We start from the raw sequence: 257641 nt of genomic DNA on the forward strand, positions 1-257641 counted from the left end.
TTCGAGAAATTCTATTAAAATTGTATTAAAAGTAATTGAAATTTTGCGATGAATTTTATTGTTATAAAAATTCTTCTATAAATCCATAATTTTTAATAACTAATTAAATATATATATATTAACAAATTTAACTAAGTTTAGAAGATTTTGAATTATTAAAATTTTTCAAAAATTTAAGTTCTTTAAAATTTCTAATTAAATTCATTCAAATTATATTCCAATTTATATTTTATTTTTATAAAAAAAAATTTGAATTAAAAATTTTTATACGTTCTATTATTATTTTTAAAATTGTTAATTTTATTTTAAAAAGTGAGTGAGAACTCAGTCGAGCGCGAATTGTTGCTGGTAAAGAAATAAAATAAATAAAACAATGAAAAAATAAATAATGAAAAAACAAATAAATAATAATACAAAAATAGAAAAAAACAATTTAATAAATAATATAAAAAAGCGTTTTTTTTTTTATTAAACGGAAAAAATATCCTTTTTGTACCCAAAGAAAAATAAAAATAATTTCCTCAACTTCAAGTTGGATCAAAAACGAAACAATGATTTAATAAGGAAAATTATTTACAACAGTTTAATAAGGAAAATTAATTACAACAATTTAATAAGGAAAATAAGTTACAATTCAAAATGAAAAATTAAAGTACAACTGTTTAAAAAGAAGAAAAAATAAGTAATTAAATTTCAATTAATTAAAACTCGTTTTTTTATCAAATCTTTTTTGTGCCAGAAGAAAAATAACTTGCCATTAAATAAAAAATAAAAGAATTATTTTTTTTTAAAGAAAATTAACTACAACATTTTAAATAGAAAAAAAATTAAGTAAAACATTTCAAACCGCGAGGAAAATGAAAAAAAAAATCAAAATTAAAATTAAAGAAATATTTCTCTCAGCTCCCGTGTTTTTTCAAATAGAAAATATTGCGAATAAATAATAAATAAAATATTGGTAATAATTCAACTGTAAATAGCAATAAAGAAAAATGTTATAAAAAGTACAAAAAAATTCTGTGACTAAAATAAAGTGTGTGATGAATATTTTTTCTTTGTTATATATTATTGTCTATAAGTAATAACAATCAAAAATTGTATAATGAGTAAAAAGAATTTTGAGAACAGAAAAAAATGTGTGATGAATTTTTTAAAATATTTTGTTAGCTATGAATAACAAAAAATTGTACAAAGGGTAGAAAATTGTGTAACTAAAAAAATTGTATAAATAATAAAAAAAATAGTGTTACTAGAAAAAAAATTTTATAAAAGACAAAAAAAATTGTGTAACTAAAAAAAATTGTATAAAGGATAAAAAAAATTGTGCAACTAAAAAAAATTGATATGACAGATTATTTTCTACTGTTATATTATTGTTGGCTATAAATAGCAAAAAGACAAAATTGTATAAGGAGCAGAGAAAAATTGTGCAACTAGAAAAAAATGGTGTGTTGCATTTTTTTCAAATCTTTTATATTGTTGGCTTAATAGCAAAACAAAAATTGTATAAAAAACAAAAAGAAAATTGTGAAACTAGAAAAAAAATGGTGTGATAAATTTTTTTGTCATATTCTTGACTATAAATAGCAAAAACAAAAAATTGTATAACATAGAAAAAATTGTGTAATTAGAAAAAAAAATTGTGTGATGAATTTTTTTTTCTTTAATAACGTTATATATTGTTGGCAAGGATATAAAAACCGTAATACAGGATGCGAAATAATTGAGTTTATCATCAGACATGGGATAATATTCTCGACTCTGTCATAATTTTGTTTTGTGAATAAAAGTGAAAGTGTTCGTGAGATTCTGATAGAATCGGCCACCGTGTTGAGGATTGGCGTAACTTTTTATAGTGACGAGTCGAAACATCGCATCTTCCTCTTTTTTGTACATATAAAATAGATATTAATAAAAAAGAATTGCATCCAAAGAAAAAAAATTTTTTATTATATTTTATTCAAAATTATTAAAAATATATAGAAAAAGTAAAAAATATTAAATTAATAGAGTTGGAAATTTTTTACGGAAAAATTTAATTTATTCCTGAAATCGTAAAAAATAATGATTTTAGTATTTTATTTTTTTTTTTAAGAAGTCGATTAAACTTTTACTTCTTTTCCTTATTTATATCATCGATTTTATTATTTCTTTTAATAATAAGAATATAATAAGAATAATAAGAATAATAAGAATAATAAGAATAATAAAAATACTAATAATGGTAAATTGGTAATAAGAATCAAGAATAATAAGAATTATTTATTTATTTATTTATTTATTTACAAAACTAAACATGACAAGCACTTTAGCAATAATTGCGAACTATGGCAATTTAAATAAATACTAATTATAATAAAATAATAACAGTAATAAAATGTTTATTTCTTTGAGGAAAAAAATGCAACTTTAGTAAGAATTTTAATGAGAAAATATAATTTTCAATTCAACAAACATGGGAATTTTTATTTTAACTATTTAAAAAATCTGTAAATATTTATAAAAAGAAAAATAAACCTACTTTTTAAAATTTAAAGTAAAATAACTCTTTCAGTAGTATTGATAATAAATTTTAATATAATTATTAATGTAATAATTAATATTATATTGAATATTATTATAATAATAAATTTATTGAATTTCCTAAATTTAAAAAATTTAACAAACATGATAAGTTTAATAATAATAGTAGGCAAATTTAACGATTTTAAAAATTAAAAATAAATAAAATAATAGATAATAAATAAAGCGGTAAATAATAAACAAAATATTAAATATTTTATAAAATAGTAAACAAGTGAACAAAATATTTTTTAACGTAAATATTTTCAAAAATTAAAAATTAGTAAAATTAATACATTAAATTTAAAAAACATAAATATTAAACATTTTGGAAATTTTTTAAGTAATTTATAATAGATAACAAACAATATTATTATAACAAAATTTAAATTCAAAACTTTAGGAATATTAATAAATATAAGAAACAAAATAGTAAATAGTAAATAAAATAGTAAGTAAACGAATAAGTAAATTAGTAAATATAGAAAATAGTGAATTAAAAAATAAAATACTAGAGTGTAAATGAAAAAAACTTTATAAATATTGTGTTAAACTGAATAATTCATAAAACAGAAAATCCAAAAATAAAGTAGAAAAGAATAAAGAAATTGAAAGTAAAAAAATATTATAGAATAAATAAAATAACAGTAACAAACAAAGTAATAAGTACAAAATAGTAAATAAGAAAAAATATAGTAAATTCGAAAATTAAACAGTAAAAATAAAGAAAATAAGAAGTAACAAACAATAAATATTAAATTAAATAGTATTAATTAAATAGCACCCACGTTGAAAAATTCCATGGAATTTCCGTGGAAATACTGCAAGTTTTATATATATTTATAAAAATGTTAAAATAATATTAAAATAAAAAACTTACAGAATTTCCTTGATTTTCCCCTCATTTCCGGACAAAATTTTCAATTTTTTCCTTACCCTAAAGAATATTCTCATTTACTATAAAAATCATTAAATACTTAAAAAAAACTGTTCTATTACATTTAATAACGAATTTTTTAATTGTAAAATTATTTCAAAACACCAATAAATTCTTTTTTAAATAAATATTTAATCATTATTATTATTCCATAGGAATTAAGATTCTTCAAAAATTTCAAATTCAAACCTTTATAAAATTCAACAAATTATAAGAATATTAATATTCAATATTCAAATTTACATAAAATTTTTCAAAAAACAAATCAAACTATTTACAAAAATTTTAATAAAATCCATCCCAAGAATTCAATTATTTTTACAAGTAAAAGCATTTTTCACATGAATTCAATTATTTTCATAAATAATAAAATTTTTCATATGATTTCAATTATTTTTAATACAATTTTAAATAAATTCCTCAAAAAATGTAATTTTCAAAATTTTTTTGCAAGAATTCAATTATATTTCACAAATAATGAAATTCTTCGCTGAAATTAAAATATTTTCAGAATTTACCATTTTTAATAAAATTTCTTAAATGAATTCAATTATTTAAAAAAAATGTAATAAAATGCGTTTCAAGAATTCAATTATTTTCATAAATAATACAATTCTTTACAGGATTTCAATTATTTAAAAAAAATTTAATAAAAATTCTTTGCAAAAATTGAACTATTTTCATAAATAATAAAATTCTTCACAGGATTTCAATTATTTATAAAAAATGTAATAAAAATTATTTACAAGAATTCAATTATTTTTAATATAATTTTAAATAAATTCTTCGAAAAATGTAATTATTTTTAAAAATATTCCAAATTCAATTATTTTTAAAAATTCATGCTATAATGCTTTTAATATTCAATTAATATGTAAAATTTTAACTAAAATTCATTTTTAAAAAAATTTTTGTATTAGAAAATTCTACGAGAATTCAATTATTTAAATACAAAAATAAATAATTTATTGAATAAATGAATGTTTTTCTAAATTTAATCCTCATATCCATAATTTTTTCAACAAATTTTTAAATAATTCAATTTTTTTGACGAATTTTAATAAAATTTTCAAGAATAATTATATTTTTCGAGGAGTTTGATTAAAATTGTATTAAAAATCATTGAAATTCTATTATGAATTTTATTATTTATGAAAATAATTGAATCTTGGTAAAAAAAAGTTTATCATTTTTGAAAATAATGTAATGTTTGCTTCAAATTTTATTAATACTGTTTTTAAATAATTGAAATGTTTTGAAAAATTTTATTCTAAAATAGTACATATTGAAAATGATTGAATTGAGGAAAATTTTTGAAAATAATTGAAATTTTGCCAAGAATTTTATTAAAATTTTTGAAAATAATTAAATTTTGGAGATGAATTATTTTATTTTAAAATTATTTATTTTTAAAAATTTGTAAATAATTGAATTCCTGTAAAATTTTTATTATTTATGAAAATAATTAAATATTTGAATTTAGAAAAAGTTTTGAAAATAATTGAATTTTGGAGAAGAATTTTATTACTTTTGAAAATAATTGAAATTTTTACGAGACTTTTTAAGAAAATTTGTTAACAGAATTGAATTTCTACGAAGAATTTTATTACTTTTGAACATAATTTTCAAAAATGTACGTTCTTTAAAATTTGTAATAAAAAATTTATTAAAATTGAAATTTTGTAAAATTTAATATTAAAACCTCTTGAAGTTCATCTGTTTATGAAAATTGTAATCGCAACTGTTTTAAAATTTAATTAATTTTCAAGCATTTAATGAGTTATTGAAAAAGAAAATTTTGTCAAAAATAGAAAAAATTGAAGATTTGGTATTAGAATTCGTGTCAATTTTATAGATTTTATGAGACAAACGAAAAAGACGCAAAAATTCAGAATTTTCTGATGAATTCTAAAAATTTAATTTTTTCCAGCACTTTTAATAAAAATCCCTGCCTTTTCCCTGATTTTCCTGATACCTATGACAAAACTGGAAATGTTAAAATATTTTTAAAATAAAAAACTTGCAGAATTTCCATGGAATTTCCAGGGGGTAATTCCATGAGATTTTTCAACGTTGGTAGGTAATAAAAAATAATAAAGAATAAATAAGACAGTCAACAGGAAAAAAACAAATTCAAAGCATTTGTGGACCGTGTTTTTCTCCTTTTTTTTGAAAAAACAAAACATTTTCTTGCATAACATTAAAAGGGGAGAATTTTCTTAAACTCTTGAATTAATGTTAAATATATACGTGCGCTGCACGTGTCTTTTGAATGCCGGAAGTAAAACCGCGTGCTTCGTCTTCACTTACATCAGCGTGAAATCTGCCGGACCTTTAGTAAAATACTTGGACGAAAAAGTCGCCACTGGATTATCAGTGAAAGTAACCCTGATGTTTGCATCAATGTGTGTATACATACATGTAATTGAGATACTTTATTTGGTGTATATGCGTGGTTCCTTTAACTTCCCGCAACCAATTTATTATTATCCCGGGCGCAGAGAAAGCATTTTTACCACTCTAATTTTTTTTCACTGCCTTTTTTTCAATATGTGCCTTTTAACTCATACATCCAATGCACTTAATTTCATTTTTAAACGAGCACCTTTCCAAACCGTTGGCTTTTATGTGCGGGATTGTAATTTTATATTTCGAATATATAATAATATTCTATTCAGTGTTTTATTATTAACGATTAATTATTTGCTTTTTTTCGATTTTTATAATTCATTTTTATAATTAACAATAAATTGATATAGTTTTCGTATTCGGGATTCTTTATAAACATTCCTGGTTATTTTTATGCAATTCAATTTCTTTTGCTTTTTTTTAAACTTTTTACATTTAAATGTAATTATATTTTTCTAACTTATTTTTTTTTATTAGGCTCTTATAAGTCGAGAAATTATACTTAATATCAGTTTTAAAAAATTGATTAATTATTAACATAATTTCAAAAGTAGAAAAAGACTATTTATTGAAAGACAAGTACATTTACAAGTAGAAACAGATGTCATTAGTCAGACAATGAGAAAATATGATAAAAAAATTTTGTAAAGTAGTTTAATTTCTTATTTGAAATCCAAAAAGTATATAGAAATTATCTGATAAGTAGAAAAAGGAAATTAGGTACGACAATAGTTAATTTCTAAGTAAAAACAGTTTTTATTAGTCAGACAATCCGAAAAACGATTAAAAAAAAATTAATAAAGTAATTTATTTTTTATTTAAAATTCCAAAATTTTAAGGAAATTATTTGATAAGTAGAGAAAGGAAATCAAATAGGACAATAGTTAATTTCTAAGTAGAAATAGTTTTTTTAGTCAGACAATGAGAAAACACTATGAAAAAATTAGTACAGTAGTTTATTTTCTTATTTAAAATTCAAAAATTATATAGAAATCTTTTGATAAGTAAAAAACGGAAATCAAGTAGGAGCATCCATTTGGATAGGACAAGAGTTTATTTTTAAGTAGAAACAGTTGTTATCAGTCAGACAATGAAAAAAAGGTAAATATTATGTTAAATACCTAATTTTCTTATTCAAAACTCAAAAAAATAATACAAATCAACAGATAAATAGAAAAAGACAAAGTAGTTCATCAATAGAGCATTTTTAAGTAGAAACAGTTGTTATCAGCCAGACAGAAAAGAAATATGTTGATTACTTCATAAACTTATGTAAAAATCAAAAAATTATACATGTTATTTTATTAGTAAAAAAAACAATCTATTGGAAAAATAGTTTATTTTTAAGTAGAAAAAGTTTCAATTAATCGGACAATGAATAAAAGACAAAAAATTATATGAAATACAAAGCAATTTATTTTTTTCCCCTCTAAAGTAAGCAATTTTATTTTGAATCACTTTCAGATTTTTAAAAAGTGCTTTAATTACAACTAGATTGAAATTCAAAGTGAAACTAGTCGCGCTTGGTCAGACAGATAAACTTTCAACTAAATTTTGAAAAAAAAAACAAAAAAATTCGTCTTTTTGTTATGAAAATTATATATGAAAACATTAATTTTATTTATAGCAAGGAAGAAATCAACAAGTGTGACACAATTATGAATGTAAGTAGAAAAAGTGGTTCCAGTCAGACAAATAAGTAATGTGAATTCTTCAAATAAATGAAACACTAATTTTTCGTTTGGTGGTGTCTCAACAAAAAAATGTTATGTTAAACGCCCGTCGTTCGTTGATGAAGCACCGAAATTCATTTCCAAAAGTAGAAACAGTTTTTAGTAGTCAGACAACGAGGGAAATTTTTTTAATGAAACAATTCATTGACGTATTTAAAATAAAAATAAAAATTATGATTCAGTTAATCAGAAAAGGAGAAAAAGATGTTCTTATTGCACAAAATTCAAAAATTAAGTATAGAAAAACCTGTCATAGTCAGACAATGAAAGATATTCATTTTGTAAAAAAATAGAAATTTTGTTACTTCAAAACTATTTTGTTAGACTTGTACTTATAATTTAATTCCTATAAGTAGAAAAAGTGCTTCAAATGAAAACAAATAAAATAAAAAGTAAAATTTTCCAAAAAAAACTTTTTTCGGTTAATTTATCGCACTATTTCTTAGTTGCAAAAAAATATTAAAAATTGTAATGTTTAATTATTTTGAACTACTTTATGTATAAAAATTTCGTTTGCAATCATCTTGTTAGTAACTAGAAAATAATGAAAATTGTACAAAATTCGAGTTTTAAGTAGAAAAACTTGTTACAGTGAGACAATGAAAGTTATTTAATTTGTAAACAAATAAAAATTTTTTTACTATAAAACTATTTTATTAGAGTTGTATTTCATTTCATTTCATTTCATTTCTATACGTAGGGAAAATGCTTAAAGTGAAAACTAATGAAAAAAAAAAATAAAATTTGCAAAAAAAACTTTTTTCGGTTAATTTATCGCACTATTTCTTAGTTGCAAAAAAATATTAAAAATTGTAATGTTTAATTATTTTGAACCACTTTAAGTAAAAAAAATTTCGTTTGCAATCATCTTGTCAGTAACTGAAAAATAAAGAAAATGGTACAAAATTCGAGTTTGTAGTAGAAAAAGTTGTCATAGTCAAACAATGAAAGTTTCTTAATTTCTAAAAAAATAAAAATTTTTTTACTAGAAAGCTTTATTATTAGTTGTATATTTAATTTCACTTAATTTAATTTTTATAAGTAGGAAAAATGCTTCAAGTGAAAACGTATGAATTAAAAAGTAGAATTTGCAAAAAAATCTTTTTCGGTTAATTTATTGAACAATTTCTTAGTTACAAAGAAAATTATTTAAAATTTTAATTTTTTTAAATTATAAGTAGAAAATAGTAGAAATTAAGTAGAATTAAGTAGAAAATTTTCCTTTTAATCAGCTTGTAAATACTAGAAAACAAATTTCACGAAATTAGATTTTTAAGTAGAAAAACATTTTTTAGTCAGACAAGGAACTATAAGCAAAAATTTAAAAATCATCTATAATATTATAATGTAAAATATTATATTATATTTTTTAAATATAATATATTACTGTTCTTTATTATTTTAGATTTTTCTTATTTTTGTTTAAAATTTTTATGTAAAAAATGCTAAAAAAATTTCTCTCCAAAGTAGAAAAATGCGAGTATTTTGAACAAAATTCAAAATCTCAAGTAGAAAAAGAAATTCCAGTAATAGACGACAAATCTATTTTTTTTAAATTCTAATATACTTTTTGATATAATTTTGTCCTTTTTCATATTTCAAAAACTTCAACTTTTTTTCGCATATTCAATAATTTTGGGTTATAAATTATTCGCCATTCATTATTCATTCACAGAGTATATTATATTTTGAGTATTCATTTCAAGTTTCTATTTTATTTATTTCGAGTAAAATTATTGAAAGAAACTTTTTTTTACCCATTTTCGTGCGTCTATAAAATGTCACATAAATGTCAAATTATGGAGACAAAAACAAGAGGAGAATAGAGAAATAGATAAAAAAAAACATAAAATTAAATAATTTTGTCACGCTTGATTATGTAATATATGGTGAGTATATACATATAAGGAATATAAATATATGTATATATTCATAAAATGTGACTGAAAAAGTGCCTTCAACGCCAAGAGATGCACAATGTTGCTACTGTATGTACACAAGTTTTTGCGTAATTTTTGGCATCCATCCACTCCTCTTTGATCAATATCTGTATGAAAAGTGGCAACACATTTACGCAAATAAAATTCGTATTTACTATTCAGCACATTCTATTATCGAGCGCACTTTTCATATGCTATTCGACTTTTCAAATTGTTGTCCATTCAATATATTTCGAAATAATATATATAATTTTATACTTTAAAATCGACCTACTTCTTTTCTTCACATTTTTTCGGTTTTATTTTTATTTTACTTTTTTTCAAGGTTTTTTCATTTCAGTTTTTTTATGACACGTATTTGATCATTTTTTTTTGTATTTGCTCAACTGGGTTTTTTTAAGTATCAAAAATAATAATTATCGATTATTATTTTTATTATCGATATATATTTTGTTTTATATTTGATCAACTGTGTTTCTCTTATTATGTTAAAATAATAATTTCATGAATTGATAAAGATTTTTTTCTGTTAACTGAAAAAGCGGAAATAAGTAAAATATGAATTTAAATTAAAAAATTTACCAGTTAGAAAAAGTGGTGAATTATTGAAATATTTTTGTAGATTAATTTTAAGTAGAAAATTAGGAAAAAAATATGTATTTTTAAATTTAATTCAATTTAAAAACAGAAAATTAACCTGTTAGAAAATAGGGTAAATTTTTCAAATATTTTTGTAGATTATTTTTAGGTAGAAAATTAAGAACAGGGTTAACAAAAACTGAACTTTCTTTTTCCTTGACTTTTCCCTGATTTCCAGAAAAAATTTTAACTTTTTCCCTCACCCTAAAGAATTGTAAAATTTTTCGAAAACATCAATAACTTCATATTTAAATAAATATTTAAAGTATTTAATATTTAACTATTAAAATTTAATATTTAAATATTTAATCATTATTATTTTTACATAGGAATTAAGATTTGCAAAAACTTTAAATTTAAACCTTTTTGAAATTAATCAACATTAAAAATATTGTTATAAAAACATGAAGAAACTATTTTCTAGAATTTATAACTACAATTCTTCTTTAAATCAACTATTTTTAATAATTCTTGAAAAAGTTCTTTAGGAATTTTCAAATTCATTTGTTTAAAATTCCATTTTACCATAAATTTCGATTATTTGGAAATTCTTCATTTAATTTTAAATAGATATATTAGAAAATGAAAAGTTCTAATAATTAAAAAAAATTCGAATAAAATTTTCGAGAAAATTAGTTTAACCGAATTTTTAATTTAAAAGTATGAAAAATTCAGATTTTCAAAGATTTTAATTTAAAACCTTTTTAAAATTCAATTATTTCTAAAAATTTACGCTATAATGCTTTTAATATTCAATTATTATCTCAAATTTTAACCAAAATTCATTTTAAAATAAATTTTTATTAGAAAATTCTACAAGAATTCAATTATTTAAATACAAAAATAAATAATTTACTGAATAGTTGAATGTTTCTTAAAATTGAATTTTTATGAAGAATTTTATCAACAACTTTTGAAAATAATTAATTTCTTTTAAGGAATTTAGTAAAAATTTTACAGAAATTTATTAAGTTAAATAATTTTATCATAATTTTTGATAATAATTAAAAACTTTTGAAGAATTTTATTAAAATTTTTAAAAATAATTGAACTCATGAAAAGAATTAATTTAAATAATAATTTATGAAAATAATTGCATTGATGCGAAGAATTTTATTCAATTTTGTTTAAATAATTGAAATTTTTCCTAGAATTTTATTGCAATTTTTGAAAATAATTGACTAAGATAATTGAATTCTTTTGCAGAATTACTTAAAAAATTTTGAAAATAATTGATTTTCTGCGACGAATTAAAAGTTATTTATGAAAATAATTGAATTATTATAATTGCAACGCATTTTATTATTATTGAATTATTAAATGTTTCTTAAAATTGAATTCTTTCGTTGAATTTTAAAAGAAATTTTTATGATAATTGCATTTTTTGAGAAATTTATTTAAAATTATATTAAAAATATTTGAAATTCTACAATGAAAATAATTCAATTTGAAAAAGAAATTTTATTTATGAAATTAACTGAATGTTTTCGTAGAATTGTATAAAAAAATAATTGTTTTCAATAATTAAATTTCGTGACAAATTTTATGAAAATAGTAAATATTTGAAAATTATTGAATTGCGAAAAATTTTTGAAAATAATTGAATTTTGCAATGAATTTTATTAAAATCCCTAAAAGTAATTGAATTTCAGTGAAGAATTTTTTTATTTAAGAAGATAATTGAGTTAAAACTTTGGAAGTAATTAAATAATATTAAAAATTTCGTTCTTGTCAAAAATAAAAAAAAAATATTAAAGGTTTTGTATTAGAATTTGTGATACGTTCATAGTTCACGAGGCAATCTCGCTGACTTGTGGAAACCCTGAAGAAACAAATATATTTTGTTAAATTTAAATTCAATTTAAAAAATAAATAATAAAAATTATAAAAAAGCAGTAAACTGTTAAAATATATTTGTATAAAAATTATAAAAAAAAAATCTCCGATGTATAGAATTAATTATACCTCATGTAACATTTGTCCAAAGAAAAAGAAATTTGAATAAATATTCTTTAAATACAGATAGACAAATTTGTAGTCATTGATTTGAAAAAGAAAAAAATAGTAATTTTATATATGCGTGATTCAAGACAATTAGTATGAGTTTGTTTTATTTATACACATATATATATTTAGAGTTTATAAATGCAGAAGAAGTTCTCCAGGTAAGTGTAAATGTTCCTTTCACTAGCGGAAGTGAACAGTTGAGAGAGCAACGCAGGTCATCATTCGTCCGTACATTTAATACTATTAAGCAAAATACTGATGGTAGAAAGAATAACGATTAATAGCACACTCGTTTTATCTCACAATGCTACTGAAAAAAGTTTATTCTCGCAATATTTCCAAATAAAAATATCAAAAACTGACAAATTTTTTTATTAATATTATAAACATTACCGATAGAATAAAAATATTCGAATTGATTTTTTTTAACAAAGAAATTTGAAAATAATTATTGATAATCAATAAAAATAAAATAATATAGAGATTACTAATTTTTAGGAGAAAACTACTAACTATTAATAAAAGAATACTAATTTAATAGTTGAAAATACAAATTTAGTAGTAGAATATTACTAATTAGTAGAAAACTATTATTAACTTTTAGTTTTAAAAAACTACTACTTAATAGTAGACAATTACTAATAAGTAGAAATCTACTAATTTAGAAGTAAAAAAATACTAACTTTTTGTAAAAAACCTACTAGTTAAAATTTAAGAATTACTAATAAGTAGAAATCTACTAATTCAGTATTAAATATTACTAGTTAATAGTAGAAAATTACTAATAAGTAGAAATCTTCTAATTAACAAGTAAATACTACTAGTTAATAGTAGGAAATTACGAATTAGTAGAAAACCAATCAATTTAAAAAAAAATCTAGTTGATAATGAAAAATTACTAATAAGTAGAAATCTATTAATTTAGTAGTAAAAAATACTAACTTTCAGTAAAAAAAACTACTAGTTAATATTAGAAAATTACTAATAAGTAGAAATCTTCTAATTAACAAGTAAATACTACTAGTTAATAGTAGGAAATTACTAATAAGTAAAAAAGTATTAAGTATTAGTTACAAAATTACTAGTTATTAGTAAAGAAAATACTAATTAAGTAGCAGAAAATTACTAATTAGTAGAAAACAATTCTTGTTAATAGTGGAAAACTATTAGTAAGTAGAAATCTACTAATTTAGTAGTAAAAAATACTAACTTTCAGTAAAAAAAAACTACTAGTTAATATTAAAAAATTATTAATAAGTAGATATCTTCTAATTTAGTAGTAAATACTACTAGTTAATAGTAGAAAATTACTAATAATTGGAAAACCATCAATTTTTAGTTATTAGTAAAAAATACTAATTTAGTAGTAGAAAATGACTAATTTGTAGTAAACTATTATTAACATTTAGTAAAAAAAACTACTAGTTGATAGTAGAAAATTACTAATAAATATAAATCTACTAATTTAAAAGTAAAGTAACAAACTTTTAGTAAAAAACAACTACTAGTTAATTGTAGAAAATTACTAATAAGTAGAAATCTAGTATTATAAGTAGAAATCTAGTAGTATTAGTAAATACTACTAGTTAATAGTAGAAAATTACTAATATGTAAAAAACTATTTAGTTCTCGTTAAAAAATGACTAGTTTTTAGTAAAAAAAAAAAAAAAAAATTAATTTAGTAGTAAAAAATTACTAATTATGAGAATTAGTGGAAAACTACTGATTTCACGTTAAATTTTCTATACTATTAATTTTATACTATTAAATTAGTACTTTTCTACTAAAAATTTAAAAAATCTTTACAATTTACATGGTAAACGAAACCATGCACTCTAATAAGTAGAAGAATACTAATTCTTTTTTAGAGAGTAGATAATAATTTATTAAAATAGTTAAATAAAAATTTTAGTTGTTAGAGAAAAATGAAAATAGTTGCAACAAAATTTAAACAATTGAATAACCAACAAAACAGTTACAAAATAAATTTAAATAATAGACTAACGAATAAAATAGTTACAACTACCTTTAAATACCTAATTTTATAATAATTAACATAGAAAAAGAAATTTAAATAGGTAATTGCGATAATAATTAAAATATAAAAAGATTTGAATAATTCGATAATAACCAAAAGTAGTTAAATAATAACAAAAAAAATTTGAAACAATTGGCAAAAAATTAAAATAGGAAAAAAATTTAAACAAATGCAAAAAAACAATTAAAATACGTACAAAAAGTTTGAAGTATAATTAAATAATATTTAAAATAGTTTCAAAAAAATTGAAATAATTGGATAACAACTAAAATTAGTTACAAAAATTTTTAAATAATTGGATAATAATAAAAATATTTCAAAAATTGTTTAATAACTGGATAAAAATTAATATATAATTATATGGATGTTGAAATATTTATACAAAACTATAAATGCTCATATTTATCATAGAAATATAATTATTAATTGTTTACAAAAGGAATTAGCGTTTTTAGGAAATATGTTTTATAGAAAAGCGAAACTTAATTACATTTATAAGGAATTGATAGAGATTCTTACAAGTAGCTGCTGATAAGAATATTTATATCGTAAACAGGTAAATTTCGTGCGAAACATTTAAGAAGAACAATTAATCAAAATTATTTTTTTCTACTTTGTACATAAACGAGAATATTTTCCTAAAAACGCTTATGCAACACTAATAGATAAGAATTAATAATCAGTAAACAGGCATTTCAGGTAATCGAAAAGCAGAAAAAATAAAACAATCTAAAAACTACTGAATTATTAATATTGATAAAAATTAAATTCACTTATTTTTCCCCCTTAATTATTGTCAATATTACATCACTTATTTTTATTCCTACAAAATTAAAAATCGGTGAACGAAATTCCAAACAATTTTTGAATAAATTCTGTCAGAGTATTTTATTTTAAGAAAATTCTAAATTTTGTCAGTTACTTTCCTTTATTTTTCTTGAAAAAAAATTAGTCAATTTCTTAAATTTTAAGTAAAATTAAAATTTTTAAATTAAATCTTAAATTTTAATTTTAAAGTAAAAAAAAATATATCGAGCATTTTATACACGAAAAAATATTACCTGAAACACTATATTAGCGAAATTTTTTAATTGCTTCAGTTAAACCTTTCGCTGTTCTAAAGAAAATTATCGTTGTTTTACGTGAAGCTTTTTTTCGTATACGGTATTATTTTCCAAATGCATTTAAATAAATAAATAGAAAATAAAAATACAATGTAAATGTCCGTCTGACCATTAGAGGAATTTTCTACTGCAAGAATTCCGCAAGTGTTGTACATACAAAAAGTGAAAGTATCCGAACTGATAAAACTAGGAAAATCTTTTAGCTCATCCTAAATGATGAAAAGATGTAAAAATATGACACACATTTCTTTTATTCTTTTTTTTTGCCAATATAAAAAAATATAAAATTAAAATTTGTTTATTAAATTCTTATTCAAATTTTTATTTTTATCAATACTTTTTGAATAAGAAATAAGTGCCTTATTAAAAAATTGTATTCATTTGAAAAATAATTGTCTAGAAATCTTATGGAATAGACATTATGTCATAAAATCAAAATATTGTAGAATTATCAGGAAAAGATATAAAACATTTATTAATATTTATTGCTATTTCACTGAGACAGCCGAGAAGTTAAAAGCAGCCATTTGAGTAAATATTTTACATCTAAGGCAGATAATTTTTTTTCTACGACTCTTTTAAGTTTTAATACTTGACAAGATGAAAAAGAATACTTTTAAACAAATTTCTTCAATTTTTTCAATCGAAATTTTTTTCTTCTTTTGTTTGTTTCCTTTTTGAATTAAGTATAAATTGCACTTTTCTTGCTTTTTTCATAGAGTCATAAAAAGAAAATTCCAAACCGAAAACAAAATTTATTATTATTCATGAATATTAATTTATTTAATTTTTCAATATTAAATATTAATATTTCTTTAATTATTCAATTTAATATTATTAATAAATGAATATTAAATTTTTATTTAATTAATTTAATACAAATTTTCAAATTTTAATTCTTTGATTCCTTCCATTTATAAAGTATTGCGAATTTTGACCGCCATATTGGATCCGCCATTTTAGATTTTGTAAAATTGACGTTGGATTCATAATCAGCGACCGAGTAGTTATTGAGCTCATATAAAAATTATTAAATCATTTATAATTATTTTACAAATCCTAACATAAAGTTTTACTTTTTTGTTATAATAACAAAATTGTTATAAATTTTCTCCATTAGGAATCTTTTTAAACAATAAAATAAATTTTTGGCTTATTGCCGTTTAGAAATTAAAAATACTTTAATTTTTGTCTAAGTTATGAATTTATTTGAATGATAAATTAAGAAAAAAAATTTAATTTATTAATATTTTATTTATTTAACTATAATAATCGTCGTATTCTGTCCAGTTCTGCTTCTCAATTCTGCTTCTTAAAAAAATTTGAATTATAACATTTTTTTTACTCAAAACTTGTACTTTGTTAAAGAAATTTTTAATTTATTTTGGAAAAAATATTAACAAAATTTCTATTTGTTAAAAACGATTGTAAAATTATTGGAAAACATCAACAACTTCTTTTCTAAATAAATATTTAATCATTATTATTTTTCTACAGGAATCCAAGATTTTCAAAAATTTTAAATTCACACCTTTTTGAAATTTAACAATTTATAAGAATATTTATTAGAAAAAATGAAGAAATTGATTACTCCGAGTCGAAGGCTCAGAGTGATCGGTTTCTTCATTTTTTTCTAATAAATTCAATTTTACGAAATTTCAATTATTCAAAAATTCTTTAATTGAATACGTATTTAAAAATAAACACTTCAAATAATTTCAGAAAAAAATTCAATTAAACTTTTTCAAAATTTAATTATTACTAAAATTCATACTATAATGCCTTTTAATATTCAAATATTATTTAAATATTTGAATAATTTGAATAATAAATATTCAATCTAAAATTTCAACTGAAATTCATTTTTAAATAATTTTTTATTATAGAAAATTCTACGAGAATTCAATTATTTAATAGCAAAAATAAATAATTTATTGAATAATTCAATGTTTCTTAAAATTAAATTCTCATAAAGATTTTTATTAAGAAAAAATACATTTTTACTAATTTTTCGAGGAATTTGATTAAAATTGTATTAAAAATGATTGAAATTCTGCGATGATTTTTATTTATGAAAATAATTCAATCTCTATAAAAAAAATTTGATTATTTATTGAAAATAATTAAATTATTGCGAAGAAATTTATACAAAATTTGTAAATAATAGAATTCGTATATGAAATTGTGGACAATTTTTGAAAATAATTGAAATTTTGACAAACATTTTATTAAAATTTTTTAAAAAATTGAATTCTTGGGAAGAATTTTATTAAAAATTTAAAAATAATTGAATTTTTGAGAAAAATTTTATTACTTTTGAAAATAATTGAATTTCTGATATAATTTATAACTTTTCATCAAAATTCAATTATTTTAGTGTTTTTAACTGAAATTCATATTTAAAGAAAAATGTTTTGAGTATTGCAAAAATATTTTTCACAAAATAGAAAAAGAAATAGCTTCAAACAATTTGAAGCACAAAAAAAAAAAAAAAAGGAGACATTACAGAGGGTGAGAGAGGAGAGATTTGAGAGGAAGAGAAAAGGACAAAGAATTAGGAAATGAATGAGAGAAAAAAAAAAGTGTGAGAGAGGAAGAGAGCTGAGAAACAGGTAGGAGAAACTCGAGCGTAGTGCACGTGACCTCTTGAAAGGTCGCTCTTCCACGACTTTAAAGAAGAAAGCGGTCCGATATAAACACCAACGTGACTGTAGAAACGATGTGGTTCATCGTCACACTGTATCATTATAAACATTCTAACGACCTTAACATAATGGCAAGTCATTTATCACTCGGTTTTCAATCATATATACATGTATATCTATACAAGAGGCGTGCGGAAATTATCTCCTATATTTGTCTGACATACACTGTCATAATAAACCAACTAATATTCTCTTTTGAATGAAAAAAAAACCACAAAAAAAATTATAATTGAAAATCAATTTCCAATAATAACTTCATTTTGGTCCATGAAAAAATATTTACTGTCTTGTATTTTTTTCTTCTTCTATTCCTTTTTCTTTTTATTTTTCTTAACTAATTTCTATCCATTTCATAAGTATTTAATTTAATTTATTTCTTTTATTTTATTTACTTAATTTATTCCTTGATTTATTCCTTGATTTATTTTATTTATTTCGTTATTACTTTGTTTTATTTATTTTTTTTACTAAATTTTATATAATAAATAAATAATAAATTTATTTTTACGAAATATACAACATCCCAAAATTATAATCGTATGATGAAAATAGATGAAAAAGGATAAGAGATTATTAAAGTAGGTTAAACGGGGTTGCCACAAAATTTAATTTTGCTTTTCCCTGATTTTCAGACAAAATTTTGACTTTTTCCCTGACTATAAAAAATATTCTGAATCACTCTAAAAATTATTAGATATTGAAATGAATGTTCTATTACATTTATTCACAAATTTCTTTAAAAGTAAAATTATTCAAAAACATCAATAACTTCATTTTTAAATGAATATTTAAAAAGTATTATTATATTTGCATGGGAATTAAGATTTTAAAAATTTCAAATTCAAACCTTATGAAATTCAATAAGTTATAAGAATATTATTATAAAACATAAAGATGATCGAGTGATAAAATCATTATTTACTGTAACTTCTTTGAAATTATTTTTATTATTTCAATTCAATTAATATTTTTTACAATATTTTAAAATAAAATTCTTCTTTAAATCAATTATTTTATATTTTTAATAACTTTTGATAAAGTTCGTTGGAGAATTTTTAAATTCATTTTTTTACAATTTAATTTTATGAAATATCGATTATTCGAAAATTTTTCAATTAAATATAATTATATACATTAGAAAATAAAAACTAGAAATAACTTAAAAAAATTTCGATTAAGCTTTTTGAAAAAATTAATTCCATAAAATTTCTAATTTAAAGTGTGGAAAATTCAAATTTTCAAAGATTTTAATTTGAAACCTTTACAAAATTCAATTATTTCTAAAAATTGCAATTATTAGGAAATTCTCCAAAATCAATTATTATCAAAAAATTTAACTGAAATTCATTAATAAATCAATTTTTATTAGAAAACTCCACGAGAAGTCAATTATTTAAATATAGAAAAATAAATAATTTATTGGAAAATTGAGTAATTTTTTGAAATTGAAATTTCATAAAAGAATATTTTATCAATAAATTTTTAAATAATTGAATTCTTTCGACGAATTTTGTGCGATGAATTTTATTATTTATGAAAATAATTGAATTATTGCGAAGAATTTTATAAAAAAGTTTAAAACAATTGATTTTTTTTAAAACGTATGCGAATTCTATTTTTAATAATTGAATTACGGTGAAATTTTTATTATTTTAGAAAATAATTGAATATTCGTGTAGAATTTTGTCAAAATTGTTTTTAAAAAATTGAATTCTTTTATGAAATTTTATAAAAATAGTAGATATACAAATTATTCAATTAAGAATAATAATTGAAATTTTGACATTAATTTTATTAAAATTTTTGAAAATAATTGAATTCTTGTGAAATTTTTATTTTTTTGGAAAATAATCGTGTAGAATTTTATAAAAATTTTTGTTTAATAATTGAATTCTTTTGGGAAATTTTATTAAACTGGTAGAATATTGAAAATCATTTGATGAAATATTGAAATCTTTGATGAAATTTTATAAAAATAATATATATACAAATTATTCAATTAAGAAAAATAATTGAAATTTTGCCATAAATTTTATTAAAATTTTTGAAAATAATTGAATTTTATTACTTTTGAAAATAATTGAATTCTTCTGATGAATATTGTTATTTATGAAAATAATTGACTTCCTTCAAATGATTTTATTATTTATGAAAATAATTAAATCCCTAAAAGGATTTTTAAAATTTATAAAAATAATTAAATTACAGAAAGGAATTTAAAATTTTTTGAAAATAATTAAATTCCAGAAAGGAATTTTAAAATTTATGAAAATAATAATTCAATTACTGCGAAGAATTTAATGCTAAATTTTAAGTAATTTAATTTCTTTGAAAACATTTTTGTAAATTATATTTTAAAATTTAAATTTAAATAATTAAATTCAAATTAAATTTTTATTTTTTTTGAAAATAATTAAATGTTCATGTAGAATTTTATCAAAATTTTTGTTTAATAATTGAATTCTTTTGGGAAACTTTATTAAAATACCTAGTAGAATATTGAAAATCATTGAACTACGAAAAATTTTGGAAAATATTTAAAATTTTGCCATGAATTTCATTAAGTATTTTGAAAATAATTGAATTTTATTATTTTCGAAAATAATTCAATTATTGTGATGAATACTATTATTTATGAAAACTATTAAATTTTGCAATGAATTTTATTAAATACTAAACATTGAAATGTTGACGACATATTTTTTTTAGATTTTTTACAAATAATTGAATTCTTGTGATGAATATTGTTATTTATGAAAATATATCTATAATTGAATTTCAGTGAAGAATTTTGCTATTTATAAAGATAATTGAAATATTGACAAGAATTTTTTTTCTAATTTTTGAAAATAATTGAATGTCTGGAAATAATTTTAATTTTTATTAAGACAGTTAAATTCTGTCAAAGAATTGCGTTAAAATTTTTAAAATTGAAATTTAAAAAAAAAAATTTTTAATTTTTAAAATTTAAACAGAATTAAAATTAAAATTTTCCAAAAAAATATTGTATTAAATAATTTTGCAAGTAATCACTTCATGGCATTTCTCCAGGGGAATTAATTAATTAATTAATTAATTAATTAATTAATTAATTAATTAATTTATTTATTTAAAATAAATTATTGTCAGAAATAAAAAAAAATTGAAGTTTTTTTTTAGAATTCGTTGTCCTAATTTCATACTTTTTAAGGCAAACAAAAAAAAAACAAAAAATTCAGAATTTTCTTAAAAATTCTAAACATTTAATTTTTTTCAGTAGTTTTAATAAAAATCCCTGACTTTTCCCTGAATTTCCTGACCTATAGATTCAATAAATTAGTCTTCGAAAGAGGACTAATTTTTTTCCAATTCAAAAAAAAAAAAGAAAGAAAAATAAACGAACGTACTCTAGGATTTAATGAAAAAAGGAAGAAAAAATGGGACAAGAAATGTCAAGAGAGGTAAAATCAGATGTGGATTTAATGAAAGAAGAGTCGTAATCGTGGGACGACGAGTCGTTTACTCAAGTGTAGCACTTGTTGCTAACAAGGTTGTAAGTAGTTGCTACGATTACGCAAATTGCTTATGGGAAACGGAGCATGGCTGCATTTAACTGGACTTTATTACGCAAGAGAGGATACTTCTCCCTGCTCCTGCAAAATGTAAACCACATGTGTCTAATACACACGCAAACACACAAACACATTAGATGTGAATAAACATAAACTGCAATCGTAAATTCATTGAGCGTGAGTCAGGTATGTATTCATATACTATATACATACACATTTGTATAAAATAAATTCACTTTTCTCCATAAGAGATAGGTGAATACATATATATATATGTATATACTATAATGTACGCGCAATGAACCTTTTTTGATCCTTGACCCCTTACAACAAAATATGCCTCATTTCTCTTATTATATCTATGATCCACGATAATGTCCCTGCAAACGTGTTGTTTCTTCAGAAAATCCCCAATCATCCTTTATTACTCTAAAGGAGAGAAGAAACGATAATCTTCATTATGTAATTTTCATATATGCCATTTACGTTTCAAAAAAGAAAAATTCTTTTTTTTTATTTTCAACAAAGGTTTTTGCTATAAGAAGCAAGTGCTTACTAACGGTGCTTTTTTTTAAAAAAGTGTTTTTTTTTTTAAACCAAAATTACAGGGTTGACACAAAAATTTATTTTTGTTTTTCCCTAACTTCTCCCCGATTTTCAAAAAAAAATTTTAATTTTTCCCTGACCCTGCAGAATATTCTGATTCACTTTAAAAATTACAAGCAACAATTCGCGCGCGACTGACTTCTTCCTTGTCTTTTGAAATAAAATTAGCAATTTTAAAAATAATAGAACGTAAAAATGTTGTATTCAAAGTTTTTTTTTATAAAAATAAAATATTAATTGAAATGTATACTTTTATTAATATTATTATAATTATAGTAATAATATATTCTGACATAGGGAATTCAGGGAAAAGTCAAGAATTTTTATTAAAAGTACTGAAAAAAATTAAAGTTTTAGAATTCATAAGAAAATTCTGAATTTTTGTGTCTTTTTTGTTTAACTCATAAACTAAAATTACCACGAATTCTAATACAAAACCTTCAATTTTTTCAATTTCTGATAAAAATTTCTTTTTAAATAACTTAACTCTTGAACTATCATAAAATAATTACAATATTTAATTAATAATTTTACTTAAATATTTCAAAATAAATTCAATTTAAAAAGAGTTGCGTTTACAATTTTCATACATATAAATGAACTTCAAAAGGTTTCAAATTGAAATTTTATAAAATTTCAATCTTGAATGAATTTAATTATTAATTATTAATTTTCTAAAATTAGTTAAATTTGTCAATATATATTTAATTAATTATTAAAAATAATGGATTTACAGAAGAGTTTTAGTTAAAAACACTAAAAAATTGAATCTTGAAGAAGTTAAAAATAATTTCAGAAATTCAATTATTTTCAAAAGTAATAAAATTCTTATTACAAAATTCAATTATGTTTAAAATTTACAAAAAAAAACTCGACGAAATCCTAATTATTATTTTTATAAATAAAAAAATTGTTCTTCAAAATTCAATTAATTTCAAAACTATTAATAAAATTCTAGTCAAAATTTCAATTATTTTCAATATCTACTATTTTAATAAAATTACCCAAAAGAATTCAATTATTGAAAAACAATTTTAATAAAATTGTACGCAAACATTTAATTATTTTCATAAATAATACAAATTTCATAGAAATTCAAATATTTACAAATTTTTTATATTTTTTTTTATATTTTTTTTAAAATATTTTTTTATTTTATTTATTTTTTTTATTATTTCTTCTAAATAATTCAATTACTTCCAGAAATAATAAAACTCATCGCAGAATTTCAATTATTTTTAATACAATTTTAATCGAATTCCTTGAAAAATGTAACTATTCTTAAAAATTTTATTAAAATACGTCGATAGAATTCAATTATTTAAAAATTTGTTCATAAAATTCTTTAGCAGAATTGAATTTTAAGAAACATTCAATTATTCAACAAATTTTTTTTTTGTATTTAAATAGTTGAATTCTAGTAGAATTTTGTAATAAAAATTGATTTGAAAATGAATTTTAGTTTAAATTTTAGATAATAAAAGAATTTGAAAATAATTTTGAAGAAGTTACAGTAACAATATTCTTATAATATAAAATAATGATTTTATCACTCGTTCATCTTTAATTATTATTATAAAACATAAATAAATATAACAATATTTTTAAAGTTGATTAATTTCAAAAAGGTTTGAATTTGAAATTTTTTAAAATCTTAATTCCTATGGAAAAATAATAATTAAATATTTTAAATATTTAAAAAAAATGATTGTTTTTGAATAATTTTACAATTAACGATATTTGTAAACAAATTTTACAGAACATTTTTTTCCAATAAAATTTTTTTCTTTATTTTCTAAAAATTCAAAAATTTCCATTTCATTTTCAATTACCTAAATTTTCTAATTGACAAATAAAATTTATTAGCATTTTTTTCCTTTATTGTTAAAAAACTTTGAATTTTATGAAAACAATTGAAATTAAGAAATAGAATTGATGCAAATTATTTTCTTATGAAAATTGAGACGAATTTTCAATCTTTAATAAAATTTTTAAGATTTCGTGGAATTCGGTTAAAATTGTATTAAAAATAATTGGAATTTTGGGATGGCTTTTATTATTTATGAAAATAATTGAATTTCTAAAAAGAATTTTATTATTCATGAAAATAATTAAATGTTTGCGTACAATTTTATTAAAATTGTTTTTAAATAATTGAATTCTTTGAGAAAATTTTATTAAAGGAGTAGATATTGAAAATCATTGAATTGAAGATAATTTTTAAAAATAATTGAAATTTTGCCTAGAATTTTATTAAAATTTCTGAAAATAATTGAATTTCGGAGAAGAATTTTATTATTTTTTATAAAGATAATTGATATTTTGACGAGAATTTTTTTAAATTTCTAAACAGAATTGAATTTTTTTTTCTGTATACAATTTTAATAATTTTGAAAATAATTAAATTTCTGCAATCATTCGTAACTTCTCCAAAATTCAATATTTTTAGTATTTTTAACTAAATAATAATGAAATAAAATCCCTAAAATTAAAACGAGTCTTACATTCCATTTAATTTTTAACCACCTTTATAAGATCAACAAGAAAATGTTTTATCTCCAACAAGATGCGATTTAATCAAGATTAAAATTATATTTAGATTTGGTTAATTTTTTATAATATCAGATAAGGAAAAATTGTCTTAAACAACTGTTTTTAATAATACGCAATAAAATTCATTTCTAAGAAAGAAAACTAATTAAATTATTTTGTTTTTAAAGAACCTACATATACTATAATTTAAATGACAATAAAAATTTTGTACTTTTTTAATAATTTTCAATTATAAAACTTGAACAAAAGAAGAATAGAACCTCTGAATTAAGTTTTAAAACTAAATGAAAATTCAGTTGAAAATTTAGTATAAAATTCAGTAAAATTTAAGTTAGTATCACTATCAAAACTTCTAATAATTTTGTAATAATTTCCAAATCAACTTTTTGTAAAAAAAAATAATATTTTAAAACTAACTGAATTAAAAATTAAATTCAAATTTTACTAATACTTAGACGATTTTACGAATCATAGCCTACAAATTTAAATAATAAGTATACAACTTTTTACTAATTTAAATTTTAGAGAGTATACACAAAATAAAGTAACAAATAAATTTTTGGAATTATTAAAAAATTCTCTTATTTGCATAATTCCGCAAGAAACTGTTTCTTCTTCTTTTTTTTTTTTTTGACAAGCCATAATTTGCCTCTAGATTACAACTTTAATTTCTGAGTTCCCGTCTTTCAAAAACGACGATTGGCAACTTTTTCTCTTTCTCAAAAATAAAAAAAAATTCGTACAATAATAATTCCCGCCCCTTTGAAATCTTTAACTGACCTCAATTTTCGCATGAGAGAATGATTGTCATCATATTCTCTTTAACAATGAAATTTCACGGAAAGAAATTTCAATTCGTTATGCAATTTTATTATCCTGTTTAAAAGAAAAAAAAGGAAATTTTTTTCCATTTGATTGGATATAAAAATAACATTATTATCTTGTGTGTGTATATATTATAAAACTTAAATATTTTTCATTGAATAAATGTGGAAATTTTTTTTCCGTATGAAAGAAAAAATTATTTATATACTGCAGGATATATAAATAAGGACAGAAACATTTCAATGAAGAGATATTTTTTCTCGTAAGAATTTAGAAATTCCTTTGTTAAAAATAATTTATATATTATTATTATTTTTATTGTTACTATTTTTAGAATAATTATTATTACAATTTTTATTATTATTATTATTATTATTATTATTATTATTATTACAATTATTATTATTATTATTATTATTATTTTTACTATTTATATTATTATAATTTTTATAAATATTATTTTTCGACCATTCTTGGACGAGATTGGAAAAAAAGGAATAATAATAATAATTTTTATAATTATTTTTATTTTTACCATTATTATAGTTTTTATAATAATTATTGTAATATTTATTATTATACAATGCGGTATTTTAATTTTTTTTCTTCTTTTTTCCTTTTAATAGTAAAATCTCATCGTCGAGTGGAATTTTAGAATGAAAGTTAACTGTATACCTACAAGTCTATTAAAAAGTTATTCATTAAAAGACTTTCAAGAAATTGGAAGTAATTTTCTGTGATGCGACTGAATAAAATGAAATTATAAATAAAGACATTTTTTCGGAGACAAAAAAAATTTATAAAAATTTTTCTAATAACTTTCATAAATAATTAGACATAATAAATAAATAAATAAATAAATAATATAATATAATATAATTATAATATTATGCTAATACACTAATTAACTAATAGTTATTAATTATCATTATTTGAATAATAGTAATTTTAACTATTTTTTAATTAATAATAATGAATTGTCCCGTCAATTAATAAATAAATATATTTCTTAAATAATAACTTTAACTTTTATTTAAATATTAATAATAATTTTTACTGTTATTTAAAACCTAATTTACAAATAATATTTTTTTCTCTTGAAATCATTGTTTAAATAATATAATAATAATTCTAATTATTATTTAAACAAAAATAATTTTATCTAATTATAAATAAGTTAGATTATATAATAATCCTTATAATATGTGATTTGATAATGACTGCTGTAAATTTTCAAATGAAAGTTAAACAGAATTGAAAAGACTATTTGCTAAAGTTTTTCGAGAAACTGGAAGTAATTTTATGGTGCAACAAAAATTAGGTGAGAATGCGGACGACTCACACCGAGAACAGTATATTATTGCTCTCTTAGACAATTGCTTAATGATCCCGCAATCTTATCTCCTATAATTGACACTAAAACGAGAACGAATTGAAAAAAACTTACAAACATATCTTCCGAAACAATAAATTTACTACTGTCTACTCATTATTAAATTAACTAAACAATGCCAGTCAGTTACTATTTTTGCATTTTTAGTTTTCTTTTTATTTCGAAATAATTTTTAAATGATTTCAATAATTTTCTTGTATTTATTTAAATTTATTATTTATTCATTTTTATATTTATTTATTCATTTTAACTTATGAACGAGCTTTCAAAGAAAACTGAAAAACAAATTTTTTTTATTTTTATAGCTATTTATATATTTTGTTTGCATATTTGTAATTTTTATTTTTTTATATTTATATATTTAATATTTTACTTTTTTCATTTTTTTATAATTATTATTTTATAATTATTTTTTTAATATTTTCATTTTATATTTTCTATATAATAATTTAATAATCATTTTTTATATTTTTTTTATTTTTACACTTTTTATATTCACATTTTTTTAATATACTTTTTATATTTATCATTTACATTTTTTTAATTGAATTTTTTTATATATAAATCAACTGATTTATTTGTGAATTATTATTTTCCAAATTATTTCTTTTCATCACTAATTAGGACCAATCATTAAATTACTAATTGATAAAGAAAAAAGTTGAATAGATAAATCTACAAAAAAAAGAACAGAAATTACAACTTATAAACGATTTTAAAATTGATGAATTGCCTATAATTAAAGACCGCAATACATTATATACACTGCCGTTGATTATCAATCGTATATTAATTACGCAAAGTTAAAAAACCATTTATCACTATATATACAAAATATTTAACACTTTCATTTATACATAGTCGTACTTCATTTTTTATGTTTGCATTATAAATCTTCAAGTTAAACTTTATTATATTTTCTGCAGTCAAAAAAAAGCCATTATGTCTAAATTATGTTACAATTTTTCTGACATAAATATTGTCGTCATATAAGAACACACATATATGTATATAGAGTTAAAACTGAATTTTAAATTTGCGCCACTTATACTTTTAATGCTGAAAGAGAAATCTATAGTTTTTTTTTTTTTTTTGCAAATAAAAAAAACTTTTTTGCACACTTTTAAATTTCTTCTACATAGTTCAGCAATGAAGATGTTGATGACCTGTGCATAATGACCAACAACTAGTTAGAAAGTAATCCTTCCTAATTAGGAATACATAAAAAATACGGGTGTACATAAAAAAAAGGACGAAAATTAAATAGTCGTGTGTATTCATTTTTGGGTTTCGTAAAAATATTTTTTTGCATAATTTTGTGATATTTTGGTTTCAAATTTTGCTATGACGATTTTGAACTTCGTCTATTATATTAAAGGCTATATTTATTTTTTTACTATTGTTTATACTATTCTATGCTACTTTATATTATCTTATACTGTCCTATGCTATTGTATACTATTTTACAGTATTGTATACATTCCTATGCTATTCTATATTATTGTATACTATTCTGTACTATTTTATACTATTTTATACTATTTTATACTATTTTATACTACTTTACACTATTTTATACTATTTTATACTATTCTGTACTATTTTATATTATTCTATAATATTTTTCACTATTTTATAGTATTCTATTCTATTCTATATTAATTTATACTATTACTATTACTATTAATTTATACAATTCTATAATATTGTTTACTATTTTATAGTATTCTATCCTATTCTATATTAATTTATACTATTCTGTACTATTTTATATTATTTTATAATATTTTTCATTATTTTATAGTATTCTATACTATTTATATACTATTCTATAATATTCTATATTATTTTATACTATTCCGTACTATTTTATACCATTCTATAATATTTTTTTTACTATTTTATATTATTCTATTCAATTCTGTATTAATTTATACTATTTAGTACTATTTTATACCATTCTATAATATTTTTTATTATTTTATAGTATTCTATTCTATTCTTTATTAATTGATACTATTCCGTACTATTTTATACCATTCTATAATATTTTTGTTTACTATTTTATATTATTCTATTCAATTCTGTATTAATTTATACTATTTTGTACTATTTTATACTATTGTATAATATTTTTTACTATTTTATAGTATTCTATACTATTCTGTGATATTATATACTGTCTTCTGTTATTCTTTGCTATCCTATAATATTTTATACTATTTTATATCATTCTATACTTTTCTACATTACTCAAAAAAATTTAGAACCTTTTTTACTATTTTATACTATTCTAAACTATTTTGTAAATTTTTGTGCTAATATTTACATTTAAAAATTAAAAATAGCAAAAAGTAAAATAGCAAATTAAAATAGTAAAAGGATTATTAAAAATATTTCAAAGGAATATCAATTCCTTTGAAATATTTATAATAATCCTTTTACTATTCTATATTTTTTTCTAAAATTTTATATACTATTATCGACGATTTTATATTATCCTATACTATTTTCTAGTATTGAATACTAATTTAAATTATTTAATACATTTTTCTACTATTAAAAACTATTTTATACTACTGAATACAAATTACAATTTTTATTATTTTGTAATTTGTACCATTTCAATTTATTGTTACCGAGATAGTAACTATTAAGTAGTATAGAATAATATTTTTATTATTATCCTACAAATTCATTCTATTTTTACGGAGATAGTAACTATTGAATAATATGAATATACAATAATTAAAATTAGAAATTCTTTTATTTCCTAATTACTTAAAAAAATCCGTTATTTACCAAAAACAAAATTTATCGTCACTAAAGAACAATTAAACGCATAAACCTCCAAGAATTAGGATATTGAAAATATAATTAAAGTAAATAAAAAAAAAATGCAGAGGAACGTAAATTTCTTTTAAAGTAAAAAATTATGAACAAACTGTACAATTTGCATACAACTCGCGAAAAAAATGTGTCATCTCTTGTCATAAAACTTGAGTTGGGTTCCATGTGAAATCGGTTCCTCTGCCAATTTAATAAAAAACTGTAAATTATTTTTTTTCCGCATCTTTGAAACTTTGGAGAAATTGTATTTTTTTCTGCTTTTTATATGAGTCAATGTTTAATAAAAATAATTTTCAATACATATAAATTTCAGAAAAATTAAAATTATTGTTACTATTAGGTAATATTAACTTTACCGTTAATATTTTCTTGTATTGTTATTTTTATTATTGTTTTACGAATGATATATTAATCTAAATAACTAAATAATTAATTAATTAATTATTTAGTTATTTAGATTAATATTAATATAATAATATAATATTGTTATTATTATTATTATAACCTATTATTATTGTTTTTTTTTTGTTTTGCTTTGCATTAAAACTTTTTTTTAATTATTTATATTATACACTGAACAAAAATTATATCATTTAAATAATTGATTACTTGTTCTTTAAATTTGAATTAGTAAAAATGTTCAATAGTTTCAATTAGTGACTGACTTTTTGCATTTTAATTAGTAAAACTTTACTAATAAATAGGAATTTATTAGTAAAATTTCAGTAATTTATTAGTAAAATATATAAAAAAAATAAATAAATAGTAATTTCTAATAATTTATTAGTAAAATTTACTACGTCAAAAACAAAAATTCAGTCACTAATTCAAATTAGTAATTATTATTTTTTCTATTAAATGTTTTTAATTGCCTAAATTAAATTAAATTTATTTATTTGTCCCGTGTTATTGCTAAACTAGTACAACTACATCAAAAACATGATTTAAGTCTTCCATAAAATTATTTTTATAGTAATTTATTCAGAGGAAATCAATGGTCAGAAAATAAAATCGGTTAAAAAATATTCTGACCTTTTGTAGATTTTTATTTTTTTTTTAAATTGATAGATTTTAAAATCCATCTATACTTTTGTAGAAAATATGTTTTTGTATCTACAAAAAAAGTTGTTGAGTGAAAAAATTGAGGTTTACAATTTTTTAAGCATTTTTTTGAAAAAAAACATTGTTTTTACTTTTTAGGTTGAAAATACTAAAAAATACCATTGTTATTCAATTTTTTATATGGAAATTCACTTGTTTATTTTTCTAACTAATTTCAAATCATAATTTAATAATAATTTATATTTATTTATATTTTATATTTTTTTTTATTTAAAAAATATATTATGATTTGAAATTAGTTAGAAAAATAAACAAGTGAATTTCCATGTAAAATATAGTATTTTTTAGCATTTTTAACCTAAAAATAATTTTTTTTTTAAATGCTTCAATAATTGTAAAAATCAATTTTTTTTATTCAGCAATTTTTTTGCAGATATAAAAACACATTTTCTACAAAATTGCAGATGGATTTTAAAATCTATCAATTTTTAAGAAAAATCAATGTCACAATCAAAATCTGTCCCCAAAAAGGGGTCAAAATATTTTCTGATTGATTTTATTATCTGACCATTAATTTCTTCTCAAAAAATTACTAGGGGAACATAGTCTAGGTCGGCCACCTTTTTGACTTTTGTTTATAACTTTTTTTTAAAAATGAATTTGGACAATTGAAGTATATGGTTGGAAAGTCCTGTTTAATAGGAACATTTTTTCTGTACAAAGTAAATTGACAGGTTTAAAAATGAAAAAGTTATAAAGATTTAAAAAAAAAAAAATTTGTAGTCCAGGTTGGCCATTACAGTCAAGGTCGGCCATGTTTAAAATTCAAAGGGCATTAATCGTTAAAAAATAAAATAACATGTTTGGAGTTACGGAAAATTGATTCTTTATTGTTTACAGTTTGTAACTTAATGAAATAACAAAATAATAACAATAAACAATATAAAAAAATAAATATAAATAAAAAAAAGTTTTGCACTAAAATATTAATAAAATTAAATAAAAATATTAATAAGATGATCAATTATATTATGAGTTATACAGAATTGCAGTTTTTGCAAATGAAGTAGCTCGTCCTCAACTTTGCGCATTTTAAACACATAGTGGCCGACCTTGACAGTAAGTAACATTACCGAATTGTTGTAACCATAAAGAAATACGTTTCGGGATTCGATTTTTTACTTTGTTTTCCTTTCAACCATGAGTCCCACAAATTTTCTGCATACTTGCCTTGACGATTCAATTTGTTTTTTATCTTTTATTAATGGTTTTTCACATTATGCACAAAACTTTTTTTGAGCTTTTTTTGTACCGACGTCACAGAAAACACAATTTTCGATTTTCCGAAAATGTAATTGAACAAAAAGTTAGGTTTCACTAAGACAAGCTTCGACAAAAATGCGCGTAGGTGGCGCTAGTGAACTTGACAAAAAAACGCGAGTGGCCTACCTAGACAGTAGGCCAACCTTGACTACATTCCCCTACTTATATAAAAATAATTTTCTGGAAGATTTAAATCATTCTCCTGATATAGTTAAAAATGTATAGGTATAGTCAAAGCCTCTTCTTAAATTATTATTATTATGACTATTACTATTACTATATTGTTGTTCTAATTACTGCTATTTTAATTACTACAATTTTATAAAGATAATAAATAAACAAATTAAAAAGAAATCAATAAAAAAAATAAATTAAATAAAAATTGTTATTTAATTCCAAAGCGTAAGTTTATGCTTTATATAGAAGCATCCTTGCGATGATGCACTGGACATAAAATCCGGAAGAGTTTCTCTCCAGTTTTCACATACCGCAGTAGTGATAATTATCGCCATATGAAAGATGTTATACCAGCTGTAATACCGCATATATATATATATATATATATATATATATATATATATATAGTTATATGTTTAGGATGTACACATTTTATATTATATATATATATGTAATTTCAAAGGGGTGAAGGAGGAGGTGACAAAATTTGTACATACATAGTGTAGATATAATATATAAAATTATACATAATATCAGCATTGCATGACTTTGTACAATGTTATCTAATGTTTAATCGGTGTGCAAAGTAATTTAACTTAAGAAAAATAAGAGAAAAAAACAGCGAAATATTGCTTTTCATATACATATACATATGAATATATATAACAATTATTGTTGTCACAATAAAGGATACAATAAATTGTACAATTATAACAATCTAAAAAAGAAAAGAAAGTGTTTTTTTCTGCGATATAATTAGATTACCCTGCGCATTCTCTTTTTCCATTCTACTTCTTTTGTAGATTTTTATTTTATTTTTTCTAAATTATTATTTAATATTTTTATTTGAATTCAGAGATGTGATTTTTTTTCTTCGCATTATTTTAATGTTCCAGTTACATAAATATATTACACTATCATTAGAAATATATATGTGTATAATTTTTTGTTTTTTTTAAATGAGCCCGAGAAAAATTACGAGCAGGTTGTATAATAGTTTTAATATATTATTGTTTCAAGCTTTTTTATTATAATTTTGTAAATAAATTATTGCAATTAAGTCAAACTATTACCATCATTACTTTTTCTTTACTTTTACTATTATTTTATTATTATTTATTATTTCTATTCTTATTTTTTATTATGATTGTCATAGTTTATTACTATTATTACTATTAGTTATTATTACTGGTGTTGGAATTATTTATTATTATTTATATTATTATTACTACTGCTATTACTATTATTTATTTATTATTGTTGTTCCTTCTAAGGATATCAAATTGAGACAAAAAAAAACGAATCAAAAGTGTTGCGAAGCAACATTTTGATTCGATTTTTTGTCTCAATTTGATATCCTTAGAAAAATTGTGTTATCAGTAAAAAAAAAATATTTTCCTATAAAAAATCAGTGAAAAAAATTATTTTTACTGAAATTTATTTTCAATTCAATTAAACATAATGGTTTTCACGTTAAATATGTATTTGCCAATAGTTACATATTTTTTATTAGGCAAAAAAATTATTATATGTAAACAAAATTTGGTTTCAATTATATATAATTTTTATTTCAAACTCTTATTCTTTCTCATGGAAAAAAAACATTTTTCAAACCAAAAAAAAAAAAAAAGAAACAAAATGATTCACCAATTTCACGAACAATTATTCTCAAAGAGAGTCTGAGAAAAGGATGGGCCCTTATGGAGAACTTTTTTCTTTTATTTCAATGGTCATTGACGCAGGTGAATCGTCTGGAAATCTAGGTTACCACGAGAAATTATTGCAACACCATAAATCGTTCCTTTGGAAACCTCAAAAAAAAAGGGAAAAAAAAACAAAGTTGCATGGCAAAAAAATTTTAAGCACCATTTTTTTCTACTTTACTACAAAAGCCTATAAAGAAAATAATTATATTTTTACATATACTAAATATTCACCACATATTTCCAATCACACATTGCATCATTATAATGTGTTTGCTTTAATTATATGTTACAATTATTTTTTTCTCTTTTTTTTGCTAATAGCATGTTGTTAGATTATTGTATTCCTTTTTTTTAAAATTATTTTTCTCCTTTTGCCGTATTTTTCTATATATAGAGAGAGTATTTTCTATATACAAATTTTTACGAGTTGCTTATTAGCATAATATTAGAATTTTTTTTTTTTTTACAAATTCTCTGTATATGTGTGAGCATTTTAGAAAAGATGTGATTTACTAGGTCATAATTATCTGAACAATGTGAAACATATTATAAATATATGGACCGAATTAATGTACAGAAGATCGTAAAACAACATCATAATTCAATTTAAATGCATATTGTTGCGAAATATTATAAAATATATATTATAACTTTGATGCAAAAAAATAGAAAATATATTCTTTGCAACAAGAATATACAGAAATGTAAATAATAAGTAAAAAAAAGAAGAATGAAAATAATAATATTATAAGAAAAAGTAAAAGAGAAAGAAAAAAAAATAAGAAGAAGAAGAAATGAAAATAATAATTTAAAAAAAATTAAAGCACAATAAAAGAGTCAATAAAATAAGATATATATATAAAAAAAATTTTATTATGATAAACTGTTTATTTGACAATAATTATATTTTTCTCAATTATTGAATCTTATCATTTAATAAGCGGATCAAATTTTAATTTTTCTTTCTTTTTTTTCTTCGATTTATTTTTTCCCCTACTTGATATAAATTTTTAAATAAAAAAAAGAATTTAGGGAGAATTTGAATAAAAAAGCAAATTAACTGCATAAAGCAAAAATTTACATAATAAAATATTGCACACACGTTTCTTAATTTTTCTCAATTTCTTTCGAGTCATAAAATTAACACTTACTCGCTACGTGTGAAAATGAATAAATAGTGTCTATGCGCCCATCGACAATGTATATCCATCTAAATGGCAGGGTCAACAAATTTTTATAGACATATTTACACACATCAAAATGTTCTAATAGTCGTAAAATTATATTACACAAAAGCCAGTAAATATTATATTAAACATTGAATATGTCTTCTTTTGAAGCTATTATTATTAATACGGATGGACATACATCAAGAATAGTTGGGAAATTGAAAAAATTACCTGAAGCTACAAATTACGAATATGATTTTAGAATTCTTTGACTCAATGATATGGATAATAAATGATTAATCCATACTATAAAACAACCATTCATTGAACTATTTTATAATAATAATAATAATAATAATAATAATAATAATAATTAATTACCATTAAATGCAATTACTATCAATCAGAAATATTTTCTATTAATGGTACCATCAATAATGTAAAAAACCATAAACTAAAAGTACCATTATTGCTCTACTATTAATTCAAAGTACCTTTATTTGGTACCAATAATAAATTAATAATGCCAAAAAGACGTAAAATAAATTTACAATTAATTAAAAATAAAATGAATTAAATGTACTTTTAAAAGATGCCTACAATATTATAATTTTAAAAACAAGAAAATTTCATTTTCAAATGAAATAAATAAAAATAGCTTTCATAAACTTTTATTTATTTACAATTTCCCAAAAAGTACCAACACTAATTAAATCTATTACGAATTAAAATTAGAGAAAAAAAGTTTCACTAAAGATTGACATCTCAATAAGTATAGCAACATACAATATACGGATTACGGAAATCGAGAATAAAAATTTATAATTGATTGACTTTATAATTGATAACATCAATAATATAGCGAAAGGCAAAAGTGCTGATAAGTGTCATTCTCCTTTTTTTTATCACTTTGTAAAAACGAAATTCAATCAAAAATTTAAATGAGTGAATAAAAAGTTTCAATAATAAATACAAAAAAAAACTCCTAATTTATAAAGTATACTTTCACAAAAAAATTGAACACAAGTCAACGAGAATTTTTAAACTATTTCAAAATTCAAAAAATCTTATCTATCCTATAAATTTTAATGTAATTTACTCCTTCATATTTAAAATAAAAAAAGCGTATATATCAATTATCAATATAGATAAAAAAGTAAATAAAAATAAAATGAAAAGTAAATATAGAATTTAAAAAGGAAAAAAAAGATAAATTGCTTTTCTCAGGTGTGTAAATTTCTCACAATATATTATAATTAAAATGACTTAATTTGATACTGCACAATAATCCATTAGTGAATGTCTTCTGCTAAAGCGACTGATTTTAGTGAAAAGATAAACGAGAATTTATTTATACCGTCTTCGATGAAATGCATATGATAAGTGTATTAAAAAAAAAAAGAATTGGATAAAAATCCTCGTGTAGAGGAATTTTTGCAGAAAATAAATAGAGGAAGAATATAGGTGGAATGTTGAAGATAAATTAAAAAAGAAATGCTCATTCACACTTTGATGACTTTATCATGGCGGTCGTGATCATGAGATGTGACATTATTTTATTCATCACAACCTACACAAATAGGCATATAATTATAATAATGTCCATCATACTGCATACAATGAGATAAGAGTTAAAGACCAGAAGAAGAAAAAGAAGAAGAGAAAGAAGAAGCAGACCATTGAAAGGGGCCGAATGTCCAAGCGAAAGTTAGGCCTCAGGCTCAATATCCTGATCCTCTCCCACTTCCTTTAATCATTAAACATTATTTTTTCTTCAAGATGCAACGGAATTTGTTATATATATAGAAAAAATCGAAAAATTCTCATATTTATAAAAATTATATTTTAATTCTATAGTACTTTTATATTAGGTGCCTAATAAAATTCTTGTGATGAATTTAATTATTTTGAATATACTTAATTTTAATAAAAATATTTAAAGAAATTCAATTATTTTCGAAACTTGAATTTCTCGAAAAAATTTAATTAATTTTCAAATATTTCTATAAAATTCTTCATAACAATTTAATTATTTCTTAAAATTTTAATAAATTCTTTTAAATATTTCAATTATTTTTATAATAGGGTTGCGACAAAATTTAAATTTTGTTTTTTCCCGACTTTTCCCTGATTTCCAGACAAAATTTTTTCACTTTTTCCCTGACCCTGAAGAACATCAATAACTTCTTTTTTAAATAAATATTTCATCATTATTATTTTTCTATAGGAATTAAGATTTTCAAATTCAATAACTTATGAGAATATTATTATAAAACATGACGAAATCGAGCACTCCAAGTCTTCGACTCGGAGTCATCGATTTCCTCCTGTTTTATAATAAATTTAAGATGCCAGAGTGATATAATCATTATTTCTTATCATAAGAATATATTGTAACTATAAATTCAAGATTTCAAAGATTTTAATTTTAACCCCTTTCAAAATTCATTTATTTCTAAAAATTCACGCTATATGATTTTAATATTCAATTATAATTTAAATTTTTAAGTGAAATTCATTTTTTAATGAATTTTTATTAGAAAATTTCCCGAGATTTCAATTATTTAAATGCAAAAATAAATATTTTATTCAATAATTGCATGTTTTTTAAAATTGAATTTTTATGAAGAATTTTATCAAAATTTTTAATAACAATTGAATTCTTTCGACAAATTTAAAAAAAGATTGTAAAAATAAATGCAATTTTCTATCATTTTATTTAAATAGAAAAAATATAATATAATATAAAAAATTAATTGAAATTCTGCGATAAGTTTTGTTATTTATGAAAATAATTGAATTCCTGTGAAGAATTTTATTTTTGAAAATAATTGAATTCCTGTGAAGAATTTTATTTTTGAAAATAATTGAATTCCGCGGAGAAAAATATTATTATTTATGAAAATAATTAATTTCTTGTGAAGAATTTTATTCAAATGTTTTTAAATAGTTGAATTCTTCAGAATTTTTAAAAAAAATTTGAAAATAATTTTAATTAAATTTCATTAAAAAAATTGAAAATAATTGAAATCTGACAAAGAATATAAAAAAAAAATTTTTTAAATAATTGAATTCCGGTGAAAATGTTTATATTTGAAAAGAATTTTATTAAAATTTCTTAAATAATTAAATTGCTTCGAAGAATTTTTATTTTTTACGAAAATAATTGAATCGTTTCGAAAATTTTTACAAAGATTTTTGCCAATTATTGTATTCCTAGGAAGAATGTTGTATTTTACGAAAATAATTGTATTCTATGACCAATTGGTCATAGAATATTTATTGTAATTTTTCAAATTTATAAAGCATTTTATCAAAATTTTTTTAAATAATTGAATTGTCAAGAAAAATTTTATTATTTATGAAAATAATTGATTTCCAGCAAAGAATTTTATTCAAATTTTTTTAAATAATTGAATTCCCTTAAAAAAAATTGTATTATATGTGAAAATAATTCAATTATTTTCAGAAGAATTGTATTGAAAATAATTGAATTGTATAGGAAAATTTTATTAAAATTTTATTAACTAAATCTTGTAAAGAATTTTGTCAAAATTTTATAAAATAATAGAACTTTTAAAATAATTTTATTTAAATTTTTCGAAATAATTGAATTTCTTAGAACTATTTTTTTCAATTCTCTGTATTGAAAAATTAAAAATAATTGAATTGGTGCGAAGAAATTTATATAAAATTGATAAGTAATTAGTTAAAATAATGACTAAGACAGTAAAAAGTCAATGACTATATTTTAAATTTTACTATTTTAAATTTACTTATTTTTCGAAGGGAGACCGAAAAAACTAAAAATTAGTCATTTTTAAATTTTAACTAATTCAGACTTAGAGAGTAGGAATATTTATTTATTTATTTAGAATAATAACGGGACGGGCCCATTAAAATGAAGAATATTTTTTATAAATTCATTTTTGTATATTTATAAGAAGTAGTAACTTATGGAATACATGCATAATATTATAAAATTTTTGATATACAACATAGTAGATATTTAACATTTTCCCGACGTTTATAATATTTATCAGAAGTATAATATATTGTTTCACACCTTGTCAAATGATTAGCATAAAATTCAAATTCATATTTGTTGAAAAAATAGGAAATGTGCATCGTAAAGAATTTTATATATATATACATATATATATACGTAAAATATTCATCTATATATATAAGATCGGGAAAGCTAAATAAATTCCAACTATCGAATTAAATGATAAAAAAAAAGTTGATGCGTGACTATGAATAGGTGTTGCACCGTCTCATTTACTGCATGTGTGCCGGCGGGCCTGAAAGTGTTCTCCAGACTTTATCTCTTGATATTCATCTTTCTTTAGCATTTTTCATTAACTATATAATACGTAAATTTATATATTATTCCAATCTTTCTCATTTAATATAGAAAAAAAAAATTCTCGCGATGTTTAATTTATTATTGAAAACATATCAAATAACGTTTTTATGTGGTATTTATACTAGCTACCGATATATGTAGATAATGAATTTTTTTTATCGAAAACAGTTTTTTTCCTCATCAATATTTGAGAGAAAAAAAGTTTATTTTATCATGACACTTGATTCTCTTGTCATATACAATATTATTGATGGATTGATTATTTTAGTTTAAATGGAAAAATTTTAATTCCCGTTATTGATATATATATGTCCATAATTCTAGGTTTGTTGGATTTTTTTCTTCTTTTATACATGAAAGTGTAATTAATTGACTGAGCGAAATTTTTAATTAGAGGTATTAAAGATTGAAGGTAATTATTAGTATTATAATTGAGAGTAGTTTGCATTGATGATGATAATAGTGATTATAAGGAGGAGGGTAAAATAAAATTGTGATCCTACTAACTATAATTAAAAGTAGTAGAAAAAGAAATTATTAATTAAAGCTACTACGAATTTTAGTGCACTTTAAATAATTTTCGATTAATGGTGCCATCAATAATTTTAAAAAACTAAATAAAAGCACCATTATTGCTATTGTGATTTGAAAGTACCTTTATTTAATGGTACCTCTAGGAATTAAAAAAGAAACTGTTAAATAAATTTGCCATAAATTTTAGATATCATTAAAAGTATAATTACTACTAATTGAAAATACTATCAGCTGCTGGTACCAACTACCAATAATTTTTGTAGAAACTATAAAATAAAATACACATTAATTGAAACTATTTCGTATCTTATGCGCTTCCACTTTATGGTATCAGAAAGAACCATACAATAAAACTACCATAGATTGAAGATACCGTCAGTGGAAGATATTAATCATTGCAAGTACTTTTAGTTATTAGTACCAACCAGCAATAATTGAAAATATTTATTTATGGTATTGAAGAAATCATGTAATGAAATACTGTCAACTGCTGGTTTGTACAGCACAGTATACTTTTAAAATTTGGCACTTGCAATTGTTGGAAGAAACTGTTAAATAAAAGAAACATTAATTGAAGTTTTTACGAATCTAGAACAATTTGTAAAATTTGTAGAATGCCTTTTGTTAAAGAGGATATTACCTCTATAGACTATAAACAATCTTGAATGTTTTTCCCGGTTTTTCCTTTTCAATAAACAATAAAAAAAATCATCCATTTATGACACTCAATTACTGTTATTATTGATGGATGGTTATAAAAGTAATTTGACATGAGAAATTTCTTTTTATTGTAAAAAAAAGTTAGTTTTTATCGACGCATTATTTATTCTTTAAGATTCAGTATTGAAACTTTCGTTAATTATTTATTGAAATTAGTTTTATTTATAATTTATTACACAAAAATGATAATAATATGAAACTAAATAAATTTTAAACTGAAAAAATATTTTCTCTTAGGTACTTTCAATTTAGTAAAATTTATTCTGAAAATAGTACAAGTTGACAAAAATTTCAAACAATTATGGGTTTTTCTTTACAATCAGTAAAAGTTATATTTTATATTTGTTACATTGTATAGAAAAATTTCTAATTTAAAAAACTTTGAGAAAACAATAAAAAAAGATTTTAAAATATTAAAAAAAACTTAAATTTTTCCAAAGTTTACAAAAAATAAAATTTTTTCATCAACATAAGTAAAAAAATTTCAAACTTACAAAATAATAATTTTTTTTCTTTTTCTTTATTTTTATTATTATAAATTTAAAAAAGGGGGGGAAATATATATTTTTTTATTTTATTTATTTCATTTCAATTTTATTAATCTAAAGGGATTCAAAAAGGAAATTGAATAAAAAAAGAGGACTAATTGTGATCTTTGAGTTATCTTCGCTTTTTTATTTCAGTTAATATTTATTTTATTATTTATTTATTTAGTTTATTCAGTTATTTAATTTTTTTATTTGTTTTATTCATTTAATTTATTTAATTTATTTATTTTACTTATTTTGTACTCTTATTCGTTTATTATTTAATTTAAATCAATTAATTACTTTTTTTACCATTATTTATGCATTTATTTGTGATTTTATCTATAATTTTATTTATTATCCTATTTATTATCATATTTATTATTTTATTAATTATTTTATTAATTAATAAACATTACAAGCGATGTTAAATATTTAACAAAAATGACTTCCTGTACTGTCTTCATTTAAATATTTTTCTTATTGAATGAAATGAATTTGAGTGAAGTATGTATATGTATGCATTAGATGAAAATTATTAATACTAAAAAGTAGACAGTAAAATTCAAATTTAAATAGGTCGACTGAACTATAAATTTTAAAAACGATCATCTTTACGAGGATCATCATTGCTGAAGATTTACGCATATGATTTTTTTTATTCATAATTCATAACTATATGTATTTTTTTCTTTCTAATTTTTAATTTTTATTGCTTTTCAAAATTATATAATTATATAGATGCATATAAATGTGCCAGTGTTCGTCACCTTAAGTCAAAATCCAACTTGAAAATAGATAACTAACGAAATTTGAATATACACCATGAAAAAAATTTATTTCAAATAAATAATTGTAAAATAAATGTTTATTTGTCCTATAAAATAGAATTTTAATTTATAACAAAAAAATTTTTAATAAAAGTATTTCTATTAAAAAAATTTAAATGGTATTTCTATTTGCTCCAAATATTGAAATTATTAATTCAAATACCTAGAATTTATTTGATTTAAATAAAAATTATCTGATTCAAGTATTTTATTGGCGGAAAAAAACTTTATTTGTAAAAAAAAATTTTTTTAAAGAAAAAGGTAAAAATTAAATTTTCCGTGTTTGCGATAACAGAAAAGTAGTCCATTATTTAAATAAAATAAATTCTTTTTTCAGTGTATAGCAATATTGACTAAAGTAAAACGAATTTTTTTATAGATTAATATATAGAATATATTGTAGGTAATTTCATTATAATTTTTATTTTTCTTGTTTTTTTCTAATTATAAATAATATCTTCAACTTACCAAAAATTTCCTCCACTAATTAACACAAGGCAACAAATAAATTTTGTTTTTTCATGTAAATTGTGTCTAACTGATGACTACTAAAGCACTGACGAACATTGTTCCATTTACCTCAAATACATTTTTTTCTCATTTATATTTCAAATGCAAATAATTTCCTTTTTTGTATTACAGAAAATTGCAAACATAAAAAATGGAAATAATAGAGAAAAATATCTAATTTATTGTATTTCAAAAAAAAAATATATTTTTCAATAGTAATAAAAATTTGCAATTTTCTCTTCCAACAAAAAAAAATATTTTAACTATATAACTGAAACTGAAAAAAAAATATTAAAAAAAATATTTTGAAAAAAAAGTTAGAAAAATGTTGGAAAAAAATCAGAAAAAAATTGAAAATATTTATTTTATAACTAAAAAAAGAGAAGAATGAAGAAATGTTAATAAAATGCGTCTTCCTACTTGATGTAAAACCAGTGAGTGTAAACGGCATTTTATGTCAGCTCAAGTGTAGTATAAATTTGTGATGAAACTTGATTTAAGTTGACGATTTGATGACTCTGATTATTATTTAACACTGACAATCATCGGCCCCTTGAAAAATCTTCATCATCATGAATTATAATTAAGACATGAAAAAGAATGCTAATTTTTCTCTATATATTGGAAAATTGATAAAGATCTTCTCTATTCGCGCGTGATCGTGAAAATTTCAAAATCATTATTTTTTTCTCAAACAATAGAAATTGTTTCTTGAAAGAAAAAAAACTAATAGAAAAATACGATTACAAGTTAATCTATCCTTTTTTTCTATTCAAGTCTTTAGCTCAACTAATTAGATCGTCGCGCAAGTCACCGATAAAAGTTGACTTGAAAAAAATTTAATTTTGAGTAAAAATTGAATTTTCCGAAACAAAAGAGGAAAGCAAAAAATTCTTTATTAAAAAATAATAAAACTTTATTAAGAAATGAAAAAGAAAATATTTTAAAAAATAAGGAAACAAAGAAACCGAATTTTAAAATTGATTAAAAAATAAATTAATAATTAAATAACTGGAATACAAAATAAACAATAAAATGAACAATTCGAGGAATAATTAAACTTTTTTCTGGTTTTTAATTATTTTTATTTCGCCAACTTCTTTTTATTCTATTATTGATTTTTATTTATTTATTTATTTATTTATGATGGTTTCTTTCTAAATAACTAATTAAAAAAACATTATGATGCACTAAATTAAAAATTTTTAATCTAAACCTAGAAAAATTGTCTTGTTTTATGTTTTATTATTTAATTAACTAACAAACAAAAAATGAAAATATTCTACATTCAAGCGAAATATTTTTGTTTTCAGAGGATTTTTCCTAAAAATATGAAATTACTTTTTTCTGAGTAAGAAACAACAAAAATAATTAGAAAACAATGAAAAAAAATAGTAAAATAATTTTCTAAATAATAAAAATAAGGAAATAAATTGTGAAAGAAAAATAATTAAAAAAAGAAAAATAATCCGAAACGTGAATAATAAATAATTTTCTAAATAATAAAAAAATGAAGTGAAAAAAATATTTAAATAGAAAACAGTAAAATAAAAATAATTAAAGACTAACAATAATTACTAAAACAAAAATATCTCAAATAATTCATAGTCAAATAACAAAATAATAAATAATTTTTAAATAAAGTAAATGGTTAATGAAATAAATTAATAAGAAGAAAAAAATAATTAAGAAAACGAAAATAACTACAGCATTTGATAAAGAAAATAATAAATAATTCGAAATCTCGATTATTCTGAAATTCTTCAATTAAATAATATTATAAAAAAAAATTCAAATAATTAAAAAAAAATTCAATTAAACTTTTTGAAAAAATTAATTCTACATATAATTATTTATTCAGAATTTCAAAGTTTTAATTTGAAACCTTTTTAAAATTCAATTATTTTTAAAAATTTACGCTATAATGCTTTTAACATTCAATTAGATATTATCTCAAATTTTAACTGAAATTCATTTCTAAATTAATATTTATTAAAAAAATCTACGACAATTCTATTATTCAAATACAAAAATAAATAATTTATTGAAGAATTAAATGTTTCTCAAAATTGAATTCTCATAAAGAATTTTATTAACAAAATTTTAAATAATTGAATTACCTTGACAAGTTTTGTATAAATTTTTTTAAACAATTTCACTTTTCGAGAAATTTGATTAAAATTGTATTAAAAATAATTGAACTTAGCCAAAGAATTTTATAAGAGTTTTTGAAAATAATTCAAAGCCTATGAAATTTTAATTATTTATAAAAATAATTAAATGTTTGCGTAGAATTCTATTAAATTTTTTTTTAAATAATTGAATACTTTTAGCAAATTTTATTGAAGTAGCAGTTATTAAAAATCATTGAATTAAGGAAAGTTTTTCAAAAAAAATTGAAATTTTGCCAAGAATTTTATTAAAATTTTTGAAAATAATTGAATTGTGAAAAAGAATTTTATTATTTATAAAGATAATTGACATTCTGACGAGAATTTTTTTAAATTTTTGAACATAATTGAATTTCTGTAAAGAATTATACGAATTTTATTAAAATTTCTTTTTAAATAATTGAATTCTCTTGTGAAATTTTATTCAAATAAAAGATGTTGAAAATAATTGAATTTTGACAAATTTTTGAAATTAATTAAATTTCTACAAAATTAATTAAATTTCTACAAAGAAATTAAAAAAAAAATTTTTTCAAAATTATTTTGAAAAAAAAATTGAATTGTTACAAAAAATTTCATTAAAATTTTGGAAAATAATTAAATTCTTTGAAGAAATTCACTTAAAAACGTAGTAAAAATAATACCTAAATTCTAATAAATAAATTGTAGCAAAGGTTTTTGAAATACTTGATATTCTTTGATGAATTTTAATACAAATTTTAAGAATAATTACATTTTTCGAGGAATTAAATTAAAATTATATTAAAAGTAATTGAAAGTCTGCGATGAGTTTTATTTATTTATAAAAATAATTGAATTCCAAAAAAGAATTTTATTATTTATGAAAATAATTGAATAATAATTTCTGAAAATAATTTGTAAATAATTGAATTCTTGTGAAACGCAAACATTAAATATTTGCGTAGAATTTTATTAAAATTTCGTTTAAATAATTAAATTCTTTTGTCAAATTTTATTATTTATTTTATTATTTATTTTATTATTTATTTTATTTTTTTTATTTATTTTATTTAATTGAGGAAATTTTTGAAAAATAATTGAAATTATTGAATTAATTTGAATATTTTTGATAAAAATAAATTTGCGATATAAAAATAAAAAAAACAGAAATAATTCAAATATAGAATAAAGAAGAAAATAGAAAATTTTTTAAGCAATAAATTAAAAAATAAAACATGCATAGTAATGAATAAATAATATTTATATACCAAAATAAATAAATAATAAACAAATAAATTTACAGAAACACAACAGAATAGAAAAAAATTAGTTAAAAAAATAATAAATTAAAAACGTAATTGTTGATTTTGCGCGCGATATAAAAAAAAAGTGAATTAAAGACAAAAGGAGAATCTCTAAATAAAATGTATATTAGAATTAATTTGAAACGTTCACTTTGCAAACAGTAAAGGTATCAGGAAGAAAAGTGCAATCACTCTGTGTATATACATATATATAGGCTCTATAAGAAACGCTTCCGCACATTTAGTCGACGTAATCTTGAAGCGTTTTCGCACGCGGATGATCTACGATATTTATATATATGTATATAGTGGACTGTCCAGCAATGAAGCATTTTACTGTGAAATAAAATATATATATATTGGATCTCGAAGAAACGAGAGGGAAAACGCTTTCTTCAATAAGGTGGAATCCAATTACCCGTTCATGAACTTTTGATCCACTTTATCCGTTGAAGAAGTCAATTGATCTTCACTTTGCCATTCCTCCCAACCTCCCAAATGGACCATCAATAAATGTAAGGAAATTTTTCGAAGACATCTTCAAATTAAGTGCAATTTTATATCCTGAGCCATAATTTTTTTTTTTAAATATCTCATTGAAAGTAATAAAGTATGAATATATAACTTACGATATTTGAATATGAATTGAAAAAAAATTAAAGAATTTAAATTATTTTAATCTAATTAAAATACTGAATTATTTTATAATTAAAATTGCAATTTATTTAATTAATTTAGCTTGATTGGAATATTTAATTATATTAACTAAATTATAATATATTTAATTAGTTTAATTCAATTACAAATTTAAATAATTTAATTCAATTATACAAGGTTACCACAAAACTTTAATTTTTGTTTTTCCCTGACTTTACCCTGATTTCTAGACAAAATTTTCACTTTATCCCTGACCCTGAAGAATATTCTGATTTTAAATAAATTTTTAAACACGAAGAAATCCGAGTCTTCGACTCGGAGTGTTTTATAATAAATTTAAGATGACAGAGTGATAAAATCATTATTTCATATCATAAGAATATTGAAACTATAAAACCAAAAATTTCAAAAATTTTAATTTGAACCCCTTTTAAAATTCAATTATTTCTAAAAAATTCACGCTATAATGCTTTTAATATTCAATTATAATTTATAATTTTAAATTTTAACTGAATTTCATTTTTAAATCAATTTTTATATGAAAATTCTACGAGAATTCGATTATTTAAATACAAAAATTAATAAATTATTGAATGATTGAATGTTTCTTTAAATTGAAATTTTGCCAAGATTTTCATATCAAGAATTTTTAAAATAATTAAATTCTTTCGGCGAATTTAAAAAAAAAAAATTTTAAGAATAAGTGCAATTTTCTATTTTTTTATTTAAAATTATATAAAAAAATATTTGCAATTCTACAATAAGTTTTGTTATTTATGAAAATAATTGAATTATTGCAACGAATTTTATTAAAAAATTTTTTAAAGAATTGAATTTCGGAGACAAATATTATTATTATTTATGAAAATAAGTACTTTTTTGTGAAGAATTTTATTCAATTTTTTTATTTACTTATTCAAATTTATTCAAATTCTGCGATAAATTTTGTTATTTATGAAAATAATTGAATTGTTGCAACGAATTTTATTAAAAAATTTTTGAAATAATTGAATTTCTCAGAATTGAAAATAATTGAAATCTGACAAAGAATTTTATTAAATTTGTTATTAAATAATTGAATTTCTGTGAAAATGTTTATTTTTGCAAAGAATATTGAATTCTTGGGAAGAATTTTATTAAAATTTCTTATAAATAATTGAATTGTTTCGAAGATTTTTACAAAAAATTGTTGACAATAATTGTATTCCTAGGAAGAAGATTATATTTTACTAAAATAATTGTATTCTATGACCAATTTTATTATAATTTTTCAAATTATTATAAAATATTTTATCAAAATTCTTTAAAATAATTGAATTCTTGTGAAAAATTTTATTATTTATGAAAATAAATGAAATTTGACGAAGAATTTTATTCAAATTTGTTTGTATAATTGAATTCCCATAAAAAAATGTATTATTTGTGAAAATAATTGAATTCTTAAGAAGAATTGTATTAAAAATAATTGAATTGTAAATAGGAAAATTTTATTAAAATGCAAGTTTATTAACTAAATCTTGTAAAGAATTTTGTCAACATTTTTTTTTCAAATAATAGAATTTTTAAAAGAATTTTATTTACATTTTTCGAAATAATTATATTTGTCAGAACTATTTTTTTCAATTCTCTCAATATATTTTAATTCTTTCGAGAAACTTAATTAAAAAATGAAAAATAATTGAATTTTTGAGAAGAAATTTGTAAAAAATTAGTAAGTAATTAAATTCCTGTAAAATTTTTATTATAATTTTCAATTGAATTTTTTTGAAAAATTTAATAAAAATACTAGATAATAAAAATAATTGAAATGAGAAAATTTTTTGAAAATAATTGAATTTCGGATAAGAATTTTATTATTTATATTTATAAAGAGAATTTAAATTTTGACGAGAATTTTTTTTTTATTTTTTAACATAATTAAATTTATTGCGAAATAGTTTATCACTTTTGCAATTAATTAAATTTATGTAATCAGTTGTTCTTAAAAAATTTCTATTTAAATTCATTAAAAATAAATATTTTCTAAAATTTCAAATTAAAACTTTTTAAGTTTATCTGTTTATATGAAGATTGTAAACGCAACACTTTTGAAATTTAATTAATTTTGAAATTATTAAGTAAAATTAATTTTTAAATAATTTCTAAGTAATAATTTTATACTTCTTCAAGAATTAAGTTATTTAAAAAGAAATTATTGTCAGAAATAGAAAAAATCTATCTAAATTTGAATTAGCAAAAATGTTTTCGAATTTAAATAATTAGTAACTGACTATTTGCTTTTGAATTAGTAAATTTTACTAATGAATTAGTCCTTTTTGAGAACGAGTTCCATATTTAATTATCAAATTCATAGAATTTGAAATATCTATTTACACACTAGAAATAAATTATAAACAATAAATAAATGATAAAATATTATTATTATTATTATTTTCATTATTATTATTATCATAAATAAAATATTAATTTTTACCGAATGTTAATTACGAAATACAAAAAATACAAAAGGTAAAAAAACATCCTTTCCTTTTTGTTATTATCGAATATCGATTATTATATTTTTCTTTCTCTCTTTTCTTTATTATTTTCTTTTTGTTAATTAACTTTCCTGTCCTGTTTAAAGGAAATAATTTTTAAATTGCAACTTTTTGTAATATTCATTATCTTAAAAGTATAATGTAAATAATTGAAGTTTTTGAGAAGAATATCTTGCTGAATTATATAGTATATCCAATTACGCAAGCGATTCTTCATTAACCAAGTTACACGTCTCTAGACGATGACTTTATTACACAGATATATACAACTAGGTGAATATATATCTTATGCAAGGATTTCATTTACATTTTTTTGCAATTTTCACATTTTGCTTTTAAAATCTTTTTTTTTCAAACCCATTATAATCGAACAGGAAGAGTAATAATTTTTGCCTTCCTTCAAGCCGTATATAATATATATAAAGTTTCATTTACAAATTTAAATAAACAAATTGAAAAAACAGAAAATAATTTAATTGTTTTTTTAAAATTAAATTTAGTGCTTTTTTAGAATTTACTACTGTTAAGCATTTTTATTATTGTTAGCATTTATTATTTTTATTATTTTATTCTTATTATTAGTTTTTTTCGACTTCAATTATTATTTTTAGTATTATTTATGCCTTTTTTATTTTTATTATTTCTGCGTTTGTTATTTCTTTATTATTATTTTCATTATTTAATTTTTACACTCAGAGAAAAGTTTTATATCCTATAATTTATTTTATTTAAATAAAAGTATATTTGTCCCAGAGCCAAGTAGGTTATTTATTTGTTTAGAATAAAAATTTTATTAGCCATAAATAAAACTTTTATTTCAATTTTGAACCAAATAAAATTTATTCGAAACAAATAAGTCTAGTTAGCTGAGTCAAATATACACTGAAAAAAATTATTTGATTCAAAGAACCGATTACTTGACTATTATCAAATAAATATTTACTTCAATCAAATAATTTTTTTCTGAGTTAATTAAATGGTGTTTGCTTCAAATACTGAAAATATTGGTTCAAATAAAATTTATTCGATTTAAATAAAAATTATTTGATTCAAGTAAATATTTATTTAATTTAAACTTTTAAACAAAAAGTAATTGATTCAAATAAATATTTATTTGATTCAACTGGATTTAATAAATAGATCAAAATAAACAAATAAATAAGAAAAATAAACAAAATAAATAATTAAAAAAAATTTTTAAAATACAAATCAGTTATATTTTTGTCAAATAAATTTTTTTTCAGTGCATTAGTAGGAGAAATTGAATCGATTGTATTTAATATTTAGTAGTAAAAATAAAAATTATACAAAGAAATTAAATAATGAAAATTATTTACTTTTTATTTTTTTTTCTAAAAATATCAAAAATTGCATATTGAGACAATTGCTTTGCGTAATTTACAGTATGAAAATTATTTGTATTACGTCAATAAAAGCAGTTTTTTGATATTACTGAGGATACAATTTTACACGGAGGGGTTTCTTAATTTGAATGATTTATCTGCAAGGTAAATTAGTTACCTCACGTATCATGGTAATAGAAGCAAGTGTTGATGATTGCCACGAGTTTGTTCTTTCTCATTTCAAAAAGAATGCGCAAAACACAATATTTATTACAATTTCTTCACTATATTATCTCACCATCGAAAATACTTCTTCAAAATTATCTAATAATACCGCATTTTTTTATAAAATGGTCATTTAATGTGTATTTTACGCACTTCATATTTCTAATCATCAAAATTTAATTTATTTATTTTGTTTATTTATTTTATTTCTAAAACTTTTATTTTTTTGTTTAATTTTTTTTTCGTTGTTTCCTATATTCATTTATTATATTTTTAATAATATATTTATTCATTTCATCATAACTTTATTTATTCGATTCTATGTTATTTTTTTAATTTTATTAATTTTAATTATTTTATTCCTGCTCTTATTTATTTTATTTATTTACCCAATATCACGGCCAGTTCTCTATAGGAATATAATTATAGAATTTCAATACATTACAAAAAATTTAACAAAAAATAATTAAAATTATTATCAAATATTTAATAATAATTATTAAAAACCACGATTATTTTATAGACTTAAAAAAAATTGTTCATAATGGAAATAAAGATTAATAATTGTCGATTTAATAAATAATAATAATAAATAATAATGATGATTATAATATTCATATTTGTTTATTCATTTGTATATAGAATAAATACTAATATTCTTAAAGTTGAAATACAATTTTCTAAAAATTAGAAATGGTAATTTTTTGAATAATTCGAAAATAAAAAGTCTGCGCGTTTTGAAATTAAATTAAAGAGAATTTTTGGCTACAAAAATTTCTATGAAATTTTTATTTATTTTTCTTCTATTAAAATAGATATACGCACGTGAATTATAATATTTTATTCGCACGATAAAAAAAGAGGAACAACTATAATATTATGTATATATATATGTGTATATATATAGAGAGAAAATAATTATTACTTTATTTAGTACTATTATTAGCAAAAGTTATATTCCAAGAATGATGTTTTATTAAACGTAAATATCAGTTTTTGATAAATATATTACTCATGTAATAATATTGATATAGACAGAGCTCCTTTACTTTCTAAACTATTGGACATTCTTTTATAATTTGCCATTTTTTATCCATCGATTAAGTAACTTCCAACTTTCAGGATTCTTTATTTACTGTGGAGGAGAATATTTTTTTTTTCTAAATTTATTTTGACAGTATTTTAGTTAACATTTTATTACCAAAGTCTTTTTTTTCCCAAAGAAGAAGAAGAAGAAATCTTTTTTATTATTAAAATTATAGAAATATGTTTTGCCTAATGGTTTTAGTCATTAGGCCAAAACGAAGAAATTTAAACATCTTTTATATTTATATATAATTCATGATTACCAAAAATATTTAATTATTTAAATTTACATTTTTTTAATTATCATAATATTATTATTATTATTTGTAAATAATAATTGTCAATTAATTTTTATAATAATTTAAATAGCTCACGTTTAAAAAAATTATTACAGGTCAGTAATGTGTAATTTTATCTATATAAATTTTTTTCTAATGGTTATTTTTATGGGAAAAAGTTTATTCTTATCATTGACAATAATTTGAATAATTATTTTATTATTATTTATAATTATATTACTTATTGTGTATGATTTGTTGTTATAATTAAATGAAAAATATAATTTAAATAATAAACTACTCAAAAATATATATAAACTTTTATTTTTATTATTTTTAGTAAACAATAAAATTCTATTTAGAATTTATTTCCAATTTTTTAAAATAAGAAAATTTACTCAAGCAAGTTTATTAAAATATTGCAAATAAAATTGAATTCTTTCGAAGAATTTCATTAATTTTTCTTTAAGAATATCGATTTTGATAATAATTGTAATTAATAATTTTATTATTAAATTTTATTAAAATTATTGATAGAAAATTAAAGTCATCAACAATTTTATTATTTTTCGTAAGTAATCACATTTTTTTAAAGGATGTCTTTGAAGTTTTTTAAATAATTTTAATTCAAAAATTTGAAAAAAAAATTAAATTCTATGAAGGATATCTTTTGAATTTTCAAAATAATATAGTGTCTGTTAATAATCATAAATAAAAATTTTATTATTGAATTTTATTAAAAATTTTTGAAAATTATTGGATACTTCCCAGAATTTTATTACAATTTTTCAAAAATAACTGATTTGTTTTGAGAAATTTTATAAAAATTCTACTGAAAATAGTTGAATTCATTTGAAGAAATTTATTATTTTTAAAAATAATTGAATTGTTATAAAAAATGTTATCAGAACATTTGAGAATAATTGAATTCTTTCGAAGAATTTCATTAATTATTTTGAATAGAATCGATTTTGATAATAATTGTAAAAAACAATTTTATTAGTAAATTTTTATTAAAATTATTGACAGAAAATTAAATTCTTCCCAACAATTGCATTAGTTTTCGTAAATAATTAAATTTTTTCAAGAAATTCTTTGAATTTGTTTAAAATTATGTAGTTTTTTAAATAATTTTAAATAAAAAATTTGATAATAATTGAATTTTACAAATAATTTTTTATAACTATTTAAAATATTAGTGTCTGTTAACAATTACAATTACAAATTTGATTATTAAAATTGATTAAAATTCTTTGGGAATTATTGAATTCTTTCCAGAATTTTACTACAATTTTTGAAAATCACTGAATTTTTTTGAGAAATATTTTTAAAAATTCTACTTAAAATAATTTAATTTATTTGAAGAAATATAAATTTCTTCAAATGATTTTTAAATTATTTTCAGTAGAATTTATTTATTTATAGAATTTATTTATTTAGAATTATTTATTAAAATAATTGAATTATCAAAAATGTTATCAAAACTTTTCAGAATAATTGAATTGTTTAGAAACATTTTATTAAAATTTTTAAAAATAATTAAATCCTTTAAAGAAATTTTTTAAAAATTTTATCGAAAATAATTGAATTCCTTAGAAAAAATTTATTAATTAGTAAAGAATTAAATTATTAAATTTAACTCTTGCGAAAATGTTTACTATTTATTAAAATATTTAAAATAATTCAAATAGTTCCAAGAATGTTATAAAAATTTAAAACAATAATTGAATTGTTTCAAAAAATTGTAATAAAAATTTATGAAAATAAATGAATTCCTGCGAGAAATTTCTATATTTTTGATAATAATTAAATTCTTTCCAAGAATTTTATAAAAAATTTTGGAAATAATTATCGATAATAAAGTAAAATTTTAAAAATTTTGAATTTAAAATATTAAAGTTAAGAAAAATAAAAAAAAAATTTTTATTGAAAATAAAAAATCTTGCAATTTGCATAATAATATAATAAATGGAAGATATCATTTCGCGCCTAAAATTTTTGTAATACATAATTTGTTTTTTTATTAAATTTAAAAATTAAATTGTCAATTCTATTAATAGAAATACACGTAGAATTATTATGTTCCTATGAGTAACAATATTTGTCGAAAATAAAATTTCTAACCCTGGGAGGAATCGAACCTTCACAATTTCAAGTTGCGCAAATTTTAGCGCCTTAACGACTGCAGCTATCATCGACGTCAATTGCTTCAAACAATTACTCAACAATTACAATTAAATCAAAATTTAGAATCTGTTACAATAACAAAATTCACTCTCTAAACCTGAATTATAAATGAAAAACTGTTTAATTTCTCAAAATTCTCTCCTTTCTTACACATTTTTGGCCAGCCACATTTTTTACTACAACTATTATTTCTCCTTATTCATTTCATTTTTTTTCAATTAAAACAAATAATTTCTCCTCAAAAATCGGATATATACTATCTTGCATCCGAGTTTTGTCCTATCCACATCAGGCACACAATATCAGATTGTGAGAGGAGAAAAAAAGTTTTGAATAAGATAGAAGAAAAAGGAAGAAGAAGAGGATGGGAAGGAGGAGGAGGAGGAGGGCATAGAAAGAGAAAGAGAGTATCTTCTCACTGTCGAATTACTCTCACTCGAAAGGCCCCCGTCTCTTCTTCAACCGGATCCCCACGCATCCCCCTTTTGCTTCACAAGGGGGGTATAAAAAACCCTGGTGCACCTTCCTCGGAGTCACAGACAAGAGCGGCATCGTTGAAGCCGACATGACTCCTTTCATCGCGGTAAGCAAAATAAAAAAAAATTTTTGTTTTTTTTTTATTTCCTTCAATCTACGAAACGGAAAATATCTAAAGAGAGAGTGTGCCCGCGCGATTGACTAAAAAAAAATAATAAATAAATACATAAGAAAGGGGAAAATTCAGGAATAATTCCTGATTTGTGAGAGCAGACCAAGAGCGAAGAACTATTTTTAAAAAAAAGTGTATTTTATTACTATTTAGTAGAAAAAGTAAAAACAAAGTGAAACTTAACGAAATTCTCAAAAGTGAAAGATTTCGCGATTCATGTTTGAAAGTGCATAATTAATCTTTAACTAAAGATCAATCGTTGACGCTCGCGACGCGAATTAATTTTAATCAGTGTTTTGCGTGTTTGTCTATTGTTATTAAAGTTTCTATTTTTTTTTCTTTTTTTTTTAGTTTTCAGTAATAAAATAACCAAAAAAATCTTAAAATCTAATAAAAAATAACTAAAAGAATTAAAATTTATATCAAACAAAATTAAAGAAACAATATTTTTTCAAATATTTTTTTTAGTGTCTTCAATTTTTGTATTATATTATTACTATAATATTGTAATACCACAATTATATTATTTTAATACTGTAATTGTTATATTATAATGCCATAATAATAATAATATTTTAATACTATAATTAAACTATTTTAATAGTATAATTGTAATATTATAATACTACAATAAATTATATTATAATAATATAATACTATTTTTTATTTTTGTGTATTTTCATTACTATTATTATTATTATTATTTTTATTACGATTATAATATAATTTTTAAAAAATATTTTATGTGCAAGAATCTCATAAGTAGAATTAAAATTTAATATTTAATATTTAAAAATTGTCGAACATTCCCAAAATTTTGTATTATTCTTGGATGTCAAACTTTTAAATTTGGGATACAAAATGCAATTTGATTTAAAGTTTCTTGGAATAAATGGTCGCTCTCAGTTTTGATTTATTTTTAAAAATAATTATTATTATTATTACTATTTTTAATATTATTATTTCTACTATAATAATATTATTAATAATAGAAATATAATAATAGATAATAAATAAATAAACAATTATAATTACAATTATAATGTATAATAATAATTATTATTATCATCAGTAATATAATTATTTATTTATTTTTATTCTCTTCAGTAAAATGAATTTTTTATTATATTTTATTGTTTTGTTTTTCTCGATTCTCCCTTATTTATTTCAATTCTAATTTTTTCATTTTTTTCCTCTCGTTATTTGTTTTTTGTTCATTTTTTCCCCAATTTTCCGTGAATACATAATTTTTTTGATTTTTCTACTCTCTCTTTATTTTTTTCTACATTTTGCTTTCCTACTTTTGTTTCTTCAATTTTATTCCTTTCTAACTTTCTTCTCCTGTTTTTTAAATTTTTTTCAATTTTTCTTTTCATTTTATTACTTTTATTTCTTCTTTTTTTTATAGGTACGTTTCTATTCTTTTTTTTCTTAAATTTTTCTTGTGCATTAATTTTCTTTTTTTCTTCTTCTTCTTTTTACAAATAAGTCTTCTACATTTTCTTTACTTAATATTTTCCCTTTTCGTATTTTTCTTTCTTCTAACTATTATATTTTCCTTTTCTTATTTTCTTCTACCATATTCCTTTCTTCTTCTTCTCTTTTTTATTTTTTTTTCTTCTTCTTTTCTTTTTTTTCCGTCTATTTTCTGTCCACGTTATCTTTCCTTTTCTAACTAATCTTTTTCTTTCTTCTTTCCTTACATTTTTTCTACCTTTCTCTTTTTTATCTCCTCTTTTTTGATCTTTTCATTTTCTACTTTTCTTTTTGAACTTTATCTTCTATTTAGTTTTTCTACCTTTTTTTAAAACTTTTTCTTTTCTATTTTCCTATTTTGTACGATTCCTTAATTAATTCATTTATTTCATCAATTTACATTTTTCACTTTTCCTTTTGCTTTTTACTTTTTACTTTCGTAGTTTTTCTTCTTCTACTTATTTTTTGTCTACTTTTTTTCTTATTTATAAAACTCTCCTTTTTTTGTATTTCTTTTCTCCTTTCTCCCCTTTAACATTTTTACCTTTCTTTCTTTAACCTTTTTTCTTCTTTTATCTATTCTTTTTCAATATTTTCTTTTCCTTTTTATAACTCTTCTTTCTCTATTTTTTTCCTTTCCTATTCTTCTTGAATCCTCCCCTTTTCTACCTATTCTTTTTCCACATTTTTTGCTTTTCCTATTCTTCTTGAATTTCTTTTTCTACCTATTCCCTTTTCTACCTATTCTTTTCCCATATTTTTTTTTGCTTTTTCTATTCTTCTTGAATCATTCCCCTTTTTACCTATTCTTTTCCCATATTTTTTTTGCTTTTTCTATTCTTCTTGAATCGTTCCCTTTCTACCTATTATTTTCCATATTTTTTGCCTTTCCTATTCTTCTTGAATAATTCCCTTTTCTACCTATTCTTTTTCTACATTTTCTTGAATTTCCTATTCTTCTTGAATCATTTCCCTTTCTAACTATTCTTTTTCCACATTTTTTTTTTTGTTTTCATACCTTTCCCGTTTTTAAACTCAAAGAACCTATTATTTTTCTACCTTTTTCCACAATTTTTCCTTCCTTTACTTTTCTCTACCTATTCCTTTTTTTCCTTTTTTACTTCTCCTTTCCCTATTTTTCCTTCCTTTACCTTTTTCTATTTTTCTTTTTTGTACTTTTATCTATTCCTACTTTTTTTATTTTCTCTCGTATTTTTGAATTTCTACCTATTCACTTTTCACATTTCTACCTATTAATTTTTTTTTCTGTAACTTTCCTTTTTCTACCTACTTTTTCCAACCTTTTCTTTTCCTATTTTTTACTTTTTATACTTTTCCTTCCACTTTCCTTTGCCTATTTTACCTTTTTGTACTCTACTACCTACTTTATTACATTTTCCTATTTTTTCTTCTTGTGCTTTTTTCCTCTATTCCTTCCATTTTTTTCTCCTTCCATTTTTGAATATCTACCTATTTTTTCCACCTTTTTTTTCGTTTCGTAACTTTCCTACTTCCACCTTTTCTTTTTCTACCCATTCTTTTCCTATTTTTCCATTTTCTACTTTTCCCACAACTTTTCCTTTTCTTTTTGTATTGTTTTTTTGTTTCTTTTCCTTTTCTTTCATTTTTTTTCATCTTTCCTTCTTCTACCTAGAAAAATTGGAAGAAGATGAAAATTGGAAAACAATTGGAAGAAGATGAAAATTGGAAAACAATTGGAAGAAGATGAAAATTGGAAAACAATTGGAAGAAGATGAAAATTAGAAAGAAAATTGGAAGAAGATGAAGGGCAAAAAGAATTGGAAAAAATATATTTTTTCCAATTCTTTTTCCCCTTCATCTTCTTCCAATTTTTTTTTCTTTCCCTGTCTCTACCTTTTATTCTTCTACGTTTTCTTTATCCACCCTTTTTTTCTTTTCTTTTTTTACTTTCCCTTTTTTTCTCCTTTTATCTTCCTCCCAATATTCACAATTTCTTCCTTCTCTCTTCTTCTCTCCATTTCTTCCAGTTCAAATTAATTTTAATTTAATTAATAATTAATACGTTAATAAATTATTTTTTCGATTTTTGTAAAACGTACAAAAGGTGAAAGAAAAAACAACAATCTTTCACTTTTTTTTAACAGAATAGACGACGTTTCGGTGGTTATTAATAATTAATTAATAATTAATTAGCTATTTAGCAATAAATTCCGTCTCAATTTTCAAAAAAATATTTCTTCTTCAAATTCCAGTGCATGATGGTCGGTCTGGCAGGGCTCGCCCTGGCTGAGCCACCAGTATCCTCCGGGTACAACTACAACAGACCCATCGGAGGAGGAGGAGGCGGCGGTGGTGGTGGTGGCTTCTCCCACGGAGGTGGAGGTGGCGGCGGAGGTTACTCCCTAGGAGGAGGCGGTGGTGGAGGTGGTGGTTACACTCAAGTATCACCCGGTGGTCAAACCAGCGAAGGTGCCTCCGTCGACGGAGCACTCCTCGAACAAATCCGTCAAATTCTCCTCAGAGAAGAGAGCCAATCCGGAGGTGGTGGATTCGGAGGCGGTGGCTTTGGAGGTGGTGGTGGTGGCGGATACCCAGCACCCAGTAGCAGTTACGGCGCTCCAAGTTCCAGTTACGGAGTCCCAAGCTCAAGCTACGGTGTCCCATCCATCAGCAGTCGTGTCGTTGGAATTGACCTCGAGGGCATCAGACAAGCAATCCAGATCGCTCAATTCAATCAAATCAGTCAAGGCTCCGGCGGCGGTTATCCCAGCGGACCAAGTGGCGGCTATCCCAGTGGTCCAAGTGGCGGTTATCCATCATCCCGCCCAAGTGGTAGCTACGGTGCTCCATTCTAATTCCCATCACAAAATAAGCAGAGCACCTTCAACCAACGCGTCATTCAAAAAACAACTTTCAATCTCCAGAATCCTATATTCCAATCGCATAAGAATCTGGACCTGATTACAACTCTTTGTCCCCGAAAATGTCTCCACACATCTCATTCAATATTGAGGCTATTTTTTATCTTGAGATGAAATTTGAAATTCAAATATACACCGCTACTTTGGGACATTGATTTGTTGAAGTAAAAAAGAAAGAAACAGTCGTAGCTTCAACATGTCAGGACCATAGTACCGCAACATCAGGAGAAATCATTATCATCATCATCATCATGAATTGTAATCGGAGAAATGTTGACGCGATACAACACAAAGATCTATTCCTTTCAATGGAGAAAGGGGGACAAAAAACCATATTATGCAGGGAATTTAAATTCCCCTGCAAAGGATCTCAACGAGATCGACAGATCGATCAGCAATAAATTCAGCATCGTTTTTGAAAAAAAAAACAAAATAAAATAAAATAAAGCGGAGAAGGAGGAGAGGCGTTAAAGAAGAAGTAGAGGCCGTGATTAACGCGAAAGCGTTCCCTTGTAAATACTTTTACACTTACACAAAGAAAACACAAGAAATAATTTTTTTTAAGTAGCTCATTCTGCATTATAGTCCCAAAGAAGAAAATAATTACGATCCGAAAGCAATTTTTTCTTTTCTTTAAAATCTTCCAAGTTTAAATTATTTTATAATTATATACATTATATATTATGTATTACCATACAACTTTATATTATTATATAATAATATATTATTACATTATATATTATTAAATTATTATATTATATATAATATATTATTATATATTATATTACTTATTATTATAATTATAACATTATATATTTCTACATGTTTATATAATTATATATTGTTATAATTACACAATATTGTTGATAATAATTTTAATAATTATATATAATTTGATATTTTTTTGTAAAATAATTTTTGCGTCTTGAATTCAAATTTTTTGAGTACGAGAGTGAGGATCTCTTTTGAATTGAGACTTGAATGCAAAAATGAGCTAGAGACCAAACACATGTATACAACTTACAAGAAAGAAAAAAAAGAAGAAGAAGTTTTAAGAGAACTCAATCTATTTTTTTACTCTATATAATATCTATGATAATTTTTTTTGTCATAACCACGCATTTTTTTACTGTATAAAGGCTTTTTTGTAGAAAAAAAATAAAAAATACGTCGCCACCGTTAAAATGAATGTTTCAAGTTTCTTTGCGCGTTACGTGCATTTCCTTGTTTAGAAAAACAACTTCCTGGATGATTCCCCGCTTAAATCTTCTCACTTTTACTTTTTTCCTTCATTTTTCATTTCTTCCACTCTTTTCTTTATCAAATGCGAATGTAATTTCTCAATTTTCCCCACGAGAGTTAAATTTGCAATAATAATAAAAAGGGTTTTTTATTATTATTATTATTATTATAAATAATAAACAATAAAGATTAAAAATAGTAAAAATAATAATGACAAATAAGAAATGAGTTTAAAAATGTATAAATGAAAAAAAGAAGCAAATGAGAAAATAAATCGAAAATCTAATAGATAATAAATAATAATAAAAATAAGTAAAATAAATAAGAATAAATAATAAATGGAAAAATAATAAACTTTCGTAAGCTTAAAATAACTAATAACAATATTATAGAACAATGAACAAGAAAATAAAAAGAATTAATAATCCAGTTATAATAAAATATAAATAATAAAAATAGCAGTCATAATTAGTAATATTAATAAAATAATACAGAAATTATTTATTCATTTCAACAATAAATAAAAAATAAAATACTTTTTATCTATTATTATAAAATAATAATATAATAGTAATAATAATAATTGTTGTTATTACTATTATTATTATTTGTTTATTTTTGTAAATAAATAAATAATAATTAGGCTTGTCCCTTATATTTGTTAAATAAATAATTATAATAATAATTGGGATTGTCCTGTATTATCAGTTAAATAAAAAAAAAACAAATGATAATAATAAAAATAAGAAGAATAAATAATAATAGAAATAATAGCAACAAGAACGACAATGATAATAATAAGAATAGTAATAATAATCCCAATAATAACAATAAATATTAAAATCGAGTTAAAATATTCAAAACGAGAGAAATCTAAATAATATAAATTGATTATCTATTATAGTTTCTTCGAAAATCTTTTATTCCACTTTTATTGATTTCCTCAATATTCTCGGGGCTTATCATATGAAAATGAATTTTTTTTTTTATTTAAAAAAGGTCATTGCCTTTCTCCTTTCACCAGAGTGTGCTATCCGAACCCTGAGGCAATATAAACTTCTGGTGCAGGAAATGTTGTTAAAAAAAAAAATTTTATTTTCTTATGCGTGTATACTATATGTATACATATATATTTGATCTGAAAAAGAGATGCAACGCGAAATATTTAGTCGCGCGATGGTCAAGAAGATTCGAAAGTCACTTGAACTTTTCAAAAAGACAAAGTGGGAATGATCCAAGAATTATGTCAATGATGTAGAGTTTATAATGGATGAAAAAAAAAAAATTTCGCGCAAAGAAAAGAAAAAGAAAGATCCTGCCGCAGGTTTCAGGTTTCGATTTCTTGGTTGTGTAGAGAATCGTGAGAAAGGCAAATTATTGGGGTCACAGGATCAGGAAGTCTTTTTCAAATGGTTATATAGAAGCAGTCGCAGCATCAGGCGGGAGGAGATGATAATTTATATAATTATAGAGAATTTTTTGAATTATTAATTTTTTTCTCTTTTTGGTATTTTTATTTATTTTTTTTTCTCTTTAACGCATAATGGATTTTATTGCTTTTTTCAATTAAACTCTATTTAGAATTTTAATTATGCATTTGTTGCATTTTAAAATCAAAAGTGCGGTAATTTATATTCATTTTTAATTTTTTACTTTTTTTCTTTATTGCTGTCTTTTATTTTATTATATATTAATTAGAAATTTATTTATAACTTCAGTTATTACTATTCTTCGGTTTTCTAATTTAATTATTCCTTTCATTTTTATTCTTAATTCTTTTTTCGATTTCTCATCTTTCCTAATTTGTTATATATTTTTTATATTATATATAACTTTATGTTTATTTATTTCATTTATTTATTTACATTGCAAGAATGCAATTAATTTAAAAAATTTTCATAAAATTTTTCTCAGAAATTCAATTATTTTTAAAAGTTTCAAAAAATTCTTCGTAATAATTCAATTATTTTAAATAGTGATTTTAATTCAATTTTTTAAAAGAAATTAATTATTTTTAAAATTTTAATAAAATTAATCGAAACAATTCAATTATTTTTTAAATAATTTTAATTAAATTATTCGAAAGACTTTAATTATTTTGAAAAATTTTTAATATCATTTAAAAAAATTCAATTATTATTTCCAAAAAATTTAATAAAATTCTTCACAAGAATTCAATTATTTTTACTAATAATAATACCATTTTCCACAGGAATTGAATTGTTTAAAAAACTTTTTATACAATTCGTATCAAGAATTGAATTATTTTCATAAATAATAAAATTCTTCCCAAAAATGAAATTATTTTCAAAAAATTCTTCGAAATAATTCAATTTTTTAAAAGAAATTAATTATTTTTAAAATTTTAATAAAATTAATCGAAACAATTCAATTATTTTTTAAATAATTTTAATTAAATTATTCGAAACACTTTAATTATTTTGAAAAATTTTTAATATTATTTAAAAAAATTCAATTATTATTTCCAAAAAATTTAATAAAATTCTTCACAAGAATTCAATTATTTTTACTAATAATACCATTTTCCACAGGAATTGTATTGTTTATAAAACTTTTTATACAATTCGTATCAAGAATTGAATTATTTTCATAAATAATAAAATTCTTCTCAAAAATGAAATTATTTTCAAAAAATTCTTCGAAATAATTCAATTATTTTAAATAATCTTAATTTAATTTATTAAAAGAATTTAATTAGATATTTTTAAAGTTATAATAAAATTAATCGAAACAATTATTCAATTATTATTTCCAAAAATTTTAATAAAATTCTTCACAAGAATTCGAATTATTTTTACAAATAATAAAATTTTCTAACAGGAATTTAATTGTTTAAAAAACTTTTTATACAATTCGTATCAATTTATGAATTAAATTCAATTATTTTAAATAAACTTAATTGAATTTCTGAAAAGAATTTAATTATTTTTCAAATCTTAATAAAATTAATCCAAACAATTCAATTATTTTTTAAACAATTTTAATTAAATTATTCGAAATACTTTAATTATTTTAAAAATTTTTTAATATCATTTTAAAAAATTCAATTATTATTTCCAACAATTTTAATAAAATTCTTCACAAGAATTCAATTATTTTTACGAAAAATAAAATTTCTACAGGAATTTAATTGTTTAAAAAAGTTTTTTTTATATAATTCGTATCAAGAATTTAATTATTTTCATAAATAATAAAACTCTGCCCAAAAATTCAATTATTTTCATAAATAATAAAATTCTTCCCAGAAATTCAACTATTTTCAAAAGTTTCAATAAAATTCTTTGAAATAATTCAATTATTTTTTTAAATAATAAAATTCTTAACAGAATTTCAATTATTTAAAAAAAATGTATACAACTCGTAGCAAGAATTCCATTACTTTCATAAATAATAAAATTCTTCACAAAATTTTAATTTAATTCAATATTATTTTTAATACCTATGTATAATTTAATTGAATTCCTAGAAATAATTCAATTATTTCTAAAAAAAATTATAATAAAATTTTTCGAAAAAAAATTAATTATTTTCAGGAATTTTAGCCGTATTTTACGTAACAATTCAATTATTTTAAAAAATTTTAATAAAATTCTTCCGAAGAATTTAATTATTTTCATAATTAGTCAAATTCGTCTGTAAAATTCAATTATTTTTAATATAATCTAATAAAACTCATAAGAATTTAATTATTGTTAAAAATTTAAATATAATTCTTTTTAAAAATTTAATTATTTCTAAGACCTAATAAAATTCTTGACAAGAATTCAATTTTCAAAAATTTTGATAAATCTCTTGTCAAGAGTTCAATTATTGTTCAATTTAATATTCAATTACATTTAATTCTCCGAAGGAATTTAATTAATTTTAAAAATTTTTAATAACATTCTCCCAATCAATTCAACTATTTTTAAAAATAAATTCAATTCTTGTCAAGAATTTTATTAAAATTTTTGAAAATAATTAAATTTTTTCGCCTTTTTTTTGTCACCTATTTTTAGAAAATAATTCACCTTTTCGCACCTATATTTTAAGGGAAAATGATTTCCCTGAAATTAATTTAACAAAAATATTTCTGTAAATTCCTAACTTTCTAATTCGTAGAATGTGATTAAAAAAAGAAGTTTTTAAATTGAAAAACTGTATTTATCATTTTGTATAAAAGTATGGAAATAATTTTTATTCCTTTTCTAATATAAGAAAGTAAAAAAAAAATTAAATAAATAGGGTAATTAAGATTTAATTTGAATCGATAGAATCAAATGAATCATGTTTCATTTCATGAAACTATTAATTGCAATATTACAACAGCTAGAATCAATAAATCTTTGATGACTTATAAATAAGGAGAAGGAAGTGAAAAATCTAGTTACATCACTTTACACGAGCAATAAGCCATTGAATTGAATATAAGAGACTTGTTGACTTTGATGAGATCTGAAAATCGATTGCAGGTCAACGTTTTTTTTTCAATAAAAGGATTTTTCTCCTAATACAATAAATTTACAATATTGTATTTGTTTTTTTCTCTCCACTTTTTTTTTGCTAACTCGAAACAAATACAGGCTGTGAATGAGAGAAAAAGACTATTATATATGAAAGAAGAGAAAAATCTTATTGCTCTCAATAGGATTGGTGGAAAAAAAAAATTTTTTTTTTCGTGTAAGAGTTTAGTTTCTCGCGTTTATAGACATTTTATAGAGCATTAGATTAGACGAATTATGGATTATGTACGTCTTGCAAAATTGAGTTGCGAGTCTCACGCTTAAAACGGCAGACGCGTCGCAACACTTTCCCCTAGTTTATAAATATATATAGGTATGTAGTCATTACGTACTTTACAAAGTACATGCGTAAAACTTCAAATGAGAAGATGTTAGATACCGTGTTTGAGAAAATATTCTGGCTTACTTCCCCATATACTGATGCTATCTTTTTTAACGCCATTTCTATTTCTTTTTTCCTCTTAGAAAATAAATGGCAAATTCCTTAAATTGGAAATTTAATATTCATTTGATTCTCATTTAATTTAAGAAATAATTTTTTGTTTCATAATTTATGTTTTGAATTTTAGAATCAGTGGAATTCTAATTTAATGTTTTGTCGATTACTTAAATAATAACAGAAATTAATTAAACAAAAAAGTTTTCAATATTAAAAATCATTTAATTTGTAGATTTAAATTTAAATTTAAATTTGAATTTGAATTTGAATTTAAATTTGAATTTAATTCTAAAATATGAATTCAAATTTTTACAAATTTAAATTTGGAGAATCAATTTTGTGATACTTTTTTTGCCAGAAAAATTTATAAATTATTTTATTTTCCATAATTTTATTTTAATAAGTAAATATTTCTTTAATTTTAAAAAGCAATATTTTTGCAATAATTATTTAAAAGAAACAATTAGAAGAATTTAATTAAAAACTTTTGGGAATAATTAAATTTATTCACGAAATACAATTAAAATAATATTGAATGTAATTGAATTTTATCAAAATTTTTGAAAATTATTTTTTTAAGAAACAATTCAAGGAAATTTATTAAAATTTTAGAAAATAATTATTTCCAAGAAACAATTAGATGAATTTTATTAAAATTTTTGAAAATAATTGTTTAGAAGAAACAATTAGAAGAATTTTACTAGAAAGTTTTAAGAATTTAAATTTATTCAAGAAATATAATTAAAATAATATTGAAATTAATTTAAATCTTAAGAATTTAATCAAAATTTTTGAATGTAATTGAAATTTTTTAAAGAATTTTATCAATATTTTTGAAAATAATTGAATTCTTTCAAGGAATTAAATTGAAATTGAACTGAAATTAATTCAATTATTATCAAGAATTTTTTCAAACTTTTTGAAACTGATTGAATTCTTTCAAGGAATTTTATTGCAATTTTTTAAAATAATTAAATTTTTTAAAGAAAAATAATTAAAATTATCTTGAAATTAATTCAATTCTTCTAAAGAATTTTAACAAACTTTCGAATATAATTTAATTCTTTTAAAAAATTTTATTACAATTTTTGAAAATAATTGAATTTTATCAAGAAATGTTATTAAAATTTTTGTAAATAATTAAATTCTTTCAAAGAATTGAAAATTGAATTTGGCATGAAACTGAATATAATTATTGTAAAGAATTTTATCAATATTTTTGAAAATAATTGAATTTTTTTAAGGAATTAAATTGAAATTGAACTGAAATTAATTTAAATCTTAAGAATTTATTCAAAATTTTTGTATATAATTGAAATTTTTTAAAGAATTTTATCAATATTTTTGAAAATAATTAATTAAATTTCTTCAAGAAAATCAATAAAAATTATATTTAAATTAATTCAATTCTTCTAAAGAATGTTATCAAAATTTTTGAATATAATTTAATTCTTTTAAAAAATCGTATTACAATTTTTGAAAATAATTGAATTTATTCAAGAAATTTTCTTACATTTTTTGAAAATAATTTCATTCTTTCGAAGAATTAAATTGAATTTGTTGTAAAATTAATTTATTTATTTTAAAGAATTTTATCAATATTTTTGAAAATAATTGAATTATTTCAAGAAATTTTATTACAGTTTTTGAAAATAATTAAATTTCTTTAAAGAATTCAATTAAAATTACATTGTAATTAATTAAATTATTTTAAAGTTTATCAAAATAATCAAAATTTTTTAAATAATTTAATTTTTTCATGGAATGTCATAAAAATTTCAATAATTAATTGAAGAAAGTTTATTCTATCAAGAAAGTTTATTGAAATTGTATGGAAAATAATTTAATTACTCTGAAAAATTTTGAAATGAAAGTAATTCAATTTTTGTTACGAATCTCATTCAAATGTTTGTAAATGATTTAAATTATTTTAAAGAATTTTATTAAAAACTCTTGAAAATAATTGAATTCTTTTTAAACATGTTATCAAATATTTAAAGAATAATTGGATTCTTTCGAGAAATTTTATTGAAATTGTATTGAAAATTATATAACTTCTGAAAACAATTTTTTTTTATTTTTGTAAAATAATTGAAATCTTCCAAAGAATTTTATTACAATATTTATAAAAAGTAATTGAAATCTTTCGAAGAATTTCATTAAAACTGTATTGAAAATATAATTCAAACCCTGCTAAGAATTTTATTATTTTTGAAAATACTTGAATTGCTTCATGAAATTTTATTAAAATTTTGGAAAATAGTAAATTGTAATAAGTATTTTGAATAAATTGTAATTAGTATTTGGAATAAATTGTAATAATTAATTAATTAATACATAAATATTGCCGTTCATCTAAACGTTCGAAACTTGAGGAACATTATTAAAATTATTTTCTAGAGAAAAATATACGAACAATAGAAATTTAGTATTACTCACAAATCAATAAAAAAAAAGAAAAGAAAAGAAAATTTGCACAATAAGAAATTTTGTTACGGCAATATTCACGGCTATAAGAATAATAATAATTGTTGTTAAGATGAACAAAAATAATAATGACCTCTCTTCTTTTGTCTTGGCAAATATTTCTGATTCAATAAAATATTCTGGTCAATAATCATGGTTTATTGCGTTATTTCGTAATAGTTTATAGTATCTGTTAAAGGTAAAAGTACGCGCAATTTAAAGACTTCCAAGTCTTGGTTGTAACCGCAAGAAGCACTTGATTTAAAGTTGCGGGTGATTAAACCACATTATATATTTTCCCTCTCCTCATTATAAAGAAGAAACAATGTTTCTATAATTCAATTCTGTGGTTTATGAAGTGCAGAATATTTATTTTTCATAATCACCTGCGATCCGTCTTTCCTTAAATTAATTCATGGGGGGGGGGAGGAGAATAAATAATTAATTTAAAAAAAAATAAACCAATAATGAAAATTAAAATAGATACGTTAATTGAAAAAAATAGTTAATTAAATTAACAATTAGGTAATTGAAGTAAAAAAATTAGACACTTTAATTGAACCAAAAAAGAAATGCATCAGTTGAAGAGCAAAAAAAATTGTCAAAACTGTTGAGAAAAAAAATGTTTTCTGAAAAAATATTGTTGTTTCAAGTAGAAAAATTCGGTTTATTTTATTTTAAATTACGTAAATTCGTTTACAATAAATATAAAGATTTGATAGCTTACATTAATTTGAAAGAAGTATTATTCATCATCCAAGTATCATTTTCACCACTATAGTTAATATGTTGAGAAATATTAACGGAACTGCAACAAACAGATAATTGATTAGTTAATAACGAAAAAAAAAATTGTAAATTTTACTTAAAAGTATTTAAAACCAAAAAATAATTTTTTCTACTTCGCAGGGTTGCCACGCTTTTGTTCTTTTCAAATTCCCTTACTTTTCCAGATTTTCCAGGTTAAAAAATGAAATTTTTCCATGTTTTTAAAACGAAAATTATTCGAAAACATCAATAACTTCATTTTTAAATAAATATTTAATCATTATTTTTTTATTGAAATTAAGATATTCAAAAATTTGAAATTTAATAACATATAATAATAAAAACTTGCAACAACAACAAATTTTAATAAATTTTTTAAGAATAATTGCATTTTTCGAGAAATTTGATGAAAATTGTATTACAAATAATTGAAATTCTGCCAAGAATTTTATTAAAAATTTTGAATAATTGAATTTCGGAGAAAAATTTTATTATTTATAAAGATAATTGTGACGAGAATTTTTGTAAATTTTTAAACATAATTAGATTTCTGCGAAGAATTTTATTAAAATTATTTTGAAAAAAAATAAATTATTGTTACGCAAAGAATTGCATTAAAATTTTTGAAAATAATTTTATTCTTTAAAGAAAATTAATTAAAAATGTATTGAAAATAATACTTAAATTTTAATAAATAAATTGTAGCAAAGATTATTAAAATAATTTAATTTCTTTGATAAATTGAAATGAAATTTTTATGAATAATAACTTTTTTCGAGGAGTTCCATTAAAATTGTATTAAAAATAATTGAAATTCAGCATTGAGTTTTATTATTTATAAAAATAATTGAATCCTTGTAAAAAATGTTATTATTTATGAAAATAATTGAATAATATTATGAAAATAATTTGTAAATAATTGAATTCCTGGGAAATTTTTATTATTTATGAAAATAATTAAATGTTTGCGTAGAATTTTATTAAAATTTTTTTTTTAACTAATTAAATTCTTTTAGGAATATTTATGAAATTAGTAGATATTAAAAATCATTGAATAGAGGAAAGTTTTTAAAAATAATTAAAATTTTGCCAAAAATTTTATTAAAATTTTTGATAATAATTAAATTTCTGAGAAGAATTTTCCAGGTTTCCGGGTTTTGTAGCAACCCAGCTTCAGTAATCAATTTATTATTTGTATTATTTTATTATAAATAATAAGGACACTTACACCTCGCCACCGTTCTGATAGATCGGACTAAATTTAACATTTGTGATTTTATTGTAGGAGATTCACCAAATCCTTGAATATTTTGTCTAGCTCCCCATCCAACTAAAAAAGATTCAATTAATTAAATTAAATTTCACTAATTAATTAATTTCAATTCATTTCATTAAACAAATTTACTTATTTCTACGATTAAAAATGTCCCTTAAGTTCTAAACGTTCAAATAAACGAAATTCATTTATTTTTTCAATTTCCCAAAGTTTTGAACGTTCAAATTCAACGGAATTTATTTTCTCTTTAAATATTTTTAAAAATTACTATTAAAAAAGAATAATTAAAATTTAAATATTTACAAATTTAAGGATTCATTTTTTTAATATACGAAATTACTTTTTTTATAAAACAAATACAAATTAAAAGAAGCAAAAAAAAAAAAAAAATATCGTGGTTCATTTAAACGTTAAAAACTTTAGAAACCTATTTTTTCTACAAACTAAAATTTTATTGCAAAATATTGCATCAGGTATTAGAAAATAAATTATAAAATTTATATTTTATAATATGATTTTCTAAATAAAAAGAAATAAAATAGAATAATATTTTATAATTTATAGTAATTTGTATTATTAATTATTTATATAATAAATTGTAAAATTATAAAGATTCGAAGTGTCCAATTTTGTTTTTCCTTTCTACATTAGTCAGTAATTTTTCAAAATATTAATACTGTCAAAAAATTTAATTCATTTGAACATCCAAAACTTGTGAATCAACATGCAAAATATTTACAATTACTTGCTGAATTTTAATCAGATTTAACCTTTAAACCGCTCTAAAAATCCTCCAAACTTTTAATAAAGAAATCGCAAGCTTTTCACTCAATCTTTAAAAGGTAAAAAATTTTTTGTTTATAAAATTCCATATTACTAAAAATATTTTTTCCATATTTAAAATAATTTTAAGTTATTATAATTGTTATTTTTTATTATTTAATGAAAATTTAACCGAATGTCAATGCTAGTGTAGTAGAATTAGTTTATTTAATCGAAAATTTTGTCATAAAAAAATGTGTGAACCATGCGTCGACGATGTCGAAATTTCCGAAAGTATAAATATTACCATTTTTTCGTTATACTTCATGAATAATTGACTCAAACGAAAATATAATGTCCACTAGCTAAGAAAACGTTAACATTTTCGATAATCAAACCACTTTGTTTATTATAAATCGGAAAATAAATTCAACTTTAACAACCTAACCTCACTTTTTTTTAACTTTTTCTTAAAACTCACTTTTTATTAGAAACCTTTCCTCGTGTAGTACACAAATAGCATTAAGGCACAAAAGGGAAGCTTCGAATAGAGTCCAGAGAGTAAATGCCATTTTTTCTATTAATAAACAATATTGTTTATATTGTATTGTAGTTTAAAAACACCTCTTGACGTACACAGAAAATATTAACGACAATACCGGCGGGCCAATGACATTAGCCATCTGTACAAAATTTACAGAACTACATTGATATTACCGACAGAAGGTATGTGTCAAGTGTCGCCATCTGGATTAATGTTGTTTACTACGCACTTTAGCATTATCGGATCTCATCTCCATATGCATATAGTAATATAGTGCTAATGATTATATTTTTTACATTTTTTATACGAAAATGTCTGATTTTGGAAAGTTGCAGTTAATGAAATATGGCTGGACCGAAGGTATATTCTGTTTTTCATTTATTTTTCTATATTTAGTTCAAAATCTTGAATAGTCCTTCGAAATAATACGCATATAATTTTCTAACCTCACTTTTTGTATTTTCACTTTCTCTTAGAACAATAATAGTAATTTAATATTCATTAAAGTATAGGAAAGACTCGTTTTTCCAATGTTTACACTTTCAGAAATTTTTAGTTTTTTAATTTGATGTTTTTTTTATTCCTTTTGTACTTTTTTTGTTGACAGGTCCTTAGAATTTAAAGCCCCCGAAAATCCCTTTGTCCTTTTAAACCCATGTACTAAAAATAGATATGCCATGGGAGAAAATAGAATTTAGAAAAGAAGCTACCAAATACAGAAGTTTTAATTTAAAAGAAAAAAATATTTTTCATTTAGAAAAAAATATGTAAACTAATTTTGAAATTCGATAACGAAAGAATTGAAAGTTTTGTCTTTTGTGTCTAATTTTTGACATTTCTAGAAAGTCATTTTGTCTTATCTACTACGTATTGGTTGAGTATTTGGAAATAATATTTAGAAAGTTAAAATATAGTTAAAAGTCCTTTTCATTCTGATTAGTAAATTATTTACTAGGTATTTGATTTTTTTCATGTCAGAAATTTGTAACAAAAACAAACAAAATAAAACAGGGAAATTAAGGAAATTGAAACTTTTTTCGCCTTATTTTCAAAAATTACGACTTTTTCGACTTTTTTTACAAATATTGCAACAAAATACACCATTTTTTAGTATAAAATGCAACTCATATCGATTTTTAAAGTACAAAAAATAACTATAAACAAATCTTTCAAAAATTATTTTAGAATCACTTTTTGATTAAATTTTTATATATATTTGTATTAAAAATCTTTTTGAATAATTGAAATTTTCTAAAATTTAATTGAAAATAATAAATTTTTTTCAAGTATTTTGTTACTGTTTTGGAAAATCAACTTTTGAAGAATTTTAATTGAAAATTTTGAAAATAATTGAATTATCAAAAATGTTAATGAAAAACTTTTAAATGTAAAATTTAAAATTGAAAATTAATGAAAATTAGCTTCTTAGTTTTTAAAATTCAATATTTTCAAAGATATATTTCCGAAAATTCAAATACACACATTTTAGAGAAAAAAATCATGTTAACAATTGTTAATTAAAATTTATCAAAAAATTAATTAGTTTTTTTTAAATTACTCAAAAATTCTTTTAAGAAATTCAATCATTTTCAAAAAATGACACTAAAATATTTTTCAAAACTAATTCTTAGAATTGTTTTATCAAAATTTTTTGATTTAATTATCTTCGAACAAAGTGAATAAAAATTTACTTTTTTAGACTTTTTAAAAAATCTATATAAATAATCGTTGTTGATCGTTGTATTCCGGTAATCTGTTCGCAATTTGAAGTTAGTTGATGATGCTTTTTTATTTCCTAACTTTTTAAACATTTTCAATTTTAAAATTAATGTACCTATTGAAAATCATTGAATTTTTGCAAAGAATCTTATCAAAAAATTTGAAGAGAATTTAATTTAATTTATTTGAAGAATTTTTTTATTTATGAAAATAATTGAATTCTGGCGAAGAATTTTACTATTTATAAAAATAATTGAAATGTTTCGAAGAATTTATTATAATTTTAGGAAATAATTGAATTGTTTTGAAGAATTTTATAGAAATATTTGAATATAATTAAATTCTTTCGAGAAATTCAATTAAAGTTGTTTCAAAAATAATTGAATTTTTGTAAAAAAATTTATTAAAATTAAGTATATTCAAAATAAATTGAATTCATCAGAAGAATTTTATTATTTTTTGAAAATAATTAAATTCCTTCAATTTTTTACGAATATATTTAAAAACTGCATTGAAAGTTATTTTAATTTTCATATAGAATTTTTTAAAAATATTTTGAGAATAATTGAATTATTTTTAGAGAATTTTAAATTCTTGTTGAAATTGAATAAAATGGAAATTTTTGAAAATAATTAAATTCTTTCGTTCAATTTTATTTAAATTTGATTAAAAATAATTTTATTCCTGCAAAGAATTTTAGTATTTATAAGAATAGTTGAATTGTTTCGAAGAATTTATTAAAATTTTAGGAAATAATTAAATTTAATGGAAATATTTAAAAATTATATTCTTCCTAGGAATTCAATTAAAATTGTTTTGAAAATAGTTGATTTCCTGCAAAGAATTTTACTATTTATAAAAATAATTGAATTCTTGCGAAGAATTTTACTATTAAAAATAATTAAAGTGTTTCGAAGGATTTATTAAAGATGAATTCACGTTGGATTGTAATTATAATTTTTAGAAATTATTAAATTTCATAAATTTTACACATTATCCGTAAACTTTCATATTTTTCTGTAAAAAGAATTTTGTCAGGGAAAATAATTGTATAATGTCAATAAATTATCAGAGAAATTTATAAACTGAAAATTGTTGTTTTTTCAGGCAAAGGTTTGGGAAAGGACGAAAATGGAATCGTTAAGGCGATCAAGCCAAAAATGAAGTTCGACTTAAAAGGAGTTGGACTCAAAAATACTGACGAAAATTGGTGGCAATCGGTTTACAACAAAGCTTCGAAAAATGTCACTGTCGACAAGGATCCCTCAGGTGTCTCAGTGAAAATAGTTGATAAAAGTGCGAAAATATTTTCCAAAAACGAAGATTTGGAGGACCTTCAAAAAAAGTACAGAACCGGCGTCAAGGAATTTATAAAAACCTCAACTATAAAAGACGGACACACCGTTCGTGAAGATGCTGTTGAATCAAAACTAAAAATCAATTTCGACAACTTAATGATCAGCGACGAGGAATTATTCAAGGCCTGCGGAGGAAGAACAGCTCACAAAGGTGCCAGACACGGTTTAAAATTAAATGGTAAACTTGCCCGCATTGCAAAACAAGAAGAGGAACAATTATCCCACACTTCCGATCTAGCCGAAACTAACAACAATAGCACTAAAAAAAAGAAGACCCGAACAAAGAAGAAAGCAGTCGAAAAAGAAGAATTTCTCAAAGACGAAACAATTGAGAAAACCGAGGAATCAACCAAGAAGAAGGAGAAGAAGGAAAAGAAGAGAAAACGAAAAGAAATGGATGCTGAAGGCGACGAAGCTGCCGATGATGATAAAAAGGAAATCGCTCATTTAATGAACAATTACAAAAGTCATAAGTGCCAATTAACCAAACATCAGAGGAAAGCGAGTCGAAAGAGAATAACCCAATTGGTTGAGATGCTCGATAAAAATTTCAATATCGACGAAGATGAAGCTAAAAACGAAGATGAAGCAATGAAAAAACTTTCCGAAGGAAGTAGCCAAAGGAAGAAGAGAATAAAACTCGAATCCCAAATCGAAGAAGTCGACGATAGTGATTTAGTTTTACAAACTTCTTTTCCATTATTTCGCGAAGGTGAAGATTATCTCTCAGTATTCAAAGATCTCACATTTAAACGCTACGAGGAACAGGATCCAACGAAATTCTATCCTGACACGCACAAGAGAATTAATAGAAAAGCAAAAAAGATGGATAAATTAAGTGATGAACTTGACTCCATGTGTTCACTTGACGAGACGACAAGCAGGAAAAAAGAAAAGAAAAAGTGTAAAAAAGCCTCTTTTATCGATTTCGACGATTGTTACTCGAAAATCGACGCAAAAAAATTGAATAGTAAAATTGAGAAAAAGAAGAGAAAACGAATGATTAAAGCCAGTGAACAATTGAAAAAATCCGTAGATAAACGTGTTTCTAAATTAAAGCCGATCTGCGATAAAAAATATGTGTATGCAATGAGTTTATCATAAATTTTCCATTTTTTTTTTAATTAAAAATTTATTAATTTCTAATTTATAAATAGTTTCTAATCTAGTGAATAATTCCGCATTTTGTATATTCGCGAAATCAATTTATCGATATTAACAATTTCTAGTAATTCGTATTTTGTATATTCGCGAAAACAACCGAGAATCAAGTACTGCAATTTTTAAATGTTTTTTGTTTATTCATTATGCGAAATCGATATTAATTTCTCTAGTGAATAATTCGTATTTTGTATAAATTCGCGAAAACAACCGAAAATCAAGTACTGCAATTTTTAAATGTACAGTAAAAAAAATGTTTACTTATTGTTACATTTGAAGCCATTAATGTATAAGATAAATATGTAAGCGAACAACACAACTATTATTAAATAATTAAGTTAAATTTATTATACATGTTATCGATTATTTTACATTTAATAATGATTCTTACTTTCAATAAACGAAATTAATTTCCAATTTTAAGGAATTTTTTTTCTTTTATCTTAATCCTTTGTTTATCACTGTGTCGACGAAGAAAATAGAAAAATTTAGCAAATTTCTACGAAAATAAATAATTTTCTTCTATCACTACATTTAGAAATTTTTTAGTCTTAAACATCTTTTTTTCTATACTAATATTGAATATTTTTCGATTTTCTATACTTGTTTTACTAAAGATACAATTTTTTTCTGTTAGTAACGTGAACAAAAAAATGTCTTATTTACATATTATGCACTGTGAAACTTAAATATCTCTTAGCAGGTTCATTTTGAGCGAATCTTTCTTCTTTTCCTTAATATGAATGAAATTTATTCATTCATGGAATCAATTTCATTTCGAATTGACGTCCAAATGTAACCGGAACCAGCACCAGTGTATGGAATGGGATATGGACTGTTTTTGAGTCGGAAATAATCGGAAGGTGCGTGCATTACGAATTCCATGTATTCCAATTTTCGGGGTAAATCTTCCTCTGGACCAATGATATAAGTTTCGGGAATGAATCCATCTTCTGGCGGTGGACTGTTAAATAATGATAAATTAGATTTTTTTCAATATTATTCAGTGAATATTATTACTATAACTTCTTCAAAATTATATTTATCATTTCAATTGCATTATTATTTTCTAGAATATTTTACTAAAATTCTTCTTCAAATCAATTGCTTTTAATAATTTTTGAAAAAGTTCTTTGAAAATTTTTAAATCCATTTGTTTATAATTTAATTTTATATACGAAATTTCGATTATTCGGAAATTCTTCGATTAAATACCATACACTAGTAACAAAAAAATTCAATGAAACTTTTTTCTGCGAAGAATTTTATAATTTATTAAAATAATTGAATTCTAGCGACGAATTTTATTAAAATTTTTTTAAATAATTGAATCCTTTCTTGAAAATTTATTAAAATTGTATTGAAAATAATTGAATTCGTACAAATAATATTACTAACAAACTTAAAAGAAAGAAAAATCGAAAAACCTTGATTTTATTACCTAGATGCTGTTGGCAAAAGCCACGTAACCGCTGCACTTTTCTCGCAATATTGATCGGTTAATAATCCACGAATTTGAGCGTAAAAAATCCCCCCATCCTCGTCTTGCATTGAAACAACATCGCCAACTTGAAAATAAGAACCTTTATAAAATACGAATTCACTAGTGACGGTCGTTGACGTCGCAGTTGGAGCTTTCATCGGCTGCAAGCAAATATTTCACTAAATAAAAAAATTGTTTACGTAAAAATTCTAAATCTAATTAGAATATTTTTATTCTCTGACAAAATTCAGAGCTTTCGACAATACTAACATAATTAGAGTTAGTTAAACAACAAATTAACAAAGTTAGAATTACTTGAACTCAAAACTGGGAAAATTAGAGTTAAATTATCACAAAGCTGATGAAATTAGAGTTAGATTAGCACAAAATTGACATAATTAAAATTAGATTAGCAGAAAACTAACAATAATAATATAATTAATAATTATAACTTGTAAACGAACAAGTTAATTACAAAACTAAAATTTAGTTGGATTAAAAATTATTGAATAAAATTAGCGATAAAATTACCGTTTTCTTAAAAATATGCCGCCTTCCTTTACCCTTTGGTACAACATTTTTCGATGGAGGTGCTGTTGGATTTGTCTTACAATAACGAGTGACCCTCGTACTTTTTCTTGCGGGCTTAGAATTTCCATTTTTCTCCTCATCTTCCTTTGGGACTTCAACAGTTGATTTTCTTTGTTCCTCTAAACAATCATTACAAAAATTCCCCGTCTCCGTTGCATGCCAAAGTATTGTTTCTTTAGTTGCACACTTTGTACACTCTGGTTTCGTTCCCAAAGGCATTGAAAGTTTAATTTGTTTATACTCACAATTTAGAAGATATTTTTCAACAAACAATAAATTTTCTGAATTTTATCAACATTGACTATATAAACAAAGTGTTTAATGTTTCCTTGTTTTTTTTTCTAAACACTATACATTTTTTAAATTTATACACAATTATCGCAAAGTACTTGGTTTTTTTTTTGGAATAAACAACAATTTACACATCAAGCAAAGTGCTTTAATATTTTTTAAAATTGCAAAATTTTTAGGTTATTTCCAGGACTCAGGTAAACAGACGCATGCGCATTAAGTGCCAAGGGGTTTAAAACTTAAGGCGAATTTTTAACAAAACCGCGTTTATTGGCTGATTGTCGCCGCGTAAATTTAAAAAAAAAACTATGGAAATTGATTCGAAATATAAAACAATTTATTATTTTTCAATTTTTTTAAAAAAACAAATCTGACTGTTATTTAGAAATTGAAAATATGTATATAGTGAATCGAAATAAAAGATTTTCTTTTTCTGAATTATTCGAAATCAAATTTGATGAAAATTGAAAAATTAAAATAAATTGTGAATCAATAATAAAAAAAATTTTTTTTTAATTATTCGAAAACAAATTTGAGGGGAATTTAGAAATTAGAATAAATAGAAAAAAATTTTATTTTTTTGAATTATTCGAAAACAAATTTGAAGAGAATTTGGAAAGTAAAATAAATAATGAATCAAAATAAATAATTTCTTTTTTTGAATTATTCAAAAACAAATTTAGAAATTAAAATAAATAATGAATCAAAATAAAGAATTTCTTTTTTTGAATTATTCGAAAACAAATTTGAAGAGAATTTAGAAATTAAAATAAATAATGAACCAAAATTAAAAACTAATTAAGTTTATAATTTTTCTTTTTCTAACAATTCTTAGAATATTTTTAAGCATAATAATAATAAAAAGACAAAAAGTTATTAATAAAAAAGAACTGTTTATTCTTCAAGTAACAAGTCATCCATTACACACTATTATAGTAACTGAAACTCGTGACTTTATTCAATAATTGCAGATGAATAGAAACACATCAAAAATCACAAATTCGTATGTTTCTCTAGCTAAAAAAAATTATGTAAAAGTATAACGCCCTAAACATTTTATTTCTGCAACTATTACAAATTCTATTTTATCACTTCAGTTGCTAGCTTAAAAAGATTAACATATTCTAAAATTCGACTTTCAATTATCGCTTTTTTCTTAAGCTTAATATTTTTATTCCTTTTTCTTTCATATTTTTGCATGAAAATTTCATATATTCACGAGAGAAACAATTCAACAAATTCGAATATCGAAAACATGAGAATTTACAAAGAAAAAGAAACAATCAATTGAAAGCGAAAAAAAGAAAATATAATACAATTTTGAAATTTTTTTTGCAAATTAGAATATTTTTAATCTTCTCAGGTGTAATTTACATTTAAAAAAAAACTATCCTATCGAGAATCAAAAACGATTCTAAAAATTTACTGATCTTTGGAAAATTCTTTTCAATCTTTTTTTTTTCTTTCTTTGCGAAATTTATAAAACACAATTTTCCTCAAAAGATCATCATTCAAAAGTACATAAAGGTAAATTTAAAAAAAAAGGAATAATATACGCAATTTTGAAAATACTTGAAATATAGTAAAATTTTACAGTGAGTTAAAAAAAAGGTGTAGTGAAAATTACAAAAAATTTAAATAAAAGAAAAGAAGAATAAAAGGAGAAATTTTCAAGTATTTTCAAAAGCCTATATTATAAATATAAATGATTATAAATCTTGCAAATTTACAAAGCGCAATGAAATTTACAAGTTTAAAGGTTCATTTTTGTTAATCAGTTTTTAAACTGACATTATTAAGAATGTTTTCAATATATATATAATTATATTATTCAATTAGGCCCGAGACTCACGTTACTGATTTTAGTGAAAAAGACAATTTTGGCCTCGAATTATTTTTTCCAAGAATCTTTTTCTGTTCTTCTTTCACTCGTTTTTCATGTTCTTTTCTCATTTTTTGCCTTTCTTCTTCCATTAATCGTTGCTCCTCGACCATTGCAAGTCTTTCCTCGGCCTGTGAAATATTCGATATTTAGTTAATGATTTTATTATTAAATTATTATTGAAAATTAGGTATTGTTACTGATTTTCAAAAAATTAAATCATAAGTTAATGATTGTCGATAAATAATAATTTCATTATTCATTCTCTTTATAGTTTTCTTTTATTTATTTATTTTTATATTTAGCTTTAATTTTTTATTTTGATTATTCAATTTACTATTTATTTAAAAAAGCGAAAACAAATTGTGTCAATTAAATTTAAAATTATTTTTTAAAAATTCAACGAAACAATTGAATTTCTTTCAAAAATTATTATCAATTATTATCAAATTTTGATAAAATTCTTGGCAATAATTTACTTATTTTTATAGATAATAAAATTTTTCTGAGGAATTCAATTATTTTTAATGCAATTCAATTATTTTCAAGTTTTGATAAAATTGCTTGAATGAATTCAATTATTTTATTCAATTTAAAAATTGTAATAAATTTCTTTAAAATATAAGATTTATTTCAATAAAATTTAACGAAATTTTCAATTGTTTGAATATTTTTCAATTAAAAAATTGTAATTTAAAATTGTGAGAAAAGTTCAATTATTTCCTAAAAATTTTAGTAGAATTCAATATAATCTAATTTTTAATTGCAATTATTAACAAACACGATTATTCTAGAAACTTGAAAAAATTTTTTAGTAAATTCTATTAATTATGAAATTTTTAATTAAAACTGTTTTTAAAAAACTCCATTATTTACAAAAACTTCAAAGAAATTCTAATTATCTTCATAAATAATAATATTCTTCACGGGAATTCAATTATTTTTAAATCAATTTTAAGGAAATTTGTCAAATTTTATTTTTTTAGGTCATTTTAGGTTTTTACAGTTAAAATTTAATGATTTTCAAATAATATTTTTCAATTTTTAAATATATTCTTTTCTTTATTACAATTTTTAAAAATAGTATTATTTTTAAAAATTGTAAGAAGTTTCTTTAAAATATAAGATTCATTTCAATTAAATTTGACGAAATTTTCAATTGTTTACATATATTTTAATTAAATTATTTTCGGGAATTCAATTATTTTGAAGAAATTGTAATTAAAATTTTTCAGAATTTTTTAAATTAAATTATTCATTGCTTTAGTAATTTTGTTAAGTTATTTTTACTTTTCGTGATTTATTTTTCCTCAAGAATTAAAATTGTCAAAAATTACAATTTCAAATCTTTTGAAAATGATTTATTTATTAAAATTGTAACTGTAATTCTTCCGAAATTAAATTATTTTGTACAATTTTTAACTGGCAATCTTCTCCTCTAAATTAATTTTAAACTACTTTTTAATAATTTTAAAAAAGTTTTTTTAAAAATTAATTTTGAAAAAAAGGAAAGTTTATTTTTTAAAATACGTCTAAAATTAAATTGCTTTTAATTAATTTTAACGATAATTCCATAATTTGAAAATTGTTTAATTAAATTTATATAATTTAAAAATTGAACGAATTTTTAAAAATTTTATGAAAATTTTTTTAAAAAAAAATAAGTTCTTCATAATTTTTAATTTAAATTATTTAAAATTAAAATTTTTCTAAATTTCAATTTGAGAGCTTTTTAAATTTAAAGTAGTATTTTATATCAAGAAACTAATATTTTGTTGCAATGTGTAGAAAAAAGTAAAAAAGTATCGCCTATATAGTTTTTAAATTCTTTATTAAAAAAATATTGCCGTTTTTAATTTAACTAATTTTTAAATGGAAATTAAATTAATGTTTACTTTAATTTTTTTATTTTAACTTAAAATCTTTTTTAGTATTTAGTACCTTTGATAATTGAAAGAATTGTTTCTCTCTTGGTTTATTTATATAAATGTATTGTTACACTTCGTTTTAGAATTTGTTTAAACTTTTTTTATTTTGTAATAAAAATATTTCAACATTTATTTTTTTAAAAAATTAATTCTTCATTGCGAACGATCTTCATTAATATGATTAATATGTTAAACGAAAATTGAAAATATTATTAAGTCAAGAAAGAAGAAACTAAAAAGAAGTAATTTTTTACTAGTTGTTACTTAAAAGTCAATTATTACAAAATAATTTATTTAGAGAAGAAATTCAGTTAAAAATTCCAGAAAATAATTGCATTTTGGTAGAATTGCAGTTGTAATTTCTAGAAGTAATTACTAAAAAGACAATTGCTCAAAAATAATATGAATTCGGAGCCAAAATAAAATAAATCATCGTATTTTTTTCGTTTCTCAAAATCTTACCTCATTTTTTTCTTTTCAATTAAAAAATTAGAATCTAAAATTAAATAAAACTCACCAATTTCTTTTGTGCTTCCTCAATTTTTCTGTTGTTTTCCTCCATGATCCTCTCGAGTTCCTCGCGCTTTTTCCGCTCTTCTTCCTACAATGACAACAAATTCGGTTTAAAATCGAAGTGATGTTGACGGTTTAACTCTTCTTGTTACACCGTTCATATGTCCAAAAATTACAGTTGTTTTCTGTGTACAGCTTAGCTTTTACACATCCTAAGAAACCTTTTGTTTTTTTTTTGTTTTTGTTTGTTTGTTTTTTTTTTTAATTGGGAAGGAGGAGACAGGGGTCTTCCGATTATAATTTTTTTGTTTTTGTTTGTAACAAACAATCTTGACTGCAAAGTTGTCTTGACGTTAAAATCGCGCCTATAAACATTATCCTTCGAGAGCCACATCGATTTGCTTTCAGCTTCAATCCAATAATCGTGACTAAATTACTCCAAAGCATGAAAAGAAAAGAGAAATATGCTCAATATTTTTGTTGTTGTTGTTGTTGTTTAATATTGTTAAATATCATGCAAAATGTGAGAAAAATATTTTTTATAAATATAAATGTAAAATTCTGAAAAATTTTTTTTTCCAAAATTCAAACCAAGTAACAATTTATAGTTATTTTTATTTTCTATACAAGCAGAATGAAAAATAATTCTATTTATTTATAGAAATAATTGGAAATTATTATTTATAAATTGTTATTTATTTTGAAATTTCTAGAATTTGATGAGAAAGAAAAACTTTTCAGAAAATGTTTTCTTTTATAATATTTTGAAATGGAAGAAAAATAATTTGAACCTGGAGGACGGAAAACCCTTATCTAAAAAATTATTTCATTAGCTGACTGATTATCACGTGGTGCCTAGCAATAAAAAATATTGTTGGTACCAAGGAACAAGTTCGAGCAAAGAACAATAATTTAATAATTTTTTTTTTATAATGAATTATGAATATATAAATTGGATAATACCTGAATGAAGACTCACGCCAGCACGTAGGAGATGACTTCTTCATAGACAATCACTCAGCAGTGAATTAAAAACCGGCTTCTTCTCTTGGTAGTCAGATAGAGGAAGGTGACCTAAGTTTTGCTAGGTCGTGCTTTGTTGCTAAAGGTTTCTAATTTTCGACCCTTCTCTTTTTTTCTACCGTTCAGATTTTAATTTTCCGAATTTTAACTAACACTTACTTTTCAAATACAATTTTTCATTTTATTTTTATAAACAAAAAAATTAAAAACTGAATTTCGGGGAGGAAACAAAATTTTTTGAAGTAAAAAGAAAAAGAAAAAGAAAATAGGATACAAAATTTTAATGAATTAGAAAACCTAGTCCTATTTTTTCTTTTTTTTGCAATAGAATAAATATCTTTATTTGAATAACGAATTAACGGGGAATAAACTAAATTACAGTAACGGGAATTAAAAAATCGATTATCGAAAACTTAATGTCCATAAAAAGGGAGATATTGACGTTATGTATCACTGATGTTCTCTCTTGATGTGCGGTAATATTGCCAGGAAAAAAAATTCTCCGAAGCTTACCGAGGATTTTTTTTTTCTAATGTCAATCAGAATTTTTCACCGCTTCTTGCCTTTTTTTATATGTATAAATATAAATAGATATGTTTATATGTATATAAATATATGTACATGTACAGGTACACAGCTCTGAATTCACAAATATCTGTGTCATGCGCATATAATGGAGGAAAACCTTCACAATACCATTTTTCTTTTTTAGAGAAAGAGAGAGAAAAAAAAATCACTTCCCAACAACGCGACCTCAGTGGATGTTGGAAAGTAGAAGCACTTAGGTTTATTTCGTTCACTTTTATGTCATTTCTTTTTTTCAACCACGGTGCTTCTCACCCAAACGCTGTTACTGTCTTTTTATTAGCGAAATTCAAAAATCATTTTTCTAAAGAAATAAATTTTTGCTTATAAATATGAAAATCGACATCTCTTGCAAAAATGAGTTTACAATTATAAAAATATTCTTGACTTTTAGATTTTAGACTGAATTTAGAAGAAAAGATGTGTTGATTTAGAATTGTAAATTTAGAAGAGAGAAAAAAGAAATTAATGAATATGATTGATGATGGAAATTGAATGTGAGTGAGAAAAATGAAATTAACAGCGCTTGGGCTAACACAGGCCAATGTTTCTTTGGATTGGTCTTACCTCTCGTCGCTTTTCCTCTTCGCGTAGTTTTGCTTGTCGCCATTCCATTTCCTCCATCATTTGTCGTTCCATGGCTCGTTTAGCCTCTTCAACTCTTTTTTGTACCTCGGCCTCAATTTCCTCTTTTCGTTTCTCGAGCTCTTCCTCAACTCTTTTTTGTACAAGTTCCTCGATTCGTTTTGCAGCTTCCTCCTCAACCATTTTTTGCTCCACCTCACGCTGCCGCCTAGAGGCACACACGTATCGAGTGTTTCGTTCTATTTCTAATTCATCTAATCTAATTTACAAAATTTAAGAAAGTAATAATATTTTTAAAATCTAATTTTTGAAATTAAACTGAATATTAGAAACTGGGAATTCTTTTTCAGGGTTGCCACAAAAATTCGATATTATTTTTCCTTTATTTACAGGCAGAATTTAAATTTTTATAATTTTTACAAGCAATAAATTTAATTTCAATATTTTCAAAAATTTCAATAAAATTCTTTAAAAAAATTCAATTTTTTTTAACGTAATTTTAGGATATTTCAATTATTTCAATTGCTTATTCATGAAAATTAAATAATCTTTGAACAAATAGAATTGAAATATTATTAACAATTTGTAACGAATTTCCCTCGATTATTTACAAAAATTTAAGTAAAATTGTTTAAAAAATTCAATTATTTTCTATAGTATCTTAGGAAACTTCAATTATTTAAAAAATGTTCAATTATCTTTAAAGAAAAAGAACTAAAATATTTTTAAAAACTAATTTTTCCAAATTTACTCGATTATTTTCAATAATTTTATTAAAATTCTTTAACATATTTTTTTTAATATTCTAGAATCTATAAATAATTAAATTAATATTTTCCAGAAACATAATTGTTTCCTAATTTTAAATAAGACTATTTAAAACATAAATAATTAATTATAATTATTATTAATTTTAAATTATTAAATTAAATATTAAATTTTCAAACACTTTTGTTTAAATCCTTCTGAAATTCAATTATTTCTGAAAACTGCAATTGTTTTTAACTAAAATCTTTTCTAAGGTAATTATTAGAATTAATAATTAATAACTTTAAAATATTTTTTCTCAGAATTTAATTATTTAAAGTAAATTTAATTATTTACAGTAATAATAAAAAATTTAGGTACTGTTTTAAAATTCATTTTTATTGTGAAAAATAATTCAAAGAGTATTCGAGATTTGAATTTTTCGAAAATATTTTTGAACGCAAGAAATCAATCTTTTTTTTAGTAATTCTAGAAATTTAACATTTTTCCAGTATTTTTGCTAAAATTGACTGACATTTTCCTTATGTCCCTGACCTGTGGCAACCCTGTTTTTCAACTCTTAAAAACAATTGTCGAACACTTAATTATGAATAAGAATTTAAAATTCTTACCCAACTGCACTCGATACGAGGATTTTGTTCGTTAACTCTTTCTTTTTCCTAAAAATGACAAAAACATCTGTTTAAATAATGCATTACCTAACATTTTCTAGAATTTCATAATTTCCCAAACGTAACTTTACAGGTAAAATATTTCAGAAATTAAATTCCCAGTATTTGTAATTTTGAATTAATTTTCTACAATTTGCCAAAAGAAGAAAAAAATTCAAATACTTTTTTCTCTGAATCGTAAAGAAATTAAAAAAAAAAATTACTACATTTTACATTAAATCCAATAGTAAAACGATCAAGACGAAGAAAAAATAAAATTCATTCACCTTTGTCTCTCCATTTCCGCCAATCTTTCAACTTCGTCCATTTTGCGATCCCTTTCTCTGTCTCGATAAGAACGCTTTTTATGGCTGACAATGTGAATATCATCGGAAATATCTGATGCTGAACTGGAAGATGGAGAATGTGATCTTTTCCTGAAAAACAGTATTTTTTAAAATTAAAAAACCATTAAAACACTTTTAATCTACTAAATCTTTACCTGAACCTTTCAGTTAAATTCCCTTGGTATATTTCTAAAAAGATTATTCCGAAAAATATTATTTCGAAATAAAAAACAATAATCAAAAATTGACAAAAATATTCCATCAAAAACCAAATTGAAAAGTAATAATAATTACTATAAACTATTTACCTTCGTATTCCAAATAAAATTTTATCCACAAAATTATTACATTTATTGCTAAATGTAAATCTACAAAACAGGCAAAACAGTTTATTTACATAAAGTATAATAATTTAATATATTCAATACAGCTGATAAATGCAAAAATACAAACGTAAAGAGATAAAAACAAGGAGTGCTCATTGATTAAATGGGAAAAAAACAAGAAGGCGAAAAAGGATATTAGGAAAGAAAATTAATTGAAACAATTACTCAAGATAATTTATATAATAATTACCTTGATTTTGAACTCCGTTCTTTGGGCTTTTCTGAATATTTACTGGTTGAACGTTTTTCACGAGATTTCGATCTTTTTCGCGAGTGCTTACTCTTGTGACGCCGCCTACTCGGCGATTTACTCCGCGATCTTGATCTACCCATTTTTACAATTCTAACCGTTTTTCCTGATGACTCAATGACTAAATGCAAATTCAATTTTATTAATTGATTCCTTTTGGTGAATATAAATTTAAAGCACGTGAATTAATTTCCTACAAGAAAATATTTGACGTAAATTCACGAATTCCTATATGCAAGGAATACGACGTAGGCACCACACAGAGCGATGTGTTTTGTAAATAAATTATCTAACCGAATAAACTTTAGAATTTACTTAATTACTAATTTATATTAATAAGTTTCTATTAACGACCTTCTGGAAACGAAATTTATTAGATTTTTTTGATCAAATGGTATTTTCTTCGTACACTATAGCATTTTATGAACAATTCACTTGACTAATGTTGACTTTTCTTTCTTTTTGAGCACTTTTTGAGGTTATTAATTTGACTAGAGTTGTTTATGGCCGATTTACATGAGTTTCCATCATGTAAATTTACGTAATTTGCGTATGGAAAATTGAAAATACAAAAAATAAAATGAAGAACTATTTTTTTATAATATAATTAATTGTTGAAATTGTAAATTTAATTTGGTTTTTACTAATGTTGTTCTAAATTATACAAATTATACTTGAATACCATCTTGAAAGCAAGAAAAATAAAGTGAAAGAAAACAAGAAAGATGATTGGTTGCCGCCATCTTTAAAAGTTTCAAAAGTTCTGTTAAGAATTTTTGAGCGGTGCGGTTGTTTATAGGGTTTATAGTTGTTTTTGTATAAACAGTTTTGACGTAATAAAATTGGCCTATAAAGGTTACAATTACTGTTTAATATCCAGTGAAATACTATACACGTAAGGAAATTTGTTAATATCTGATATCTGTCAAAAATATTTGTTTTCAAGTGTCAACAAGTTTTGACAGTTATAACCTCAAATCTACTTGAAAGTGTAACAATGAATTATTCGAAATATTTTCAATAAAATCAATTCTTTTAAGTTGTTTAACATAATTTCAGATTTAAGAAGTGTTACGTGATTTAGATAAGTTGAATTTTAGAAATAAAGATAATTAAAATGAATGAGATTACGAAAAATGTTCCTGAAAAATATCAAGGAGACGTTACAAGAACTCTTGATGCAATGGCAGAACATGTCGAAAATCGAGGAAGAAAGTGAGTATTTTGAAGTATTTGATAAAAGTTATTTCCATAATTGAATAATACATAAACAGAAATGTTAATTAATTACTATAGTCACTATTATTTATTATTAAATATTAATAGTTGCACATCAAATTTTTTAGTTTTCGTTGGTCCATGGAAGATTTTCAAGTAGGAGCGCCTCTAGGTCGAGGTAAATTCGGTCGAGTATTCTTAGCTAGAGAAAAATCAACGCACTACATGGTTGCTTTGAAAACACTTTACAAAATTGAGCTGGTGAAAGGAAAGGTCGAGAAACAAGCCTTGCGCGAAATCGAAATTCAATCTCATTTAAGGTATTTTTATTTTTATCAGTTTTTATAAATAAAAAATTAATTTTTACCAAAAATGATAAACATCAACGAAGTTTGCAACGTTTATAATCGAGAATTTAGGAGAAAAACTATTTTTCTAATCAAATTTATACAAACTTCTAATTAAAAGATATTTTATGTACATACTTTCTTGATGAATCTTTATGAATAATTTAAAAGAATAAATTTATAAAAAAATCTTTGTTTTCCGCTTGATAAATACTTTCTTTTTCTTTCAATCGTTGATTATAGAGAATGTAAACTTCATTGACGTAATTATAAAAAAGAAAAAAATTTATTGCTTCGTAATTTATATTGTTTGTTATTCTATTTCAGTCATCCGAATATTTTACAACTTTTAACTTACTTTCATGACGAGAAGAAAATTTATTTAGTACTTGAGTTTGCAGCGGGAGGTGAATTGTATAAAGAACTAAAACGTCAACCAGGCGAAAGATTTAATCAACATTTGTAAGTTTAATCTTTTTGTTTTTATTATCTGATTTAAACTATAATTAAGTTTCTTTTATATACAAAATTTTTGTATTATATTTTCATATTTTATTATTTGACAAGCAATTATGTTGCGCGCACTTGTGCGAAAAACTTGATATTCAATTTATTTATTATTATTATGCAAATTACAAAATTTTTTATTTTCAAATATCAGCTTCAATTTTTAAATAATTTCAGATTCAAGATTTTAAAAAATCACTTATCAACTATACATAACTAATTATTCCTATTTATTGTTTTCAAACATTTTAATAAAATTCTTTACAAGAATTCAATTATTCTTATAAATAGTAAATTTTTTTGCAGAAATTCAAGTATTTTCAATACAATTTTTATAAAATTTCACGAAAGGATTCAAATATTATTTAAAATATGTACATATTAATAAAATTTTTCGAAAGAATTCAATTTTTTTTTAAATTGTAATAAAATTCGTCGCATGAATAATAAAATATTAAATTTAATCAAGAAATTTTCAAAACTTTTAATAAAATTCGTCGCTAGAGTTCAATTATTTTAATAAATTATAAAATTCTTCACAGGAATTCAATATTTTTTAAAATTTTTATAAAATTCCTTGAAAGAATTAAATAATTTTTAAAAATTTTGATAAAAATCTATAGAAAAATTCAATTATTTTCAATACAATTTTAACTGAATATCTCGAAAAATTTCTAATATTTTTCGAAAGAATAAAAAAAATTTGGAATTATTTAAATTTAAATTACATATTTAAAAAAATTTTAATAAAATTCGTTAAAAGAATTAAATGATTTTCAAAAATGTTGATAACATTTTTTAGAAGAATTCAATTAATTTCAGTACAATTTGAATTAAATTTTTGGAAACAATTTAATTCTAATGTTTTTAATAAAATTCTTAAAAACAATTCAATTATTTTTAAAAAATTTAATAGAATTCTTCGTAATAATTAAATTATTTTTAGAAATAATAAAATTCTTTTCAGGAATTCAATTATTTTCAGTACTATTTTAATAAAATTCAATAATCAAATTTTTAAATACAATTATTAACAACAAGGAATATATTCAAAAAATTTAAGAGATTTTTTGAAAGAATTCAATTACTGTCAAAACCAATAATAGTAGGTATCTATTTTTGGAAAAAAATAATTTATTTTCAATATTTTAGCAAGAACACTTCAATTAATTAAATTATTTAAAGAAATTTTTTTTAAATATATAATTCAATAATTGAGTGTTTAATATCAATTATTAACAAACACGATTATTTTTAAAACTTGAAAGAAATTCTTCATAATATTCAATTAAATTTTTCAAAAGAATTTAATTAGGATTCCATAAAAAATAATAATATTCTTCGACGGTATTCAATTATTTTCAAATGTTTTCATAAAATTCTTTGCAAGAATTTAATAATTTTCAATACATTGATTTTAAAATTCAAAACATTTAAAAAGAAAAAAATCTCAAACTGCGAAGAGATTACCGGAATGTAACGATTATTAATATAGATTTTGATTTATTTATTATTTAATTTTAATTACATAATTTATTACTTTATTTATGAGGCTGAAGTCCACAACGATTTTAAAAACAAAAAATAATGAGTGGTTTTTTTGTCAATTGTCTCTTAAATGACAATTAATTTCTTAAAAATTAACGCACATGACAATTAGAGATGAATTTAACTTGAAAAGAAATTCTTTTTTTATTTTTCATTTTTAAAAACGTTGCGGACTTCAGATTCGTTTTTATTTTAGTTTAATTTAATTTAGTTTATTTATTAATTTTGTTTAAAAAATGGCATTGACGTTACTAATTAATTTCAGGTCTGCAAAATACATTTATCAAGTAGCAGATGCTCTTGAATATTGTCACAGAAACAATGTCATTCATAGGGACATAAAACCGGAAAATTTACTCCTCACTTTCAAGGGAGACATTAAATTAGCCGATTTTGGCTGGTCGGTTCACGCACCTTCTTCAAAGTATGTAGATTTTTGTCTTAATAATTATTTTTTTGTTTGTTTCGATTTTCAAAATATAAAAATATAAACAATTTTACTTGTTTTAGACGTCACACTGTCTGTGGTACTTTGGATTATCTTCCACCGGAAATGGTGACATGCCAAAGATATGATGTATTCGTCGATCACTGGTGTTTGGGAATTTTGTGCTACGAATTTCTAGTCGGCAAAACTCCGTTCTTCAGTGAAACACAACAGGAAACTTATGATAAAATACGAGCTGTAAGAATTCCATGGCCATCGCAAATCACACCAGGAGCCAAAGATTTAATTTCAAGGGTAATTTTACACTTTCTTTTTTTTTAATGACTTTCATTCATTTTATTATCGAGAGTAAAAAAAATATAATTATTTTTGCAGCTCATACGAAAGGAGAGTAATAAAAGAATTCCACTCGCTGATGTTAAGAGACACTTTTGGATACTTGAACATAAGGATGTTTAAATTTGTAAATTTTTTTTACATTTAATTTTTATTGCTAGTTTTAGTTTCTTTTGATTTTAAAAATACGACATCAAGTTAATAATAATCAATTTATTTATACAATCTATGAAATAATTTACATTCGAAAATAATTTCCAAAACAGATGTTGAGAAATACATTTAAGAATTACTTTCTATTTTTTTTTGCGTTTTTCTTTAAATAACCTTTAATTCAGTTACCATTTCAGATAGAAAAAGAGTTTATTTACTTTTCAACAAAACTTTATAGTGTCTCGAGAGAAAAAATGTTTTTTTTTAAACATAATTCTTTGTTATTTTATTGAGCAAAATCATGCATAAATTAATAGTTCTCGATCCCATGTACCTGAGTAAATTTGCTCCCACGAGTCGTAAATCGGAGTTTTAGTATTATTATTAGAGACAGTTAATTCAACATTTTTCGAATCTTTAGTTTCTTGATAATCTTGATATGGATATTGAATTTGCCACCAGTCAAAAACGTCAACGTGAACAACACCGACTAATGTTATAATTTGTGTCGGAGTTTGTGGAACGTAATAGGAACCAAAACCAAGTACAAGACGATGATGCTCGAATCCTGGGGATAAATTCATTGATACAGTTTGTAACGTTAAACCAATTACTGGTTGTAACATACTGTACTGCAAGCAAGTAACCTGTGAAAAAATATATTTTTTAAAAATTCAACAAATAATAATAATAATTCAACAATTAGATTAAATTAATAAACAATAAAATAAAAAAGTTTTTCATATCAATTTTTTAAACTTACTCTGAGAACTTTACATCCTTCTTCTGGATTAAACATAACATCGTTATGAGAAAATTCAAAATTTTGATTTTTGTCATTATTCAAACGATCCATGTGTGAAATTTTTTTACTACCTTTTGCATCTTTTAATTTGAAAAAGAAATACCACCGATTTTCGCCTTTCTAAAAACAGATAATTAAACTTTATAATCTACTTACTAATATAAAATACTTTCAGGCTTTACGCAAATAACTCATTATTTAATAATTTTTTTAATAAATAATAAACTAATAATTTCTATATTAAAATATTATTAAACTTCTCTAAAACAACTAAAATTTTCAAAAATTTAAATTTAATATCATTTAAAATTTTATTATTTTTAAAAATTACAACTGTAATTCTTCTAGTAGGTATTCAATTATTTTCTAAAATTTCTATAATGGAAAATTAAATTATTTAAAAAAATTTTAATAAAATTATTCTTCGCCAGAATTCAATACACTTATTAACGCAAAATTATGGAAAATAATATATTTTCTAAATTTTTCTTGCGAAAATATTTCTACAAAACTTATTCTCCGAATAAGTAAATAATATTCTAAATAAAATTAGTTAATTATATCATATAAATTTGTATTAGTAAAAATTTGAACTCATTGGAACAAATGAAATTTTAGAAAATCAATTTTTTAATTATTCGTAGAACGAGACATAACAATATAAATTAAATCCAGTGTTTTTTTTTTGTAAAATAAATGCTATGACTGTATTTTACAGTAATAAAAATTAGATTTTTATGCAATAATTTATAAGTAAATATTCTTATATTTTGGAGCGATAAATTAAATTTACAATTTAAATTAACACTTTTAAATTCAAAACAATTTTGTTTAATTAATTTTTGTTATTTTTAAATCTTCACAGCATTAAATTCCAACTTTGTTAATTTTAAAATTGAAAATCTTATTTAAAAAGAAAAATTATGAAAAAAATTAGGATTATTTTTTAAATTTCAACTATTAATGGGTATAAAGTATTGCAAACACGCAAAAAAAAATGAACAAATGTAACTTTTAGTGTCACAAAACTGAAAAAATATCCAAATAATAGCAAAAATTGTAAAAAAAAAAATGTAAATATAGTACTTTTTAGTACATGACTGTGAAGCCTGTACTTTTTACTCCAAAAATAAGTTTTTGAATTACTTTTTTTTCTTAAATATTTTTAATCGCAAGTAAAATAGACTTAAAATTACAAAATCTAAAATTATGAAAATTCTTTACCTTATGCCACATAAGGGAACAAAAACGTTTTACCAACGAATGCGGATCTTTTTGCTCCATTTGTGAACGATTGTCAGGGCCTTTCAAAAATTTGCAATAACTAAAATGAAGAGCTCTAATAACGTAGAATCGAAGTCCAAATGGTCGTATTATTTGTCCAGGTTTCAAATACTGTGGTAAACCAGTTACAGATTTATGATGTCTAGAAAAATATTTTTTTTATTTAATTTAAAGAATAAACATTTATTATATTATTTATTAAAAGAATAAGCAAATTAAAAAATATACACTTCTTAGAAAATAAATCTTAAAATTTAATTTCTAATTCACGATATTTTATTAAAATAATCAAATAACTTACCGTCTTAATAGATGAAACCAAAATTTAGCAGTGTGTGTAACGTAATAAGATTTTTTACAAATTATTGAAAACTTCCCAACCATTTCAGGCGAAATATGTTCAGAAATAAGAAACCATAGATCTAATGGATAATCAATTCCTTCCACTGAATTCTCATTTTCCTCCTGCTCGAATTTTTCACTTTTTCTTTTAATTTCACTGACACTTGTGTCATTTTTCGGAATTGGTAAATCATCATTTTGCAATAATGAATCTTCTGTTATAATTAATCTCTGTTTCACTGTAATAATAACAAAAAACAACTTTCAATTATATCATCGATGACAATTGAATAATCAAAACAAATTAAAATTTGTCAATATATTGTGACTATATACAACTCCAATAAATTATTGTTAATTTATTTCAATTACTAACCATCAGAAGTTACATTTGCGACGGCTTTTTTTAATCTTGAATGTGATCCACTGGATGAATTGGCAAAATCATTGATGGTGATGTCTAAAGCAAAAACAAAACATTTAATGTAAAAAATTAATAAACAGCAATAATAGTTGAAAACAAACAATCAGCATAATAATAATTACCACCCAAATTCTTTGTTGTCTTTTTAGTTAAATTCTGTTTCTTTTGTCCTTTTGGTCCTTTGTTACGTGATTTTGAGCCTGGCATTTTGTAAACTTTTTCTAACGTTTTTCAAAGTAATAAAATACATTTCAATTTGATGATAAGTACAAAATATAATTGTACTCAAAGGAACATTTTCATTTTATCAAAAGTTTGACAATATTTCTAAAATGTCATAAAAAGGAATAAATCATTTTCAAACTATATACTTATTTCTACAAAATAAACAACTAAAGGGTCCTAATTAAATAAATTACAACTACTTTTTTATTAACAACAAGATGATGTTATTTTCAACAACATTGCAAATTCGGTGATAATCACCGTTTTGACATTTTAAGGTTATGTTTACTTTTAACGTCTCCTTTATGTTGATTGGTCACTTGCAAGAACGGAAATTGACAGCGATTGGTAGAACCCGAACGGCGGTAAATTCAATACTGTTATTTTTACAAATTTTATTATTAAATTCCAAATATTTTTATCTAAATATTGCAAAATGCAAATAAACTCAAGTATTAAAATTTTTTAGTTTACTGATTGTTTGTAAATATTTAAAAAACAAAAAGAATAGAGAATAAATAAAAAAATGTCATTAGTTTTAATTCTTCTGTCAGTAAAAAAGTAAACGCAGAATACTTTTGTATCTTAATTTTTTTTTTTATTCAAAATATTTGTATTACAATTACTCGTCGCGTGCATAATGTATTATTGGAATATAAACCTTGATTCTTAATAAAAAAAAAAAAAATGTTGAAAAATATGAATTAAATTAAAACACATTACAACATTTACTACTATAATTAAAGGTAAAAATATTTCTTCTTTCTTTTCTCTAAACATACATCTCACAATGAAGATCCAACTGAAGTAATGACAAAGAAAAAATAAAATACAATAGCATTGAAATATGTAATTATACTTTCTGAAGCAATACACTCATTTTTACATTAATAATTAAATTATTCGTTCAGAATTTTGAAATTTCTTTCTTTTGGCAAACACTTTCAAAGCATTTCAAAGACAAGTTGTCATTTTTATTGTTACTTTATTAAAAAAAAAAAAAATGGAACTTATAACATTTACAAAGGAAAAAAAATATAAAATACCTTTCTAATCATTTATAATTGTATTCGAAAGAAACAAAAAAAAAATTACCAGTTCCATTTTCGAGATAAAATAAACAAAATTCTTTGAAAAGATAAAAAAAAAAAATGTTTTGGATCTTTGATGACAAAAAGCCATTGAAGCACAATATTTGAAGTGTACTTTTCTGTGATCAAATTACATTATCTTTTTACAAGAAAAAAAATCTTAATTCTTTTAAAACAAAAGATATGTACATTATTGTTGAATGTAATCGAACTAAAAACTTGTTTATCATAATGAACGATATAAAAAAAAAATTACGTAATAGTAATAAATGAAAATAATTTCTTTTAATCATCGATCACTGGATTCTTAATTATCAAAGTACTTTTTTCCTCTCACTCTCTTTTCTCTTTCTTTCTTTTTCTCTCTTTCTCTGTCGACTCAATTCGAATCTTTGAAATGTATAATAATTTATGTCAAAGAATATATATATATATATTTTTTTTTATATAATATAATTAAATTCTTAGGAGTTGAAATGGACAATACTAGAAGTATTATTATACACGCACTGTGTGCCTTGTTTGCCTTTTTTTTTAAAAAAATGAAAACTTTAAATCCTAGACTCTTGTCACTTTTACAAGTACTTGTGTTTTTTATTGAGATAATTCAAAATTTGAGGTATAACCAGTGACAAAAAGTTTACCTAATGTTACTTGCTTTCTGAACCAATAGACGTTGTATCCTTCTCGTCATTGTCATTCTCATTCTCCTTTGTTTCAGCTTCCGCAACAATACTGTCGTCTTCAATCTTTGACACGGCTGTCAATGAAATATTTGAATTTATTAATGAAAATCTGCTTCTGTCGGCAAAAAAAAAGGAAAAAAAATTGGAGTATTGATAATAAAAAATAAATATTTAATACCTGTCGTTTTGTTTGTAGTCGCAGGATCTGCTATGAGGGAAAACATTTTTTCCTCGGACATATCCTTTGTCAATTCTTTAAAATGATCCACTTGATCAGAAAATGATTGCCAAAATGTTTGACCCTCGGGGATCGTGAACATTGCCTAAAATGAAAGTTTTTAAATAGAAAAATTCCAAATTTTGCTTTCAAATAAAACAACGTACCTTAAATTTATTGTATATGTGCTCGGCTTTTTGTCTGATCTGTTCGGCCTTTTGCTTAAAAATTAACTGCAAAGAAACATAAATTTTATCTCTAATATAAAAACAAACTATTGTGATTTTTCATTAAACAATGCTTTTTAAATATTTACCGTTTCATCTTCATTCAGTTTCCAATCTGATAAATTGCCAATATATCTCCTTAGCTGAAATTTATAATTAATATTTTAAAAAAAATTTTATAAACATCAATTTATATAAGCAATAATTATCAATCAAAATGTAAGAAATATTTTTTGTTTGAATTAATTTCAAATTTCTCCTTTTTTATAAAGGAAAAATTTAATTAAGTTGTTGAAAATTTAATTTACCCTTTTAATAGTTTCGACGATTTGCGGATGTTTCTTCAGCATCAGTGGATCAATTGAAAGATTTAACATGACATTCATTGCTTGTAAACATTGTTCGGCATTGGCTTTATCAAGTCCCAAATTTGATTTGATTTGCGCATCTAATTCTAAAAGTTGAGATTCAATGCGCAACCATCTAAAATAGAGAATTGTAATAAATATCCTTTTAATCCCACTCGGGACAATTTTTTACTAAAATTAAAAATTAAATTAAACCATCACAACTACACGCAATCGTGAAAGTAAGTTATAAAAAATTTATTTTTGAAATTTAATGAAAATTTATTGTTTTTTAGAAAATATAATTTTTTCGAAATATACTTCTTCAAAAATACGATTATTTCGAAACAATTTTTAAAAGTAAAAAAATTAAATCCTTTCTAATATAAAATTTCAAAAAATTCTAATTACGATTTTTTAATAACTTCATTTTGTCAGAATTTTTAAATAAAATTTGTCAAATTCATTCATTTGTATTTTATTTAATTAAAATTGGACAGAACTTCCATTCATCCAATTCTTCAAATATTTTCTAAAATTTTAACTGAAATTCTTTTTCAAATCAATTCTTATCAAAACGTTGTACGACAATTAAATTATTTATTATTAATTATTAATTAAACTAGCAAATGATACGGGTATTACATTTATTATTATTATTTTGTAAATCAAAAAACTTTATATTTTCAAGAATAAACATCAATTTTTGAATGATTACAGATTCAAAATTTAAATAATAAAATTCTTTAGAGCAATTCAATTATTTTCATCACAATTTTAATAAATTTTCTCGAAAGAATACAATTATTTTTAAAAATATTAATTGAAATCGATTATTTTCAAGAATTTTAATATAAATTCAATTATTTTCGACAATTTTGATGAAATTCTTTTTAAAAAATCAAAAATTCAGATAAAATTCTTTGAAACAATTCAATTATTTTTATGATTTGTAAAATCATAAGCAAGAATTAAATTATTTTCATAAATAAGAAAATTCTTCGCAGGAATTTTAATAACTTCATTTCTCGAAATATATTTTCAAGAATTTTAATATAAATTCAATTATTTTTGACAATTTTGATGAAGTTCTTTCAAATAAATCATTATTTTTAAAATTTTTAATAAAATTCCTTCAAAAAGTTCAATTATTTTCAAAAATTCAGATAAAATTCTTCGAAGCAATTTAATTATTTTTATGAATTTTTGTAAAATTCTTGTAAAGAATTCAATTATTTTCAATACAATTTAAATAAAATTTCTAGGAAAAAATTCAATTACATTGATTCAATTAATTCAAGATAATTAATAAAATTTCTTTAACTGATTAAATTATTTTTAAAAATTGTAAGAAAATTTTTCTAAACAATTCAAATATTCTCAAAAGTTTGTAATAAAATTATTTGCAATATAAATTTCAATTAAAATTACTTAAAAAAATTACATTATTTTTACGAAATTTAATAAAATTCTTAAAAAGAATTTAATTTTCAAATTTTTTTAATAAATACTTTACAAATAATTGAATTTTTTCAAAATTAAAAAAAAAAAATAAGTGAATTTTTGAGAAGAATTTTATTATAATTGTATTTAAAATAAGTGAACTTCTGTGAAAAATTCAATTATTTTTAAAAATAATTGTATTTTTACGAAGATTTTCATTATTTATAAATTGATTTTTTGCAAAAAATTTTATTACAATTATTGAAAATAATTATTTTAAAGAATTTTAATAAAAATCTTGACGAAAATTAAATTATTTTTAATACAATTTCAATTATATTTTCTCAAAAGAATTCAATTATTGAAAAAAATGTTGATAAAATTCTTGAAATGAATTCAATTATTTTCAAATTTTTTGATAAATACTTTACAAGAATTCAATCATTTTCAGTACATTAATTTTAAAATTGAAAACATTTAAAAAGGAAAAATTATTTTAAAAGTTAGGAAACAAAAAAGCAAATAGCAACTAACTTCAAACAGCGAACAGATTATTAATATATAGATTATATTAATTTTTTTGTAAATTAAATGAATATAAAAGAATAGAAAAAAAGAATTTAGTACTCACTTTAGTTTGGAACTTTGTTGATTATTTTCAACTTTAGCAAGAGGACGTTGCTTTCCATCAAGTTGAACATTAAAATCCAAACGATCTTTAACTTGTTCGGGAAAAATTTCTCCACTCTCCAATTGTGCTTTCAATTTCATTGCTTTTCGTGCGCTCGTCGTCTCCCATTGTTCTTGAGCTTTATCATTTGCAAATGACATTGGTCGATTTAAATCGAGTTTTATTCCAACATTCTCACCAGAAAATGTACGCGCATGAAGTAAACGACCCTTGTCTTGTGCTGATGATGTGATTATTGCATCACTTGGTAACTCACCGGCATTACTTTTTCCTATCACAACAAAAATTAACAATATTAATATTTTTTAATATAAATATTTATAGAGTATTTAAAAAGAAATATAATATATTTAAAAAAAAGTATATAAAGTATTTTAAAAAATATATAAAGTATTTAAAAAAGAATATAAAGTATTTAAAAAAGAATATAATGCATTAAAAAAGTATATAATGTATTTAAAAAACTATGTAAAGTATTTTAAAAAATATATAAATAAAGTATTTAAAATATTTTTCATTTAAAAATACGATTAAAATTCAGGGAAGGAACGCACTTTCCGCTGTAAGTCGCTTTTTGGTGACAGCGGCAGGTGTAGAATTTTGACTGTCTATCGACTCTTCAATTTTTCTTGGCCTTCCACGTCCTGGATGATGTTCTGCAAGAAATTGAAAATTACAGAAATTGTAAAGACAACAATTGGTTTCTCCTCTCACGTAAACAGCTGCGAACTTTTCATCCTTTAGAAATTGTTTTTCTTAAACCAAACTCATACCTACCTATTCAACTCATTTTCGAATGAAAATTGAACTTAGTGCAAGGAAAGTGCAAGCAATAAAGCAAATAAAGTAAATAAATAAAAACAAATCTCTTCTAAATAAAAATTAGAAATTTAAATTCTGCAATTTTTTTAAAATTTCAAAATATAATTTTTAGATTTACAAAAAAAAATATTTTATCCATAATTTTATTCACTGCGACACTTCAGATAATTTGCAATATTATCACAAGCACAAATTCAAAATAATAATTTTGAAAGCATAAATAATTTTTCTTAAAAAAAAAAAATTATTAAAATATAAAAATTTGCCAAAAAAGAAAGGATAAATGAGAAATATAAAAACAGAAGAACTACGAAAAAACCAAAGCAACGAACTTTATTACAAACGTAATAGGTAATACTTTTCTTTTGCAAAATTCACCATACTCTTAGGTCACTTCACATAAATAATGATACAATACTATCAATGAATGTTAAAAAAAACAAAATTAAAAGAATCCCTCTTTCTTTAAAGATCGTATGTGAAATAATGTAACTAACAATAAATGTTCATTCACTTAAATATTTAAAATAGAATATAATATCAAAAGTCTCTTGAAACAATTATTTAAAAACAAAATAAAAAATGATAAAGAGAACAAAAATTCGTGGTAGTGATAAAAGTTTCAAGAAGTATAAAGAGAAATAAAAAAAAAACCAAGTTCTTAAATGAAAATCAAAGAAATACTCCCTTAAAGTTAATAATAAACGAAATTTATAGTGAATTTTCATTTAACTGATTCTTTTTCATGCGAATATAATTGAGACCCTCTATTAATACTAATCTAAATAGATTATCAGTTGTTAAATTTTTAGTCTCGTTTGTCTCTCCGTCTCCGATTATCTTTTCCAATATTTCTTGAATTACAGATGTTGTCGAAGAACCTTCAAAAATTATGAGTAATCAAAAGAAAAGCCATGATTATTTTTCGGTTTACACAATATTTTTTTCCTACGCACTATTAACCAACTATTTAACTAATTTCTAGTAATAAATTAAGAATTTGAAAATATTTGAAAAAATTATTACGTAAATAAAAAATGTTAACGTTACTTTTAATAAAATTATTATTGAAATCTAATCTATAACCTGAATAAATGAAAATCTGAAATTAAAATGATGTAAAACGATAATTAATGTTAAAAAAATTTTTTTTTTAAATAAAAAAAAAGATAAAAATTTCATCAAAAGGATCATCATTCAAAAAAAGAAAAATTTAAACGAAAATTTGTTTTTTTCTTTCATTCCTCAACAACATGCATCTAAAATTAGGAAAAATATACGTGAACCTACCATTTTTCTCAGTTTCGACTCCATCGGAATCGGCGAAACGTTTCGGCTTAATTTTTCGTCCACTTCGGCTGACGACTTCCTTTTCGTGAACTTCCTCCACTGGAACTTCAATGGATGTATCCTGCTTTGGTGTGTTCTCTTTTGGGCGTCCTCGTTTCTTTTTTGCTTCTGGAGCATCCTGCAAACACATTGAAAATTTGTATTAAATAAATAAATAAAAATTGAGTAAATAAAAAGCTATTAAGAAAAAAAGTTAGAATTAAAAACTTTCATAAAATTGAACTTTTCTTTAAAAGAAAATTATCTTAAAACTTAATTTTAATTATTTTAATATATGATAAGATTTAATATAAGATGATAATCTTCTTTGTAAGGAAGACAACTAAAAAATTTGAAATTATTCCAATAAAAAACGAAAAGTTTCGCAAGAAATAAAAAAATGTAAGGAATAATCGCACAAACCAATTAATCTCTAGAAAGGCTTGTCGGCAATTCATAATTTAATATCGGGTTTATTTGTACAACAATTGTAATTTTCAAAATTGCTGTTAGAACCAAGAAAGAAACCCTAAATTTAAATATTTAATTTTCTTTTTCAGGAAATTAGTAAAAAAAAAAAAAATTACTTACTGGTGTATTAATTGTAGCCATTGACTTTCTCTTCAATGGTTTTTTCTTCTCGCCTTCATCAATGACCAAATTTCCAATTTCCATATCACTATCAGTGTTAACAGGATCAGGTTGAGAATTTACCTTTTTTGGTTCTTCAACTGCAACAACAGCTGTAAATTAAAACAATACAATTACAAATTATTTTTTTTTACTTTTTTTATATTTTGAGAAGGAAAATTCAAAGAAAATAAAATACAAATTCAAATTTTCTGTTTAGTGATTCGTCATAATTTAAAAAGAAATAAACTAATGAACAACAAGAAAATTCCACCTTTTTTCTCTTTGGCTTGAGGTGCAACGGAAGGTGTATCATTTTTAAGATCCGCCTCTAACTGTTCCAAACCTTCACGGAAATATTTTCGTTTTGCTGCCTTAGAACTGAATTTTTCTTTATTTTCCGCATATTCGAAAATTTCCTCAAGTTTACAACTGGCGCTGAAAAATAAAATTTCCTTTTAAATAATCGAAAAAACTACCTTTAAATATATAAATATATTTCAAATTTCCAAAATTTAAGTTTCTTTAAAGGAAAATTTTCATTAGTAAATCCAATTAAATGAAACTTACGTCTCTTGAGTTCCATAAAAATAGACATGAAATTTAGGATGTTTATTGTTATCCTCAGAGATTTCTTCAATCTGAAAATAGAGAAAAGAAAAATAATCAAAAATTACATATATAAAACGAATGTAATTAAAAATTTATTAATATTAAATGCTTGATTCATAGAATCGAAAATTTAGACATTTTTTTATCAAAGAAAAAATAGACTATCAATATGGAATCATAAAAATAGTGCAAGTTTTCATTAATTACTTGATTATATTAATATTATTCGTGACTATAAATAGAATATTATTCTAATCATTCGAATAATAAAAGTAATGAGTGTAATCAATCTCACAAGAGTAAAGAATTCATTTCTGTGCGTGATTGATAGTTTTTAACGGCTTTTGCCGGATTAAGCATGGACAGGAAACCGCTCATGCCGCATGAGAAAAATATATTGCGTGCCGCATCATTTTTAATGAAAAAATATAACCCATCTCAAACGTTCCGAATAAATTATTTAACATTCATTAGATGAAAAAATTATAACAAAAAATAACTCTCACGTAATAAAGCGAGAATGAATTCATTATTAATTAGAGGAAAAAAGGAGAATGATTAAAAAAGATTTTTAGCTTACTTTAGCTGGCCATGGCGGGTGACCTCGAACTTTTGCAAACACTTTGTCTCCACGAGCAAACTTCTTCTGCACTCGATTAACCATTATGTTGTTTGCAATTTTGAATGTTTAGATTAAAATAATCTACTTCTCTAAATATTTATTTTAGTTTAAACTATGTACTTTTGTACTAAAACATCACAAAAAGTACCACCTCCATGAAACCGAAAACACTTTCTAGGCTTTTCTCCCCACCCTTTTCAAGAAACATTGGCTTTCATGATGATGTGATTTTCGATTAAATGCTCAACAAATCAGAAGACGGAGATAATGGAACTGGCCAATCAGAATCAGTTACATACCAAGCATAACCTATCTTTTCAAATCACTTTCAACGCGGGAACAAGTGCAAAATGCATTGTACTGTGTACTGGCTTTATTAACAAAACATTCCACACGATTTTTATCATTGTAAATAAATATACACTTTTTTAAAATTTACTAAACAGTGAAATAATTAGAAACGTAAAGAAATAAAGTAATTTAATAGCTATTTGTTAATTACAAACGTTTTTTAACCGTTTACAGCAATTCACAGCAGTTCACAGCGTTCACAGGACAATCACGCGATATTTCGCGGGATATTTCAATTTACTACAAATTCTATTAGTAATTAGTAGTAAATATCAACAATAAAGTAGTAACAAACGATAAAATAGTATCAGTAAAGTAACTTTTATTAACCATTTTTCTATTTTCGATTAATATTGAAAAACTCCTTGAAAAAAAGATTTTAAAAATGCGTTTTGTTTTTGAACCCCAAGAACAAAGAAAAGGAGTGTGAAACAGGCTTAATGCAAGTACAAAACGGAGAAAATTTTCTACTTTTACCTTACAGTTTTATAAAAAACTCTTTTATTTAATATAAAAAATAAACTATAATTACATTAATTGTTAACTTGTGTTTTAAAAAAATATTTCAATTTATTTTTCCAGCTAATCAATTAGATCAATTATAACCAGTGAAAATAAAAGTGAGAACTTATAAACAAAGTATAGAAAAACAAAGTTTGAGGTTAAGTGTTTAGAATTTGTTTTTTAATATTAAAAAATTAAAAAAATACACATAAAGAGAAAGTGTGATAGAACAATATATTTATTACAATCATTTTAATTCAATTGACATAAGTACATCAATCCAAATATGGAATGCAGTGAATTAAAAACAAAAATTAAACCTAAAATAACCGGTAAATGTCAAACAGGTTTGTTTATTTCATTTATTTGATAAATCATTTTTTATTTTATTATTTGCCGATCAGCTTAATCATTCGCTGAATTTCGCAATTAGAACGAATAGAATTGAATTTTCCTTTTTTTAACTTCTTTCTAGAAACTAAACTAAACAAATTGTTTATAATATATGAAAACACGTGTCATTTCTTTTCGCAGATATATATCAATTTCGATAAATTGTCAACATATCAGTGATGTACATTCGATAATGTTTACAATAAAATGAGGTGAAATCAGTTTGTTTATGTAATTATAGCATAAAAGTGATATCACCTAAATATATGAAACCACACGAAGGAAATATTGCATCAAGTCGCGCAATAACAACCGAACAAAGGGATAAAATTACAATTGAAAATGTAAGAGGATTTCGATTACAATTTTTCTTCTTTTTTTTGGTAAAAATATTCAAATTTCCCCTCTCGAGTAAATTAAATTTTGATTTGTTTTGAAATTGAAAAATTTTCTAGAAAATTTTTTTTTCCAGAAGTTATAATCGACAGTCGCGCGAGAACACTCTTCTTGTTACACTACTACCGCGCGAGCGATTGGTATGCGATTTGAAAGCCCACTTGTGACGTAGGCATGACGCAGCTTCAAGAAAGTGATCTACGGTCTGATGTTTATTTTCAAAGTTTCCTCCTTCGAGAGTCAAGTGTTGATATGCAGTCAAACCAGTGTAGTGTGTGAATTGCTTGAAATTTCTGCTTCCGTAAAATCATCGTCTTCACTGCTATAAGACTTTGAATATATTTACTTGGCAAAAAGGAAGACACGTGCAAAAGTTTGTTGTGCTGTGGGGAAAAAAAAGGTGTTTTGTTTGCGCGTGTGATAAAATTCCAAATTCCCCTGACGTGAGGTGGCAAGCGAATCTCCGATTGGCCAAAACAAGTTCACGATTGATCGCTCACGTTGTTGGTTGTTCATGTGACCTCTCTTCTCGTGTATGTAAAACTTGTTATTTTTAGAGAGAGAAAGAGAGAGAGAAATAATTGATTTTTTTCAATTTGGAAATGAAAATTGGAAGAAAATGAAATGTCAACAACAAGAATTTGTCAAAACAATGCCAATTGAAAAAGTGCTAATATATAGTTGAATATATTTCGTGATGTTGTATTTTGCTGACGAAAGTCATGGTCATCAGGCGCGCAGGTCGTGAACAAGCTCGAGGGCTATGTAACTTGATTCTTCGAACATCAGACTGAGACAGAATATAATCAAGACAAGTCAAGACTTGTTTTTAATTTCAGTAAGAGAAGTGAAGTCGACAAGTGTTGTTCTATATGTATTTTTTTTGTGAGTAGTTAATTTTTGCTGAAGAAAATAGTTTGCATAATCAGTTGAAGAAAAAAAAGTGGTTCGTTGTACTCCCACGCGAACTTGTGATATCAGTGCAATGCGTGGATTTCCTGCTTTTTCAATTTTCAAGCGCTTATCAATATTTTTAATAACGTGAGCGCCAGTAAGCACGCGCCATCAAGTGCCATCGGGTCACAGATGGACCCTCCCTACCAACGTCTAGTTGCTTTGTTTATGTTTAGAGTGTGCAGAAGACTCGAACTACTACAGCGCGCACAATTTACTCCAATATTTATCCTCAACACATTTATTAAATCTCTAATATTTAATGTTGTAATTTGAAATTCCTTCTCTTTTAAATTATTCCCTTTATTTTCAATAGTGGAGTAACATTTTCTTTTTCATAAACAATTGACTAAATTTTGTGTAAAATCGATTTCCCCTCCAAAAAGAAATATAATTCGTGTGTGTGTGTGTGTGTGTTTCACTTCTAATGGAAAAAGAAAAAAAAAACAAGTAGTGAGAGTAGTGGGGCGATTCTAGTGTTGGATTATTCGAGGTAAACAAAGAAACTCGGAAGAAACTCAGATGTTCATCCATTAAAAAAAGTGGTTCGTAAAATCCATTCTTTGACAAATATTACTATTCTTCTTTTTATTTTTACTAGTAAATTGGAATTAAATTTTTTTTTCTCCATATTGTCAATATAACGTAATTCTCAATAAAAATCACGTAATTTTATCAGAACACGTGGCAAGTTCCATTGAACAATAGTTGCCCTTTTTTGGTTTATAAGAAAAAAATACATTATTCATACAAAAAGATTTATTACACACTTATTTTTTTCTAAGTTATCTTTTGTTGATGCAAGAATTGGAGTGAGAAAAAAGAATTATAATTTCTTAAAACAATGTTAATTTTTTTTTTATCGTAACCTTGAGATTATGGAGTGAGAATAATTTAGAAAGAATCACGTTATATTAAAATTAAGCAGTAATTATTTAACAGAAGTAATTCAACAAAATTTAATACAATAAAGTAGTTGAATAATTATAGTGAAGGAGAATAAAAATTATGTTTTAACAAATTCTTATTTTTTGAAGGTCCTTTGATAACGAAAATTCGAAGGGGACAACAAACAAAAAATGGGAGACTCTGTGTATCAGGAATTTTTCCTCGAAGTCGGAAGCAATGCAATGGATGAATTTTCAATAAAACCGGAGGGTATTAAACAAGAGCCACCAACTGAGATGGGAACATCGGCTTCAGTACCAATTCCCTGTGGACATCGTGGTATACGCGGTGTTTATGATCAATTTTCACCATCGCCATTGGCAATAAATTCAATTTGGAGTACAAGACCTGATCAAATGGATTCACCGTTTAAACTTGATCCACTGCAATTGGAGACATCATTTAAAATGGATGACGATGATATTTTTCAAGTTGATAAAGCCGATCTCATTCAGGGGCCAACGCTCGCTGAACTTAATGCCAATGATGACACACTTTTGGGCGATTTGAATTTCGATGATCTTCTATTGCCAGAGGAGAAAATACAATTTAAAGTAGGAACTGATAATGTGCCATCAGCGAGTTCATTGTACAGTAGCAGCAGTGGTCCATGTTTTGCACCGAGCAGTTTTCCACAGTCAGCTCAATCATTTCGCAGTTGTCCAACTTTTGTTAATAATTCAGGATTTAATCTTAATGGTGGTATTAGTCTCATGGACAGTTTAGAGGCGGTCAGTCCCTCTGCATTTGCAAGTCCTGGCACTAGTAATGTTGCAGGTGAGATAAACATTAATTTGTTTTTTATATATATACAAAAAATAATTTTCAAAATGAAATAAATTCGTATACAAAAATAAAAATAAATTCATAAAAAAAAGAAATAAATTTGAATACAAAAATAAAAATAAGTTCGTATAGAAAAAAAAATTATTTTGAGTCTTACAATTAGAATAATAATTATGTACTTAGAGACTCGAGATAATTGTGTCACAAAAGAATATTAACTCCAATTCAAATGATTCATTCATTAAATAGTACACTAATTACTTTATTTAGTTTTAATGATAACACTACTATTTTCTAAAAGAGAATTTCAAATTTCATGGGTCACAGACTTTCACTTTTTCACCTTTTTTTAATTTTGTCACGTATTTTCATCTGTTTTACCTTCTTTGGAAATTTTTCAAATATTTCTAATCAATAGTTTAGTTTCTACAAATCTTTTTTTTATTAAAAACTTTCATTAAAATTAGAATTAGAATGTTTCAAAAATAATATTATTTTTAATTAATAATTTAATAAATCATTCACTAAAATAGAAATAAAAATAAATTGAATTTTTTTAAACTTTATAAATTACTAGCAAGTAATACGCGTTATTCCATTTATTTTTTTTTTAAATTAAAAATTGTATATTTTCAAGAATAAACATCAATTTTTGAATGATTACAGATTTAAAATTATAGGAAAAAATTCAATTATATTCAAGATAATTTAATAAAATTTCTCTAATAGGTTCACTTATTTTTAAAAATTGTAAAAAAAATTTTTCTAAACAATTCAATTGTTCTCAAAAGTTTTTAATAAAATTTTTTGTAAATTTCAATTATTCTCAAAATTTTCAATTAAAATTACTTTTAAAAATTACATTATTTTTACGAAATTTAATGACATTCTTAAAATAAATGTAATTATTTACAAAAACTCTAATATAATTGTTTAAAAGAATTAAATTTTCTATGAATAATTTTAATATAATTTAATAAGAAAATCGTTTCTTACAATTAATAATAAACACGATTATTTTAAAAACTTAAAAGAAATTCTTCTTAAAATTCAATTATTTTTAAAATTTTCAGTAAAAATTATTTTAAAAAATTCATTTTTTTCAAGAACTTTTTGCAAAGTATTTTATTACAATTATTAAAAATAATTGAATTCTTTATAAAATTCAATTACTTTCAAAATTTTCAGTAAACATTATTAAAAAAATCTCCAATATTTTCAAGAAAATTGAAATAAAATTTTCAAAACAATTCAATTATTTTAAAGAATTTTAATAAAAATCTTTCCACGAATTTTCAATACAATTTTAATTACATTTTCTTTAAAGAATTCAATTATTGAAAAAATGTTCATACGAAGAAATTTATTATTTATGAAAATAATTGAATTCTTGTGAAGAGTTTTATTAAAATTTTTGAAAATAATTGAATTTTACCGAAAAATTTTATTAAATTTTTTTTAAATAATTAAATTTGTACGTTGCAACTAATTATTTATGTAAATAATTGAATTTTTTTAAAGAATTTTATTAGAGTTTACGAAAATAATGTAGTTTTCTTTTAAAATAATTTTAATTGAAAATTTTGAAAATAATATTGATTTTTATGTATAATTTTTTTTAAGGTTTTAAAATAATCACATTTGTTAATAATTATGATTAGAAATTTGATTAGTAAATTCTATTATATTTTTTGAAAATAGTTAAATTCTTGCGAATATTTTTATTAAAATTTTACGAAGAAAAAAATAAAATTAACCGTAATCGCAATAGAGTCAAATTATTTAATTTGCATATAATTTTATTTTATTTCTTTTTTGACACCTTTTTGTCACCAATTTTCATAAAAAATTTCACCTTTTCACCTATTTAATAGAAAAAAAGGTATTGTGATCCCTGGAGTTTAGACTGTTTCGAAATTCATAAAGTTGAATATCTTTCAATGTAGTTTACAATTTTATTTTTGAATTCAAATTTATAATTTTATTCTGCATTTCCACAATCTATTAAAGTTTTATGAACTTCTTTTTAACTTATGATTGAGGTAAATGTAACGAAATGTAAAATAAAAAAAAAATTTCTAAGAGAACAAATTCATTCTTATAATTCTGAGTGAAAAACGAATGTTTCGATGATCTTTTCATAACTAATTTATTAGCCTTGATAAAACAAAGAAATTCAATGATAAAAATTGAATTTCAAAAAACAAATAACACATTTCATCTGTTTGTTCTTCTTCTCTACCTAATTTAAAATTTTTTAATTTATTTCTATTTTTTATTTATTGGCTATTTGCTATTTTCTTTTTCGAATTCAGATTACTTTTTTTTTAAAAAAAAGGAGAAGGATTTGTTATCATTAAGAATTTATTAATTATCAAGAATATTATTAAGAATACATATAATAATAATAGGAAATAATTCAGAGAAATCTAAAAATTATTTCCAATTATTTTCAGAAATAAACTGAAAATTTTTATAAAAAAAAATTTTATTCGTTATAAATTTATTTTTTACTTTATTTTTAATTTGTCTTGGATAAATTAGGTTTATATTTCATCTTTTAATTTATTTTTATTTATTTACATATTTTCTATCATAATTGAATGAAACTGAATAGTTCTTTTTTATAATTAACATATTTTCTCAAATACTTAAATGGCTTTTATTTATTCAATTTTCAAAGCTGAAAAAAGAATTTCAAAAATAAAACTAAAAAGATATTTTTGATAATCATATTTTCTGAAATAATTCAATAATAATTATTAATAAATAAATTTTCGAATTATGCAGGAAGTTCCACGGCCAGTTCGTCGACGTCTCCCCATCCAATTAGTAGACCGACAGGACAATCGACACTTCATGAATTGTTGATGAAAAAGGGCGAGAATCCTCCAAATAGTCCAATGTACAGTCAAATGGAATCAGTTGGGACATCTAGTAAAAGTAAAGTTTCAAGGCTATCAATGTCGGCACCGACGCAATCAATGGGCTTGGAACAAATCTGGGCGCGAAGGGAGCCCAGGCCACATTTACTCAGTACCGGAAGTACAGCGGGCTTAGGATTGACCGAGGCTGGCTCAACGAGCAGTTTGAGTACAGGCGGTGCTTTGAGTCCCGATCCTCTAGGACATCTCGATCCACTTAGCCACGATGAGGGTTATGAGGACAGCGACGACGATAGCGATCATTATGACGATTACAGTAGTGACAATGGTATTTTTTTTTTAATATTAATGTCCCTTCTTTATTTTTCTACAAATTTTATTTTTCCTTCGTGTTTTAATTTTAGTCTGAATTTTTATTTAGAAAATTTCTCTTATTATGGTCAAATTACTCTTATTTTTCTTTTTATTATCATTCAAATATTAAGTTATTAAGTTATTTTAGAAAATAATTGAATTTTTTCAAAGATATTAAAAAATTTTTAATTATTGAATTCTTTTGTGAAATTGTATTAAAAATAATTGAATTTTTGCAAAGAATTTTTCTATTTATAAATAAAATTGAATTGTTTCGAAGAATTTATAAAAATTTTAGAAAGTAATTGAATTTTTGCAAAGATTTTATAACGATTTAAAAAAATTGAATTCTTTCGTTAAATTTTCTTGAAAATAATTGAATTTTTACAAAGATTGTAATATTTAAAAAAATAATTAAATTGTTTCGAATGATTTATTAAAATTTTAGAAAATCATTGTATTCGTTAGTAAAATTTTTTTAAAAATTATTGCATTTTTGTAAAAAATTTTACTATATTTATAAAATTAACTGAATTCTTACGAAGAATATTATTATTTTTGAAAAGAATTGACTTCTTGTGAAGAATATTATTAAAATAACATTTTTTAAATTAATAATCAAGAATAATTAATTAGTAAATTACTTAATAATTGAGTTTTTTTAAAGTTTGAATCTGAAATTATTCAAAAATTCATATTTGAGGATAAAAAATGTTGTTATTTGCATAATAATAATAAATTGAATACAACCTTCCGCGCGTAACATTTGCTAGTTTCATTCTATAAATTTAAATTTTCCCTTTTTATATTTTCGAGTATTAATTTCTTTCTAAACTTATATTTTCTCTATTTATTTTTTTCTATATTTTAATTCCGCTCTGAATTTTAATTTCCGTTTTTTATTATTCTTCAAATATTAATTTCCCTCTAAATTGTAATTATTTTTTCTAACACACGCACGGAAAGTACACACGGAAAGAAAAGGTCTGGAAGAGATATCCATAAAAATATTGTTGAGCAGAATATTGTTGTGTTATCCAATTCCATGGAAGAGACAACTTTCAGAATGGAAGCACATTCCATATTCAATGGATGAGGGAGCCATATTTTATTGTTGAATCAAATATGGATGCGACATCCATAGGCATGGTTGTGCTTACAATTCATGCTATGAATTTTCACATATGGCTGCCTCATTTATATAAACTTTGGTTGGGAGATCCATAGTTAGTTCAAAATTTCGATACATGTTGCGCGCAATTCATTATCATGGCATCCATTTAGAAATGGTCGTATCAATTTGTCCGTCGCGTCGGTTCCTGTCACGTCTATATAATCACGTTGTGAGTTTATTGTGTATAGTGTTATAATTGTTCATTATTGTCTATTAGTGTTTATGTGAATTCATTTTCATGAAATATGTGTATAGTATATAAGGAATATTATATGCTTAAATATTGTAGTTGCGTGTATAGTGTAGTGGATAGCGTTAGTGTTTAGTATGTGTTAGGTCTAGGGTTCGTGTCTCCCCCATCGGTGGTTAATAATTTATTTCGTAAATATGCGGTTATTCAATAAGTAAGTGGTGTGTATTAATTAACAAAAATGTGTATAAAATATCTCAAGTGACATGGAATTTAATTAATTAAGTGATTCCAATTTTTTGTTTCCCATTTCCATTACTATGGATCACCCAACCATATAGATCTTTTGCTGCTACAACAATATACAGCCAGCCATAGAATATGGATGCAGCAACCTTAACTATGGATATCCCGTATTTTTCAATATAATATGTATATATAAAGTATGTCTTTTCCGACGAGAGGGAGGGAATGTTTCTTTACCTCCCTCTGACGTCATAACGGGGAGAGAAAAGTACTTTACCTCCCTGTCGTCCAAAATCACATGTAATATATTTTAATAACAATGTAAAGATAAAATGTATCTTTATTTACGACTAAATATATGTTTTATTGAAAATTGTTAAATTGAGGCCTTGGATCCAATAACTCGCCCGACGCTCGAAGGCACGCGCTAATACCAGTCGGGTAGCAGTGAGTGGCCCAGAGGCGCTCACTGCTCACTGACTGGCAGTTGCGCGTTCCTCCGAGCGTCGGGCGAGTTATTGGATCCAAGGCCTCAATTGTTAAAATTGTTAAAATGTTTTTTTTTTGTTTAAAATTGTTGTAATTGTTAAATTGTTGTTTTTGTTTGTTTTTTAATTTGTTTAAATTGTTAAATTGTTGTTTATTGTTATTGTTAAAATTGTTAATTTTTAATAATATTAATCATTTTAAAAAATTATACTATTATTACAATAAACTTTCGGTTGAAAAAACTATTGTCGTCAAAATTTTTTATGAAGTGGTTGTACTTTCCGTTTACGTGTGTTAGAAAAAATAGTATGTGCACCACGGGAGGAAAATGATTTCCACTCGTGTGTTTACAGTTCTCGTCTTCGCTCGCAGCATTCGCCTTCGGCTCGTGTGCTCGCTACGCCTCGAACTGCAAAATCCACACTCGTGGAAATCTTTTATTTTCCTCCCTAGATGCACAATATACTATTCCCTTTTTATTTTTTTCTAAATTTTAATTGTACCTTTTTTATTTTCATACAAATATTAGTTTTCCGTTAAATATTAATTTTTCCCTAAATTTTAATCTCCCATTAAAATTTCTCTCTAAATATTAATTTTCCTCGATATTTTAATTTCTCTCTAAATATTAATTTTCCTCTGTATTTTAATTTCTCTCCAAATATTAATTTTCTTTTTGTTAAAATAATTTACTTTCATTTCTATAGAATTTTGTTCAAACGGAAAAAATTTCTTTTTGAACAAAATTCTTACTTTAACTATACTTGTCATTATGCCTATTGTCCTTTTATTATTTTTCTCAAAGGCAAATGGAAATTTTTGTACTCACATTTAGGAGGACATGGAATTTTATTTTATTGCTTCCTCGTGAGGAAGCTTTGTAGTCGTTTAATTTACAAAATTTTTAAAAATCCTTTTAACAAATTTCAGGCTTCGAAGTGAAACACTTTTCCACTTTTTTGACACTTTTTTTGGTCAAGCCTACTTTTTGCTACTTATTTTGTCAAAAAGCTACTTTTTGCTACTTATTTTGGCAAAAAGCTACTAAATGCTTCTTTTTTCCAAAAAATGTAAAAAAAATTTACAGAATTCAAGAATTTTAGTTTTTTTGGTGAATTTCGTAGATTTCAAAAAGCCCGCCAAGTGAATTAAATTTATTATTGGACGCGTGATTATAATATATTATAATAATTACTAATAGTGGATGTTTATTAAATTACAAATTTTTAACGTTTCGAATTTTTCGTATCTAATTTTATTATTCTTTAAGCTTCTTAAAAAAATTAAAAACTAAATTTTTCATTTTTCACTATATAATTTAATAGTAATACCTTTTTTGACTTTATAAAAGTTTCATCAAGTATAGAAAAAATCAATTAAGAATGAAAACTTAATTCTTTTGGTTATATAAATTGTTTGATTAAAAATCCAAAATAATATTTATTTAACGTGATTATTTATTATATAATGTTTACAAACTTTATGTCAAATTTAAAAATATTAATTGTATTTTCAATAATACAGTGTTTTAAGTCGGTTGTTCAATAATAAAAAATCTATCTAGAAAAAAAATTATAATTTTTTTTATTGGAATTAAATTGCTCATAATTTATTATTGTACAAAATTATGGCTATGTGGATTCTAAAATTTTAAAAATTTATATGACTAAAAACAATCCATTTTTTTCATTTTGATATCTGTTATTAGTAAATTACTAAAAAATGTTTACGTTTCATTTTTAAAAATTAGATGGCTGATAAAAAGTTATTGATAGTTTTTTAAAAAATAATAAGGAGAAAGAAGGTGTCAATTTAACTTCTCAAAATTATGAGCCTGTTATTAAAAAACAAATTCTTATGAAAAATCTCATTTCAGTATTATTAACAATTACATTTCATTATGTAAATAAAACTTTCCAATGTAAAATATCGACAAAAAAGCTATTATATTTTCATGTTTTATGTTTATAAATCAAAATTTAAAAAAAATTTTGTGAATTCCTATTTTTAGTATTTTTTTCTTTCAATTTTTTGGACAACAACATATATTCACTTACTTTTCTTACTTAAAAAACTAATTTTACTTCATTTCTAATATGCTACTTTTTGCTACTTTTTTCAATTTAGAGGACACTTTTTTCTTCCAAAATGATTTACAACTTGTTTTATTTTATTTTATTTCATAAGTGTCGATATGTCAATCTATTGTCAAATAATCATAAAGTTCCATTACAAATATTTTATTTTCAAGTGTATATATATATATATATATAGTTTTTAAATAGAAATATAATTTTTTTACATAGATAAGATATTTCAAATACAAAACTAGATATGCTAATTTGGTAAACTGACATTTTCAAAAGTATATATGTACGTATGGAAATTTAATTACATAATTAATTGTCATAAGAGCTGAACAATTTGTACTTCCTCTTGAAAATTAAATTAGAGAAAAATTCCTTTCTCTGATATTTTTCAATGAAAAAAAAGGAATTTAATAATCATAATTAGTAGGAGAAAAGTAGAATTAATAATTTAATTTCATTTTCGTATTGTTTCATCCAATCGGAATTTTAATCTAAATTTTCTTTGTAGTTATTTTTTGTATTTTTAATTTTTTTCACAGTCGATTATTTATTTTTTTAAGTTTAATTTTTCTAATTTAAAGAGAAAGTCTTTAGAATGGTTTTGAAGAAAGATTTAAGTTTAATTTTTCTAATTTAAAGAAAAAATCTTTAGAATAGTTTTGAAGAAAGATTTTCTCGAGGTTTTCCTATTTTTGTTATAAAAAGCACTTGAATGTAATATATATATTTTTATGAGTAAATATTGAAGTCTAAAAAAAGAATAACTTATAAAGCATTCAGTGTACACAAAACATGTTGATCCGCAAACATGATTATTATTATTATTACTAGGTAAATTCTGAAATGGATTAAGTCTCTGACAATTCAGAAAGTCTTTGAAAATCTTTAAATTCTTCTAGTGAACAATTTTGTCAATGAATTTTTGTGTTTTTTTAACTATTATTATATTGAAAATTCTACTATTAAAAATAAAATATTGTTCAATTTTGTTAATTTTTCTTTCTATAGTTAGAATATATTTTAAGAAATTTTCTTTTTCATATCCGTATAAAAATACAAGTGAGAAAATATTCATATCAGACCATTCTTATCTATTATGATTAAGATTATTTTTTTCTCGTTTCTATTCTTATCATTGACATCAGTTTTAAACAAGTTATTATTTTTTTAATAAAAATAAACGAATGTATAAAATATTTAACTTTACATTTTTTCGAAATCATTTGAATTTGAAATTTGTAATTGCAATAAAGTATTTTACTTCACTTTATTTGCAAATTTTATTTACATTTTATTTATTTTATTTTTTATTTAGTTTTATTTATTTTCTTGACTTTTTTTATTTTAATCTAGACTTTGCAAAATGAATTAAATTTTTTAATTTTTCAATTTAGGAACAGGCGGAAGTGACGGTGAAGATCAGGGAAGCGTGGGAAAAGGTGGCGGCGGTACTGAATCGGCAAAAGAAGCGAGACACAAAAAGGAGAGATTCTTTTGGCAATATAATGTACAAGCAAAGGGTCCAAAGGGTCAGCGTTTAGTTGCACGTGCACGTTTAGAGGATCCTCATGTTTTAAATGAGGTGACAGATCCGGTATTTAGTCCACATTGTGCATTGAGAGGAATAAAGCACAGTGGAAAAGCGAGAAAAGGCGATGGCAATGATCTTACGCCAAATCCAAGGAAATTATTCAGCATTGGTCGTGAATTGGATAAATTATCACGCGTTATCAACGACATGACACCTGTTTCCGAACTGCCATTTACAGCACGGCCTAAAACGAGAAAAGAGAAAAATAAATTAGCTTCTCGCGCTTGTCGATTGAAGAAGAAGGCACAACATGAGGCGAATAAAATTAAACTTCATGGCCTTGAACAAGAACACAGTTGAGTCCTTTAATTTTTTATTAATATTTACCCGCGAAACGCGGTGTTCACTTTTTTTATTATTCTGTAAATTACGTAAAATTTTTTTAATTTGAAATATCAAGTTCAAATTTTTGAATAATTTAGAATTTTAAATCTTCATTTATTAACTAATTAACTAATTTTTATTTTTTACTTTCAAAAATTTTTAATAAAATTCTTCGAATTGTTTTGAAGAATTTTTTATCAGAATTGTTGAAAATAATTTAATTTTTATGAAAATTCTTGAGAATAATTGAATTTAAATATAATTATTAAAAATAATTTTATTCTTTGGAGAAATTTTAACAAAATTGTATTGAAAATAATGGAATTGCTCCGAAACATTTTATTATTTATGAAAATAATTGAATTCCTCTGAAGAATTTTATTATTTATGAAAATATTTTAATTCTTGCGAAGAATTTTCTTATTTATGCGAAAATAATTGAATTCTTGAGGAGGACTTTACAATTCATAAAAATAATAGAATTGTTTCGAAGAATTTTAGCTGAATTTTTGAAAATAGTTGAATTTTTTGAAGGAATTTTATTAAAAATTTTGAAAATAATTTATTTTTAAAAAAGAATTGCATCAAAATTGTTGAAATTAATTGAATTTATATTAAAATTCTTGAAAATTTAAAATTTTTTAATTTGCAAAATAATAATAAATGGAATACCGCGTTTCGCGCGTATCATTTCCTAGTTATTTATAAAATTCTTGGAGAAAACTCAATTGTTTTTAAAAATTTAAATAAAATTCTTCGAATGAATTCAATTATTTTCTATTGCTATTCAATTTTAATGAAATTTCTCAAAAGAATTCAATTATTTAAAAATTTTTTAATAATATTCTCCGAAGTAATTGAATTATTTTCAAAATATTCCATTTTAATTGAATTCATCAAAAGAATTTAATTATTTTTAAAAATTTTAGTAAATTACTTCGAAATAATTAAAATATTTTCAAAATTTTCCATTTTAATTAAATTTCTTAAAAGAATTTCATTATTTTTAAAAATTGTAATAAATTACTTCGAAAGAATTAAATTATTTTCAATTCAATTTTAATTAAATTCATGAGAAGAATTTCTTTGTTTTAGAAATTTTCATAAGTTTCTATGCAAAAAACTAAATTACTTTGGATTCAAAATAATAAAAGTTCCAAAAATTGTAACATATCTTTAACAAACCTTATAAATCTATTTTTTTATTTTAGATTGTTAAATTAAATTTACGAATTAAATTTTTATTTTTATTTCGAAACACTTTTGTTGAATTAATTTTTGTTATTATTTAATATTTAAAACATTAAATTGGATTTTCATTAATTTAAAATATAAAATATTTAAAAAAAAGGAAAATACGTCAGAAAAATTAGAAAAAAAGAATTATAATGTTATTTTCCTAACTGAATAAATATTTTTCTATTTAGAAATTCTAAATTAGAAATGAACATTAAATTGAATGAAAAAATGGAAATGAATTGAGTGGAAAATAGAATTATTAAATTTGAAAATTTAAATGTCAATTTATATGATTATAAGTCGAATGCAATAATTCATTTGAGATTTTATTTTAAAAAATATACTATGTTACAGAGCGGCTGATTCATGGCATATCTCAAATAAAACACACATTGGCTGCAAAATTAACGGAGCCAAATCCAGAAGTTCAGGAGGAATTGACACGGCAAATGGATAAGTACTGTAAATTGGCAACAAGTGAGTAAACAATTGAAAACTTTTATTATCAGAAAAATCAAAATTTTCCACTTTGGAAATTATAGGAAAAGTGTAATTAAATTTATATGAAATGAATAAAAAATTCCATTTGTTTCAGAAGTACGAATAGCCAGTCATTCAACAGATTTTGTAAACAAAGTGCTGGATAAAGTTAGATCTGGAGTACCTGATGGAGGCATCGATGAATTTTAGTATATCTTTATCGACATAGTGATGATGAAAAGCTGGCCATGCGATTACACTGCTAGAGCAGTTTTCTATTTTTAAGATGATCCGAGATGTCGCAAATAGATTAGATTTTATTGGTAAGCTTTAACCATTTTCAGTTTTCAATTTTAAAAAGTCTAACTTAAATGAATATATACATATATAATATTTATCAGAAATAAGAAAAAAAAGAAAGGAATTATAAAATAATAATTACGTTACTCATCAAAAAAAAAAAATAAATAAATAAGAAAATAACGTAAGTAAATTATTTTTGTTAAAATAAATTATTTTTCTAATTGTTATAAAGAATGATATAACTTAAAGAATATTTTACTCTTAAATTGACTAATTTCTCAATAGTTCAAAGAGTTGAATGTAATTTTTAGATTGCATTCAAGAAAATTCTGTAAAAAAATCGAAAAAACATTTTAACAAAACAATATTTATATAAATTTAAATACGATTATTATGACTCTTCAATTTTACAAATTAACATTTAAAAAAACGAATTTTCCAATCTACACAAATGTTGAACTTTAATTTGAAATTTAATCAAAAATTTAATGTAAAATCTAATTTAAAATTTAATTTGAATTAAAAACAAAATTTAATGTAGAATCTAATTTAAACGTTAATTTTGAATTAAAAACAAAATTTGAAGACAAAATTCATTTCAGCAGTTGAAAAATAATTTTCAAATTTATTTATTTATATGTTTTTACATAATTATAAAAATTTACAATATTTTTTTGAAATAAGAAAATGTTTTTCTGTAAATTTTGAATATATTTTTATTTATCGGTTTTATAAAGTTATTTTTTTGATCAATATAATTGTGAATCAAAATAAAATTATAGATTTAAATAAAAGTAAAATAGAAAAAGAAAAAAAATATACGTGAATGACGATAGAATTAAGAATAGAAGGAATGATGTAATTTTTAATGTGAAAATAATTTAATGCTATTAGAAATTTTGTTCTTTGTTACTTTCATTTTTGAAGGTGGTTAAGGCTCACTTTGTATTAATTTATTAATTAAATGTAATTCATATTTGTAGTTTATAAAATAATTACCTATATTATATATATATAAATGCGTCCGTGCTTGATAATCGCAAGGTCGTCATTTCGAATTTTTCGTTTTCATCATCTTTTTAATTCTTGGGAGAATTTTTTTCTACTTTCTTTTATTTGTAATAAATGAAGTAGCAAAATTATTTCTGAAAATTTCGTATTTTTCGATTCAATTCTTAGAGATTATTATTATATCATTCTTATTCTTATTATTATTATTTATTATGATTATTATTTTTATATATTATTATTTTTTATAATTATATTTATTTTTGAAGTTCTCTTTCTTTAATCTTTGTTTTAAATGTTCATTCTTTAACTCTGACGTCTTTTTATGTTTCTTTATGTACAATTTATGTTCTTTTTTAATCTTTTTTTAATTGTGTATTCTTTATTAATATTATTATTATTAATAATAGTAATTATTTAGTTAATAATAGAAATTAGCAAATAATAATAAGAATAATAATATTAATAATAAAGTTGAAATTATCGATCACTCTGAGTCAGGTTGAAAAAAAATATAACAAATTTTATATTTTTTTTTTAAAAATATAAAAAAAAATATATAAAATTTGTTATATTTTTTTTCAACCTGACTCAGAGTGATCAATAATTTCAACTTTATTATTATAAATTTGCCGAGTGATAGCTTCAATTATTATTTAATAATAATATTAATAATAGCTAAACAGAAAAAGAATAATACTAAATAATAAAATAGAAAATCAAATAATAAATTAGAAAATAAACTATTAATAAATAATAAAATAAAAATATAATAATTAATATTAATATTAAACTCTCATTTATTAAACAATTTTTTTCATGGAACTATTGAAAGTAAATATTGTAAAAATTAATTCAAAGAATCGAATTAAATGTAATGTTTCATAGAATTTAATTTAGGCACTCAGTGAATTAATTTTTATTAAATTTTTTTTTACAAGAAAACTTCACTTTTTCGAAAAGTCGACTTTGCCTTTCAAGCATGGAGTAGTGGCTGACTTGGTCTACCTCAGATGAAACGCTATACCTGTGTAAAAACAAAACAAAAAAACTTTAAGCGACAAATTTAATATAAATTTATAAAAATTAATATTAAGAAAATTATAATAATAATACGCGTATAAGTATATGAAAATTGTAAGAAATGCATATATACATTATATACGTATATAAAAAGTAAGAATACATAATATATATATATTATATTTTAATGTAAAAAAAAGAAGAAAAAAAAATATTTGGAGAATGTAGCTCTGGTAGCAATTCTCATTTAAAGTTTAACATAATATTGTCGCGTTTGATTTTTAAAATATATTTTATTAATATATTAAGTAAATTTAACTGCGATAACAATTATTTTTCATGCTCACAATATTATAGTGCAGCTCTCGTCAATTGAAATTGCCTATGAAGTATATTTGCATCAAGATAGAATGTAAGATTACATTTTTGAATTCCTTTTTTTTTAGCATATACAAAAAAGAAAAAGATACTGTACATTTTTCACAAAAAAAAAAGAAAAAAAAATATTTATTTATTTTTAAGATCTTCAAAAAACGCCAATTCTATTTTAGAAGGAAAAGAAACTTTTTTTTGTATTTTTTTCGAGAAAAAACCATTTTTTTTTATAAGATTGTAAATATTCTGGATTATTTATTATTATATTGTTTCGTTTAGAGTGTTATGTTAAAATAGTTAATTTTTTCTAGAGAAAAAAAAATCTTTTCTTTTTTTCAAAGACAATTTCAAATTAATGAATCATTACTATATTCTTATTTTATGCTATGATAATAATAATAATTTGTGAACAGTTTCTTTTTTTCTTTTAATACTATAAAAAGACTTTTATTGTCTTATTACTAAAGACTTGTCACGATTGTAAAGTTCCATAAGCAAAGATTTATTTGTCATTATTGTAATTCTTGAGAATTTGAAAAATATTTGTCAATGTTAATAAATATTTAGAAAAGTAGATTTAATTGTTAAGTATGTAAATTTTTGTTTAAGCTTAATTATTTAATTAGCAACAAGTGTTGTCGTCCAAAATTGTACTTTTTTTTAATTTCTATAAAAAAAAACTAATTTTTTAAAAATATTTAAAGATTTAATTAGAAATTAACGATTTTTCGTTTGTTTTTTTGAAATAAATTCCTTTCTATAGAATGATTAGATTTTTGAGAAAAAATTTTAGATCGTGCTGAAAAAGTTTTATATAAATAAATATAGAAGAAAATTTTTTGCTGATGGAACACACACACACTTTCATTATGTTGAAAAATATTGTATTATTAATAACAATTTTTAATATTATTCAATCATTTTTCAATTTTTATGATAGTATAAATATAACGCTTATCAATTTGTAGGATAATATCGCGCTTGAAAGTAAAAACAAAAAAATAAGTTAATTAGTGATTTTTTGGTTTTTTTTATAATTTTTTTTTTTTTTTGTAATAATTATATATTTTCATTGCTAGACGACTAGTTTGTTTGAAAGTTTTATTTTTTTAAAAATGTTATTTTACACACTGAAAGTGAGTATTGATAGAATGAAGGCAGGATGTAAATGCCAAAGCTGTTTTTGTTGGAAGGTGAAAGAAAAATAAATCATTATTTGATAGTTTCCTTTTTTTACAGTATCTCATATTTTATTCACATTGTATTTGTAATATCTGTTCTATAATATACATGTGTATAAATAAATTATACATCATCTCTTCATGGACTATTAATTATAATAAAAATTGGCATTTAAGTCACATAGGCAAAAGCTATTATTTTATACGTCTTTTTTTTTAATAAAGCCGATGTCTATGAAAGCTTTTTTTTTGAACTTGGATTTTGTAAATTCAGAAGTAAAAAAAAAAGAGATAACGGTACTAATTCCATTTTTTTTCAGTCAAAAGAGAAAAGAACGATTGTGACTTTTGTGCAGAATACAAGTGGATTAACACTGTATTAATTAAAATCATTTACAATGTGAAATATATGTTTGTGTTTTATCCTAAATTTCTAGCAAAGTATTTTTTTTTTACTCTTTCTCCACTGGAGTAAATTGAATTTTTTTTTTTGAGAATTATAAAGATAAAAAGCTTTCTCAAAAATTTGAGGCAGTTTATTACCAATAATTTAATTATTTGATAAAGAAAGAATATTTTGGTAAAAGGAAATCCAAAGCTTTTTTTTATAATTTATAGTAATTTCCGGAAAAAAGTGATATAGGCAGTAATTTGTTGTACAATTTGTTTAAAACTTGTTTTGCAGTAATTTGTTTAATTCTCTTATAGAATTTTTGATAAGAAAAAAAAAGAAAAGAAAATGTTATACATTTAACTCCCTAATGTTTAGTTTTTTTATAGTATTTAATGACTAAAAAAATCATATGAGTAGATTAAGTTTGAATCTCACATTTGTATATCGTTACATTTTCCAGATTGTTAAAATAAAATAATTTTTAAACTCTATTTTTCTCCATTTTCATTTAATTTTCCATAACTCATCGAAAATGTATAAAAAAATTGTATTTAATTTAATAATTCATTTTTAATTTTTATACTTCAATTAAATCTAATAATAGTTTAATTAAATCAAATAATAATTAATAAATTAATTAAAACATTAATTTATGGATTTTAATTTTTAATTTATGTATTTTTTATAAAATTACGAATTTTTTAGAATTTAAAATTATTAATTGACTTCTATATTCGAAAAGAAGAGGAAATTTTTTTGAGTTCTTTTTTTAAATGTATTTTTATTTACCGATCATTCATTATTTTTCACAAATTATTAAATAAAAGTTAATAATTTTCTTAAAAATAAACATAAACTTCGTTTTTTTTTTGTAAAAATTGTCAAGAAATAAGAACTTAACAATAAAAAAAGGTGTTTTGAACACTTTAATACTGTAAACGACAGCAATATCGAAAAATTAAATTTGATTTTTAAAATCAAACGAGAATTTTGAATATAATATTCAAATTACAATTTTAAGACATGATCATTTTCTGCGGATTTTTCTATTCTTTTTTTTACAATTTCTTTTAAAGCTTTCTTCACTTTTTTAATTTACGAGAAAACTTAACATGATGAAAATTCGAGACTTAATGATAAATTATTCAATCGACTAGAAAATCTTTGCAAATAAAAACAATTACAAATAATTGTCCAAATTATCGAAGTGATGCCAGAAAAAAGAATTAACTATTTCTTCTGACATTTTGTATATATCACATCTTTTTTTTTCTTTGCATTTTATTGCGACGATATTTAGTATTTTAGCATTATTTCATTAAGAATAAATTATCTATTCTATATTTAAAAAAATGCACATTAAACTTAGAAATAGGCAAATTTGTTTGTTTATATGTACAATGCACGGAAAAATTATTATCACCTATATTATTATTTACAAATTATCAACTCGTTGCGTTATTTAGAGAACACAGCAAGTTGGTGAAAAATGTGTACAAAAATTTTTTAGCTTTTTGTTTTAAAAAAACAAGGTAAGGAACAAAAAGAAAATATGAAATGATTTTAATCTGTTGCGAAACTTTGCCAAAAGTTAAGAGAAGGAAAATTAGTTTATTCTGTACAATTGTTTATTTAAATTAAATTTAGAAAAAAAGTATTTTTTACCTTCAGTAGAAAAAAAGGAAAATATCCTTTTAAATAAAACAAACGAAGTATTTTCAAATAACGTAAAAGTTTAAAACTCATGTCAATAATTATAAGTAATTTTTGGCAAAATTCGTCACAGAAGAACTTGAATTTAAACGTAAAACGACTTTCAAAATTTAAGAGTGAATTTGAATTAAAATTTAATATAGATAAAAAATTAAATTAAATTAAATTTAAATTTAATTAGATTCGTAATGAATTAAAATGTTTCTATTTTGTTCTGTGATTAAAAAATAATTAAAAGTACTTTTTCTTTATTCTCTGGTCGCGAATAGATTGAAATCGCAAATAATTAAAGTTTAGCGAATTTTTTTTTAAATTCCTGATTCTGAAAAACACCTTACGAAATTCGTTTTACGTTTCTTTAAATGCTGTTTAAAAATAATTAAGAAGCTCTCAAGTATATATTAGTGCAAAGAAATTCCTTGTATCCAGGAGCTAAGATCACTGGTTTCTTCGCAATTAATGCTGAGCTGTTGTTGTTTATCATTTTTTTTTCTAGTTTCAAGGCATAATTGGGCAGCAGTTCTTCCCGTGAGATAAGCACCATGAACAGTGCTGTAAAATGACGAATGCGTATGTTCACCGGCAAATGCAATTTTCACTTTTGTCTCATTTGGTTCAATGAGAGGTCGAGCGAGACTCTCAATATCAATTTGACTCGCGCCAATTGCCATTGACGTGTAGGAACCCCTTGTAAATGGCTGTGAATGCCAACTTGTTCTTAAACAACCTTTCGGAACGGGAATATAGGGATCATTTAAAAATCGTCTCAATATCGTTGTACAAACATCCGATACTTCTGTTGTGCTCAATTTCTCCATATATTCAGCGGCTTTACCCGATATCCAACCGAGAAGAAGTGTATCCGATATTTTTGTAAATGAATAAATTTTCCTGTACCACGTTTTACTTAAATCTTGCTTTTCCTCGTCGGTTAATTTTCTATCGTCCCAAAGGAGCATAACTTCCGAAATTCCTGGATTTAAAAATGGTCTTTCGTATTCGAGAAATATTTTATCGACAGTACCAAACATGAGACGATCAATTGCTTGTAGTTTATAAATTGGCAATGGTGGATCGAATATTTCTTGAGCTTTCTCCTTGAGAACACCTAATGGTAATGTGCATATTAATTGTTCGGCTTCGATTTTTTTTCCATTCTCACATTCGACTTGAATTAGGGTATTTTTCTCGTTCTCGCCAGGATCCTTCGTTCGCCATCTGTATAAGAAATTAAATAATTTTATTATTGTGGAATAGAATAAAAAATAATTGCATAAACTAACATAACTACATGCGAGGGGAATTTTAAAGCTCATTCTTACTTACAAAATCTTTCTTTTTAAAAATTTATTATTTTTTAAAAAATATAATTTTTGGAAATATAATTCTTAAAAAATACGATTATATTTCAAAACAATTTTTAAAAGTAATAAAATTAAATTCGTTCAACAGGGTTACCATACAAATTTAATTTTGTTTTTCCCTGATTTCCAGACAAAATTTTTACTTTTTCCCTGACCGTAAAGAATATTCTGATTTACTCTAAAAATGATTAGTTACTCAAAAAGAAAATGTTCTATTGCATTTATTTACGAATTTCTTTAAATGTAAAATTATTCGAAAATATCGATAAATTCAATTTTAAATAAATATTTAATTATTATTTTTCCATAGGAATAAAGATTTTCAAAAATTTCAAATTCAAATCTTTTGACGATTTTTAATAAAATTTTTAAGAATAATTATATTTTCCAGAAATCCGATTAAAATTGTATTAAATATAATTGAAATTCTGCAATGAGTTTTATTATTTACAAAAATAATTGAATTTTTAAAAAGAATTTTAGTATTTATGAAAATAATTGAATTGTAGCGAAGAGATTTATAAAAAATTTGTAAATAATTGAATTCTTGTGAAATTTTTATGATTTATGGAAATAATTAAATGTTTGCGTAGAGTTTTATCCAAATATTTTTTTTATGCAAATAATTGAATTCTTTTGGAAAATTTTATTAGAATAGTAGACATTTAAAATCATTGAATTGAGGAATATTTTTGAAAATTATTGAAATTTTGTGAATTTTGCCAAGAATTTTATTAAAATTTTTGAAAATAATTGTATTTCGGAGGAAATTTATTATTTATAAAGATAATTGAAATTTTTATGAGAATTTTTAATAATTTTTGAACATAATTGAATTTTTGAGAACAATTTTGTTACTTTTAAAAATAATTGAAATTTTGCCTAGAATTTTATTAAAATTGTTGAAAAGAATTGAATTTTGGAGATAAATTTTATTATTTATAAGGATAATTGATATTTTAACGAGAATTTTTCTAAATTTTTGAATGTAATCGAATTTCGGAGAAGAAAAAATTTGTATATTAATTAATTAATTGTATTTATTTGTATATTTGTATATTTCTATTCTCCAAAATTTAATTATTTTTAGTGTTTTTAACTAAAATTCTTTACTATAAATCCATTATTTTCAATAATTAATTAAATATACATTAAAAAATTTAACTAATTTCAGAAGAATTTGAACTATTAAAATTTTTCATAAATCTAAATTTTTTCAAATTTCTAATTAAATTCATTAAAAACTTAAATTTTACAATATTTTAAATTAAAACCTTTTGAAGTTCATCTATTTATGAAAATTGTAAACGCCACTCTTTTAAAATTCATTTAATTTTGAAATATTCAATTATAATTTTCATTGAATAATTTATAGTTGTAATAATTTTATGTCAGTTCTTCAAGAATTAAGTTATTTAAAAAGAAATTCTTGTCAGAAAGAGAAAAAAAATGGAATGTTTTCTTTAGATTTCGTGTTAATACTTAGAATTTCTAAATAACATTTTTCAAATTTAATTCATTTTTATTTAATAAATTATTTTTGATTACTTATTGTTATTTATTTGTTAACCCTGAATTAAAATTTCAAAATACTTTTAAAAATGTAAAACCTTTTGGAATTTAATTATTTCTGAAAATTAAAACTGTAATTCTTTCAATTCTTCAAACATTCCCTAAAATTTTAACTGAAATTCTTTTTCAAATCAATTCTTATCAAAAAGTTGTACGAGAATTCAATTTTTTAAATAGAAATAATGATAATTTTCTATTAAAATAGAAAATAATTGAATATTTCTAAGAATTGCAACTATAACTCTTATGAACTTTTTTTTAGAAATTTCAGAAATAAAATTCATAGACTATTTAAGATTTTAAATAATTTGATATTTTTCCAATACTTCGGATAAAATTTCCCTACTCTAACTTATTTCCCAATCCTGGAAAAAATCCTTTTATTGTCAAAATTCTAAGGAAAAATACCTGATTTTTGTGACGTGATGTCGAGAGAGAATGCGATCTCGTGGAATATGTTTTGCGACAGGCGCCAAAATTGAACTGTAACCACAGGGAAGACTAATGTTACCTCCCTGTAATTCAGCGTAAGATCCCATTTCCAAAAGATCAACTTCCTCCATACTATCACAGCCAGTAATACATGTCTCTCGTTTGAGCAAACAATCAAATAATAATTGTCGAATTCTTCGATTCTCTGGTGGTAATGACGATAAATAGAGCTCGACCTCTAGTGAAACGTGTGCACCAACGCTATTAATTCCCTCCGGTGGACTGTAAGAACTCAAAAAATACTCCTCGCAACGCCTTAAAAAACACACGTAAGCCTCGTAGATTTCCTCTAAAATTGGAAATGGCAATTGTTTACCATCTTCCATTGTGGCAACAACTTTATGCGGTTTCGGTACATTTATTATATCAATCAGTCCATTTGCCATCGCCAATTCAAAAATTGGATTCCCCAGGACTCCGTGGATCCAATTGGCACCCAATTCCACTTTTTCATTTCCTGAAATTAATCCCGAATTCAATTTTTCGAATAATTTAATTTTACACAATTACAAAAATTGTAAATAAATACTTGAAACAAATTAATTATTTTCAATTAAATTTTACAAAATTTCAATTATTCAAAAAGATTTTTATTATACATACATATATTTGAAAAATTTAATTATGTTAAAAAATGATTCAAAAACCGTTTTTGAAAGATTTGTTTATAGTTATTTTTCACATTATAAAAATCGAAATAAGTTGCACTTTTTTTTTACTAAAAATTGTTGTATTTTGTTGCAATGTTTGAAAGAAAAGTCGAAAAAGTCGCAATTTTTGAAAATAAGTCGAAAAAAGTCTTAATTTTCTTAACTTTCCTGACAAAAATTTTTTTACTGACATTTCCCTGACTTTACTGACAAAAATTCTGTTTCCCTGACTTTACTGACTTGTGGACACTCTGAATTTATTGTAATGAAAGATAATCTCAAAAGTAAACTCCCCAAAAAACCAACATCAAATTTTTTACAATCAATTAGCAAACTTTATAATTTCTATCAAAATATCCAAATAAGAAAATAGATAAATAGAGAATTGAGGTTACATTCTCTTACCAACTTGTGTCGAGACAATACGTCCCCCTATACGTTCACGCGCTTCAAGAATTAGAAAATCAGGTTCGGAATTTTTCAACAAATGATTAGCGGCTGACAGTCCAGCCATTCCGGCTCCGATAATTAATATTTTGCATATTTTTCGGTCATCCACTGAATCCTCTGTGGATGCCGCCATGTTTATAATTCACGCTGTCAAATTTTGCATATATTGTTGCAGACGACTTATGGAAATAAACGAAAACAATCGAGTTTTGTCGAAAGTAAAAAACCGAATGTAGCCGAAGGAAATCGAGAGGAACCGAAAGGTAAAAACCGATTTTCCACGAGTATTAACGAAACGACCAAGAAGTCGCATGGCATATGTCATGGCATATGGGATTTTATTGAAATTTATTATTATAAACAATATAAAATTCGACAGCTGTCTGTTTTGATAAAACAAGGAGGTTATGTGACTAAAAAGTGATTAGAATAATAATCATTTGTGACACCCTTATGACGGGACAGACACGTCCATGTCAAACGACAACAACGGATCGCAGAATACGATGATGGACAACACAAGTGATAAAGTCAATTTAATTTCATTGAATAATTCCGAGAAAAAGAATATTCGTTTCCGTGGTTCAAATAAAAATATCAAACCACCTGGGAATCGTGTCGAGAATTTAAACGTTCATGATAACAATCCACAACAAACGAAAAAACACGGCTCTACAAAAAAAAGTGGTTTGTTTTCATAACACCTATTTTTTTATTTATAAAATACGAATTCGTTTAGTTTACTTTTAAGTTTTCTTTTTAATTTTCTCAAAATACTACTTTGCAGCTACTCATTTTGCACCCTACATTTTTTTGTTATTAAATCTCAACAATAGTGTTATTTTCCCGAATTTTATTACTTTCTTTGTGTTCAATATAAACAATCACGAAGAAATTGAATTTGTATAATAAAAAAAAGTGATTAGTTTTCTAAATTTTAACGTGAATTTAACATTTTTTCATCGTGTGGTAATAAAGTGCATATACAAAAATTTTAATGAAGCAAATTATACAGTACAAACAAGAATTAAAACTAGTGATTAAATGACACTTGGAATTTTTTTTTTTCAATTCTATTGAATACAGATCATACAGATGCAAGTGTATAATTTAAATATATGTATTCAACACGTAAGAGCACGTGAATGAGAAGAGATAACATTATTTGAAATTTCTAATTTTCATCGCACTTATTACTTTTGAAAACAAATGCAACACGCATGAGACTTTCAACTTTGGGATTTAAATATCTAATAGACTTTCACCTTGAATCTAAAGTAACTATATGTATATTGAACTGTGTAACTTTCTTCAAATTATTTCTAATAGGAAAATCGTATTTCGCCTCCAATCGTATTTTACATGGCAATGTTTATATTAGAGACAAAAATTTAATTTAACATTTTTAATTTTAATATTCTTGAATTATTTTTTTTTACCAGTACAAAATAATTATACTTTACACTTGATTATTGAATTTTAATAGTTTTTTAGTTAATTAAAATAAATTCTTTCGATGTTTGTTTTTGAGAAAAAGAAAAGTGATTTATTTTTTCTAACTTTTTTCGAAACTTATTGAATTATATAATCTCATAATGCATCTTTTCCATTCATATACGCATAATGAATCAAGAACCTCATAAATAACGTCACAGGTATTTATACTTGTGAATTGTGACGAGATTTAGTCTATATATTCGTTTCCATATTTTTTTATAAACATACATCAACATCTGCCTATTATGACTAACAACTTTTATGACACTATCAGTGAATTGTAGAAAAAAATCTTATATCTATCTTTCAAGGTCTCTCTTTTTTGTGCAAAAAGCCTTCAAGATTATTCTTGTTTTTATAAATAGATTTTTTTGAGAAATTACTTAACAAAATTCGCGAAAGTATTTTAGTAATGCAAATATTTATAATGTATAAATTATAATTATTTAATTATAATTATTAATTGTAATATTAAGTATAATTATTAATTATAATTATTAATTATAATTATTTTTAATGTATAACGAATATTTATTCATAGTAGTAGGGGAACATAGTCTAGGTCGGCCACCTTTTTGACTTTTGTTTATAACTTTTTTTTAAAAATGAATTTGGACAATTGAAGTATATGGTTGGAAAGTCCTGTTTAATAGGAACATTTTTTCTGTACAAAGTAAATTGACAGGTTTAAAAATGAAAAAGTTATAAAGATTTAAAAAAAAAAAAATTTGTAGTCCAGGTTGGCCATTACAGTCAAGGTCGGCCATGTTTAAAATTCAAAGGGCATTAATCGTTAAAAAATAAAATAACATGTTTGGAGTTACGGAAAATTGATTCTTTATTGTTTACAGTTTGTAACTTAATGAAATAACAAAATAATAACAATAAACAATATAAAAAAAAAATATAAATAAAAAAAAGTTTTGCACTAAAATATTAATAAAATTAAATAAAAATATTAATAAGATGATCAATTATATTATGAGTTATACAGAATTGCAGTTTTTGCAAATGAAGTAGCTCGTCCTCAACTTTGCGCATTTTAAACACATAGTGGCCGACCTTGACAGTAAGTAACATTACCGAATTGTTGTAACCATAAAGAAATACGTTTCGGGATTCGATTTTTTACTTTGTTTTCCTTTCAACCATGAGTCCCACAAATTTTCTGCATACTTGCCTTGACGATTCAATTTGTTTTTTATCTTTTATTAATGGTTTTTCACATTATGCACAAAACTTTTTTTGAGCTTTTTTTGTACCGACGTCACAGAAAACACAATTTTCGATTTTCCGAAAATGTAATTGAACAAAAAGTTAGGTTTCACTAAGACAAGCTTCGACAAAAATGCGCGTAGGTGGCGCTAGTGAACTTGACAAAAAAACGCGAGTGGCCTACCTAGACAGTAGGCCAACCTTGACTACATTCCCCTACTATTGTAATTATTTTTTTAATATCGATTCAAGATAATTGAATTTTTATAAACAAATAACTGAAATTTCTTTACATTCTTTAAAAAATAATTAATTTCTTTTAAAGAATTTTATTTAAATTTTTTCGAAAATAATCAAGGGAAGTTAGTTACCGTAATTACAATTTTATTTTTAATAATTTCTTCGCAATATATTCAATTATTTTCATAAAATTCTAAAAAAATTCAATTATTTTCAAAAGTAATAAAATTCTTCGCTGAAATTCAATTATATGTTTAAAAAGAGTCATTCCATTATATTTCGACTAAAGTCGTTGCCGACTAATTTTAAAAAATTGTAATATTTTGCAGGAATGATTTTAAAGATATTAGGATCACCGAACAAAAAGAATTTTTTAAATATTTTTTATATTTATTGTAAAATAAGCATCTAAAGTATATGAAGTCGTAAAAACTGACACTTTTTCATCTAATAGAAAATATTAAAGAAAACACATAATTTACTATAAAAACGTAAAAAAATTATTAGAATTTATTAAGAATGAATTATTTTATTATTATAAATTGATAGAAACAATTATTAATAAGAAATATTAAATAAAAAATAATTTTAAAGTTTACATGGAAAATAACCTATTTTTGCAAATTTCATTCACTAAATATGAGAAAGAGAAATCATTAAATTGGATAAAACCTTATGAAATATAAAGTACCTGTGATTAACTTTTAGTTTTTCTTATCACTTTCTTCCTGTTTTCTTCACAAATATTAAAAAATAAGCAATTAAAACTGGCACTTTGCTTATTTTCACGATTTTAAAATGCAAATAACTTCTGCCCAGAAAAATGAAAAATTACGAAAATTGGGCAATAATTATTTGATCACTAGATACACTTACTGGAAAAAGATTTTCTTTGGTCCCGAAGCTATTTCTCGAATTAATTAACTTTAAACTTTTTACTATTTTTATCAGGTTAATACATGTGTTTTTTAAAGGACGAAGTTAGCTCTTCTTGTTTAATCGTTTTGAACCAACTTCAGTTTTAAAGAAATCACATGTATTAACCTGATAAAAATAGTAAAAAGTTTAAAGTTAATTAATTCGAGAAATAGCTTCGGGACCAAAGAAAATCTTTTTCCAGTAAGTGTATCTAGTGATCAAATAATTATTGCCCAATTTTCGTAATTTTTCATTTTTCTGGGCAGAAGTTATTTGCATTTTAAAATCGTGAAAATAAGCAAAGTGCCAGTTTTAATTGCTTATTTTTTAATATTTGTGAAGAAAACAGGAAGAAAGTGATAAGAAAAACTAAAAGTTAATCACAGGTACTTTATATTTCATAAGGTTTTATCCAATTTAATGATTTCTCTTTCTCATATTTAGTGAATGAAATTTGCAAAAATAGGTTATTTTCCATGTAAACTTTAAAATTATTTTTTATTTAATATTTCTTATTAATAATTGTTTCTATCAATTTATAATAATAAAATAATTCATTCTTAATAAATTCTAATAATTTTTTTACGTTTTTATAGTAAATTATGTGTTTTCTTTAATATTTTCTATTAGATGAAAAAGTGTCAGTTTTTACGACTTCATATACTTTAGATGCTTATTTTACAATAAATATAAAAAATATTTAAAAAATTCTTTTTGTTCGGTGATCCTAATATCTTTAAAATCATTCCTGCAAAATATTACAATTTTTTAAAATTAGTCGGCAACGACTTTAGTCGAAATATAATGGAATGACTCAAAATTTTTTTTAATTCTCCTCAAAATTTCAATTATCTTTATAAATAGTTAAATTGTTCTCCATAATTCAATTATTTTCAAAAATTTTAATAAAATTCTACGCAAACATTTAATTATTTTCATAAATAATAACATTCTTCTTTGCAGAAATTCAATTAGTATCAATACCTTTTAATAAAATTAAATTAATCAAATTTTCAATTATAATTATGAATAGACAAGATTTTTTTTAAAAATTGAAAAGATTCTTTGTTTAATTCAATTATTTTCCAAATTTGTAATTAAAATTATTAAAAAAGAACATTATTTTCAAAAAATTTAAAGAAACTCGTCAAAAAAATTTAATTATTCATGAAAAACTCTTATAAAAATTTTTGAAGCCATTTGTAGTTCGAAATCAAATAAATTTAAATTTGATGAGAAAAAAAACCGGGAAAAATTAAAAAAAAGCCGGGAAATAACCGGAAATTTTGTTGATCGAAAATTGTAGACACCCTGTAGGTAATCATTATTTATTTAGGTATTTACTTAATATCAACGGGTGTAAAAAATCAAAAACGCCCATTTTTATTATTAATTATTCATTTTAATTTTCTTCGCAGGTGTTTCATTGTTGCAATTTTTAAGGACCGAACTTACGCGAGGCTATCATCTTGAGCAAGATGAAGAAAGATTTTCTGCTCAGAGAGAGAAAATTTATTCTTTTATGAAAATACCGAGAGAAGTGGAGAAATTTATGTTTTATGGCTTTTTTCAGGTATGATTCAAATTTATTGTTGCATTTTATCGTTTTTTTCTTTTATATATTTTCTTTGTGCAAAGTTTTCTAGAAAATGTTGTAAATTAAAAAAATTTTTAATTATTAAAAGATTTTTCTATATTTTTCTATATAAAGAAGGAAATGTATACAAATAACTTTCACGACTTTTACAAACTTGCAAAAGTAATTAATTTTCTTTTTTTTCCAGTGTGCTGATTCATTTTTATTTGTTTACACTTTTTTACCTTTACGATTTATGATTGCATTATGGTCTGTTATAACAAGGCCTGTAAAATATTGTCTGGGGTAAGTTAATTTTTTCTTCAGGAAGAAAATAAATAGAGTATGTACTTTGTTAATTAAGTGCATTTAATTATAAGGGGAAGGAAAGAAATAATTTCATAAAATTGAATCATATTGTGTAATAATATTTAAGTAGATCAATACTTTTTAAATGTTTGGAAATATTTCTCAAATTCTTTTAAATATTTGAAATATTTCTTAAATAATTTTAAATTAATTTTTTTGTTCTTGATATTTGAAATATTTGAAATATTTGCAATATTTTTCAAGTGCTTCTTTTTAAGTGATTTTTCTTGCAGGGGTAAAAAATTGGGTAAAAGGGGAGAAAGATTTCTACGATCGGCGGAAGTATGTGATTTATTGAAAGGAGTTGTTGTATTGGGATGTTGGATAGCAACTTGGAAAGTTGATACATCAATGATGTATCACTTAGTGAAAAGTCAATCTGTCATCAAGTTGTATATATTTTACAATATGTTGGAAGTTGGTGACCGACTTTTCAATTCCTTTGGTCAGGATACAATAGACGCTTTGCTTTGGACAGCAACCGAGCCTCGACAACGATCGAACTCGTCGCATTCAAATCATCTCGGCACAATTCCACATTTGTTTTTCGCACTTGCCTATGTCTGTATCCTTTTTGTCAAAGTTTCGAAATTAATTCGTTTTTACTTGTAGAAACATAAGAAGAATCTTCCTCCTTTTTTGTAGAAATTAATTCTTTTTTTACTTAAATATATCTAAATTAATTGAATTTTAAAAGAGTTGCGTTTACAATTTTCATAAATAGATCAACTTCAAAAGGTTTTAATTTGATATTTTAGAAAATTTCCATTTTCAATGAATTTAATTAGAAATTTTAAAAAACTTAGAGTTTTGAAGAAATTTAGTACATAATTCAAATACTTCTAAAATAAGTTGATTTTAGATAAAAACACAAAAAATGATTAAATTTTGGAGAAGGTACGAACAATTGCCGATAATCAATTATTTTCAAAAATAATAAAATTCTTCTCCGAAATTTAATTATTTTCAACAATTTTAATAAAATTCTTCGGAAAATTTCAATTATTTTCAAAAGTAATAAAATTCTTCGCAGAAATTCAATTATGTTTAAAAATTTTTAAAAATTCTCATCAAAATTTCAATTTATCTTTATAATTAATAAAATTCCTCTCCAAAATTCAATTATTTTCAAAAAGTTTAATAAAATTCTACGCAAACATTTAATTATTTTCATAAATAACAAAATTTTTTACAGGGATTCAATTATTTACAAATAAATAATCAAATTCTATTTAGCAATTCAATTATTTTCATAAATAATAAAACTCATCGCAGAATTTTAATTATTTTTAATACAATTTTAATCAAATTCCTCAAAAATATAATTATTCTTAAAAATTTTATTAAAATTCATCAAAAGAATTCAATTATTTAAAAATTTGTTGATAAAATTCTTAATGAGAATTCAATTTTAAGAAACATTCAATTATTTAATAAATTATTCATTTTTTGTATTTAAATAATTGAATTCTCTTAGAATTTTCCACGAAAAATTGATTTAAAAATGAATTTTAGTTAAAATTTTTGATATTTTGAATTTTTAGAAATAAAATTGAATTTTTAAATGTTTCCAAATGAAATGTATGAAAACTTGTATTTTTTGATACTTTTAACTAAAAAATTTTGTGGAATTAATTTTTTTTGAAAGGTTAATTGTTTTTTTTTAATTATTTGAAGTTTTTATTTTCTAATATAAATTTAATTGAAGAATTTCAGAATAATCGAAATTTCGTAAAATTGAATTGAAAAGAAATGGATTTGAAAATTCTCAAAGTACTTTTTCAAAAATTGTTAAAAATAACTGATTTAAAGAAGAATTTTAATTTAAAATTCTGGAAAATATTAATTAAATTGAAATGATGAAAATAATTTTGTAGAATTTACAGTAACAATATTCTTATAATATAAAATAATGATTTTATCACTCGGTGATCTTTAATTATTATAAAGCATGAAGAATCGATCACTCGATATCTTCATGTTTTATAATAATTTTTTACAAGTTGTTTAATTTCAAAAAGGTTTGAATTTGAAATTTTTAAAAATCTTAATTCCTATGGAAAAATAATTTAATTTAAAATGAAGTTACTGATGCTTTTGAATAATTTTACAATTAAAGAAATTCGTAAATAAATGTAATAGAACATTTTTTTTTATTATTTAATTATTTTGAGATTGAATCAGAATATTCTTTAAGATCAGGAAAAAAATTCATAATTTTGTCTGGAAATCAGGGGAAAAAAATTTAATTTTTGTGTCAACCCTGTTATTTGTAACGGTATCTATATAAATTATTTAATAAACTAATATTTAATTGGAAATATTTAATAATCATTAAAACAATTTATCCTTAACGAATAATAATAACAGTCTTACATACAGTATTGGTTTTATTTCAAGCAACAACATTAAATGTTGCAATTAATAGTAGTAATAAAGCTCTTCTTACAATTATGATGTCAAACAATGTGAGTATCATTTAAAGAAGAAAATTACTTCTTTTTCACGTACTTATTGTTTAAAGTTTTTATTATTTACGTATTTTATGTACATATTTATTCTTTACTTATTTATTACTTACATATATTTATTATTATTTACGTATTTTATTTTATTATTTTCATGTTTATTCTGAAATAAATTAATTTGTATTTTTTAATAATCTTGTATAATTTTTGTTCACAGTTTGTCGAATTAAAAGGATCGGTTTTCAAGAAATTCGATAAAAACAATTTATTTCAATTGTCATGTAACGATGTTCGAGAACGTTTTCATTTGTCGGTGTTACTTCTTGCTGTCACTTTGCAAACAATGAAGGAATATGCATGGCGAGTTGATCGTCTCGCTGTTCTTTTACCTGATTGTATAATGCTTCTAGTTGCCGAAGTTGCAGTCGATTGGGTAAAAATTGCACATACATATTTACAAAATTAAATCATTCAATTAATTTTACTAACTTTAACTTCGTTTAATTTTAAGTTTTTTAGAATTTTAATAAATAATAATTTAATTTAATACGAATAATTTAATAAATTAATATTATATTATATTAGATAATTTAATTAATTTTTCTTTGTAATTTTAATTGAATTTTGAATTTCAAAGAGGGCTTAAATCTGAAAACCGTGAAATTACAGATAAGTTTTCTGAGTAGAGAATTCACGATTCAATTTAAAGTTAAATTTTATGCTTTTAATTAATTATTTCATTAAATTTTTTCCCATTAAAGGTGAAGCACGCTTTTATCACACGTTTCAATGATCTACGATCGACAGTCTATACGGATTATCGGGCAAGCTTAGAGCACGATATGTCGAAATCGAGAGAATCATTTTCTGATCCCTCTGATTTAGTTGCACGACGAATAGGATTTATACCATTACCATTGAGCGTTGCAATGGGTCGTGTATTATGCACGACAATAACACCATCGGCAAAACCAATTAATATTGCATTATTTGTACTCTCATATTTTGTGCTCGTTGTATTTCGAGTAATAATAAGTCTCGTTATTTTGGGAAAAGCGACAATTCCCACATCAAATAATGATGAGAATAATTCTTCTGCTGCTGCTAATAATGACAGTGAAATATTTAAGAAGCCAATGTCAAAAAATTCCGAATCTAGTCATTCTGATATAAATAATACAAATTTAACAATGCCTATGTTCTCAAATAGTGCTGTTAGTTTAAATAATGTTTGTTTAAATGATGCTCTCCTAATGGAAAATGAGGAGAATTCTGGAAAATTTGAGAAATTTCAAAATACCATTGAAGACACATTGTCACCGCCGAAGAATGTTGTGAGAGCTGGAAGTGAACCGTTACTCACACAATGACCAGTAATATGCGGGTAATTTCTTAAAAATTTAGCTTTTTTATCTCTTCAAACAAACAAACAAAAACTGTACATAGAATACTTGTAAATATGTTAATATTATTACGAAAAAAATGGGTGATATTTGATAAGCTCGTAAATTTTAGAATGGAACTCAAAATAATTTTATTTCTCGTAGACAATTTTTTTTTATTCTTAAACTTTATACACAATTACTCATTTTTTTTTTAAAGTTTTTCAATTCGATCTTTATTTTTACAGAATGTTACTGAAATTTGATAATTATTTCACTTTTTTGTTGAATGTTTTGAACAATTTATTAATAAGTGTCATTGATAATAATTAACTATAATTTTAATTAAATATTATTATTAGTGACATTAATTTTATTTTTTACATTTTTTCATGCGCGTTTACATCAGTCAATTATAATAATTTCAAGACTATAAATTTTTTTCTTCTATTTCAAAATACGGTAAAATTGAAGTTTTGTTTCGTTTTTTAATTATTGAATTAAATTATAAAATCAATAAAATTATATTTTGTTCTTGAATTTACAAATGTGCATAATAGAAAATAATTTTAGTTGCATCTATTTAGAATTCATAAATTAAAAAATTTCATAAAAGTTGTCAGTTTAAATACACTCGATTCTCGTTATAACGACGATCTCGGGACTTCAAAATCTCGATATTACGACGGAAGGAGGAATCCTACTTCACGTTATATTCAAACACATGAATTTATCTGTGATTAACAGAACAAAACGTCAAATACTTGTAAAAAATTTCGTAAAGTATGTTTATTTATATTAAAAGTTTCTGCATTATGGAATCAGTTTAAAGAAAAAGTAAGAATTTTTAATAATAATCACATCACTAGATTCTTTAGGTTAAATAAAGTTAAGGGTTGATTAACTTAGTCGTTTTTTTTGAGTTAACCAAAATTTTGGTTAAATTAAATTCTTAAATTCGTTCGTGTTTTTTTTTGTCGTTTTATCGAGAGTTTTAATGTTCGTTGTAACGAGAGAACGTTGTAACGAGATTCGTTATAACAAGATTCGAGTGTATTTGAAACTGAGATATAAAATATTTTTTTCTTTTTTCAAATACAAAAATATGTTTATTTACAAAAATTCACTGATAATATTTGTCACTAATTTATGAAAAATTCGTTTTTTCTAAATAATTTATTTTTTACGCTCTGTTAAAAAAGAAACTGAAAAAATTATGGTAAAATTAAAAATAATTTTTTACGGACAAAAATTATTGTGAATTATATAAAAGATGAAAAAAATGTTTAATATTTAATATTTTAAACAGAAAATAATCAGTGAGAAAATTTAATTTCTAAAAATAGTCTCAATACTAACACAATATTTACAGTTAATAGCGACGAGATTTATAATTATACAAATTAATTTTTTTTTATTTTTAATTTATTGGAAAAAAATGCACTTATTTCAAAGTAACTCAGGAGAAAACTCGTTGTCAACTTTAATTCTATTACATAATACTTGAATAATGTTTTTAATGTTTTTTTTTATAAATACTGCATAATTAACTTTTTTTTAAAACTAATTATATGTGTTCTTTTTATAAATATAAAGATAATAGAATTTGCGATAAATAATAATATTTAAACGTGTCATATATTGATAAAAAAAATATCTATAATTATAAGACGATAAATCGATTGTTTAATTCTACACTAAAAATTTTTTTCTATGAAACATTTTTTTTTTTTAAATCACTGTTAAAAGTTTAATTAATGGAAAACGATGAACATAATTTGAAAATTTATAAATGTAAGTACTTTTATGAATCTCTGAATAAAAAAACATTTAAATGCAATATTTATTCACTTTTTTAACATAAAATATGTTTTTTTTAAATAATTTTTTTTAAAACAATTATTATAATCAAAAAAATTTTTTTTAATAAATAAAATATTAATAAGTAAGTAATTTAATAATTTAATAAGTAAGTATTATTAGTGAGTGATTATTTATAATAATTAACACTCTAGAAATGACAATTAGTAACAATTGAATTTATCCGCGTAAATAGCAATTTTTAAAAATTCGTTCTCATTGGCTGTTTATTTTAGCGCAAATTTAAAACAGCCAATGAGAGTAATTGTTGTGGACATTTACAAGTGGCGACATCACTTCAGAGAGCGGACAAACTAGGAACAATAGATGGCGCAGTTAGGCCAGAAAATATTTTTTTAATTGATTTTATTGTTATAAAGAAGTTTTAAACAATTGACTTGAATAATTTAAAAGTAAACTTCAAGAAAAGATGTTAACATATTTACGCAATTTGTATACTGTTGCATTCTAGTATAAAATAATTCCAATTTAAAAGATTGTTTACAAATATTTTTTAAATATCCCAGAAAGCACTTGGTGTATTGGGTCAATTTTAAGATGAATATTTTTAATCTTAGAGAATAATTTCTTTTTTTAATTTCTTTGATTTCTTTTAATTCATTTTATTCATTTAGACTAAATTTTTAGTTTTCAAACATAACCTCAAAATTATTTTTAAAGCGTTTTGCGCAATCTCGCATGAATTCTGCAAGTTCGCTCCTGTCAAAGTGAACCAATATGGCGAAAGAATGTTTTGAGGGTCAAAATCGAATGACAGAAAATCAGTAAATTGTTATAGAAAAAAAACAAGTGGCTTCCAGTTTTGGACGTAAGTTATTTCTCCTTAATTGCATGTTTTTTTCAAGAATTGAATAACAAGTGTAGGACAAAGGGAATGTTATTTATTACGTCTTTAAAGTTATTTCCGTATGTTCTTATAGATCTAATATACTTTCCCTTTTGTTAGTAACACAAGCTTTTATGATGAAATATCCAAATTTTTGCAATTCATCGCAAGGTCAGTGTTTTTTTTGTCAGTAGAAATAATACGAAAGCTAATACCTTTATTATTTTTGACAACTGTGAAAAAAAACAAATGACATTCTATGCGTAGGCATTATTTGTCAACACAATTGTTTTAAACTGTCAAAATATCACGTGACTCATGTTTTCAAAATTTGTTGTGACAGTAGTAAACTCTCTTTAATCATTTTTAATGATAAGCGAAAGAATTAAAAAAAGATAATTTTTCATTGTTCATTGCTTTTTGAAAATGAACTCAATAACTATAAATACAAATAGTTTTAATTACGACATACAAGTGTCGTTCCTAAAATTACTTCCGAGTATGATGAAATCAGATAGTTTTTTTACCTGCAATATTAAATTTACAAAATATGTTTTTCTTTTTATTTGTGTCTTATTTAGATAAAAAATTAATTAACTTTTATATGTGCTTATCATAATCGAAATTTCCTTTGTTCTTTGTGGTATTAAGGAAATTCTCCGTTTATTACAATCTATTTATTACAATTCTATAAAAAAGAAATTAGAGTAATTTTTCTTGAAATTATTTTATTATTAACGGTTTTATTATTTAATCCATGGGTAGGTAATAAAAACTAATTTATTAGAAAATAATAGTGTAGGACAATATTTTATTGTTTGCTTTTACTTTTCCCTAGATAGTTGGCGACGTTACAAAAATTTTGTTTTATATATTGTTTTTATATTATTTATAAACCTCTTTTCTGTGACATGTAATCTTTCATTTCTAAATTTAATCAAAGGAACTATTATTTAATAAACTAATTAAATAATATACGTTGAATGATTTTTATATAATTATTTATAATTTTAATTAATTTATTTTAATTACAGATATTATTTTATTTTAATAATAATAATAATAAAATAAAAATATTATTGGAATAGTTTTTTATTCCAAGAATAACGAAATATAATTATAAAGTTAATAACTTAATTATAATAACAGTTTTCAGATATGGAGTCCTTTTTAGAATTATTCGAACCGGAGGAATCAAAGCCAAGGAGGAAAAAAAATTGGGAGCCTGTGGGTGGAAATGAAAATTCGGACAATGAAAATTCTTCAGAGACCGATCAGGAAGATCGGCTACCACCTGAACCTGAACAAGGAAATATTGAATACAAATTAAAATTGGTGAATCCTTCCAGTCAAAGATTTGAACATCTTGTCACTCAAATGAAATGGCGTCTTCGTGAAGGACATGGAGAAGCTATTTATCAAATAGGTATTATTATTATTATATTATTATTTTTTTTTATTAAAAGTTTAGATATTTAAAATATTATGTTCGATGTTTCAAAATTTCTAAACGTTCAAATGAACGAATTTTTTCTCTATAGAGATATTTTTAAAAAATTACTGATTGCATTAAACATCAAAAAGGTAATTAAAATATTTTGAAACTTTATAAATATTAATATTGTTGTAATATTTAAATTTGAAGAGAAAATCAATAAATTACGTTCATTTGAACGTTTATAACTTTCGGCTTTTATTTAGAATAACTAAAAGTTAATAAACTTTTATATAAACTACATTAAATAAACTAAAAGTTAATAATTTTTAGTTATTCTAAAGAAAAGCCGAAAGGTTTACTTTCTGTTTAAATTAAAATTATATTAAATTTTATTTTTCCTATTTTTTAACTAGAAGTTTATTTAACTTTTAGTTATTACTAAAATAAAATACTGAAATAAAGAATAGATTATCAAAAAAATATTTCAGTAAATCAAAGACCTTCAGTTTAAGTTTAGAGTATTTGATTTGTAATCGAAATGTAAAATGAATAAATAACTAATTTTGATGGTATGTGTGAAGAAAATAAAAATTAAAACAAACCAATTTTTTTCAGGCGTCGAGGATAATGGAATATTGGCCGGTTTATCGCGCGAAGATATGATGTTGTCGTTGAAAACTTTGAGGGACATGGCAAGTAGACTGGGAGCAGAAACTACAGTTCTTCGTGAAAGAGTGGCAAAATGCAAATTACGAACAACTAAATTGGAGGAGAAACGTGTGGCCGAAGTATTAGTCAGAAAAATACGTAAAGGCGACGCTGATGATCAAGATGTTGTCATTGACTTGAGACTGGCAGTATTAGGAGGGCAGGATGCTGGAAAATCTACTCTCTTAGGTAAATCATTTTTTAAAAAAAATTAATTTTTACTAAATCACTTGACGTTTCGCCTGAGGAATTAATTTAAAAAATTAATTCTTTTATACAGAATTTTAACAAAAGTACTGGAAAAATATCAAATTTCTATTTTTCCTATTTTCTATTTCTATTTTTATTATTATTGAGTCCTTGTTTTTATGATATTTCAGGTGTACTTACGCAAGGTGAATTGGACAATGGCCGGGGGAGAGCCAGATTGAATATATTTCGTCACCTCCACGAGATAAAAACAGGTCGCACATCGTCGATTTCGCACGAAATTCTTGGATTCGATAATGACGGTCATGTTTTAAATTATTCTGAAATGAAAACAGCCGAAGAAATTTGTGAGCACGCATCAAAAGTAGTGACATTCATTGACTTGGCCGGACATCGAAAATATTTGAGGACAACACTTTTGGGTCTCACAGGTATTGCTTTCAATTTTTTCCAGAAGAGTAATAAAAAGAAATTGCTTTTTAATTAACCAAGTAGAGTAATAATTGAAATTAAAAAAGAATTAAAATTTTCAATTGCTTGTACGAATTTAGTATTTGTATAAAGATTACGAAAAAGTTCCTCCAAAAATTCTATCAAGTATTAATAATATCTAAGTCCGCCTTTTCAATTTTAATTACTTTTTTCCATTATTGACCGATATTGATTTGTCGAAAAATTAATTTCCCCAGGTTATTCTCCCCATTATGTGATGCTGGTCGTTTCTCTTCCGCTAAATGAAGCTTTTCAAGAGCACTTGACCCTATGCTTGGCACTGCGAATACCGTTCGTCATTGTCGTCACAAAAATAGACATTGGATACAGAAATCCACATGAAATTATTCTACAACTTGAAACTGCATTACAAGCACAGGGCTGCTCAAAGAAATTGGTGCTGCACACAAATAATAATGATGAGCACAATGTTTGTGATATTGATGCAATACCATTATTTCTTGTCAGTTGTGTGACGGGCGAGGGTCTTGGAAATCTCACAAATTTCATTAAAGATCTTCTACCCACAGATCCAACACCTGCTGAAAATGATCCTGAAAATTGCCTTTTCCAAATTGACGAAACTTTCAGGTATTTTTTCTTCTTCTTTATTTTGTTTATAGTTAAATTTAAATTAATTACAATTAAATATACTGAAAGTAATTCAAATTAAATAAATTTAAATTAATTCAAATTAAATAAATTTAAAGTAATTCGAATTATTGTTGAAAAAATGGATAAAATTGAAAGTTTATTTGGAAAACATTTATTTATTTATTGTATACTTATGCGGGTAGTGTTATTAATTTATTCCCGACGTTTATTTTGTTTTGATTGTATTTTTATTTAATTTCCAGAGTAGTGGGACTGAATGAACCAGTTTTGGGAGGTCTGCTTGTGAAGGGACTTATCACACCAGGTACTCGACTATTAGTTGGTCCATTGCCGGATGGGGAATTCAGTCCAGTTAAAGTTGTGACACTTCATCGCAATAAAACACCCTGCTGCGTTGTTCGAGCGTCACAAAGTGCAAGTCTAACCATAGAACCGTTATCAAAACGTGATCCACCTTTACCCCATCTTCGACCTGGAATGGTTTTGGTTTCATCTCGTGAACATCCTCACGCTACTCTCTTCTTTCAAGTGAGCTTTTTTTCTCATTTATAAAGTTTGTTATTTTATATTAATTTTTAAAAATTAATGACCAAACACTTCTTCCAAGTAAGATTTTTTCTAAAGTAAAAACTTTGTTACCTTATATTAATTTCAAAAAATTAACTATCAAGCACTTCTTTCAAATGAGCTTTTTTCTAAATTACATATAAAATTTGTTATTTTATATTTATTTTTAAAAATTAATTATCATACGCTGCTTTTTTAATAAAAAGGAAAAATAAATTATATATATAATAATAAAAAAGAAGTTTTATAACATTTTTGAAAATAATTCAATTCTTTCGAAGAATTGATATAAATTAATTAAAAAATAATTGAATTCTTCTAAAGTATTTCATCAAAATTTTTGAAAATAAATGAATTGTATAGAAGAATTTCATTACCTATGAAATAATTGAATCTCTTGGAAGAATTTAATAATTAAATACCTGCGAAGAATTTTATTATATTTATGGAAATAATTTAATTCTTATGAAGAATTTCATTAAAATTTTTGGAAATATTTGAAATCTTGCGAAGAGATTTTAACCAATTTTTGAAAATAATTGAATTGTTTCGAAGAATTTTATTATTTATGAAAATAATTAAATTCTTGTGAAGAATTTTATTATATATAAAAATAATTGACTTTCTAAAAGACTTCTATTATGAAAATAATTGAATCATTGTGAAGAATTAGATTATTTATAAAAATAATTGTATTCTTGTGAAAAATTTTATTATATTTACGAAAATAATTGAATTTTTGCAAAGAATTTAATTATTTCTGGAAATAATTGAATTGTTTCGAAAAATTGTATTATTTATGAAGTTAATTATTGAATTCATGTGAAGAATTTTATTCAATTTTTTGGAAATAATTGAATTCTTACGAATAATTTTTACCCCATTTTTGAAAATAATTGAATTTTTTCTAATAATTTTAATATTTATAAAAATAATTGACTTTTTGGAAGTCTTCTATTATTTATGAAATAATTTAATTCTTGTCAATAATTTGATTATTTATAAAAATAATTGAATTCCTACAAAATATAATTGAATTCTTGCGAAGAATTTTATTACATTTACGAAAATAATTGAATTCTTCAGAAGAATTTTATTATATTTACAAAAATAATTGAATTCTTTGCAAAGTATTTTATTATTTATAGAAATAATTGAATTGTTTCGAAAAATTGTATTATTTATGAAGTTAATTGAATTCATGTGAAGAATATTATCAATTATGAAAATAATTAAACTCCTATAAAAAATTACGTAAATATTTACGTATATTTTATTTTATTTATTTATTATTATTTATTTATTATTATTTATTTATTATTATTTATTTATTTTCATTTTATTTATGAAATTAGTTGAATTGTATCGAAGAATTTTTTATCTATAAAAATAATTGAATTCCTTGGAAGAATTTAATTATTTATTTCAATAATTGAATACATGAGAAGAATTGTATTATATTTATTAAAATAATTGAATTCTTGCGAAGAAGTTTTACACAATTTTTGAAAATTATTGAATTGTTTCAAAGAATTTTATTATTCACAGAAATAATTGAATTGTTGTGAAGAATTTTATTAAAGTTTTTGGAGTTAATTGAATTGTTTTGAAGAATTTTATTATTTATAAAAATAATTGAATACCTATAAAGAATTTGATCAAAATGGTTGAAAATAGTTAAATTGTTATGAAAAATTTTATTATTTATGGAAATAATTGAATTTATTCGAAGAATTGAATTACAATTGTATTGAAAATATTAAAATTGTTATAAATAATTTCTTCAACAGTTTTTAAAAATAATTGAATTTCTTGGAAGTATTTTATTATTTATGAAAATAATTGAATATTGTTTCGAAGAGTTTAATTAAAATAATTGTATTGTATTAAAAATAATTGTTGAATTCTTATAAAGTAATTTAATTATTTACGAAAATAATTGAAGTAAATATTTGAAAATAAAAAATTCTGTAGTTTATTAATTAATAATTAGATACATATAATAATAATTTTAATAATAATTCATTCAATTTTTAATATGAAACGAAAAAATACAATATTAAACTATTTTTTTTAATTTTTCAATTCTAGGCAACTATTCTGGTGGTTTATCATCCAACGGCAATATTCCCCGGCTTTCAAACGACCGTGCACACGGGAAACGTGCGACAGACTTGCATATTTGAAGGCATCATGGAAAAGAAAGACGAAGGCCTCCAAACTAATGAAACAGCATCTGTACTCCTCAGATTTGTTTGTCATCCAGAATATCTTCATGTGGGAATGAGACTCCTCTTAAGGGAAGGACGAGCAAAAGCAATTGGAAAAATTACCCAAATATTCCCCCTAATTGGATCTCAAAGTGCCACGGAAAAGAATTTTGTCTAAAAATGCTAAAAACACCGCTCTCCCCTCCACCTTAAGATGACACCAGTCCAACTAGAAAGGAATTTCTAGAAAAAAAAATCAGGTTTTTTTTTCATTTTTCATTTCTTTTTGACAAAGATAATATTTACAATTTTTGAATTGTAGTTTTAACAATATTGATACAGTAAAATTATTGTACCATTAATAATTTAGAAAGAAAACGGTACAAAATTACCATAAATGTACAGTTTGAGAATTAACAAAAAAATTATTTTTTCATTTTGGTATTAATTTTTTGAGATTTGCAGAAATTCTTTGTTTTTTGTTCTTTAAACTAGACAAAAGAGTGATAAATATGTGATTAATTATTATTTCGCAAAAAAAATGTTTGACAACCTTTTTGTGTTTAATATCAATTTTCTTTTTCGTTTTTTTAATTAGAGAGAAAGAGAGAAAGAAAAAGAGAGAGAGAGAGTGAGAAAAATCGATATTTATTTTAATTTATACAACGAAAAATTTGTTTCGTTTCAGAAAGAATATGAAAAATATTATTATATTGACAATTTATATATGTGACGTAAAAATCCAGTACTGTGAGTACTTGATAAGTTTTGAAAAAACAAGTCCTGTAAAAGAGTTATAAGCAATATTTTTTTAATTACAAAAGTAATTGAGTTAATGAAGAGTTTGTTTTTTATTTAACACTTTACCGAAATCAAATTCTCTTATTTTTAATAGATTTGAAAGTAGAAGAGTGTTTTGAGGAGGAATAATTTTGAGTACAAAGAAATAGGAACAGATCGGAATATTATGGTTGTAATTTTATTTAATTATAATTATCAATTTCCTTCTGATGAAAGAATTGCCTCGGGATAAACGAGGACTTCTTCTCCCCAGACTTGCATTTCAATCCAGTCTAAAAATGGAAAGACACCGGTGTAAACACCTGGTACAATACTTCCACAAGCTGAACCAAATGAAGTAATACCGATGAGGGATTGAGTATTTTTCTTTCGTACAATGAGTGGCCCTCCACTGTCACCTTGACAAGCGTCCGCTCGTCTTGTCGTATTTGAATCTCTACTGCAAATCATGTTTTGATCAATTCCATTTGGAAGTTTTCTAACTTGTTTGTAGTGTTTATCACATTCGGTTCTATTCACGAAACTGTAATTCATTAATTTGCATTATTTTTTAATTTTAATTCATTAACAGGGTTGTCACAGGTCAGGGAATTCAGGGAAAATTCTGGGATTTTTAGTAAAAGTACTGGAAAAAATTGAATTTTTAAAATTCATAAGAAAAATTCATCCCTATGGAAAAATATTAATGATTAAATATTTATTTAAAATAGAAGTTATTGATGTTTTCGAATAATTTTACAATTAAAGAAATTTGTAAATAAATGTAATAGAAATTTTTTTTGAATTATATCTAATAATTTTTAGAGTTAATCATAGAATATTCTTTAGGGTCAGGGAAAAAGTCAAAACTTTGTCTGGAAATCAGGGGAAAAACAAAATTAAATTTTTGTGACAACCCTGATTAACTAAATTTCATTTAAATTAATTTAATTCTTCCCAAAAACAGGAAATAGAACTTACTCTAGGCCAGGAGTTTTCATCAACTTTGAAGATCTCTCAGTATCAAAACTTGTGGCTCCAAATCCGATTACAATTAATGAACTATTTTGACTATCATCCTTAGTAACTCGTCTCGTTTGAAGACAAATTGGCCGAACCGTTGTCGTCAAACGGACGGGATTTCGTAATTTTATGAGTGCAATGTCATAATAATGAGCATTAAATTTATATTTTGGATGAGGATATGTTTCGTCAATCAAAATTCGTTGGGTACGTTCTGTGGTGACGTCAAGATTGATGGAACCAACTTGCACCTGCAATTTATGGTAATTAATAATTATAATAATTCGTTTATATCATATCAACTGTAATTCACAATATGTATTTTTTCACTTTTTTTATTTATTTATTTCATATTTATCCTATTTATTATAATTTATTTCGTTTTCAATTTTATATAGGTTATGTATTTATTTACTTCTTTTTTATTTATAAAAAATCAAACACGGAAGTTGGCAACAGTTACAGAAAGTATTTACAGTCCTGCCAAATCAAATCGTTAAATATAAAATTTAATCTTAATTTCATTTTCACAGTATTATTTTTTTTCTTTACGAAATAAAATTATTCCATATTTTGCAGAATTTAATAACAATTATTAGAAAGAAAAAGATTTTTTTACTAAAAAGAACTTAAAAAACTGACATTCATTCCAAAATCCCGCGCACAGTTTTCGAATATTGGCAGTACATGCACCTGATATTTCAAATTTGTTGACAACTTCATTCAGTTGATTCAATGGTCGTTTTGTTAAATTGTAACCGAAATTAGTGTCGTTTCTTGAAATTTTAATAATTTATTCGTCTATAAGTGCAAAATTAACGGTAAGTACGAACAATTTTCAATATTTTTCACATCTTTTTTAAAAAAAATATAATTAATATCGAAAAACGGAAGGTAATTTTTCGTAAAAAGTTGTCATCAATTTTTGGGCAGAATCCTAACCTAATAATGTGTGTAACCGTTTTAATAAGTTTGAAAATGTTTTTATCGTTTTAATTGTTTTAATATCTCACCTCTACTGGAACTTGATTATTTATATTTATCATACAATGCGCAGCAGTTAATACATAAAGTGTTGAGATCAAAGAGCCGCCACAATTATAAATAATTGTATTTTTGTTTTCCTTATCGCGATATCCTAATGCTGCCATCGAAGGAAATTCACCTTGATTCGCTTCTTCTCCATTAAAAATGTGAAAACCTAATCCATCATTCACGGGAATTTCATTTTCAAATTGTTGACAAGCTAGGGAAATAAATTTATAATTAAAATTAAATTAAAATTGATTTTTTGGTATTTATTCACGTCGGTGAAGTTCACATCAAAAAATATTTTTCTCACAAAATTTTTTTATTAAAATTACAAGTTTGTAATGTAGGTACACAAATTTTCAAGTGGAAAATTATAAAAATTTGTCTACAAAAATATTTTTACCCAACTAATTTGTTATTGTTGTGAATTTCACCGACGTGTTTATTTATAATTCCAGTGGATTGTTAAATAATTTATTTATTTAATTATAAACGGGTTTGAATAAAAAATAATGAATGGGAAACGAATTTTATTTCAATTATAAAGAATTGTAAAGAAGAAAAATAAATTAAAGAAAAGCAGTAAATAAATATAATAAATGAAAGTAAATATTAAAAGTTTACTTTAAAAGGCGTGAAAAAAATGACTAATTTTTGAGAATTGAGAAAAAGAGATAAATTTAAATTCGCAATAAGTACCTTATCGAAAGCTGAAAAATAGACATTATTTCAGTACATACTATCTTTATTATGAACGTCAATGATATTGAAAAATTTGACGTAATAAAAAAAGCTGTATAACAGGATTCGAAGTAATTTTTTTCTTTGTTTATATATGAATGAGGAAATAAAAAATATTTCTGTTTACTTATTTTTAATCTCGAATGTAAAAATTAATTCGAATTTTCATCGTCATTATTTAAAGAGCAATTAATTAATATTTATATTTAATATTAATTATGATATTTATAATAATAATAATAATAATTGTTTTTTGTTTTAGAATAAAGAAAACATGTCACACTTACCTATGTCAGCAGGTCGAAGACCAATTTTATCATGGAAATTTAAGGGGCAACAAACAATTTCCATAACGCCTATGAAACCACATCGATCGCTTGAATTTATGTCTCTTAATCCTAGGCGAGTTTCCTTTAATTTTTTTGGACATTGTGTTATATTTTTACAAATGCCTTTCTCATCTTTGTCAAGTACACAGGAACTGCCTTCTAGAAAAGTAATTTTTTTTCTCATAAAAAACAGTAAGTAATTTATAATTATTATAATTAAAGTAATTTATTACCAAAAAAATAATTTTTTCTATTTCTGACAAGAATGAATTTTTCAATATTATTTAAATATTTCCAAAGTTTTAAAGCAATTGTATATCTTCATAAAAAAACAAAATTCTTCACAGAAATTCAATTATTTTTACGGAATTTTAATAAAATTCTTTGCAAAATTGAATTATTTTCAAAAGTAATAAAATTCTTGAAAGAAATTCAATTATTTTTAAAATTTGTAACGATTATCTCGTCAATAATTCAATTATCTTTATAAATAGCAACATTTTTCGACAAAAATTAAAATAAAATTCTTTGTAAAATTTTAATTATTTTCAAAAGTTTTTCACAATTCAATGATTTTCAATATTTACTATTTTCATAAAAATAATCAAAAAATTTAATTATTGAAAAGAATATTTTTTATAAAATTCTACAAAAACATTAAATTATTTTCATAAAATAATAAAATTTCATTTAGAAATTCAATTATTTTCATCGCAGAATTTCAAATTTTTTAAATAAAATTTTAAATAAATTCCTCGAAATCTGCAATCATTCTTCAAAATTTTATTAATATTTGACGAAAGAATTAAATTTCAAGAAACATTCAATTATTCAATAAAATAATAAAATTCGTTGCAATAGTTCAATTATTTTAAGCAAAATTTTTTTAAGCAATTCTGCAAAAGAATTCAATTATCTTCATAAAAAAACAAAATTCTTCCCATAAAATCAAATATTTTAAGGAATTTTAATAAAATTCTTTTCCAAAATTCAATTATTTTGATGAATAGCAAAATTCATCACAAAAATTCGATTCTTTTGAAAAGTAATAAAAAAACAAAAATTAAATTATTTTCAAATTTTTTTAAAAATTCTCGTCAAGAATTAAACTATTGTCAAAAATTTTAATAAAATTCTTGTCAAAATTTCTATTATTTAAACAAAACTTAATAAAATTATTCGCATGAATTTTTAATTATTTTCATAAATTATTATTTCAATTCTTCCCATGAATTCAATTATTTTAAAAAATTTTATTAAGTTTCTTGAAAAAGTTTTGAATTATTGTCAAAAATTCTTATAAAGTTCTTTAGTATAATAAATTTCAGTCAAATTGTAATTAAATCTCTTAAAATAAATGAATTAATTTCAAAAGTTGTTAATAAAATTCTTCGTAAAAATTAAATTTTAAGAAATATTCAATTATCGAATAAATTATTTATTTTTGTATTTAAATAATTGAATTCTCGTAGAATTTCCCAACAAAAATTGATTTAAAAATTTTAGAGAATAATAATAAAATAATTAAAATAATTTTAATAATTTATTTTAAAAAGTAATTAAATAATTTATTATAGAAAACAATTCAAATGAATTATTATAAAAATGTTTTAAATTATTGTTTTTAAAAATAATAATTTTACTAATATTGTCAACGAACTTGATGAGGAAACTTTCTGAAATGCAACCCACGCTGATAGTGATTCCCCTCGGTATTATTTCCGAGGAAAATCACAAGCGATTTTTTTTTTTATTATTTTTATTCAAATTAAAAAATTTTTCCAATTTTAGATCGAGTTAGAAAATGTATTTAACATTTAAAATATTCAAACTTTTATTTATTTTTTTTACTTTTTTTTCCTTTTTTTATTATTTATTTCCAATGATTAACAATTTCACTAACAGTAAATAAAGGCCAGTGATTGAACTCATAATTATCAATTAATAACTAAAGTGGGTTATCAAAATTCTGCTATATAAGCGAGATCTGCTCTCGTTTTATTGTCAGATAATTTTATTGTGAAGAATAAGAGAAAAATTTTGGAGGAATTAAAAGGAAAATTGTTAAATAAACATAAAGAAATAAGAGGAAAAAACGGGAGATTCAAAATAAATATTGTATAATATTTAAACTGTGAAATTTTAAATGGTAAAATTAAAATAGCAGTATTAGTATAATTACCATAAACTTCTTCTTGGAATGAAAATTCAGCGATACAAACAATTATCATCAATTGTATGCATTGATAATAGAATAGAAAACGACAACTCATTTCTTTAATTCATATAAAAATTTATGCACTCGTAATCTTCTGAAAATATAAAAATAAATTCTTCTTTTTTACAAGGTTTTCAATTATTTGCTTACACACGTTTCTTCACTTTGTTTATTAATTTGTTTTTATGAGCATTAAAGATATTGACTATAAATATCTAAATATAGGATTTTTTTTTTACATTCTCACTGAAAGATATTTTGTATTTTTTAATTTTATCCTATTTGTGATATTTTTATTTATTTATTTAATAAATTCTTTTTTTCGATTTTCGGAAAATATGGAAAAGAAAAAACACTAGCTTTCACTTTTTTTTTAGAATAGTCGAAAAATGTTTCGATGGTCTGGTTTATTTATTTATTATTTATCAGTCTGTCAGTCCTTTTTTAAATTTTTATTTTCTGTCTTTTTTCTATTTTCCTAAATTAGAATTTTTGTAGTATTTATCAGTTTCGAATATTTTATCACTGAGGCAATTTAAAATTAATTCAAAAATTAGTCAGGAGAATATTAAATTCTATCCTTCGTTCGCAAAATCATCAGTGTAACTAAAACTGAAAAGAATATTCCTTTCATCGCGCGTTTTATCAAGTGCACGTGTGTTCAAAACTCACACATCGTTTAAAACCAGCCATCGTGCAAGTATTTATAATGAAACTATATATTTCATTATATGTATATATATACTAAGTATTAATATACGTAAATTGCATATATAGTTTTTAGTATAACAGGAAACAGTTTTTTTCTTTTTATTTTAAGAAAAAAAGTATTAATTTACGAAAAAAAACTATATTCAGGTTAAAATTAAAATAGAAAACACAAAAGAGCGTGAGAAGATATGCAATTTTTTTTTTACCAAAAAATAAATTATTACTGATTTTTGTGAGAAAAAGATTTTATTAACAATATAAAAATTTATACATTTTAAATCGATGTAGAAAATTGTAAAGAAAAGATATTTAGAAATATTTCTAATTCTCAATTAGAAATATTCGAAAATACTTACAATTTTTTCGTTTATAATTTCCTAATTAATTTTTCATTTTTCGCAGATTTATAATTTATTCTCATCTATGAACTCCGAACCTGAGTCTCTATCCAATCTAAATAGTGATAAATTGAAATGTACACTGTTGGGGCATGACCAGTGCATCCGATACCAAATGCAATGACACCAGCGAGGGAGAAGGTATTTTCCTTTTTTAAAAATAAGGGACCACCACTGTCACCTTGACATACGTCGAATAATCTCTTATCATTCACATCTTTACCACACTTCATACTTTCGTCGAGACCAAACGGAAGATCTGATATTCCTCTAAATAATTGTGAACAACGAGATTTATCAACGAGTCTGCAAAAAGAATTTTATTTTTCACTCTTCATTCTCTAATTCAGGTAAAAATTTTATCTTTTAATTTTACACAATATGGTTCAAATTTAATTTTTAATTGAAAATTTAAAAATATTTTTTGTGCATATAAAATAAAAAATATTTTATTTTGTACAATTCAACAGATTTCGAGTAAATTAAAAAAAATTGGAAATATTTTTCTGTACATATAAAATAGTAAATATTTTATTGTACAATTTAACATTTCAACTTTATTCTTGTAAAGTATTTTTTTTTAAATTTGAAAGTACATAATTGAATTCTTCTCAAGAACTTTATTAACATTTTTTTCAATAATTGAATTCTTTTGAAAAAATATAATTAAAATTGTATTGAAATTAATTTCATTCTTAGCAAGATTTTTATTAAAATTCTTTAAAATAATTGAATTGTTTTTAAAAATTTCTTTCAATATTCTTGAAAATAGTGGAGTTTTTTTAAAATAATTTTTACTGAAAATTTTGAAAGTTATTAAATTTTATTAATAATTCAATTATTTTTAATAATTGTATTAAAATTATTGGCAAAAAGTCAATTTATAAATATAATAAAAATATTCGTAAAAAATTAAATTATTTTTATTATAAATAATAAAATTCTTATCAGAATTTCACTTATTTTCAATACAATTTTAATAATTGAATTCCAGGTAAAATTAAATTTTTTTTTAAAATTCTTCGAAAGAATTCAATAATATAAAAAAAAAGTAAATTATTCATAGGAATTGAATTATTTTAAATACAATTTTAATAAAATTCTTCTAAAAAATTCAGTTATTTTTTAAACTTTTGCAAAAATTCAATTATTTGTAGAAATAATAAATTTTTTCTCAGGAATTCAATTATTTAAAAAAGTTTTAATAAAATTCTATTCATGAATTTAATTATTTTCAGAAATAATTAAATTGAAATTAAATTAAATTGAATTGAATTTTTCAAAAGAATTTTATTATTTACAAAAATAATTGAATTCTTGCCAAGAATTTTACAATTTATAAAAATAATTGAATTTTTATTAAAAATTTTAAAAATAATCGAATTTAAATAATATTTTTAAAAATAATTGTATTCTTTGGAGAAATTTTATTAAAATTGTATTGAAAATAATTAAATTCCTTTGAAGAATTTTATTATTTATGAAAATATTTTAATCTTGCGAAGTATTTTTTTATTTATGAAAATAATTGAATTTTTGCTGAGGATTTTCCAATTCATAAAAATAATTGAATTGTTTTAAAGAATTTTATCTGAATTTTTGAGAATAATTGAATTTTTTGAAGGAATTTTATTAAAAATTTTGAAAATAATGATTTTTTTAAAAGAATTTCATCAAAATTGTTGAAAATAATTGAATTTGTATTAAAATTCTTGAAAATAATCGAATTTAATTAATATTTTTAAAATTAATTGCATTTTTTCGAGAAAATTTATTATAATTGTTTCGAAAATAATAAAATTGCTCTAAATAATTTTATTATTTATGAGAATAATGAAATCTGCGACAAATTTTATTAAAATTTTTGAATAATAAAAAACAAGAATATTTATGTACTTAATGAGTGAATTCTTTAAATTTTAAATCTGTAATTATTCAAAAATTGATGTTTATTCTTCAAAATATAAAATTTTTTAATTTACAAAACTGAAAAAATGAAAATTTAAAAATATTTTTTGTGGAATATAAAATTATTTATTTGAATTCGTACAGATAAAAATGTTTTTTGAAAATTTTGCCAGTTGCTTCCTCATAGAGGAAAAATTGTATTTTTCTTCTAAACGTTGGGAAAAAATTTCGAAAATTATTTTTAAAAGGTACTATTTTTAACTTGTTTATAAATTTTTTTCTTGTAAATTTCATAGTGTTTGGAAAACATTTCAAAAGTCTTTCTGGAATTTTGGTGATTGTGGGGAAAATTAAGTACATAACTGCTTTTCTTCTTGTTAAAGTTACTGAGAAATTACATCGTTCGGAAACTTTATTTGGCGAAATAAAATTCTCCTCAGATTAGATACAGTTATCGGTGGAAAAGATTCTACTAAGCGGGAAATTCTCGAATCAATCGGGAATTTAGTATAAAATTTTTATAAAATTCAATGAACTCAATTTTTTTAAAAAGATAAAATGCAATGAGAAAAATTTCATTTCTTACGTTCTTCAGAGGTTTTTTCAAATTTTTTACTCTTAACTCTCCTGAGCTTCGTTACTTATTTTTCTTTGAATATAATCGGACTTAGAGAATCTTAATTACTTACTTCAAATTAAAGAATCTCAAGATTTTTTCAGGATATTCGAAACCAGCTTTATTTACATTAAATCCGGCTGTAAATAAATTATTCTTTTCTGTAAATTCACTGGCAATTGGTTTGACGTAGAGAAAAATTGGTCGAACAGTTGCTGTTATTTCGGCAGGTTTTCCTAATTTCACTAGACCAATGTCATAATAATGCTCGAATGGATTATAATTTGGATGAGAATAGTATTTCACTATTGGAATTCGTTGTACGCCGTTGGTAGAAATATTTTCGTTCACAAAACCTAGTCTCACCTACAAAAAAAATTCTTGTCAATTTTTATCTCATTAGATTTTTAAATTGTCTATTTTAACGTTGATGAAGTTCACAATATGTTTATAATTAACGATTTGGAAGAAAAAGTATTTTTCTATTCAATTTTTTGTCTCAAAAATTCTTTATACTTCTTGATCATTTCTCTTTTCATTTCTATTTCTATTTTTTGATTTGTTGATCAAGAAAAGAGAAAAAGAACTTATAAGAGACAAAAAATTGTAATAAAAAAAAGTTATTGTCTTCTGATTAAAAAATGGTTTTTTTTTCTCTTAATCGTTAATTATAAATGTTGTGAACTTCAACCACGATCATTTTAACAATTTTAATCGAAATTGATTCTTCTCGAAAAATAATTGCTTCTTCTTTGAATTTTATTCTTTTTTCGATTTTCAAAATTCTTCTTACCTCTATTGGAAGATCGTTGTTTACATTTATCATGCAATGTGCGGCGGTCAGAACAAAAAGTGTGTTAATTAAAGAACCACCGCATTTATAGTCTATTTTATTTGATGTATCATTGTTGATGCGATATCCAAGTGAAGCAATGAAAGGAAATTCACCCTCTCTTGCCACTTCACTGTCCAAATTTTCGATTATTTTTTCTTGGATGATTATTCCACTGTTTTTCGCTAAATAACAAACATTTTTTTTTATTTTAGTAACAAATTAATATAAAACATTTATTTTAATAAATTGATTGAAATTAATTGATCAAAATATTAATTCATTAGAGTATTAGTTGATTTGAAATTAATTAGTTAAAATATTAATTAATTAGAATATTAATTGATTGAAAGTTAATTGAAATTAATATCAGTTGATTGAAATTTAAACGATAAAATTTTAATTGACTGAAAATTAATTGAGAAAAATTTAATTGATTAAAATATTAATTGGTTGAAAATTATACGAGTAAAATATTCGATTGATGATTAATTGAGAAGAGAATTAATTTTTAGAGTAATTAATCCATTGAAATATTAATTGGTTGAAAAAATTGAAGTACTTAAAATACATTTGAAATCCTTAAAATTAATCATCAAGAATAAAATTTGAAGAGTTGTTTAAAAAAACTTTCATTATCTTTTATATCTAATTGACGATGTTGCAAACTATTATCATAATTATCGTATCAAAATCTTTATACAAAAGATTTGTTGAAAATCATTAGAGAATTTTTAAATTGACATATGAAATTGTTAATTAAGTAGATTAAAAATTAGAATTGAAAATTAAAATTGAAAATTAGGTTTCAAAATTCGAATTGAAAATTAAAATTAAAAATTATGATTCAAAATTGGAATTCAAAATAGGAATTTAAAATTGGAATTAAAAATTGGAATTTAAAATTGAAATTAAAGATTGAAATTTAAAATTGTATTTAAAAATTGAAATTCAAAATTATTTTGTTAAAATTAAACGACAGTTAGAAATAAACTTGCGCTTATTTCTGAAAGTACTATATACTTATTATAGGGGAATCCCGATTCACGTTATGAATTTCATTCTCATTGACAGAAAAGTGACCTCTCTGTCTAATAGACGAGGTCTTCATCTGCATAGATCTATTACATATTAGCTTTTTCTAAAATACTTTTCTTTAATACTTGCCTACGTCACTAGGTCGAAGGCCAAATTCAACGTAGGTAGAGACCTGTTGTAATGGGCAACAAACAAGTTCCTTCGAACCATAAAGGCTACAATGATCTTGAAAATTAGAACTTCTCAAACCATTCTCTATTTCATTTAATATTTGCTGGCATTTTAGAAATTCTTTGCATGTTCCATTCTCATTATTTGCATTAAGCAAACATTCACTGCCATCTCGGGAAGAAAAATCATTTTTCTCTCAAAATTATATAATTATTATTAATGTCCCTATATAAAGTTCTGAACGATCCGATAAACGAAATGAATGAAATTTATTTATTTCTCCTTCAAAATAGAACTTATTGCAAAAATATTGCTCCTCGAATTAAAAAACATATATTATTTAAATTATTAATTCTAAATGTTTAATTTTGTCTTTTCTTTTTAATGATTCAGTTTAATTTTTGAACGTATTGACGAAATAGTTTTTATTAATAATATTTTCATAAATTACTAATTTCGATAAAAATTAAAGACTTAAAGTTTAAATTTAGAAACTTTATAAATTAATTTTCTTAAAAGTAAGACGAAAAATAATTGTAATAAAAATTTAATTTCAAGAGGAAATAAATAAATTTCATTCATTTCAACGTTTTGAACTTTTAAAAAATTTTTTACAATAGTCAGTAATTTTCAAAAATGTTAATATTAGCAAAAATAATAATTTGAACGTTCTGAATTCGTGGATAGAATTATTATATATGCTAAAATAATTGAAACTAAAAGTTCAATTTTTTTTTTGCTAAATTCGTAATTTAGTTTTTTTATAATAAATAATTAATATCAAATTAATAATATTTATAATTATTATTATTAGGATATAATAATATATTTACCATAAAGTTGATTTGGAAAAACAAAGTCGGAGGTTAAGGTAAAGCAAGTGTTCAACAAAATTTGAAAAATCTGAAGAAATATGAGATAAAAAATCATTCTGATTTTCTGAAATTATATAAAATCGCATTAAAAAAATATTAAATTTATATTATTACCTTTACTGCAAAAATTAAACTCAAACAAAATTCAAGTTTGAAAAAAATTTCATATATTTGAAAAATAAACATTTCTACTTACGTGAATGGTGTCAAAAATTTATACATAACTTTTTAGCAATTTATGTGCGTGAACTTTTAATCCTCTGATCACAAAATCGAAAGTTTGACTGCCAAACTTGAAGAAATGAATACATAATTCTTTCTCGTAATTTATTATGAAATCCTCGCATAAATTGTCCCTCAAAGGCACCATCATCTAAGTCATTTGGAAATATTCTATTTCGTAGCTTTCCCATTTTTTTTTTTTTTTGCTATATTTGCAAAAAAATAAAATTAAACTAAAATTTCCCTAAAATGGAAATATTAAAAATATGTTTATTTTTCTATTAATGAAAATATAAGGAAAAATTAATTAAGTTTTAAAATTTTTAAACTGGGAGAAATTTATCGTGTAAATAGTCAAATTTAACAACAGTAAAAATATGTAAACAATTTAATTATCATTGTAAGAACTAAAAAAATTTTAGATTAAATTTTACAAGTTTTTCAAATTATACGCAAAATTAAATTTTTTGAAAAATTTTTTCTTCTTTACCATCAGTTTGATTAGAAGTTCTCTGCAATTTAGTTTTCGTTGTGTATACAAAATGTAATTTATGAGAGCACGTGGCTTTTAAAATTTTGTTGTTTTAACATTTTATTATTTAACTTGAATGGTACTAGTTGAGAAATTATGGATTTGTGAATATTGTTTTAATTATGAAAAAACAGTGAAGTGATGAAAAATGCTTAGAAGCTGCCAAGTGATTTTAAGGGACGTAAATAATGTTCCGAAATCAAAGCAGGTTAGTTTTTGAATTTTACAAATTTCTTTGTTTACACAACAACAACAACAATAAGATAGAATTTATACTTGAATGTTATTTTCAAATTTTTTAAATTACAGTTGATAAACGTTTTACTATGTTAATTAGCTACTTGTTCAGTTTTTTTATTTTTGTTATTGCGCAATATTTACGAATACGAGCGCCTTTGTTTTTCAAAGAAGGAAATTCATTAATTTTTCTTTCAAGTGGAAAAAAATTTGAAAATAAAAATTCTGTCTTCTTTTTGTTCATTAATTATCATTATTCGTTTTTGTAAGTAAATTATTATTCCATTTTATTAATGATTTATTATTCGATTTTAGAAATTAATCATATTGTTTTATTAAAAAGGAATGTCTAATGTTGGCTTTTATTTTTTAGCTCCAAAATGATGAAGAGAACTTATTATTCGATTTTAGAAATTAATTATTAGATTTTACAAATATATTATTTCAATTTTATTTATGAATTATTATTCGATTTTAAAAATAAATTATTTTTCGATTTTAGAATTTAATTATATTGTTTTATTAAAAAAAGCAATTTCTAATGTTTGTTTTTGTTTTTTAGCTCCAAAATTATGAAGAGGAATGTTTGGAGTTTTCCGGAGTGAATAGTGAAAAACTGCCGGACAGAGTTTTGGAAGAAAGTTTCAAAGTTCCCGTAGTGATCATTGAAAAATTACCAAAAGGATTTGAAGGGGAAAATTTAAAATCTTCCCGTTTGAACAAAATTTACGAAAATTCTTTTAAATTTCCGATAGTTTGTCTCGAAAAATTGCGAGAAGTACATAAAGTAAATAATGCGATCCAAGTGGAAAATTGGAACGAGAAATTCGAATTTTTAAAAATTCCTACGGTAGAAATTGAAAAACTCTATTGGTGTAAGCAATGTCGAAGAAATTTTAAATCCAATCGAGAATTACAAGATCACATAGACACAGAAGATAGAGAACATTATTTTGACAAAAATGAAGAAGAAGAGGAAGAACAAGAAGAAGAAGAAGAAGATGAAAATGATGAAATTGACGTCTTAGAAAGTTCTTCAAATTTTGACAGCGATGAAGAATTTTTCGAATCTACGCAATTTCAACGAAATGCGTCTCATGATGAAGAGGAAAAAGAAAATGAAAAAACAAACAAAGAAGAAGAAGAAGGAGAAGAAGAAGAAGAAGAAGGAGAAAAAGAGGAAGAAGATGTAGAAATAGATATTGAAGGAAGTTCAGATGAAGATTTTTCCGAATCCTCTCAAATTCAAAACAAAAGATATGATTCAACTGATTCCGTATCTCCCAGTAAAACTGAAGTTCTAAGAGAACAAAACGAAATTCAAACTAGTCAAGAAGAGGAAATTGTCCCCGAATCTTTGCAATATTGGAGAAATATTTGGAATGATCCTTTATTATACGAAAACGGCGATATTGAGGAAATAGAAATCATTCAGAATTCAAGTGAGGAAAGTTTTCCGACGTCGCCGCAAAATCAAATAAGTATTTTGTACAATCATTTACAATCACAGAAGGAAAATGATAAAGTCGAAAATACAAACAATTCCCCCAATTCATCACAAAATTGGAGAAACAATTCTGCAGATCCTTTACAATCGTTAATTGAAAATGAGAGTAATGAAAAAATAGAAATTAGAAAACAGCAACGGGAGAAAAATATTTCCAACTCTCCACGAAGTCGAAAAAATATCATAGATCCTCTAGAATCGTTGATGGAAAAAGAGGATAATGAAGAAAAAAAGAGGAAAAGTCCAGGAGAGATAACTATTTCAAATTCGCCACAAAGTCTACTTAGAGATCCGTTTCCCTCTCTTAGTGAAAATGATAATGATGCTGATGAAGAAGAAAAGGAAGAAACGTTTACAAAGGCGAATTTTTCCAATTCCCCACGAAATCGACGAAATATTTTTAAAGATCCTCTGCAATCTCTGATCGAAAATGAAAATAATGAGGAAACGGAAATTAGAAAACAGCGCGAAGACAAATATTCCAATTCACCACAAAGTCGATGGAATAATTTTAAAGATCCTCTAGAATCTCTTATTGAAAATGAAGAGAACGACGAAATAGAAACTAGAAAACAGGGTGAAAAAGAATTTGCCACTTCACCAGAAAGTCGAAGAATTAAATTTAAAGACCCTTTACAATCCCTGATTGAAAATGAAGTGAATGAAATAAAATTCAAAAAAAGTTCACGAGTTAAAAATATTCTAAACTCGCTACGAAGTCGTTTAAAAAATTCCCCACTCTCTTTTAGTGAAAACGAAGAAGCAGAAAATGAAGAAGACGAAGAAGAAGAAGAAACATTTACGAACACTTCTCAATCACGAAATTGGCGAAATATTTTTAAGGATCCTTTACAAGATCTAATTGAAAACGAAGACAACGAATTAGAGGAAATTAGAAAACTAAATTCCATTCCATACTCGTTGCGAGATCGAAAGAGTCGACCAAAATATTCCCAACTATCTACTAGTGAAAATGAAGAAGAAGAAGAAGGAAAGGAAAAAGGAGAAAGAGAAGAACCAAAAATTAGAAAAAAGTCCCGAAGAAATCCAAATTTAATTTCGCAAGAAAATCGAGGACGTCTCGAAAATTCCCGCAACTCTCTCAGTGATAATGAAGTTACTGACGAAATGAAAAATTCCCTCTACACTTGTGACATGTGTTTAATGGAATTTAACGAAAAACAATCACTAGAAACTCACGTTCTAAAGCATTTAGACGAGAAAATGTACAATTGTGACAAGTGCGGAAAAAAATTTGTCGAACCTTCAATTTTGAAAATTCACATGGCTTTCCATGCGAATGACAACTATTTTCGTGATAGCAATCTTAGAATGAAAATTGATGACACCCGCTATAAGTGTTATATTTGTGATGTAAATGTGAGTACAGAAAAAATTTTAAACTCCCATTTGCTCGGACATTTGGGCGTTAAACCTTTCGAGTGTCACATTTGCCTTCAGAGACTAACAACAAAGTCCTCTCTTCTCTCACATTTGACAATTCATAACAACGAAAAACCCTTCTCTTGTGACATTTGCTCGAAATCATTTCGTAGATTGGACTACGTCAAGTTTCACAAAAGAATACACATGGTAAAAAGACCGTACGAATGTCAATTTTGCGACAGAACTTTCAGTTGTAGTTATGATTTGAAAAATCATATGTTCTACCATACGGGAATAAAACTTTATCAATGCTTCCATTGTAATAAAGGTTTTTCAAGAAAGAAAAATCTCTCCGAACATTTAATTTTTGCTCACCAAAATGAAATGCTGGAAAATTGTAGACAATCGATTGCTAATTATTCAAATTATTCGTTTCAGAAAAGTGGTGTCGATGAGAATTTGGAGGAGACGAATTTCAATTTTTCAACTTCAATGACATTGGATAAAAATATTGATTCGGGAGTTCAAGAAGAATATTCTTCGATGCCGAGGAAAAAATTGAGAATTAGTTGGAATTCCGAATTTAATTTGAAACGAGGATTGAATTTTATTTCGGAAAATGAATCAAATATTCAAAAGAGGCAGCAAAAGAACTTAGGAACGTCAAATTGGAATTTTGAAGGGGATTTACGTGAAACGATGAACAACAATTTTGAAAATGGTGCAAATAAAAGTGTTACTTCAAATATTTTAGAGACGCCGAAGGAGAAAATGGAAACAAAAATGAATTTTGATTTTTTCAAAGTGAATTATTATTCTGAAAGGGAATCGAATGAGAATGTTGATTCGAATATTCAGGAGACGCAAAAGAAGACAATGGAAACATCGATAATAAATGTTAATTCAATTTCCGAAGTCGAGTTTTCCAAAGGGAATTTTTATCCTCGAGTGGAATCAAAAGAAAATGTTGATTCGAACATTCAAGAAGAGCCAAAGGAAACAATGGAAGCAGCAATAATAAATGTTAATTCAATTTCCGAAATGGAGTTTTCCAAAGGGAATTTTTCTTCTGAAATAAAATCAATTGAAAATGATTCGAATATTCAAGAAGGACTTCGAGTACCAAGAAAGGAACAAATGGAAACATCGATTATAAATGTTAATTCAATTTCCGAGCTGGAGTTTTCCAAAGGAAATTTTTATCCTCAAATGGAATCAAATGAAAATATTGATTCGAATATTCAAGAAGAGCCGAAGGAGAAAATGGAAACAACAAAAATAAGTGCAGATTATGAGGACGAAATGGAGTTTTCCGAAGAAAAATTTTCTTCTCAAATGGAACCGAAAGAAAATGTTGATTCGAATATTCAAGAAGAGTCAAAGGAAAAAATGGAAGTGGATTTTTCCAAAGGGAATTTTTCTTCCGAAATAAAATCAATTGAAAATGATTCGAATATTCAAGAAGGACTTCAAGAACCAAGAAAGGAACAAATGGAAACATCGATTATAAATGTTAATTCAATTTCCGAAGTTGATTTTTCCAAAGGGAATTTTTATCCTCAAGTAGAATCAAACGAAAATATTGATTTGAACATCCAAGAAGAGCCAAGTGGAGAAATGGAAGTATTAACAATTAATTCCGCCATCGAAGTGGAATTTCCCAAAGTAAAATTATCTTCTCAACTGGACAGAAACAAAAATATTGCATCGAATATTCAAGAAAATTTTCAAGATCCAAGAAAGCAGGAAATGGAGACATCGATTGTAAATGTGAATTCAATTTCCCAACTGGAGTTTTCCAAAATAAATTTCCATTCCCAAATGGAATCGACTGCAAATACTGATTCGAATATTCAAGAAGCGCTGAAGGAAAAATCGAAAATTAATTCGACACCCGAATTTGATTTAAACCAAGAAACCAATTTTCATTCTGAATCCGATTCGAAGAAAATTCCTGCTTCGATTAATCAGGAAACAGTGAATGAAAAATCGTCAATTATTGTCTCAAATTCCAAATTTGATTTACAAGAAAAATTTCATTTTCTTTCTCAAAAGGAAACAATTGATTCGAATCGGATTTTAAATAATAATTTAAATAATCAAAAGAAATCGAAAGAATTGAAAATTAGAATAATAGAAAAGAAGACGAAAAAAATTTACTTCAAATGCTACTTTTGTGATTTGGTATTTAAAGAACGAATTTTACAGTATAAACACGAGGTGAATTGTCATAAAATTCAAAAAGAAGGGGAAAAATTATTAATAAATAATCAAATAGTAAATAAAGAAAATGGTGATTTAGAATTCGAGGCAAAAGATATTGGAATAGAATTTTCCTAAGGAATTTCTTTTTCTTAAGAAAGTAATTTTTGTGATAACAATGTAATTTGAAAAAAAATCTTTTCGAAAGAAAGAAAATTGGTATTTTTAGTTTTTTTTATACATATTTTTACAATACAGATTTTATAAACATTCTCAACGTTATTGAAAATATATGAAAGAATGTGTATTTTTCGAAATAAAAAAAAAGTTTATAACTTTAAAAAATTACTTGTACTTTTTTATTTATAATTTATAAAATTTGTTTTTTTTAATTGAAATCAATTTATTTCAGTTTTTTCAAAATTTCCACTCTTTCCCGCCAAGCGCAGTTCTCATTTCTCAAAACTTGCGAAATGCGAGTTTCCCTTCTATAAATTTGTATTTCAAAGGCCGAAAATCGTGAGCCAAAATTTTCTGAATTTTAACAGCAAAAAACATAAAATAGTAACAGTTTTTAAAGAAAATTAATTTATTTTTTATAATTCTAAGCTTAATTAACGACTATTTATCAGTATTTACAATAAAACAATTGTATTTGTCAAATTGTATAGAGTATTTACTGTTAAATATGTAAAATGTGACATTTTCTGAAATTTGGTAGAAAACAAAATTTTTTTTAGGAAAAATTTAGTTTACGCTTATAAATAACATTCTGTAGGATTTTAATTGTGTATTTTACTTGTTTTTTTAAAATCTATATTAAAAAAAACGGTTCATTAAATATTTACAATTTACAATGACCGAAACAAATGGATGTGCTAATTCAAATACAAAAAATGGTAATTTCATTTGCGGTGTCGTTGAAGGTGAGTTAAAAAATCCCAGTTCTCTGGGAATAAAAACATCTGGTTAAATTGCAATTTGCATTTTTTTAATGCGCAAATTGTGGAAATTTTCCAGGCAAAAAATTTGTTTTAAAGGCATTCAGAATGTAGGAATTATTTTTAATTATTTGTTTTGTTTATATTTGTTTAATTTGTATTTGATAAAAAAAATAAGAATGATTAAAAGTTAATTCTTATATTTTGTAAATATAATAATTGTGATAATTAATTTCTTTGGTTATTTACTGAAAGTTATCGTTATTGTTTCAGGATTTTATGGTCGTCCATGGACAACAGAACAGAGAAAGGATCTTTTTCGAAAGTGAGTAAAAAATTTCTTTGGTTTTGGAAAAAAGGGTAAAAACAAAATTATGGAGAAAGTAGAGAATAAAAGTTATTTTTTTTCAGATTAAAAAAATGGGGTATGGATTCGTATCTTTATGCTCCGAAAGACGATTACAAGCATCGTGCATTCTGGCGAGATTTGTACACCGTCGAGGAAGCTGAGCATTTAACTGGTTTAATTACTGCCGCACGGGAATCTGGAATAACATTTTATTATGCATTATCACCTGGTTTAGATATAACTTACTCTAGTGCTAAAGAAGTGACGGCGTTGAAGAGAAAATTAGAACAAGTTAGTCAATTTGGATGTACTGCTTTCGCTCTATTATTCGATGATATCGAGCCGGAGATGAGTGAAGCGGATAAGGAAGTGTTCCAGTCATTTGCACACGCTCAAGTATGTAATTTTGTTTTTCTTTTGCAAAAACATTTGAAATTCTTATTAATGCAAGTCTCGAATAGATTTTTTCGACTTTTTCTTACAGTTTTCAAAAAAGACGAATTTTTTTCACGTCTCGAAAGTTTAAATATTTTTGGAAATTACTTTTCTAAAATGAAAAATAATGCGATTTAAATATTTAGTTATAACAATTTTTTTAATATAAAATTATTATTATTATAAATAATAGATGTTTAATATTAAAATGCAAATTAAAAGTAGGAAAAGTATCGTTTATTTGAACGTTCGAAACTTGGAAACTTTTTCTTTTAAATATTACAACAAAATGCCACTTTTTCTGGTATAAAATGCAATTTTTTTAGATTTTTATAGTGTAAATAACAAATCTATAGTCAATTTTTTCAATAATTACATATGTTGAAATATTGAAAGTGACTTTTTTTTAGTTTTAAAGTCCTCCCGAGGGCTGTTAATGTAAAAATGTAAATTTTTATTAAATGCATATTTAAGTCAAAAGTAAATTGTTATTAATGTAAAAATTGTAAATTATTAATATTATTAATATGAATCTTTAAAAAATTACAGGTTTCAGTGACAAATGATATATTTCAACATCTAGGACAGCCGCGTTTTCTTTTGTGTCCAACGCAATATTGTGCGACACGTGCAGTGCCCAATGTATCGACATCTGAATATCTCAATACTCTTGGCAGTAAATTGGCTCAAGAGATAGACATAATGTGGACAGGTCCAAAAGTAATATCACGATTATTGTCCGTTGAATCCATAGAGGAAATAACGGAAGTCTTGAGAAGACCGCCGGTAATTTGGGACAATTTACACGCAAATGATTACGATCAAAAACGAGTATTCCTTGGACCATATTCTGGACGATCGCCTGATCTTATTCCAAAACTTCGAGGCGTTCTCACGAATCCGAATTGTGAATATGGAGCGAATTTTATTGCAATTCATACCTTAGCACAATGGAGTAGATGTAACGTCGACGGGAAGCGAGATTTGAGTCTAAGTAAGTTTAATATTTGATTAATAGTATTCATTAAAATTAAAATTCTGACACGGCCTAAACCACCAGGTCTAAGATAGTATTCCATTTTTTCGACATTTTGACTCACATTTAAAAATTTTATCCAAAGTAATGGGGGAATATTAAATATCTAAAAATGCAACTAAATTTCTGATTTTTGGTGTCATTTGAAAATTCTGAAAACTTTTTATAAAAGTCACGAAGCTTTACATTAGCAAATGTAGAAAATAATTCAATTTTAGTATTTAATTTAATTGAATTCTCAGACAACTTTTTGAAAATTATAAAAAATAATTAATTAATAGAAGAATTTTGGTTAAAAATTGTAAATAATAATTGAATATTGAAATAGTTGTAGTAATTTTTTTTTAAATATTTGAAACTTTTGAATGATTGAAATTTCATAATATAAAATTAAAAACAATTGAATTTTTGATGAGTTTTAAGCAAACATTCAATTTTTAAAATTATAAAATTAAATTTTAGAAAAATATTCTGAAAATTATCAAAAATAATAGATTTTAGTTAAAAATTCTAAAAAAAAGTTGAATTTTAGATTAATTAAATATTTAAATAGGTACTTGAAAATTTTTCCGAAGATCATAAAAAATAATTGATAATTGATTTAAAGGAAAATATTAGTTAAAACTTCTATAGAAAATAATAGAATTTTAGAGATGAAACAACAATTTTTAGAAATACTTCAAGTTCAAAAGGTTTCAAATTAAAATTTTTTTAAAATTTAAATTGCTAGTGTTTAATAATAATATTTAAAAACTTTTTAAAAAATGATTGACTTTTTGAATAAATTTAGTTAAAAATTCTTGAATGTAATTAAATTTTAGAAGAATATTTTTTTAAAAAGTAATTCTTAGAATTTTTTTTCATCGTAGATTTTTTAAAATACAATTTATTATTTTCCATATTTTCTATTACATCTTTTCAAAAATTGAAATATCTACTGAGAAATAAATTATATTTTTAAATATTATTTTAAATATTATTAAATTTATAGAGAAATCAATCATTTTCAAAATTTTTAATTAAAATTCTGAAAAGAGAATGATAAATTAAATTTTTCTAAAAAAAAAAGTAAATTAATATTTTTTAAAATCTACTTTTTTGGAATTATCATTTAGTTTTTGGAGAAATCGTGTATTTTCACATTTATGATTAAAATTCATCAAAATTGATGATTATGATAATAATCGAATTCTTTAATTTAGGATTTTAATTAAAATTATATTTAAAATAATTGAATTTTTACGAAGGATTTTAGAAAATTTTTTAAATATAATTGAATTCTTTCGACAAATTTTATTAAAATTGTAATTATTGAAAATAATTGAACTCTTGGGAAGATTTTAATAATATTTATGAAAATAATTGAATTCTTGAGAAAAAATTTTATTAACATTTTTGGAAATCATTAAATTCTTTAATTTAGGAATTTAATTAAAATTATATTTAAAATAATTAAATTCCTGTGAAGAATTTTATTATTTATGAAAATAATTGAATTCTTGAGAAAAAAATTTATTAACATTTTTGGAAATTATTAAATTCTTTAATTTAGGAATTTAATTAAAATTGTATTTAAAATAATTGAAATCCTGGGAAGAATTTTATTATATATGGAAATAATTGAATTCTTTTGACAAATTTGATTAAAATTGCACCTATTGAAAATAACTGAATTCCCGTGAAGAATTTTTAAAATAATTTTAATAAAATTTTTTTTAAAATAAATCAATTTTTTCCAAGAATTTAATTTAAATTCTATTAAAACTAATTGAATTCCTTTGAGGAAGTTAATTAAACTTGAATATTGAAAATAATTAAATTCTTTCGAATAATTTTATTTAAATTTTTAAAAACAATTATATTTTCTTCAAGAATGTTATTAAAATTGAATATTGAAAATACATAAATGAATTCTTACTGACAATTTTATTAAAATTATTAAAAATAATTGAATTATTTCGTTCAATTTTGATAAAAATGAATTGAAAATAACTGAATTCTTTATAGGAATTCAATTTAAAATGTTGAAAATAATTGAATAAGTAATAATAAGTAATTAATAATTACTTAATAAATAATTGAATATTATTGAATAATTAATAATTGAATAAGTAAGTAATAATTGAATAATAATAATTAATTAAATAATTGAAATAAAGGAATGTATCAAAATTTTTATAATTGAATTCCTTCGAAGAATTTTATTATTGACGAAAATAATAAAATTGAGCATAATCGATCAAATAGTTTTTTTTCTAGCGCAAGAAATGTAATAATTTTGCCAAAAAGCGAAGGCAATGGGGTTCCGTACACGAAGTGTACGGAACACTATTAGCCTCGCTTTTTAATTTCATTCACTACCTTAAAAAAGAAATAAGTGCATTTCTTTAAAAAAGGAAATAATAGTTTCTAATTCGATAAAATTTATGATTTCAGACGACACAGTCTCGGCGGATATAAAATTAGAAACAGAGACAGAGGACGGTGTTGTGGGTGAGGATGTGCCTTCGACATTATCGCCGAATATGTATCATCCGCGGCACGCGCTCAAGAATGCAATAAACGAATGGTTGCCGGAATTCGAAAAAAAACGGGCAGCATGGGGTGTTATTGCAAAACCACAACCTTGCGTTGCGCCAACAATACCAATACCAATTATTCCCTCGGTGAATACGTGCATGAGTTTAACGACGACAACAAATACAACGGTGGCAGCCGCTCCAGTGGTGATCAACAATTCAAATCACCTTCAAGCTTTAGCAGAAGTTTGCACCAGTGTCTCAGTGAATGATACTTTCATTCCGCCAGTTGGTCCTGTCATGAATTCCCTGATATCAGAGACAAAAGTTGTCAGTGAACTTGCCCTACCTCAGTCGGGAATAATTGCTGCAACGTCAACGGCAACAATTCTACCATCCACCGAGCCAATGGATTGTAATACAACGCCTGGCAATTCTCCTGCACATATCGCTAAAACTCCCATTGAGGATGATGTAATGGTGGAAAATTCTTCGGTAAGAGTATTTTTATTATTTAATCAATCTTTAATTTTCGAGTTAATTATTTTGAAAGTTTTGAAACATTATGAAAGGAATACATTCGGACAAGAGGTTTTAAATGAAAATATGCTTCAACGTTTCGAAATCTAATTGATTTCCTCATCAGAGAGTGTATTAAATAATTACATAAACAGCAAGAATTAACAATGTCAGAGTTGCCATAGGTCAGGAGATTTCAGCGAATCTTATCATAAGTACTGCAAAAATATCAAATTTCTATAATTAGATACTACAAAAATTCTAGTTTTTTGTGCCCGAAAGCATTTTTGAAAAACTTTGAAACTTAGAATAGTCCTTGAATTTTTATTCTTTTTAATTAAAAACTTTTGAATCATAATGAATCTAGAAATAATTTTATTCTTCTTTTTTAAAATCATCATTAAATTCTTGGAGAAATAGTGTATTTTCACATTTGCGATTAAAATTCATCAACAACTTTAGAGGAATTGCATTAAAATTAAATTGAAAGTAATTGAACTCCTGGGAAGAATTTTTTTAAAATTTTCAAAAATAATTAAATTCTTTCGAGAGAATTAAAAATAATTAAATTCTGTCGAGAAATTGGTTTTAAAATTCAATTCCAGTGAAGAGATTAATAATAATTAAATATATTTATTTAAATGTTAATTTTATATAAAATTCATGAAAAAGTGAAATTTCTGAGAAATTTGAATTCCATTTTTAAAGATACTTAAATTTAAAGAAAATAACTTTAAAGAATTATCAATTTAATCAAAATTGTGTGAAACTAAATTGAAAATAATTAAATTTATGAAAGAAATTTATTAAAGATTTCTTTTCTTTAGTTTATTTTGAAAAAGATTTAGATTTATAATTTTTTTTAAAGAATTTTAGTTTCGAAAAATATGATTGAAAATTCTAAAAATTAGATTTTTAAAATATTTCAATTCAATTTTTTTTTTTAAAGATTATTGAATTTTTATAAATAAAAAGTTGAAATTAAAAATTGAATATATTTTAAATAACTAAAATTTTCAAGAATTCAAACACTCTTGAAGTGTTAAATTAAATTTTTGTTTCCAAAAATTATATTTTTTAATATTTTTTATAATTGAACTTCTCATAAATTTTTTTAGCACTCAGGAAGAAAATTAAAATTCTATCTGCAAATCAGGGTTATGAGAAATAATTTGCGTGTTTGTTAATTATTATTTATGTCTTTGGACGTTTTCTATTTTAATTGATTTTTGTTATTTATTGTAAATTCGATATTTTTATGTTCAAATTCTTTCTAATTTGTCAACTTCATATTCTTTTGTAACCTTTGTTAATTCTTGTTTATTTTATTATTTAATAGACTCTCTGATGAAGAAATCATTTAGTTTTTGAAAAATAAGCAGCAAGTGTTTTATTAAAAACAAATTTTTAGAAATAATTATATTTTAAAAAAGGTTTCAAATTAAAATATTTTGAAAATTTGTGCTTTGAAAAATTTTAATTAAGAATTTTGAAGAACTTAGTTTTTTAGAAAATATTGTTTCAAACTTTTTTGGAATTAGTTAAATTTTGAATTTTGTTTATTTGAATTGAAAACAATTGAATTTTAGATGAATTTTAAGTGGACTTCATTTTTTTTAATAATAAAATTTTTAAAGAACCTTATACAAATAATTGAAAATAATTGATTTTTAGAAAAGAATTTTAATTTAAAGTTATAGGAAAAATTTAATTTGGGAAGAATTGTAGTTGTAATATTTAGATATAATTAAATTTTAGAAAAATTGAATTTTCAATGAACTTTCTCAAAATAATTGATTAAGCAAAGATTTTTATTTAAAAATTCTAAAAAGTAATTGAATTTTGAAAATAAATAAATAAATTTTTCCAAAGAAGTTTCTCAAAATAATTGTAAGAAATTCATTCAGAAAAGAATTTAAATTAAAAATTGTAGAAAGTAATTGAATATTGTAAGAGTTATTATAGCAGAAATCTATAAATAATTTAATTTCCAAAGGTTTCAAATTTAAATTTAATGAAATTTCAATTCCTTTGGAAAGATAAATTACAATACCTAAGAATTGAACTATTTATTAAAAAAATTGTTTAAAATTTTTGAATAATTTATTTAAAAAATTCAGAAGAAATTAAGTTTTTGAAAAATCTTCATTAAACTTTTTTTAAGATAGTTAGATTTCTGAAAATAATTAAACGAAAAATTTTCAAACAATATTTTAAAGAATTTTATTAAAATTTTCAAAACCTATTTTTGTAAAATTTAATTAAAAATAATTAATTTTTTCAAGTATTTTGTTATAATTTTTTAAAATCAACTTTTGAAGAATTTTAATTAAAAATTTTCAAAATGATTGTATTATAAAAAAATTTTCATGAAAAATCCTTAAACGTAAATTTAAAAATGAAAATTAATGAAAATTAGTCTCAATACAAAAACTCTTTGAAGAAATTCAATTGTTTTGGAAAAATTACATTAAAATATTTTTAAAATAATTGAATCCAGGAAGGATTATAAAATTATATTTTTTTTATATTTATAAAATAATAAATTTCATAAATTTTACTCATTTTCAGTAAACTTTCATATTTTCCTGTAAATAAATTTTATCAGGGAAAATAATTTTAATGTCAGTAAATTGTCAGGGAAATTGATAAACTGAAACTTGTGACCACCCTGAATAATTCTAATATTTAGAAATAATTAGATTTTAGAAGATTTTAAATTGAAATTTTAAAAAATTTGATTTCCTTTGGAAAAATAATTGACAATATGTATTTAAATATTTATTGAAAAAAATTTTTGAACTTTTGAATAACTTAATTTAAAATTTCTGAAAAAATTGGTTTTTGACTAATTTTAATCTAAATAGGTAATAATTGATTGAAAAATATTATTAATTTGACTTTTAAACTTTGAATCCACGAAAGTGACTTTTTTTTTGCTTCTTCAAGTCGAACCAAGGCCTGAATAATATAAAAAAATATTAATTAAAATTTTCAGTGGGTAAATTTTTAAATATGGATTTTGTTTTTAGACCTGTAGTGGAGCTTCGGGAAGCATGCAAGTGGAGGTGGACAGCACATCACCAAGTATTAACGGCAACCAAATGGTCGTTGAAAATGACAACGAAAATCATGAAAATATTGTGAACAATGATAACGGGAGTCCATGCCAAGAGAGTCTTAATATTAAAGAGGCGAATAAATTGACCCATGAAGATTTATCCCTACTTTGTGATCTTTTCTATCTGCCATTCGAACACGGTGGTCAGGGTATTCAATTACTTCAGGAATTCAATTGGTTGAAAAGTAATGCTCAAATTGCAATTAAAAAATCTGAGGACGAAGAGCCAACTTCAAAAGCCGATGTGAGTAATTTATGAGACTTTTGCTTTTCTATCTGGTTCTAAAATTTTTATCATTATAATAAATATAATTATTTATCTAGGTTGATGAGTGGCACTCGCGAACTGCCAAACTGAACGAAATGTGTAATTCAGTGAATAGACTTTTTCAACGATTAACGTATTGCAACAATCGTGAATTATTGTACGATTTATATTCGTACGTGTGGGATATGAGGGGCGTCGTATCGCTACTCAATAGTTACATCAAATGGCTCGGTAAGTGTTTAAAAATTATTTTTCTACTCTAAACATTAAAAGCACGTTGTTGATACTAGAAATATGAAATATTCATGATTGCTTAAGTAAATAATTACTGAATGAAATTTATCTTAAAACTAAAATCAATCTCATTTCGCTAGTTTTTTGTCACTTCACGTTCAATCGAAATTTGAAAGAGAAACTTTAATTATAAAAAAAAAAAATTAGAAAAAAAATGTAATTAATAAAATTGTAAAGAAATTATATGAAATTAAAAATTTTCAATTCAAATCTAAAAACAAAATCAACTGTGAATATTTTTTTTTTTTTTAAATAACAATGTTAAAGAAAGTCATTTCATTATGTACTAGTCTGCTGGTCAATGTCAATTCTTTCATTTGTGTGTATCAGTAAAATAGAAAATTTTATTCATAGAAATTTATTCTTCTTTGCTAATTTCTTTTTTTATTTGTATAATTGCTATTGATTTATTATTCATGATTAATTTGCACGAACATTTTTTTCTTACACTTTTATTGACATTTTTTATTTTACTTCCAAGTCTATTTTTAGAAATTTTCTTACTTGCAGGTAAGTTTAATAATAATTTTTTTTACTTCCCATCACTTGAATTTTAAAAAAAAGAATCGTTTGGCAAGGAAAACTTTTTTTGTCACAAGAATATTTTTGTAGACAAATTTATGGATTAAAAACTAAGAATAAAGTATTAATAGGATTAAGAGGAAAAAAATAAATACTTTTTGATTTTTCATTTTCAAAATTGAAGAGTTGCAAAAGACTCAAATTTTTCTCTAATTTATTATGAAGGCGACTTTAAAAATTGCTTTGCAAAACGAGTGATTCTTTCACGTGCTTGCGCTTCATTACTTTGAAATAATTTACAAATTAATTAAAAATAATGGACCTTCAATAAAGATAACATTGGCATAATGTGTATTATAAAAAATATAATTCTGACCAATAGTGCTCGATTGGTTTTCTAATTTTGCTTTTGTAAATTAATAAGGCGCGTTTACATGTACTTCTGCGCTTTAGAGGTAAATGTAAAACGAGCGGTGTCCATTTGAAAAAAAATTATTGTATCATAAAAATTGAATTGGAAAAAAAATTAATTAATTAACTGAAACAAATTAATTTTTCTCAATGTATACAATTAAATGCAATTCGCAAATTATTTTCGATTCTTGTAAATAACACTAATTTCATTGTTGACAACTTGTTTTACAAAATATTCCCCTTTTTTATTAATAATATTTTTGTAAAATATTTTAATTTCATAAATTAGAATTAATTTGAGCTCATAATTATTTTTCATTTGAATTTTTTTAATTTACATCAAGTAAGTCTACTTTAATAGTTTAATTTACTTCAAGTTCTGATTAATAAGATTAATTTGAATACTATTTATTACTTGAGACTTTTAATTTTGAGAAATTAATTGAAAAAAAAATCAATAGCATTGTTTAATGTATTTGACATCAGCAACTGTATAATATATATAAATTGACTTTCTTTTACAGTTTAATAATAAAAAAAAAGAAACATTTTGCGAGGAACGTATTCGTTTGATAATGTGGCGATTTTATAGCGGATCCAATGAAGCTGCTGGTAGAAAGAAAAATAAGCGGAAGACGAATACTTTCCTCCAGAATCATTAATTCGATGTGGAACAATTATTATTTCTCAACAGCATTCACTAATTATGCTTTTTTATGTTTTTTTGTCTTGTTTATAGCACTTGGCAGATTTCCATCGTCGATGACAACATTCACCCAAGGAAGCTATACATGTACGAGATACTTTGGACTTTTTTTTGAGTAACAAAGCATGGCGCGTAATTATTCAAAGTCTTTGACATTTTCAAAGTTATACAATTATTACAAAAAATGATATTAATTAATCTCCAAATTAATTAAAATCAAATTTTAAATTAAATCAATTGAAAGCAAAAATTAATTAATGAAATTAAATAGATTAAATTAAATCTTTAATTTATAATTTTTATAATTTTGTTGATTATTATATAAATTATAAATTATTAATAATTACATTTATTTTATTCGATAAATAATTAAATTTAACTGTATTTAAAGATTTTGAGAAAGTTAAAAGCTTGGCATTAAATAATATTAAAGATTCTGTTTAGAGCAAGAATCTTTTAGCGCGTAGAGTCTTTAGGTCAAATACATTTCTTTGAGAGTGAAAATAAATATCCAAAATATTTAAATTTGGAGATGAAAAAATAAGTTATTAACTATTTATTTTATATTTAAAAAACTAAACTAATGAAATTAGCCAAATTAGCTAATTAGCCAAAAATAATTCGCTTTTTTAGTGACAATAATCGTGAATTAATTAATTTTCTCAAGGAAATGTTTTTCTCGAAATTAACAGTTGGTAATTTGAGAAAATTTTGGAAAAGAAAAATTATATTCATAATCTCTTGATATTTTCCTGAGAAATATTCATAATTTATAAATAATTTTAATCGACCAAGGTAATTTAAATTTAATCTTTCGATTTCTTCAAGCACTTAAATACGAATAATGAAGGTAACAATCGGTACAAAATTTTCATTCTAAATTTTACAATAATATTTCACTGAATAAAAATACAATCGAAATCGAAAATTTCGATTTTTGTTGAAAAAAGTGATAATAAACATTCTTGATCGATTAATAATATTTAACACTTCTTTCTGCCAACTTGCCCGCACTAATTTGTTTTTTCCTTAATTTCAGACTCATATTTTTTTCAGGAATAATACAAGTTTCATTTCAGGCGCATTTTGGCAATATAAAAACCCTCCACTGTTTTGTTCCAAAAAAAAATTTCCTTTCCTGATTTAATCAAGAGTTTATGATGCGCGACTGAAAATTTAACACTTCTTTTTGAATCGAAAAAAAATTAATTTATTTTGTAATTCTAAAAAAGATCTTCTTTATATTTGACATATAGTGAAATTTTCAAAAATTATTAATGAAAGGTAATGAAAATAATTATGAAGATAAAATAATTATTACGTTATCTTCATTAATAGGAGATTCGGTTTATTTTTAAGTTTACGATCCAATAAAATTGGTGAATAAAACTAAAATTAAAATCGAAATAGTGAAGTTTTCATTGAATTTCAATTAAATTATTGTTTTGTTTTATAAATTAAAGTAAAGGAAAGAAAGAAGTGATAAATTTAAGGTAAAACAGACGGAATTTTGCAATAAGAAAAAAGAATTATCATTAATTTTTGAGGGGAAAAAAGTGCATGTTAAATAAATTGGCTTTAAAGCAACGGATCTTAATCGTTACAAATAGAAAAATTTATTTATTAGCGTAAATAAAATTTTAATTTTCGGGATAGGGTTTTCAAATGGGTGGAAGGAAACTTTCATGAGTGGAGATCAAGAACCTTGGGTATTTCGCGGTGGTCTCACAGCTGATTTACAGGTATAGTTTCAAAAAAAAATTACTCTAATTATGTATTTCGACTTTATTATTATTAGCCGATAAGTAATTAAGTTTATTAGTATATTATTAATTTCTCGTTCAAAGCCGAAAGGTATGAATAACGTATAATAAATAATAGTAAAATAGTTGTAAAATATGTAATAATAATAATGATAAGAAAAATAATAAATAAAATATTAAAAATTAATAATTAATTTTAGAGTAAAAAATTGATTTTGAAATCGTTAATATTATTCACATATTAAAAACAGTGAATATTAATCCGCTCTTCGTTTTATTTTCTAAACAGAGATTAATACCAGTGGACAGTGGAAACGATTTATTTGTCTACAAAGCACCGGAAGTGCCTACAAGTGAAATTTACACAATTCGACCATATTTATCGAGTGACGAAGATGCGGTTTACGCTGTTTGCAATCGAATTACTGGCTGTACAATGTCGTCTGCCGTTGCCGATAGGTAAGATTAAGCTTTTTTTTGTAAAGAAAAATTAATTTTAATGTTCTTTATTTTAATTATCATTTCACACTTTTCTCTTATTTTAATGTAATACAATAATCGATTTTTAAAATTCATTTATCAGACTCGTCGGAGGATTCTTAACATTGAGTCCTGAGCTTTGTATGGTCGTCGAAGATGAAGAAGGTATTGTTGGCTATGCGCTGGCGGCAATAAACATTACAAATTTTAATAAAAAATTGTCACTTTCGTGGATTCCGGAAATGTGTTCAAAATATCCATTAAATGAGAGTGTCAATGAGATGCCGCAAAATATTCAGGTATTTTATTGTTCTTTTTTTTAATAATTTTGCATTTCTTTTTGTGAATTTATGTTATATTTTTTTATTCGCTACAGTCGACTCTTGATAAATTGAATTTCAAGGGACATAGAAAAAATTCAAATTATGTTTTGAGTAACAATATTTTTTTAAGGGACCAGAAAAAAAATTCAAGTTTCTTTTTTGAGAATTTAATTTAATTATCCAGAGTTGACTGTATTTAATTTTTATATTTATTATTTTATTTATTGTTTTGTTTCAATGTTTACTATTTCACGTATTATTTTGATTCTACATTTAATATTTATTTTTTTATTTAATATTTTAATTTATTTTTATTTTATCTTTTTTATTTTCTATATAGTTACTAATTTATTATTTGGTTTTTATATTTATTTTATTGCTTCGTTTCTATTCCTATTTTTTTTATTTACTGTTTGTTTTCAGGGTTGTTTTTATTGACGGTTTTTTCAGATCAGAAAAATCTGGGAAAAGTCAGGGTTTTTTATGAAAAAAAACTGGAAAATTTTTTAATTTCTAGAATTTATAAGCAAAATCTAGATTTTGTTGTCCAGCATCTTAGAGAAATTTAATTCTTCTTGAATTTTTTGTTTGTTTGTCTTATAGACTTTAAATCACCTGGAATTTTAATACAAAACTTCAAAATTTTTCTACTTCTGACAATAATTAAAATTGAATTTACTTTAAATAATTTAATTCTTGAAGAAACTATCAGAAAATTATTTTTAAATTATTTAGTAAATAATTGTACTTAAAAATTTCAAAAATAATTGAATTTTATAAGAGTTGCGTTTACAATGTTAATAAAGAATTGAATTTCAGAAGGTTTTAAATTGAAGTTTCAGAAAATTTGAATTTTGAATAATTGTAATTAAAAATTAAATTTTCAAGAAAATAATTCAATTGAAATTTTGAAAATAATTTTGGAAAAGTTGCAGTAGCATTTCTTTTTAATTATTTCATTTGAAAAGGTTTAAAATTTAAAATTTTTTATAATTTTAATTCTCATGGAAAAATAATAATAACAAGTTGTATATTTTTTTTATAATTTTGGTGCTCATTTCATGAACACTTTACTTCCTCATAGAGATAAAAAAATAATAGAAATATATGAATAACTTTTTATAAATATGGTAAAAGTGATTGAACTTTGGGTCAATCAATTTATTTTTAAATACCCTACAAGATAGTTACAATAATTTAATAGTTAAACAAAAATTTTCAAACAATCAAAAGATGCGTCTAAAAAAACTCTACAAAATTATGGAAAAACATTTATAGGTGTCCTAACATTTTTTTAAAGTTATGGTCGAAAAACGTTTTTTTGCAAAATTAAAAATCAAAAAAAAATTTAGTTAAACTTTATTAATATATCAGAAAGTACTCTCACTTTATGTCCGCAGGTGAGATCTACAATTTAAAAAAAAATTCAACCCAAAAGCTCTTCATGATTTCGAGATATTTATGAAAATGTGATGTTTACACACACACACACACACAGACGGAATGACATTTTTTAAAAATGTCATTTTTGAACTCCTGAGGTCAAATAACATAAAGATATGTCAAAAAATCGAACTCGAAAAATTTCGGTATTACAATACTTTCTCTATGAGGAAGTAAAAATTGAATTTTTATCTAAAATGAAACTATTGATGTTTCGAATAATTTTACAATTTTAAAAATATTCAAAAGTAAATTATTATTTCTTTTCCTGTTTTGTTTCTATACAATGTATTATTTTACTTATACTTTTTATTTCTAAAATAAGTATTTCTTTTACATTTTAATTTATTTCAATTTCTTTTTTTATCTTACATATTTAAATTAAATATAAATTCAGTTTAATTTAAATTAAATCTTTTAATGTTATTAGTTTGTTTTGTTCTGCTATTTATAATGTCAATTAGAGTAGAATTACAAATTGCTGTGTAATTTTTAATTCTGAAGTTTCATCATAAATTTTTTTTAGGAGGCGATTCAGTATTTTCATTCGTTTGTTCCTGAAGTGCCAGAACAGTTGGAGAGACAGCATCCATCCTATATTATTTGTTCAGTATTATCAACAGTTACTGATCAATCAGTTGCAAAAAGACTAATTACTTGCACTCTCGCCGCTTTGAGAGCCAATGGTGAGGTTTCTTGTTAAAAAATATTAATTTTTTAAATATTAATTCAAAAATTCTATTTCTCATTAAATTGGATTTTTACTTTAAATAATTGATTAAATTTTCGCTTAGATGAAATTTAAATTTAAATGCGTTTCTAAAAAAAACTTTTAGAGTAAAATTAATGAATGTAAAAATATAGAAAAAGAATAAATTGAAAGAAGTGAAATTAAATAAAATTAAAATAAATTAAATGCAAAATGAAATTTATTTGAACTTGAAAACAGAAATATAAAATAAATATTGAATTTAAATTTCAGGATCCTTCGGTATTCACACAACAACATCAAGTAGCGATAAGGAAATGCATGAATTCTACGCCAAACTTGGATTTGTGGATTTTTCACCAACGAAGAATGATAATTCGCCAATTGTGATGTGTAGAAGTTTCTAACGAAAGGTAATAACTACATCATTATTTTCCAATAATCTACTTCTATCAAGTTCAGAGAAGTAGAGAATTTTTAGAATTTCAAATTTTTCTTTTTCTCATGACAAAAAAGAAATTGGAGACTGACTAAAAAGAAAACAAAAATTCACTCTTTACTCTTTTTGCGAGTGAAATAAAAATTTTTTCTTTTGTTAGAAAATTTTCCACAATGGTGTATATTATGTTATTAAAGTAATTCGCAAAAAAGAAAATTTTTTGCCTATTAGAGTAGGAAAATTACGTGAAAAAGAAAAGAAAGAAATATTATACACACAACTTTTTCTAAAATCAAAACAAAAAATTCTCAAATTCGCCCTCGCATTACAAAAAAAGAAAGAGCCAAATTATAAATAAGATTTTGATGAATTTGCAATTAACAATTGAAAAATAAATTTGAAAAAACAATGAGCTCTGAGTAGTGCGAGAAAATTGATATAGGAGAGAAAGAAAAAGTACACGTTACAAAAGTACTTTAATAAGCGCTATTAATAAATTTCCACAATATTTGAATTTTTCTAATTTTTTTTTTTAAATATAAAATAATAAAACTCAGCCTTCGAATTTATAAGTGTAGTTAAAAGAAAAAATAATCCGTGATTGTGTGACATGTAATGCCACATTCTTCTTTTTATTAGGATACAAAAATTTAGAGCAATATTATTAATTAAAGAAACAATTTTTAAACTGTAAAAGGCAGAGATTAGAGAACATTTTTTATCGTTTCAATTGATTCTCGATGTACACATATGTTACATATTAATGCTAATTAATGCCTTTTATAAACTACAAGTAATTAATCGATCGCAATTTAAAAATAGACTCTATAGTATTCTATATCATTTAAAGAAAAATCATTTATTATAGAGAAAAAAGAACGCACACTATAGTAAAATTATTATATCAAATGCTTGAAAGATTGAATTTTTTAAGTCTATTTATTAGTCGAAAGTATTGAGACATTTTTTTCATAATAGAATCATTTCTCCAATTAGTAGAGAATATTTGCCTTTGCTTAGATTAAAAATGTTGATTTTATGAAAAAAGTATTTGAAAAAAAATGTTTTTTAAAAATTTAGCATTGCAATTTTATTAAATTATGAAGGAAGTGAATTTTTTAATTGTTTTTTTATTCTTAATATTTAATTATTATTATTATTATATTATTTAAAGATTATTAAAATCAATTTACTGATATTATGCATTTAATTTTTATTGTTTTTAAGTAGTGCAAATAAATTAGGCAAGTTTAAAGAATTCTTTTTTATTTTAGATTTTTACTGTGTTATTTAATTAAATTCATAGATTTTTTTTTGCCTCGAAGAGAAATGGTATATTGTCGTTAATGTTTTATGTGTACAAAAAAAGCATGAAAAAGTTTTCTCTATTATATGTAGGGAAAAAAGAATTAATAAGGAAAAGTAAATTAATTTTTCGTCTAGTTAACAAAATTTTTAAATGAAAGTTTAAAGAAATAATTAGATTATCAGCATCGTAATAAAAAATAAAGTAGCTTTCTTACTACATTGCACAAGTGACATAAAATCTTTGAAATGAAAAATTTCTTCGTTGTAAAAGAGAGAAAGAGAGAAAATAAGAGCAGAATGGTCAGGAGAAGAATGTTTTTTACGTGTAGAATTTTTTCACAAGTATAAAAAAAAATATCTACGTTTATACTTCGTCATAACGTTTCTGTAACGAATGAAAAAGAATTAATTTACAATTGTTATTGTGTCAAATTAGTTAATTTTTAACTTCTTTTTTTTAAAGCCATAAATTAATTTTATTTAAGAGAAGAAAAATTATGTGATTTTGGAGGAAAATATACTTTCACTTTTTTATGTAAATGAAAAATTATTGTGTGTGATGATCGACGATCCATGATTCATGATCCATGATCCATGATCCATTCACATTATTATCATTTTTAGTTTAAAATTATTATTTTATTATATTGAAATCATTCTTTTTTTTGGATAATTTTAAAGGAAACATTCTTTGAATTCACTCATTTATTTTATTATTTTAAAATTATTCTTTTTTCATAGAGAAAAATTCTTTGAATTAATTCATTTTCTTTATTATTTTAAAATCATTTTTTTAATCATTCTTTTTTTTCTTAGAGAAAATTATAAAAGAAAAATTCCATGCGTTTACTCATTTATTTAATTTGTTAATATTTTGTAACTCTTTGCGGTCAATATTTAAATTCAGACGAATTTTAAAGGTTGGAAATTTTTTTAGTTTCTTTAGATTATTATCGAAGGTGGAGCTTTATAGGGTTTTCGATTATGTTCCTCGATGATGTCGTTGTACATTTTAAGATGTTTGATCGAGTTTTGCAATTCTTGAATCTGCAAAATTACAAATTAATTAATATTTTTTAATATACAATTGACTTTTGGGGAATCGAAAATTTCCCTTTGTTTTTATTTCGCATTTTGTAAATTTGTTTTTTTAACTATTTTTTTCTCTCGAATTTTTATTCAGTAAGGTTCCACTCTAAATAATTAAATTATGATTCAATGTTCAGGATTTTATACAAATAATTCGTTCCTTAAAATTATTATTTAACATTTTATTTCTATAAAATCGCTGACTTTGAAAATTCTTTAGAAAACTATTTTATTATTTTAATTATTATTTCGATCGACTTTAAGAATTTTTGCTATTTATTTTTAATATTATTAATTAAAATTTTTACTAGCTTTTATTATTAATATTATTTTTAATTTTACAGCATTTTTATTACTTTTTTATTTATTATTATTATTTGCTATTATTATTATTATTATTTGTTATTATTTATGTACTAATTACTTATTTTTTTCTAGGATAAAATTTATTAAAATACCTTTTGCATTTCAGCTTCCAATAATTTTTTATCTAGTTTTGTATTTGAACTCTCGGATATTTCGGACAATTTGAGTTTGTTTAGTGACTCGAAAATCTGATCGATATTTTTATTTATATCTCTGCAACAAAAATTGGTTTCTCTTTAATTTCTTCTTTTCTAAATTTTCAAATTTATTTCTGTGGTAAATAATTTACTCACGTGATTGGTTCATCGAAAAATCTATTCCTCGTTGTAGACGTTTTCTAAATTGTAAAAAAAATAATAATTAGAATTTTTATTATCGAAGAGTATTTTATTTTCATTACTAAAAAAAAATATTTCTCTTTATTTATTTTAGTAATTATCGTACCTTTTTTTCGATTGGTTTTATTGAAACGGGAATGAGATTCGAATCTACTGCAAAGGGAATGTCATCTGTAAAATTAAAATGACGTTACAAAAAAATTGCTCTCCTTTATCAAAAGTATTTTTTATTTTGGAATTTAAAGTACTTTTGATTTTGCTAGTTTTCTTTTGGTAAATTTACCTTCTCTTCTATTGGCAGCTTTTTTCATACTTTTCTCGTTGCTACTACTATCGTATCTCCATTTTTTCAAAGTGGACTTATTTCTAAAAAAAAATAGAAGAAATAAATTTTGTAGGGAAAATAAATTCTCTAAAGAAATAAATTTTGTGGAAAAAACAAATTAATTTCCTCATATTTATTATTTTGATAAAACTTTGCCAAAACTCACATCAATCTTTGAAGTTCCAAAGCTCTTCTGTCCAGAAGCTCCTTCGCTTTTTCCATTCTTAAAAGGCGAATTTCTAAATAATCATTTGGCTGGTAATTCTCACATCTAAATAAAAATTTTTTAAATTGTTTATATTTATTTTTATTTCTTTATATTATTTTTTTACATTTTCATTGTCGAGAACATTTATTTAACAGTAAATATTTTAACATTTTTCAAAAATTATATTTAAATAGGGTCAGTCCATTGACTTTCGTCTGAGAGTCGTTGCGACCATATTTTAAAAAATTATAATTTTCATATATGTGAAACTCGATGATTTTCTGATTTCATTAATCATAATATTATGTTACAAATTTTATTTCGTTTAATAATATTAATTATCAAAAATAGGTTGTTCACGATGTGATTTCGTAACCTTAAATTTTGCAACTTTTTAAAAGACGTTATTATTCAAAAACTATTAAATATTAGGGGTTGGTACTTACCACAAATATAAATCTTTCCATTCTGCACGTTCTAATGACCAAAATGAACTAAAAATTCTATTATTTGTGGACGAAAATTGATTTTAAAAATTTTTTTATCCAAAAAAATTACACTTTTTGTTTCACTTACAACTTTTTTGTCGGACCTCAAAAAAATTTGGGGTTTTGCAAATATTTCTTTAAGAACATAATTTATCTTCTATTGAAATTTGACGAAGGTGTTTTTCTTCGTTCTCAAAATAATAATTATAAAAAATTTTGTTCAAAAAGGTTAATTATAATGCTTGAAATAAACAACAAGCATTGTTATTTTAGTGTCAATATCAACTTCAAGTCTTAGAATTAACCTTTTTGCATACAAAATTTTTTATAATTATTATTTCGAAAACGAAGAAAAACACCTTCGCCAAATTTCAATAGAAGATAAATTATGTTCTTAAAGAAATATTTGCAAAACCCCAAATTTTTTTGAGGTCCGACAAAAAAGTTGTAAGTGATACAAAAAGTGTAATTTTTTTGGATAAAAAAATTTTTAAAATCAATTTTCGTCCACAAATAATAGAATTTTTAGTTCATCTTGGTCGTTAGAACGTGCAGAATGGAAAGATTTATATTTGTGGTAAGTACCAACCCCTAATATTTAATAGTTTTTGAATAATAACGTCTTTTAAAACGTTGAAAAATTTAAGGTTACGAAATCACATCGTGAACCACCTACTTTTGATAATTAATATTATTAAACGAAATAAAATTTATAACATAATATTATGATTAATGAACTCAGAAAATCATCGAGTTTCACATATATGAAAATTAGATTTTTTAAAAATATGGTCGCAACGACTCTCAGACGAAAGTCAGTGGACTTACCCAATATTTAACTCAAATAAAAAATTTATAAATGTGATTTATAACGCAATTTATATAATTTTTAATTAATATTTTTTTTTCTGAAACTTCAAAATTCAGAAGAGAGAAAAATTTATTTTTTTACATTCAAATAATTTTTCAATAAATTGAACATTAATTTAGAATCTTTTAATTGAAGGGAATTTAATTTTTTATTGTTATTTTTTATAATGTCAAATTTTCGTTTTTCTCTTTTATTTCGATTGAGAAATTTAAATCGATCTTTTTGATAATTTGCAGTAGTTGTGAAATCAAATTTCATTGTATTTAATTGACAGAGTTTTATTGTATTTTCCCTGTGGGTAATGAGATTGGAAACATTATTTCTCACATAATGGGAACGTTGTATTGGTCCTAGTTTTGTAGAATTTTTTTTGGAAATTGAAGAAATTGGGGATTTTTTATTTTTATTTTCGACATTCACATAATTCGTTGAATTTTTTTTATTCAATGTCATTTTTTTAGAAGAATTTGAATTTTTTTGGTGATTATTATTCAAATATAAATTGGCACAATTTTCACATAGAACAATAAGTTCTTCGGTTGTTTCTGAATTCGATAGGAAGGAAATATTATACCTGTTACTTGGTTTATAGTTTAATCTTCGCATTCTCGTTGATTTTTCCTCTTCTTTTGCTTGATATTTTTTCATTGGCATTTTTAATGATTTTTTGCTATTTTTCTTTGATTGATGACTTAATAATGTCCAAGGATTTAGCATAATTTCGTCTGAAATTGTATTTTAATGATTGAGTGCATTAATTAATTGTCGAATACTCAAATTTATTATTGGATTTACTATCAAATTATTAAATTATCAAATTAATTTTCCAGTTATTTAATTTGTTCATTATTTAATTGTCGAATTAATTACAAAATTCATGATCAAATTATTTTTTAAGTTATTTAATTGACAAATTAGTTACTGAATTAATTATCAAATTAATTATTTAATTATAGTAATTTGAAGTTAATTAATAATTCACTTTGTTGATTTTTTATTTTTAATTCTTCTTTTAATTAAAAAATTAGAAAACCTTTTTTAAATTCAATAGTTTCGTTGGGATAAATTTTATTCCACTCTTCACGTAGAAATTTTAAAACTTCATTAGAGCCGAGATTTAAAATCTCTTTAGGTGGATATAAGAGAGGATTATGTGTTGCTTGAAGGTTTTTCAAATTTAATAGTGTGCCTGAAAATATGTAGAAAATGAATTTTACTAAATTTAGAATTTCAGGAATTTCATTTTAATACGAAAATATATTTTTCAAATAAGAAAATAAATTTTTAATTAAGAAAATAATTTTTCAAATATGAAAATAAGTTTTTAATTATAAAAATAAGTTTTTAATAGAAAATAAGTTTTTAATTATGAAAATAAGATTTTAATTATGAAAATAATTTTTTAATATGAAGATAAGTTTTTAATTACGAAAATAATTTTCTAAATATGAAAATAAGTTTTTAATTACAAAAATAATATTTTAAATGAATGAAAATATATATTTTTTTTAAATATGAAAAAGTGTAAATTTTTGTTACCAAGTTCGATTGGTAATCTTTCCAATTTATTTCCCTGAATTAAAATAGTTTCAAGATTCAAATGCCCCTTGATAGACAATGGTAAAAATTTTATTTGATTATTTCGCACATCTAACCATTGAAGAAATTTTAAATTCACAAATAGTTCTTCTGGAATTTCGTCTAATTTATTTCCTTCCAAATAAAGCAACTAAAAAATATTTTAATTTATTTCATTAACATTTTTTTTATTATTCATTTAATTCTTTTAAATTAACTCTCTAAAATAATTAATTAAAATTAAATTTTAAATAATTGATTGAAATTAATAAAATATGTAATTCATTCAAATTAATTATTTTAAATAATTAATAAATTATTAATAAAATTGAATTCACTGAATTCAATTAATTAAAATACTTAATTAAAAATTAATTATAAAAATGAAATTCATAATTAAATAAATTCTGACCTTAAGAATTGGAAATTGAACGAAGATATTTTTTGGCAAAGATAATAATTCAGAGCCACTTAAATTTAAAAATGTTCCATCGCAAGATTCTTGTATCATTGAAATTTTTCTACATAAACTCATTGTTGCATTGCAATTTTGATTTTCGTTTATTTCTTCAGAAGAAATTTTGTCATTTTCTAAATTTTCATCTTCATTGTCTTCTAGTTTTAATTTTTTGAAATTATTTTCCAATGAAATTGTATCGGTGGTAGAACTTTTTTCCTCCCAAAGTTTTTCAACAATATCAACGTATTCCATTGAAAAATCGTCATCGTCAATTATTTCTTCATCGCAAATTGATGATTTTTCATCTAAAGTTGATGATCCTTCTTCACATTGCTCATTAGTGTCTTCCTGTAATTATTAATTTTGTTTTGAATAATTATTTATAAACATTTATTTTAATATTTTTATTTCAATATTTATTTAAATATTTATTCAAAAATTTTTTTAAATATTTTAAATAATTATTATTAAACATTTATTTTTTATAAAAATGTTATTTAAATATTTATTTAAATACCTTTATTTAAATATTTTTATTGAAATACTTTTTTAATATTTTTATTCAATTATTTATTTAAATATTTCTATTCAAATAATGGATTTAAATATTTTTAATTGAATATTTGTATTCAAATATTTATTTAAATATAATTAATTAAATATTTCTATTCGAATTTTTATTAAATATTTTTATTCAAATTTTTATTTAAAAAAATTTTTTTGTTTTTTAAAATACATAATTTTTACCTTGGAATCTTCTATTGTTAGAGGTTCTTCATTTTCGAAGGATTCATCAACAAGGGAAATATTTATTTCGTCGTCCATTATTTTGACACATTCGTGAGTTGACAATGTTTTTCCAATTTCGGTTTTTTTTCCGAATCCATAATAAGTTGATAGTAAATTTTGTGTTAGATTAAACATTTTTTTTTCTTCAAAATAGTCTCCAGTCTCTATTTTATAGAGTCAATTTTAGTGACAATTTTTAATTTTTAGTCTTCTATTGTTTCTTTGATGGCCTTTTATTTTATTCATCGATTAAACACTCCGTTGCTATTCAGGTAAGTTTCAGTAGTTTAAAAATTGAATTATTCGCAAATTATTTATTTTCCAAATATATAAATATTTTTCTGTTCTATTTTTAACTATTTTGTTTACTATTCTACTTTTACTATTTTAATTTCTTAATTATTGTATTTAATATTTTTATTTCAAACAATTTAGTGCTTAATTACTAATAGTAAATTTAAATTTGAATGCTTTTCGCGCTTTACAGTGTAGCCAATAGAAAATATTTCCAGTCTGTGAAGAAAGTATTTGGAACAGTTTGACATTCGGCTATTTAGTATTGGTAGCACTGTCAGAATGAAGTTCCGCCATCAACCGCAAGAGTGTGCCAATTTTTGCACTAGAAAGAGAAAGAATGTTCAATGTTCACTTTAGATTAGTTTTTAGACGCGACAACAACGAAGAGAGCTGCCGAATTTGATTATTTCCCATATAATTATAACAAGTTTTTAATAACTTACGGTAGTGGAAAATTGTGCAATAATTAACCAAAGATATTTAACTATTCTTTATTAATTAAATCAAGAGAAATCAAATTGTGCCACAAATTTTATCAACGACTTGCATCTCTCAGGATTCATTGGATGTGCGTGTATCGATATTTTTTCAAAATAATACCGACGAGAAATTTGGAAAACATCAATAAAAGGGGTAAGTGATTTTGTTTATTTATACATTAAACAATGAAAAACAATAGAATAATATTCACATCAAGTTTTTAATTGATCTCAATGAACTTTGTCAACGGTTTTTATCGAAAACATTAGAATTCTGAGAATCCCGCCGTTTCCTGTTAGATTCCTGGAATTCAACTTCGTTCCGAATGGAAATGAACTAATTTTATTTGTTTCTAGTAAAAAGTAATAAATTTTTAATTTATTGTTTTTTAAAATTATTGATTTTTATTTAGAAAAGGTATATTAATTATTTAATGAAAAAAAATTCAGGAATTAAACTATTTTTGTCTGTTTTTAACCAAATAATTCTCTGTGATTCTGAGAAACAAAAGACAACATTTAAATTCCTGGAATTTGTATAGGCAGCTTTCTTTTCTTTATATTGTAGGTATTCTCTTTTCTCTAATTTTTTACTGAATATTTTCTAAATCGAATTAAAATATTTAAATAATTAGTTGAATAATTATTAACTAATTACATTAAATATAATTGGATGGAAATTTTCCAAATTTTTCTCTTCGATTTGAGAAAACAGAAAAGTATCTCAACAAAATTTTTCTTTTTTTAAAAATAGTTTTTTGCAATAAATTCTTCTAAATTTATGTAAATTTTTTTTGCTTAAAAATTTTTAATTTAATTTTTTTACTTTGAATATTTTTATTATTTTTTTCAAATTCAATTTTTTAGACATACATATTTTAAATTATAACAAATTTTAAAATGCTGAAACTATTGTCAGAAAAATGTAAATTAATTTTAATTGTTAAATAATCTAAAAAAAGAATTATTTTCTTTATTAGCTAATATACAAATTCCGGGAATTCCCCTCAATGATTAAATATTTTTTAGAGAGAAAAAAGTCACAGGTTATTCAAATATTAATTTTTCCTTTTCAACATCTGTTGGTCATTAGTATTAATAGATAATGTAATAGTATTTAAAATAATACTAAAAATAATAATTTAATTAATTATAAAAAATATATTTAATTCTTAATTTTTTCAATTTTTAATCAATGTTTTTATTTTTATTTTTTTCATTAATTTAATTCTATTATTGATTAAAATTATTTTTTTCTCTGATTCAAAATTATTTGACAATATAAAAATTTCTAAAGTGGGATAATTTTTAATTTTTATTTTTAATTTTTATGTTTTATAATTTTTATTACATTTTGAATTAATTTTTGACAATTACCTTTGTTCAAAGTAACTTTTTAAGATTAAAAACGAAAAAAAGAGATTTCATTTTTATTTATATTAAAATTTTTAATTAACGTTTTCATTTATTACATTTATTTATTTATTAATTAAAAAAATTCAGAAACGAGATTTTTTGAAAAAAAGTTAAAATTTACAGATTAATAATTAATATTTAATTATCAAAAATATTTCATTTTTATTTATATATTAAAATTTTTAATTAACGTTTTAATTTTAATTTTATTCTTTTCTTATTAGTTTGTTCTTATTATTGATTAATATTGATATTTTATTAATGTTTCTCTTAATCGAAATTAATATTTAATTAATATTGTCATGAAAATAAATATTTTTTGAAAATACTTTTTGTAATTAAAATATTGATAATAGTTAATTATATTTGACTGAAATTCATTTCTTTTTTTACTCACATGTAAGCGGACTTTCAAAGAAAAAAATAGTATAAAACAATTATTATAAAAAAAATATTTATTTCCTATTCTAATTATTAATGGAAATGGTTTTCGAATAATATTTTAATATTGACCAACTACATTAAGTACAAATCGATTGAAATTTTTTCTTCGATTTGAGGATACACAAAATAATTTCGACAGTATTATTTTATTTTATTTTTTTGTTAATTATTTTTAAGAAATTAAATTAAATTAATTAATTCAAACTAACAATTAACTATTAACGAGTAATTTTGTTTTGGAATTCGAAAATTAAAAAAAAATTAGCGAATTGGATTATTTATGAATTTTGTTTTCCACAGGTTGAAATAAATTTTATTAAAAGAAATTCTAGAAATCTCTACGGATTGCAGAGGATGTGAAATTACAATTTAACTACGAGTACATTTGGAAAATACAGACGACTCGGAATTTGAATTTATCGATGGATTAGAATTTTGACTTCAATTTGACTCAAGGTAATAAAAGAATAATTTTTTTTTTCGAAAAATGTTTAGTTTTTATCGAATTTGATTTAAAATTTATTTATTTCTTCTTCAAATTAAGTTTTTATTACAATAATTTTCCGTTACTATAAAAAAAATAAAATATAAAGTTTCTAAGGGTAAAATTTAAGTTTTTAATATTATTCCACTTAGTAATTTGTGAAAATATTTTTAAAAAATATTTCAATATTTTAAAACTTGTGAATCATAGGTATCAAAGTTTGTAATACCTATAAAAAATTAATGCTCACAGATATTTTTTGAATAATAAAACTCGTTGCAGAATTTCAATTATTTTTAATACAATTTTAACCGAATTCCTCGAAAAATGTAATTATTCTTCAAAATTTAATTAAAATTCGTCTAAAAAAAATTCAATTATTTAAAAATTCGTTGATAAAATTATGTACAAGAATTAAATTTTAAGAAACATTCAATTATTCAATAAATTGTTTATTTTTGTTATTTAAATAATATTGAGTTCTCGTACAATTTTTTAATAAAAATTGGTTTAAAAATGAATTTCAGTTAAAATTTTAGATAATAATTGAATATTAAAAGCATTACAGCATGCATTTTTAGAAATTGAATTTTGGAAATATTTCAAATTGAAATCTTTGAAAATCTGAATTTTTTATAATTTTTACTAACGATTCTGTAGAATTAATTTTTTTAAAAATTTATTTCAAGTTTATATATTTTAAATATTTTATTAAAGGATTTCCGAGTAATCGAAATTTCGCAAGGAATTTTTGCAATAGTTATTAAATATAATTGATAATTTTTAATTATCAATTATGAATTCGAAAAATTTTAATAAAAATTAAAAAAAAATTACACTTTTCAAAGAATTTACTTAAAATTGTATTAAAAATAATTAAAATCCTGTGAAGAATTTGATTCTTTAAGAAAATAATTGAATTCTTGCAACGAATTTTATTAAATTTTTTCTAAATAGGTAATTGAAATCCTGTGAAGAATTTGATTATTTATGAAAATATTTGAATACTTGCATCGAATTTTATTACATTTTTAAATTTTTTAAAATAATTGAATTCTTTTCAGGAATTTTATTAAAATTGTAGATTTTGAAAATATTTTGAATTTCAGCGAATAATTTCATTATTTGTAAAATGTAATTGAATTCTTGTAAAAAATGTTTGAAAATAATTACATTTTTCGAAGAATTTATTTAATATTGTATTAAAAATAGTCGAATTTTTGAGAAGGATTTTATTAAAATTTTTGCAAATAATTTAATTTTTTTTTTAAATTTTATGGAATTTTAAATTATTATAAGTTGTTGAATTTCAAAAAAGTTTGAATTTGAAAAGAATTTATTGATGTTGATTGAATAATTTTACAATTAAAAAAATTCGTAAATAAATGTAATAGAACATTTTTTTTGAGTATCTAATAATTTTTGGAGTGAATCAGAATATTCTTTAGGGTCAGGGAAAAAATCAAATTTTTTCTGGAAGTAAGGGAAAAGTCAGGAAAAAACAAAATTAATTTTTTGTGACAACCCTGTGAAAATTAGTTGAATTTTTTACTAATTTGAATTAGTGGACGACTTTTTAGTAAGGAGTAAAATAGAGTAGTTTTTATTTATTCGAGAGTAAAATAATTTTTTCTATTTTCTACAACGATTAAATAAGTTATTCAAAAAAAAAAAGAAAGGACTAAAAATAGAAAATGGAATAACGTTTATATAGAAGAAGCTATTAAAGTTTGCCTATAGGAAATAATGCTCTCATAGTTATTATGTTTGTCAATGCTCATCGTTGACAATCTGATGTAGTTTTTGAACTTCGCCTAGATAATCTCAAGTGAAACTTGGATACAGTAATGTACATAAATTGCATAGTCATAGGGGCTTAATCAGTAAAGTTGCCAGACTCTTGTGTGTATGTTGTTGCGGAAAATGAGGCCGCGGCCGTGCTCAGCCCGTCAGTTGTGCTTTTGCACGATATTGTCAATAGGTCATTTCCACCTCATCTAAAAAAAAGCCCACACTCAAAACCATTTGACTTTTTTTTTTAGATCGTGGATATTTCTTTTCGCTTTTTCTCTTCTCATCATCGGCATACAATAAACGTGTATATCCTGAGTCAGGAATATACGTTTTCTGGATTTTCTGTATTTAATGAGTAGTTGAGAATCAATCGCGAAGAGCGCGAGATTGGTTTTTGATTGTGATGCGGGTGATGCGGCTCCAAAAGTGTCATATGTGTGTTGTGTATAAAACGCAATGACCCTACTGGGTAGAATGCGCAGTATGTGCGGGTGTGCGTGACAAGTATGAAAGAAGAAGAAGTGGGAGGACAGGCGCGCAGGGCGCACGAGTAGTTCGCGAGAGAGTAAAACGGAACGTTAAATGGCAGGCGGTGGAAGCAGGTGGAAGTGATTCCCTAACAAATGGCTCTTTCCGAGGTGCAAAATTTGGCCGCAATTATCGGAAACAATGCTCTCACAATTGGCAAGGTATTTTCTTTTTCTTCTTGATATAAAAAACTTGATTTGCCACCGGTTTTTTTGCAATTTTCTATTGGGATTTCCAAGAGTATTGCGGTGTTCAATTTTTTTTTCTCTCCTTTTTGACTTCGATTCCACGTAGCTCGCACTTGTTGTATATCTATATATTGTGATCCAATGTTGTCCAGCTTTGCAACTGCGACACACGACCGAGATTTCTAATCAGCTGTCAAATAATTTCTATCAGACATTACTTTCTTTAGATGATAATTGCTTTGACCCTGTTTTTTTTAATGTTTTTTTTCACGTCCTTGCGAAGTTTAAATCTCTCCTCGTCATTCCTCCCACCATTATTTGTGTGAGTGAAATAATTGAAAATAAGTCGAATCGGTTTTTGATTTTTTCTTTTTTTGATTTTAAGATTGAACACGGTGTCAGTATGTACGGAGCACCAGGCAGCAACTGTACGACGAGTACTCGCCGCTCGGACTACAATCCCTGGAGTTGCGATCTATTCGTCGGCAATTCCAGTATTAAAGTAAGTCACTCCTTTTTTCTTTTTATTTATTTTCCTTTTTGGATTCAAAAAAAATTTTAATTTTCAGGGAAATGTTGACGATGAGGAGAGTCAGGACTTTAACAATTCGATGGTGAACGATTTGGTGGCGAAAATTCTTGACGATGATTCAACAGTGGGCGATGACGTCTTCATGGGTCGTTACGTTAATCCATCGTTGCGGTATTATTCAGACGCTCAAATGTCCCATTTTTCACAAGCAACATCACAGCAAATGAATAAAATCCGACCCAGCAATGATCCGAGACAATATCAGTATCAATCCAAGAGGATGACGACCGATATTCCCGGTATTATCGAAAGTGAACGTAATATCGGCAATATTTGCGGTGGACTGAATACCCTAAGTCTGAATGTCTGTACCGGACTTGATAAAGGAAATGTTTTTACCAACGGCTTTGGAAATAATCATTCGGAAATACAGCAACAGCAGCAGCAGCAGCAACAACAGCAACATCATCATTTAATTTCTAGCGAGCAGCCTAACAGAAATTATCCCACTCCGTCCAATGGACTGTTGACAACGACCAATGGAATGGATTATGGTTCAAGATCATCAAATTGGACCGAATGTCCCAAGGATTTATTTGAAAGTTATCAACAGCAGCAAGTGCAGTCCTGTCCAAATACAGATTACAATTTTAACGTCGCTCGCAATTTAACTCTGGATTCACCGAAAAATTGCACAACATTAAATGATATGCAATTACATTGTAACGTGGGACAAAATTTACGTACTGGAAATCTAATGCACAATGTTCATGAGACATATAATTTGACTAATGGCCAATCCTATAGACCAAGTTCAGCAATGACTGATCTAAGCGCAGATTCTGGATTTTTGTCAAATTCACCGTTACAACATTTTTCACCTGCCGATTCAGCACTACAGAGCTGTTTTACAAATAATTTTCCCCGCACTAATTACGAGGATTATAAAGAAATTCACGATGTGAGTAATAATGTTAATAATGAGCAGCAAATATTTTTCAATCATCAAAGCGGTGGCTATAAACAGGAGAGATTACCGGAGCAAAATTACAAACGTTTCTTGAATCGCTATCCAATTGGTGGAACGATTGGTAACGATTATTCAATGATGTCAACAACCACCAATGATTATGAAGCAATTGCCGTGAATCAAGAGCAGCAGAGGATTGATAATAATCTCTTAAAAATGCTAAGTCCAAAGGGAAAATCAAGAGAAAAAGTTGTTTACTCGCCAATTAATTTACCGCGTAATATCACTGCTCGCAATACTCTGGAACAACAGGCGGGAAAATATAATTATCAACCAGCAAATAATTATCAACGATTCATCACCAATAGTAGTAATACATTGAAGACACAAAGTCCAAATCCAATGAACTATCCAAATGGTTTGAAGCGTGCCGGCACACCATCGGGAGCTACGTATAAAATGAAAGGATTTGACATCACTAATGGAATTTCATTTTCAGCTAATCATTTGTCGCAACAATTGCAAGGTGCCAGTGTGGATAGTAATGTATTGAATCGTATTGCGAAACAACGTCAACAACGCGCCGCCAAGGGAATGTCAACGGTTCCATCGGCTGATGTTCTATTCAAGGGTCTAATGCAAGGAGCAACTGGAACGCCAATATTTCCTTCCGTGATGCCAATGCCACTTCCAATACCAGTTCCACCACATCATCCAATGTCTGTTTTGTTTGAGGGTTTAAATATGCGCAATGGAAATGGTTCAGTGAAACGTACGGGACCATCCAAGACATTACATTTAAGATTGGAACAAACTTATGAGCAATTCAAACAATTGGAGAAGGAACGAAAGAAATGTGAGGCTGGACTAGCTGCACATTTTCCTGGGAAGAAAGTGACGAGTGCTAATAATATACCGACACCACGTCTTCAGGGAAGTCCATCGAGAGTTGATCGATTGATTGTTGATCATATGCGAGAGCATGCGCGTGTTATTACACTTATTGCCAAAGTAAGTTCATTTTTTTTAAAATAATTTACTTTCGAGATCAAATTTGAATTCAAAATTATAATTTTTTGCAAAAAGTATAATTATAATTATATAATTATATTATAATTATAATTTTTTGCAATTAAAAGTATAATTTATTGAACAAATAATTCTAAATTGAAATTATAATTAGAAAATAGAAATTATAAAAAAAGAACTTAAACAAATTTTTAAATAATGAATTAAAAACAAATAGGGTAAATGCACTAGTAGTCGGACACTTAAGGATACAATCTTAAATTATGCTTTTTTTCTTGAAATAGCAAATATCTACTGTGTTTATAAGCACATTATTAATTAAAGGAGTTCTTCAGGATTAAAAATCATATAAATTTGTTACAAATAGTTGAGTATTTAATAAAATATAAACATTTTAATAAAAAATTACGAATGCTTTAGTAGTCGGACACTTTTTCCCCTTGTTTCTATAGTCGGACATCTGTCAGATATTTTGAATTTATAAAAAGAAAAAGATAATTTTTTAATTGCTATCTGCTGGAAAATGGAATTAAAGCATATTAGAAGTTATTAATATAATATTTAAACCCTATAAGTTTTAATGTTTATGATTAATTATCAACAAAACTTTGTGCCACTCATCGCGCTACTCGAAAATGGTTGTATCTATAGTCGGACACCATGATTTTTAAAACATTAAATAAAATATTTCTTGTTTAATTATTTTCGAAAATAACACTATTTTAATAAAATATAAACTTCACACATTCGTCTAGTATATTTTTTTAAGTAAATATCACAATGCATTATTATTTATTTGACAAAAAACACGAAAGTGTCCGACTACTAGTACTGTCCGACTATACCCGCACTTACCCTATAATAAAAATAAATATTGAATTTAAAATTATAATTAATTCAATTCCAATTTTAATTAATTCTATTAAAATTGCAATTAATTCAATTGAAATTATAATTGATTCATTAAAAATTATAATAATTTCAATTCAAATTGCAACTAATTACATTAATTTTATAATTAATTCAATTATTATAATTTGAAGTTTAATTTAATTTTAATTGAAATTATAATTTTTACAATCGTTGGGAATCATTGGATCTTGCGATTTATTTTATACAAAAAATTTTTATTTCAATCTTTTTGAAATCTTGATTGTTTTAGAAGCAAAATTCCAAACGATTAAAGTACTTGACAATTTGACGAATAATAATAATAATATTATTGTTCATAGTATTTTTATTTCTTTATTTCTCAAATAATTCATTTTATTTAATTTATTTACATGAATTAAAATACTAAATTAATTAATTAATTAATTAATTTATTTATTTAATTTTAAAAGGCCAGAAAAATAATGCAATAAATATTTCAATTTTAATTCAATTTTTTACAAGTTAGATTAAAAACTAAAGTAAATGAAGGAAAAATATTAGTTTTAATTCGATTTTCTTAAATTTAAAATCAAATTAAAGAATCAAAAATAAATAAATAAATGCAATAAACATTTTAATTCAATTTTTTTAAATTTCAAATCAAGTTAAATGCACTAAAAATTTCAATTTTAATTTATTTTTTTTTAAGTCAAATTAAAAACTAAAGAAGATGAAGGAAAATGTTAGTTTTAATTCGATTTTTTAAAATTTCAAATCAAATTAAAGAACCAAAAAATAAATAAATGAATGCAATAAATATTTTTAATTTCAATTCAATTTTTTCCGAATCATACTAAAAACCAAAGAAAATGCAGTCAAAATTTTAGCTTTAAAATTTTTAGCTTTAATTCAATTTTTTCAATTTCAAATAAAATAAAAAAAAAACAAAAATAAAATAAATGCAATAAAAAATTTTATTATTTTAAATTCAATTTTTTTGCTATTTCAATTCAAATTAAAATCCAAAGAAAGTGCAAGAAAAATGTTAATTTCAATTCGAAAATAAAAAATGATTGTCAACGATTTTGAATAATTAAAAGTGAATAAACTAATAATTGTATAACTACAAATATTGATCTAAATTAATAAAAGAGAATTAAATTATACAAAATTTTGTTATGTCGATTGAGAGAAATAATGAATTTTTCTAAAAATTTCAGTTAAGAAATAAAAAATTATTAAACGTTTTCAAATTAACATTTAAATTTCTATCTTTAAAATTTTTGTAACAGATAATTATTTTTTATATTGAAGTTTATGTGAAAACAATTTCTGTTTTCTTGATTTTCAAATATTCCAGTTTTTGAAAACCATTACACTGGTGCGTCGTCTGCTGAAGGTAATTTATTTACAATATTTGAAAAAGTTATTGTCAATTTAACACAAAATTTCGTTATTGAAATATTGACAAAAAGTTCGTGTATATTATATTAATTAGATTAATAATTGCTTCAATATGTATAATTATTCGTAATGTCAACTTTATACTATTTAAATATTAATTCAAAGGCCATGTGATACATTCTAATGGAATTGTGTTCGAGTTTATAACTTTTCACGGTCTCTTAACTAATGAAAATATTGTTGTATTTAAATCAGAAATATTGAAATTAGAAAAAACTTTTCAAGTAGCAATTATAACAATATTAAATATTCATTGTTTGCAAAAATGCATTTTTTATAAAAAATTATTTCTGTTTTACTTTTTCTATTTATTTTAACACTTTGTTATTTTGCTACTTTATATTTTTTTTTTTTTTTGCTTTTTTGAAGTGAAAATAATTAATAATTAAGAAAAGATCAATAAAAAAATATTTTTTCTTTTTTGGAAAACGCATTTTTTGCCAGTATATGAAAAAAATTTTTTGTAAAATTATCACTAACAGTTGCAATATATTTTTAGAGATATGTATTTTTTGTTGGTAAGTTCATAAAAATTACAAAATGGCTCTGAACAAATGTAGTATAATTTTTTTAGGTTCATTTTTATGTCTCAAATGTATGTCACATGTCCTTCATTGAAATATAAACGTGAAAATATTAAAACGTCAATTATGAATGTTATTAAATGGCAGTTTTTTTAAAAAATATTTTCTATTAAAATTTGTTTCTTTACTTCTTTAATAATTAATATTTAAAAAAATTAGAATTTCTATTTATTTAATATTATTTTATTTATTTATGGACGGGAAAAACAATCAATGCTATAATAATTGTCATGCAGAGGGTTTTTAAAAAATTATCCTGTATTGCGAAAAAAAATAATGACCCTTTTTGACAGATGGAACGCTTGCGAGGAGCCTCAATGCATCAGAGAATTCACAAAGCAATGGAACAGTGGTTGGAGACAATCAAAGTAGTGCAAGAATGTCGAAGACAAGAAATCACCAATGCTGCAAAACGCCAAAAGGACATGCCGTGCATGGCGCTACACGACGACAGAGGTGAGTAAAACATTCCAAAAAAAACAAAAAAAAGAAATTTCTATTTGAAGCGTTAGATTTAGTTTTTTATTTAACAATTTTACGAATTTTATCAATTAAACAATTCTATCAACTATTATTATCTTTTGCAATATCAATTATTTTTTATTTGATATTATTTCAAAAAAACTATCAAATTTTATTATCAATTTAAATTTTGTTTGCAATATGATAGTAAATTTAAAAATCCTGAAATAAAATTTTATCGATACTCTAATAATAAACATATTAAAGATTTTTAATTGTTTTGAATTCTATTTTTGAATGTGAAAAAAGATTTTGTTTTCAATACTTCAATTACCAATAATTTTAATATTAATTTATTAATTTAAAAAATTGTTTTTTCGGCAGAAATTTTACAAGTGCTTATTTATTATTTTCAGAAATTTTGGCCCTGGCACAAAGTATTCGCAATTTAACAAAGGCATCACGCCTCGCTAGAACCGGTATGTATAATGCAATGCAAGCAACACTTCTTTGTGATATGGAGATTGAGAAAAAAATTGTTGACACATCAAAAGACGCGATTGTCACACTAAAGTCATGTGAGCAAACAACATCAATTGATGTCAACACAGAATCAACAGATCGCATTTAGCAAATTCGCGAAATTTTTCTAAATCAAGAACACTATAATTCTTGATTTTCTCGATAAATTTTATTTTTTATTTATCGAGAACAATAATGACGATTTAATTTTCAATTTTTTTTTCCCATTGAAATCACCTCTCGATCAGCAATCAACTTTTTGACACCTATATAAATGCAATTTATCGCTTTTTCAAACTCTTAAAAAAATAAATAAATAACAATTTCTTAATGTGCACAAAAAAAATCGATGAGAGCGTTTGAAAATAGTAAAAAAAGGATTTTTTCGTGATAAGCGATTATATAATTAAATCGCGATCTGCATTTTTTTTTTTTAAATAGAAAATTATTTGATTTTCTATGAAATGTCCGAGACTTCCAGGATGGAACTGAATAACTAGAGACTTTCTTCCACATCTTTAAACGCCTTTTAAAGACCAGCCGAGTGGAAGGGGCATAATAATATTAATAATAATAATTTTTATCAAAGTTAATATACGATAATCACCGAAAATCATCGTCCTCGCTCACTCGATCCCGTCGCATACCCGTTTCTTCAGCAACTCCGACTATTTGCTTAGATAGAGATTACGGGTCGAGAGATCTAGACTAAAAATTTTACGAGTGTGTTAGTTGAGAATGCTAGATAACAATTTTCTTAGAATAGTTCAATGTGGCCTTCCTTAAGTGTGTGACCCAAATGTGTGTCAAGTAGCCCAAAAGAAGATACAATTTCTTGTTTTAAAAAAAAGAATCGAACTTGAACAAAAACAAACTTGTAAAAAAAGACTTGAAAAAATTTTTTAAAGAGAAACTTGAAAAAGAAACAAACTTTCAAACACGAAACGAATTTGAGAAAAATTCAAGTTTACAAAAAAGAACTTGAAACAAATCGACAAGTTTGATTCTTCTCTCCCTGCGCAAATTGGACGTAAAAAAAATTAATATCGATGTTACGAAGCAACTCAAATACTGTCCATTGTACTTTACTATATAAATAGTTGTATTCACACAAAAATATCCGCGCGCAATTTTTCTTTATATAAAGAAAAGAATAAAAGATCGAAAACCTACAAGAAGCTATTTAAGAGAAAAGGCTACAAATACACTCGCATAACAAGTAATAATAATAATAATAGTTTCAGGATAAATAGGAGCGTGAAAGTTTTACTATAATACTATATATCTCGACTATATATATTACCTGCAAAGGTAAATAAAAAAAAACTTTTAAGTCCTAAACTTAATTGCAGTAATACTATTTGTAACTGCTATTACTAATTAACTGAGAAAAAAAACCATGAAAACAGAAAAAAATTAAAAACTAGTTCCGTATGGCTGAATTGTTTAGCATTTTTTCCTAGTCGTCACTAGCACGGCGTGTTTGATATGAAGAGATTTTCGCTTAGAGAAACTTTTGTACCAGGATTTTCCGATCCGAGCCGAGTGTGAACCTTCTTAACTTGTATTATAAAAAAACAAAATAATAGTTCTTTGATACATTTCGTCCGTGAACGTTATTTAAAAAGAAAAAAAAAAGAAACTGAAGATAATAGGTATTGTAATAATGAAAAAACCTGCCGGCTTAAAAGAAAAAAAAAATACGAGTTTTCAATTGGGACCCCGTTTTTGCGATAATCTCTTGTCGCTAATTAGGTTAAATAAAATAATAACATAATCGATAAATAATTGCTTTGTCAACTCGTTTCTAAATTCATTAGGGGAGAAGGAATAAAAAAAAAAAAATGTTTAGACGGCGGACGAACTCGCTTTTTAAGGCTGCACATTGCTCACGCACTACGCGCATACACTTTGTTCTAAAAAGAAATAAAATAATAATATCGGTTGTTCGGTGAGGGAAAATTTCCAAAGTATTTTTTGTTCTGCGATTTTGTTTTCAAAGAGTCTTTAGTGAAATAATAATAATTTCTTTAAATGTAAAAAAAATTATTATTTTGCAAGGAATTTTTATATTGAAGACTTTCTGCTTAAATTTTATATTTGCAGAGCGAAGATATTTTCTCGATAAAATTTATATTTGCAAAGACTTTTTTCAATTAACAATTTTTTACTGGGAAAAATTTTCATCGAAGATTTTTTATCAGCAAACATTTATATTTGCAAGGATGTTTGACTGTAAAAATAATTGCTAAAGTCTTTTAATTGGGAAAATTTTTTTTGTATTCTAAATTATTTTCTAGGTTCAGATACTGTTATTGACAATATTTTTTCATTAGTAATAATTTTTTATTCTCAAATAATTTTCATGGGTAAAGATTTGTTAACGATTTTTTTATTGTCAAATAGTTTTTATTGGTGAAGATAACTTTTTACTGATAAATGCTCTTTATATTTACAAAATTTTTGTTTTTAGTAAACGAAGATTAATTGGCAAAAATTATTAATTAACAAGAATTTCTGAATATCAAAATTTTTTCCTTTCTAACATTTTTTGCATAAAAAATTGGTAAATATTTTTTATTTCAAACATTTTTTACAGTCAACAATTTTTTATTATCAAAGATTTTTTTGGTAAAAAAGACATTTTATTGTCAGAAATTTTTGATTAACAAAAGTTTTTGAATATTAAACATTTTTTCTCTGTCGAAAATTTTTTCCTGGTAAAAAAATTTTGATTTCCAAAAAATCAAAAAAATGTTGACCTTTTCTTTACAGTCAACAATTTTTCATTGGCAAGAAATTTTAATTATCTAAGATTTTTTACTGGTAAAACATTTTTATTGGTAAAGATTCTTTTCGTAACAAAGATATTTTATTGTCAGAAATTTTTTATTAATAAGAATTTTTGAATATATAAAAAATTTCTTCGTGGTTAAAAATTTTTATTTTAGTAACAATTTCTTTAGTGAGAAAGATTTTTTTGATTTTTAGAATTTTCGTTTAATAAGAATTTTTTAATATCAAACATTTCTTCCTGGTAAAAAATTTTAATTTTCTAACAAACATTTTTTGATTTTCCAAATTTTTGATTAATATAAGATTTTTTTAATATAAAAAATTTCTTCCTTGTAAAAAATTTTCATTTTGGTAAATATTTATTTAGTAAACAAAGCTTTCTTGATTTTCAGAATTTGTTGATTAAGAAAGATTTTTAAAAATGAAAACATTTCTCCTGTCAAAAATTTTTCACTGGTTAATATTTTTGATTTTCATAAGTTTTTTTATTATAAAAAATTTTATTACCATCAAGAAACTTTTTATTAACAAGAATTGTTGAATGTCATAGATTTTCTCCGGTCGAAAATTTTTCACTTGGTAAATATTTTTTATCTACAAACATTTTTTTTACTGTCAAAAATTTCTTTTCAAGGAAATCTGAAATTTTTTGCTAGTAAAAAATTGTTATTGATAAAGATTTTTACTGGTAGATTTTTTATTATCGAATGGTTTTTATTATTGATAATAATATATTATTTTTATTATTTGAAATAAATTGTGACTATTTTTTCTCTCTTTTAATTATTTTTTTTCTAATAAGGTCAATTATTTTGCAAAAGTGATAAAAATTTTTTTATTTTCCAAATTTTTTTTATTTTTATCTCAAAAATTGGAATAAAATCAATAAATTTTTATTATAAAATTCTAGAAATTTGGAAATTATTAAAATTTAACGAACACAAAATTAGAAATTAATAAAAAAATATTTCTAACCTTTTTAATTTTAAGTGTTATTCAAAATTCTTTGAATGTTTTATAAACAATATTTGATCGATTTTAAGAAAATATTTTTACTAAATGAAAAATCAAGTGTGTCTACTTATATTCTTATCAAGAGAAATCTTTGCTTTTATACAAGTAGACAGCTTTTTGGTGTTTTTAATTTAATAATTCCTCTATTTTCCAAAATAAAGTTTCTATTTTAATTAATAAATTTTTCTTTTTTAAAAATTCATTTTACCAAAAAAAAAAGGGGAAAAAATATAAAAAGAGAAAATTTAGTTATTCGAGAACTGAATTTTAAATAAAATGGAAATTTTTCTGAACTGCCGATAAAAAAAGGCCTTCCGTCGTTAAAAATGACGGACATGTCGGGACCCCGTGTGATCGTTTCGCGAGACACGATACAATCGTTTCACGTTGCGGCGATAATAAAAAATAAAAAAATAAAAAAAAAGTAGACGGATTTGCTTGAAGCTGTACAGTTGGATATTGCTCACGCACTGTAAGCACACACACATTTATAACGCAACGCGTTCAAATCGCAGGCTGTAATGTACCAAGAACTAGTGTAAGAATCATTTTTCCATTCGTTCATATCTCAAATGCAAAAAAAAAACGAAAATTGAAATTCCGAATAAAAAATGATTCTTATAAAATCGAAGGTGATACTGGAATGCTCCTAATAGAGGAAAATGTCTCTTTCTCATTCTTTCTTTTTCCAATATTCTTTCTAATACAAAAGAAAATCTAGCGGGCATTTCACTTTTCATCTTTGATATATAATATTATTTTTAAGACATTTTTTTAGGCCAGCGTTTTTGCGGTAGTTGTGCGCACATGTGAGTTTTTAACTTTTTTACAATAATTAAATACTTGATAGCGTTGAAAACAAAAAAAAAAAAAAAAAAAGAGGATCGCGATCCAGCCAGAGGAAGAGAAATAATCGTATTTTGAGCAACTTTTAGGTGGCTAGAAAACAAATAATAACACAAACATGTCCAGAATCGAAAGTTTAGTTTTTAGGCAAATTCAAATTTCGCTGGGAAAGGATTTTTAGAAAAATACATAATAATAATTAAAGAATAAAAAAACAAATGACAAACGGGATTTTGTCAAAGTCCTGTGCGGTGAGATAGTTGAAAATTAAAAATAGGGGAATATCGCTGGGTGTAGGTATTTTGTTTTTTTGGGGGAGGGAAAAATTTTTGTTGTTGTCCAGCTAAAGCGTGCAGTGCTTTTTGAGTGCTTTGAAAGAAACTTTCCTTCGGCATTTTGCAGATACTGAATACTGTATATTGTAACTGTGATAACTTTCATGCCAACACTTTTAACTATATTTAAAGTCTATTTAACAAAAAGAGTAAAAAAAAACGAAAAAAAAAATGAAGAATCTACCTTTTAACCATTTTAATCTAAATGTTGAATCTTTTTTTTTCTCGGTACGCGCTCCGCTTATACAGGAAGCTGTTCGTGCTCTATGTTTAGATGTACTTAAAAATCGGGCATGGTCAGGATTTTCGATCTTCGGAGACGTACCTTTTTCAATATATATATAAATAATAATAATAATGATAAATGTCGTTTCATTTAATTATTTTTTTTTCTTTTGTAACACACGCGCACATGGAAAAAAGTACGGTATTTTTTTTCTCTTTTTAATATTACGCACACTCCATATTTCCTCCCTGCACGCGCAAAAAAAAACAACTTTTTAATAACTTATCCTGCGATCATGCCCGCACTCGAGGAAAAACAAATAGTAACATTAATACATCGTAAATTCAAGGCCTATAGATACGTTAAATATTTAGCGAGATGTTATTAAAAGAAAATAATAAGAATAATAAAGTAGGTACGAGTAGTCAAGACAAATGTAGATGTTGAAGATTTGTTAGCTGTCTGTTAGTCAAAACGTGTGTTTGTTTTATGTCGTCGCGATTATAATACATTGGTTCGGTAGAATTTTTCTTTTTTGTTTCTGATTCGAAAATTTTTTTATGGGGTTTTCTCGACTTGGCGAAATTGCAAGAAAAAATACTTTTAAGAAAATTTGATGGTAAAGGAGATTTTTGAATTTTAATTCATTTAATTGATCAATTAACGAAATTTTTATTTATAGTCAAAAAATGATTTCGACTACAATTAGTATGTTAGGAGAATTTTTTTGGCTTTATTTTGAAATTCGATTGGAATTTTCACTTCAAAATTTTTTATTCCAACAAAAAAATGAATGACAATTTCATTTTAGACAAAATTTTTTGACATTTTTTTCATTTCGATTAAAAATTACTCTGAATTTTTTTTTCTTTTTTTTTAAACAATAAAATAAATTAATCCCAATTTTGTTGTCAGAGAAAATTTTTGGCTCTATTTTTATTTCGATTGAAAGTTACTTTGAAAATTTGTTTCTTTAATTAAACAAAAAAAAGTAATTAAAATTTACTTCTCTGCGAAACTTTTTGGATTGAAAATTACATTAAAAATTTTTTTATTTAAACAAAAAAATTAATGGAAATTTCGTTTTTAGAGAAATTCTTTGTCATTTCTTAATTCTATGGAAAATTACTTCATAATTTCTTTTATTTAAACACACAAATTAATCAAAATTTCGTTTAGAGAAATTTTTTGTCATTTCCTTTTTTTTCCATTAAAAATTACTTAAAAAATTTTTTATTTAAATACAATTAATTAAAAAAAACAAAGAAATTAATTAAGGAAAATTTTATTTTCAGAGAGTTTTTGTCATTTTTTCTAATTTTAATTGAAAATTAGTTAAAGAAATTTTTTTTTATTTAGACAAAAATATTAGTCAAAATTTCGATTTCAGAGAGTTTTGCCTCTTTTTTTCTTCTTCCATTCAAAAATTAGAAAGTTAAAGTCAATTTTTTCTATTTACAGATTTAAACGAAAAAATTTAATTAAAATTTAGTTCTTAGAGAAATTTTTTGGCAGTTTTTTTTATTTCAATTGAAAATTACTTAAAAATATTTTTATTTTAACAATAAAATTAATCAAAATTTCATTCTCAGAGAGTTTTTTGGCACTTCTTTTATTTTGATTAAAAATTACTTCAAAAAAATTTTTTTCTTACTAAAGTAAAGAAATTAATATAAATTTCATTTTCACAGAAATTTTTGTCATTTTTTTCGACATTTTTTTTTTTTTTAAAGAGGACAAAAATTAATTTACAACTAAAGTGTTTTATTGAAATTAATTTTGAAAATTGATTTTTGATTGCGTTGTAATTTTTTACGTGGATGAAATTATACAATGAATAATTTTTTTACAATTTACAATTTTTATTGTCACTTCTCAGAGAAAATTATTTTACCTTAATTTTAAATCTTTTTTGGATTTCAATTTTTTTCTCTAAAAAAGCTCGTTTTTGAACATTTTATTCTCTCCTTTTCGATTATATTGGTAAAATTTCACTTTTAGGAAAGTAATTCAGGAAATAAAAATTACTAATCAAAAGTGTAAAGAAAAGTTGAAAATAAAAATAAAAATTGAAAATTGAAAATTGAGAGAATGTCGAGGTCGGTCCGATTTTTCCGATTTAAACTCAGTGTAAAAATCGCATCGACTTTGACATTTCTTTAAAAAAAAATTTCCTCTCCACAAAATTTTTCATTTCGTCAAAAAATTTTCGCATCAGAGGCAAAAACAAAAAAAGAAAAACCGACCAATTTCGCGTAAATTTGTGGATAAACTAGAGGCAAACAAAGTTTAGAAGAGAATATAGTTACCGCGTACCAGATAGACCATGGGGATTATAAAATAATATAATTGAGGTAATCAAGATGGCAAAAAAAGTAAATAAATAAAATAAAAATCATTAGACGTTTAGAGTTTTGTCTAAGTAGGTACGTGTTCGACAATCCTATTTTAATTGCATGTGATATTATACTATATTAACGAGTACATATGCGAATATATGCCCGATGTGAAAGGTATGAGAACGACATCAAGTATAAATATAAGCGATTGATAAATTAATATCGAGGACACAAATTTTTTGATTGTGTGCGAATGTTTCCTGATTAAAAGAAAAAAAACGGCGAGAAAGAAAGAAATATTACGTTGAGCCAACGAGTGCTAAAAAGAAAACACGATTTAAGAAAAAAAAAAGTGTGAAATGAATTTCGAAATGACCAATATTTAAAAAGAAAAAAAAAAGCTTTTCGCGATTCGCCAAGCGAATATCGAATTATTATAGAAAAAAATATATTACTTACCTATTAATAAACGTAAATAGGAAAATACTACCAAAAAAAAGAGAGAAAGAAAAAAAACGTATTATAGTCAAAATTAGTATTTTGACAAGTATTGACACGTATTTAAAAAGTTTCAAAAAAAAAAAAAACCCCAAAAAATCAACTTTTTAGAAAATATCGTGTTTAATACATTTAAAAATTATTACCGAGTATTTATTTCTAATTGTCGGAATAAATGTTTCTTTTTCACAGTTCCGCTAGCATTTTATGCTTCTTTGAACCAATATCGCGATATAATATTAAAAATAAATGGAATGGTATTTATTGTTGCTGTTATGTAAAATGTAATAAAAATTCAAATAACGAAAAAAAATAATAATGTAGGTATGTTTGATGTTTAAAAACAAAAAAAATCTAACGTACTTCGGTGTTCCTTTTTAAACGCTTCGATGTTTGGTGAGAAAAAACCTCTTTTCTATATACAATATTTAACAAAAAGAAAATGCAAAAAAAAAATAAATAATTGTATAAAGTCGGAATATTTCACCGTTAATCTGTAGCGTTTTCGTGACTGACATATTTAAAATACACAAAAAGAAAAAAATACTATACTAAAAAGCCTAGAATTCAAAATGATATATAATAACTATATAAATATTAGATTTCATACCGAAAATAAGAAAAAAAAATAACGATTCTATAACTGTACCTCGTGTCGAAAAATCATCGAAAGATTGCTTATATTCGTACGTTATTATAAATATGATAAAGAAAGAAAAAAAAGAAGAATTTAGTAATTTGCGAAACGTAATTGCGTTTTACGTACCGTGCACACTCGTTTGTGTATGACGCATATGTATGTAGAATGCATATTAAATATACCTAAAAAGTTCGCTCGATTGACCGAAAATCAGTTGCATTTCACGAAATGGAAAATTTTTTTAAGGCCTATTTTGATTTACATTAATATTATTAATTAATGTAATATTAGAAAATTGAATTTTTACAATTGGATTCGATCCGTTTCGTTGAAATCTTTTTGTATATCGATTTTACTTTTTGATTAGAATTATTATTTAATTATTAAAAATTATTTAATAATTAATTAATAAATAATAATAACACGTTAGAAAAACCAAGATAAATCTTCAAATATTGGACTGATTTTTCATTGACTTAATTAATAGACAAAATTTTTATTTATTGAAAGAAAAAGATTTCGATTGGAATTTTTACTTCAAAATTTCCTTATTTAAAGAAAAAAATTAATGAAAATTTCATTTTAGAGAAATTTTTAGTCATTTTTATTTTCATTTTTATAGAAAATTTGTTTTTTTATTTAAACAAAAAAAGTAATTATAAATTTACTTCTTAGAGAAAATTTTTGGCACTATTTTTATTTCGATTGAAAATTTCATAAAAATTTTTTTATTCGAACAAAAGAAAATTAATGAAAATTTCAATTTCAGAGAAATTTTTGGTCATTTCTTTTTATTTTGATTGGAATTTCTCCTTTACAAAATCTTGGAAATTTTAATTAATTATTCAATAATAATTAATAATTGGTAACAAATTAATAATAATGACAAAAATCAAGAAAATTTGCCCAATTTTGAAAATTATTATTAAATAATAATTATTACTTGGCGATAATATAATAATTAATTAATGACTAATTATTACCAATAAAATAGTAATTATTCAATAATTATTAATTAGTAATAAATAAAATAATAATTAATATCAAAAAGTAAAAAAAAAATCTGCAAAATCATGGAAACTAAAAAATTTTCTCATATTTTTCATTTTTTAATCTTTTTGTTTTTGTTTTTCAGAAACTAGTAGAAATTTAATAAAAAACAAATCGAAGAAATAAAAGATAAAATTAAAAAAGAAAAAAACTAAAGAAATAACTGAATATACTTGTCGGTCAATTGGCGGCTTTGCCTTCCAAGGTAGTTGGTAAATACATACATATTATAGATGGCTCAATGTGAAAATTACAAGTCTGGTTAATAAGAGTACTAAATACTAATGTTATATACATTATTATTATTATATAAATATCCGAGAAAAACTTTTACGGGCTAGAGGTGAAAGAATAAACACAGAAACAAATGGGGTTTGAAGAAAATATTAACGTGTGAATGAGAAATGTGGATATTAAATAATAAATATAGAAAATTGAGAGTTGCAAAAGTCGATAGGACACAGATTTATTGAAATCTGTTTAACAAAAAGAAAAAATGAAAAAAAATAATAATTACAATGTAGCTACTTTGTGATGTGCGATACAATGCATAATTAATTGTGTACCAATTCCCCAAAAATGAAAATTTAATGGGTTTCGCAGATAAAGAAAAACACGTAAAAGAAAATACAATTCAATTAAGAAAAGATAGAGAGGAAAAGAAAAACGTTGAAACCGAGTGAGAGTGAATTTTTACGCTTGCATATCACACGCAGTTGGATGGCAGTGTCTCGATTATTCTTAAAAATAAATGAAAAAAAGTAAAGTTGAATATTTTGACGATCGTTGATCCAATCCTGGGGGAGTAATTACAGATTCAGATGATGAATTAAGGGAGATTTAATTCGTTCGTGTTTTTACCAAATTTGTCGACTAAATTTACCTCTCGGTATTTTTTTCACCCCAAATTTTTAATATTTATGAATAATATTAATTCATTTAATTATTTAATTATTTTAAAATTTACTTCTACGATTTTTGCCAATAATTTATTTAATACTAAAATTGGCTCATAAGTTTAATTAATTTAATGATTTAATTATAAAATCCAAAGAAAATGCATTAAAAGTTTCAATTTCAATTATTTAATTATACATTTTATCGATATTTATTTTTTTTTGTAATTTAAAAAATCAATTTACATAATAAATTACTTTAAATAAAGTAATTAAATAAATTAAATTACTTTTTTTATTTATTAAACTTTGTAGTGAATCAATTTATTGAGTAGTAAATTTCAAAGTTTGTAAATTTTTTCCAAATTAAAATCTCTCGAGTCATTAAAAAATTGTATCTTTAAAATCTAAATTAAAAATTAAATATTTTTTCTATTAAAATAAATAAAATAAAAAATAAGTAATTTTTATTTATTTTAATTAAAAATAAATAATAGATATATTCTAAAAAAAATTTTGAATGTTTGGTAAAAATTATCACTGAAATCAATTTTTTCTCCCTTTAGTACCATAAAACAGAAAAAATAAGGAAAAAAAGATCCATTTTTGAATAAAAATTAGAAAAAAATCCGTTTTGAAATAAAAGGAAAATGTTTTTGATTGTGATTGTATATTTGAATTATTAATAATAATAGAATGTAATACTGATTGATAATATAAAAATTAGTCGATAAATTGAGATTAAACTTAATGTAAATTGAGGACCAGAAATTCCGTAAATTTAATTCAATAAAAAAAAGAAGAATAAACAACAATTAACTAACAAATTCTGTTAGTGTCTCGCCTTATATCAAATTTTGCGTTCCTAATTGCTGCTAATGAATACAGGATTTTTACAAAATATATTATTAATTATCACCTAATCATCGATAAAAAGAAAAAACAATAGCGCGTAAGAATTTTTCCTTAAAAAAAAATTTTTTTTCTTTTTTTTTCTTTATTGAAAAAATGAAGTTTTTTAAAATATATAATACTAAAATAGCTTTTTGATGAATGTGAATAATTGTGAATTTATAATAAACGGAGCATGAAAATCGATATAATAAAATATAAATTTTAATAAGACCACTATTAGCGATTAAGGGATAAGATCAGATCAAAAGAAAGAGAGGAAAAAAAAATACGAGACACTGCACAACCGACCAGAGTACCTTATCTATTTATTTATTAATTATTAATATTAATAATAATGATAAAAAAAATAATAAATGTGCATTCGTATATGCACATACGCGTTCTTTACATGATTGTGTAATTTAATCTTCGCTTTTTACCGTTATACTATTATTATAGATAGGCGCAGAAAAATTAGAAGAAAAAAAAAACGAAAATATATATAAAATATCAAATCGAAACGATTTGATATTTTGAGAAATGAATTAATTTTTATTAATTACAATATTAACAAAAAGGGATTATATTATTACACGCGCAGACTGATAATAATCGGAATCGTATTAAAACATGAAAACTATATTTGCTTTTCGATAATTGGGCGTGGAATAGGGCGGGGTAAAAAAAATGAGTTTAGTGGAATAGTTAACTAATAATCGTTATGTTAGCATCGTCGTCGTCGTCGTCGAAAAAAAATTCCGAACAGGCGGAATTTTTTTCTTCTGAATTAAAAATTTTCGAATTCGTAAATAATTTGATAATTTTTAATTTAGGTGATAAATGGAATTATTGTATATATATATTTATATAGATAGATGTACTGAAAAAAAACGTGTTAACACAAAAAAGTGATTTAGTGAAAAGAAAAAAAAATATGCTCTCATCATCAAATTTTATGCAAAACAAAGAGATTTTGCATGTGATCCTATTTTTGTTCGTTTTCTAATGTGACTAGTTTTTATTAACTTCGTTGGTAGTTTAATAGTAAAATGATTAAAAAATATAGTCTTTTCTCTCTCTGTCTTGAAAAAATAAAATCGATTTTCATGTTTTTTTTATTTTTTTTAAAGTAAAAGAGAGGGAAATTATAGAAAAGCTCGTATGTCGTTGTTCGGTTTAAGGAGAAAAGATTTCTAATGTTTTAGAGGACTGTTTGGTGTGTCAACGTCAATTTTTAGGCGCACTTTTTTAATAATGAGAAAAAAAAGCGCAATAATGAAAAATATATAGATAGTAGTAGTTGATAAGTTTTATGATCGTCATTCGTTTTCCCGTAGGATAGTCGAGATGACGATCAGAAATCCTCGATGTTTCGATAGTTTTTGGCCTTCTCGCGGCGCGACGGACCTTGACATCATAGCCAAATTTTGTCCAGTTGTGTTCGATTCGGAAACGTCAAGATCTCTTTTTCGAAAAAAAAATAAATAAATAAAATAAAAATAAAAAAATGAAATTAAAAAAAGTATGAGTGAACATTTCTCAGGGATAAACGTGACAGTGTAACATATTCTGTCATTAATATCCGATTAGAATTACAAGACATTTATTTTTATTTTTTTTTGTTTGCTTTATTTGGTAATTTTTTTGGTGTTTCTCCGAATTTTCGTTGTTTGAAAAAAATGTTTTCTTTGAATAGGTTTTTTTACTGTCAAATATTTTTTCGATTTGTCGTTTCTTCAAAAATTGAGAAGGTTCATTAGTTGGAAAACTTCGAATTAATAATTTTATTTACGAAAGAAATAACTTCGAAATTGTTGGAATCGAAAAAATGTTTAGAGAAGCGCACAAGAAATTTTTTACCAAAAAAAAAAAAATAAATAAAAAACTATTCGTTGAAAAAATGGTTTTATATTCTATGGGAGATAAAAAAAAAGTTAATACGATATTTTTTTTCATTTCATTTAGTCGAATTTTGAATAATCTAATAATGCGAATATATCCGTTGAAAGGAGCGAGCGATGGACGTAAAAAAAAGAAAAAAACGCAGTAACGGAGAAAACTTAATTGCTCGATTTGTGGACCACTAGAACATTGTACAACGATTATCTTACAATAATATTTATCTTAAGGAAATCCAAGTAGAAAAAAAAAGAAAACGATATGCTTTATCGAGAGCAGGAATAGAAAAAAAAATGGGGAGAAATAGAAGAAAAAGAGATCTCGTCGAATCGTGCGACGATCTGACAAATTGTCAAGGTGCCGCAAATTTTTGAATTCATCAATAAAACGAGATTTGTCATTTTATTTGATCATTTTCGATAGAAAAAAAAATTTTTTTTTCTCTTATTTTATTTTTTCTGGTAAAATAAATTTTTATTTTCTTTTCTAAACAATTTTCTCAATTTAACTTCGAAATTAGAATAATTACAATTCTTTTAAAATTAACATTATTATCATTTTCTGCTTTTAAAGAAAATCAAATTTCGGAAATCAATTTTAGTGAAAAGAAATTTCTAGCCAATTACTTTTAGGTAAATAAAAAATATTCGGCTTAGTATTTTGGAAAAATAATGGAAAAAGTATTGCAAAAAATTCACTTGCAAAAATAATTTTGAAACTAGAAAAAATGTACGATTTAATTAATTAAATTAAATCGACGATAATGTCAATTTTGCATAATGAAAATACGAATTTATTAACATAAGATTTCTGAAAATTATTTCTAGTAAAATAGAAAAATATTGAATCTATTTAAAAAAAAATATGGAGTCAATAAATTTTAAATTTTATTTAAAAATATTTTCTATTTAAAAAAATATTTGAGTCAATATTTTGGACAAAAATTGAAAAAAAAATTATTGTACAAGTAATTTTTAAATTTGAAGAATTTGACGTTTTAATTAATCAATCAGTGATGTTAACAATTTTTCTATACATATTGAAAAAATCGAATTTATTAATGTTAGATATCAAAAATTATTTTTAGTTTAAATTGAGTGAATATTTTTTTTAAACAACTATTTGAGTCTCTATTTTGGAAAAATAATGTAAAAAATTTGTTTATAGAAATAATTTCGAAATCAGAATAATTCAACGATATATTTAATTAATTAACACTATTGTCAATTTTTTGTATTGAAAAAATCATAATTATTAACGCTGGTAATCAAAAATAATTTTTAGTAAAAAATATTTAGTTGAATATATTTTGAAAAAAAATAATTTTTTTGTAAAAATTATTTCTAATTATAACAATTTTTTAGTTTAAATTATAACAATTTTAAAAACATCTCAATTATTAATGCTAAAAGTAAAAAATAATTTTTATAAAAAAAGATATTGAGTCAAATATATTTCAATTTAATATAAAATTTAATTTTTACATTATTTATTTAAAATACTAATAGAAAAAATTTTGTTTGGAAAAATAATTTTAAAAAATAGTTTTTTTCAGAAAAAAAAAGAATTTTTTTGTAACGAAAGAGAAATGAATTTTTGTAGGAGAAAATAAAAAAGAATTTTTTGTCAGAAAAGAAAATTTTTTTTTTGCAAGAAAATGAAAACAATAAATGGCGGATCTTGTTGAATTTTTGATGTGTATATCTTGCCTCCGGCATTATTCTGACAAGACTTAGCTAGATTTCTTTCTTGAATAATAGAACTTTCTTATCGAATAACAAAAAAAATAATAATAATACCTAAAAAAAAGAAATAAGTCCGTAGTCTTTAGATTTTTGTGACGTACTAAACAAAAAAAGCGTGTCGAAGCCTAGATTACACTATAGTTATTCTTTAGATAAAATGCTTATTACGATTTTATAGAAGTAAAATTCGCGCAATTTCGACCGGATGCTGCAAAGAAAAAAAAATACAAAATTGCACATCTCAAACATAGTACGCGTAATTGAAAAAACTAGATAAAAAAAAATAGATACTTGACGTTTAGATATTATAGTAGATAAACAAATGTTTTTTTTCGATGAAATTTTTCAATGTTTCTGAATATGGACCTAAAAAGAAAAAAAAGAATGATGATAATAATAATCAATTACAAAAGGCAAACAAATCAACTTTATAAAAAAAAGAAATGAAATCACGATTATCATACTAGAATTTACTTATTTGAATTTTGAATAATTTATCAATTTTTTTGTTAAGTATCAGAAATCATTTTTTTTTTCTAGAAATTTAGTTCGAGAATAATTAATAATTTTCATTACTTCGTGAGAAAAAAAAGGGAGCTTGTGGACTTTATAGGAAATAAAAAATGAGGTATTATTGCTTTATATGACTTCCGAAAAATTTTCTCCGTGACAAAGACTTTTTTTTGGGACCGGGGGGTGTGGAAGTGGAGGTCGAGAGTGCCGTCGTTGTCGTGAAATTAATTTCTTTGCGACATATAGAAATTTTTTTAGCGAAAAAATGACTTTCTTGAGGGTGCTGCTGTAGTCAATATTTTAGGGGATAGTTTTTCGTTTCTTTCTCTTTTTTGCCAGTGGAATCGTTGCTATATTATATAATCCAACGTTTTATCGTCGCTATGAATAAATATATATTATTATTATAAAAAAATAAATATATATATAATTGTTGAGAATTAGTCAAGGATGTTTAGTTACCGTTATAAAAAAAAATGAAATCAATTTTCAATGGCTAGTTTAGTCTCTCGTCATTTCTTCTTTTTCTTCTTTAATTGTATTTATATCGCTTTCATAGATCGCACGAGATTGTGTGAAAAATATTATTTTTGACGCTAAATAGGGAAAAATAATTAGTTTTGAAGAAATTAATATATTTTTTGTTCTGGAAGGAATTAATACATTTTTTTTGTTCTAGAAAAAATAATTACCGTCATCATCGGAAAAGCACAAGGAAAAAAAAATTTATTGTGATTTGTATTTCGAGCTTTTTTTTATAATCTTGATACCAAGTGTGTGTATATATTGTTTTTTGGTGTAGGAGAGAGAACGCCAATAATGAATTTTGAAGAATATGATTTTTTTTTGACGAATTATGTAGATTAGTGTTTGATGATAATTTATTAAGAAACTGATTACTTGACTGCCAGAAAAAAAATACAAAAAAAAAGGGACAATCGATAAGTTTCCTCGTGCTTTAACCGTCGAATTCAAATTTGTATATTTGAAGAATAGAATTTTTTTTTTGAAAATTGTTCATAAGAGAATTTTAATTGAAAAAGAGAGAAATAAAAATATTCGGAGAAGTCGTCGCCTCTTCTCCGTCTTCCTTTTTCTTTTTTGTTTCGTAATATTAATAAAAAAAATAGCTTTATAGTTTTTATTTTTCAAGTACATAGTGCAATATTTTTAACTTCCACTAGTTGTTGACGTAGATTTATCGTTAAATTTCACGTCGTGCTTCTTATTAAGTGAATTTATTCTTCTGATATAATCAGTATTTTTGCCGCTTGTCTTTCCGAGTAGTAGCAAATAATTTCCTTTCGTGAGCATGTTTTATTTAAACTCCAAAAAAAGTTTTCAACTCTTAACGAATAAAGAAAAAAAATTAATTTTTATTTCAAAAAATTAATTTTTTAAAATAGACGAGAGTTTAAAGGAACGTGCTTCTCGATAAGAGAAAAAGTATATATTTAGTAAATTTTTCGGGTCTGACAAATGACACAATGTTTAAATAACAAAGAGGTCTTTTTTTATATATTTTCCGTTAATTGTGTTATATATACGTATCTACTAATTATTATATAAAAAAACAAAAAAAAGAAAATAATATATCACCGTAACGATAATAATATTAATATATAATATGTGTAAATGATATATATCATTAAATGGGCTGTGGTAGAAAAAACCTTTATATACTCCGATGTGTATCGAGTCGAAAATAAATTATTTCCTTAAAGCAAGAAGAAGAAAAATTCCGAATTAAAATTCGGAAATAAAAAAATGAACTTAGGGAAATAATTTATTTTCGGCACGAGACACATTTTTATTATATATATTATATCTTCAGAGCGCGACGACACTCACGTCTCACAATTTTGTCACACAACGACCACCGTGCACATATGGTACCTTATAATTATAAAAAAAGAATAATTAATTACATATTATAATTAGGGTCCGTTATTATATGTAATTGTCAACAAGAAAATAACGCTCTACCTATATTTATAATTGTGCCCACGGGCTCCAAATAACGATATATTGTATTAATTAATTAATATTATTATTATTTTATTTTTATTAAATTGTATACAAAATGCTTATTTTGAAAAAGGCTGTTAAAAAAAGAAAAATTGAAGAAATTCAAACGCCGACTGTAAAATTGAAATCGACGAGTTTGTCGATGTATTTGTTGTTTAATTCACGTCGCACATCCTGCGGTGACTGCTTCGAAGCGAACGCCTATATAATTAACTATATTGATGAAAAAAAACATCTTTTTTCATATTCCAAAGAAAAAAAATTCCGAGTTCAATGAATTAAATTTAAGGAATTAATTGATTAGTTTTAATTTTTAATTTAAAAAGAAAATATATGGAAAATGGATTTTATTTATTTGATTTTGTTATATAAGAATGGAAAATTGAATTTTTCACTTCGAGTTCAATTCGATTTGAAAGAAATATTTAAATTAATTAATTTTAATGAAACAAAATATTTATATGATTTCATTAATATTTTGTGCAGAAAAATTCATTTTCTATACAAAAGGAATCTTTTTATTTACTTAATTTTGTTATAAGAACGAAATTACTGTTAGTTTTCACTTCGAGTTCAATTTAATTAAAAAGGAAAATTTAAGTACATAAATTAATTTTAATTTCTGCTTGAAAAATGAATTTTTTTATTTATTTGATTTTGTTTTAAGGACGGAAATTATTGTAATATTTTCCCTTGTTTTTTTTTTATTTTTTTCTGTTTTTTAATTTTATTTCGTCTATTTTTTGTTTTATTTTTTGAGAAACGTAAAGTCAATTTTTATTTTCGTTTAATAAAATGACTTCTTTTTTGTAAATTTCGTTTCGTTTTCTGAAAAAGTATAGTTAATTGTAAATTTTTCAAAGAAAGTGGAATTAAATTTTGAATTTGAATCAATTTTCAGCAGATTTGATTTTTTAAGGGTAAAATTTTTAATTAAAAAATAAATGAAAAATTGACTCTTATTGGAATGAATTATAAACCTTTTTTTTTTTTCTAAAAGAGTTGAGAAAAAAAATGTTCTTTTATTTTTTTAGTTTTCTTCTGTTTTATTTTTTACTTTTTTATTTTACGTATTGAAACAATTTTTAAATGTTTAAAACATTTTAAAAAATTTAAATAATAGACAATTTTTAAAAGAGTGGATTATTTTTCTTTGGAAACGATTGAATTGTGACGAACTCTCCCCTCTAATAAAAAATCATCTTCTTTATTGAGTGTGCCTTTTTATCAATTATATTCATAAATAAAAAAAAAATATTCACGAGATGTTTGTACGATTTGCTTCTCTTGATAATGTGGTGGAAAAATAGTTAATAATAATTAAATAATTAATCGTTAATCTTTGTAACTATATGCCGTGTCACTGCTATACTATCCGTAATATTGTGTAATAAACGAATTTATTATATAGTGAAACTCTTTAGAATTATTATAAAAAAAATAATAAATAAAAATACGACGCGACAGCGCTTTCGAAGCAGGACGCAGAGGCGTTTTTTTTAATTGTAATATTGCGTAGCTTTACTCTTAGTCCGCTAGTTAGACAAAAAAAAAGGAAAAGCGTTTAGATACTTGCTCAATAAGTAAAAAAAATAAACAAAAAATAACAAAAAAAATTATGGAAAATTCGCTTTTTATAATGTAGAATCAATTGACGATGTGCACTACTATTATGAATCGCGAGGCTAATCACTGCTGAGCTCGGATATTGACTGATATTTTACGAAGAAAGTCTTATTTTCTTTCTTCAATCATTGAAAACCAAAAAAAACCAAAAAAAAAAAAAAAAAAAAAGTGAAAAAAACAAGAATCAAGTGATTTTTCTTATAATTAATTTTTCTTCGTTTGTTTTGATCAATTATTTCAGAAAAATGTTTTTCTATTTTTAAATTATGTATTCGTTTTTGTAAATTAATAATAATTCTTAATTAATTCTTTCAAGAATCTTGCTTGAATTTCGCAGACTTGTTTTTTCTCGTGAGAAAACTAGAAATCATTCAATTTTTTAATTAATATTATATAAATATACAAACTACGAAAGTTTATTGTGATAGAGATTTCAGCTTCTCGAAAAAAAAGAAAACAAATTATAATGAACTTGTGAATTATCAACTGTTTTTTGAAAAATTGTATAAGCAATCAAAAAAAAAAAAGAAAAATTCTTTTTTTTCCAAATATTGTGATTAGCCCAGCCACCCAAAAAAAAAATTTTGATCTAATTGTACATTTGTGATTTTTGTTAACAAAAAAAAAAATATTTTCAATTCTGTGTTTTTTGTGATAAATTTTTTGCACGTTAAGCGTTTAGGCAATTATTGCTTTTCCATTTTTTCCAAATAAGAAAAATATCCTAGTTGCTTGCCAATTGTTCAATGTCAATTTTATCGGAGATGCAAAATAAAAAGAAATAATTACGAGCAATTCAAATTTCGATGAGCGTCAAATTTAAAGGCGCTCAACAAAAAGAGTAGAGTTAAGTAAACAAAAACAAAATGAAACTTTTGAGCTTAACGATATTTGCCTGCAAAAAAAAATCTCCTGATGTTTGTAAATCTTTAAAAAAAAACTATTATTGTTGTTTTTATCATGTGATTATATTTATCGAATCGAGTGTAAATTTCAAAGATTGAAATTATAAACTTCGAAAAATAATTAATTTTGTTTTAAAAACGCTTTTCGTTCCAAGACTTCGAGGTGCTTAATCGTTAATAACCAAATAAGTTTATATTTAGGCATTTGTGGGAAAGAATAAAAAAAAACCAAAACGCGAAGCAAAATGTACTTTGTGAGTACTATTCTTGAATTTTGAAGTGTTTCTATTTCCTATTTATGATCGTTTGTACCGCTGTGAAATAAAAAAAAAATAAATGTGTCGTTTTAGACGACAGATAACAAAAAGAAAAAAAATGAAAAAAAAATTTTAAAAAAATACATGGGTGATGACGATTACATTTTAACAATCCATTTTATGTATATCTTTGAACCTGCTGAAAATAATTGGCAGTTGCGTTTTATTCAAAGTGTCCTTTTCCTGTAAACTTGTTTGTCCCAAAAAAAGATGATAAATAAATGGTATCTTTCATGTTCAGATAAAAAAAACGAGTTTTTTATTCTTCATTCCTGCTTTCTAAATATTAATTGAAGATTAAAGATTCAATGTTAATAAAAAAGATTATGATTTAATTAAATTAATTACAGGCATCACAGATAGACCCTATTTTCCCTTTTTTCAATTTTGTCACCTTTATTCCCTTTTTGGTGATTTGTCTCCCTTTTTCACCTTTTTCTAATCAAAAATAAACAATTTTTTCTTTTTTTTTAAATCCATTTCAAAGTTGTAAATCATAAAATTTGGACACAATGTTAGAATTCAGTGCGTTTTATTTTTGATTTATATTATTGATACCATAACACAATTTATATATATAAAGGCGTTTTTTGTAAAATTTCAATTTTAAATAAACTAATTAAATAATAAAAATTTCACAGGAATTCTATTATGTATTTACAAATTCTTTATAAATTTCTTCGCAATAATTCAATTATTTTCATAAATAATGAAAACTTTACAGGTTTTCAATTATTTTTATAAATAATAAAAAACTTTACAGGTTTTCAATTATTTTCATAAATAATAAAACTCATCGCAAAATTTCAATTATTTTTAACACAAATTTTAATGGATTATTATTTATTTATTTTCAAAAATTTTAATGAAATTCTTTTTAACTATTCAATTTCCTTCAAAATTTTTCAATAATTATTTCAATAAAATTTTACATAAAGAATTCAATTAGGTATTTAAAAAGAAATATATTATTATTAAAAAATTCATCTCAAGAATTCAATTATATTTTCAAAAGTAATAGAATTCTTCGTATAAATTCAATTATTGTCAAAAGTTTAAAAAAATTATCGTCAAAATTTCAATTATCTTCGTGAATAATAAAATTTTTCTCCAAAATTCAATTATTTTCAAAAATTTTAATTAAATTCTTGGCAAAATTTTCTTAATTCAATAAATTTTTTTTACAGAAATTCAATAATTATGGTCAAAAGTTTTAAAAAAATTTTCGACAAAATTTCAATTATCTTAGTGAATAATAAAATTTAAATTATTTTCAAAAACTTTAATAAAATTATCGACAAAATTTCAATTATCTTTGTGAATAATAAAATTTTTCTCCAAAATTCAATATTATTTTCAAAAATTTTACTAAAATTCTTGGCAAAATTTCAATTATTTTCAAAAAAGTTTCTTAATTCAATAACAATTTTTTTACAAAGATTTAATTATTTTTAATACAATTTTAATCTAATTTCTCAAAAAACGAAATTTTTCTTAAAAATTTTATTGAAATTCCGTCAAAAGAATTTTAATTATACATTTTAAAAATTTGTTGATAAAATTCTTTAAATGAGAGTTCAATTTTAAAAAACATTCAATTCCTCAGTAAATTATTTATTCTTGTATTTTTAAATAATTGAATTCTCGTAGAATTTTCTAATAAAAATTTATTTAAATATGAATTTCAGTTAAATTGAAACTAACTTCTCTAAATTTGTAGCAGTAAAAATGTTTTCTAATTTGAATTAGTGACTGACTTTTTGCTTTCGAATTAGCAGATTTCACTAATAAATAGTCATTTCTACTAATTTAATAGTAAAATTTACTAATTCAAAAGCAAAAAGTCAGTCACTAATTCCAATTAGTAAACATTTTTACAAATTAAAATTTAGAGAGAAAGTATGATAGCGTGAAATTTTAGAAATAATTGAATTTTCAAAAGGTTTCAAAATATAATTTTTGAATGCTTGAGTTTTTTATACTTAATTAAAAATTGTGTGTAGTTTAAATTTTTTTGAAAAAGTTTAATTGAATTTTTTTTTATTTATTTGATGTTTTTATTTTCTAATATATATTTGATTGAAGAATTTCCGAATAATCGATGAAATTTCGTAAAATTAAATTGTAAACAAAAGAATTTGAAAATTTTCAAAGAAATTTTTCAAAAATTATTAGAAATAATTAATTTATAAAGAAGAATTTTAGTTAAAACTTCTGGAAAACAATAATTGAATTGAAGTGATAAAAGTAATTTTAAATAAGTTTCAGTAACAATATTCTTATAATATAAAATAATGATTTTATCAGTCGGTCATTTTTAATAATATTTATGAAACATGAAGATATCGATTGCTCCGAGTCGATTCTTCATTCGATTTCTTCGAATCGCATCGATTTCTTCATGTTTTATAACAATTTTTTATTTTTTAAATCTTAATTCCTATGGAAAAATAATAATTTTTTTCTATCTAACCATTTTTAGAGTGGAGCAGAATAATTTTTAGGGCCAGGGAAAAAGTAAAAATTCTGCCCCGAAATCATGGAAAAAGAAAATCAAATTTTCGTGGGAACCCTCAAGTATAAATAAATTATTGAAATTGTTTTTTCTTTGAAAAAATAGACAGAGTTTCAACTTAAACCTTTTTTGTTTATTTTATGATTCTTTTATATATCCTGAACGTTTTCATTTGACGTCAGAATCTTTTTTTCGTATTTACAGTTTTTTTTCAATTGCATTCAGTGTACATACAGCATACCGTGTGATAAAGAATATTAAAATGATGCGTCACGCAAAAATTTTTTTTTTTTCAATGTCTTCTGTTAAAAATATACAAACGAGTAAGTCCTGTTTTAAAAATGATCATTCAACAATAATGTATTTTAAGATTTATTTTTTTTTGTGTTGCTTCTTCCTTTATGCGTTAATCCATTTTTACCTTTATATTAAAAAAACTATACTTAAAAAAATTACACTTTGTAAAAAGATATATCGCTTGATGCTTTTAAAAATAAGAAATTAAATTTTTCATTCTTTGCATATTTTGTTTTTTTGATATATAATGTATACCTTCCAAAAGAAAAAAAATATTTCAAATTAAAAATTAATTGTAAAAAAAGGACATTTTTTTGTAGTTCCCTTTTCCGTAAAATTTATCCGATATTTTCTAAATATGTGAAATAAATTATTCACAAACGCATTTTTTTTCTCTTTTTTTTCTTTATTTAAGAAATAATGCAATTTTTTGTCTCTTGGACATTACCATCTGCTTTTTCAATTTCTGTCAATAATGTGTGAAATATATCAGCAACAGACTGAAAGAAAAGATATTTTTGTAATCATCTTTTTGTTATCTAAAAATTCGAATTTTATTATAAAATAATATTATATTATTTTTTTAAAAATGTCCCTAAAGTTCTGAACGTAATGGACGAAATTATTTTTTTTAATTTTAAATTTTACTATAAAAAATATTGAATCATGTACTTAAAAAAATACATTAGTTTTGAATTTTTATTTTTTTGTGGGTAATTTATGAAAATACAATAAAAAAATATTTCGTTTATACGTTCAGAATGTTTGAAACATTAAAAAAAATTCTAGTTGTATTAATAAGGAAAAAATTCTAAACTTTAATATATTTCTATCACATTAATTAAACGTACCTCATTTTGTTTAGCACTAGTTTCGAGAAATACAGCACGCCACGAATCGGCCAAGCGTTTTCCTTGTTCAGTAGTGACCATTCGATCTACATAAAGATCAGTTTTGTTTCCTACCAATACGATAGGTACACTGCAAAAAGATCAATTATTAAAATTAATTGCTGGACAATTAAAATTACATTTCTCGAATACAAATCAAAATAATAAAAAATAATTGAAAATATAATGAAATTGAAGATTGAGAAAAGAAATACACTCACTGGACTTTGCCTGTAATATCTAGTAATTTATCATAAATGATTTGCACAACTTCGAAACTTTTTGCACTAGTTATACTATATACTAGAACGTAGCCATGAATGTCCATCGAGTACTGAGTGGGAAATATACTGTACTCATCTTGACCGGCTGTATCGACCAGTTTAACTTCATAATCTTGACTATTGACACGTGTGGTCTTTGTAAAAGCTGTAAAAAACATTTATTTATCACAACTCAATATACTCAATGTTCAGGGTAAAATCATTTTTCTTGGCAATTTATAGAAAAAGAAATTAATTTATTATTCATAATTTAAAGCAGATATCATTAAAATTATCACAACAATGAACAATTTTTTGATAAATTTTACTAGTTTTCATGCAAATGCAAAAAGAGAAAAAAAGCAGAAGTAGAAAAAATAAACTTAAAATTAATTAAAAATAAATAAAAATTGATAGCAAATAAATTAATAAAATTTTAAAAATTTGATTGCAATTAATTCAGACCTCGGATCGAATAGAAAGGGTAAAAAAAAGTCGAAAAAATCGTGTTTTACCTTTTTCTTTTATCTCAATATTAACTTCAATTCTACTTTTTTTGTAAAAATTAATTATTTTTAAACTTCTTTTACGTATTTTACATATTCTTCTTCAAAAGCACCATTATTTTTCAAAATTTTAATAAAATTCGTTAAAAAATAAAATTTATTTCAATAAAATTTGACGAAATTTCTAACTGTTTGATAATTTTTTAATTAATTTTGGGAATTCAAATTTCTAAAAATTATAATTGAATTTTCTCAAAAAAAATCTGATTCTCTCAGAATTTCTAAATTAAATCATTTAAAACTTGAATAATTTTGTTAAATGTATATGTTAAAAACATTTATTGTTATCTTTTCCCATTAATTAAATTCTAAACACTTTCAATTTGATACTTTCTGAAATTTAATTATTTCTATAAATTACAACTATAAGTCTTTCAAAATTAATTATTTTTTTTTTAATTTTCAACTAAAATGATTCAAAAGTTTTATAATATTTAAAAATAAATATTAAAATACTACAGAAATTCTACATTAATTGAAATTTTCACAAGTTTTTTGTTTGAAACTTTTTGAAATTTAATTTATTCTAACAATTGCAACTGTAACTTTTCCAAAATTATTTTAAAATATTTCAGTTAAATTATTTCCCTGAAAGTTGAAAACTAAATTTTTTAAATAATTCTGAAATCCTCCTGTTTTTTAATTCAATTTTATGAAATTTCGATTAGTCGAAAACTTTTAATATACATATTTGAAAATTAAAAAAATTTCAAAAAAATTTGAATACAAATTCAAAAAAATAATGTTTTTCAGAATTTTTAATTATATTTTAAAATTTTTATTTTCAAAAATCTCAATTAGTTTGAAACTTTTTGAAATTTAATTTATTCTAACAATTACAACTGTAACTTCTCGAAAATTATTTTAAAATATTTCATTTTAAATTATTTTCTTTAACTTTTAACTAAAATTTTAAAAATAATTCTAAAATCCTCTTGTTTTTTAATTCAATTTTATAAAATTTAAATTATTCGAAAAGTATTAAAAATATATATTTGAAGATTAAAGTAATTTTAACAAAAAAATTGAATACAAATTCATAAAAAAGAATTCTTTCCCAATTTTTAATTATAATTTTCAAAAATCTAAATTTCAAACTTTTTGAAATCTAATAATTTATAAAAATTGTAAATACAACTCTTACGAAATTGAATCATTTTCTAGAATTTTAAGTAAAATTCTTCTATAAATTAATTCATTTTTTAAAATAATGTTGGGAGAGTTCTTTGAGGATTCAATAATTATTCAACCAAATTTATTTATTTCAACAAATGTTGAATTCAAATTTTTCAAATAATAAATTTCTTTAGAATTTTTAATGAAAATTAGTCAAAATTGAAATTATCTAAAATTCCAATTTAAAATATTTTGAATTTCAATTATTTATAAAAAAATTTCTGGTACAATTAATTAAACATTCAATTATTTTTGCGAATTTTCAGAAAGTTTTTAGAGAATTAAATTTATTATTTAAATATAAAAATTAAATTAATTATCGAAATTGAAATTACAACTCTTCATGGATTTTTTTGAGAAATTTAATATTTTTTCACTACATTAGATAAAATTTTATGATTTTCCTTAATTTGTTAGAAAAATGTAACTGTCGAAATTTATAAAAATGTAAAAAAAATAAATTAAAAAGTATGATTTTCTATATTAAACAATTAATTTTTAAATAGTATTAAATTTATATTATTCTTTATATTTCAAATTTAGCTTCAAAAAAATTCTATTTCTTCAAATGTATTTCTTCTTTAGAAAATATTTAAACAGAAAAAAATGTCGTTTATTTGATCTTTCAAAATTTCATTAAAATTCACTTATAAAAAACTTGCAAGAAAAAGCCAATCATCAGGTAAAAATTTGTTTATAATTTTTTTACACTACATGATAAGCAGAATAAAGTAGCATTTTATATACCGCACAAAAAATGTTATTTCCTTTCAAAATATGCAGAAGAAAAGTTGAAAAAGTCACCTTTTATTAAAAGAAATCTAAAAATACTATCCGAGGCCTGTAAATTTTTCAGTTTCATTCAGGAATTTTCTTGTATAAAAAAAATCTTTATCGATTACGTTAGGACTTAGAAAACGTTCTCCTCTGACGTAATCAACAAACAAAAAAAAGTAAGGTATGAAACTGTTTTAACAATAGAGGATTCAGAACGCGATTCCTGTCAGGGTCTACAGGAAATACTAACGGTGGAATTATATATCAGTGAAGTTGCGTGCAAGATACAAGTACTTCTTACTGTTTTCAATAGTGGGATCGTAAGAGTCCACAAACTGTCCCTCGACAAACTGTATACTAAGTGAAGATTTTCCTGAAAAAAATACGTTTTTTGTTATATTCATCTTTTTTAGAAAATGATTAGAAATTTAATTCAGAAAAATTAAATTCTTTATTACAATTTCCTGATTTTTTCTTTCATCTAATTCTTCAAAACTTGTAAAAAAAAGTTTCTTTGATTAGTCAATAGATGAATAAAAATAGTTTGTTTTGTTTAAACTCCAAAAAAATGTTTTAATTTTAAAAAATAAAGAAATAGACTGAAAATCAACATACCTACAGATCTATAACCCATAATGGCTATTTTCCTTTGTTTTGCTGGCATTTTGCAGCAGTTGAGAAACTTAAGGCATACATATAAATACAAGCATGGTGCAGAATATTAACTGCTAAAACCTGCAAACAAATTAAAAAAAAATTAATTACCCCAACATACATGTAATAAAAATATCAGAAAAATAATTAGAATATTTTCATTAAAAGAAAATCGATCTAATAGCTTTCAGTTGCATTATTTCTCTATTTTAATACTTAATAACCATGATTTAATGAATTCTAAATTTTCAAATGTAGGTCAAGAAAAATAACCTTAAAAGAAACTCATGTTCCTCGATATTTTTTTTCTAGAAGAAAAAAATTTATTATAATTCAGCAAAAAATACAATTTTCAATAAACAATATCTAAACCAATATTATATATTTAGTAAATTTCTTTTTCATTCCATAAACTTATTTATTTTCCTATTAAAAAAAACTATTCAAGTCATTTATCAGTATGGAAAGAATTTTTTTAACCTGTGACATTCTTAAAAAATGCATAAATGCTTTGAAACAGGTCAAAGAGTCAATTTTTATTTTCAAAAAATAATAAAATAAAGTTTCCATTCGTATTCTACGTCTTGGAATTAAAGTGCAATGTTTTTCGATAAAATGAACTGTCATAGAAAAAAAAGGTATATCTGCGAGAATTACTTTTTTTTCTCCTCTTTTGTTATTTTGCTGTTAAGATATCCTTGGATATTTTTTTTCCTTAATAAGTAGAGACCAATACAATGATAACGGAAGCACAAGTGAAAAGCGTATATAAATATTGTTCTCACAACGCACCGAAACGTATATACACGGTTCTCTCACTTAACACCAATTGACACTAAAAATTATTGGATATTTCACAGTGTGTTGTATTATTTTAACACCAAAGAAAAATGAGTTTCATGAACGAGAGAGAAAAAAACACAATTAATGCGCATGGGAAAAGTAAAATTTTACCCAGAAAAAAGCGTGCACACGCGATAAGGAGAATTTCTATATATGAACGTAATTAATATTCAAGTTTACATTCATAAAGTTTACATTAGTAAAATTTTAGTAGTAAAAACGTAACGTGTCTATCACGCAAACGCAATTTACAGCTGCCCACTCACTAAAAACACTGTGTACGATGCACTGAACAATACAACCAGCAATTTTCTCTTATGTGCATATAGAAAAAATATAGAATATACTATTGGCAACAATGAAACAGAAGTAAACATAACCATAAAATTTAATATTCATTTTTTACTTTTCCACTTGATTGTTAAGATAAAGTGATCAAAAATTCAATTACCTATCAATAGGTAAACATTTTTAGTTGAATTTTATTAATTTGAATGAAGAAATAAGGTAGATTTTTGTTTAAAAACTCCGACTGTTAGTTTTACCTGTAATTCCGCTGGAGTGTACAATTTAATCTTTGACAGGACACAAGGACAGTTGCAAAATGCAAGTTGCAAGAAAAGATATTAGGTCAAGTTTACAATGAAACCACAGCGCGCTCAGTGCGGACAAAATGGAAACTAACCTTAAAATAAAATAATAAATATTTTGGCGCGAAATTTAAAAACTGTTTTAATGTAATTAAATATAATAATAACAATAAATAATTTAAACACACTAATTAATTATTAATATTTATTATTTTCTTAAATTTAAGAAAATTCTTCTAGAAACAATTTAATTATTTTCGAAAATTAAAATTCTTTTGCCAGAATTTTTGAATTTATTTTCAACAATAATAAAATTCTCTCTATAGGAATTCAATTATTTTCAATACAATTATTATTTTAAAGAATAAATTCAATTATTATTAGAAATTTTAATAAAAATTATTACATTACGTAATAACGGTTAAAAATTTTTAAAAGGGACTGTACTCTCATTGGGAAGATGAAAATTGCCGCCTCACCTCTCTCTCCACACTGCACACTCTTCAAAATGGTAAGAATCTTATTCATTTTATCATTTTTCTTACTAAATATTTGTTAATTCTTGTAAATAATTGTTGCAAGAATGATTAATTATAAAATATTGGGTCAAAATAGTCCATACAGATATGAATAACAATGATTTAGCTCAATGTCGTTCAGTGAGCATTAGCAATGAAATAGCATTAAAAATTATATAGAAATTGTTCTGATTTAATGAATCTGTGTTAAAAATATTGTTCCCCCTGCCGGAAGAATAGACTGAAATTGTACTGGGGAATTAGTACTGAGAGCTCAGTCTATTTCAGTCAAAATTTGCTGCGTTTTAGCACTGAATATTGTACTGGGAAAAATTACCTGCAAAAGGGTCGCTATAGGTGGTGTTTATGGCCTAACCGTCATTAAGTTGAAGGACGAATATTTCTTTGTCAATGTTAAAAATAATTTTTATTTATACTTCAACATTATATTTGTTTTTCATGAACTCAGATTCTTCGCAAGTAATTATAATATATGCTAAATGTTCATGTGAATCTAAATTCAAAAATAATATCTGTTTTTACGTAACAATTAGAGTTCGCGAGATAGTTCATAACTTTTTTAAATAATAATTTTTTATAATGAATTTTAGATATTTGTAATCATAAAGCACCACAGATTTAAATTTTTTGGTTTTAAAAATTGTGTTATTTAAATTGTAAACTTTTTAAATCATAAAATTATAATCCCATACAACAATAGGCTTTCGGGTCTATTGTTAAAGCAGGGGTTGCAATATAAGTTTAAAACTTAACGGGAATTTCATTGAAAATTTTGTTATCCTTTTTTATTTTCACTTCCAGACTGTTAACAATGGTTTGTTGACAAAACCTACATTTTAAACTATTGTTAAAGGACTTTAAAAATGTCTACCGAAACATTAAAAAAAAATCAGACTGAAATTGTACTGAGCCCAGTACAATTTCAGTCTATTTCAGTCTATTCTTCCGACAGGGCCATTCTACCTATAATTATTTTCTGTTATTCTTCTTCTTTTGTTTAAATGGCCTCTTGTATATACAAATAGCCAGTACTATTAATTGATTAATAATTGAACGTATTAATCCGGAGTTTTTATATTAGAATTGTCCTAGTAGTTAGTTTTATTTCAGTCCAAAGTTAGTCAGGCTTGTAGTAAGCGATTACTCGATTGACGACTATTACAGAGCCGTTAGCTGCGACCCATACATCGGCCAGTGATTTCCATTAGATCCGTTATGACTAGTGTTGGTTGGTTGAGGAGGCGTGTGTGCGTCCTTCTGTTGTTGACGCCAATGATAGTAGTGGCGCGAGGTTTGTGCGTTTTTAATTCTTTTCTTTTTTAAAAAAAAAGGAAACAAAATTTCTGTTGGCACAATTATAGATCAGTAAGATATATCCATTGTTGTAAGGTATTTTGCGATGAAAATTAATTCAGGAATCCAAAGCGAGCATTACTATTATTCTAGTCGACTGCCATAGTGAGAGGAAAAAGTTATAGGAATTTTAAGTATACAATTCAACTCGCTTCAATTAAAGAGCCCATCCAGAAAGTCCAAAACTAATTACAATTTTAAATTTTAATTTATTTGAAATCAGATATCTTTGAAATTTATATCATATAATCATGTTCCCACTCGAAAAGAATTTACCGATATTAACTGTTATTTCAAGATCTGGATTGAAAATTAGTTGGTCAATATTAAACTCATCAAAATTGAATTGTGGCAACCTTTTCAACAGAAATGCCTCGAGGGCTGGCCTCTGAGCAGAGAGCAAAGGACAGTTTTTAAATAAATGAATTAACGATTTAAAGTCATTGCCACAAGGGCACTCCAGAGGTAAGGTCCATCCCATTCGGGCGAAGTGCTCTCCCGTGCAGATGTGCGAAGTACGTAGTCGAGTTATAGTATTGATATTTCTCCTTGATGTCTCGACACCCCGGAACCAAGGCCTTTTTGTTTTAACTGTGATGTGATTAAAGTATTTATTTGTTAGAGGAGTGGAGAAGGAATAGGGCCATGTGAGATTCAGCCAATGTTCATAATCCCTGCCAATCAGCCGAAGAAGATCGCCAGGAGGGCCACCCTGAAGATTACCAAAGGGGAGGGATAGGGCATTACGAGCCCAACCATCAGCAAGTTCGTTGCCCCGGATACCCGAGTGAGAGGGGATCCAAATGAACGAGACTAAACTGCCTCTATCCAGAAGGGCATTGATCTCCTTCATGATTCTCTTTAGTAAAGGGTGTGGCGAGGGGTTAATGAAACGATATTTAATTTCATTGAGGGCATTCTGTGAGTCAGAAATAATCAGTATATTGTCCAGGTTCTGTTGGACAGCCTCCTTAACGGCTGAGAGGATAGCATAAAGCTCGCATGTATCTATCAGCATGAGACCGCTCAAACGAACACTGAAATTTATATTTAGTTTTGGAATGACAAAGCTAGCACCCGAAGTGCTCTTAACTGGATCATGTGATCCATCGGTATAAATGTCAGTGAAATCCTCGTACTTGGCCAGAAGCAATTCAGAAAAGGCCTGTGCCGGCGAGACATGTGATTTGATCTCCAGACCAATCTGGAGGTCGACATCAACATCTCTAATGAGATCGTTCCAGGTCATCTCAAATCGGAGGGAGGGCTTTTTGATCCTGCCGCACCTACTCATAATCTGGGATACATCCCCAAACGCCGTCAACAGAGGCAGTCGAATTATTGGAGAGGGATTAGAATTTTGGTTGTTCAGGTTGATTCTATTTTGTAAACATTGTAATTTTGTGAAGAGTGGATTTAAAGTCCAGGACAGATTGCGGATCATATGACGCCTGTTGATAAGAGATCTTCGCAAAGATAGTGGTGGGATATTAGCCTCAGAAAGGAGTATTCCAATCGGTGTTGACCTCATGCAACCGAGAATAGTTCGCAAGGCCTGATTTTGGATCCGATCTAAAGACCTCAGACCATTCTGGGCCGACTCGGCAAAGAACTGGCTACCCCATTCAAGATGTGAGCGAGTTAACCCCTTGAATACGGTGAGCAGTGATGACGGGCTCGCCCCCCAAGAGATCCTAGACATTGATTTGATTACATTAAGCGTTTTGGTCGCCTTCTGCGAAATTTCCCTTACGTGTTTCTGCCAACCGAGTTTTCTGTCCAGAATTATACCCAAGTAAGTCAATTCAGATTGTGCTGTGACCGTGGAATTTTCGATTTCAATAAAACAATTTTCGAAATTCTCATTTGATCTTGTGAAGATAGTCAGCTGGGACTTTCCCGGGGATATGGACAGGCCCACTTCTGCGAGCCAAGGTGTCAAATCCAAAATAGTTTTTTCCAGGAGACGGAGGGAGGATTGGAGATCCTTAGATGTGATGTACAGAAGTAGGTCATCAGCAAACATCAACCACTTGACTGCACCAGGAACAACCTCACCAATCCTGCTCAACGACAGATTAAATAACAACGGGGACAAAACTCCACCTTGTGGTACACCAATAAAAGAATCTCTAGATTTTTCACTTTCGGAATCAAAGTATAAATGTTTAGCCGTAATAATAAAAGAGATAAAATTGATTATTCTTGCAGGAGTTCCCAGTTCCATTAATCTATTATAAATAGATTGTGGAAGGATATTAGAAAATGCTCCCTTTAAGTCGACCGCTAATGCGAATGTATGTTCTCGGTTAGTAAAACCCTTAGTAACATCAGTTACAAAGACCGAAACGCAGTCCGTCGTCGACCTTCCCCTCCTAAATCCAAACTGATTCATAGGAATCCCATCGTAAAATTCGACATGATGTTCGAGTCTCTTCTGAATAATTTTTTCAAAAAGTTTGCAGACATTTGATGTGAGAGAAATGGGGCGATAACCCTTTCCCTGAGGTTTGGGCAAGAAGACTACTCTAGTATCTCTCCATGATTCCGGGAATATTGATTTAGTAAAAAATATATTGAAAAGCGATAGTAGGAATTGTTTAGCTTTAAGCGGAAGTTTTTTTAGGATATCATATGTGATAGAATCTGGGCCGGGTGAGGTATTTTTTTTAATGCTGTTTATAGCATTGTGAAATTCAATTTTAGAAAAAGGATTATTGATCAGAGAGTCGCCGTTAAAGTTAGTAAGCAGTGGGAGCAGTGTTGGTAGGACTTCCTCCTGGACAAGGTCATTCTGTAATTTTATAAAAATTTCAGAGTTAGGGTCAGTAGAAATCCCCGTTCTCAGGGGTTGGGTGGCCGTAGCAAATGCTTTGACCTTGGACCATATATGACTCATTCCCATTGTAGGGCTGATGTTATTACAAAATTCAACAAAGGCAACTTTCTTTTTATTTCTAAGAAACCACTTAACCTCATTATCTATTTCGTTAAATCTCAAACGATTGGTGTTTGTCTGAAGCCGAATGAACTCCTTCCTGGCAACCCTCCTCCGTACCAGAGCCTGGTCACACTCTTCATCCCACCACAGGGGTTGAGACTTACGTGTGCCCCTCAAGCGTGAAGGAAAGTATGCCCCCGAGTCCGTCAAACACTGAATTATCTTTTCTATAAATAGTTTATAGGTTTCTAGAGGTTGATTGTTTTCATTGAGACTGTATTCGAAGGTCTCGACGGAAGAATCAATCCGAGAGCAAAATTCGGTCCAGTCTACTTTTTTAAGGTTAAGTCGATTAGTTGTGGATTTGATGTATTTAGGGAGAAGATCCAGATCAGCAACAATCAGGTAGTGATCCGAGGAGTAAGTCTCCTCAACCACCTCAAAGCGGGAAAACTGACACAACCGCGAGGAGACGAAAATCAGGTCGATATTACTACTGTTCCTGCCATCACCACCAACAAAAGTTGGAAGAGAGTCATTCAGCGGAACCAGATCGTAATCTTCAATTAACTGGGTGAGATCGTTGCCCCTCAAGTTGCAATAGGGGGAACCCCAGGTCCAAGAATGTGCATTAAAATCACCCAGAAAGATAATCGGATGTTGAGAAGAACAGTTCTCGATAAGATCGATCCATTGTTTCATTGGAACTTTAATGTTTGGGGGTGCATATATTCCCAGGATTTGGACTTTGAATTGGGTTGTGATGATATTTATTCCCACACAATCAAGATGTCTCTGTGTTAAGTTTGAAATTATAATAGGGGAAACAGCTAGGTCCTGTTTAACCAAAATCATCACCCCACCCCCCGGGTGATCACTCCTTCGATCATGACGGAAGGTGAGATAGCCTCTAATTTGCCACACTGGGACCTTATTCGTGAGCCAGGTTTCTGTAACTATTAGTATGTCTAACTTGTGGGTGTGAAGCAATGACTCGATTTCTGGTTTCTTATTCAGGACACTGTGTGCATTCCAGTTACCATAACGCAGGCCTCTACGGCCGACAGCAGAGGACATCCTATCAATGAAAATAGACAAAAATAAAAGCTTAACTCATATAATTTGTAAGAATGTAATATTTAGTAGTAAGCAACGACTTAGGATGGAAGAGACCAAGGATGCTCAAATAAGCAAAGAAATGGGGATGAAACACAAACCAAGACAAAAATAAACAAGGAGGGAAGAACAGAATTAACTAAAAATAAAATTAAAAGGAGAAGTATAACAATTAAGTAGCCTAAATTTTCTTTCTCTTACTTCCATCCCCTTTACAACAATAAACGGCTCAAACTTTTCTCCCTTCTTTCCAAAAAAAAGAAGAGAAAAAAAAAGAAAAAAGAAAAATCAGAGAACAACACTAATCAAAAACCTTACACCAAGAACAAAAAACGGTTTTGTTTTTTTTTTCTTTTTTTCCTCCTCCTTCCTTCCTCCTTCCTTTTAATTTATTTATTTATTTATTTTTTAATTTTTAAAAAATTTTTGTTTATTTATTTATTTTTCTTAATCAGAAAATATAAGTTTAGGCGTTTTACGTGAGTGTATTATGACTCAAATCAAGGACTGTTGTGGCAGTCGGAAATTAGAAACATGCAATCCTTCATTCATTCAGGACAAAATTAATTAGTAAGTAGAACGCAAAAACAATAAAAAAAGGGAGAGAACAACAGAAACAAACGTACAGAAAAGAAAAAAAATGTAACAAACCAACCACCCAATTATATTGGGAGTGCATTCATATGAAACTAAGATAAGGACATGCAGTTAAAAAGAAAAAGTAATAGTACCATGCAATTTAAGGATATAAAAAGACCAAATTTTCTCATTGTTCCCTTTTCCAATAAACAACACAAGTTATTTGAAATTAATTATGATCCCTCAATACTGATCATCATTACTCCACGATCCTCAGTGGTTGAGGTATTCGTTTAACTCATCCTCGAGTGATCTCAACTGAGAGATAGGAGAGGCCAGATTTTCTTGTATAGTTCCTAGTAAATCAGAGTTCGATCTATTTAAAGCAATTAGTGTATCTACTGCAGTGAGTTGTTCCGTTGTGCACGGTGGAAGATTCAATTTTAAGGAAGAGAGATTTAATGTCTTTTGTTGAGAGGTAGAAGGGAGTTCCTCCCCTCGAGGGTCAGCCTTATCCGAAGCAGCATATGTGGGTTCAGGTTCAACAAGTCCATCAGGGAGAGGGGGGGCAACTATGAGGGAGTCATTCCTAGAATGAATGACTCCATCAAGATCTGGATTTTCCGCAAAAAACATCGCCTTTGCCTCAGAGCGATTGCAATTTGTTGTATATCTCAATTTCAAGATCCCGAACTCCATCTTAAAGATGGGGCACAGGTTCGATGAGGCGACATGTTCTCTCTTACAATTCTTACAGCATGGTGGCAGTTCTTTATAAGGACACAAGTCTGTGAGGTGTCTACCTGAGCAATGCTCACATGAGGGGTAGGTAGACCTGCATTGGTTCTTGGTGTGACAGAACCTCTGGCACCTAAAGCATCTACGGGGTCTTTGAATCACCGGGGTGATTTGGATTGAGAAACCTCCGACTGTGATGAATCTTGGGACAGTGAGACTGTTGAAGGAGAACTCAACTCTGTTGGTAATAATGTTTGGTGGTCGCACCAGCCTTTTAATACAGGTTATGTTCTTCAATTCCTCAGGAGAACTGACTCTGACTATATCCCTGACCGAACGCTCAGGAGGAAACCAGTCAGTAAAACCCCGTTTATAGAGAAAGGTGTCAGGAATGAACATCCTATAACCACCATTTCTAAGGGCGGCGGAGGAAACTAGGTCATTGGCACTTTGAAAATGCTCACACTCGACCTTAATCTGGTTTATGCCGGTTCGTGAGACTTGTTTACCCCCAGAGACAATTGGAGTAAGGAGATCAATGACCTTGATAGGGTCTAACTTGCCGAGATTTAATCCCGACACCGTACTTTCAATGAAAACAACAAAGGGAGATGCACTGAAGGCTGTATAGAGGGACATAGTACCAGTGCTATGCCAATTCAGGTCTGATTCCTCATAGACAATGTATTCGTTCGAGTTCACGGTGTTGGCTGCAGGATCAGCAAGGGTAACCAATGCCTCGTCAGGCCCAGCATGGATGGAGGGGGACGCGATAATGGTAGGCGTGTCAGAGATCGTTTTTGAGTGTTCACCCACTGAATGGGCAAAATCACCAAGCATCACCATATTATTGGCCCTCTTAGCAGTCTGCTTCAGCGACTCGCCAGAATCATTGTGCTGTGTGGGAGCATTAGTGGTGGGGGAAGGATTCACTCTTTTGCGCTTGGGTGTTTGGGATGAGGACATATCAGGGAATTGAGTTATGTTCATACCGGTAAGCAAATCTAGGTTCTTAGCTGGAGTTGATGTAGCGTATATTTGACCAGGCGTTGGTTCGGGGATGCCGGAAAGATCACCGTGTATTTCACCGTCATCAATCGAGACTAATGAGGACGACAGTCCTTCCTGTTGGTCTCGTTCTGGAAGTACGCTTTCTCCACCCGAGGTGAGCACTCCGCGCGAACAAGCAGGTTGGTTAGACATCTCAGTACCTGACGAGAATAAGTAAATTTTAGAAAAAGAGAAATATTTAAATAAACAAAAAAAATAAGTTCAGTCTGCATATAAGAACCACAAACTAAACAGTATCTATCTGTTTGCTTGCTTTACTCTCTCTCCTCTACTCCTCACCCTCCTCTCACTTTCCCTATGAAAGAAACAAATTGAAATGAGGAATCAACTCCGATTAGCCTCAGCTCTCTACCAAAACAGCACCGAGTGCAACTCTGCCAAACAATTTACTTCACAAGATCAAAAATAAAAATACAGAAAAGGAAATTGACAAGCAATACATACATTTGACCGACCGCCACAATCCAATGCAGCTTATTGAATCATCTTTTTGTAACAGCAATCTCAAACAGACTAAACGTACTCAAAAAACAAAACGATTAAATTGCATATATATCGTAAGGAATATGTGTAAAAGGAGCTGAAGGCAATTTCTGTCGCTTTGATATGTAATGTATGTAAAAATAGGTGGACGTAGATTGACCTTATGTAGTTCTGTTGTAATTTAGGGTTAATCCTAATATCAGTTGATGGTGATATTCTTCTTGGTGGAACGGAGACCTGTTAATTTGTCCAGCCAGGTGTCTCGATTTTCAGCAATCCACGTGGCGAGATGAGGTTATGTTTGATCCAAGAAGTATTTGGAGGATTAGTCTTCGTGTGTTAACTATTAAGGATTTTATTCCTCTTTATGAACACATATTATTTCCTTAGTACGATCCTAAGGATGTATTTATATAAGCACAATTCAATACAATAAAGTTAATACTAAGTAATCAACAATTAAACGAACAAAACTTAGAAAAACGTGTCTCCCGCTCGACATACAAAACGGAAGTCGATCTTATGGTTCAAACAGGAACATTTCCATAAAGACTGTGAAATACTCTATTTTCTGTTATATTGCAAGAATAGTTTTTCGATGAGAAAGTTTATGCATAACTTGTTGAAATGGTTAGTTCATTTTAAGGTTAGGTACGTCATGGAGTGAAACATTTGAAATTTTCTTTAATATAAAATAAAAATTTTTATAAATTTTTTTAGTTTTGTCTTTTACATGCTTTAAAAAGTTATATTAATATTAAAAATTAAATAATGCACAAAGTTGCAATAAATTTCCTTTCAAAATCTGGCGCCATATTTATTTTAATTTTTTCAACGTTGGCAACAATGACTTTACAAGTACAAACGCGTCACTTGCTTTGCGCATTCACCTAGGGTTTAACCGTCTTTCTTCAAAGATTTTTCATTAAAAATATGTTTTTTCAATGAATTTTTCTCATTTTTAACCGAAATATCGAAAGTTCATTAATAACGACAGAGTATTTCTGTAGATATAATTGTGGAGATTCAATAATTCTGATAGATTGAACTCTCTGTGAATGCGGACAACGTGATGACTGCTCATGGTCCTTATCGTTTACGATATTGGTAAGTTTTATCAAATATAATTTAATATATTAATTTCTTCATACATTTGTTAAGTTATTACTATTCTTTTCAAAATATAGATATTTTTTATGCATGGTATTTTTGTTTGAGATTTTTTAGTTTCAACATAACCTATAATCCCTTTAATAAACAATAAGTTGTCATTGTTGCAGCATTGTAGCGTGAATTTTTAAAAAATGTTTCAGCTATTTCATTGTTTGAAATTCTATTGATATAATTCGATACAAAAATAATTTTTTTTTGTTTTAATAGGCCAGAAAATTTAGAGTATGCGTGAAGAATAAGGACAGATATCATGTAAAGAAAATTTGATTCTAAAGAGGACAAACAGAATTTGGGGTGAAACTAAATGCTGAACGAACGAACAGGGAAAATATCAGGAGGATTTTGGAAAAACTTGTATCCAGGGAGGAAATTATGCCGACAGGAATCAATTTTCTACAATGTGGTGAGTCCTTCCTATCAATTTATTTAATTACTGTGAGTAAATGTTTTAAAATATTTTTAGAATAAGAATTTTGCTTCTCTGAAGAGAATATATAAGAACATTTTTTTAGCAGCTCAATTACGAATATTTTACAGGGTTGCCACAGATCAGGGAATTCAGGGAAAAGTCAAGTAAATTAGAATTGGTCAGGGAAATCAGGGAAAAGCCAGGGAAAAACAAAATTACATTTTTGTGGCAACCCTGTTTTAGAAATTTTTAAAATATTATTACAATTTATTTTTTTGAAAATTTAATAAATACTTAATAAGTATTTATTACGTAATGGAATAATAAACAAAAAATTTCTTAAAGTATGAAATTGAACATTTATTATTTCTAAAGAAATTTTTATCCAGGTAGTTAAATATCTTTTCAATTTAATATCAAATGTCAAAAATTTGCCAATTTTTGGACATTGATTACAGTCTTTTTTTTAAACCCCTTTGTCACTATTGTCACTATGTCACTGCTATTTTTCACAATGCAAGCATTTTATAATTAATACTTTTATTATTTTACTATTATTTACTATTTTTGACACCCAACTTCCATTTTGGGTTGTCTATTATAAATTAGCGTCATATAATCTGTAGGGATTATTATTATATTTTTGCTTCGCAAGTTTGGTATATTTATTTTAATTTCTGATTGAGGCAATAAAAATAAAATTGTTAAGAAAAAATTTAATGAGATTAGTCTGAAGTGAAACCATCATTATCATGAGAAGAATGATTCCTAGAATTTTCTTCTTTTGGTGGACTTTTCCTCAAATCGTATGCACTTTCATAAATAGGACTCGAAGTTTTTTCTCTCTGTTCAGTTCTATGAAGAGTAGAACGATGGTTCATAACATTTATTACACTTTGATTAAATTTTCCCGATTTTTCTGGAAAATAAAATTTTAATTATTAAAGTAAATTAAAGAATTTCTTTTTAAAATATTACTGATTAATTTAAAAGTAAATTACTGGTACTCTCTAAATAATCTGAATTAGTAGTTTTCTGCTATAATTAAAGAGTTCGGATTCGTTTATAATAATTAAGTAGTAAGGATTTTACAAAATTAAAATATTGGTAAAGTTCACAACGTTTATGATCAACGAATTAAGAGAAAAAATGTTTCTCTAGGTCAGTTTTATAATTTTTCCTTTGAAAAATATTTTACAAATTTTTATCAATTATTTTGAGAAAAAGAATTTGTAAACTGAAAAATTGTTATTTTTCGTTTAAGAAATATTTTTTTCAATTAATCTTTGATTTTATGCGAACTTTTCTCATTTTTATGGTATAAGAAATACTAATTTAATAGTAAAATATTAATTGAAATAGTGAAAATTCTTATTTCAGTTAATAAATATATTTTACTATCAAATAAGCAGTTTCGAATAATTAAAATTATAGTAAAACTCTAACTATTTAATTGGTAAACAAATTCGCACTCTGTAATTAAAAGAAAACTACTAATTAAAACTTAGAGATTGATTGAAATTGTAATTATTTCAATATTTGAAAAATTAAAACTGAAATTTAAAATACAATTGTCAATTCCATTTATACACAAATAATTCTCATTTAATTCATAAAAATGGGTGAAAATAAATCATTTTTACCAGCCAAATCACTTCTATCCAAATATTCATGAAATAGTGTATCAAAATTGTCCATAATAAACGACTCCTTGCGTTCTGTATGGTCAAGAATAGTTTTTCTAGTTTCAGGTGGTTGCATGGCTCTTATTGTGTCACCTTGAATCATTTTATCGTAAGCTTTTAGCAGATATTTGGAAAATATGTCGTGATACCGGTTTACAATAGTCTTATCAGAAAGGCCAGTCTGCAAATTGAAAATAGTGAAAATTATTTATTTAATTATTGGAAATGAACAACTTTTTCCCTCAAACAAAATATTTTATTTATAGAAATATTTTTAATTTAAAATTAAATATACTCACTTTTTTGCAACAATACAAATCTAAAGAGGTTTGAGCCAACAAATGAGAAAATGTTTCAAATCGGTGAAACAACATTGATACAAATTGAACGAAAATAATACTGAAGAATGTTACAATGAAAACACAACCAATTGGTTCGAGACGTAAAGAATATTCTTCAACGTGAATTATCTGAAAACAATTAAGAGAGTTAATTAAATAAGAATTTAAAAAAAAAATTTTTTTGAAAACAAATGAATTGTTTCAAAGAATTTTTAAAAATTTAAAAAAAAAATTTTTTTTTTAAATTAAAAACTTTTGAAACTAATTAAATTTATTCAAGCAATTTTATTGAAATTTTTAAGAATAATTGAATTTTATCAAGAAATTTTATTAAAATTGTATTTAAAATCATTAAATTCTTTCGAGGAATTTAAGAAAAACTGCATTGAAAATAATTAAATTCTTGTCATGAATTATATTAAAATATTTAAAAATAATTAAATTGTTTCTAAGAATTTTATTTAAATTATTGACAATAATTGAATTCGTTCGAGAAATTAAATTAAAAATGTATTGAAAATAATTAAATTTTAATAAACAATAAACTTTATCAAAAATTTAAAAAAATAATCGAATTCTTGCCAAGAATTTGATTAAATAATTAAATTTCATCAAATATTATTAAAATTGTATTTAAAATAATTAAATATTTCCAAAGAATGTTTTTATTTATGAGAATAATTGAATTCTAACCAACAATTTTTGAAAATAATTTAATTATTTCCAAGAAAATGAAAATTCTCTCGAGGAATTTAGTTAAAATTGTATACTGATAATAATTGAATTCTTGCGAAAGATTTTATTAAATGTTTTGAAAATAATTGAATTATTTCAAAGAATTTTATTAATATTTTAGAAAATAATAATGATAATTAATTATATTAAAGTTGAAAGAAGTTAACAATAATTAATTAAATGTTAATAAGTAAATTTTTTAAATTTTTTTTCATCTCAAATCAGTAAAAAATTGAAATTGATATTTGAAAATAAAAAAATTTGAAATTTGCATAATAATAATAATTTTTATTAACTTATACATACATATGGATTTTCATTGTCATAAGTGATATTGTAAGTTGCTCCAAATGGCCATTCTATATGAAGTTTATCTTTGTTGAGTTGCATCACAAAAATCATTAGTACATACAGTGTGTTTATCATTAAAAATTGAAAAACACACTTGTTCCGCAAATCTTTCAAATCCTTTGCAACTTTTTCCTGAAAGCAGAATTTCGCAAGTTTATAAATTATTCCATCCCTAAAGTTTTGAACATTTAAATGATCGTCAATATTTTTGATACTACTCTTTATTTGTTTTTTCTTTTAATTAAAAAAATTATTTTAAGTATATTATATTAAAACAATTAATTCTTAACTAAATAATGTAGAAATTACATTATTTTTCAATTCAGTGCAATAATGTTTGAAAATATTTAAACTGGAAAAAAATTTTGTTCCTTTGAATGTCCAAAATTGTAGTGAATATAAATTATTATTTACGAAAAATCGTATAGTTAAAAAAAAATATAATATTTTTTTGATATATTTTTTTTCATTATATTATAATGATAATATTAGGTAATAATAATAATAATAATGATAATATTAGGTAATAATAATAATAATATTAATAATAATGAAAATAGTAATAATAACAATAAAACCAACATTTTTCTTTCTAGTTTCTTCATCCATTGGAATTGGTTTTAAATAAGCTTCAATGACATCGTTCCAAAAGTTTTCTTCTTTCTTAATGATAAAACTCACTCCACCTTTTCCCAATTCGGCATCAAATATCCATGGGGGATTGACAATGAAGTCGGTATCATTTTTAACAGATTCCAAAGAACTTCTATCGTCACTGATACTGTCACTTTCACTTTCGGAACATTCAGATTCTTCAAATTCACAACTAGATTCTATACGAGTTCTATAACTGGAACTATCTTTATCGAAGAAAATTTCTTCTTCTGATTTAGTGTCAATAACACTGTCTTTTTCTGATTTACTCATGGTTAAAATAACTGATTCTTTTTCGTGAATTACCGAATTGACACATTCAACAATTGACTCAGGATTATCGTCAACTTTTCTGAAAAAAAATTATTAAAAAGTCATTTATTTTTTGGTATTTGAGAATTATATTCAAATTTTTTTTTAAATTCTTGTCAAAATTTCAATTATTTTTATAAATAATAAAATTCTTCTCCAAGATTCAATTATTTTCCACAATTTTAATCAAATTCTTGATATTCTTTTCGGTTTTGATGAAACAAAATATTATGTTGACTCCAACTTTAGGGACTTGAAAAATAAGGGAATAATTCGAAAATGTCTGGATATAAATTATAAATTAATTTTAAATGTATTTTGTTCGTTTAAATTAAATTATTATTTACTTGTCGATTATTTTCAGTCTTTCCTCTATTCGTGAGAGCGTTTGAATACAATGATTGATTTTCATTTCTTCTTTTGATTCTCCACTGTACATACAGCATTTAAATAATTTATCCAAAATAAAATCAATCAAGTCCTTAATTGCAGAATATTTGTCATTTTTCTTTTTATCTGCATTTTTCTCAGCGTCTTCTTCATTAATTTCCTTTAAAAATTCAAAGTAATTCAAATTCTATTTTTTCAATTATTTGAAAAAACCCATTTTCTTTGGCATTTATTATTTATTGTAAAAAAAAATCAAAAACTGAAAGAATAGATAGAATTTACTTACGGTATTAGGATTGACAGGCGGTTTGGCATCTCGAGTTCCCCAAGAGATGTTGTGAAGATTAAAAAGAGCAAAAATAATTAAAAGCATATACATGGAAGGCACAGTGAGATAGTAAATAACTATGCAAATAAGACAGGACACTTCTCGAGGATGAAGAAATCCTGCTATTACTATCTGACCAGTTATTATAAAGAATAACAAGGTGCTCGGTGCGAGAAGTCCATCCTCAGAAATTTGAAGTACTATTCCCACTAGGACAATGCCCATGATTAATCCGTAAATTGTTGAAATTATCTCCGCTAACTTTAACTGTTAAAGAAAACAAATTTAAATAAAAAGAATTAATTTTATTATTATTTATTATTTTCATAAACAATAAAATTCTTCGGAGAAATTCAATTATTTTCCATAAAATATTAACAAAATTTCTCTAAAGAAATTAGTTATTTTTTAATAAAATTTTTTCAGCAATTCAATTATTTCCATACAATTAATTATTTTTGAAAGTTTTAATAAAATTCTTTGAAACAATACAATTATTTTCAAAAATTTCCCTATATTCAATGATTTTCAATATCTACTATTTTAATAAAATTTTCCAAAAGAATTCAATAATTTAAACAAAATTTTGATAAAATTCTACGCAAACATTTAATTATTGTCATAAATAATAAAAATTTCACAGAAATTCAATTATTTATCAATTTTGTTATCAATTTCTTTGTAGTAATTCAATTATTTTCATAAATAATAAAACTCAGCGCAAAATTTCAATTATTTTTAATACAATTTCAATCAAATTCCTCGAAAAATGTAATTATTCTTAAAAATTTTATTAAAATTTACCCAAAGAATTCAATTATTAAAAAATGTGTTCATAAAATTCTTTATGAGAATTCAAATATGAGAAACATTCAATTATTCAATAATTTAATGATTTTTTTTGAGTATCTTATAATTTTTAGTGTGAATACAGACCTCAAATATTATAACTTTTTCGACTTTTTTTAAAAAAATACAATTTTTTTCGATTTATTTTCAAAAATTGCGACTTTTTTGCCTTTTCTTTCAAGTTTTGCCACAAAAACTATATTTTTTGTATAAAATGCAATTTATTTCGATTTTTATAATTTTGTATAATTTAATTGAAATAATTATTTTTTTCAAGTATTTTATTACAATTTTTGAAAATCAACTTTTGAGGAGTTTTAATTGCAAATTTTGGAAATAATTGAATTCTCAAAAATTGCAAAGAAAAATCTTCATGTGTAAATTTAAAAATATGAAAATTAATGAAAATTAGCTTCTAAAAATTATATTAAAATATTTCTAAAAATAGGAATACTTATAGAATTTTTCCTTGTAGTTTTTTAAAATTCAATTATTTTCAATAATTTCAATTACATATTTCCGAAAATTCAAATACGTACAAAAAATAATAACATTAGAATGTTTTCGAATTATATTTAACACTTTGGAAAAAACAATCATGTTCAACATTTTTTATGAAAATTCAACAAAAAATTAGTTACTTTTAAATTGTTCAAAAATTCTTGAAAGACATTCAATTATTTTCGTAAAATTACATTGCAATATTTTTAAAAAACTGAGTCTTATAATTGTTTCCTTATAATTTTTTAAAATTCATTTTTATTAGATTTATTTTTGTTCGAAGATAATTATCTTCGAACAAAATAAATTAATATTTTTCAAAATTTACTTTTTTAGAATTTTTAAAATTTTGGAGAAATCATGTTTATTTTTAAAATTAAAATTCTTCATAAAAATTTGATTATTTCTTTTTATATTTTTTGAAAATTCAATTATTTTTAAAAGATTTTACCAAATTTCAATTATTTGGAAATTTTTCAATTGTATAAATTGAAAACCTATAAACTTTCAAAAATTATTTAAAAATATATTTAAAAACTTAATTTTAAGAATTTTATTATTATAATTTTTTAAAAATCAGTTACTTTCAACAGTTTTTGTTAAATATTTTCAGTAATTCATCTTAATAACTTTTATAAAAAAGAACCATAAACATTTACAGTTACAATAATTATGGAAAATTGAATTTTTGTATTTAAATAATTATAAGAAAAATTGAAAATAATTGATTTGGAAATGAAGTTTAGTTAAAAAGTTGTAGAAAATATTTTAGTTTTGAAAGATTTATAAAATTATTGTAATTTTAAGAAATTATTAAATTTCAGAAGGTTTTAATTAAAACATTTTCTAATTTTATTTCCCATGGAAAAACAAGTAATAATTATTTAAATATTTATTTAACAAAATTATTCAAGTTTTGAAAAATTGAATTTAGAAATCAGTGAAAGAGGAAAATCAGAATTTTGTTGGAAAATCAAGGAAATGTCAGAGAAATAAAAAATTAAATTAGCATTATATTGATTTTAAAAATTAGAACATTTGAAAAGAAACATATTGTGTCTTTGCTAAAAAAAAATGTAAAATTTAAAATTAAGGAAGATAAATATAAAATTTTACTTGTATAGACTCCTTGCAGTATAGGCATGCAATTATAAACAACAATAACGGAATGAAATTGAAGGAAAAACTAGTGTAATTGTTGATTCGAAAAGCAGAAACAAAAGCTCCTACTAACATTAAGAAAATAGTTCCTGGTCCAATAATAGTAGCTCCTAGTTAAAAAAAAGAAAGTGTTTTTATTTTACTAAAAATATTACTAAAAAATTATTACTTCTAGCTAGCAAACAAAAAAAAAATTACGAAGCAAATGAAAACTTATTATTACCCATTAATACCCATTGGTAAAAAATATATAAAGACGATATATCGTTATTGCATTCTCTTGTTTCCTCGGAAGTACTCAATAAATCAAAAATATTTGCCATTGTCGAAGGAATCCATCGTCGACGTTGAATGAAAAATTCATTAAAATTTTCCGGTGCATGAGTATAAGCATCACTTGCCGCAGAATATTCTACCTAATTATTAATGATAATTTAATTTTCAAAATAAAAAATAAATAGTAGTTTTGCAAATATATGATCAAGATAAATGATACATGAAAATATTCTCGTCATTTTTCTTTAGGGAAAATAAAATTTTTCTTCCGCAAACTTGCGTGACATTTACCCTGTAACCCATTTGCAGAATAAGAGTGCAAAGCCATCGATCTTCTCCCTGATCATATTGAATATAATGTCGTGCTTCAGTTGATTCTGTGGCATATTTCCTCATAACATTATAATCCATTAGGGCTTTTGCTCGAAAGAGTGAAAAGCATCCTGGACTGCAGAGAACACAACCGATTGCGTGTTCCGTTGATTTTTGTAGCCAGTGACCTATGGCGTACTCAAATTTTTGAAACCACACAATTGGACCTAAATTTGTTGTCAAGATTAATAATTTAAATAAATATTCCATAATTATATTAATTAATGGAGAATAAATTAGTTATTAAATTTTTCTGTTCTTATTTTATCCTTTAAATTGATCTGCATACCTTGTCCAATCGGATGTATTCGACCACAAGCTGCGCCTAAACTTTTATCTCTTTTCATCAAATCTATCAAAGTTTTAACAGCGCTCGGATGAAAATCTATATCTCCGTCTAAAGTTAAAATATAAGTGTTCTCTGCAATTTTCGCTTTTTGCTCTAAATCGATTGGCAGTTCCATTAAATTGTAGCCTAGCAAATAGTACATGTACATTACCTGAAGCAGAAAAACTTTACGGTTTAGAAATTTTATTATTGAAGTTAATTTCCAAATTATTATTTATATATAAATATTATTTTTTACTTTTATTAATAATTAATTATAAATATTAAGTTTAACACATAAAATCAGTTTTCTACCTGGCTCCAACGTTTTCTGTGGCGAATTTTGTTTTTGTCTTTAAGATAAACAACTAAATTACATCCACCAGGTAAAATCCATTTTAAACGTCCTCCAAAAGGAGTTGGACATTTTTCAGGAGGTCTCGCACGCATTCTCATTTTTTTTAAATTTTGCTCCACTGTCTTAACAAATTTAATGACATATTCATTTACTTGGGTTTCATTTTCATTTATGCAACTCCCTTGGCATTTATGAACGCATTGAAATGCGTCATCAAAGAAAATATGAACTGTAAAAATAAATTTTATTATTAACTTATTTAACCCTGGAAGCAGAGATGCCAACGACCGTCCCCAAACGCAACTGCGCTTGCGCTACAAAAATGCTCTTATTGGTTAGAAAAAGCGCGTTTATTTAAAATGTTTTATATATAATGCACTCTAATGGACAAGTTTTATTCTACCAATAAGAGCATTTGTTGTAGCGCAAGCGCAGTTGCGTTTGGGGAAGGTCGTTGGCATCTCTGCCTGGAAGGAGTAGTAATAGCAGGTCCACCCGAACGCTATCAGACAATCAAAACATAGAAAATATGAAAATAAAAATTTATTTCTTCCAAATTTAACAATTCTAATCATCTGAAAATAACCAGAGTTCTAGTAGGGACTGAGCCCCACACAATCCTGAAGAATAGAGAATTTCATTTGAATTTTTTAGTAGTAGCACCCTCGCCCGAACGCCATCAGACAATCAAAATTTGGTAAAAACGAAAATAAAAATTTATTTCTTCCAAATTTAACAAATCTAATCATCTGAAAATTACCAGAGTTCTAGTAGGGACTGAACCCTACACAATCCTGAAGAATAGAGAATTTTATTTCAATTTTTTAGTAGTAGCACCCTCACCCGAACGCCATCAGACAATCATAACTAATTTGGTAATAACGAAAATAAAAATTTATTTCTTCCAAATTTAACAATTCTAATCATCTACAAATAACCAGAGTTCTAGTAGGGACTGAGCCCCACACAATCCTGAAGAATACAGAATTTTATTTCGAATTTTAAGTAGTAGCAGGTCCACCCGTACGCCATCAGACAATCATAACTAATTTGGTAAAAACGAAAATAAAAATTTATTTATTACAAGTTTGAGAATTCTAATCATCTGAAAATAACCAGAGTTCTAGTAGGGACTGAGCCCCACACAATCCTGAAGAATAGAGAATTTTATTTCGAATTTTAAGTAGTAACAGGTCCACCCGTACGCCATCAGACAATCATAACTAATTTGGTAAAAACGAAAATAAAAATTTATTTATTACAAGTTTGAGAATTCTAATCATCTGAAAATAACCAGAGTTCTAGTAGGGACTGAGCCCCACACAATCCTGAAGAATAGAGAATTTTATTTCGAATTTTAAGTAGTAGCACCATCACCCGAATGCCATCAGACAATCATAACTAATTTGGTAAAAACGAAAATAAAAATTTATTTCTTCCAAATTTAACAATTCTAATCATCTACAAATAACCAGAGTTCTAGTAGGGACTGAGCCCCACACAATCCTGAAGAATAGAGAATTTTATTTCGAATTTTAAGTAGTAGCACCATCACCCGAATGCCATCAGACAATCATAACTAATTTGGTAATAACGAAAATAAAAATTTATTTCTTCCAAATTTAACAATTCTAATCATCTACAAATAACCAGAGTTCTAGTAGGGACTGAGCCCCACACAATCCTGAAGAATACAGAATTTTATTTCGAATTTTAAGTAGTAGCAGGTCCACCCGTACGCCATCAGACAATCATAACTAATTTGGTAAAAACGAAAATAAAAATTTATTTATTACAAGTTTGAGAATTCTAATCATCTGAAAATAACCAGAGTTCTAGTAGGGACTGAGCCCCACACAATCCTGAAGAATAGAGAATTTTATTTCGAATTTTAAGTAGTAGCAGGTCCACCCGTACGCCATCAGACAATCATAACTAATTTGGTAAAAACGAAAATAAAAATTTATTTCTTCCAAATTTAACAATTCTAATCATCTACAAATAAGCAGAGTTCTAGTAGGGACTGAGCCCCACACAATCCTGAAGAGTAGAGAATTTTATTTCGAATTTTCAGTAGTAGCACCATCACCCGAATGCCATCAGACAATCATAACTAATTTGGTAAAAACGAAAATAAAAATTTATTTATTACAAGTTTGAGAATTCTAATCATCTGAAAATAACCAGAGTTCTAGTAGGGACTGAGCCCCACACAATCCTGAAGAATAGAGAATTTTATTTCGAATTTTAAGTAGTAGCACCATCACCCGAATGCCATCAGACAATCATAACTAATTTGGTAATAACGAAAATAAAAATTTATTTCTTCCAAATTTAACAATTCTAATCATCTACAAATAACCAGAGTTCTAGTAGGGACTGAGCCCCACACAATCCTGAAGAATACAGAATTTTATTTCGAATTTTAAGTAGTAGCAGGTCCACCCGTACGCCATCAGACAATCATAACTAATTTGGTAAAAACGAAAATAAAATTTATTTATTACAAGTTTGAGAATTCTAATCATCTGAAAATAACCAGAGTTCTAGTAGGGACTGAGCCCCACACAATCCTGAAGAATAGAGAATTTTATTTCGAATTTTAAGTAGTAGCAGGTCCACCCGTACGCCATCAGACAATCATAACTAATTTGGTAAAAACGAAAATAAAAATTTATTTCTTCCAAATTTAACAATTCTAATCATCTACAAATAAGCAGAGTTCTAGTAGGGACTGAGCCCCACACAATCCTGAAGAGTAGAGAATTTTATTTCGAATTTTCAGTAGTAGCACCATCACCCGAATGCCATCAGACAATCATAACTAATTTGGTAAAAACGAAAATAAAAATTTATTTATTACAAGTTTGAGAATTCTAATCATCTGAAAATAACCAGAGTTCTAGTAGGGACTGAGCCCCACACAATCCTGAAGAATAGAGAATTTTATTTCGAATTTTAAGTAGTAGCACCATCACCCGAATGCCATCAGACAATCATAACTAATTTGGTAATAACGAAAATAAAAATTTATTTCTTCCAAATTTAACAATTCTAATCATCTACAAATAACCAGAGTTCTAGTAGGGACTGAGCCCCACACAATCCTGAAGAATACAGAATTTTATTTCGAATTTTAAGTAGTAGCAGGTCCACCCGTACGCCATCAGACAATCATAACTAATTTGGTAAAAACGAAAATAAAAATTTATTTATTACAAGTTTGAGAATTCTAATCATCTGAAAATAACCAGAGTTCTAGTAGGGACTGAGCCCCACACAATCCTGAAGAATAGAGAATTTTATTTCGAATTTTAAGTAGTAGCAGGTCCACCCGTAAGCCATCAGACAATCATAACTAATTTGGTAAAAACGAAAATAAAAATTTATTTCTTCCAAATTTAACAATTCTAATCATCTACAAATAAGCAGAGTTCTAGTAGGGACTGAGCCCCACACAATCCTGAAGAGTAGAGAATTTTATTTCGAATTTTCAGTAGTAGCACCATCACCCGAATGCCATCAGACAATCATAACTAATTTGGTAAAAACGAAAATAAAAATTTATTTATTACAAGTTTGAGAATTCTAATCATCTGAAAATAACCAGAGTTCTAGTAGGGACTGAGCCCCACACAATCCTGAAGAATAGAGAATTTTATTTCGAATTTTAAGTAGTAGCAGGTCCACCCGAATGCCATCAGACAATCATAACTAATTTGGTAATAACGAAAATAAAAATTTATTTCTTCCAAATTTAACAATTCTAATCATCTACAAATAACCAGAGTTCTAGTAGGGACTGAGCCCCACACAATCCTGAAGAATAGAGAATTTTATTTCGAATTTTAAGTAGTAGCAGTCCACCCGAATGCCATCAGACAATCATAACTAATTTGGTAAAAACGAAATAAAAATTTATTCTTACCAAAGTTTAGCAATTCTAATCATCTACAAATAACCAGAGTTCTAGTAGGGACTGAGCCCCACACAATCCTGAAGAATAGAGAATTTTATTCGAATTTTAAGTAGTAGCAGGTCCACCCGTACTGCCATCAGACAATCATAACTAATTTGGTAAAACGAAAATAAAAAATTTCTTTATTACAAGTTTGAGAATTCTAATCATCTGAAAATAACCAGAGTTCTAGTAGGGACTGAGCCCCACACAATCCTGAAGAATAGAGAATTTTATTTCGAATTTTAAGTAGTAGCAGGCCATCACCCGAATGCCATCAGACAATCATAACTAATTTGGTAAAAACGAAAATAAAAAATTTATTTATTACAAGTTGAGAATTCTAATCATCTGAAATAACCAGAGTTCTAGTAGGGACTGAGCCCCACACAATCCTGAAGAATAGAGAATTTTATTTCGAATTTTAAGTAGTAGCACATCCACCCGTAATGCCATCAGACAATCATAACTAATTTGGTAAAACGAAAATAAAAATTTATTTCTTACAAGTTTGACAATTCTAATCATCTGAAAATAACCAGAGTTCTAGTAGGGACTGAGCCCCACACAATCCTGAAGAATAGAGAATTTTATTTCGAATTTTAAGTAGTAGCCAGTCACCCGTAATGCCATCAGACAATCATAACTAATTTGGTAAAAACGAAAATAAAAATTTATTTCTTCCAAATTTAACAATTCTAATCATCTACAAATAACCAGAGTTCTAGTAGGGACTGAGCCCCACACAATCCTGAAGAATAGAGAATTTTATTTCGAATTTTAAGTAGTAGCACCAGGTCACCCGTACTGCCATCAGGACAATCATAACTAATTTGGTAATAACGAAAATAAAAATTTATTTATTACAAGTTTGAGAATTCTAATCATCTGAAAATAACCAGAGTTCTAGTAGGGACTGAGCCCCACACAATCCTGAAGAATAGAGAATTTTATTTCGAATTTTAAGTAGTAGCACCATCACCCGAATGCCATCAGACAATCATAACTAATTTGGTAATAACGAAAATAAAAATTATTTATTACAAGTTTGAGAATTCTAATCATCTGAAAATAACCAGAGTTCTAGTAGGGACTGAGCCCCACACAATCCTGAAGAATAGAGAATTTTATTTCGAATTTAAGTAGTAGCACCATCACCCGAAGCCATCAGACAATCATAACTAATTTGGTAAAAAACGAAAATAAAAATTTATTTCTTCCAATTTAAATTCTAATCATCTGAAAATAACCAGAGTTCTAGTAGGGACTGAGCCCCACACAATCCTGACAGAATAGAGAATTTTATTTCCGAATTTTAAGTTGTAGCAGGTCACCGTGCGTGAAGCCATCAGACAATCATAACTTATTTGGTAAAAACGAAAATAAAAAATTTATTTCTTTCCAAATTTAACAATTCTAATCATGGGCTACAATAACCAGAGTTCTAGTAGGGACTGAGCCCCACAGAACAAGCCTGAAGATAGGAGAATTTTATTTCGAATTTTGGAAGTAGCAGCGCATCAACCCGACTGCCATCAGAAATCTAACTAATTTGGTAATAATCGAAAATAAACAAATTTATTTATTACAAGTTTGAGAATTCTTCTAATCATCTGAAAATAACCAGAACGTTCTAGTAGGGACTGAGCCCCACACAATCCTGAAGTAATAGAGAATTTTATTGCGAATTTTAAGTAGTAGCACCATCACCCGATGCATCAGACATCATAACTAATTTGGTAATAACGAAAATAAAAATTTATTTATTACAAGTTTGAGAATTCTAATCATCTGAAAATAACCAGAGTTCTAGTAGGGACTGAGCCCCACACAATCCTGAAGAATAGAGAATTTTATTTCGAATTTTAAGTAGTAGCAGCCATCACCCGTAATGCCATCAGACAATCATAACTAATTTGGTAAAAAACGAAAATAAAAATTTATTTATTACAAGTTTGAGACATTCTAATCATCTGACAAATAACCAGAGTTCTAGTAGGGACTGAGCCCCACACAATCCTGAAGAATAGAGAATTTTATTTCGAATTTTAAGTAGTAGCACCATCACCCGAATGCCATCAGACAATCATAACTAATTTGGTAAAAACGAAAATAAAAATTTATTTATTACAAGTTTGAGAATTCTAATCATCTGAAAATAACCAGAGTTCTAGTAGGGACTGAGCCCCACACAATCCTGAAGAATAGAGAATTTTATTTCGAATTTTAAGTAGTAGCACCATCACCCGAATGCCATCAGACAATCATAACTAATTTGGTAATAAACGAAAATAAAAATTTATTTCTTCCAAATTTAACAATTCTAATCATCTACAAATAACCAGAGTTCTAGTAGGGACTGAGCCCCACACAATCCTGAAGAATAGAGAATTTTATTTCGAATTTAAGTAGTAGCAGGTCCACCCGTACGCCATCAGACAATCATAACTAATTTGGTAAAAACGAAAATAAAATTTATTTATTACAAGTTTGAGAATTCTAATCATCTGAAAATAACCAGAGGTTCTAGTAGGGACTGAGCCCACACAATCCTGAAGAATAGAGAATTTATTCGA

The 257641-nt window shown here is 23.7% G+C and overlaps 21 protein-coding genes across 36 annotated transcripts; 9 read left to right on the forward strand and 12 right to left on the reverse strand.

Moving 5' to 3' along the window:
* The first annotated feature begins 55098 nt into the window (after positions 1 to 55098).
* On the forward strand, positions 55099 to 60231 carry LOC122505704 (glycine-rich cell wall structural protein). Its single transcript, XM_043617488.1, has 2 exons — positions 55099 to 55131; positions 58908 to 60231. The coding sequence occupies exons 1-2, from the start codon at positions 55114 to 55116 to the stop codon at positions 59508 to 59510; spliced, it is 621 nt and encodes a 206-aa protein (XP_043473423.1). The 5' UTR covers positions 55099 to 55113; the 3' UTR covers positions 59511 to 60231.
* An 8661-nt stretch (positions 60232 to 68892) lies between these two features.
* On the reverse strand, positions 68893 to 71730 carry LOC122505717 (immediate early response 3-interacting protein 1). Its single transcript, XM_043617514.1, has 3 exons — positions 71534 to 71730; positions 70243 to 70344; positions 68893 to 69054 (listed from the first exon to the last, which is right to left on the reverse strand). The coding sequence occupies exons 1-3, from the start codon at positions 71622 to 71624 to the stop codon at positions 68999 to 69001; spliced, it is 249 nt and encodes an 82-aa protein (XP_043473449.1). The 5' UTR covers positions 71625 to 71730; the 3' UTR covers positions 68893 to 68998.
* A 70-nt stretch (positions 71731 to 71800) lies between these two features.
* Positions 71801 to 76251, forward strand: LOC122505715 (G patch domain-containing protein 4). The gene is made up of 2 exons (XM_043617511.1): positions 71801 to 71956; positions 74423 to 76251. Exons 1-2 carry the CDS (start codon positions 71908 to 71910, stop codon positions 75775 to 75777), a joined length of 1404 nt encoding a protein of 467 aa, XP_043473446.1. The 5' UTR covers positions 71801 to 71907; the 3' UTR covers positions 75778 to 76251.
* On the reverse strand, positions 75786 to 78404 carry LOC122505716 (GATA zinc finger domain-containing protein 1). Its single transcript, XM_043617513.1, has 3 exons — positions 77849 to 78404; positions 77276 to 77478; positions 75786 to 76798 (listed from the first exon to the last, which is right to left on the reverse strand). The coding sequence occupies exons 1-3, from the start codon at positions 78125 to 78127 to the stop codon at positions 76585 to 76587; spliced, it is 696 nt and encodes a 231-aa protein (XP_043473448.1). The 5' UTR covers positions 78128 to 78404; the 3' UTR covers positions 75786 to 76584.
* Positions 78405 to 79072: 668 nt separating this feature from the next.
* On the reverse strand, positions 79073 to 87586 carry LOC122505714 (UPF0430 protein CG31712-like). 2 transcript variants are annotated; one of them, XM_043617510.1, is made up of 6 exons: positions 87057 to 87586; positions 86421 to 86570; positions 86095 to 86142; positions 84698 to 84923; positions 82527 to 82610; positions 79073 to 80212 (listed from the first exon to the last, which is right to left on the reverse strand). In XM_043617510.1, the coding sequence occupies exons 1-6, from the start codon at positions 87197 to 87199 to the stop codon at positions 80048 to 80050; spliced, it is 816 nt and encodes a 271-aa protein (XP_043473445.1). In that variant the 5' UTR covers positions 87200 to 87586; the 3' UTR covers positions 79073 to 80047. The 2 variants fall into 2 exon arrangements, with proteins under 2 accessions (XP_043473445.1, XP_043473444.1); XM_043617509.1 differs by having other exon boundaries at positions 84698 to 84974.
* A 267-nt stretch (positions 87587 to 87853) lies between these two features.
* On the forward strand, positions 87854 to 91819 carry LOC122505720 (aurora kinase B). Its single transcript, XM_043617517.1, has 7 exons — positions 87854 to 88011; positions 88176 to 88331; positions 88463 to 88654; positions 89009 to 89143; positions 91002 to 91160; positions 91247 to 91478; positions 91560 to 91819. The coding sequence occupies exons 2-7, from the start codon at positions 88234 to 88236 to the stop codon at positions 91641 to 91643; spliced, it is 900 nt and encodes a 299-aa protein (XP_043473452.1). The 5' UTR covers positions 87854 to 88011; positions 88176 to 88233; the 3' UTR covers positions 91644 to 91819.
* LOC122505719 (transmembrane protein 183) lies at positions 91719 to 95031 on the reverse strand. The gene is made up of 6 exons (XM_043617516.1): positions 94651 to 95031; positions 94481 to 94564; positions 94064 to 94343; positions 93703 to 93904; positions 92437 to 92598; positions 91719 to 92320 (listed from the first exon to the last, which is right to left on the reverse strand). Exons 1-6 carry the CDS (start codon positions 94733 to 94735, stop codon positions 91973 to 91975), a joined length of 1161 nt encoding a protein of 386 aa, XP_043473451.1. The 5' UTR covers positions 94736 to 95031; the 3' UTR covers positions 91719 to 91972.
* Positions 95032 to 95326: 295 nt separating this feature from the next.
* On the reverse strand, positions 95327 to 103672 carry LOC122505718 (PC4 and SFRS1-interacting protein). Its single transcript, XM_043617515.1, has 12 exons — positions 103429 to 103672; positions 102807 to 102877; positions 102511 to 102674; positions 102198 to 102349; positions 101568 to 101745; positions 100010 to 100111; positions 99396 to 99726; positions 97283 to 97457; positions 97064 to 97117; positions 96915 to 96980; positions 96709 to 96853; positions 95327 to 96604 (listed from the first exon to the last, which is right to left on the reverse strand). The coding sequence occupies exons 1-12, from the start codon at positions 103510 to 103512 to the stop codon at positions 96495 to 96497; spliced, it is 1632 nt and encodes a 543-aa protein (XP_043473450.1). The 5' UTR covers positions 103513 to 103672; the 3' UTR covers positions 95327 to 96494.
* A 770-nt stretch (positions 103673 to 104442) lies between these two features.
* On the forward strand, positions 104443 to 121795 carry LOC122505709 (protein CREBRF homolog). Of its 5 annotated transcripts, XR_006301935.1 has the most exons (9): positions 104445 to 104672; positions 104860 to 105062; positions 105191 to 106613; positions 107106 to 107793; positions 110593 to 111015; positions 116625 to 117116; positions 118739 to 118861; positions 118980 to 119187; positions 121117 to 121795. XR_006301935.1 is itself a non-coding variant. In XM_043617500.1 (8 exons), the coding sequence occupies exons 4-8, from the start codon at positions 107148 to 107150 to the stop codon at positions 119072 to 119074; spliced, it is 1776 nt and encodes a 591-aa protein (XP_043473435.1). In that variant the 5' UTR covers positions 104443 to 104672; positions 104860 to 105062; positions 105191 to 106613; positions 107106 to 107147; the 3' UTR covers positions 119075 to 119323. The 5 variants fall into 5 exon arrangements, 4 of the variants coding, with proteins under 4 accessions (XP_043473435.1, XP_043473432.1, XP_043473434.1 ...); XM_043617500.1 differs by lacking the exon at positions 121117 to 121795 and having other exon boundaries at positions 104443 to 104672; positions 118983 to 119323; XM_043617497.1 differs by lacking the exon at positions 121117 to 121795 and having other exon boundaries at positions 118980 to 119323.
* Positions 121796 to 124156: 2361 nt separating this feature from the next.
* LOC122505713 (peroxisomal N(1)-acetyl-spermine/spermidine oxidase) lies at positions 124157 to 129581 on the reverse strand. The gene is made up of 3 exons (XM_043617508.1): positions 129345 to 129581; positions 128206 to 128746; positions 124157 to 126079 (listed from the first exon to the last, which is right to left on the reverse strand). Exons 1-3 carry the CDS (start codon positions 129520 to 129522, stop codon positions 125263 to 125265), a joined length of 1536 nt encoding a protein of 511 aa, XP_043473443.1. The 5' UTR covers positions 129523 to 129581; the 3' UTR covers positions 124157 to 125262.
* Positions 129582 to 129674: 93 nt separating this feature from the next.
* On the forward strand, positions 129675 to 139381 carry LOC122505712 (protein TAPT1 homolog). The gene is made up of 7 exons (XM_043617507.1): positions 129675 to 130076; positions 134678 to 134832; positions 135044 to 135141; positions 135438 to 135769; positions 137575 to 137672; positions 137890 to 138105; positions 138434 to 139381. The coding sequence occupies exons 1-7, from the start codon at positions 129863 to 129865 to the stop codon at positions 139040 to 139042; spliced, it is 1722 nt and encodes a 573-aa protein (XP_043473442.1). The 5' UTR covers positions 129675 to 129862; the 3' UTR covers positions 139043 to 139381.
* A 2157-nt stretch (positions 139382 to 141538) lies between these two features.
* On the forward strand, positions 141539 to 148841 carry LOC122505724 (GTP-binding protein 2). 2 transcript variants are annotated; one of them, XM_043617523.1, is made up of 7 exons: positions 141539 to 141743; positions 142911 to 143187; positions 143815 to 144096; positions 144288 to 144548; positions 144807 to 145200; positions 145467 to 145752; positions 147883 to 148841. In XM_043617523.1, the coding sequence occupies exons 2-7, from the start codon at positions 142920 to 142922 to the stop codon at positions 148177 to 148179; spliced, it is 1788 nt and encodes a 595-aa protein (XP_043473458.1). In that variant the 5' UTR covers positions 141539 to 141743; positions 142911 to 142919; the 3' UTR covers positions 148180 to 148841. The 2 variants fall into 2 exon arrangements, with proteins under 2 accessions (XP_043473458.1, XP_043473459.1); XM_043617524.1 differs by lacking the exon at positions 141539 to 141743 and adding an exon at positions 142504 to 142522.
* A 123-nt stretch (positions 148842 to 148964) lies between these two features.
* LOC122505725 (serine protease persephone-like) lies at positions 148965 to 154749 on the reverse strand. 3 transcript variants are annotated; one of them, XM_043617526.1, is made up of 6 exons: positions 154485 to 154747; positions 154089 to 154218; positions 151865 to 152065; positions 150818 to 151050; positions 149763 to 150055; positions 148965 to 149325 (listed from the first exon to the last, which is right to left on the reverse strand). In XM_043617526.1, the coding sequence occupies exons 2-6, from the start codon at positions 154177 to 154179 to the stop codon at positions 148998 to 149000; spliced, it is 1146 nt and encodes a 381-aa protein (XP_043473461.1). In that variant the 5' UTR covers positions 154180 to 154218; positions 154485 to 154747; the 3' UTR covers positions 148965 to 148997. The 3 variants fall into 3 exon arrangements, with proteins under 3 accessions (XP_043473461.1, XP_043473460.1, XP_043473462.1); XM_043617525.1 differs by having other exon boundaries at positions 154364 to 154747; XM_043617527.1 differs by having other exon boundaries at positions 151865 to 152062; positions 154089 to 154749.
* A 448-nt stretch (positions 154750 to 155197) lies between these two features.
* LOC122505726 (serine protease Hayan-like) lies at positions 155198 to 161051 on the reverse strand. The gene is made up of 6 exons (XM_043617528.1): positions 160870 to 161051; positions 160632 to 160737; positions 159757 to 159969; positions 158551 to 158774; positions 157831 to 158123; positions 155198 to 155539 (listed from the first exon to the last, which is right to left on the reverse strand). Exons 2-6 carry the CDS (start codon positions 160726 to 160728, stop codon positions 155257 to 155259), a joined length of 1110 nt encoding a protein of 369 aa, XP_043473463.1. The 5' UTR covers positions 160729 to 160737; positions 160870 to 161051; the 3' UTR covers positions 155198 to 155256.
* Positions 161052 to 161424: 373 nt separating this feature from the next.
* LOC122505722 lies at positions 161425 to 166943 on the forward strand. Its single transcript, XM_043617519.1, has 2 exons — positions 161425 to 161635; positions 162227 to 166943. The coding sequence occupies exons 1-2, from the start codon at positions 161576 to 161578 to the stop codon at positions 166895 to 166897; spliced, it is 4731 nt and encodes a 1576-aa protein (XP_043473454.1). The 5' UTR covers positions 161425 to 161575; the 3' UTR covers positions 166898 to 166943.
* A 326-nt stretch (positions 166944 to 167269) lies between these two features.
* Positions 167270 to 184895, forward strand: LOC122505723 (protein O-GlcNAcase). Of its 2 annotated transcripts, XM_043617521.1 has the most exons (13): positions 167270 to 167685; positions 167974 to 168025; positions 168112 to 168445; positions 169034 to 169478; positions 171957 to 172534; positions 175591 to 175923; positions 176004 to 176178; positions 177917 to 177970; positions 179540 to 179625; positions 179936 to 180105; positions 180230 to 180425; positions 182419 to 182578; positions 182875 to 184895. In XM_043617521.1, exons 1-13 carry the CDS (start codon positions 167616 to 167618, stop codon positions 183006 to 183008), a joined length of 2787 nt encoding a protein of 928 aa, XP_043473456.1. In that variant the 5' UTR covers positions 167270 to 167615; the 3' UTR covers positions 183009 to 184895. The 2 variants fall into 2 exon arrangements, with proteins under 2 accessions (XP_043473456.1, XP_043473457.1); XM_043617522.1 differs by lacking the exon at positions 177917 to 177970.
* A 339-nt stretch (positions 184896 to 185234) lies between these two features.
* Positions 185235 to 191082, reverse strand: LOC122505735 (E3 ubiquitin-protein ligase LRSAM1-like). Its single transcript, XM_043617546.1, has 11 exons — positions 190819 to 191082; positions 190024 to 190419; positions 189573 to 189762; positions 189067 to 189222; positions 188608 to 188758; positions 186633 to 186737; positions 186425 to 186507; positions 186248 to 186312; positions 186097 to 186140; positions 185896 to 186016; positions 185235 to 185395 (listed from the first exon to the last, which is right to left on the reverse strand). The coding sequence occupies exons 1-11, from the start codon at positions 190993 to 190995 to the stop codon at positions 185291 to 185293; spliced, it is 1593 nt and encodes a 530-aa protein (XP_043473481.1). The 5' UTR covers positions 190996 to 191082; the 3' UTR covers positions 185235 to 185290.
* Positions 191083 to 191399: 317 nt separating this feature from the next.
* LOC122505727 lies at positions 191400 to 220985 on the forward strand. Of its 4 annotated transcripts, none has more exons than XM_043617532.1 (7): positions 191400 to 191790; positions 193797 to 193952; positions 196876 to 196992; positions 197060 to 199003; positions 201255 to 201293; positions 202236 to 202398; positions 202821 to 204683. In XM_043617532.1, exons 3-7 carry the CDS (start codon positions 196894 to 196896, stop codon positions 203033 to 203035), a joined length of 2460 nt encoding a protein of 819 aa, XP_043473467.1. In that variant the 5' UTR covers positions 191400 to 191790; positions 193797 to 193952; positions 196876 to 196893; the 3' UTR covers positions 203036 to 204683. The 4 variants fall into 4 exon arrangements, with proteins under 4 accessions (XP_043473467.1, XP_043473468.1, XP_043473465.1 ...); XM_043617533.1 differs by lacking the exons at positions 191400 to 191790; positions 193797 to 193952 and adding exons at positions 195908 to 196463; positions 219297 to 220985 and having other exon boundaries at positions 202821 to 202883; XM_043617530.1 differs by lacking the exons at positions 191400 to 191790; positions 193797 to 193952 and adding an exon at positions 195909 to 196463.
* A 5134-nt stretch (positions 220986 to 226119) lies between these two features.
* Positions 226120 to 232143, reverse strand: LOC122505708 (GTP-binding protein Rheb homolog). Of its 3 annotated transcripts, none has more exons than XM_043617493.1 (6): positions 232020 to 232143; positions 230593 to 230712; positions 230279 to 230350; positions 227417 to 227624; positions 227157 to 227286; positions 226120 to 226805 (listed from the first exon to the last, which is right to left on the reverse strand). In XM_043617493.1, the coding sequence occupies exons 2-6, from the start codon at positions 230639 to 230641 to the stop codon at positions 226716 to 226718; spliced, it is 549 nt and encodes a 182-aa protein (XP_043473428.1). In that variant the 5' UTR covers positions 230642 to 230712; positions 232020 to 232143; the 3' UTR covers positions 226120 to 226715. The 3 variants fall into 3 exon arrangements, with proteins under 3 accessions (XP_043473428.1, XP_043473431.1, XP_043473430.1); XM_043617496.1 differs by having other exon boundaries at positions 231926 to 232036; XM_043617495.1 differs by lacking the exon at positions 232020 to 232143 and adding an exon at positions 231289 to 231807.
* Positions 232144 to 238475: 6332 nt separating this feature from the next.
* On the reverse strand, positions 238476 to 241362 carry LOC122505707. Of its 2 annotated transcripts, none has more exons than XM_043617492.1 (2): positions 241045 to 241362; positions 238476 to 240541 (listed from the first exon to the last, which is right to left on the reverse strand). In XM_043617492.1, the coding sequence occupies exon 2, from the start codon at positions 240531 to 240533 to the stop codon at positions 238866 to 238868; it is 1668 nt and encodes a 555-aa protein (XP_043473427.1). In that variant the 5' UTR covers positions 240534 to 240541; positions 241045 to 241362; the 3' UTR covers positions 238476 to 238865. The 2 variants fall into 2 exon arrangements, with proteins under 2 accessions (XP_043473427.1, XP_043473426.1); XM_043617491.1 differs by having other exon boundaries at positions 240846 to 241362.
* A 1443-nt stretch (positions 241363 to 242805) lies between these two features.
* LOC122505706 (chitin synthase chs-2-like) lies at positions 242806 to 251332 on the reverse strand. The gene is made up of 12 exons (XM_043617490.1): positions 251065 to 251332; positions 250711 to 250921; positions 250341 to 250588; positions 249997 to 250189; positions 249729 to 249883; positions 247221 to 247529; positions 246892 to 247094; positions 246161 to 246584; positions 245534 to 245710; positions 244451 to 244621; positions 244110 to 244332; positions 242806 to 243385 (listed from the first exon to the last, which is right to left on the reverse strand). The coding sequence occupies exons 1-12, from the start codon at positions 251203 to 251205 to the stop codon at positions 243192 to 243194; spliced, it is 2649 nt and encodes an 882-aa protein (XP_043473425.1). The 5' UTR covers positions 251206 to 251332; the 3' UTR covers positions 242806 to 243191.
* Positions 251333 to 257641: the final 6309 nt, after the last annotated feature.

The sequence above is a fragment of the Leptopilina heterotoma genome, unplaced genomic scaffold (assembly GCF_015476425.1).
Source record: "Leptopilina heterotoma isolate Lh14 unplaced genomic scaffold, ASM1547642v1 Lhet_365, whole genome shotgun sequence".
Classification (NCBI taxonomy): Eukaryota; Metazoa; Arthropoda; class Insecta; order Hymenoptera; family Figitidae; genus Leptopilina; species Leptopilina heterotoma.

Bases quoted from the DNA above. Each gene is read 5' to 3' on its own strand.
- LOC122505717 (XM_043617514.1), bottom strand. From the start codon at position 71,624: ATGGCATTTACTCTCTGGACTCTATTCGAAGCTTCCCTTTTGTGCCTT. The intron at 70,345-71,533 runs GTGAGTTTTAAG...AATCTTTTTTAG, and splicing joins GGAAAGGTTTCTAATAAAAA to TTGGATGGGGAGCTAGACAA. The intron at 69,055-70,242 runs GTAAGTGTCCTT...TGTTTGTTGCAG, and splicing joins TATCAGAACGGTGGCGAGGT to TTCCGTTAATATTTCTCAAC.
- LOC122505715 (XM_043617511.1), top strand. From the start codon at position 71,908: ATGTCTGATTTTGGAAAGTTGCAGTTAATGAAATATGGCTGGACCGAA. The intron at 71,957-74,422 runs GTATATTCTGTT...TTGTTTTTTCAG, and splicing joins GAAATATGGCTGGACCGAAG to GCAAAGGTTTGGGAAAGGAC.
- LOC122505716 (XM_043617513.1), bottom strand. From the start codon at position 78,127: ATGCCTTTGGGAACGAAACCAGAGTGTACAAAGTGTGCAACTAAAGAA. The intron at 77,479-77,848 runs GTAATTTTATCG...ATTTGCTTGCAG, and splicing joins GGCATATTTTTAAGAAAACG to CCGATGAAAGCTCCAACTGC. The intron at 76,799-77,275 runs GTAATAAAATCA...ATTATTTAACAG, and splicing joins CTTTTGCCAACAGCATCTAG to TCCACCGCCAGAAGATGGAT.
- LOC122505714 (XM_043617509.1), bottom strand. From the start codon at position 87,199: ATGGGTAGATCAAGATCGCGGAGTAAATCGCCGAGTAGGCGGCGTCAC. The intron at 84,975-86,094 runs GTAAGAATTTTA...TTTGTAAATTAG, and splicing joins CTCGTATCGAGTGCAGTTGG to ATTAGATGAATTAGAAATAG. The intron at 80,213-82,526 runs GTGAGTTTTATT...AATATTTCACAG, and splicing joins AGGAAGCACAAAAGAAATTG to GCCGAGGAAAGACTTGCAAT.
- LOC122505720 (XM_043617517.1), top strand. From the start codon at position 88,234: ATGAATGAGATTACGAAAAATGTTCCTGAAAAATATCAAGGAGACGTT. The intron at 88,655-89,008 runs GTATTTTTATTT...ATTCTATTTCAG, and splicing joins GAAATTCAATCTCATTTAAG to TCATCCGAATATTTTACAAC. The intron at 91,161-91,246 runs GTATGTAGATTT...TACTTGTTTTAG, and splicing joins GTTCACGCACCTTCTTCAAA to ACGTCACACTGTCTGTGGTA.
- LOC122505719 (XM_043617516.1), bottom strand. From the start codon at position 94,735: ATGCCAGGCTCAAAATCACGTAACAAAGGACCAAAAGGACAAAAGAAA. The intron at 92,599-93,702 runs GTAAAGAATTTT...ATCTGTTTTTAG, and splicing joins GTTCCCTTATGTGGCATAAG to AAAGGCGAAAATCGGTGGTA. The intron at 92,321-92,436 runs GTAAGTTTAAAA...ATTTTTTCACAG, and splicing joins AAGGATGTAAAGTTCTCAGA to GTTACTTGCTTGCAGTACAG.
- LOC122505718 (XM_043617515.1), bottom strand. From the start codon at position 103,512: ATGGTTAATCGAGTGCAGAAGAAGTTTGCTCGTGGAGACAAAGTGTTT. The intron at 100,112-101,567 runs GTAGGTTCACGT...AATTTCTTGCAG, and splicing joins AGTCGAAACTGAGAAAAATG to AACATCATCCAGGACGTGGA. The intron at 97,118-97,282 runs GTAAATTAAATT...TATAAATTTCAG, and splicing joins TCGTCGAAACTATTAAAAGG to CTAAGGAGATATATTGGCAA.
- LOC122505709 (XM_043617497.1), top strand. From the start codon at position 107,148: ATGGGAGACTCTGTGTATCAGGAATTTTTCCTCGAAGTCGGAAGCAAT. The intron at 107,794-110,592 runs GTGAGATAAACA...CGAATTATGCAG, and splicing joins TGGCACTAGTAATGTTGCAG to GAAGTTCCACGGCCAGTTCG. The intron at 111,016-116,624 runs GTATTTTTTTTT...TTTTCAATTTAG, and splicing joins CGATTACAGTAGTGACAATG to GAACAGGCGGAAGTGACGGT.
- LOC122505713 (XM_043617508.1), bottom strand. From the start codon at position 129,522: ATGGCGGCATCCACAGAGGATTCAGTGGATGACCGAAAAATATGCAAA. The intron at 128,747-129,344 runs GTAAGAGAATGT...GATTAATTTCAG, and splicing joins TATTGTCTCGACACAAGTTG to GAAATGAAAAAGTGGAATTG. The intron at 126,080-128,205 runs GTATTTTTCCTT...TTTCTTATACAG, and splicing joins CATCACGTCACAAAAATCAG to ATGGCGAACGAAGGATCCTG.
- LOC122505712 (XM_043617507.1), top strand. From the start codon at position 129,863: ATGTCAAACGACAACAACGGATCGCAGAATACGATGATGGACAACACA. The intron at 134,833-135,043 runs GTATGATTCAAA...TTTTTTTTCCAG, and splicing joins TGTTTTATGGCTTTTTTCAG to TGTGCTGATTCATTTTTATT. The intron at 137,673-137,889 runs GTGAGTATCATT...TTTTGTTCACAG, and splicing joins CAATTATGATGTCAAACAAT to TTTGTCGAATTAAAAGGATC.
- LOC122505724 (XM_043617523.1), top strand. From the start codon at position 142,920: ATGGAGTCCTTTTTAGAATTATTCGAACCGGAGGAATCAAAGCCAAGG. The intron at 143,188-143,814 runs GTATTATTATTA...AATTTTTTTCAG, and splicing joins AGAAGCTATTTATCAAATAG to GCGTCGAGGATAATGGAATA. The intron at 144,097-144,287 runs GTAAATCATTTT...ATGATATTTCAG, and splicing joins TGGAAAATCTACTCTCTTAG to GTGTACTTACGCAAGGTGAA.
- LOC122505725 (XM_043617526.1), bottom strand. From the start codon at position 154,179: ATGAGTTGTCGTTTTCTATTCTATTATCAATGCATACAATTGATGATA. The intron at 151,051-151,864 runs GTAAGTGTGACA...TTATTTCCCTAG, and splicing joins TCTTCGACCTGCTGACATAG to CTTGTCAACAATTTGAAAAT. The intron at 149,326-149,762 runs GTAAGTTCTATT...AATGAATTACAG, and splicing joins ATGAAAACTCCTGGCCTAGA to TTTCGTGAATAGAACCGAAT.
- LOC122505726 (XM_043617528.1), bottom strand. From the start codon at position 160,728: ATGATTTTTTATCTCATATTTCTTCAGATTTTTCAAATTTTGTTGAAC. The intron at 159,970-160,631 runs GTAAATATATTA...TTTCTTCCCGAG, and splicing joins TTTTCCAAATCAACTTTATG to ATGGCAGTGAATGTTTGCTT. The intron at 158,775-159,756 runs GCAAGTATTAAA...TTTGTTATTTAG, and splicing joins CCTTCGACCTAGTGACGTAG to CGAAAAACAGTGGAATAATC.
- LOC122505722 (XM_043617519.1), top strand. From the start codon at position 161,576: ATGCTTAGAAGCTGCCAAGTGATTTTAAGGGACGTAAATAATGTTCCG. The intron at 161,636-162,226 runs GTTAGTTTTTGA...TTTGTTTTTTAG, and splicing joins ATGTTCCGAAATCAAAGCAG to CTCCAAAATTATGAAGAGGA.
- LOC122505723 (XM_043617521.1), top strand. From the start codon at position 167,616: ATGACCGAAACAAATGGATGTGCTAATTCAAATACAAAAAATGGTAAT. The intron at 168,446-169,033 runs GTATGTAATTTT...AAAAAATTACAG, and splicing joins AGTCATTTGCACACGCTCAA to GTTTCAGTGACAAATGATAT. The intron at 176,179-177,916 runs GTAAGTGTTTAA...TCTTGTTTATAG, and splicing joins TAGTTACATCAAATGGCTCG to CACTTGGCAGATTTCCATCG.
- LOC122505735 (XM_043617546.1), bottom strand. From the start codon at position 190,995: ATGTTTAATCTAACACAAAATTTACTATCAACTTATTATGGATTCGGA. The intron at 186,508-186,632 runs GTGAGTTTTGGC...ATTTTTTTTTAG, and splicing joins TTGGAACTTCAAAGATTGAT to AAATAAGTCCACTTTGAAAA. The intron at 186,141-186,247 runs GTACGATAATTA...TTTACAATTTAG, and splicing joins TAAAACCAATCGAAAAAAAG to AAAACGTCTACAACGAGGAA.
- LOC122505727 (XM_043617530.1), top strand. From the start codon at position 196,398: ATGGCTCTTTCCGAGGTGCAAAATTTGGCCGCAATTATCGGAAACAAT. The intron at 196,464-196,875 runs GTATTTTCTTTT...TTTGATTTTAAG, and splicing joins ATGCTCTCACAATTGGCAAG to ATTGAACACGGTGTCAGTAT. The intron at 199,004-201,254 runs GTAAGTTCATTT...CAAATATTCCAG, and splicing joins TTATTACACTTATTGCCAAA to TTTTTGAAAACCATTACACT.
- LOC122505708 (XM_043617493.1), bottom strand. From the start codon at position 230,641: ATGCCAGCAAAACAAAGGAAAATAGCCATTATGGGTTATAGATCTGTA. The intron at 230,351-230,592 runs GTATGTTGATTT...TATTTTTTTCAG, and splicing joins TATGGGTTATAGATCTGTAG to GAAAATCTTCACTTAGTATA. The intron at 227,625-230,278 runs GTAAGAAGTACT...TGTTTTTTACAG, and splicing joins CGATCCCACTATTGAAAACA to CTTTTACAAAGACCACACGT.
- LOC122505707 (XM_043617492.1), bottom strand. From the start codon at position 240,533: ATGTCTAACCAACCTGCTTGTTCGCGCGGAGTGCTCACCTCGGGTGGA.
- LOC122505706 (XM_043617490.1), bottom strand. From the start codon at position 251,205: ATGAGAATGCGTGCGAGACCTCCTGAAAAATGTCCAACTCCTTTTGGA. The intron at 250,922-251,064 runs GTAGAAAACTGA...TTTCTGCTTCAG, and splicing joins ACAGAAAACGTTGGAGCCAG to GTAATGTACATGTACTATTT. The intron at 247,530-249,728 runs GTAAAATTTTAT...TTTCTTTAACAG, and splicing joins ACTGCAAGGAGTCTATACAA to TTAAAGTTAGCGGAGATAAT.